The sequence below is a fragment of the Elgaria multicarinata genome, chromosome 6, assembly GCF_023053635.1.
Source record: "Elgaria multicarinata webbii isolate HBS135686 ecotype San Diego chromosome 6, rElgMul1.1.pri, whole genome shotgun sequence".
Classification (NCBI taxonomy): Eukaryota; Metazoa; Chordata; class Lepidosauria; order Squamata; family Anguidae; genus Elgaria; species Elgaria multicarinata.
The window spans coordinates 88,446,517-88,726,945 of NC_086176.1; the positions used below are offsets into that span (position 1 = coordinate 88,446,517).

The 280,429-nt window shown below is 41.0% G+C and overlaps 4 protein-coding genes across 6 annotated transcripts; 1 reads left to right on the forward strand and 3 right to left on the reverse strand.

The window, feature by feature from the left end:
- Nucleotides 1-23,606: 23,606 nt before the first annotated feature.
- On the reverse strand, nucleotides 23,607-143,180 carry CWC27 (CWC27 spliceosome associated cyclophilin). The gene is made up of 14 exons (XM_063128013.1): nucleotides 142,931-143,180; nucleotides 138,884-138,980; nucleotides 137,695-137,807; nucleotides 136,784-136,927; nucleotides 133,618-133,716; nucleotides 131,203-131,306; nucleotides 129,197-129,266; nucleotides 127,216-127,295; nucleotides 125,466-125,499; nucleotides 123,925-124,076; nucleotides 67,866-67,969; nucleotides 52,886-52,995; nucleotides 51,707-51,810; nucleotides 23,607-24,016 (listed from the first exon to the last, which is right to left on the reverse strand). Exons 1-14 carry the CDS (start codon nucleotides 142,970-142,972, stop codon nucleotides 23,854-23,856), a joined length of 1,416 nt encoding a protein of 471 aa, XP_062984083.1. The 5' UTR covers nucleotides 142,973-143,180; the 3' UTR covers nucleotides 23,607-23,853.
- Nucleotides 143,181-144,708: 1,528 nt separating this feature from the next.
- Nucleotides 144,709-162,378, forward strand: SREK1IP1 (SREK1 interacting protein 1). Its single transcript, XM_063128017.1, has 5 exons — nucleotides 144,709-144,990; nucleotides 153,530-153,577; nucleotides 159,738-159,878; nucleotides 160,085-160,163; nucleotides 162,039-162,378. Exons 1-5 carry the CDS (start codon nucleotides 144,978-144,980, stop codon nucleotides 162,229-162,231), a joined length of 474 nt encoding a protein of 157 aa, XP_062984087.1. The 5' UTR covers nucleotides 144,709-144,977; the 3' UTR covers nucleotides 162,232-162,378.
- A 9,275-nt stretch (nucleotides 162,379-171,653) lies between these two features.
- Nucleotides 171,654-177,870, reverse strand: SHISAL2B (shisa like 2B). The gene is made up of 2 exons (XM_063128655.1): nucleotides 177,674-177,870; nucleotides 171,654-171,863 (listed from the first exon to the last, which is right to left on the reverse strand). Exons 1-2 carry the CDS (start codon nucleotides 177,868-177,870, stop codon nucleotides 171,656-171,658), a joined length of 405 nt encoding a protein of 134 aa, XP_062984725.1. The 3' UTR covers nucleotides 171,654-171,655.
- Nucleotides 177,871-186,792: 8,922 nt separating this feature from the next.
- Nucleotides 186,793-249,405, reverse strand: RGS7BP (regulator of G protein signaling 7 binding protein). 3 transcript variants are annotated; one of them, XM_063128014.1, is made up of 6 exons: nucleotides 249,142-249,405; nucleotides 245,357-245,523; nucleotides 203,970-204,100; nucleotides 191,828-191,975; nucleotides 189,529-189,599; nucleotides 186,793-187,601 (listed from the first exon to the last, which is right to left on the reverse strand). In XM_063128014.1, exons 1-6 carry the CDS (start codon nucleotides 249,301-249,303, stop codon nucleotides 187,510-187,512), a joined length of 771 nt encoding a protein of 256 aa, XP_062984084.1. In that variant the 5' UTR covers nucleotides 249,304-249,405; the 3' UTR covers nucleotides 186,793-187,509. The 3 variants fall into 3 exon arrangements, with proteins under 3 accessions (XP_062984084.1, XP_062984086.1, XP_062984085.1); XM_063128016.1 differs by lacking the exon at nucleotides 249,142-249,405 and adding an exon at nucleotides 245,644-245,680; XM_063128015.1 differs by lacking the exon at nucleotides 245,357-245,523 and having other exon boundaries at nucleotides 249,142-249,400.
- Between the last annotated feature and the right edge of the window lie 31,024 nt (nucleotides 249,406-280,429).

A 280,429-nucleotide genomic window follows, 5' to 3' on the forward strand; every position in this document is an offset into this window, starting at 1 on the left:
CATGACAGAAATTCAGTGAGCCCTCTTGCCAAAGTAGGTTTTGTATTTATGTTTCAGAGTAGTTTAATAAAATCCGATATTACCCTCATGTAATGCCCTAATTGCTATTCAGGTGGGTTTTTGTTTTGTTTTGTTTTTTAAATTCAGTTTTCATACAGGCTAAAATTTCTATTGAGGCTAGAGGAAATACCTCAGATAGGAACCTAAGAAGTGTTGAGTACTCACAGTGCTACATCAAAGAAGAAGTTTATGACTGAAACTGAGAATGTGACATACTCGTCTGTGGTGTACCACGTAAGTTCTTATCACTGCCTTCTCCCCTGTCTAATTCAGTATGATAATTATGCTTTGCCAAGCAACATGTCTGGGTTTCTCTATGAAACACACTATATAAATTGACTTATCAAAACCAATGTTGCTTGAAGAGTTTAAAATAGTCCCAGGTGATTCCCCCCCCCCCCCCCCAGTGACAATTAAAACAAACCTTGAGTGGAAATGTTGGGGTTTTGGTTTTGGTTTTTAATTTTGGACTACAACCACAGCCAGCATAATTTAATAGGGTATGTCCATTATGGGTGATAGATATATTTTTGATTATTTTACTCTCTCTTTCTCTCTCTCTCTTTTTAAACTGTGCTTTAGATTCCTATTTTTAATTTATTCCAGAAACACTTAGATGAAAAAATACACAGGATCCTTTCATAATTAAATCTGTTCATTCTCTACCCCCACTCCCCAATAAACACTGTTTGAAAGGGGAATCTGTCTTTTTAATATTAATTTGATTGGCTACACATTGTTCATTGCATTATGTTTTTATTGGCTTGGCAAAAAGCTCTAAACTTATCACCAGACAACCAGACACTCATTTCTAAGGCTGTCTTAAGGGGCATAAGGGCATTTTAGGAAAGCTTCATTTCAGCTGATATGGACTTTCATTTTGTGAGGCCAGATGAATGTACATCCAGTTAAGTCATCTGAGCATCCCAACATGAGCCCAGATCTATGTAATTTATTTCATACTTATATTACATTTGAATCCTGCCTTTTCATGTTTACACAAATTCTCAAGACAGCTAATGACATAAAATGAGATACAAAATATACAAATAAATGAACTGAAAACATACCGGTACATCAAAATAGCAACAAGCTATTGAATTCCTGCCAGATTCATATCAGGTACAAAGTGTGCCAAGCCAAGAGCACATCGGAACAGCGTGTTAATCAGCTGTGTAAAAGCTGCCAGAGAAAAGAGTAGGGTGGAAATCTCTGGGGAGTGAGCTTCACAGGGAGTTACTCTAAAAGCTTCCAAAAGATCATTTGTAGTGAGTGACATGGTAAAATCAGGATCCTCAGTTCCTGGTTGATGATTGAATATGCACAGTCAGTCATTACAGAAGCACTTTCGAAACTTGAAAACTTAAAACTGAAGAGTACAAGTACCTGTTATTAGTTGGTTCAATGGTCGCCATGCTACCAATATCAATTCTCCTAGTCCTGGGGATCTCTAACATTGTACCTGAGGGCACCAATGTGCCTACAGACAACTCTCTTGGTGCCTTCCATTCTCCCTATTCTGTCCTGATTTTTATTTTATTTTTAAATTATAAACATGCAACCATACACCTTATACACACACCTTACAAAACACCACAAATTACAGATAAAACATATAGGCATAGATGCTCAAATTGTTCTGAACAATTAGCAACCATTAAGCATTCTAAATCTTCCTGATTTTCCAAACTTTAAATTCCTTAAACTTCAATAACAATTTCTTAAGATTTTATTTTTTTGACTAGGAGGCTGGCATGCTGCAAAGTGAAGTGCTGCCCCTCAAGTGTAATTTTTATTTGGATTCGAAAGCAGGGTTTTGTATTTGGAGCTCAGAGTCCACCTCTGCCTTGAAGTACTTTGGTTCTTGGACAAGTTACTTTTCTGTTTACTTCTGGGAAACGAGTGTTTTGTGACTGCCAGCTATTTTATGTTTGGGCTAGCCCCTGGCAGCCATTTTGGGAGAGCACACTTGACACTATCAAAATTTCAAACATGCTCACCCACCCTAAATTGTTGGGGACTTCTGCCTAGTCCATTTAGATTAACAGTGTTCAGCATGGGAATTGGCATCTTCCTTGTAGCTTGAGAGTGTGAGGTTGGGCTGATTTGAAATTCCCCTCCTCATCTTATTCGCAGGCTATAAACAAGCCAGTTGTTTTGTTTTAGAGGGGCTACAAATGTTTTGGAGGGGCTACAAATGTTTTAGAGGGGCTACAAACATTTTAGAGGGGCTACAAATGTTTTGGAGGGGCTACAAATGTTTTGGAGGGGCTACAAATGTTTTGGAGGGGCTACAAATGTTTTGGAGGGGCTACAAATGTGGTGAAGTGTTCATTCCATTTACTATACTGATGATCATGTTCCCTGCTGCTAATATTTTTCTTTCTTTTTTAAGCTACCAAAAGCCAGGGGAAGATAGGCAGCAGCATTGCCCTCTCTCTGATTCGGCTTCATTATGAGATCTGGCTATGTCATAACACTGAAAGAAGCCAAATCAGAATGAGGTCAATGTTTTTAAAAGATGATGACAAGCAGCAGCAGTGGGGAGTGCAATCACTGCTGTCGCCAGGAGCACAAACACGTGGTAGAAGGCAACAACGAAAGTGAGTGGCTATGGGGATGTTGTAAAATGTTGGCCTTCATAAAATCTCTTTTTTAGCTCAGCCCTAGTGATCAAGTGATTTAATGCATCCGCCACTCATAGTAACAATATATTTACTAGCAAATGTGCTCACAGGGAAGCACCCTTATTATTTTGGGTGATCAATTCCCAGAGGAGGACCAAGTCCATCTCTGCATCCCTTCCCAGCATCTATGATTAGACAGCACCCATTTAACGTTACCATATTAGGCAGCAAGGAAAGAGCTTTTCAGAAGCAAGATCTGTAAACTTTAACTAGTGGGCAGAGTAGGATTAAGCGTATTAAACTTTTTCAAATATGTAATGTTTCAGCTATTCAATTGATCTTGATTTCTATTTGAATAGTGGTTTTCCAAGAGCCTTTAAATAAAATAAATGAACACTACAACCAGTCAAATGCAAAATACCTTTGTCTAATACTTTAAAAAGCAACCTTATTTGGTGGTTTGTGAACATATCTTTGATGGCTGTGAACACATCAAGCTACTGATCTGGTACCATTTCAGTAATGTACGCACCCTTTCTTTCAACTAGGGAAAAGAGCACTGACCTCTTTTAGCGAGAGATTTATTTATACATACTTCATTTGTGTCATCTTGGACAGGGACTTAAAATAAAGAATGTGGATCTGTTTTCTGTACAGATCTCAAGAGTACAGATCTCTGGGGCACAGACTAGGGTCACAGTCCACTGAGACGTTTTCTGCATAAGCCCCATTGAAATTAATTCCTGTTTGATCCCAAGAAAATGTTGCAGAATGGAATGTTTCTGTTCAGGATTCCAGCCACTCCATTCCATTCCCTCCCTTCCGTTTTCAGTCCCCCACCTAAAAAGCCAGTCAGCATTCTGTGCCCGGTCCTCATTGGGCTGTTTGGGAGGGGGCGTTGCCCCCCTTTCCCCTGTAAGTATTTTTTACTTTATTTTTCTGCAAACCTCAGGGTTTCTACAAGTCTGCCTATACCTCTCTCTTGTGGATGGGTGGTGCCATTTTGGCTACATAAGCAATGGCACTCACAGCCTGAACACTGGGAACAGAGAGAATTAAGTCAAGTGGATCTTCAACAAAATGTTGCAGTGTGGAGTGTTCCTGTTCACGGTTCCAATCAGTAAGCCATGCTTTCCTCTAGTCCATTCCCTCTCTCACCCAACTTTCCCTCGATGGACAGGATTTTGTACCCACTGACCATACTCAACTCAACAATTCATTGGGGTTGTTTTCCCACCTTAGCTTCCTGTAAAGTATTTTTTGGTATTTCTACAAACCTTGGGGTACCCCCAAACCTGATGATACCGTCATCTTGTTACCTATTTGGGCTTTGTTGAGTGTTTGTAAACTGTAGTTTCAATATTTAGGAAGCCTTTGGCTACCAGTTAACTACTTATAGCTGAATAAGGGCACAATCCTATGCATGCTTTGACAGAAAAAAAACCTACAACTTCCAGCATTCCCCAGCTAAGCATTCTGGCTAGGGAATGCTGGGAGTTGTAGGACTTTTTTCCTGTCTAGACATGCATAGGATTGTGCCTTAGTACACTTTAAACAAAGCCTACATCATTTTTAAAATTATTTTTTTAAAGGTAGATTCAGTTTTGGTTTTGTACTATTAAGAATTAGGAAGGGATTTTTTTATCCATTTGTTTTATTTTATTAGAGATGTTCTTGCAAAATGACCTCAAAACTTGCATCAAATCAAATCAAAACATTTATTGTTGTTAAACAGAGCATTCCTAAAAATTATTAGATCTTAGTAGCTCAACAGGAAATAGAATTTTCTCAACATTTTTTGTTCTTAGTCTTTTAGGCCTCACAGCTTAAAAAGGAGAGGTCTCATTCTAAGTAGCAAGCTTCCCATTCAATTCTGAATAGGCTGTTTAGCTGACAGGTACACAGGCTTAGTGAGCTGCCCCGTTCCAAAAGCAGCAGATATTTATACCTTTTTGTACAGAAATTACCTCATAGCAAATATTATTTGGTGCCCTATAAATTGTGCCTCACGGTCTTAATTATCTCATTGTTACTAAGCATGCCTAAAAAATTAGAACATCCATACAGGCTTATACATAAATCTGTCAGGCTAGATAAAATCAATTCTATCTTTGAGAAGATAACTCTGTACTCAAAATTTGTTAATTAAACCAAAGCCTATAATTTTTAGACATTTGTATATCAAGCTTTTTCCATGTGCATACCTTACACAATATTTTTTGATAAGCAAAACTTTGCATACTCCTGACCTGGAGTAAGTCTTACACCTGTTCATTACTTAAATTACCCTGTAGCCCAATTGATAGGGGTTTAACCTAGCATTAGTCTAATGAAGCAAGGAAGTTGTCTATCAACTCAAAGGACAGTTTCCCCACAGTGCTCAACAGACTTTTACTGAATACCTCTCTTAAGGAGGGTCTTCAAGGTGAAGCCTCTGCTGAGAGGACAACCTTGCAGACCACTTCCCACCTCCTCTCAACTCTGCCTGCTGGGGTCTGTCAAGCTCTGATGTTCCCTCCTCCTCTGACAGAAACTGAGTTCCCGAGGGGGAGGGGGAGCTCTGAGCCTGGGCGTCCTGTCCAGTAAACTTCTCGGAAGATTCCTGAACTCCTGAAGAGTCTTGGAGGATTTCCTCCCCCACTTCCTGATGCACATCTGCTTCTGCTGCTTCTTCAGCTTCCGAATCTGACTGAGGCTGTCAGAAACCCAGTCCCTCACACTAGGGAGAATAGGCCTGATCCGGACACAGGAACAGTAATATGGCTCCATCTCTATACTGTGGAGCTGTTGGTAACATTCCAATGCATTCCTATGGACATTGGGAAGAACAGTTGATTCCTATGGAGAGGCCAGTGTTATGGAGGGGTGTGGTATTGAGACCCTTCAGGTAATTTTGGTGTACACTCATGAGCAATACCTGATGTTTCCTGTGGGGTTGCTTGTTCCACTCAAGCTGAATCCCGTGGCCATTCAGAAAGACATCTGAATATTATGGCCATTTGAAAGGAGAAAGCATTGGTATGGAGTAAGCATGGCATCAGAACTCTTGGGATGTTTGGGGGTACTTCCTCAGTGCATCTGTAAGCAGATCTAGGGCTTCTACTCTTCTCTGCAGGGTTGCCTGTATCAGTCCAATGCGTTCCTATAGTTGTTTGGAAGGATATCTGCATATTATGGCCATTTGGAAGGAGTTGCTATTGCTATTGGCACCGTGGCCCTTTGGGTTCTGTGCAGGTATTCCTTCAGTACATTCAAGAGGAATGCTGTTTCCTGTGGGGCTGCTGGTATCATTCCAATGTATTCCTATGACCATTCAGAAGGCCATGCCATTTGTAAGAGGAAGTTGCTGGCATGGAGGGCATCTGTAAGCATAGAAATAATCGTAGGGAATTTTGGTATTTCCCCACCCCTGTGTCCGGTCTGTTTGGAGATGGTGCCTATAGATCATTATGTAAGACTGCTCTCACCTTTTGTTTACTGCGTTCCAAAGGCTTTGCCTATTTGGAGATGGTCCCTGCTGTGTTGGGGGTGATAAGATTTATACCCTAAAATCATTCTACAAGGAAGTATTTGGATTTATTTCTTACAGGTATTTTGATTTAAATATGGTCCCTAAAATCTTCCAATGATTTCTTATGGCCATTCAGAATGAACCAATGCATTTCAGAGTCCATTCAGTGTCCTTTTCAGAATGTCCCCTGTCCCTTCAACTTATACATTCATATTGGATATTTTCTAAAGTTTATTCTTGGCCTTTATTGGGGCATGATGTATTCCAGCAGGATCTCTGGCAAACTAATTTTTATTTCCTATCCCAAGTCTGTCTACCTTAATTTTTTTTATTATGTCTTCCGGGTTTAAGAGGAATACTCCCAAATCATACATTTTATTACAATTTTCTGAAAACATGTTGCAGATTAGTCATACTAGGACTGCCTACTTGTGAAAGGACAGACTAGTAGGGTGTTTTTTTTGTTTTTTGTTTTTGTCATACTACTTCTGTCTAAACATGCTTAGGATTGTGCCCTAGTTTTACTAACTCTGGCCCTTAATTCTTCTCACTGTCCCTCTCCAGCCTAACTCCATTCATTCTCTGTCTCCACTTACATTCTAACTGTCTCTGTCCTCCTTCTGACTTCCTCCAACTGCCACTAACACACCCAAATGTTCAATTCTGGCTTCAGCTGTTAATAATACCTCCACTTACAATTCTTTTACAACACTGGCTTTAGAATTAGTTTGTATCCTTCTTCGGGAGTCTTTTGGCATCAAAATGCAGGGTATTAAATACAATCCCTCCCCCCTACATGTTGCAGTATGGTGTAGCAGTTAGAATGTTGGCCTAGGACTAAGGAGACCCAGGTTCAAATCCCTCCTCAGTCATGAAGCTCACTAGGTGGCCATGGACCAATCACACTCCCCCAGCCTAACCTATCTCACAGGATTGTTCTGAAGATAAACTGATGACGTTAGTGCTGGAAGAATGTTTACCACCTTGAGCTCTTTGGAAGAAAGGCAAGATAGAAATGTAAAAATAAATGAAAGAATGAATACATCTAGCATAATCATAATATCAACTTGCTCCAAAGGCCTTCTGTCAAGGTTCCTTCCATGTCCTGGACCCCTTGAGCAACTCTTTAAGGATCTCTTGCCTCCTTAAGAGTCCCACCTTCCTTCTTTTACCTTCCCCTTCCCAGTAACATGGGGTTTAGACTGTAGACGTGGGTTAGTGGCACACCAGACACTTGAGATTTAACACAACAGTTTACCAATATATTATAACAACCAAATTACATATAAAGGTATTTAGTCAATAGAGCTCATTGACACAAAGGCATTAAAAGAAAATAAAAGTTGCAAAGCCCAAGTTCCCCTACACTAGCTGCACTTAGGCTTTTCCAGCTGCTTCTTCCTCATGCTCCCCTCTTTTCCTGATCTCCCCCTAGCTGGCTTTCTCCTCTCTTTTTATACCCTCTTCCCTCAAAACATAAAGTACTGTTTCCACCTTGAAGAAATGAATCTTAAACAGGGAAATGAATCTTAACTGGAGAAATGAAACTAATCCTCTCAGGAATACCCCCTCACTACAGAAAAAACCAGGCCTCTAAGGCTTGACCTTTCTAGTTTTCCTCTGTAGGCCTCAAACCTTCACACCCTCAGAAACAGCTGTTTTCACTACTCACCAAAAGGAGGTGCATTCCAGAATTGTGGTGCCATGGCTCACATATCTTTTCCACCCCAACTCTGACTGTGTGAGAACGTGGAGTAGGGCCTGAGTGCATGGGAAGGTATGTATGGGGTGAGTCCTTCTCCAAGTCGCAGACTAAGGCTACAATCCTATATTCCAGTCTTCTCCAACCTGGTAACTTCCTGGCTGGGGAATGCTGGGAATTGGTTCAAACCTCTGGAGGGCTCCAGGTTGAGGAAAACTGCTTTATACACTTACCTGGGAGTAAATCCTATTGAACTCAGTGAGACTTACTTCTGAGAAGACCTGTTCAGGATAGCACTGTTAGTCAAATAATGTATCTTTTTCTGGAATTGTTAAATTTTACGTTCTCTTTAATATAGAGAATCTATATATTTAATAGGGTGAAGGAATGAAAAGTGGGGAGAGAGAAATCAAAGAGTTATAGTTATGCCCCAATATAGTGTGAATTCCATACTTCAAGGTACCTTATATTCATCTTGTTCTAGTGGTTAGAGTGGCAGGTATGGCTCTCCCTGCAAAATATTCCCATGTCAGGTCCTTTTTCAGAAAAGGGTTTAGTCAGTGGCACCTCATTTAAGATATACACATGCCAATTACATACACTGTGCCGTCAGTTCTGTCTTGTATATTTAAAATGAAGCATTCTGCAGATGTTCCTGGTTAGTTTAACTTTCTACGCAGTGATAAGAAAGTTAAAGAAACAGCGAAACCACAGAATCAAGTCATGGGAACATGCCCTATGGTTTGAATTGACTTTTTCTGTGCTATTGCTTTTTCACAGTAAGGCAGTTTAAAGGATAGGTATAAATGAACAGCCACTGGGTAGCCTGTTGATCATTTTCAGTCATGAAAAATAATCCCTTTTCAAGAGGAATAATGTGCATATTATGTATGTACATGAATATACATATTTCGGTATGGAGGAAATCACTAGAGGTTTCCATTCCTTTATGCTTTAAGGGGCATTTCTGTTTTAGAGTTAGCTTCAGCAGGGAGGATCTGAAGAGATGGAAGTGGATTCAGGATTTGTCTTCTGTAAGAGGAAGGCCGCACTTCTGGAAGTTCCCTCCTCACAATTTTTTGGGATCCCCCTGTCTTCCACACCACAGCTCACCCCATTCAGCAGGGTATCTTGACTCTCTGTGTAGCATTTTTAGGGGGCTGGAGGGGCAGGGAAGTCCATTTTTGTCAGTGCAGTTGTTCTAACTTAAATCTGGATCTAACCCATGATCTTTGCAACTAAGGGTCCACCCCTCTACAAATTTAGACTTTTTTTTGTCTAAACTTGCCTTAAGATGTAAGAACATAAGAAGCTCTCTGGTGGCTCACACCAATCAAAAAGGATCCACTGAATCCAGCCTCCTATATCCTGCGCTGTAAACCATCTAAGCTAGCGTCCATCACTACATCTTGTGGTAGTGCATTCAAAGGGGGAAAAACTCATTTTTTTAAAGGGATAAAAACAATTGGACTTTGGCATATTTGGAGCACCTGAAGGCTTCTAAACTAGCTCTTTAGTGATCCACACATTTCCTTCGTATCAGTTGCAGCCTGGTGCTAGGTAGGAAGTGGAAGGATGGACGTATAGCAAAGAACTATGGCACAGGCACACTCAGTTAGAACTCCCAGCACATTGTGTGTTGCGCTATAGCTCCCATTGCCCACAGCCAGCACGATTGTGGCTGGGGGTGATGGGTATTGTAGTCCAACACATCTAATAGGAACCAAGTTGGGGAAGACTGCATTAGCCTTTCCAGGGCTTCAGCTTTTCTAGCTTATAAGAAGTTGAGTGATGCCACGCCACGCGTCACTGTCATTAACTGGAACATAATCCCCACCCAGGCCTGTTGTAATTCCAACGGCATGTTCTTCAGCAATCCATGAGAGCAGGTTCCTGAAGCAGTTCTGTCTGTGCTAGCACAGCCATGGAGGAGGAACTAACGGTTAGAGCAGGTAGTCTGAGCAAAATGATGGAAGGGAGTCATGGGAATAGCGACTACTCCAGACAGAGTAGTTAGAATGAACAAACCAAGCAGGGAATAGGGACTGCATGTGCATTTCTGAATACATCTGTAAATCATTTGGAATATATGCCTAGATAGAAAATAATTCAAAGTCACAAGAGACTCCTACAGTATGACAGCAAGAGTAGCACTGCTGAGTGATTGCTAATATACTGAACTCCTAAGAAACTACTGTCTGGAAAGTTGAGGCTAGGTAGATAGCCATTCTGAATTTTATTTTATTTTTTAAATAATGGTTTGCTCTTCAAATTGCTTATCATGGAGGTCCCCCAGTAAAGCAAACCATGACTTTTACATTATTTTTTATTCATTTGGTGCCAAATTGTCTGGAGCTTATACTTTTTATTTCCTCCCCCCAAACCTGCAGTATATTAAGAGAATGAGCAAGGAGAACTTTTACTACAGGATTGTCAGACTAGTTTCAAAGGTCACAAATATTCTAACACACTGCCAAAGATTCAGGGCCACTGAACAAATAAGAAACAATAGGCAATGGTTTTTATCACCCTGTCTTTGGGCATGTAACTCTTCTGCCAGACTTTAACATATTTTCTCTGTTTCAGACAGTAGTAAGTAGCACCAATATACCTTATGAATGGTAAAAGGAACAATTTTAAGATCTGCTCTGCCTCCCTCCCATTCCATAGCAGCTATGAATTGCCAAGCTGTCTGGAAAAACATCTTTCTTTCTATAAGAGGACTGAGAATTTAGCCCACAAACTCTTCTATTTTATTTTTTCATCTCATACCCAACTATTCTGGCTATAATTATAAACCACATTTTAAGCTTCTGGTGTGATCCTAAAACTGATGTAGTAAATGTACATTGTACCCTTAGTCCCAATAAACAATATGTATTCGTCAAATGTAATAAAAGAATCTATTAAACTCTACTTCTGTTAGACTGATTTTTGGGACAAGCTCATTCCACACTTAGCAGGGAAGCAAGCATGTTGCCAAAACCTTGAACTGTTGGCGGTGAGTGCCGCCATTTTCAATTCTGCATGCTTATAGGATGGCCTCAACAAGATGAACTTCATAGGATGCAGTTTTCCAATGGATATAAGGAAACACTATACTCTTGTCAGTCCATAGAATATTCTACTACTGGCTTCCCCAACTTGGTGCCCTCGAGATGTGTTGGATTAAAACTGCCATTATTTCTGGAAAGTATGAGAGTTGTAGTCCAACACACTTGGAGGGCATCAGGATGGAGATGGCTGTTCTATATGTCAATCCTATGCTCTGTGATGGAGTCGTAGACTCTTTGTTTGGTCCAAGTAAAAAAGCATTGCATTTAGGCATTTGACTGGCAGTTGAGAGTAGAACAGTAGACTAGAAGGTCCTTGGCTTGAATCGGGAAGGCTCTTCTCTTTTTATAACATGGTATCTACCTGATCCTACAGATGACTCATCAAAATGTGGTAGTAAAAAATGTTAGGGGTCACCTTTCGTGAATATTTTCACATCTTATAAAAAGCAAGTTTGCTTCCTTTAATTGTGGGGGTGGGCAGCTGTAAACAGGTGCTTTCTTGTCTTGTCCCTGAATTGGCTTTGGGACATTATAGTCAACTCTGATTGGTTGCATAGAAACTTGTCATAATGTTTATATAATCTCTAATTGGCTGGGATTACTCAGGGTTCCAATTCACTACAAAGCAGCAGCAGAGAAGAAATACAATTGCTATGAATGAAATGTAAATGAAGGTTTTCCTCAGGAAATATTTGGGGCTTCTTTAAATGAGTGATTTATAGCATGCTCATGACTGGCCACTCAAGGAAGTTTGCGGGTCATTTTGATAACATCATGAGCCTCCTGCATGTCTCCTGCTCCTTCCTTCAGTTATTCTTGGATATCCTGATTCTTCTGAAATATCTTGCGATTTGCTACTGTGTGCAGCCAAAGTTGTGCTACAAAACAACTAGATGGAGCTGTCCCAATCAAGTATAAAAATAGGGAAGTTTTCAGTTACAGACCACACGATTGCCCCTCTCCTCCCATGTAATTCAGCTCATTAAAATTGCAGAAGAGAAGCAGGGAGCAAAGCGCCGGTAAGCAAATGCAATTTCCCTTTAATCTAAAGAAGTCCTTTGACCCCACACAAAAGCTCCCCCTTTCCCCTAAACATTTTCATGGGGGAATGTTCAGAACAGCCTTAAGAACTAGCCATGGTGAACTAGTATTTTCATCTTACCAAATTTGCTCCCGATTCAGGCTACTGCTCTTGAATATCCCATATTCATTTTCCCCACAGACATTGTTCTCCCTCTGTCATAATACTAGAACCTGGGGTCATCCCATGAAGTTTATTGATGGGAGATTCATGTCAGATAAAAGGAAGTACTTCTTCCAGGGTGCCTTGTCAAAGTATGGAATTCACTATGACAAGATACTGTGATGGCCACCAATTTGGATGGCTTTAAAAGGAAATTAGATAATGACTACTAGTCCTCATACCTCTATGCTACCTACAGAAGGAGAGGCAATAAACCTATGTACATCAGTTGTTGGGGAACATGGGTGGGAGATTGTAAGCCTATGCGGCAGGGTCTTGCTATTTACTGTGTAATCTGTACAGCACCATGTACATTGATGGTGCTATATAAATAAATAATAATAATAATAGAGGGTGCTTTGCAGTCATGTCCTGCTTGTGGGTCTCCCATTGACAGTTGGTTCGCCACTGTGTGAACAGAGTGCTGGACTAGAAGGACCCTCGGTCTGATCCAGCATGGCTTTTCTTATGTTCATATGCTGATGAGTTCAGTTGATCAAGTTAAGTGATAATGAATACCCATGATGTGCTTTGTTAACTCCCACCATTGCTGCCATAGTAGGGAACTGCTTCAGGTAGCATGTGAGAATGTAGATTGGAAAAGGGCAGAAAAGGGTGATGAAAACAATTAGGAGACTGAGCAACTCCCTATTTGTAGTGTAGAGAAAGTGGATATTGGAACCCAGCATCATCTAATGAAGCTGAATTGCAGGAGATTCAGGACAGACAAAAGGAAACACTTCTTCACACAGTGCATAGTTAAACTATGGAATTTGCTTCCCCTTGTTGTGATAATGGCCACCAACATAAACAGCTTTAAATGGAGATTAGACAAATTCATAGAGGATAAAGCTCTCAATAGCTACTAGGGTTTCTTTTTCTTATAGACAGTTTTATTCCCATCTATGACGGCAGACAATGACAAAAAACAGAACATGTTACATCTTCTTTAAAAATAACTTACGAAGTAGTAATCTACACAGCACAAAACAGTTCAGATGGGGAGAAGGAAGAGTTATTTTACTAGTTAAAATGTAAATGTGATTAAAGATGGGAGGGGAAGTCCCTATTTCTTATTTCTACTTAAGATGTTATGTGATAATATTTTACAACATCCTGCAGGTCTATATATGTAAGTGCTCCTATCTATGTCTCTGTAACATACATAATCTATCCCTATGTATACATACAAAGATAACTGTTTGCAGTTTCAGTCTTGGGAAACTCTAATACACCACATATTACTGTTGCGAAGTCAGTTCAGGACTGGTAGGCAAGTGTGATGCCGTCCCTTCTGGTCCTCCTTCCCTTTATTCTTCCCTATAAATAAAAGGATCCCAGCAATGGATCCTAGAGTGCCACTCACTGTCTCTGTGACTCAGCAGCCCAGCCCCCTATACTTGCACCTTCCCTTTCACTGCTACCATTGAATCCTGTACCCTACCTCAGGTACTTCACAAAACACTCCAGTGTGAAACGAAAAGAATGTTTATTAACAAGTAAGTTTATGCAGTTAAAAAGCGTAATGGTTTCATCAGGTTCAAGCTTACTTGTTTCTGTAGTTCCATGTACAACCCTGCCTATTCTACCCTTTAGACTACACTATCGATCCTCCCTTCACTCTGTTCCCCTAAATAATAAAACACATTGTTCCTACACTAAATCTAGACCGTCTCCCTGACAGACTCAAACCCTTCTCTCACTCTTCACACACTACTCACTAACTGCTTCTCTGTTAACTCCTCCTATTCCTTCCTAATCACCAATTCTAACCTTTGAGCCACCAGCCAATCAGCATTCACTCTCACATCCTGGTCACTCCCTCCCCCTCCCACTAGAATTAACTACTTAACAACCTTGTTCCAGCAGTACACACAGCAAATCTTTAAACTGCAAACATTATTAAAACAGTACAAATACTTACATTCAAAACACTCATTAAACATCACAGCAAGCAATTAAAGGAACACCTCCTCTGTGTAGTGTTGGTTTACAGCAGCCTTCTCTAACCTGGTGCCTTCCAGATGTGTTGGATAACAACTCCCAGCATGTCCTAGCCAGTCTACTGGGTAGAAACATGGATTCCAGGTTAGAGGGGATCTTCTAGGGCATCAATCTAACCCCTTGTTCAATGCAGGATGTTATTATAACATCCTTGACACTGCTTAAATACCTCTAGTGAAGGAGAGCCCACCATTTGTTTAGTTAAAATCTGCTTCCCTGTAATTTTCAGCCGTTGGTTCTAGGCCACTAGGCCAGCCCTCTGGAGCAACAGAGAAAAAATCTTCTCCATCTTCTGCGTGATGGCCCTTCATATATTTGAAGGCAGCCATCATGTCTCCCCTTAATCTTCTCTTTTCCAGGCTAAGTAAATATGCAAATATGTTCAACCTTTCCTCATAGCTGGTTTTCTGGTCGTCCTCTTTGGACATGCTCTATTTTGATTAGTCTTGTATGTGGTTTCTTTGATTCACAAATAGCAGTTTACCATTTTGAAAAATGTTATTGAGGAAATATGTAGCACTATGGGCAGTATCCGACAGGGCTGTTGCACTCCCATCGATTGTGTTGTGCCAGTGGGAGCGACCACTTGCACAGCGGGGATTTAGAGCTTCATAGAGCAAACTCTGAAATGAGTGGAAACACTCATTTCTGAATCGGGACAAGTCAACAGAGTTCTGTTCTGCATTTCCGTTTGCTTTGGCTTGTTTTATGAAGCACTAACTCCTTGTAGTGCAGGCGTTTATTCCTGCTGATGCATGGGGACAATAGGATACTGTCCTATAATTCTAACATGCACAAAGTCAACGATATTAAATGCAAGAGAATTTGGAAGCACTGCAGAAGCATATATTGCAACGTTCTTGAAATTAAAACTCGATTTGTTCCAATGTAATTACCCTATTTCTTTGATTCTAAGACACACTTTTCCCCCCATATAAACATCTCTAAAAATGGGGTGCGTCTTAGAATCGCGGGTTTGTCTTAGTTTTTTTTTTTTCTGTTGGTGGTACTGAAATTAGTGTGCATCTTACAATTGATGGCGTTTTACAATCGAAGAAATACGGTAGCTGCAAAGACCATGGCATACTTATTTAGTATAAAGGTGCAATTAACGTAATTACCTCCTTTATCTTTCCTTTTTCCCTTGCGGGAAATGGATTTAAGAGGAGAAAAGTCAAATTTAAGGGGATTAAGATATAATCCTAATTATATCAAAGACGTTTTTATTCAGGCAGGCCTTTGGCATTCAAGATGGTCTCTTGCTGAAAGCTTTAATTGATGGGTGCTGTTTATTTCTTTTATTGTTGCATTTTTAATTGTGTTTTAAAATTATTTGTATTTATGTTATGTTTTAATTACTACTTGTTTTTAGTCTGAATTTTCTTAGCTGCTTTGAGTGCCATTTTCTGGCAGAAAGGCAGGATATAAATTAATTAAATCAATAATCTGGACAAAAACACAATACACTCACTCACTTGTACTATAATAGAAATACAGAGCTTCAGTGCCAAAAAGGGACTGGTGCTGTGAGGGAAGGACTTTGGGGCAGAGCTCTAGGTAATCAAAATGAGCAGGAGAGCCCACAAATGTAGCAGGGCTGGCTTACCACATGTTGAAGTAAATGAAGAAATACACACTGGGCCTGTTCAGACAACGCGCTAAGCCATGGTTAGGCCACTAACCTTTTGCAGCAAATGGTTAGTGGGCATGTTTAAACTGTGGTTTTGTAGCCACTATTAGGAATGATTTGCAGGACATGGTTCACACAACACACTAAGCCATAAGGTTTAGCTCAAAATGCTTAATCACCATGGCTTAATGTGTCACCTGAACATGGTCATTGCCGTCTAACAAGAGGGAGCCCCATAACACCACTGAGTCCAAAGTCTAAAATGTATTTATTTAATTAATCAAAAGAATAAGTCTTCAGACCATTTCACACATGTGTTAAAAACAATAAATACATGAATCTTAAAACATTACTTGTAAAAAGTCTAAAATTGAGGTAATGAAATATTTAAAAAGATAAAAGTACATATAGCTTTTTATAAAATAAGTTTCTATGCTTGTGATGTCCTGCCCACCTGTGTTGTCTTGGCTTCACTTGAGATGCCCATAAACTACCTGACAGGACTATCCATGCCACTAGCACTCAGGACCACTCAGTCCCCCCTGTGCTGATGACATGTGTGAGGGTTTTGGCCTACTGCTGCTGCTCCTGTCTCACTTTTACTCTTTAGGCTCCACAGCCCAGCAACCTAGCCCTTGGTTTCCCATTCTGCTGCCACCATTAACTGCTTTCTCCTCAGTCACTCCTCCACAGGCCATACGAGTTGTTTTAAAGTAATTAGAATTTATTAACATATGTAAATACGTGTACATAAGCTTATTGGTTTCCTCAGTTGAAATGTGTATGGTTACAAGGTTCTAAGCGTATTGGTTTCTGTCAGTTCGTTCTTTTACAAGTTCCACTATAGAATACTACCATCTATTCTAAAGCACAATAACCCAGACCAAACCTTTCTATTCAGTATCTGCCTCTCACAGAATCATACACTTTAACTCTCTTATAATCAATCACTTTTACCCTTCACTTCACAGAATCATCACCCACACCCCTTAACTGTCTGTATATAAAGCTACATTTCTGCAGCTCCTCCCACTCTCACACAGCCAATCCAAGCACTCCCCCCCCACTATCAAATCAGCACTCAGGCATTCAACTCCCCCCCCTCTTCTACTTTCATGCGCAACCTGTGCATAGAAATTGTAAGTACATTGAGGCCTACTTACTTCCTGGAACTTTATACATAATATAAACCATTAACTTGCATATATTTACATTTAATACATAATAGGTAGCTGAACATCACAATGCTCCTATTGAGGACCCCCAAGATTTAAAAGCTGTTACATTGCTCATTTAATAGTACACATTTTTCCTTTTCCATTTTCGTTAAACTGGCCACCTTAACAGCAAAAAGGGCAACCCTCTGGGTCACAAATAGGTTAGATCCTCATAAGAGGAAATTCAGCTTGTCCTCAACCACCCAGTTTTTCATACACCCAAGAAATGGAGTTTTATTATTTTATTTATTTACAATATTTATATACCGCTCCCCATTCAAGAATTTCAGAACAGTGGACAAATTTAATAAAAGAATAAAACCAGAATAAAAACACAATTAAAAATTCATTTTTAAAAGAAACAAACGTATCATAAAACCACAGCTGGTCATTAAGGGAAGGCTTCCTGGAACAATGACGTTTTTAGGAGGTACAAGAAGGAATACAAGTTGGTGCCTGCCTGACATCCAGAGGCAGGGAACTTGATGGGATGGGAGCCACCACACTGAAGGCTCTTCACTTGGTGGACTCCAATCGGACCTAATGACCTAATTGGACAACTGCAAAAAGACGCTTAGTTATATACTATTTAGGCACTGGCATAGATTCATGTTCAGAATGAAAAGAAAAAGTCCATATTATGCCAAAGAAGGAGATTTACGAACTCTCTAGAAGTTATATTCCAATAAGTCTTTTGTATAATAATAGGGTTATTCTACAAGTTTTTAACTGCTATTCAGACAGCAATTAGTTCCATTCTGGGCTAGCTAAGTATGTCCTGCCTATGAAGTGCTTGGCTGTCATAAATGTGAAGCTAGCTAAAATTCTGTAAATGCCAGCAGGTTCCTGAAAGTTTTCCTTCAGTATATCCCTCAACGTGCATCACTTTTTTCTCAAGAGATCTGCCTGTGCAGGTTCTGTTCATGCGCCTGCCTCCGAAATGATAGAAAGTCAGAATTTCACTTCTGTTATTTGGAGAATGTGAACATGTAGAAACTGCAGTGCCTCAGTAGGAACCAATGCTGATATCAGAACTGACAAAGCATCTGATGAGATTTTTGGCTCAGCGGAGCCATATAAGCTGCCCCTGTTTTAGTTTTTTTTTGGGGGGGGGACATTTAGGAGTGGGGATGGGGTTTCCCTTGTAGTGAGCAGAATTGGACCGACCACCTGGGATAAAGAAGTCACAGTGGCACTACATCATTGTTATTAATTAGAAGACATTTCTTGCCATAGTCTGAAAGAATATTAATGGAATTTATCTCTAGGCAAATGTATTTAGGATTAGAGTCTTAGGAACATCCGGTTGTGCAGGTGTGGGGCAACATGTGGCCAGTGACAGTAGCAACAGCAGCAGCAAAAATAAATAAACAAATAAAATTCTTTTAAAAGTAGTAATTAAAACATAAGATAAAAAATATTTTAAAACAAGATGTGTTGGGTTTGTGTACCTTGTTGTGAAGTAGAACCACGTCCTCAAAAACTGCCCGAGATTATTTGATAATGTCTCTATAAAATAAAAATGTTCTATTTCTAATTATAAAGAAGAAAGTAAACTAACTGTGTGTTAATATGAGATTATGGGACGCTAATAGAGTGTGTTATAACCACAAACCAACAGCAAGTTAGACTTACAAGAAGTTTGCCTTCTTGTGAATGACAATTCAGGGCACACCTCCTGTTAACTCCTTTGTACCCTCACACATAAATTGGGGACAGTGACAACCTCTTACAAGGACTCTTGTCACACCTCCGCTTTTCTTTCTTGTTATCTTAGTGAGATTACATAGCACATTTAAACAATTTTCGGCACTAAACTAACCCACACCACTTGGACCGTATTAACATGATGAGACGGTTTTATGTACATCACACGTCAGACCCTATCAAGAAACTTAGTTATCATAGCTCGATAAGGATACTATACCTTATTGAACTCATTCTAAAAACAACATCAGCAAAGTTGCATTTCAGCTTATAAAAATGACCTTGGTTGATGCATCTTAATAAAGAAATCCACTTGGATTTATGCATGAGTAATTTATATTGGACATAATCCACTGGGAAGGTACTGCACAACCCCCCATTAAAATGAACAGGAACTGCAGAAGAGCTCCTCCAAGTTCTTGCACAAATCTCATTAATTTCATTGGGGGGCTTCTGATGGATCATGCCCATAATAGTAAAATTAGAATTATGCATTATTCACAAGGTTTATAGAGTTTTGTATCTTGCATGAATATCAACTATCACCTGAAAACTATCATTCAAGAATAAATGCAACCTTGTTGCATTTAGCAGATCTGAGGTGCTTAGTTGGAGATTGCCTAGGAATCTTACGAACATCACCTTGAGTTTCCAGAAGCAAGGAAGGGGTATAAAATGTAATGATGTAATAGTAGTAGTAGTAGTAGCAGCGTGATTGTAAGCATTTTTGTTTGTTTGGAAGAAAAGTTTATCTCCACTTATTAATTAAAGGGATATGCTGTTGGAATCCTTGAAGTCCTTTCAACGTGGTCCTTACTAACGTAATACTAAATTTAGTAAACCCAACTTTCAATAGGGAATTATTAGATTGTTAAACTCATAACAATTAATAAAGCCCTAACTTTTGAAGGACCACTTGGTTCCGACTATTCCCTCTTCTTCTGTCTTAATATCTATAGGTGATGCCTGGTAGAGGCACAGACGTTGGAAGTAAAATCTAGGGTCTCCTCTGTTGTGATGTCCTATCCTTTGGGCGGCTCATCCACTTGACTCTCTCACAACATTCACAAGTTTTGTGAAGATATTTAGGAGGCTTTCTTACTCTTTGGAGCTGATGTTAGTGTATTTCTTTATTTGCTTTTTAGTGATTTGTGTGATTGTTTTAATCCCAATTTCAAAATTGATTATATGTTATTCTTTTGTATCATTTGTTGTGGATTGTAAGCAGGTTTGAGAATCTGATAGAGCTGGTAAAATGGTATAGTTTTTTGTTTTTTTTAAAGAAATATATTTGGAAACCTCAGAATGGTGATTGACACTTTGTAATTAATTTCCACTCTAAGAAATTGCTTATTTTCCCTCCAAGAATGCCATTCTTAAATGTTCATTGAGTCCTGTAAAATATTATTTCTCATAATGCACTTCTAAATAGTTTGGCCCTTTATTTAAAATTTACCACACTCTCACATTTTGGTTGAGTTTTGATTGACTTTCAAGAGATTTTGTGCTAGATGTCTGAAACATTACAATTTTATCTTCTGGTGTTTAAAATACAGAGCTACTGAAAATGCCCATGAATCATAATAGTTTTCTCTGCCACTATAGATGTTATTTAACTCAGCATTGGAATATTGTGTTTTTACCTGAGCTTGTTTTGCATAAATTCAAGTTCTAATGGTATTGTCACTGTCTGTACTTTATGAATTTCATTTCCCTCTGACCTCACTGCTAACAGTACCCTCACCCAGCCATATACACACACAAACTTTCAAAGGAGGATAACGCTTCATGCATTGAATAAAGTGGAGTCCATGAAAACCTATGTCATAATAAATGTGTTAGTCTTTCTTTAAGGTGTCACAAGGCTCATTATGTTTTTAATGAATTACAGTGCTCAAATTTATGTGCTTAATAAAAATCAGTATTCAGCAAATAGTTTACAGATTTTCAAATTCAATTGAAGACCCATAATAAAGTCGTAGAGAAAAGAAATAACAGTGCCAGCTTTGGATTTAGGGAAGCAATACTTAAGAATTTCATTTGGCCTGCATTTTCAAGCAAATTGACTTGGTTTGCATTTCCCAGACAGGTCCCATGTCCCTGAATGTTGCAATACAGTTCTTGGCTCCAAAATATGTACCATTTATTTGTTTATTGCATTTTTAAACTGCCCAATAGCTGAAGCTTTCTGGGCGGTTTACAAAAATTAAAACACATAAAAATGCCATTTTAGGGTAAAATGCATTCAAAAATTTATGTTTTAGTGAAAAAATACATTAAAAACAATGTGACTATTAAAAATGTGCAAACTGATGTGAACAATGGACTGGACTGGACTTAGGAGTGAACACATATAAAACTGACATGGACCAGAAATAGACTGATCTGTCCGGAAATAGCTATGTGCTACCTCCAGTGTCAGAGGAAGTAATACACCAGTTGTTGGGGAATATGGGTGGGAGGGTGCTGTTGCACCATGTCACAGAATCATAGAATAGTAGAGTTGGCAGGGGCTTATGAAGCCATCAAGTCCAATCCTCTGCTCAAAGCAGGAATCCACATTAAAGCATACCTGACAGATGGCTGTCCAGCTGCATCTTGAATACCTCTAGTATAGGAGAGCTCCCTATGTAATTGGTTCCATTGTTGTACTATTCTAACAGTCTGAACATTCTTCCTGATGTTCAGCCGGAATCTGGCTTCCTGTAATTTGAGGCCATTGTTCCATGTCCTGCACTCTGGGATGATTGAGAAGAGATCCTGGCCTTCTCTGTGTGACCTTTCATGTCTCTCCCTCAGCCTTCTCTTCTCAAGGCTAAACATGCCCATTTCTTTCAGTCTTTCCTCATAGGGCTTTGTTTCCAGACCCCTGATCATCCTCATTGCCTTCTTCTGAACCCCCTCCAGGTTATCTGCATCTTTCTTGAAGTGTGATGCCCAAAACTGGACACAGTACTTGAGATGAGACCTGACCAATGCTGTATAGAGGGGAGCAGGTATTTCGTGTAATTTGGAAGCGATACTTCTATTAATGCATTCTAAAATAGCATTTGGGTTTTTTGCAGCCACATCACACTGTTGGCTCATATTCAGCTTGTGAACTACAACAATTCCAAGATCCTTCTCACTTGTATTGCTGAGCCAAGTATTCTCCTTCTTGTAATTCTGCATTTGGTTTCTTTTTCCTACGTATAGAACTTGGCATTTATCCCTATTAAATTTCATTCTGGTGTTTTCAGCCCAGCGCTCCTAACAAGGTCACTTTGAACTTTGCTTCTGTCTTCCAGGGTATTAGCTATACCACACAGTTTTGTGTCATCTGCAGATCTGATAAGCGTTCGCTGCACTTCCTCATACAAGTCATTAATTAAAACATCCTGCTTGTGAGTCCCTGGTTGACAGCTAGTTCGCCACTGTGTGAACAGAGTGCTGGACTAGATGGAGCCTTGGGCCATGTCTACACCAGCTGTTTATTCCAGGATAATATTGAAGTCGTCCCTACTGGGCCACATGATGCACGGCTGATCCCGTGGTGATCTCGGGTCCACCCCTCATTTATTCAAGAATATCACGGACTGCTTTCACATTTTTTTTTGGCTCTCTCGCTACAATGCTGAAGTCCACAGCTGGTGTGCCCCCATCCTTCGCGAAGCTGTTGCTGATCGGTGCAAGCTCCTGCCTCAGCAAATAGCCAACCCGTTTTGAGGAGCGTGTGCATGGGCATTGGTGTGTTTCATGAAAAACAAATATACGTCTGCGCAGCAGCACATTTTCGACACAGTACCTATCCCTCCTTATGTTGCTGTGTGTCTGTGCTAGTGCGCATCTCTCAGGAGTTATTAAAAAAAAATTCCTACCCCGTACCCATCTGCCTAGTTCCTCCCACTTCTGCTGATACACATTCAGAACTCCCACTTCTGCTGATACACATTCACGGGGCACACGTTCTCCTGCAATGGATCTCCTTTACTTGCGGGAAACTTCGGTGGCATGTGCCCCAAAAGCACTGATCGTGGAAGCTGGGAACCATTGCAATTATCCCTCCTCTGTTGTGAAATGGTTGTAGGTGTAGATTAGCCCTTGGTCTGATCCACCATGGCTCTTCTTGTCTTCTTGTGAAATAGACTGCTGTCTTCATTCTGCAACAGATTTATTGAGTAGCCATTGTCAAGTTATCATTTCACAGTCTCCGTTCCTTGCCTTCTGTGAATTGTAACAACACTTCAGTTAAACATACATGCTTGCAAGTGCGTCCTACAAAATGACAAATCAGCTGTTTTAGTATAGAAACTAAAAGTGTGAACTTAAGAGTTGGGAAATCCCGGTGTCAAAATTCAACTCAGCCATATGATGAGTTGGCCTTAGACTTGCTGCTATCACTCAAGCCACACACACCTTATTTACAAGATGAGGATAAAGCCATCCATGTCCTCATCCAGGATACTATAAGATGCAAGGTGTTCAGACCATTTCACTGCCTTCCATCTGATACTCAACATTCTGTGGCTACAGAGTATATTCAATCTTCACTGGGCTGGGGTGGTTTTTGCCCCATTAGGATTTGATTGTTTGTTGAAAGTTTGTGTGTGTGTGTTTCTGCAAACCTAGTTGTTTCTCTGGGCATTTTGATACCTCCTTCTCATTTCTCAGTGACCTCCTTTCCTTCTCCATTTTTATTGGCACTCGCCATCTGAGTTTGCTATTAGAGGGATAACAACATTATCACTTTCTAACCTTGGCAAACTCTTTTGCTCCTTATTCTGATTATATACTTTTTTAGTATTCTGAAAAAGACTGTAAATACTGCACTCTCTACTGTAAGAATGCAAACACATACACAAAAAGAAACTGTGAATGGGAAATGAAGTGTTTATTAATAATAACTGCTAAAAATGGTTTCAAAGGGCGCTGCTGGGAACGCATGCTTATTTTACATCAGTATTCACAAAACAAAGGAGATAGCACTGTTTCCAAATTAGACACCAGATTCCTTTTCACACCTTGTAAGTGATATATTTTGGGATGCCAGCTACTACAGAGCCAGAACATTTGTGCAGTCATTTTCCAAGCTGGCTCTGGCTAGCTTTACATTCATTTCATCTCCTTGCCTTTTTTTCTCTCAGAATCTTTTTGCTTTCCTCCCGTCGTCTCTTATTAACAGGGTTCCGAGGATCATAAATTTCAAAAGTGTCCTCATCTTGCACACTTGCATCTTTTACCTTTCTGGTTTTATCCTCAAAATGGAGCACATGTGACATCCTGTTAAGAAAAAGATAAGCAAACACATTGGTTGGCCAGGCTGATGATCTTAAGACACTTTCCCCCAGAGTAAGCCTAAGCAGGATTTGCTTTTTGGATGAATACTATAATAAACAGCGGTCAACAATTTTAACATCAATACAAATATAATGAAATTGTTAATTCCACACATTAAACAACATGACTCAGTACAAATAAGTGGGCTTGGAAAATAAAACATTGCTCTCCATGGAAAAGATTGGTGGCTAATGCCTGTAGGCATTAGGAGAGTTATTACCTCACTAGAAATACTCAATAGATTTGAATTCTTGTGCCCTCGAGGAAGGTTTCAACTTTCTACTAAAACATGTTGATCATGTTACCATTTTATTAAACGTCTTTACATATTTTTAGTCCCATTTTGATGTTTGCCTCTCTTTTTTCTCCACATACCTTTTCAGAATGAAACACATTTGTTATTGGCGTGTATGATCATACGAGAAGACAAAAGGCATCCACATTAAACTCAAGGTATAAATTGATAGCTCCCCGTTTCGTAAAACAATACATTATTTGGAATTGCTAAGGTAGGCTAACATATCAGTTGCTTGCCTCAGAATGCCTGTCATTTGCAATGGATTCTCGGACTTTCACCTTTGACTTGGCAGTGGATCATGCTTGTGACCCTGCTTGGGGTAAGACACCTGTGTTCCGATCCTTCCTGCACTTGAATTTGCCCATGGTCCATTCACAACATATGGCAGGCAGGTTGCTTCATTGTGCAGGAACAAGGCACAGACTACTGAAGTCTGCTTTGAACAGCTACAAGCATGGCTAGTCCCTGAATCACCTCTCACGCACCTCTCACTCCTTGAATTAAGACAAAGGAGCTCCTACTGTCTCAGGCCCAGGTTTGACAGTGCAAATAGTATGAGAAGGGAGCCATAACCAATTCTTTGCTTCTTTTGATCTGGCTTCCTTTGATACCTACCTTAGTATCCCTGGAGTCTTCACTAATTATGCTCCCAAGTTTTTAACTTTGAATGGTTCTTTCTGCATTAAATCTCCCTTATTGGAGAACTTTGAACAATTTCTGATGACTGGTTGCTTCACACGACATCTGATTTTGTAACAGATTAAAGAATGTCTTAATCAGGAAATAGCTTTCACTGACTAAAAGCTTGAGTGTTTGGAAGTCATGATTCAGCAAATACTGCCTCTGTGTCTGTATTTGCCTGGCTATGGAAAGGAAGAACTTTGCCTTTTAACTTGGACCCTTTATAATATATCATTATCCTAAGCTAAACCACTGAAGAACTGAGCTAAGTTAGTGTTTAATGATTCCTTGTTTGCCCTGGTTGTTCAGAAGCTCTTACCTAACCCTACAGAAAGATCCAGCTACCTGCAAAGATACTACTTTTAACATAATGTAGAGGAAAGAAAAGCAATGTAGTTGGCAAGCCACTGTAGTTCAGTAAGAAAGGTGAAATGCCAGACTGAATGCTAGATCCCCAGGAACACCTCTCTGCCTGGCTGTTACAAAACGTATTTGGCGGCGCATGATGGCAATTATTCAAATCTAGTCAACATCTGTGCATATTAAAAGCCAGCCCAAAGAGGCAGTGAGATTGACAAGGTCTCCCAGAGGAGTCTCAGAAATAGTGACATCCTTTCATAATTAGGCTTCTCAACTTTTTCTGTTAATCACATTCTGCTTTCCCAACAGTTATATATTTAGCCTGGATGGTGCAGTAGAACCTGGAAACACGTATTGTTGGCAGAAAGGATTAACTCTATAGGAGCAGAGCCTAATTTGAATGCTTAAGCCCAGTTTGTTCCAAAATGTCTTTCTCGCTCTCCTTTCCTTCACCTATCTCTACTTCAACTAATGTTTGTATTAACTTCAGTTAATCACGTACCCTATGATATGGAGACTTATCAACATGGGTAGGAATCTTAACTAACTTGTTTGGCTCTAAGTGGCAGGAAAGCCTGGAATGGATCAACATACCAACTCTGGCTTTATTAGCAGAAACTCTTGTATGTTCCACTCTTTGAAAAGGATACTCCTCTGCTTTGCCTTTCACGCTAATGGCAGGTTTAAGAATCGCAAACCAGGGCTTTCCCCCATTGAGAAATCCAATGCTTTCTCACACCACATGTTGAACCAAATGTACGATTAATACTTTTCACAGAAATTACAAAATTAAATGACAATCACCCCCGCCTATTAAGCACCTATTTCTGAATTGGTAAATATAAAACAATCTTATTTAGTGTTTTTGTTGTTTGCTATGTTTATTTGTTTTTAATGTAATTGGATTTTACTACATTTGTTTTAATATTGTAAGAAGTCAGCAGAAAGCTGGGGTGCAAATGTTTGACATAAATGCATAAAATATAATCCTGTATAAATACCTGGGCCTAACTCCACTATACTGCTGGCTCAATAAAGAATAAGAAGCTAATAGAAAGCAGGATGTGGGATAGTACCATTTTTTCCTTTATATCCCTAACCAACAAGAAAAATCTCAACTACAATAATCATTACATGAAATATTAAAATATACTGTCAAAATGGTTATTTTAATTTCCCCTCTCTGATTTCTGCTGTTTCATATTTTTGCAGCAATATTTTTATTATTGGGATTTACTGCTTGTTAATTACTGTTTTTATTATGTCTTTATTGTGCAGTTGTAAGTCACGCTGAACACGTTTTGTTAAGCAGAAAAGCAGCCTATAAGTTTCAATAAAGGTTTTAAAAAAATTAAGAGGGACAACTTCAGAGTTTTGCAGCCTGATCTTATTCATGATTAGTCAGAAGAAAGTGCCATTTTGAACAATGAAGGTTATTCTCAAGTAACTGCTCATTAATAAAATTAAGGGAATAGGGAATAACATGCAAAAGATAATGTAACAATGAATATATGAAGGCTCACATATATTTCTTGTTTAACTCAAAGCAAAAGGATAGTACAAAATTATTACATAATGGCTCATCTGTTTTCTTTCATCCTTTTTGAGCCACTTTTTCTGGGGCACAGGAAGGGACTGGAACAACAGACCTGTTGTGATTCCTAACATAATTCATTCCTGACCCATGTGCCTCCGTAAATCACTAATTGTAGTGAAATGAAAGCATGCCTAAACTTTGCAATATCCTATAAGAATACCCTTCCAGGCTTGTTATAGAGTTATTATCTAAAGCCCTGACAGTAACTCCAAAAATTATTTTGTCATTCACATCCAACATTCAGATTATGTGCTGCCTTGATGGCTTTTCATTGAATAAGGCAGTATATAAATGTAAATAATAAATAAATAATTCAGCAACAAAAATGTTTACTACTGTAATTTTTTTTGGTCTACTGTGACTATGGCACAACAAAAACTTACTGTGTGTCAGAGCTCTGGCAGGTATTGTTAAGCGGCACTTTTCGTAATGCTCAACATCATCTATTTTTCATGGGGCATTGGGGTGGTCTAAATCCTATTGAGGTGGTGTCTTCACCTCTACCAGTCCTCCTTGGAGTTCTCTCCTCTTGGGTGAGTTCCCTTAAGCCAGGGGTTGATAACTATCAGCCCACTTAGGTATTGTACTTTCTGTAGGCTCTTCTCCAGGACACTCCAGGGCTCCAGTAGAGGATTGGGCAAGCTGCCAGAGTATGGTAGGCAGCTTCAAGGTGCTCCCCAGCTCCAGGGTAGCTGTCCCAGTGTAGCCCCCTCTTCTTCTCATGGTGGCCAACACCAATCTGCGTCCCCCTCCCCAGACTGCCACCTTTCTTTCTTCACTTTCTTCCTGGCATCATAATTCTCTCCTTCCATCTTCACCTCCTTCCTTTCTGATTCTCTATTTCCATCTTCTGCTTATTCTTTGCCTCACCTTCCCTCCGGGTGCCTCCACTGCCCCCGTTGTAAGCTGTCACTGTCAGCAGTGTTCTTGTGGCTGACCCATCCATGCGTTGAGCCAGCTGCAGCTCACAGAACTCTCCAGCTCAGCAAGCAAAGTCATGGCATCCTGGGATACCATCATAGCCAGGAGTCGCTGCTTGCCTGTTCTGGATGGGTGGCTTCTTCCTCACATTGGGACCTTCCAGCCCTGGCATTACGTTACAACGTTCCCCAACCTGGTGCTCTGCAGATGTGCTAGGCTACACCTCCCACCATCCTGACTAGGGCGGCTGGGAACTATAGCCAAAAATCAGGTTGGGGAAGTCTGGTTTTAAACCAACAATGGTGGCCACCACTTGGATTGAGAGCAGACACAGACACGGGGGAGACACACACACACACACACACACACACACACACACACACACACACGAGCTTTGGGCTTATGTCTTCTGAATATGAGCTCTGCATGTTACATGGTAAGACATCTTCTGCAGCTGAAAAGAACTTCAAAAGCAGTTTGTGATATTGTATGTGGGTCTAACATTTAACAGAAAAGTACAAAATTCAACTGGGCATGCCTAGGGTAGCTTTTCGGATTGTACAGTAAATAGTCCAGCCAAACTGTTCATATTAAGCAAGTGCCTAGAAGTTTCAGTTCGACAAGCACGGACAATCTTTTTTCTTTTTAAATGTTCCCAGGTTTTATTTATTTATTTATTTAGTATATTTATATTCCACCTTTCTTCGATCATAGAAGTGTACATGGTGTTCACACACAGTCTCCCACCCAGACACTGATCAGACTCAGACCTGCTTAGCTTCAGCAAGGTGGCATTTTCAACAGAGCCTTTCACTGTCTATAAAATTTATCGGCTGTCAATGTGCTGACAGTTCCATATTTTCATCTTCTAAAGTTACAGAACTCTGAGAAGCCCTACTGTGCAGTTTGTGCTCATGTCCAAAAGTTGACTGTTCATGTTTCAATTTTACAACACACAAAACTCTGAACTATAAAGTATGTTAAGGCTTTTGTTTTGTTGGGGATTTGTTTTGTCTTGTACTTCAGGAAAGATGAGAGTGTGTTTCTCAATCAGACATTTTAGTAACTGATGAAACTGTTACCCACAATTGGTTCTTACGGATGCCTTGTCGGCGTTCCTTTAATTAAATATTTTCTATCCTGCTTTAAAAACGTTTCTCCAAACAGCTGATAAGTAAAAAACAACCACAGTTAGTATCACTCAAGTCTCACAAAAACACGTCAGGCTAAAAATCCAAGAAATCTAGCTAAAATACAGTTGAAACTAGCCATAAAACGTCTTCCTAAAAACCCCGTTTTCAACCAATCCATCTAAAAGTGGCCGACCGCTCTAGGAAGAGAATTCCAGAAGTGTGGTGCCACCACGGAAAAGGCCCAATCCCTGGTCCCTGCCAATTGGATTTTTGCTAATGACAGGCCCCAGAATGGGGCCTCTGGTAGTGATTTCAAGGCTTGAGTGGGTCTATATGAGTGTCTATGGTCTTACGCTAAAAATGGGTGGCCCTGGGGTAGATGGACTGAGAATTAAGCTTGAAATCTTTAAATGAATGAAAACTAAAGCAGATAGTTCAATTGACAAAAAGATCAAAAGGAAAAGAAAAGGAGCCCAGAGGTATACTGGGCATGGGAATAGCAGAGAGAGAGAGAGAGAATATAATAGGGAAGCAATCAGCAGAAGGCATTGGAATCCTGTGGCTGGAGTGGCTCCCAATTTTTCACCTTAACTATCACAGAAATTGAGAGCAGACAGGATGAGCTAATATCTCCCTTAGCCCATGAGTTCCATAGCTGATTCTGCCTTATGCTGCATACCAGGACAGAACGATTAAAAGACAGATACAGCATATTGCTTCCTTTATGATTTTAAACATACAGTACAGATGGGCTGCTTAAGGCTTCACTGGAATCAATGATGGATATAGCTGCTGGAGGCTTTAGGTCTGGGCACCCGCCGTATACTCCTGACCTCAGCTTGCACTCTCTCACTAATGCTCTTCTGGGTTCTGCCTGAACATTAAACATACATGGATGACAGAATGGAATCCAATCCAGTCTTGCATATCTGAGACCTTGCAGAAGACCTGCCCTTCTTAAAGGGAGTTAATTAGCTGCCTTCCATCACCCATTTTTGAGAGATTTCACAAAAGAAATCAACAAAGCCCTTCAATTTCAGAAGGACCCTGTTTCCTGCTCCTGAGACATGGCCAGTCTGAGCATCTGAGAACTCCCCACCTCCGCCTCTGGATGATATCATAACTGTACCGCCAGGAAGAGGAACAGCCTTAGCCCACGGACTGCTCTACTGCAACTACAAAGGGAGTCTACAACTAAGCAACAGACGTTTTGCCCCGTTCTATATGTTTTGTCTGCCCTAAAGTATATTAAAGCTGAAGGCACAACCGCGAGTGTTGCCTAAACAAACTGACGCATGCAGAAAACAAAAGCTGGTTAGAGAAATATGCCCCTTGTACAATGCCAGGATAAACATCACGGGGCAAACAGATAATGGAGAAAACCTACAAATCACTTCCATATTTAAAGTCAAATTAGTTCAGCATGATTAATCATATTGCAAAGTCCACCAAAGACCTGACTATTGTAAATAATCACCACTGTATTTTATATGGTATGTCGGGTTCACCCTGTCAGTATCGTTAAAAGAGGAAACAGCTGGTTTTTTAAACTTTCTGACAGCTGTTGCAGTTACTTTCAGAAATACATTAAAAGGATATCCAAGCTTTGACTTTCAAAGCTTTATTTGTTAGGTGGGGCCTAAGGATGTTGCAGAGACCTTTGTTTCTTTCGCTGCAAATGTCCCATATCTCTACGGTGTGGCCTGAAAGCAAGGCGTTATTTCCTAAACAAATTCTGAACGCTACTGCTGCCACCCCAATTCTTATACAGCTATTCTTAGGATTAAGTTTCTGGAATGTTTTAAATCACTTACTGTATTTTAAATGTTTGCAATGCTGCTAGGTTTTATAATGGCTTCCCCCCGTATTTTATAATGTAGCTTTAAACTTTTTTTAAAAAATTTTTTTTATTGTGTTGCGTTTTATAGTTTTAATTGTTATGAACCACCCAAGAGCTTTGGCTTTTGGGCAGTATAAAAATGTAATTAGTCCCACTGATTTTAGAAAAACCGATTTTTCAGTGAGCAAAGGAAGGTAATCGAAGTTCCTTGGAAAGGAACTTATTTCGAACTGTAAACAACATGTGCATGTTTTCCTATGGATCATCTATCTCCCATGAAAAAATTGGGATGAGTTTAAAACTGGTTCGATGACACATGCGTCTCTGGACTGCAACCAGTCAGATGCCATGGAGCTCAAACCAGGAGCTTTGTGGCTCTGACATTAATTTACTTCTCCTAGCCCTATTGGAGCTGCTAGTCAGATGAGGAGGGCATTTCCTCCTAGTTTATGCTGGTACATTAGATAGTACAGCTTATTGTTCCTGGGGAACAGATGATCCCACCAACTGCTTGCTGCCTCCCTTAATCCAACAAAATAGGCACTGAAGGAAGTCACAAGACAATTCCTCCAGACAGAATCATTGATCGACTGCCTGCCTTCTGCCTGCTCACTAGCTTTAGCCCCCCAACATGGTGCCAACCAGATATTTTGGACTACAACTCCCAGCATTACTAACTACTGTCCATGCTGGATGGGGCAGAAGAGAGTTGAAGTCCAAAACCTCCAGAGGGCATCTGTTTGGAAAGGCTGCTCTAGGTTCTTTATTGCCTGACACAGTCATTGTGTTTAGGATTGTAGCATTTATGAGTCCATAAAGGGAGCAACATATATGTGCTGTTTGCTTTATAATGCCCTCAATCTGATCTTTCAGAAGGGGCATAAAAGCTAAAAACTGTGCATTTTACATCTTAAAACACTCCAGCAAATACTGTGAATCACTGTATTTGAAAAGTTAGAACCGCAAACAACAGAGAAAATGTTGCAACACTTTCCTTCCATTTGCCCTAGAATTGTAGCACACAAAAGAAGGCAGGCAGACAAAACAGATGAGTGACTCCACAGATCAAAGCAAAGGAGGTCTCCTTCTCCAGGAAAAGAAATGTTAGCTGTTCTGGAAGAATGAACTCACTGGCACTCTTTTCATTTCCAGCAGAGTAGCGGATGGCACAGGAAGAGGAGAGTCAGATGGGAAGCAGAAGAGACAAAGAAGAAAAATAAATCAAGGAAGAAGTGTAAAGAATAGGGAAGGATAGAAGAAGCAAGGGAAAACAGAGAGAAATGGTAAATAAAATAGGAATAGAAAATAAAAAAGGAGAAGAGAATGTGAAAAGGAGAAGTGTGAAAACCAAAAATAAGTTCAGAAGTCAAACCAGGCCAACAAGAACTTGATCTTATGCAAAATTAGGCATGTCTAAAGCTCAGTGAAAATAATATGCTTAAGGTTGCTATCCGATGCACAGTTAGACAGAAAAAAAAGTCCTACAACTCCCAGCATTCCCCAGGCAGCATGGCTGACTGGGGAATGCTGGGAAATGTAGGACTTTTTTCTGTCTAAACATTCATAAGACTGTGCCCTAAATGTGCATAACTGCATAGGGTCAGGTTGTACATGGCATGAAAAAGTAAGAGTACGTACTGAAAAAGAAACACTAAGAATTGCTAATAAAAAGGGTTTCTTTTATAACACCCATTTACCCTACTGTGTTCACATTAGAAAACAACAACCGTGATTTCTTTGTGTTGAATGAATTAATAGGTTTGGGCTGATCTCCTGTAAAAGCTAAACGGAGAGAAATCACTATGACTTTGCCTGCATCTGAGTACAGCTGCTTCATATGACAGAAGAACCCAAGATGTTGGCACCTGTACTGGATGTTGTGACGGAGATCCTCATTCAGATCCTTGTTTGCCACTTACTTTGTGCAGCAACTCATAGGACTGGGTCTGGAAAGCATTAGGGTACAATGCAGGAGCATAGTAGTTTAGTATGCCTACTGCCACTGTCTCCTTTCCAAGGGGCAACTCCTGTAAAAGTCTCATTGAAATGAAGGAGGGCTTCGCAGCGACAGAGTTTGGTGGATTGTGTGTGTAAATCTCCAAGTGTGAGACCTGCAAATCTTGAAGTGTACTTTAAAAGTCTAGTGGGGGTATTTAATCAATCCCAATAGAGGCAGGCTTTGGAACAAAACTGAAATTGTATTTTTTTAAAAAAGGCTAATTAGTAGGAGCAATAGAAGAAAGATGGATGCACTGTCTCTAAACTCCAAACAATAAAGCCAATTAATGAAGAGAATTCGTAAACAAATCTCTCAGGGTCCAAATGAGGTTCCCGCAAAGGTAACAGATCTCCTAAACTCTAAAACAAAGAAAGCAGATAAATCAGTTCCTGATATACAAATGTATTACAAGTTTGCCTATGGGAAACACACATCATAACTTCTAGACAAGAAAAGCTTTTATCATCATCCGACACAGTGCCTCAAACGAGACTTAAGATTTCAAGCATGCCTTCACTGGTGGAAGGTAGGAAGGAAAGAAACGTGCTGTGGATTGGGGTATGTGTGTGATATTAGCTAGGCTCAGGAGCACCCATGTGTAATTAGCATGTAAAGTGAGTAGGGAAAGTTCAAGCTGGCTTGGAAGGTTTCGGATTCACTAGTGAAGCATCTGGCCCAAGCCAGCACCAGAAAGCGATGATTGCTAGCTGAGCCTGAAACAGGTGCACATCAGTGAATCACCTTGAAAGTGTTACTGCTGCAGGGAGGTTAGTCAATGATGATTGTCAACAGCACTAACTGACATCAGCTGGTTGTTTTAAATGACGCGCAGCACCAGCGGCCACATACTTTGCACCCTTAGCATGGCCCAATTGACTGATGACCTCTTGGTACTGTTTCCTTTTGAGCCAAAATTCCTTGGAATTTGCACAAACATATGCTCAAATCTTTGGAATATTTGGGCCAGAAGGATTGTTCAGTGGCCTGACTTCCCTCCCTTCTTCCTGTTTGGCTAGGTTTGCCAAATTTGAAAGCTCAATAGGACAGAAGCAAAGGTTTTACAGAAGAACTGTAACCCCCCACCAAAAAAAAGCAAAAAAAAAAAAAAAAAAAAAAAGGCACCATAACAAAAAAACCAATGAAAACAGAGAAACACAGAAAGGGAAAATACATGGGAAATCCAGGAATGAAGTACCAAAGAAATTACCCAAAAACATAAGGACTAGAAAGGACGATCAAAACAATATAATTTCTATTATCTACATAAGGACCATGATTTATGGGGTTGTGTATCACTCTGGCTCCCTTATGTCTAGGATAGGTAGGATTTGAATGACAGGCACAGCCAATTCTATTATGTCCATTAGGTCTTCTGGCCTGGGTACGGTATCGAAATTGCTTGGTTGCCCTGGTTGATGACCTCTGTTCAGGGAGGGATGAGGGGAATACAACCCTGTTGACCTTACAGCAGCTTTTAATACTGCTGTTCATGATATTCAGCTGGAGCAGCTCTATGGATTAGGAGTGGGGAGCACTGTATCACAGTGGTCCTTTTCCTACCTCCTGAGCTGTTTCCATAGGGTAACAATGGAAAGGGGCAGGTGAGGGGGGGGAGCTACTGCTCAGCACCATGGTAACTGGCATCCCACAGGGGTTAATCTTGGCCTCCACCCTATTTAACATCTGATAAAATAGTTAAGAGCAGAGACACCACACTGACAACAAAGGTCCGCATAGTTAAAGCAATGGTATTCCCTGTAGTAACCTATGGCTGCGAGAGCTGGACCATAAGGAAAGCTGAGCGAAGGAAGATAGATGCTTTTGAACTGTGGTGCTGGAGGAAAATTCTGAGAGTGCTTTGGACTGCAAGAAGATCAAACCAGTCCATACTCCAGGAAATAAAGCCAGACTGCTCACTTGAGGGAATGGTATTAAAGGCAAAACTGAAGTACTTTGGCCACATAATGAGAAGACAGGACACCCTGGAGAAGAGGCTGATGCTAGGGAAAGTGGAAGGCAAAAGGAAGAGGGGCCGACCAAGGGCAAGATGGATGGATGATATTCTGGAGGTGACAGACTTGACCTTGGGGGAGCTAGGGGTGGCAACGGCCGACAGAAAGCTCTGGCGTGGGCTGGTCCATGAGGTCACGAAGAGTCGGAAACGACTGAATGAATAAACAAAATAAAAAAAAAAAAAAATGAAACCACTAAGAGATGCCATTTGGAGTGCCATGAGTATGCTGATGACACCCAGCTCTATTTCTTCATTCCATCTGAATCAGCTATGGTGAGTCAGATGCTGGACAGCTGTCTGGAGGTGGTAATGGGCTGGATGTGGGCCAACACATTGAAGTCGAATCGAAATATGAGGGAGCTGTTGTGCGTTTTGAGCTCTAAAGTCCAGGAGGTGGTGAGATGTCCTGTTCTGGATAGGAATGTATTCCTCTGGAAGAAGCAGGTATGTAGCTTAGGATTCCTCCTTGATCCAGAATTGTCACTTAAGGCCCAGGAGGCCTCAGTGGTTAGAAGTGTCTATTTTCAGCTCTAGTTGGTTCACCAACTGCCACCCTTCTTGGTCAGAATTAGCATGGCCACAGTGAACCATGCTATGGTAACCTCCAGATTCGAGTATTGCAGTGAGCTCTACATAGGACTGCCCTCAATTATGGTTTGGCAGCTGCAACTGTGCAGAATGCAGCAGGCCCAGATACTAACTGGTAGCACTATATGACTCATATCATTCCAGTCTTAAAGGATCTGCACTGATTGCCAATTTGCTTCCAAGCCCAATTCAAGGTGATGATGTTAACATATAAAGCCCTAAACAACTTGGATCTGATATATTTGAAAGAGCCCTCCCTCCCTTATAGACCAGCCCAGGTGCTACGTCCAGCAGAGGAGGTCCTGTTATCAATACCACTCTACTCAGAGGTTTGTGAGACAGGGTTATGTGGCCCCGAGGTTGTGGAATTCCTTCCTCTCTGAAGTGCATCTGGCGTCTTCACTACACATATTCTGTCAGCAAGTTAAAAAGTACCTCTTTACCCAAGCCCTTGAAAATGGATGAAGGATGTGAGATTGTGTTGTTTCCCCTCGTAGTGAAACTGTTCTGAATTGGTATGAATGGATTTTTTATAGTGATTATGCATGAACCCCAATCCTGGGATCATAAGGTGAAGGATCATAAGCTAAATCCAATAAATAGATAGATAGATAGATAGATAGATATGCCACTGTCAAGCTTGTGGTTCTGATCCAAGTGGAGTAGCTACTTTCCCTCAGTCTTAAATTCAGTATTGGTCGTAATTGGGCATATGCATGCAGCAGGAAGGAACAAGATAAGCAAATCTTGAGCAGACCCATAGTATTAGTGCCATCAGCCTATCTATTGTTAAGGAATGTCAAGTTGGATCAGCAAATTTGAAAAGGCATTTGGCTGCATGCAGAATTATGGAGTACGAGTTACAAATTCAAAAAGTCACCAGACTGAGGTCCAGCAGTTTTTTCAGTCTGCATCGGGCAAGCCAAAAGCACCACAATACACATTTGTACAGTTTTAAGTGTCAACTGCCATCACTGGAAGAAGACAAAGCCCTAAATGTCAATTTTTTAAAAGAAAATAAAGGGGCAATGAAATACGTCTTCCCCTAACTCTGAACATTTCTCACTAATCCTGTAATTGTTTCCCCAGGTTGTTTGGGAACTCGAATCTGAATTTCCTAAATTCATGGAACTACTTTCATTAAGCAAAGAAATCCCGGAATGTTGAAAGCAGATGGGAAAACAGAAACACGTGTCTCTCCCAGCAAGGTGTGGCTGTCGGGATTCACAGATGGTTTCCTTAAGCTACCACTATGGAGGAACAGAACTACCAATTACATTGATCAAAGTCTTTCTTGACAGGAAGAACCATTCTGAGAGGTGTAGATCACGTCCTTTCCTATAAGGCTTTGAAGATTGAATTTCTAGAAGAGGAATGAGTTTAGATGCATTTGAGAGAGCAGGACTTGTAATTTGCACAATACAAGGACTCAGTTTGCAATTTAACAAACTAGTCTGGCCAGTTAGAAATAGAGGAATGTACAGTAAAGCTCCACAGCTATAGATATATGGCTACAAGCCATACGTTTGATACACCCACTAACTGTAGTTCTATCTTTGATCCTAGCAAAAGAAAGGGACACGCTGAAAGCAGAATACATGCTCTCCGCATAGCCCAGTGCTGCTTCCACTTTCTGAAAATCTGCGTATCTGCAGCAGCAGCAGAAATATGCTTGAAGACTCAGCAGCAGAGCAGAGCTTAGGAGTGAACTTCAGAATGGAGCGCAGCAATGCTAATTCAGTTTGTGCATGCTTCTTTGATGCCCTTCTCCAACCTGAAGCCCTCAAAATGTGTTAGACTACAGCTCCCATCATTCCCAGCCACCATGGCCAATGGCAATGGGAATTATGGGAGTTGCAGTCCAATGCATCTGGAGGGCCCCAGGTTGGGGAAGGGCTGATGTGCACACTTGCACAAGCACACATGGCTACACTGCAGCATCCAATGTGCTAAGGGCACAAGCAACTGAGCACCTCATTCACCCAGCCTCTACACGCAATCTTTCCATTTCTTTGCAGAAATCAGGTTGATGATAACATAAATTTTACTTCGTAAAGCAGCTTTCACAGATTTCTCTCTCCCCTCCTTTCTCTTTTAAGAGTCCCAGTGTGGTCATCTTGCCTCTTAAAACATTCTGAACAACCTGTCTAGTGGGATATTAATGTGTCTATGAAAAGCCAAGCCATCAGAACTCACAGCCCTGACACAGTGCTACTAAAAAAAAATATGCGACTGAGTTTTGCAATAGCATCAGAAACACAGACATATAAAACCATTATGATTTATGCTTCCAGTATTTCCACTGTGCAAAGCACAGACATGATGCCTTTGTTCTATCGTTTACAGGAATAGTTCACACATACACTATATTTAAAACATTTCCCAAAACTGCCACAGAAACATACTTCAAATGTTTTGATAAAAAAGATTAACCAAGTGCTTTTAGGAGAACATACCAGTAGTGCAAATGGACAGGAGATGTGATAATGTGAAGGCCAGATGTCATCCCAGACAGCACACTGATGTACACAAAGTTACAGTGTCTTATAAGATACAGAAACTTGCTTACTGGAGCAGGTCAATAATCAGTCTAATATCTGAGCTGTGGTTCACATCCTTTAAGGCATTCTGCAGACTTTAGAGCAAGCTCATAGTAGTTGAACACACTGAGGATCAGAGTACCGGGTAGTACCAGAAGTATTATAGAGTATTGCAAGCCGCTTCTCAAACAAACCCAGACAATTATGAAGAGGTGTTTCAATCAAAATCTTATCTAGTGTAGCCAGCTCTTGGCTTTTATGACAAGGCCAAGAAAAAATCCTAAATGTATGAGGACCTATGTGCCTAGATATGTAATGCTGAGGCATAAAATTTTAAAGTATTTCCTAGGCCTGTTTATAACTACCCCAAGGATTTCTTAAAGAACACCCAGAATACTCTGTATGGATCAAATCATGTTTCTTACAGAGGCCACAAAACTGATGTGGCACAAAGGTATGTCACACCTGACAAGAGCTTAACTACCTGAAGTGCAATTCCCTAAGCACTGCTTCTGTTCCAATCACATTTATTCCCATGGAATCTGCAAAGGAGAAACACATGGCTAATTTTCCTCAAAGGTCTATTGGGGTACTTCCAGATAGTTCAATGATGACTGGAAGCACTATTTCAATGGTTCAGCAAGTAAAAGTGCTTTGTGGGATAACATGAGCGACAGGAACTGATACAAATCTGGCATGGCCTGTGTAGTCCACACAGTTGACTTCTTCAGTTTGTAGGTCTGCATGGTCAAAAAAAAAAAGGTACCTGCCTGGCTCAGGCACATTTTCCATTCTCCTAATTTGAGCGTTCTTGCACACAACTAGAAAGTTGCCATCTGGACTTCCTTTCTTTTTTTCTTTCTTCAATTTATACCCTGCCTTTCCCACATGAAAATGGTATTAAAGGCAGCTAACAATCATAAAAACATTTTTAAGTAGTTAAAAACAATAATAAAACAAATACATTAAAAACACATATAAAAACACACCAAAAATTACCGAATAAAAGCAGAAGCCAATAGACCATTTAAAAAGCCGAAGGACTGTTTGAACATATTCTTTCATTCTTACCTCAGGAATACTTAAACATTTCATATGTCTACTTAGTATACAAATTGCTGCATATCTTTATGTCAGCTCTATGGAGTTTTATCTCTACATGTGCTAAGCAAAGAAGTAGCAGAATCCAAAAGGTCAGCTGCCTGGCTCAAACAAACACAGACAAAGAGGAACGTAAGAAAAACAGCACTTTTTCTGACACATGAAACTTCTGGATATGTTAACAATAAAAACACACACAACGCTGGCAGAAGAGCTATTTGACATTATGCAACATTCCATCTCCCTCTCTGGGAGAGCAATTAGCCAATCAAAGCTTTGATGAAGGCTTTGGTTAAGAAAGTTATTTATTGCATCCTTCTAATTAACTTTAGTGGCAATATAAAGACCAAAAACGAAAAGAAGGCGACAAAGATACTTCTCTGAAATGTTTTGATTTTTGGCGAAAGGTCTACAACAGGGATGGGGAATCTGTGGCACTCCAGATATTGTTGGACTACAATGCCCATCATCCCTTATCTGTAGCTGTGCTGGCTGTTGCTGATGTGAGTTGGAGTCCAGCATCATCTGGAGGGATTCAGATTCCCCAACCCTTGTCTACAACATATAGTCATATGTATGGATAGGAGTTTGGCAGTAGACAAGCCACCCCTGCTCCCCAAAACTCCAAAGCCCTGTAGGGAAAGCCATATAGAATTGGCAGGCTCCCTCCAATTCAGATTCTTAACTGTTGTGCAGTCAGAAGACAATAGATGTCAGGTTGAGAATGTGGAGGAATGTGATTCCATATGGCTCACTCTTCTTCAAGTGAGTCTGTATCTCGGTCATACAGGATGGGCCAAGTTTGCATGATCGAACAGCCCACTGTGGCTTGTTTACGCCACGATGAGCTGTGGTATGTGCCGGACGACTTTTTTCATATTCAATCCCTGTGCTGTGTGAACCTGGCCACCATGGGTTATGCGAAGATGGTTTAACTGGTGAGTCACAGGTCATAGAAAGTAGCAGGCAAAAGGCAAGGTGAGAAGCCAAGAAGAATAGAAATCAAATAAAGGTTTAAGAAATAAATTTAACAAGCTGATTTGAATCTAATGACAACTTGCTCTCCAAGACTGCCATGGGGGAGGAAAATGTAAAGGAATTGTAGCTGTAGGCTAATCTCTGCCTATTAGAAATTCTAATAATTTGTTTCAATACGAAGAAAAAATCTAAGCAAGGTTGTACAGTCCTTAATATGAGAGTGATAGAGAAAGGAAAGGTTGTAACAGCTATATAGAAATGTTATTTCAGTATGTAGTCATAGGGATTGGCAAATATCTTGGGTGGCTATATCTTGCGTTAATGAAGCCTCATTCCGGGCCACTGAAGAAATGCAGCTCCTAGTAAACATGGTATAAGGAGTGCACACTATTCTATGAGGACGCAGAGCCAAGGGCGAGGCCAAGAGAAAGGAAAAAACAACAACAGAAGAGGATCCAATGCATCAATAGAGAGTTAATTAGTAAGTAATTTCCACTACCAATGATTATCAGCCATTTACAATATCGAATAAATAGCAGGAAGTGGTGTGATGCACATAAATGATCTTCAAATCCAGTGTGGGGTCTTGGATAGGGCAATATGTGTGGATGTGAAGACCTGGGTTCACATCCAACTTCAGTTGTGAATGCATTAGGTGGATTGAGGAAATCATTATTTTTCAGCCTCAGTTTTCCGTATTGTTTCCACATCTGTAATTTATTTTTACTAACATTTTCTTAAGGTAGCTAGGGGAAAGAAACCACGTTGAAAAACCTCACGAAGGAGCACCTACTCCTATATCAAATGGCTGAGGGCCTCCTGTATGTACCTCTTCCATCACAGGTACGAGGATCATGTATAAGGGAGAGAGCTTTCTTGGCAGTAGCTCTCCAGTTGTGGAATGCACTTCCCAAAGAAGTTTGCCTGGTGTCAACACTGCTGTCATTTAGGCACCAGGCAGAATAATTTTTATTCACCCAGTCATTTTAATATATTTTATTGGTTAAATAGAGCAAGGTCTAAACTAAGGTTTATCTACTCTTTTCTTGTTTTAGTATTATTATTATTTTTGGTATTTGTTTTATGCTGAAATCTGATATGATGAAGAGTAGTGAAAAAATGTATTAAATAAATAAATGAAAATCTTGCCCATATAAGGCAACATAAAAAGCAACATGAAAAAGTAGTCAGTCTGTAATGATCTACACCCAGTTTTTGGGACTTGTGTCTTTAGAGAAAGACAAAATATAGAAATGTTCACAAAGCAACTATGGCGGTGATAGATTTTGAATGCCAGACGTATAAGGCAAGGGGAAGGAACTGGGTATGTTTAGTCTATGGGAAAGAAAGGGAAAAGGGAGAAAAAAGAATCCTAATTATAATAGTAAATAATGGTCAGATGTATACCCATGATGAAATTCAAGTAAAGTATATTAATCAGTTTAATCTGTTACTAATGTGGATAGATTAACTTTGTAGAAAAATTACTGGCAGAGTAGTTGAATTTATATCTAGCTTTGCCTCTTACTTTATACTCTCTAATAAACACCAGTAGGGGAAATTTGCTTTCAGAAATGGTTCAAAATACAGCCATCGTTGACAACTCATTCCTGCAGATCAGTGTGTTGCAAATGGTATTCTTATGGCAAAGTGCAGTTAAGCATTTGTCATGTTACAGGACAGGATGTGATTAAGAAGTACTCAGTATTTATGTACTCCTTTCAATTGTCCAAAGTACCACACACACACTGGCCCCATTCACACATCGTAAAAAAAGTGGGTTGAGAAAAGGAGCAGGAGTGAGCAAGGGTATGGTTTCCTATGTGCGCTCCGCCTACAGTAAACAAATCAGGGATGCAACAGAACTCTGGACTGTTGAAGGGATGAACAAGGCAGGCGGATTCAAACTGTGGGTTATTTGCCCTCCAATAACCCAGATTTCCAGGTTTAGAAGTACAGCACCATGTACATTGATGGTGCTATATAAATAAATAAATAAATAAATAATAATAATAATAATAATAATAATAATAACCCAGGGATCGAGTGTCTATGGGTTGCTTATCAGAGCAGGAGTGTGCATGCTTGTTCGGCTTCTCAACGACTCATGGTTTGTTAACCATGGTTTGTTATGACATAGGAACTGGGACATTTTCTCAGCAGTCCTTACTGCCACTCTGTAAAGGAGGTCAACATTATTATCTTCATACCTTGGTAACTGTAAGGCACACTGTTACAGCAAACTTCAGTTGCATTAAGTGCATTATTTTGTTGTAGCTGGATAGAAATTTAAGGCCCAGCTCCACCCTTCTGCCAGTCAGCATCATCCATGGACTACCTCAGCCAACCAGGCAAAGAAGGGCTAAGAGAAAGGTGATGGCACTGTTTGCATGTCACAACAATCCACTGTGGCTTAATTTACCTGCGAGGTTGTTGTGTTGTGCCGGGCACCCACTGGGACCATTTTTGCATGGCACCTGTGGATGTCCGGCTTGCTGTGTCATGGAAACCCAGGCAGCAGGGTTGTTTGAAAATTAGATAAACCTAAAATAAACCTACAATAAGGCATGGGTTATTTGAGAGTTGTCTAACCCTCAAACAACCCCTGCTGCCTGGGTTCACACAAGTCTGGCACCCATGGGCATCACATAAAATGGGGCCAACAGGCAGCCAGCACGAGATGACAGTCCCCACTCGTAAATTAAGCAACTGTGGGCAATCGTGTTGTGTGAACCAGGTCAGTGTGTGTCATACACTATGGCTAGTTGCAAGCATATAGAGAGCACAAGAAGCTGGTGTATGTGTCGCTTTTGATTTTTTCTTCAGGGAGAAAAGTATCTTGGCTTGAGGAATGCCACATCCTTTTGTAGTGCATTTTTAATTGCCACATGATTCACCTCTATATTAAGCACTGGTGCAGCAGCAACAATTGGTGCAATGTTTCTGAACATTTGTAGGGTCTTTTTTGTGTTACACTGTGTCACTCAGAGTAAAAATGTCTCCTCAATGGTGCCAAATTCTCATGGACTCAAATGCTTGTGACAAACTCCTCCACGGAGGATAAGGCTATCAACAGCTACTTGTCATGATGGTTACTTGTCATATATTAACTCTAGTATCAGAGGCAGCATACCTCCAAATATCAAATGCTGAGGAGCATGAACAGGATGTCCTGCTTTTAGGCTTTTCACTGGGGCATCTGATTGGCCACTGTGAGAAGAGAATGATGGACTAGTTGGGCCTTTGGTTGGATCCCGCAGGGAATTTTCTTATGTTTACATCCTACGACTCTTATTTATTTTTATGCTTTTATCTCACTCTCCCAAGTAAGTTAGATCAACATGAATGGGGTCTGTTTTATGAGCTGCTCATATAACAGAGCCATTAATTGTGTTTATGACTCATGTTTTGATAACTTGGTAAGAAATTAAGATATCTTAGCTTGTCACCCTATTTCCAAGAGCTGAAAATACATTCTCAATTTGATTTTTCATGCAAAGTTTATTATAACGTTTATGCACCTTAGAAAATTTTATTCTAGCCAAAAGCAAGGTCCTTAGCATGTGAATGCTTCAAAAATCAAGCACATCTCAGCTTGGAATGCAGACGTTTGAACAGCCTGATGGTACACACTAGGAGGACAGCCAGGGAATGCATTTAACTATCTTGCTTCATATATTAACTCAGGTTGTGCATGCTTTTGTAACTTCTAGTGTAATCGCTTCCAGAATGGAATATGTTTATATAACAGTTTCTCAAACCAACTTAATCCGGATCCAAACAGTAAAATTAAGCCCTCGTAATAAAAAATATTCAACCACTAAGCAGACACAAACTAAATCTATTGTGTTAAATTGCCAAATTGGGGCGAGACTGAACTGGATGAAAGCTGCCCTCTCTCCTCATCATGGAGAAAGAAGGGAAGCTGCTCTTTACCCATTATGTACACAGAATGCTTTTGCTACTTGTATATTTTTCCTTTGCAAAACTTCCCAGCCCTCCTATTTTGCTCACCCAAAATAGATTTTGGGTGAGCAGATCAGCGTAATTTGTTTTTAACTTCTATATCTGACTTTTATCTTCTATGTGTCATTTGTAGAACAGACTTTTCGCTCCATGTCTACACAACTCATTGTGCAGTTTTCTTCTCCAGTCTGGTGTTTGCTATGTCGGGACCTTTCTGTTCTAGGTGTCCTTATTTCTGGTCTCGTTATATTTCTGCATTTCTGCTAAACATAGCACAAAGCAGGATCAGGAATCTGAAGCCTGGTAGGCATTATTACTATTTTTGTACTGGAAGTTAGATTTTGAAGATGATGTGATCTCCACATTGACATACATATGCAACACTATTAGCCACTTGAGTCCAGTGGGAGGGCTTTTATTATAGGCAGCAGTGTGCTTTTGTGTGCAGAGAGCGCCTAACTACGGCAAGAATTTGGGCAAGGAGGGACACAATATGTCTTTGCATACAGACGTGCATTCCATCTTCCTCACAGGATCTCTGTTGATGGAGGCTGGTCCACCCGCTAGCAAGAATTATGGGCTGTAATACCGTCCCCATGTGAAGTGCTGTACTTTCCTCAATATGAGTAAATGGAAGCCAGGAATGTGCACTTGTGGGCACTATTGGGATGGAGGCTAAACCTGTACTCCTGCTCCTTGTGACCCCAGCATCTAGAATGATGTTATCCGGAGTCCTGGGTAGCAGCTTTATTCCACAAATTTAAATGGCATGCTTTGAACACAGCATGAGATTGTATCTGCATAAATTCAGCCATCTTGGTTTGGACAGTATCCAGGGAACTGGCCTACAGATATATTACATACGTCAAGGTGTCTATCTCCACTATCTAGGTCACATATGCAAGTTTGCAACGCTCCTCTTCACTGAACCTGACAAATCATGAGATGCGTTGCCCAGGAGCCATAGCCACGGAGCCTCACTGGTACCTTCATTGCAAGCATTTTTGGAAAACTCTTTGGGGAGTTACTTATCCCCTTTGAAGTGTCAAAAGAAGTGAAGTGGAGGGAGGAGATTGAAGTTACAAACATAAACTTTGAACCCCGAAATCCAAAGGTGTCAAAAGCGCCTTGTTAATAGTGGTCATGAAAATAGTTGCGGTTGAATTTATTTAGATGAACACCTCATCTTCAGTCACTGCCAAGAAGGGATGAGTAAATGAGGTAACTGCTGTTTCCGTGCCAAATCTAGGTTTGTCACATAGACGTGGGTTATGTAGGTTTGCGCAAGGCTCCATCAACAGCCCTGCAAGTGTCCTGTCAGCATTTATGACCTGCATTTTATATGCACTTTACATTCTAACGCTCTGTTTTGTGGCGGCAAGAAAATCCTTGGTGCAGAGAGAATGGTTGCTGAGTTTCAGACAACAGAGGTATGTCCCAAATAAGAGTTTCTAAACTTTAGAACGAAACTCTAGCCTATCATGCTTGTTTTAAATCTTTTAACAATGCTTCCTCAAATGCCTTGTAAAACAGTAAAGTCTGGTAGTAATTATCAAACACCATACACGCTGTTTACAGTAGAGTTGTAATTTTTAAAAAATGTTTTTGCACAGAGAAGTAAAATACGTCTGAAAAGTACCCAAATGTCTGCTCTGTTCCATGCCAACAGGGCAATTCAGCCAAAAATGCAGAGGGGAAAAAGATTGCCAAATAAAAGAAAATATAACAAATTGGTAATGGCTTCTATCTTGACAGAAAATGAAAATTATACCTCAATGTGTGGCCACTCATGTGGACACATAAGAATGTCTTACAGGCAATCATTTTACTTCAGATAACAGACCCTGACAGTAGTGCACGACATACTGGCTGGTTTTCACTTTCCATAAAAGCAGCAACCGTAACCTACAAAATGGTCTAGGAATCATATAATTTATGCATATCACACACGCACACACACACAACATTTACAATAAATCATCTCAAGCACATTGCTGTATTTTGAGGGGTGGGTTGGAAGTCAGCACTAAAAATTCCTTCGAAGTTGCCACAATTAGATCCAGCCACCCAATCTAGTTAAGGGGAAAAGGGAATTTGAATCCAGAAATATGTTTTATTCTCCAAACCAATCCCTCAACCATAAGATTCTTTGCACTTTTTAAAGTCTTTAGATTACTGCGATTTTGAATGACACAGTCCTGAAGCCACTTACTCCAGTGCAGAAACAATGAAGTTGAAATTTGGTTTCTCCTTTTATAGTTTATACATATGCTTGCTACAATTTATGTCAGGCCATGGGCTGGTTTAGACTAACCCCAAACATCAGTTTGGGATTACATGAATGAGCCTTTAGAAAGGATCTTCAGGCTTGCATGCTCCCTCCTCCCCATGACTGTGCACCACAATTCCCTCCCACCGTTCCTGGCTTTGGCCAACAATACTCTGCTCAAACGATGGCTTCTATATGCCCTTACAAACCAGGATTAGAAACCAGGACAAGCACAAGCCATAGTTTGTCAGTTTGGACAAAGGGGGTGGGAGGGAATTGTGGCAGGAGACTGAGTAGTAGTAGGGTGTCTATTAGGTTCCTTCAAAATATATGATCTATAGTATCTCTCTCATGGGAGAGGACAGTGATAACAAAGGGAACATGAGAGCCTTCCATGAGAGATGTTTTGGAGGCTGTAGGTTAAGTAAGAGATATCCACAGAAGCTATGGCAAAGCAAACCCATCAACTTCTTATCAGGAGTGGACAACTTGTGGACTTCCAAATGTTGTTGGACTCCAGCTCCTATCTGCCACAGCCAGCATGGCCAATGGTAAGGGGTGATTCCGTCTCTCTGTCCCATTCAATCACTCTCTCTGTATCCCCCAGGCGCGTTCCCTCTCTTTCTGCTCCAGTGCACATGTGCTCCCACACTCTGTTCATGCATCCTTGTCCCCCATGCACCCCTCTCCTGTGCACAGGTCCCCTCTCTCTGTCCCCCATGCATGCACCTCCTCTCTGTCCATGTGCTCTCACTCCACTGCCTTCATTCCTCCTCATTCCTGCCTCATTCATTCATTTTCTTTCTCTCTGTGCGTCCCATGTGCATACATCCACTCTATCTCTTACATACATTCTGTGTGTGTGTGTGTGTGTGTCCTGTGTACGTGCGTGCTCTCTCTGTGTGTACTATGAATGTGGGTGATCTCCCTATCTATGTCCCATGTTCATGTTTTCTGTATCCCTCCCATTTCTTTCTCTTTCCCCCTTCTCTCTCTCTCTCCTTCCCTTTTCAGTTACCTCTCCTCCTAATCACCCTAATGGCACCAAAGCCCCCAACACACACACACACACACACACACACACACACACACACACACACACACTTACTTACTTTGGGTGTGTATTGCAGGATGAAGAGAATTATCCCCTCGCTCCCCAGCTGCAACTTCTACCCCCAATCATTCTCCACATGGCAATTAGGCTCTTAAACCCCTCCAGTGTCCCCAAGGAGAGAGGAAGAAAGCCAGGCATTTTGGCATGGCCAACTCTCTGTAAAGCTACACCAGCTGCTTCCTCTGGGCGTGCAGCTCATAGGAGTAAAGGTAAACGGGAGGGATGACGTGGTAACGAGAAGGGGAAGGAGGTGGAGGGATGTGATGCGATGGCAGGAAGGGGAAGGGGCGCGTGACACAGCAGCAGGAAGGGAGTGGGGTGATGGGACGCGGGGTGTGTGGTCTCTTGCCTGAGCTGGCAGGAGAGCTTGTGCCTGGGCTGGCTGAAGGGGATGAATAAAAGTTCCATGGTTCAACTTTAGCATAGCTGGGTTCAAACATTATCTGTTCATATGATGATTCTTGAGGAATGGTTTACTAATTTTCTGCTCAATAGTACTTTGATTTTATTTTGCTCAACCATTTGACAAGACCATTTATTTGAAAAGGAGTGAAATAAAATCCTACTAAAAATTGGGTATCACTGCCGATTAAACTTAAATCCCATAATTCAACTATTTAAATTAATTCAGCAAAAAGGAACCACATGATTTCTCCTTCCTTTATCATTATCATAATCACATAGCAAATATAGAGCATGAGGTAAAACCTGCTATATAACTTAGGATCCTTAAGAGCAAAACATGGAAAACCCAGTGAAGATTTTCACAGTAGCTCCAAATAATTTATCCAATGGCCTTCCTTCCTTCCTTCCTTCCTTCCTTCCTTCCTTCCTTCCTTCCTGTTACCTCACAGCTGTGGTACAATTCAAGAATTCAACAAAAATAGATACCAATTGCATGGATCATTTCACTACATCCACATCTACATGCATTTTTCTCTTACTAACCAGTAACAAACGTAGGTACCCTTTGGCAAGCAAAGTCTTTAGGACAACACTAGGAAGACGCTTGTGTCCTTTACACATGAAGCGTACAAAGAAGCAAGAATTGTTATTCTTAACATGTCAGCTCAAGGCCTAATGTCTCCAGCATCACCTACGTGTTTTGTCTTCCAATAAATATTTAACGCTGCTTTCTTTTGATTTTTAAATAGTATTGGGGGAAAAAAATCTTGCTAGCACAAACTGTAGCCTATTAAACTACCAAACAGACATTTCAAATGTTACAGTACATTATGACATGAAACAAGTTATGAGTTATACATTTATCCCTATAAAAATAGCCTTTATGAAGCGAGGCGTTGCGATTTCCAACATAAGGAACAGGTCCCCTGCCATAACAGCTAAACCAGAAGGGCAAAAACCTGGGCCCAGAGGCCCAATCTAGGTTTTTTGGGGTCCTAATTTGACCCTTCAGGGCTCCCCAGAAAGCCATGCCTCCTTTTCCCCAACTACCACCATTCATTGGTTTCCTGGCATTTGTGTAGTTTTTGTTCCATTCTAAAAGGCTGAAGGTTATTTTCTGCCAGTAAGAGGCTTTAGGTAAAAGATGCTGGCATTTGGGCTCCACCCCCTTTATCTTTGTTCCACCCACCTCTGACAGCTTTTCTGAAATGGAATTCAGACCTGTGAAATAGGTTCTGCAATTCTAAGCTAAACCATGGTTTGATCCCCAGGGCTGTGATTCAGGGTTGTATTCCATTCTTTTGCCCTGTACACGCCTGTTCCCTCCCTCACCTCTTCTTTCAGGCTAGCCATAGCTTGCTATTTTATCCAAACTAGATAAAGTGAACTTCAAAACCCACTTCTAACAGTAGGGGGAGGGACCATAGCTCAGCAACAGAGCACATGCATTGCATGCAAAAGGTCGATTGAAAAGGGATCAGTTAGCAAGTGACCCAATCAGGACAAAATACAAACTAGGAAGAGAGGGAATCAGAGTGTGGGAAAAGGGCATGCACAATCCCCAGGCACGGCCTTGATGGTCAACCCACAATATGATTTGACCCAGTGTCAGAAAAGGATACTACAGTAAGAATGATGAATCATATTATGTAAACTAAGAGTATTTGAGATTGAGATGATCATGCTAAATACATAGGATTGGATCCAAGTTGCACTTAAATCCCACTGACATCATTAGGAACTAACAGCACAGCCCTAATCCACAGATCTACCAGTTGGAGGTTAGGATGGTACAAACAAGCTCCATGGGTATAGATCAGGGATGGGCAGCTTTGAGGGGTCCCAGGGTCACTTTTGTCCCCCGGGACTACCCATGGGCTACATTCCTGCCTGCAGCAAAACAAAACAAACAAACCTATTATGGTGAAAATCCACTATAATAGGCTAAACCAGCCCAATTTAGCTTGAAATATAGCCAAATTTGTCCACTTTAGCCTTCTGTAATGGTTTGCTGCCAAAAAAATCAGCAACAAAGTGATTCCGGCTGGACATCAGAGAAAACGTCCTGATCGTAAGAGCAGTACGACAATGGAACCAATTACCTAGAGAGGTTGTGGGCTCTCCACACTAGAGGCCTTCAAGAGGCAGCTGGACAGCCATCTGTCAGGTTTGCTATAAGGTGGATTCCTGCATTGAATAGGGGGTTGGACTCAATGGCCTTATAGACCTCTTCCAACTCAACTATTCTATGATTCTATGAATGCTTTTTTCTGCTGCAGGAAATCTCAGTGGCACTGCTCACACTGAATTGGGGGTGGGCAGCAGGGGCTGCATGAAGCCCGTGTGTTGCTCACCCATTGTGTTTCATTTCGCACTAGGGCCTCAGGCCCTAAAATGGGGCTTTGCATGGGCAGGATCCAAAGCCCATTCATTCACCCAAGAATGCAATGGGAATCTTCCCACATATGCCAGCCTGGAACTTTTCACATTGATTTCAATGGGACCTTAGTGCAGCTAACTTTATCTGGATTTAACTCATATACTTGGAAGTGAGATCTACTAATTTCACCAACCTCAATGACATTTACTTCCAAATTTAGGATCAGAGTTGTATTATCTCAATCTGAACCTATCAAAATGAAGTTAACCATGCTTAATAATGAGATTCAAATAGGGCCTAAGTAGGTTGGTTATGGCACCACAAACTCAAGTGTGTTTTAGCTATTTCCTACTATCAGTTCTTTCCACAGAATTCCCAAGCTGCTTCTTAAATTCCCACTTGGAGTTTTAACTGCGAAAGAACAGGGTGTGCAATAGCTACTGCACATGCATGCAGGTCATCTTGCTAGAATGTGACAAACCTGTGAAACAAAGTTTCCCAGAAACCAATTTATTTCCAGACTTATTTCTGATTCTTAGATTTTGGAGATGTGCTTTTAAAGCCAAGATTCATTTTTTTACTTTTATGCAAGGGAAGCCAGAGAGTCCTATGTTGCGCAATTTAAAGAAAAATCTCCAATATTCCTCCATCATTAGTTCCTCCGTCATTTAACTCCTCCAATAACCCAGCGAAGTCCCAAAGTTGTGTAAAATACATTATGTTAGTTTCATTTTAGAACAATTCAGTATATTCACATGTAACTGTAAATTCTTTATTTGTTTTAAGCTTGTGAAACTTTAATGGTGTTTTAGCACTTGAAGCCATTTAACTGAAAAGTCACCTACCAGTATGCAGTGGAGGTTCGTGGCTCCAATGTTAGTGGGGCAGAAAATCCACTCCGGGTTTCAAAACTCTAGAGAAGTTATCCAAGGTGGAGCTTTGCAAATGGGAAAAGAGCTGCGTGCGCTGGGGGGGGGGGGGGCGGCAGCTCTGTGCCCATGGGGTGGGCAGCAGTTTCGCCATCTCCAGAATGGCTGCTGGTGCTTTTTGGCGCTGAGTTTTGGGTGTTGTTGTTTTTTACTTCAATTTTGTGCAGGATTGTTCCTGCACAGTTGCGCAACCGGCTGCTGCGTTTAAAAAAACCACGCGCCTCCAGAGTGTCCCTCCTGACTTTTGAGACATCGCGCTAGCATGTGCATGCTGGGGGATGATCTCAGAAGCGGGAAAGCCTGGGATCCTCCCCCACCATGTCCCGGATTGCCGGTAGGTATAGACATGCCCCTGGAGCAGATTCACCACCCCACTGACACTGGAGCCACTAGCCTCCACTGCCAGTATGTCATATATATGGTTCTGGAGAGCGTCCACTCAAGTGTCCTGTTTTAGATGGATAACATCTTCAATCATATTTACCCTTGGCTAAAGTAGTTTCAAACAAAAGTTCCTTACCATCCTTCATCATCTTCCACTTCGGGTTCAGACACTTCATTTTCAGGTGTTTCTGCTATTGCCTGGTTTAGCTTTGATTTGAAACTGTCCAGTAATGCCAATGTCTGGAATTAAACAATGATTGCTGAAAACTTGCCCAGTTCACCATGTCTTTCATTCCCAATTACACAACAACTCTAGGGCCCAGTTTGAATGACATGTTGGGCTGACTGTGGGTTATTTAGCCCACGGTGAGCCAGGTACCCCAGATGGATATGTGGCATGTGGTCCAAACCTGGCCATCAGGTGCTGTGCAAGGGTTAAACATTGGTGTTTGCATATTCAAAATGGTGCCAGGCACACACCGTGGCTCATCATGGGTTAAATAGCCCATGATGAGCTCAGTGTGTCGTGTGAATTGGGTCTAGATTATTTAGCATGGAATGGATGAAATGACATGCATTCTGAAATAATGTGCTTAAAGACATTCGTGTTTCTTTAAAAAAAAGGTTTGCTTATTTATGATTGTATAGTAAAATATTAACCAGAGATATCCAGATTTGCAATTCCATGTGCCTCAGTTCACACAGCTCCAGGGAACTTTCCAGCTGTCCAGCACACACACAGATCTCCGTGCAAGCAGGACTGCCTTGTTAACTTACCAGCTGGGAAAAATGCGTCTCAATCATATTAAAAGGAATAGTGCAGCCCATGCTCTTCCAAAGGTGCGACCTGCCCCTTCCATCAGCTTGCACTTCTGGTCATTGGGGGCCTGTCCCTGGAAGTGCTAGGCGCTGTGTGTGTGCTGCTGCTGCCAGGGCTGGCCTCACGTGCACCAGGAACCTGTGGTACATGCCGCAGGTTGGATCCTACCCAGAGCTTATATTGTATAATATTGTATAATATTGTTTTTAGGTAGTTCTATGTAAAGTGCTCTGAAATCCTTTCTAGGATGACGGTGCAGTTTATTCCCCCCCCCCAAAAAAAATAAATACATGCATAAAGAAGAAGCATTCCCCCCCCCTCGAAACAGTTTGAAGGCCACTGATGGAAACACACCCTTCAAAACTAAGCTAAGCTTTTAGCTAGGCTTTCAGCATGCATAATTAAAACATTAACAAAACTAAAAGCTAAACTTTCTGGCCTACTGAATGATGGCTTTTAAAAAAAATGTTCTGGTTTTATGATATTCGACTGTACCTGTTCTTCACGAGAAGACCCTTTCTTTGGCTGTTGCTTCCTCAATTGTTCATATTTCTTTTTCTCTTCAAGATATTCTGCAACAATAGTGTTTGGGGCAGTTTCCTCCTCTGCATTTAGAAATGAAAATATGACTTCATAAATCACTTCTTTATCGATACTGGCAAATTAAGCATTCTACGCACGCACGCACTAGAAAATAGAGTTTGCCAAGGTAACTAACAGCGCAATTCTACACTGGTCCACTCAGAAGTAAGCCTCATTTAGTTCATATTCCCATGTAAACAAGTATATGATTGTACCTTAGTTTGACAAATTAAAATCCAATCTGAACGCTATGGATTAGGCATTTTTATAAATCCATTTTCAAATTTTAAAAAGTGCACCATTTTTCTTGCAGACAAACAATGGTCTGTCAACTAACTTTAGCCTAGTTCCTCAGTCCTTAAATGCTGAGTCTCACTTAGCTTTAATTTGGCCAACAAACTGAGGTCACCGCATTTCCTCTCTGCCCTCTCAAAAACTTAGCTTGGCCACCCAGCTGACTGGAGGGTGAGTCTCTGATTAGTTACTATGCCTGATATTGACACAACAAATTTTAAATCTGAATGATTTCTTTAATCCTTCGAAAGATCCAGGATTATAAAAAGTACATAAGGAACTTGCAAAGAACGCTGTTTGAGTGCCTTTGTGGACAATTATTCATTTTCATTTCATTTATTATATTTTTATACCGCCCCATAGCTTTCTGAATGTTTCACAAAAGTTAATTATAGCAAAATATTTGACGGAAGGAAGGAGCATAGGAAAGAACCCTTTATCAGAGTTCCTGATCACAGAACATAGGAAAGAATGCAAACATGATAAAGTAATACAATGCATTGACCAAAGGTGATAAGTAACTGAGAAGAATTAGGCTTAAAATCATATGGTTCAGTAAGGATCAAGAGATTATACAAAAACTACTGGTGAGAAGATAGGAGACAAACGTTTCCTTTATCTGCAAGACTGGATTCGGGTTTCCAGCTTTCAGCAATACTTAGTCTTAATCTATTTTACTCTTTTATTTAGCACCCAGGACTAGCCCTACAGGATGTTGAATGACGTTGCCTCCAGGCACAGCCTTTCCAGCTGTTATACCTGGCTGCCGCTCTACGTTTAATGGTAACTATTGACGGCTTTCTTGTTGTGTCCTGTCTTTTTGGCTGAGGAAACCACAAATCACTGCAACAAGGAAAAGCGCATTTCTAAAACTGTAAATAGATTTCATCTTGCTAATAAGTAGGGGAAAAAACAGAAGTAACAAAAGGGTTTACAGCGGGAAAACCAATACACCATATAAGCAACTGCTGCAGCAGTGAAGCAAGTATGGTGGAGTCATTCATTCACTCATTTATATTGTATGGAAATAAGAGGCCAAAGTTTTTAATCATTTAATATTGTTGTTACATTTTGGAGGTTGTTGGACTTGCAAATTTATTAAGGAATCTTTTGGTTGCAGCAAAAATAGTATGTGATTGGCCCTGGAAGCATATTTCTATTCCAACAAGTAGGAGATGGCTTTTTAAAAGTTTTAGAAACTGCTGAGATGGTGGAACTGATTGATAAAATGAATTGACAGAATGGAATACTTGTCTCAGAAAATTAAGGACATAAATGGGCACCTTTTATTTTGTATTGGAATTTCCAGCCCTGGTTTATGTGTAACAATCCTATATCCTAGTTTTTAGAGAGCAGTTTAAACCACACTTTCCCAATTCAGCTGTCATTGGGTCTGTGGTTTAAGAAACCAGGAACGTTTCAACAAAGCTGAATGCGTGAAATGAAGGAGTGGGGCAAGGTGTGGGTGTGATGGCACACATCTCTCTCCTAGGGGATCATCAGACCGGTGGGGAGGATCATGGTTCCCTACCGTCACTTCTCCCCGCCCACTTCTGTCGCACAATACTTCCTGTTTCTTACGGAGAAGAAAGAGGAAGTAAACAAAGACTTTGTGGCCCATTCAGTAGCCGCTTTTATCACACCGCTTTTCTTGCACCCAGCAGGAGATTGCGGCAACTTTCACTTCTAAAAATAAATCAGACTTACCGGTGTCTTATTTTGTGATGGAAAGAAGGCCAGAAGGAGTGGGAGACACATGCAAAATGGATGGCATCATAGAATCATAGAATCATAGAACAGCAGAGTTGGAAGGGGCCTACAAGGCCATCGAGTCCAACCCCCTGCTCAATGCAGGAATCCACCCTAAAGCATCCCTGACAGATGGTTGTCTAGCTGCCTCTTGAAGGCCTCTAGTGTGGGAGAGCCCACAACCTCCCTAGGTAGCTGATTCCACCGTCACACTGCTCTAACAGTCAGGAAATTTTTCCTGATGTCCAGCCGGAATCTGGCTTCCTTTAACTTGAGCCCGTTATTCCGTGTCCTGCACTCTGGGAGGATCGAGAAGAGATCCTGGCCCTCCTCTGTGTGACAACCTTTTAAGTATTTGAAGAGTGCTATCATGTCTCTCCTCAATCTTCTCTTCTCCAGGCTAAACATGCCCAGTTCTTTCAGTCTCTCTTCATAGGGCTTTGTTTCTAGACCTCTGATCATCCTGGTTGCCCTCTTCTGAACACGCTCCAGCTTGTCTGCGTCCTTCTTGAATCGTGGAGCCCAGAACTGGACGCAATACTCTAGATGAGGCCTAACGAGGGCCGAATAGAGAGGAACCAGTACCTCATGTGAATTGGAAGCTATACTTCTATTAATGCAGCCCAAAATAGCATTTGCCTTTCTTGCAGCCATATCGCACTGTTGGCTCATATTCAGCTTGTGATCTACAACAATTCCAAGATCTTTCTCGTTTGTAGTATTGCTGAGCCAAGTGTCCCCCATCTTGTAACTGTGCATTTGGTTTCTATTCCCTAAATGTAGAACTTGGCATTTATCCCTATTAAATTTCATTCTGTTGTTTTCAGCCCAGCACTCCAGCCTATCAAGATCACTTTGAAGTTTGTTTCTGTCTTCCAGGGTATTAGCTATCCCACCCAATTTTGTGTCATCTGCAAATTTGATCAGCGTTCCCTGCACCTCCTCGTCCAAATCATTAATAAAAATGTTGAAGAGCACTGGGCCCAGGACTGAGCCCCATCATCAAAAGGACCCACAAAAAACAAACAAACTGTGAGTGGGCAGTAACGAGTGTATAACAAAACACTTGTCTGATGATGCTCTAGTTTAATAAACTATGGTCCATTGGGCCAGTTTGAACAGCCTTTTTACAAGTATGTAACATTGGAAAGATGTTTGTTATTTATTTTTGTGATTTGTATCTTAGAAAAATTAGTATTTTAAAAAATATGTACAGAAAGCTCAAATTATTGCTCAGAGTGCTCTTATATTGAATAATAAATGCTTTCTTAATGTAATAATAAGTTTTCTTGATTTTATTGCCTTATTTGCCTTTTAACTAAAACTCTAATTATTCTGGGAAGGAAGACTTAACAGCATTTCAGTATCTTTAAATATTTACAAAATAGAGCAATATTCTTCCGGTATGGTTTTTATGCAGTTGTGGGATACAGAAGCCTCAATAAAATGACACTAACAGAAGGGGGAAGCAATGCACTAGGGTTTCAGTTTAGTAAATCCATACTGAACCCTGAAGTCAATTGTGAAAATGGAGAGCAGAAGACCTAAAGGAGAAAGCAGTTGACACCTAAGAGAAAAAGGTAGGACTGGACCCACTCATATACACAGTTCTATTTCATATTTACAAAGTCTCAACTGACAGGTACTATAATCTAGTAGACCGTGTCCCCTTGGGACATCAAAGATCTACAAAGCCCCCCAGGCTCGTCCTCAAAATTTATCTCTGATTTTGATTCGTGGCTGTCCTTTTTCCTCTCTGATAACTGTCCTACTCTTATTTTCGGTGATTTCAATATTCATGTGGATGACCCTCAAGACGCTGCAGCTCTACGATTTCACTCATTATCTTCCTCTTATGATCTTAAGCTTTGGTCTGATGCACCCACACATTCCCTTGGACACTGTCTGGATCTTGTTCTCACTCGGAATTGCTCTGTTTTGGACTTTTCTACTGCTCACTTTCCGTTGTCAAATCATCACCTAGTTTCTTTCAATATTACTCATAATCCTCCTCCTTCACGTCCCGCTTCTCGCTCTTGTCGTGACTTGCAATCTATCAATTATGAGGCTTTTTCTCAGTCTCTAGCCTCCTCTCTTCCTTCTGTCTTTTCGGCTGTCTCCTTGGACTCAGCTGTCTCCTTCTTTAATTCCTCCTTATCTTCAACTCTTGATAATCTTGCTCCATCTACAACTCGGATAGTTCGCCCTTCTCAACCCCAACCGTGGCTCACCTCTTTCCTCCGCTACCTTTGCTCTTGTTCCCGGGCAGCTGAACGCCTTTGGCGTAGGACCAGGGACTGGGCGGACTTTGTCCATTACAAATTTGTACTCTCCTCTTTCTCTTCTGCCATTTCATTGGCCAAACAGCAGTATTACTCAACGTTGATCCAGTCAAATGCTAGGCATCCTCAGCGGCTCTTTGAGTCCTTCAATTCTCTTCTGAAGCCTAATCCACCATCTCTCCCCGCCTCTCTGTCTGCTAATAACTTTGCCTCTTTTTTCAATGCTAAAATCCAAACTATTCGCTCTGATCTGGCCAGCTCTGCTCCTCTTCCAGTTCCTGTTCCTCATCTGTCAGTTCCTCCTGCAAATTTCTCTGCGTTTCCTTCGGTCTCAGCGGATGAACTGTCTACAATACTGCGCTCTTCGAAGCCTTCCACTTGTTCTCGTGATCTGATTCCTTCTCGCGTCTTTATTAATCTTATCCCTGCTATCCTCCCTTCCTTGCTTCATATTATTAATTCTTCTCTGTCCTCTGGTTCATTTCCTTCTGCTTTTAAACATGCTACAGTCTCTCCTATTCTCAAGAAACCTACTCTTGATAGGCTAGCTCTGTCTAACTACCGACCTGTCTCTTTGTTGCCGTTTGTTTCAAAGATCCTGGAGTGTGTGGTCTACTCTTGTTGTCTTGATTTTCTTTCTAGTAACTCTGCTCTGGATCCTTTTCAATCTGGATTCCGTCCTTTGCATTCCACTGAAACACCCCTTACTAAGATTACCAATGATCTTCTTAATGCCAAGTCTAAAGGCCATTATTCCGTTCTTATTCTCCTTGATCTAACTGCAGCCTTTGACACGGTTAATCATGATCTTCTTTTAGATTCCCTTCATGACCTTGGATTTTGTGGCTGTCTATAACTGGTTTGCCTCCTATCTAGCGGGTCGCTCTTTCAGCGTGTTGGCTAATGGCAGCTCGTCTTCTTCTTTTCCCCTTTCAGTAGGGGTTCCGCAAGGCTCGGTGCTTGGTCCGTTGTTGTTTTCTTTATACATGTTGCCCTTGGGTAATCTTATTCAATCTCATGGCCTCCAATATCATCTGTATGCCGATGATACACAATTATATCTTTCATCTCCGGATCTTTCTCCTGATGTTCACGATCGTATCTCGGCATGTCTTTCAGATATCTCAGCTTGGTTGCTTCATCGTCGTTTGAAACTTAATATGGCAAAGACTGAACTGCTTGTTTTTCCTCCTAAACCTTCTCCTCCTCTCTCATTCTCTCTTACTGTCAATGATGTTACACTTACTCCAGTCAAGGAAGCTCGTAGTCTTGGCTTTATATTTGATTCCTCGCTCTCCTTTATTCCTCATATTGAGGCAGTAGATAAATCCTGTCGTTTTTTTCCTGTATAATATTGCCAAGATTCGATCATTTTTGTCTGTCTCTTCTGCCAAGACTCTTGTTCATGCATTGGTTATTTCTCGGTTGGACTACTGCAACCTTATTCTCACTGGCCTTCCTTCTTCTCACATCAGTCCGTTGGTTTCTGTTCACCACTCTGCTGCTAAGATCAACTTCTTGGCTCGCCGCTCTGACCATGTAACTCCACTTCTGAAATCTCTTCATTGGCTTCCAATTCACTTCAGAATCCAATATAAACTTCTCCTGTTGACCTACAAAGCTTTTCACTGTCTAGCTCCTTCCTATCTCTCCTCTCTCATCTCACACTATTGCCCCGCTCGTACTCTTCGCTCCTCTGATGCCATGTTTCTCGCCTGCCCAAGGGTCTCTACTTCCCTTGCTCGGCTTCGTCCATTTTCTTCTGCTGCCCCTTATGCCTGGAACGCTCTTCCAGAACATTTGAGAACTACAAGTTCAACCGCAGCTTTTAAAGCTCAGCTAAAAACTTTTCTTTTTCTTAAAGCTTTTAAAACTTGATTTTGTTCTAACTTTATACTGTTAGTTTTACCCTACCCAGTGCCTGTTTACCTTACCCTGTGCCTGTTTGCATTCTCTTCCCCTCCTTATTGTTTTATTATGATTTTATTAGAATGTAAGCCTATGCGGCAGGGTCTTGCTATTTACTGTTTTACTCTGTACAGCACCATGTACATTGATGGTGCTATATAAATAAATAAATAAATAATAATAATAATAATAATAATAAGATTTACAAAGACAGCTGTAAAAATTAAGGCACAACATACCACACATTGAAAAAAAATGATAAAATGCCCCATATAATAAAACCTGACAGGTATTTCACACATAATATTAATAAATTAGTTTTTAGATCAAGGAGAAAAGCAATTTCTATTTTTACCTGGAGAAACGCCCCTCATTCCTTTTTAATTTGTTGTTGTTGTTGAAATTATAGCAGTTCTGATTCTTAGCTGGGTATGTCTCTAAAGCTATAGATTTCTAATCTTTTTTATAAAAAATCAGGTGCTATTCAGTTGGTACTGGTCCGAACAGTATCAAATATTAGGGCAACGCATACATAGACAGACATATATCTAAAACAATTTTAAACAGCCATTAACCACAGCAACAATGAAGAAAGGAAACAGAATTTATTGCCTAACTTCTATAAAACATTGCCACAACAAGTTTTAAGAATCCCTCTTCATTAGGGAGTCATCTAAAACAACTGCACCATAACGTAATGCCATTCAAGCAGGTGCCAGTGTTATTTAATGAACATTTCTCTGCATTTCTCTTCCTGCACAGTAGCCATGTATCCTACTTTACAGAGAACAGCCTTCTTTCGGAACAGCTGTCCGAGGACAGTCCTCTATTTGAAGTCATGCTCTCATTCATTCATTGCATTTGTATACCGCCCAATAGCCGAAGCTCTCTGTGTAGTGTACAAAGATTAAAAACCATTAAAAATACACTAGAAAACTGTTTACATGCAAATATATAAACAGAAAGCACACACAGAGACACACATATAACTAAAAGCCTGAGAGAAGATGGCCATAACCTGGCACCGAAAAGATAGCAGTGTTTGCTCCAGGAGAGCCTTTTGGGGAAGATCATTCCATAACTGGGGGGCCACCACTGAGAAGGCCCTCCCCCTTGCTGCCGCCTTCTGTGCCTCCCATGGAGGAGACACCTGGAGAAAGGACTTAGATGATGAACGTAGTGTACCGGTCAGTTCATGCTCTATCTGAAGGGCTGTCCAGTCCAAGTCCAGTTTAAAGATAAAGAACTATCAGAAGAAAGAGCAGCAGAAGCCTTGAAATTGCCCATTAAGTTAAGCACCTGGGCTGAATATCCACACAGCTCACCATCTTTCCCACTATGGTGTTTGTACTGTATTATGATCTAAATGAGTCATTATTTCTAAATATGCATCTATGCACAGAAATTAGCATATGCACATTTTATTCAAATCTGTATCCTTTTCTTGGGTGATGTATAAAGGGCCATCTTATCCCCCTGTGAATTAGTGCTGGATGGAGCATTTGTTGCTCCCATAATCTTATTCTTTTGATTCTTTCTGCAAATGGATTTAGGAATGGAAGGAACACTGAATCCTATGTCCTGCTTGCCTCCACAAATCATATTGCCATTTCTTAGCCTCTCTCTTGCATTTACTGACTGAAACAGCCAGTGATGTGGGGTAGAGAAATGTTCCACTTTTAGAAATGCATTGTTTCATCAAATTAATTAATTGGTAACATAATAAATGAACACAATACAAGTCAAATTGGGAAGCTGGAATGGATACATTTGTTAAAGTTATAATTAACATTTTTCAGGTGACTATTTCATCCTCCCCCCAACCCCTGAAAATCAAAATAACTTAAGGGAAGCATAAGCTATTGAGTTATCGTGTCTTAAAATATTTAAAAGTAACCCAATACATTTTCAATTTCAATTTTTTAATTGAAGTTTTTGAGCTAATTATGTTAACGGGCAACACGTTTCTCCACCACACCCTGCAATTGTCCAAACACCCTCACTGTATGACCACAGGCCAGTCACCAATCAGCCTTACCTACCTGACAAACTTGCCGGAAGGATAAAAGGGGAATGGGGCAAGAAGAACCATATATGCTACCTTGATACAATACTAAAAGCCCAACCAAATTAAAGCCCCTTTGAAGAGAGAGAGAGAGAGAGAAGTATAGCACAACAAATCAATAATTGAAGCAAAAACCAGGACAATTAACCAAAGGCTTGTCTAAACAGAATGGCCTTAACAGCCTAGAAGAAATGGTGAGTGAGCAAACCTAGTGGTTCTCCTTAGGCAAGGAGTTAGACAAGAAAGGTACCACCACTAAGGCAGCCCTGTTTCCTGGAGCTATATTCCTTAACTCAAAACATGTGGGCATTCTGAGGAAGGCCTCCTCAGATAACTTCAGAATTTGCTGAGATTCTAGAACAGGAAGACCAATATTTCTATACTGCCTCTTCCTATTCTTATGAACCAAAACAGGAACAGGTTTCTGTGCAACACACAATATTTGATAGGAAGACCATTGTTGCTGGGATTAAGGTGGGTCAAATATGACAACAAAATAGTGGCATGAACATGTATGTTGGCACGGAGTAGGGAACAATGATTCTGATCTGCCCCTGAGCACTTGGTTTCCTCATATATACATCCCGTTCTGATGTAGTAATCTGATGGGACAGCGTTGACACATTTTGAAACAATGCCAGCCCCTTTTTACAAGGAGAACGTGAAATTATTGCTGGCCCCGGGGTGTTTTCTTTCCTTAAAAAAGGGAAGAGTTTTAATGTGATATGCAAAATGGTTGCTGGAAAAACCACCACCTTAGGTGGTTTTAAAGTAAACATCAGAGGTTTTGATTTCAAGAGGCATAAAACTCAAAATAAATGGGCCAACCTACAGAAGGTGTGCAAGAATATACAGTTATAGTTATATAATATACAGGTTGGAAAGAACTGGCCCTCTCATTATATTAAAAAAAAAAAAGATAATCAAGTTGATCATGCAGTACAACAGAATCTTCAAATACCAGAGGAGCATATATAAACCAGACCACAGTAGACTGCCTCAACAGGAGACCATGAAAAAAGAAACTGTAGCACACCAAGGTCCCAGTAGATGAGACAGTAACAGAAGACTCAAACAAGTATGGGACTTACAAGTGGATCTGACTCCAGATGACTGTCTTTTAAGAAAGCGATCATTAGCTTCACTGGTGTTAGGAATCCACTCTAACTATGACCTGTTGACCTGATACATATCCCACAGTGAAATCTGCTCTTGCTACCTCTCCTTCTAGTTACATACAATCTTCATGTTCCCCCTTTTTTATTTATTACATTTTACTTATTATATTCTTCTTTTGAAGGAGTTCAGGGTAGCTACATGGTTCTCCCCTCTCATTCTCACAGCAACCTTGTGATGAAAGAAAGTGAAGTTGAGAGAAAGTGACTGACCTAAGGTCACCCAGTGAGTTTCAACCCAGGTCTCTCCAGTCCTAGTCTGATACTAACTACTACACCACACTAGGCTGGTTTGCACATCATGCTAAGCCATGGTGGGTTAAGTAAACACTGGGGCTTAATGGGGCATGCGTGCTGCCATATTGAAGTCATGACCGCGGTTTGTCGTGTCATGAATACATGGCGAGGGTGAGTTGTTGGTGTTGTTAATCATGCCAATAACCCACCCTCACTGATCATATGACATAATAAGCTGCAGTCGCAGATTGACTATGCAAAAGTTACCCATCATTGCTTAAATAAGCCATGGTGGGCTGCAGTGATCAGGCGAACTAGGTCTTTATTTGTCTTTATGTGCCTGTATTTGACAGGAGCTGGGACTGACACTCATAGAATCAATGATATGATTCTATGATTCTAGAATCATATTCTATGATTCTAGAATCATAGAATCTAAAATCATATCACTCTATGGATTGATGGATTTAGTGATCTCAACCTTCTAAACAAAATAATAGCTCAACATCTGAAATAGCGGCCAAGAGGGACATGGAATGTAGTTATTACTAAAATGAATGAAGCCACGTTCTTTTGCTCCAGCATATTCCTACCACCATATCCTAACAGTACTGGGGGCGTGTACTCCCCATAACAGGGTACATGTGCCAGGTAGATTTTCGAGCCTTAAAATTAACGTTTCATTTCCATTTTCTAAGAAAAACTCTCATTAAAAAGACCAACATGCTGCATTAGATACAAAAATACGAGCAAGCATCTCCGTCTCTGCTTACTACCATGGCATTGTTATTGATTTCATCCACTCTTAAGATGTCTCTTGAAAATTTCCAAATGATTGAATGTGACCTTCAAGATGCCTCAGGTCTATCTCAAATAACCAATGTTTTAATCCCCTCTTTATTTTCAAAGCTCAAATTGCTTTTTCTATTCTAAATTTTGCTAATTCACAACTGAGGCATTGTTTTGATAATGCACCAGAAAAGAACCGACACCTTATCTTTCTAAAAGCAGATTAGAACACTTGCCTAAACCTACATTTGTATGGAGTTTGGCTTTATTGGATGCCAATTTGAATCACACATCTAAATTCAAAGATACAAGAGAGGAATTTAGAAATAAAATTAGACAACAGGGTTTAAGGGGGAAAACCCCCAAAACAAACATTTCCAACACAGGACAAGCCAGGACAGCAGAAAGGCTCCAGTTCTTATGGTAAACCATTACAGGAGAGAGAGAAAAAGAATATGTCAGCACCACTGTTCTTTAAAGTAAAAAACAGCGAGTTGTTGACCATCAGACTGCATAATTTGAAACCTTCTTGGGATGCAATCCTATGCATGTTTAGACAGAAAGAAGTCCTATAATGCCCAGCATTCCACAGCCAATATGGCTGGCTGGGGAATGCTGGGAGTTATATGACTGTTTTCTGTCTAAACATGCATAGAATCGCACCCTTAATTGAGTTGTGTGCCCAAAGCTAGCTTTAATATTTGAGATTAAAAAATATCTAAGGTAGCGCCCTCCACAAATCCTGGCGTCATTAAATCTGGCAGCCCTTCCTTTAAAAAAAAAAAACTTTCCTGTCCTCATAGACATCTAGCACAAAGGAAAGAAATTCCAAGGAATAAAGAAGCTGCCATTAAAGTCCTACAACTTCTGTAGCACCCATATACTACATGAGAACTTTTGCTAAGGGGTTTCAGACACTGTGTTATGGGCATTGATCCTTTGATCTGATCTAAGTTTCATATTCTGGTGGGTAAGCCAAGACTAAACCAGTTTCCTGGTTTAGGTATAATGGGAAATTGTAGTTTAGGTGTAATGGGAAGATCTGGTTTAAACCAGGAGTGGACAGAAGAAAGATCTATTGGTAGATCTTGGGGTGGTCAGTAGTAGATCTGCAAGAACTTCTGACTTCTAATGGTTTAACAAGAAATAGATCCTTTTGTGGCCTTTTTTTTAGGTTGTAAGCCTGTGGGCAGGGACTGTCTTAAGAATTATTTTTGTAAGTCGCCTTGAGAGCCTTTTGTGGCTAAAGAGTGGATAGGCTTCTCCCCTTAAATCATTAAGAAAGCTTGGAGGGTGGGGGGAACCATGAGTCTATGTTTGAAAGGGCTGTGTGATCAATTCTGAACCTGTGTGATCAATTATTGGACTGAGCATATTATTGGGAATGAAAGCACCCTTAATTCCAAGTGTACAGAAGCCTCCCTATGCCACCATTTTGTATCTTGCTCTGGTTGGTGTGTCTCAAGGTCCTAGTAAAAATTCAACAAATCTTACATCTGCACTGCCTTGGTTTAAACTATCCAGGCTAAAAGCACCAATGCTAGCATGTAAGGACAAACTGTATGGTCCCAACCCAAGCTCTTGCCTTAATAAAACAACAGTTTTTTTAAGATGAGATTGTCATGTCTGAACCAGCCCTGTACAGAAGTGCCAAAGAAAATAATGCTGTTTAAAAGGAGGTCCTTACCAATTCTCAGCTACTGTTTCCTTGTTGCAATCTAATTTGAACAAGAAATGTTACCTAGGGCAAGAATATAAAATCTAGGTGATGCAACCAAGATATATGGCTAATATTCTATTGTGTCTATGTGCTTATAGGACCCAGTGCTTGTACAACGGGGCTTTGGCACTTCTAAAAAACAAGCTGAAACAAGCAGAATTGCTTGTTTCTATAATGGGGCGGGTGAGCCGAGCTTGCAGAAGGGTTCTCGGCTGATTTCTTCTGATCCGAAAATGAACATCTCCACACGTTTCCAGGTTATTTTTAGATGCACCAAAGCCCTGTTGTGCAAGTCATGGGACCCACGAGTGCAATGGAACCAGCAGAGGTGGAGCAGCCCCGTTGGATACTGCCCTAGGTCTTATTATTACATTGTATTATTACTTATTATTACTTTTTGATGATCTTCCTAGCACTTTTATTAAAAAGAATTGGGACAAAGTTCTGAAACATAACTTAACAAATAAAGAATGGACTTAGAACTTCACCAACACTCAAGCAAAGTTGACGTATTCTATTAAAATTATCTACCAAAATACCTCACTCCTCATAACTAAACTATTTTTAATCGTCACAACATTTGCTGGAGATAAGACATGTCACAGTGACAGCATGCATTTTGGGGGTGCTATGTCCAATTATCTAGAAATTCTGGAAAGAAATCTTGGGAAATATTTATTTATTTTATTTATTTATTTATTACATTTCTATACCGCCGAATAGCCGGAGCTCTCTCTCTCTCTCTAAATATGTACAAGATTATAGGGCACCACCATATTGATCCTGACCCTCAGAAAATATGACTAGTTTATATAAAGGATGATGCTGAAATAGTTGATCTAGACTTGATAATGAGCTTACTAAGAGCAGTTAGAATCTGTATAGCATCTTATTGGATAAAATCACAACTGCCACCAATCTTGAAAAGGCAAACAAAACAAAAAAAAGATCAGGACATTTCTTTAATAACCTAGCTGATTTAGAGAGAAAAAAAGAGTATGTGGACTGTCAATGGTCTCTGGACTCGGAGGCTGCCTAGCATCCAACGCAGGGTGGGATGAGAGTGGAGGCAATCTTTGTCTCCACACTGCAGCCACCCTGTTTTTCTGCTAGATGAGTGATTTCTAATGGCAGTGCCTTGGATGGGGAGGGAAGGAGGTTGGAATGACTATAGGATATGCTATATCACAACCGTCCTGGCCTCCTCCCCTCTGCACCCCTAGGAATGCTTCCTTTTCCTCATTTCTGCACTCGGCCATTTTCCGAGCATAGAGAGGTAGCCTGCGTGCTTCTCTCCACACCAGCTCCAAGGGGGAAGGGGTGGGGAGTTTGGTTTCCTGGTTCCAAGGTCAGAGTTCTGTCTCTGACCTTCAAGCCAGGAAATCAAACTATTGTATGCTCCCCCCCAGATGCAGATTGGGATGTGTGCATAGGATAGCTCCCTTATTTTGCAAATAGTTATTTTAAGAATCAAAACTGATAGAGTTTGTTGAAAGGTGGTCTTTATTTATTTTTGGTTTTGGAACAATATTTTAAAGAGAATTTACAAGTTTTGGTTGTATCTAAACCTGATCATCCACCAGTGGAACAGAAAGCCTCCCCCATGTGCACCCCCAATCTGCTCCAGAGGGTTGGGAGATCCTCCGGAACAGATTTTGAAGGTGTATGGATGAGGGCGGAGGAGAGCAAGGGGACATCTGCTCACACAACATTATGTCCTCCTCGTCCCCCCCCCCCAATATTATACTGAGCTTTTGCATTTTTATTTTGTGTTATAATAAGACATAATTTAAAAAAGGGGCAACCCAGGGCAGACCATGAAGAGGTGAAGCTATATAGATTGGTGTAGGCTTGATTCCCAATAGTTCCCATTAACTTCTATTTGACAAAGTAAATGGACTGCAAGCAACAAGACTTTGGGTGAGGGACAAACACTTAAGAAATGTTTCTGTGAGAAGTATTGTTAGGAGAGACACTGGCTGCGTTCAGACAACAGGATAGTCAACGGTGGGGTAATAATCAACTTGACAGTTGCTTATCTAGGGGGCACTCCTCACACAACATGATAATAACCTACTGTGGTGTGGATTAGAGTCAGTGTTGAGTTGACAATCAATCCATGCTGAGTTGACTCACTCATCCACCGCGCTCTTCTGTCCCGCTAGTATCAGCCATTGATGCTGAAAATCTATCCTGCCAGCTGGAGTAGAATGGCAGCTGCCTCTTTGACTGCTCTTGCCTTACGACTCTGTGGCTGATGAAATAACCAACGTTGGCTGATGAAATTACCAATGGTATCCTTCACACAATACGATAACCAATGGTGGTTGAAATAGCCAACTTTGCACAACGATGGTTATTTGCGCTGGTTATTTCGGTCAAATAACCAACTATTGGTTAAAAAACTCCCTCTACACAACATGTTAACCCATGGTGGGCTAAATAACCAACCATTGTCTATTTAAACCCCCATCGGTTATCGTGTTGTCTGAACCCAGTCACCATAAATATAATCAACCGGCTGGCTGGGAAAATCAGCATCTAAGTTCGCTTTTTTTTGAACAAAGTCTGGACAAGATATCTGAGGATATCTGGCACCTTGCTCACCTGAGAAAGTTATCCCATCACATTGGTATACCAACGCAAGCACATATTACCCTATTTCATCTCTTACCTTCAATTTTATTCTCCGTTGGTTTGGAGGCATTTTCTTCTTTCTTCTGTTTTGCTGCTAGTAGTTCACGTTTCAACTGACGCACTTCCTTTCGCAGCTCCTCACTGCAGAGAACAATTTTTAGATTAATTCAATTTCTTTCTTTCTTTCTTTCTTTCTTACATTTCTATACCGCCCAATAGCCAGAGCTCTCTGGGCGGTTCACAAAAATTAAAAACATTCAAAGTATAAAACAACAGTATAAAACCATAATATAAAATACAATATAAAAGCTCAACCAGATAAAAACAGCAGCAATGCAAAATTACAAATTTAAAACACCAAGTTAAAATTTATTTATAGACTGTTAAAATGCTGGGAGAATAAAAGCTTTAGAAAGTAAAGCTACTCAGCGGAAACAGAAAAAAAGTTAGGAGCCGGTAAACAATTCATTTGTGCCAGTTTGTGTATAGGGAACATTTTCTACTCATCTTGACATTTTATATCCTGCTTAATTAAAATAAAAATCTAGGCAGCTAACAAAATGCAAACTATAACACAACAGTAAAACAATAATTAAACATAATAACATACATATTAAAGCCAAGATCCTAATTGGTGCCCTCCAGAAGTTTTGGACTTCAGTTACCATCAGTCTCAGCCAGCATGGCCAATGGTCAGGAATACTGGAAGCTGGCATCCAAAACATCTAGAGCGCATCAGGTTGGGAAAGCTGATATACATGTTTGTGAACGTGTCTCTCACATGTATACTCTAAAGTTTCAGGAGTATGCTTGTTCCCTCTTTCCTGCTATAGCACAAAGTCCCACTTCATTCCCTTGTTAACTTCAACCATGGTTTAGCGTTACATCTGTACCAATGTTGAATATGATTAAGCTAACCATGTTCCTTCTTAACCTGTCATCTGTGGCAGGTTTGACTAGGTGAGTGGTGGCATCAGCCAGCCTAGAGCCTAACTTATTCAGTCTTTGTCTTATTAACTGAAGGCAACTCAAGACAATGAGAGCTTCACTGGTATCATGTCAACCTCCATGCCCGGAGTATCTGAAGTACCACATGTCTCCCTATGTCCTTGCCTGAGTGTTATGATCAGGGTCTACTAAAGATGTCACCGCATGCTGAGAAGAGGTGAGTGACTACCAGGTGAAGGGCTGATTCAGGGGTGGTACCCAGTTGTAGAATTCCCTCCCCAGAGTGTTTGACTGGCTGTGTCTTTACTTTCATTTCGATGCCAGGCAGTGTTTCTACTTTATGTTTGATTTTAATGTAGTTCTCATAAATTTGAATTGTATTTATGTATGTTTTACATAAATACACACTGATGAATTGAAGGAATGCTGGTGAATTGAATATCAAATATTAAAAAAATGATCATGTAAACAGCATTTCATCACAAAGAAACAACCTGATTGTCTCTGCAGAGCTATAGCTCAGTGTGATAGAGCACTTACTTTGCATGCAGAAGGTTCCAGGTTCGGTCCCCACCTTCTCCAGGTAGGGTGAGGAAAAGAATCCTGGAAAGCCGCTGCCAGTCAGTGTCAACAATACCAGGCTAGATGGGACCAAGGGTCTGACTCAGTATAAGGCAGCTCCCTATGTTCCTACTCTCTGGTAGGACAAACTAGGCTTCCTATTGAAGTGAAGAATTATATAGGAAAGGGGTAGGATTGCCCTCCAGAACGGAGTCCAAATTCCAGTCTGGTAAAAGACTTGGGGTAGCATTCCATCTGTAGGAGAGGGGGGCGGGTCACATGGGTAACCCCATATTTGGACCATGGGCCAGAGGTTCCCCATCCCAAAGATTCCTCATTATAGTAGGGAAGCTATCCTGTCAATCCCAAGGTACTCTGTTGGACAGTGTAGTGCAGTTTCAGTTTTACTGCCTACTCTGTACCTTTTTGTTATTATGGGTAAATGAATGGCTCCATGTTCCAGGATTATCAGTCTGGCACTTTCTATAAGTAACCGATTCACAGTTCATCACCACACAGTTAAAGTTCATCACTCAACAGCAAGCAGCCAAGTCTGGAATAATAGATGAATTAAAGGGCATTGTCAAGAGCTGTGGGATGAAACTTGCACAGCACATTCTTGGATTATGTCCGGCTGTAGCTATTTTCCCCAATCTTTCATGACAATAATTCAGCATCATGTAATAAAGGAGGACCAAGGTGACAAAATGAGACTTAAGCCAAAGATCCATATATATTCTTCCTATTGAAATGGAATTAATTCTTATTTCTTGTAGCAGGGCAACTGGCCTATGTTATCCTTATACAACATTTGTAGCATATTTTATTAATTTGTCAAGGAAACAAAGGAATAATTTGTTGGCATATAAAAATAAAGTCATTGAGATGTCTAGGGAAGAACTGTTGGATAGCAATCCAAGGGTGCAATCCTATGCACACTTATTTGGGAATAGCCTACAAGACTCAATGGGATTTAATTATAAGGATAGATGGACAATTGTCATGTACAAGACAGCACTGCATGTTTTGTTTTTGTGAATGTGAAAAAGCATTCAGGATCTATCTACACCGACTTTTAAACCAATCATTCCTTAACTGCAGGAAATCATGGAAATTGTATTTCTGTGAGGAAGTCTCACAGAGAATGTCAGCACTGTCAAAACTAAAAAGTCCCAATTTTTTCAGGGAAGCTATGACAGTTAATTAGTCATATAGATATGCCCTTAGTAAGTACTTTAGTCTAAAACATATTGAAAAGAGCATTGCTCCATTGAATTCAGGCTGGGCATGATTCAGCCAAAGTTAAGGACTTTAAAGTCCCATTGATACAAGAGAAAAATTAAGTATCTGCTTAAAACCATTCCACTGAAAAATCATCAGAAATGGAAAGTTTTCAACTTTGGCTGGACTGTGGCCGTTTTGGTCTTACCTTTTTAGAAGCTTCTCCAGTTTTATTTCAAGAAGCCTACCTTGACTGACTAGTCACGCTTCAATCAGAGTTCTGTTCCTTTAATTTTTTTTTAAAAAAATTGCATGGACTTTTATTCTTTTATCTTATCTTGTGTTTTTTTATTGTTCACCGCTCTGGAATCTGTCTAGATATGGGCTGATATAAATGTTGTAAATAAATAAATGTAAGATAACTCTATGCTACAAGTGCACATGAAGCTTTGGGAAAGGCTAAAAGCACATGAGCTGGACCAATCTGGTCTCAACATCAGAATTCCTCCCAACAGATCATAGAATTCAAATTTTCTGGCCACTTCCCTACTACCATTTTTGAAATGGCAGCATATAGTTCTGCTCTGCCTACGTCAACAGAGCATAAAGCACCCACTGTGTTTAAAATAAATTTGGCAGCAGGGCTATGCATGAGGCTGGCCCCAGCAAGCAGGGGCAGGAAACCTCTCCCTGACCCAATCCTCCCCACATTCATAGTTTCCGTCTATATCACCTCTACCAGCTGTACAGTGACAGAATGTCTTACTCAACAGGTCTCGTCTTCGACTAGTTTAGATTCATTTGGCAGACTAAGGAAGATGAGTTACTTACAACCTGGAACAAGGCCAAACCTTTGCTCTTTGTCAAGTACTTAATATTTATTTTGTGCTTTTCATCGTTAAGTGCTTTACAAATATTAACTAAGACTCTGAACAACTCTCAGAGGCGGGCATTCGTCCTACTGAAATTAGGAAATGGATGCATCAAAAAAGTTTATATTATTTTTGTAAACATTGTCTATGGCAATGAGACTGTAGTTTTAAAGGTGTTATCTGTTCCCTGAAATATTATGGATTTCTGCCACAATCATAAGTCCAATGAACAGCTGTTCTGAAAATGAATCTGTCCAGTTCATTGAACGGGAGCTTTTGACTCTGTATGTGGACTAACTTGGACGATTCTAATTGGCCGAAGGAAGGAGACATGCTTTTAGTGAATTATTTCTGCTTATATATAAAAGACAAAGCACTTAATACAAGAAATAAAATAGGATTAAAAAATCTGTGGGCTGATTGAGAAGAGTGTCATACTCCATTCAAGAGAAATGTATCTGAATTTTTTCAAACATCTCTTCCTTAAATGTCTTCTTCTCTCCATCTAGGGCTGAGTTGCCTTGGAAAGTGATTTCACCTTTTTGCAACTGAGCTTCCACATTTGTAAATAAAAAAGTTTGTCTTAGTTAACGTTACTGCTCTTAAGATGTAAAAACACTTTAGTATTAATGACATAGTGTGGATCAGCCATTAAACACTGTAGCTTACATGTTCTACTTTGCAGGCTGAAGTCACTTCCACTAAGGATAAAAACCTTCCTTGTTAGGATCTTGAGCTCACACAAACCTAATGATTCAAAAGGAGGTTTCATCAGCTTAGGAGGGTACATATTAATATCCCATGACATGCTGGATGTGCAGTTATGGGAGACTCAACCAGTTTTGTGAACACTAAGTTCTGGATTGAAGCTGGTGTAACCTTGCCTTAGAAACCCAGACAGCATGGCTGCTGAAAAGCATGGTTTTCAGCACTTATACAGAGTGGAAAGCAATGAAATGCCAAAGAAATTCACTGCCATTTTAATTTCACCTCTGTGTTGGAGATTAAATCCCATTATTATTTTTTCTGGAACATTTGAATGTCATACAAGGGCAATAGTAGTGGGTGGTTTTTTTTTACTATTGTAGCATCTGTAAAATAAAGAACTATGTGTTCAGAAAACATCTGACATTAATTTTTGTTGTTAAGTGTGTGCAAGTATCTTTTAATATCAAAGGTAAAGTGTGGTAAGTGTATTTATGTGGGCAGCAATGTCTCACCATCCAAATCTAGTCAATATACACCCTACCCAAATTAGGCTACAAATCTTAAAGAAAGCTGCCTTACTCTGTACTTCAGTGATTCTGTTCCTACCTGCGGAGTCAGTGTCAGACAGTGGTGTTGGGGGAGTGCACCTCAGCTCTCTGGCACATGTGCTTTGAGTGCCCCAGGACACTATTTTATCCCCAATGCTATTTAACATCTATATGAACCCACTGGGAGCAGTGATCCAGGGATTTGGATTGAGGTGTCATTAGTATGCAGATAACACACAGCTCTATTTTCCCATAGCATCTGAATCCAGTGTGGCTGCGCAGGTTCTGGACCAGTGTGGATGAGTGTGGTGAGCTGGATAACGGTCAATAAACTGAGCTTCAATCCTGGCAAGATGGAAACACCATGGGTGGGTCACAGGTCTGAGAAATATAGGGTTACACTCCCCCTGAACGACCAGTGCATAGTTTGGGGAGTACTCCCGGATTTGTCTTTGTCATTTGAGGCTCAGGTGGCTTCAGTGGCTAGGAGTAGCTTTTTCCAGCTTTGGCTGGTGTGCCAGTTATGGCCATTCCTGGAATGTGATAGCTTAGCCACAGTGGTAAAGGCATTTTTAAACTCAAGATAGGATTATTGTATACCTGCCATTTTTAAAGGCAGGTATAAGTAGGCAGAGAATACTGGATGCAAAGAAACACATAAAATATAATGCCTAGCCTACAACTTTATCTTAAAGCCAAATTATGGTTTTATGGGAATATATTTGGACTTGAGGGACACCTGTGTGCCAAGAACAACAGCGCTCTTGCTGCTAAATTGCCTCATAGACTCTCATTTTTACGTGAACATAGGAAGCTCCAGTATCAGAGGCAATAAGCCTATAAACACCAGATGCAAGGGAACATAGGTGGGAGGGTGATGTTGCACAGTGTCCTGGTGGTGGCCCCCTGGTTGACAGCTGGTTGGCCACTATGTGAACAAAGTGCTGGACTAGATGGACCCTTCATCTGATCCAGCATGGCTCTTATGTTCTTAAGCGGTCTTATACCAGGTCAGGCTATTTGGCCACCTGGCCCAGTATTGCCACCTCAGGAAACTGGCTCAATGTGAAAATGAGGTGGCTGTGTTAGTTCTATTTTTCCTACACTAAGATAATCTCTGTGTTGCAAAATATATAAACTATCACTTCAAAAATGCATCACATGGGTTTATTTTGCCATGCAGTACCATGGATTGGAAAGCCATTATATCTAAATACCCACACAGTACTTCTTGATCGACAGTGTGTAGGAGTTTGGTTACATGGAAATTATTGTGAAGCATAGTATCATGTGTGAAGAAACACTCAGTCAGGGACCAAACAGGAAACAAAAAGCTCCAGTTAGTCCCCCTCCATAGGTGAATAATTGATCCTTTCAGGTTAGCAGCTGGCTTGTTCCATTTTACAAGGAGTGCAATGACACATAGATGTGGGAAGAAGAGCAGGCTGGCAAAAATTTTGAAAAGGAAAATACAATCTAAGATAAATACAGGCAGAAATATTGGCTGCATTCGGACAACACGATAGTCAACAGTGGGGTAATAATCAACTCAAGAGTTGTTTATCTAGGGGGTACTCCCCACATGACATAATAATCAACCTTGGTGTGGTTTAGGATCAGTGTTGAGTTGACTATTAGCCCATGCCGAGTTAACTCACTCATCTGATGCCCTATCTCTCCCCCTCAGTCCTCCTGCTACTATCCCATCAGCCATTGCTGCCAAAAATCTATGCTGCTGGCTGGACTAGAGTGCTCTTTGACTGCTCTTGCCTTGTGACTCTGTGGCTGACAAAATAACCAAGGGTTGCCAAGAAAATAACCAATGGTGCTGATAACCACTGGTTATTTGCATTGTTTATTTCAGCCAAATAACCAACTATTTGTTAAAAAATTCCCACCACACAACACGATATCCCACGGTGGGTTAAAAAAACCAACCGTCAACTATTTAAACCACCATTGGTTATCCTATTGTCCAAATCCTGTCACTGCCTTCCCTCTTATTGCATCTAAATGAAGATGAAGCATGAGTGTGATGTTCCAATAATGTCTTTACTATCCAGATCTGCAAAAGTAATTCAAATTCCTGGGTGCCAGCATCACTGCTTTTTTAGGAAGTTAAGTGTCAAGGAATTTTTACAGCCATGATTATTACTTCCCATTCTGCTATTTACATCCTAATCAGTTGTCTTTCATATTTGCTGCTGCTGCTGCTGCTGCACAACAAACAGAGATCTTTCGCTGAGTTTATAATGATGCTCTTGAGTTGTCAGGGTGGAAATACTTTGTGTTTCAGAAACATGTCATGCTGTAAAACCTTGCAGAGGATGGAAGCAGTAGACAGGAAGGATACTCTTGTGGTTGTGAAGTCCGTTACCATCAGTCAAAAATCCTTGGTTTCCATTCATGCTTCCATTTATACTTCATTTACAAGACATTTATGAATAAGCCATTTATGCCCCTATTTTCAGAGATCCTATTTTCAGAATGTGGAGCCAGCCACCTCCTATGATCCAGTTGCTTAATAGCTAAGATTAGTATAGTAGTACTTTCCTATTTCATGAATCTAGTTTTAACATTGGCCAGTCTGAATACTTATCTACATGATCTCATTATTATTATTATTATTATTATTATTATTATTATTGCAATATGCTCATTTGCTTGCATGCTTATTTGTTTATATGAAATATTTATATTCCACCTTTCAGTAAAACAATTTCCAAGGCAGCTAACCACAGAAATGAAAATAAATTAAGACTGTAATCCTATGCACACTTCATAGGGAATAAGTCTCATTAAAATCATAAGATTGTATATAGTGCAATCAAACACAATCAGTTTCAAAACCTATACACTGTATAGTATGAAACAATGAAAATCAAGTGCAATAGCAGTAAATAAAACTGTCAACCAGTAGCAAAATCGGTAATAAAATAGAACGAGCAGCTTTTAGGAGTACTTGACTGAGATATACTAGTCCAGCCAAGAGCTTCGGATCCAGAAAGTCAATGAATTCTAATATATTTCTGACTGATTACCAAAATGTAGTTTATGCTCTGCTACGATGGGAAACCAAAGCACGGATGCTGTTAGCCCAAAAGAAGTACATATGATATGAAAGAAAAATGCAAGTGGGACTTGCAAGAGTTGTTTTCAGATGTTCAGAGGCTGGAAGATGTGTCACAAAGTGCATGTGAGGAATTTATGGTGCCCAGTTATGAGGCTCCTGAATAAGTAGATGTGGAAGCAAAAATGTAGCTGAAGTATGCAAACCTGTTGATCTCAGGAAATTGTTCTTAAAATAGGGATCAGCAACAGTTGGCCAAATCTCAATCCCTGAGGACTACCATCTGGCCCCACAGTTGTCAATGAAAGCAGATACATTCAAGAAATTGATTGACAAAATTATATTGGGTGCACAACAGAGTGACAGTCCAAATCACCAAATGTATGGTAAATAATTGTTCCGGTTGCCAAACGCGTTTCAAGCTTTCAGTCTTCTTCAGTGGCGCATGATAAAAATTGTAAATTAGCTGCTCCCGAATTTCACAAGGCAATTCAGGCTTGCAATGATCAAAAGTCATGTTCTTAATACAGAAATACATTGCATTTGAGTTATTCTAATGTGCTCTGATGCAGATTGCCCTAGCTCTTCTCAGGATGCATGCTCAGGGGAAACCGCTGCTGTAGCTTCATTCCAAATATGTTCATTTCTGAACAATTCATCCCCATCAATAAAACCCCCCACCTTACTTGTTTACACAAGACTGGTGGGCATGAAGGTTAGATGTTCCATACACTTTTGGTTACTGCAATGGAAAAGTAATTCTCATAACTAAGGTATTACTTGTTTTCCAGTTTTCTTTAGAATCCAGAAGCTACAATCAGCTTCTGCTGGATTCCTTTGTCTCCGTTTCTATCCGTCATGCCATTAATAGCCCTGATGGCTATGTGCTATCTCTATTACCCAAGTCAATAAGCCTATCTACACCAGTTGCTGGGGAACATGGGTGGGAAGGTGCTGCTGCATTGTGTACTGCTTTGTTGGTCCCTGGCCGACAGCTGGTTGGCCAGCGTGTGAACAGAGTGCTGGCCTAGATCGACCCTTGGTCTGATCCAGCATGGCAATTCTTATATTGTTATGTTTTTATCATCATACCTAAGTATTATACAGTATATTCTGAATGTTCGATTCATTTCACATACAGGCTCAGTTAAGATAAAATGACAAACCATCATTTCACACCATAGTGGCAAGGCTTGGGCTGATGAGTGCTCCTCCGGTTTTTGTCCACTGGGAAGAGACTGGAAACATTCACTTCTCATTTTAAACTAAAGCAGAGTTTCCTATGATGTTTAAACCTAGATCTGTTTAAACTCTGGGTTATTGAACAAGCCATGATGGTTCTCACTTACCATAATTTAAACAAAACACAGTCCTTATGTGCAAACATCAAGGAAGTGGACACTTTAAATCTCCTCCTCTGCTGCAAGACAGAGTGGGGGGGAGTAGTTGTTTAACCCATGACGTGTGGTGGTGTGTGCCAGGCTATATGTAAACCTTGATTGGGGTGACTGGGGAGGGCTTGCAATGTCGTGCAAACCCAGACATCGTTGGTTATTTAAGGGTTAAACAACCTTCATCAACCTACTACAAAATGAGGATTATGCAAGAGTTGTTTAACCCTTAAATAACGTATGGTGGGCAGGTTCACATTACACCACAACCTCCCAATTAGGGATTGCATATTCAAAATGTTGTCCGGCACACATCATGGTTCACTGTAGGTTAACCCCCGATGAGCCTAGCATATCATGCAAACAAGGCTATTATCTCAGCAATACTTTCAACAAGCCCCTAATACTGCAAACGTTGAGGAGAGAACATAAAGAGACCCATGCTGGATCAGACCAAAGGTTTTTCTAGTCCAGCATTCTGTTCCTGAATGGCTATGGCTGCCTTCCCAATTTGGTGTCCTTCAGGTGTTTTGGACTTCAATTCCAATCAGCCTCTGTCTGGATGGTCTATGGTTAAGAATTTTAGGAGATGTAATCCAAAACATCTGGAGGTACCAAGTTGGGGAAGGCTGACCATGGGAACCAAATGCCTATGGGAATCCCACAAGTGGGGAGGGAAAAGGCTAAGAGATAAGTGCAGGGGAGAGATTTCAATTGGGGAATGATTTCACAGCTCAGCCTCTCCTCCATTCCACTCCACCTCTGTAGATAAAGTAGCTGGTCTACCAGGAATTGGGACAAAATAATCTCATTTGAACATAACAATAAAGCATGGAAAGCTGTAGTAAGCTTCACACTCACATTCTCCCAACTACTTCTCTTCCAGCATAGTTGGAAGTAGGAATTTGAAAGCTTTTGCTTCCATTTTAGATTAACTGCAATTAAGTGTTATGTCTGAATCTGGGCAGACTGGTTGGTCTTAACTACTATAGTTTGAACCATAGTTGAGATTAACTCCAGTTTAGTGTTTTAATGCAATGCTAAACTGTGGCAATTGAAATTGGAAGCAAAAGCTCCTGATCTCTTTTCCACAACCTCAATGGAGAAGGAAGGGAAAGGAAAGGAACCTCTCGTGCAAAGCACTTGAGTCATTGCTGACTCCTAGAGGGACGCCTGCTTTCACTGACGTTTTCTTGGCAGGCCTTATAGCGGGGTGGTTTGCCATTGCCTTCCCCAGCCGTTATTACCTTTCCCCCAGCTAACTGGGTACTCATTTTACCAACCTCGGGAGGATGGAAGGCTGAGTCGACCCGAGCCGGCTGCCTGAAACTAGCTTTCAAAATCTCATCATAAGTTCAGGGTTCCATGGGGCATCTTGCTTCTAAAGCTTATCTTGAATGCTGGTTTACCTACAGTGTCTTTTTGGATGTTCCTATATAAAAAAAAAACGGATTAAGGATGCAATCCTATACACATTTAGACAGAAAAAGTCCTAAAATTCCCAGTACGCCACAGGCAACTATGCTGGCTGGGAGATGCTGGGAGTTGTAGGCCTTTTTTCTGTCTTAATGGATATTTAAGGTACAATCCTATGCACGTTTCACTGATCTTTGCAGAGATGTTCTTTACTGATGAGGTTTCCCCTATTTGCATAATTCTATTCCGACATAAAAATGCTTTAAAAGATTTTTTTAAAAAGAAGTGATATCTATTTCACTTCCATGTAAGACAGATATTCTCTGTGTATGTGTATATATAAAACAAAATACATTAAATTAATTAACAGCAGAGTATAAGCCTATATAATAAATGCTTCTCCTTGGAACATGGATGGAACACTTGCTATTAGCTTTTGCCTGCTGTTTCCCAACATCTGACAAGAATTTACAACAGATGGAAGTGATTCTGCACTGAATAGGACACCCTTCATGTTCTCTAGTCTGCTGAGTTAATCACAAACATACTGAATCTGCTGAAACAATAGCCTTGGGTAGATGGGTATAGACTCAGCCGTTTTGTGGCCCTGGAATAATGGAAAAGGCAGTAGATCTTCATTACCACCAAGACCATCTTGGTTTAATGTCAACCCACATAATAGGCTAGTTCCAGATATCCTGTGTTCTGAGGCACAAAAAGGGACATGACACCAGTGTTCCCAAGCTAAAGGTCTTGTTATGGGAGCTTCTTATATATAATAGACGTACTGGAGATTTTACCTCCCACCCCCACCCACCCCAAAATAGTGGTAAGACAAGCCTCTGACATATAAGTTAAAATAAAGTTCAAGTTAAATAAACACAATTAATGGAAAGCCCACACAGGAGTGCATTTTATACCAGACATGCATTCACCCATACCATATACACAAATTGTAATGGGATTGTAGTGTTTTCATACTGAAGTCAACAGAACCAGTGTGATAGTGAGGCAACAATGTTTGACCTGGTCATGCAAAAGCCAAGTTCCAAACCCAGCTCAGCTATGAAGTTCATACTCATGGACTAGTCACTATTTCTCAGCCCAACAGACTGCTGGGAGGATCAAATAAGATCACTCAAACTTTACCTGAAGTAAAGCAAGATAACATGTACTTTAAAAAAAAAGAATAAAGCCACAGACTTCAGATCTAAGATTTAAAATGTCATTTGTCTCAACATTTACACACTGAAACATGCAAACTATCCATCATTAAACTTCATGGAATAGATCATTGGAGCTATTCTGCATCTGTTGAGATTTGGTATTCACTCAAGTGCTCAGTGAACTTCTTGTACCCATTCTGCTTATTTTAGGATGGATCCAGATTTAAGGTGCTTGTGCCCCATCCTTCCCAGGGCAGCTCACCCAGCTCCCTGAAAATGATGCACAGAGTCAGGAGACCCTCCTGAATGAGGTGAGCTGTGGTGTGGCCGGAGGGAGGATTCTCAAAGATCGGGCAGAGGGACCTTCCATGAGAGGAGTCCATGAGCAGATCCTGCATCCAACCCCATGCTGCAGTAACTTAGTCTTTAAAATCCACAAGCATGTTTCTTTCAATTAAACAACATCAACATTTTTTTCTTAACATGGGTTAAGAAAGAAAATGAAGCATTAAAAAACTGAGGAAGATTTGCCATACATTTTCAAAGCTGCTGTTAGTTAGAGGGAGAGATGTTTTGGGTTTTTGTGCCTAAATATTATTTTTTATGAAGCTGCGTTACAAGACTGTTTTATTGCAATTTTTGGTTCTTGTTTTCTTTCGTCTGGGATACATAAATACCACCACTGGATTTTGTAACACTGATGGCTATTCAACAAAATAAACAAATAGATTGCATCATAGTTTTGTTTTTGTTTTACTGTGGAATATGTGAATAGGTCCTCTCCCTAATTAGAATGTTCCCTATAAGAATAACTACAACACTCCTGCCTTTATCTGTTGTAAATTTTGTTACTACCTGGAAAAAATAGTATAAAAAAGTACACCTTGTTTTTAACCATGCCATTCCAATACATCAAGTAAACACAGTTTAGTTGTAACATAGAAAATTATTATAACCCTCTCCCAAACTAAAAGCTAATAAATATATTTTATGCCATTAACTTCATTCCCAGTTGTAACCGCCTTCCACTAAGGCAGGTGAATCATATCCAAGCATGCTCCATAGGAAACACTACTGAGGAACTGCTGATTCAACTCTCACTTGCCTTTTCTTACTGACTATTAGAACTGTAGTGACAATGTGGGATGAGGAGGAGAAAGGTACGACTGTGGCAACGTGGCAAAAATGGCAAGGTGCCTGTGTGAGAGGAGAGACACGGAATATAGGTTCAAGCATGGAGGGATTTTTCTTCCTGACTTCGCATTGCATCTCTCAAACTCGATATGAAGACAATCCCCTGTATCCTTCCCTAGCTTGGAGCTGAGGAGAAGACAGGAGGGAGTGTTACTCCAAATGCTGTGCTTTTGAGCTACTTGGAGTGCCTCAGAAGCACAGTGTGATGATGAGAAGTTCTAACCAACACCTAGTCCTCCAACCTTGAGTGGAGAGCTGGGGCCGCTCCTCTCAAGGTTGGAGATTGAGTCGGGTTGAGATCATCCGGCAGTTTTGCGGCGTACTTCTGAGGCCCACTTTTTGAGGCCCACCAGATTATAGTGCAGTACAACTGTCCCCCTATTTAGCTCTGATGTCAAAAGGAAGGTTGGGCTTCATGATGAACATTACATGGCTAATGTGGTGGGCGGGATTGTGGATCCATGGACAAAATCTCTTTTATTTCTAAATAATCTAAGGCTATAATTGTAACTCTGCTTATAAGGAGGTAAGTCCCATCAAATTCAGGTAAATTTATTTTCTAGTAAAGACAATTGGGACAGAGTTGCAAGCTAAGTGGCTGAAGAGTTGAACTGATTACATTTTTTACACTCAGTATCACAAGAATATGCCAACAGGCAGGCAATTGGGAAGATGGACTTAAAGTTGTGTTTAACATTTATTGAAATATGCCAAAGAGCATTCTTGCAACTTTTAAAAAACTCTCAAACAACATCCGAATGCCGCCCCCCCCGCCAAATAATGTATATACCCACAATTCTGCTACCTCCCTCTATCAATGAACATAATAATGTGCAAAACATAATGGTGATTCACACACAAACATGGGTGGACCATTGAGGCATGGAATGCAGGGTGGTGTGCTAATTAGAATTGAATAAGGTTTTAAGCTGAAGACTTCTATTTTGACTTGCCATTATTTTCTGAGCTGAGTTCCACTTGTAATGTTCTGGCCACCAAAATGGCGTGTGTGTGTGTGTGTGTGTGACCTTTGACAACTACGCCCTCCATCTGCAGCTCAAGCATCACCTCCCTATTTTGTGGGGAGAGGTGTAACCAAAGACTGCCTCCTCCCCATTCCACCAGAGGAAATACTCTACTGGATCAGGAGCCCTTCCCCGTCTGCAGAAAGAAGACCCTGGACCCAACCAATATGCTTTCCTTAAAAGGATTCCGAGAAAATGTTTATTCAAACCCCTTCTTTGTTTTATGGTAAATCTTTATGAAGCTTTAGAACCTATAGACATTGGGGAGGGGGAGAAGCTGCGGAAAACCACAAAAAGTCTCCAAATATTTTTTGTATTATGAGACTATTATTCCTTATTCCAAGAACCTTGAGCCACATTATCTTAGAACATTTAATCAAAAAGTACAAGTCGCTTATCTTCAGCAAAAACTGTTCAGAATGCATGTGTGTGTGTGTGTGAAGTTACCTTATCTACTTTTGTTAATTTAATATAGCTTAATCACTGCTTCTCACTTGCTAAATATATTATTAAAATATTTTTATAGAGACTGACAAACCTATTTCCATTGTTTTCATTATTGCCTGATCATATACAGCACAGGTAAGTGGCCAAGTCTCGGCCACAAGCCCAGAACGTTTGAAGAATCTCACCACGGAACAATCCGGTCTTTATTAAATGCAGCAGCTTGCTAGCAGGATTCTTTAAAATGAAATCATTGTGTTGGTTTATTGAACTTGTTAGAATTGCACTGAATGTCTATGAAGTGAATTTCTTTTCAGGGCAGACTAAATAAGAGTTATGCAAAAGGGTTTCATTTCATATCATGACTGAGTTGTAGCATTTTGGTCAGCCACAGAAAGCCAGACAGGGAGCTGTGTATCCCCAGAGGTACCATAAATCACACAGCTAACCCATTTTTGTGGTTTTGTTTTCTTCTCTCAAATGTTGCTACACTGAACTCATCAGCACATCCCAACAGCGCAGACCAGATTTTAAAGTGCCTTTAAAAACATCAATGTCTCAAAGATGCTGCAGCTGGTGATATAAGCAAGTATCAAAGATCTTTGGCAGGTACAGCTGGTCTTGTAGCATCTTTATTTTTTATTTTAAAATATTTCTTACCCGCCTCTCCCCCTGTATTGAGGCGGGGAACAACATTGAATACAAACATATAAAATATATAAAACTGATTAAAAACATAAAACCAATACATTATTATAATCCTAGAATCTTTTAAGGCATTTTAAAATTCGACTGAGTAGGCCTGTTGGAAGAGATGCGTCTTTGCATCACTTCCTTTCATTTAAGCACACCCATTTTAGCATCACTAGATAGCATCCTATCTACAAGTGTGCAATACCATGACTGTGCCACATCCATGACTGTGCCATATCTATGGCTATGCCACTTTTTAAAAAAAGAAAGAAAAGAAACAGATATGAAGTAATACTATCTTTATAAAGAGAACTACATCCGCGTGTGTATAGAATGCCTTTCCCTCAACCATGAATAACTTCAGGCTATCCTTACGTGCTTCCTTCCAGGGTATATGGCTGAGCACCCATGAGCTCTCCTTTTGAAAATTAAACACTACCCATGCATCACAATAGCATTTGGAGGAGTGAGTTCATACATTTCTCCCACCTCTCAAACATGAGGGTGCTTCCACTCCAATGCTAAAGCTTAAGCTGGTATTCCTTCCCTGAGTGTACCAGCTCAATTCATCAGTTGTCCAAGCTAGTCACTGAAATCAGGCCAACAGTTCTGAATCATCTACTAGTAGCTACAATGATGAAGAGCTGTGCACTTTGAGATCAATGGGGAAAGGGGATTCATCCACTGGTTAGGCACTGCTATACCAAGTCTATCTTCACTTCAGATCTCCAGCCTCCAAGTTCTTAACAAACTTTCCATAGAAGGGAAGATTGTATTGTGGGCTAGGGATGGGTGAACTCCCCTAAGTCCTGTTCATGCTCTGCTCACCAGACTCCTGCTGGTTGTCTGACCTCTGGGTGCCAGGCGAGAGCTTGTGTCTTTTTTTTCATCCACAATTTGCAGAAATTGGCAGCTGGGAATTTTTATGGAAAGTGCGATTTCGACAAAATCATGGCCATAAATAGTGCGATTTGCATAAAAATGCAGAAGTCCATTTATGCCTACAATTTTGCACAAATTGCAATATTTACAGATGCGATTCAGCACAAATTGAGATTTCTATAAATGTTCCCAGCCGTGAATTTGTGCAAATCATGATTTGTGCAAATCATGATTTGCATACAAAAAAAGCAGGAAACTGCAAGCTTGCCCAACTCAGTGTACACTGAGTCAAGACACCCCTGGGGATGCAAGAGCTGGCATCTGGGGGCCAAGATGGCAAAAATCACCAAGCTCCATCCCCAAAACAGATTCCTAAGACATCCCTAATTGTGGCTCATTGTCCTGTGCAATGTGCTCAACCCTTGACAGAGCATGATCAGTTCTGTCCTTTTCTCTCTCTATTGACTGAGAGAGGATGACTAAAAACTCCAGAAAGAATGTTTTAGGAGGAGATGTTTCATTTCTTCTCCATTCTGTTGAGCTTGCCATTTATATATGGACAGAAGTGAGGAGGTGGGGCGGAGGGACGGAAAGAGCAGGCAGCTGAAAACACATGGGAAGACAATCATGCCAGTGCTGGATATGGAGTGGGGTGAAATGCACAAAACAATGACAGAAAACACAGATACAAAAGTTAAAAATATGGATTTAAAATAGTTAGAATCACTCTTAGGAAAATGTAAACTAATATTCAGCTAAAATTTAAGAGGGATTTAACAAATCAACAGGTACTCAACTACTAGCAAACCGTCTTCCCTGATATGCACAAAATCAACTCCCAAGATCTTCAGAGGTGGCTTTATTGGTCATCCCAAAACCAAGAGCATGTTGTCAAGTAATGACATGTAAATGGACCTCTCCCATGTGTGGTCCGATAGGTGGAAGCTATGGCGAACTTTAGATGCCTCTTGAAGACCCACCTGTTTACTCAGGCTTTCAATGCCATGTAATTGCACTGCTCTGTTTTATTGTTTCTACAATGTTTTAATGTATTTATTATTTTATATTGTTTTCTTAACCAGTGTGGACTAGTAAGTATCAGCATTCTATGATATTTCCTTGACATACTTCAGTGGCTATTTCTTATATACCCCTAAATACTGACACGGAGATACAACCCTATTAGCATTCACCTCCTATGATTGTCTTCTAGATTTTCCCATAAGACAGTGCATTTCAAGGAATAGGAAGCCACAGCAGAATGATGCTCTGGTGCCATTTCCCCATCCACACTGACAATATAATAACTTCCTTATTTATTCAGATACTAGCTGATGGCAACAACATACAAGAATGTTTACACTTCTTTCCAAAATTCATTTTTAAACTTCAGACATTTGGGCAGCATCCAGTACTGTTGCTGTGCTCCAACTAATTCTGTTGTGCTCGTGGGACCCACTGCTTGCGCAACTGGAATTAGTGCTTTTGACAGTAATCCCGAAAATGAGCAGCATTGGCCACTGCCCATAGGAAGCAAATTGAGTAGATCACTTAGTATGTCCTTCCCAAATTTAGAATGCATTTCTAATTGCTCATTTTGATTGTAAACACTTTAAAGAAGTTATTCCAAAGTGTTCCTAATGTACCAAAGAGGAAATTCTAGCATTTTCTTCCATATGTTTTGCAACATATGAATACAATTATAATTAAGGAGATTATGGTATCCAGCTTAGGTTTCCTACTTTCTTAATTTTGCTCTCTTATATGATATTTAATATGTTAAGTACCATAATACATTCCTTGTAAAGGTTTTAACAGTGAGAACTCTGTGGGTCTTAAAGGGTCATCAGCCAGGACCATTTAAGTATTACTCAGACACAATCTAAAGAGCCACAACCATTCACTTCCCCATCTCCCAAATATCAAGATGCTGTATGAGATACAAAATTAAGATGTAACTACAATCTGTCGTAAAGTACACTGAGCATACAATACATTAGAAGAATAAGTAGAGCCTAGGGTACTCTGGTTAAAAACTCCTGTGGACAGAGAACTTTTTTTGGTGTAGAATTTTGCCATGTGCACGAGTGTGTGTGTATAACACACACACACAAAGAGTAAAACTATCTATATTTTAAAAACTGCATGTATTATTATGCATAAATCATTTTCCTTCTGCTACTGGAAAGGCACAAGCAGCTCTGGAAGGCACAGTAACTTCACCCCAGTTACCTGAGAGCTTACCCAGTCCACTCATTCATTCCCCTTTCCCACTTGGCTTCCAAGATTTTAGTAGACATTGCTCATACTTTTTGAAGCCAATTTGTACAGCCGTATGGGAAAGAGCCTATGGAAACAAAAGCTGACCTTCTGAAGATGCTGAATTCTGCACCCAGTACTCAGTTTGTCAATTTGTGCACAATCACAGAATACACACAGCCCTGGGTATATAGAAATTAGGCTGTGGCATCCAAAACAAATAATGGTGTGGATCCAATGGATCCCTACCACAAGTGGAAGGTACTTCCACAGACACAGAAGTAGGGTTCTCAGATTTCTTCTGATTCCTCTCCCTGTTAGCTGCAGGTTTCTCGACTGCCCTCTGGAACGGGATGAGGAGGCTGCAGCAGGAAGGAGGTAGAAAAGCCCTGCTCTGCAAGTGAAGCCCTGATCTCGATCCTTAAAATCTAAGCCAATGGAATTAACTGAAGTTATGCATGACTCACCATTAACTTCAATGGGATTTATGCTTGCCTAATTTCCCCTTGGCTATACCAGCTGAGTGCAATATGGCACAGTTCAGCATGCTGAAGTCCTGCTGAAATACAAACTTAAGTAGGCACATGATCGTGCCTATTACATTTATTGACATCTAGAGAAAAGTGAAGATGGTTCACAGGACTCAGTTCTTCTTTGTCTCTTTGACATTTTCAAAGATGCTGTGCAAAAAAAGCAAAAAAAAAAAGCAAAAAAAAAAAAAAAAAGCAAAAGAGAAGCTAATCTCCTACATACGTGAACTGACCTGAAGCGGGAAGTATTGCAAATCACGTGGGAAGTGTTTCAGTCCAATTTCTAGACCGAAATGTTTTGGCTAGATCTTGAACTATCATTCAAAATTAAACGTGGGACCTTTGAAGTTAACGCAAAAGAAATCACCATGATGTTTTAAGAATATAAAAATAGAGCCGTCAGAACCTCACACTATATTTTGTTACTGGAAATTTTTGTATGCAAGTTGTTCGTTTTGTGGCAGGATAAAATTACCGACATCTTTATAATAAATAAATATAGTAGGAAAAGTTCATAAAGCCACTATAATGAAACAGCCGTAAATGCCTCAAGGATATATTTAACAGTTCCAAAAATTAGCAGTCCAAACATCAGGAATTCAGGAAACCAGGGATTCAGATTTAACCCCCTATGCACACTTGCCCGAGAGTAAGCCCCACTGCACACACCGAGACTTAACTCTGAGTAAACATTCATAGGATTCTGCTGTAAATGTTCACACTGATCAGATAAGAAAAATGGGACCAAGGCTTCAATCCTATGCAAACATTTTGGAGTCCCCTTGAACTGTATGTTATTATTTATTACTTCTCACATTTGTAGTCTACCTTTCCTCTAAGGAGCACAAAGTGCATACATGATTCTATCCCCCCCACACCTGCCTTTATCCTCATAGCAACTCTATGAAGTACGTTAGGCTGAGAGATATAACTCAGTGCTTTAGAGGCTCAGTCTACAGATCGGGCTGGAAAAAATCCTGCCTGAAACCCAGGAGAGCAATTGCTGCCAGCCAGTGTCAACAATGTTGGCTAGATGGTCTCAGTATTAAGGCAGCTTCCTATGTTCCTATGTTATCCAATGAACTTCATAGCTGAATGAGATCTAAACCTGGGTCTTCCCAGTCCTAGCCCAACACTCTTAACCACTACACCATTGCTTCTTTTTTTACAGCCCTGGAGTAATATGTTCAAAACAGCCAGTCTGAGCAAGAAGACTTGCTGCTCTATTCTGCATCTTCAGAGATAGCCCCATGTATGATGCACTGCAATAATTTAGGCAGGAAGTAACCTTACAATACACCAGGTGGAAGGTTATATGCTCTCTTGCTTCAGAATATAAGAAGTGCCTTGCTGGACCAGGCCAAGATTTCGCATGTGTCGGTGCTTGCCCCCGGAAGTGCGATATTGTGGCTGTGTGCGGACCGTGGCTCTGTGGGCTGGCCGTGTGTGCATGGCCCCTATTGGATACCACTCCTTAATTGTCGCTGTATTGTTCTTTAATGTTTTATATATCATAGAAAAATAAAATTGCACCCAATAAAGTGTAAAGGTACAGCATCCTGAATTCTAATCTTCCAAAATGAATAAAGAGACTTCTTGTCTTGTACAGTCCCTTTCCTATCATCGTATTTGTTTACTTAGTCATATAAATCAGGGATGGGCCCTCCAGATGTTGTTGGACTCCAACTCCCATTAGCCCTGACCAACATGGTCAATGGTCAAGAATTATGGGGGGTTGTAGTCCAACATCATTTGGAAAGTCGCAGGTTCTCCACCCCTGATATAAACAATATCTCTGTAATTCAGTTATCAGTTGAGGAAGAATTAATCCAGTTGAGGAAGAATTAAATAAAGTCATCTCCCTTCCATATTATAACAAATGGCTATCTTCAAGGCATTCATCCCCCTAAAATAAAAACCCAGTCACTTTTAAACTTGGGACATAACCAAAAAGTACAACATTAGCTCGAAAAGGTGGTTGACTTCCAAAAGTGGAGAAGCCTCACCTGAAAAATCATGAAAAACTTCACAGAAAACTGTAAGTTGTCTATAAAATTTGTTCTAGACAAGTCAATGGGATATTTCCATTAATTCATATGAGAAAATGGAATAGGCTGTCACCTGAAAATTTTTTTTGGGGTGGTGTGGGGGTCACCTGTCCCCTCCAGCTAGTGAGGAGAACAGTGCCTGCTGCAGGAAGAAGTATACTCTGCTCCATTCAAGGGTCTTCCAGTCAATGGAGAATGTGTTGCACAGATTTGTGCACACAAATAGGAGGCTATAGCAACTGCATCAGGGGCAGGGGGGAGTGGGGCAAATGTGCCCCATAAAAGTTTTCCAGATCGTTACCCTTACTGTCTAAGCCAGTTCCTAATACATTTCAACTCAGAATTTGAAAAACTGGAAAACTGAAAAAAGTATGACATTGTAGCTCAGAATTTGAATTGAGAAAAAACAGTTCCAGTTTCCCCAATGATGAAGCAGAAAGTAGATTTTTCTCAAGGTTTTTTTAGCACCACCATTTAGAGCAGAATACAAAGCCAGATTAGCTCTCAAAACAGAGAGAAATGTGAAAGGGTATAGAGAAACTTTATTTTCTAGAAGATTCCAGGGACAGTCCTATTGTTTTCTCCTGGAAAATAAAACCTAGGATCGGTAAGGAATGTAGACCCTGGACCAGGAAATGGATCAAGAATGTTTCAGACATGCAAATTGGATCAAAACCACATAATTTCCCCAAAAGTCTGTAGCAGTCTGGTCCCAGGTGGCCAGGACCACGAGGGTGAACTGCCCCTCTCGAGACAAGGTTCTGGCATCAAGTCACATCTTTAAGCTATGCATATGTAATTTCAGAATTCGTCAACAGTCCAGAGCCATAATAGAATTTGGTTTAAAATAAATACATCTGGAATAAAACACAGAAGAAAGGGAGTTATTATTGTTGGCATTTAATCTGGAGGGAAAATCCTGGTGCAGGGTAAATATTACCTGAAGAAATTCTATTTTAATTCACTGTTACAAATATTTCAGTATAGGTAATGAGTGACCACTGCAAATATTAAATACTGCCAAAGGCTACACCCTTGCAATTTAATAAAACACTTGAGAGTACTCACAGTAGGTCTGGTAGAGTTCTTATATTAAAATTAAAACACACAGAAAACAGGCAGTACAAACCACATTATTGCAGGTACAAGGCTTTGCAGAAGTAGTAATAACCAAATATCTGTTCTAAAACTCCAACTACCTTCCATAGAGTGGGATATTATTATCTATCACAGAATAATAATCAGCTTTTTATTTGAACAAGGCCATTTCTACACCTGCCATTTTTCTAGAGATCACCCCTGTGCATGAAAATGACACACAGGGGATCTCAAGAGCAAGCAGGGACGATCCCTCCATTTTCCTAGGATAATCCTTAGGTGTAGAAAGGGCCCAAGACTCTGTTTCTATAAACACACACCAGTGTGGTGTAGTGGGCTAAAGTGTTGGACTGGGAGTCGGGAGATCCGGGTTCTAGTCCCCACTTGGCCATGGAAACCCACTGGGTGACTTTGGGCCAGTCACAGCCTCTTAGCCCAACCTACCTCACAGGGTTGTTGTTGATAAAATGGAGAGGATTATGTACGCTGCCTTGGGTTCCTTGGAGGAAAAAAGGCGGGATATAAATGCAATAATAAAATAAATAAGCACATTATTAATAAGAAATGAGCTAACAAAAATAGAATTTTCTAAAGAAACTGATTTGCTAAAATATTTATACCTCGTACCGATGTAAATCAATCTTCTTCCATGCTTGGATTGTCTCCACACATCCTTAGTTTCTAGATTATGTGAAAGTCATTTTGTAGGCACTTCCTCCCCTGTATTAGTGATTATCAACTTAAATTCCATTGATTTCAGTAGGTCTACTGTAATTACATCTGGATCAAACCCAATGCCTCCTGCTCCTATGGGTAAAGTGGGTTATGACGTTCTCAATCCTAAATTTGCCCAGCTACATTTGGGACATCAGCTTCTAAATGCAACAACACCATGAGCACAATTTCCTTAGAGCTAGGTATCCCCATACAAGGGGAAAGGGGCATCCTGGAGGCAGCCGTCTCCCTCTTTTACCAGCCTTGAAGTTATTGTAGGCGCGTTAAACCTACCGTGTCAGTCAGACAGACATCTACATCGGAAGTGGTGCAAGCCAGACACAGGTTTACCACCTCATCTCCTGCGTGTGAAAAGGAGGCCTTTGTTCATGGGTATCGTTGGCTGTAAAACCTGACTTGCAATTGCACCAGACTCACAAGCATTTCTCTCCATCTACTACAGATAAAAGGCCGTCTAGTGTCCTACAGTAAAATGGAATGCTTTCTAGTAGCAAAAACCTATTATTATTATTATTATTATTATTATTATTATTATTATTATTATTATTATTATTATTATTCCCTGTGGGTAATGAGTTTGTTAGGCAAATGGTTTGAACAGCCACATTCAAGGAAAGAAGTACAAAAGGGAGTTTGAAATATAAGGCTGCGGGCTGCCATACAGGAAAACCTCTTATCCCTGTATTTTAGAGGAATGGCATAGCTAAAAGTCCTGTTATGACAAGCATTAAAAAAAATATGAAGAATTTCAGATCCCCCTCTGCCCAACAGCAGTTCAATGTATGCAGCAGGATAAAAAAAAACCCAGCAGAATTAGTCAGGAGCTCTGCTGAAATATAGTCACTGATCTCTCTGCCAGGCTTCACCACTACCCTTCCTTCTCTTGAAAACTAAGCAGACATTTCGTAAGTCTCTAGTGAAATAAAAGAATTTCTGTAATTGGGGGGTGGGGATGACGAGGAGCAGCAGTAACTTTTGTTTAGATTGTAAATGTAGCGATACCTTTTACAACAGGGAAACTGCAAATTAGGTAAGAGACCTGAATGTTTGGAGGTGGGGGTGAGGGAGAAAAATCTCAAAAGAATCCTCAACGAACAAAAGTTGTACAGCAATAGCAAAAGGACAAACGTTGGGGGTAGTACCCAAGATCAGTGCAACTTAAGCCCCATTCATTTCAGTAGGTCTACTCTAAGTATGCCTAACTTTAGATATAACCCTTGCACAGGGGTTTACTAGAGCAACAGCAAAAGAAAATAATTATTTTCCCCAGATGTGCAGATATGATGAAGAAGCATCCTGATCCAAACTCCCATGTGTACTTTGGTGCACACACCAGGGCTCCATTCACTTCAATGGGGCCCGGCAAGCCACACACACCAAACAATGGCATACATATAAGTTACCTTCTCTGAATGACTGGGAAAGCTAGTTTAGGTTGAGTAGCTGTAAGCATGCATCAGTTTTCCATGCACAGAATAAGCCACTGGTTCAAGATGCAGGTACTCAACCTTGCTGTCACGAGGGAAGGGGCACAGCTCAGAGGTAGAGTACATGCTTTGCATGCATGAAGTCTCAAGATCAATCCCCTGCATCTCCAGGTAGAGGTGGAAAAAGTCCTCCCTGGAATCCTGGATAGTCATTGCCAGTCAGTGTCAACAATATTGGGCTAGATGGACTAATGGTCTGACTCAATATAGGGCCGCTTCCTATGATGGACTGACAACCATCTATAAGTGTATGTGGCACCACTCCAATACTACTAATGGAGTTTACAAGGACCCCCAAAATCTTATAAAACAGACATTTACAGCTAACCCCATCTAGCAATTCTCAGAGTCCTTAGAACACATTTTACAAAAGACAAAAAAGAACCCCAATAACTACAGGGAGTCAAGAACCCTTATGAAAGGACCCTAGATTTAGGGATTGTTGAGCATAGGTGGAGGGGGATGTATGAGAAATCCGTTTCAGTTCATTTCTGATATGACCAATCAATGCGTACATTTGGAAAAATATGCATAAAAATACGCAGAGATGTTCTAACAAACAGCAAATCCCATTGCTCTACATCAAATGTCCAGAGAGAAGTAGACCCATAAAGGTGTTTTCCAGAGTTCAAAGCTAGCCCTCTGCCTTCTTCTCGGTCCCAGACCCATTTGAAAACTACTCTTTATTTCTATCACAGATACAGATCTTGTTTACATCATCCTTAGCTGAGGTGGTGAAGAGGGGGAGAAACAAATGCCCTTTGCCAAAATGGCTCTCACCTTCCAGTGGTGTCTCCAGCTATTTCCTATTCACTTTGGACCATTTACCTGTAATTATCTTAAAAAAGAAGATGTGTCTAGCATCTTTGCCACTGACTATTAAGAAAATTTAAAGCAGTCCTTCTGGCTCCATTAACATTCTCCTATCCAAAACCCCAATCTTACAACAATAATAAAAAAAAATGGAGTTTATTAAAGGAAACCAGAAATTATATGGCATTAAAAATAGAAAAAGGAAGACATGGTCAAACACATAAACAAAGAATACCTAATCTATATTGCTTCTCTGAGCCAGTTTCAGAGTTCTAAGTTTATTCTTAATGTAAGAACGTATGTTTTTTCTTTCTTTCTTTTTTTGGTAGAAAGCAGAGGCCACCAACTCACATTGGCACATGCACATGTAACTCCATTTTAGCTCTCTGGGCCAAGGGTATCGCTCTCTAAGATACCTGAATTCTCTGGGCTACTTTATTACAAAGGTAAAGATCACCTATTTCAAGCTTTCCATAGGATGGAAAACCCGCTTCTGACTGGGCAGAAAGGCTTCAACCAAGCAAGGTAATAATTGACAAAATAGTCCAAACCCCAATCGCAGAAGAGCTTGCAGGTATAGAAGTTACTGCCCTTTTTGCCAATACATGACATGTAACCCACACATAATTTTCTTGTGTGAGACGAGATTCCTCTATTAAAAAAATGAGCTTAGGAGCTGATAAGCAGCTAACAATGGCCAGGAGATGTAGGAGGTGTCTGCTCATTCACAATAAGAAGTATGCAAAGACATCGGGGCAACCAAGCTGTCTCCAAATGAGACTTTAAGGCTGCATATATGGAAGTAAACAAGTTGGTTGACCCAAACTTTAAAGAAGACAGCAACTATGGAGCCATTCTCCCTTGAAATCATACAAAGAGGCCATGGATGTTTCGAATCTTCTACTAGTAGGATCTTCTACTGTGAGAAGTACTTTACTTAGGTAGCAAAACTATTCATGCTGTCAAGCTCTTTTCTATTAAAAGAACCTTGAAATTTTGTTTAAGAAGTGGAGAATTAATACTTGCCTTTTTTTAAAAAAAAATACATTTTATACCAAGTCTAATCAAGACTGATCTATGCAGGTATTTGTTTTTATATCTAATGGCCCATATACATTCAGATTTATGTTTCAGCTGCTTCAAATGGACAGAAGTATTTAAACAAAATAATAATGTTAGTGCATTGTCATACGCAGCAGAACTAATTACATTGGCCTCACATCTATTTTGCATTAAAACGTTTCCTGAAATCGTTCAGGATAATGGACTTCCTATGAAAAGGAAAACTGATACATCTTTATACCATTTCTTTCAACTTCAGCTATCTACTAAAATTTGGTTCAAAATTAACACAGAACAAACAGGAAACAACCTTTAAAATCCAGGTAGACACACCTGTTACTATACATGCCACCACATGCTTTGACAGCATGATATCATTGCTTAATTTAATGTTCCTTTTCCAGAAACATACTAACTTCTCTTCATAAAAACACAGAATTTCTGCCTTCAGGGCAAGTAATACAATTCATTTGCTCAAAATACTTCAACGGCAGCATGTCAATTTCACATAAATCAAGTATGGTACATATTTAGTATATATCTGTTTGCCCAATAGATGATTTTAATCAGAAGGAAGTGATGCCTAATAAGCCTATGAAGCAAAACATTTGGTATTTTTTTTTTAATAATGTGACTGATTTCAGATAGAACTTTATATACAAAAGGTACTGTGCTCTGCAAAAGGTGCACCCGTACTGAAAGAAAGCAACTGGGGAAAGCATTTGTGGAATTCCATGGTCCTTCTACCCACCAAGCAACCCTCAGCATTTAGCCAAATTAGGAGGCAGTGAGCACATTTGGAATGTTGAGAGAGCACTGTGAATGCTCTCGCAAAATGGCTGCCATAGTGGTTCCCCCCCCCCCATTTATAAAACAGCTGCCATGGGGGAACAAGGCCAATCACAAAACACTGATTTTCCAGAAGGCCAATTGATGGGACAACAACAAGAAGAAACCTCTCCAAGAGCCTAAATACAAGACAGAGTATTGTATTGAATTCCCTGAATTCAAAGTTGCACGCTACTAACCACATTACCATTTAAGACCACAAATCCGGGGGCATCAGCCAACTCCCTTCTGTCTACAACCCCCTGCACTATATTTCACACTATTCCCTACAGTTTCCCCAACCTACAGATGTTCAGTATTTATACGTGGCTGCAGAGAGAAAGGGGAGGAAGGAAAGCCCCACTTGGGGAATATGAACTCTGTTCTATTCAGAGTAAGAAAGTTAAGATCCAAGCCAATGGCATAGAGAGGTATGTGCCATTCAAAGAATATCAGAAGCCCTACTTGGCATGTAGAATGTATAGGCTGCAGCTGAAGGGCCACTCTAAATTATGACCAAGGATTTCAAGAACCTTGCCCATAATATGCGGCAAGGACTGGAGGCACTTTGGAGTGCTGCATGGTTCCTTTCCTCCTCACTTACTGGCACACTCAGCAAAGTAAGCCCAACGTTAAATACAGGCACATGGATGGCACGAGGGGTTGGGAAACAGACCATTACCTACAAGCAATAGCTCATGGCCCCAACTACTTGAAGAAAAGGGTTTAAACTAAACAAATGGCCTTTAAATGCTTTCACTTTGCTTTTTATGTATATTGGGCGTGACTAGGTTTTGTCAGAGCAGGAAGACTGAAAACAGTTCAACTCTCTTTTAAGAGAGAGGCATCAAAAATCTAAGAATTCCTGAAAACTATAAAGTCAGGGAAGAACATACTGTATATAATTCCTGAAAACTATAAAGTCGGGAGAAACATACTGTATATGATGTTTATAATGGCTACAGGGAGCATACAACTCCTCTGTTAAAACAGCTTCACTAGCTTCTGGGCACAATTCAAAGTGCTGGTTATGACCTATAAAGCCCTATACGGCTCGGGTCCAGGTTATCTGAAAGACCGTATTCTCCCTTAGGAGCTTGCCCGTCCCCTGAGATCTTCAGGGGAGGCCCTTCTCTTGGTCCCAAAACGTGGAAGAGGGCCTTCTTGGTGGCTGCCCCAGGACTATGGAATTCCCTTCCCAGGGAAGCTAGACTTGCTCTCTCCTTGGTGTGCTTTCAGAGGCAGGCTAAAACTTTTATGTTCCAACCTTTGTTGATGTGTTGTTTATATACAGGATTTTAAAAATATGTATTTGTATTTTAAAGGTTTTTAATATTTTAATATTGTACCATGTTTAATTATATTTTTAATTTTTGTATATCTCTATCTGTTTCTAACTGTACATGTTTTAATTTGTAAAGCCACCTTGAGTACCAGTATTGGGGAAAAAGCGGGATATAATAACAATAACAATATATTTAAAACTAAGTTAATATAACCTGTTTTCCCCATTCTTATACATTAAGTATACTTATACATTCTATACACACACACAGACACTACAGATATATACACACACAAGTGAAGGTAGCACTCCAATATACATAAGATCTCAATGTCCAGACCTTTACTTCTCCCACAAGTTAGAAGTGAAGAGGATGGACTGGGGATATAAGAAGATCAGTTCAAAGTTGCCCATTCCCAATATCTCCTTAGGAAGAATGGGGTTTTTATCCTTTCAAAAATGGCCCAAAAGCATCTTTTTAATTAATCCTTTCCAACAAGATCAAATCATTGCTGTCTCTGCCATGGGTTTTTTTTGGAGCTGATGTAAGGACTGGTCCACACATGAATGCTCAGCACCTGCTGTCTGTAGCATCAAATGATAACCTGTGATGGTGCACTTAAATGCTCAAAACAAACACGGCAGACAATGCTTCCATTTTACCTGACCATCAGCTGACTTCTTTTAGCCTGGGGGCCAGATTTCTCCCTGCCCCCCGACCAATCTGGTGGGATGTATGACATCAAGGGGGCACCACCCCCACCCTTGAAGTCCCACCCTATCCCCTGACATCAGGGGACCCCAACCACCTATTTTCCCTTGTTCCGTGTCTCTCTCTGCATGGAGAAAGGGTCTTGGATGGGTTGGGGCAGCAAGCGGCATATGAAGGGAAGGGACTCAGCTGGCCGGGTTGGGCACCTCCTTTGCACCCTATCCACTATCCCCATTAAGGAAATGTGCAACATGTGATAGGAAGGGACTCCTCCAAGCATCCTGTGAGTCCCTTTCTCTGCACAAAAATGTAAAAGTGGGCAGGGAAGGGCTACAAGAGGGGCCTCTGCAGGCCTGATTGGGGACCTCTGCAGGCCAAAGGTTCCCCACCTCTGCTGTACTGATAGTTACCATGTTAAAATTTGTATTGTCTTTATTGTCCTAAGGAGCTATTAAGCTAAAATCTAAGACTCCTCCTCCTCCCTCTCTCTAGCTTACTCTCCCCCAGCCCCTGCCCAAATTGTAGTCCTTTGCCTTTTTCTTTAATACTTTGGAGACTTTTCCCGAGAAAACTAAAGCAAAATAATCCTGTCACTTAGCATAGCTGCGTTTACCAAATACGTTAATAAATTTAACTTATCTATGTTATAAAATAGCCCACTGCCAAAGAAACTCAAAACTCCTATTCAACCTTATAATTCTGTGTAGCACTTTGCCACACGTGAAAGATAAAAACTGCCATTAGGAGGTTCATAACTAATTCAGGTTAAAGAACAACTAGTGATCATTGTGATATGACGTTTCCTCCTTTACTCATCCAAGGGGCCAAAAAACCTTTAAGGACATTGAAGGTGGACTTTATACAAATAGAAGAGATAACAGTACCTCTTAGCTAGGTGTTAAGGTTGGAGCTCTTAAATTTGAGCACATCTCAACCTGAATAATTAATATCAAGCGCTACAATGCATGCACTGTTCTTGTAAAGTTATAAAGTATCAGAACCATGCATTTTGGAAGGTAATGTTGACAGTCTGTCTAGGGTCAACTGATCAACAGATGCCTGGATATATATTAAATATATATTAAGTAAAGACAGCTCCACCCTCCTCTCTTCCCCAGGCCTAAGAGGTTGCACCGACGCCTCTTTTTTACTGACTGGAAAAAAATGTTTTGCCCTGCAAACACCCCCCCCCCCAATAAAAATGTGTGTCGTCTCCCCCCCCCCCCCCCCCGGGCAGCTGGCAACAGAGATTAGAATCGGGAAACGCTCCAGCACAAGTGAGACGAGATTAAGACCAAACCGGCCATGCAAAATAAAAGCAGGCCAGATAACTGGCCTTGATGAACAGCCCTGATGAACAGGGCAGACTTGGCCTGTCCCCTAAACGGTGATCCTGCGGGAGGGCGGCAGGCAGATCTCCCTGAGGGAGGGATTCCAGTGTTTGGGGGCCACCACGGAGAAGGCCCTGTTTCCAAGAGATGTCCCCCTCTGGAGGAGATCCAGAAACGTGCCTGAGAAGTGGGGAATTGCCGTGGGCCTGGGCCGGACTTCCACAACCTGGTGCCTTTTTCAGGTCAGTAGGACTACAACTTATCTGGAGGGTGCCCAGTTGGGGAAGTCCGGCTTAGGTCTTCATAGCAGGGTTCCCCCACTCACCCCCATTTCCTCCAAGGTCCCTGGATTAACTGCGTCGGCAATGGGAGCCAAAGCCTTCGCCAGTTTGCCCACGCCTTGTTTTGAAGCTCAAAGTACAAAACAGCTGGTACAAAATAGGGCAGCCTGTTTACTAACAGGGACTGGCTGGAGAGATCACATCACGCCAGTCCTTTTCCAACTTCATTGGCTGCCAGTCCAGGTCCGGGCCCGATTCAAAGTGCTGGTATTGCCATTTAAAGCCCTAAACGGTTTGGGGCCAGGTTATTTGAAAGAACACCTCCTCCCATATGTACCTGCCCGGACCTTAAGATCATTCACAGGGGTCCTTCTCTGTGAGCCCCTGCCAAAGGAAGTGAGGCAGGTGGCTACTAGGAGGAGGGCTTTCTCCGCTGTGGCACCCCGGTTGTGGAACGAGCTCCCCAGAGAGGTCCGCCTGGCTCCTACACTGTACTCTTTTCGTCAATACCAGCTGAAGACCTTTTTATTCTCTCAGTATTTAAACACTTAATTTTAACTTAAATTTAAATTTTACTGTTCTAACTCTGTATTTTAACCTTATATCAATTTTGCTGCGTGGTTTTAGCCTGGTTGTGCTTTTGATACTGTATTTTGTATTTGTGTTTTTAACCTGTTGGTTGTTTTATTATGGTTTTAAATTTTGTGAACCGCCCAGAGAGCTTCGGCTATTGGGCGGTATAAAAATGTAATAAAATAATAAATAAATAATAAATAAATACAACATTCTACTGCAGCATCCCCCCAAATTGGTGTCCTACAGATGTTTCAGACTACAGCTCCCAGCATTCCTGGCCATTGGCTATTCTGGCTGTGGATGATAGAAGTTGAAGCCCAAAACATCTGGAGGACACCAGGTTGGGGAAGGCTGTTCTATAACGTATTATTTCAAGGAACTCATTATTGGGAGATAACAATCCCAAAGTTAAACTACCATATAGTGGGGATCTATAAATGCTTCTTTCGAATAAATAGCGAAGTGCAGAATGTCCTGAGTATTTCTTCCTTTGGGTAGGAAGTAAATGTACAATAGGAATTGACATCTGGTTACCTTGGAGCACGGATTGATATTATCACTTAGATGCTGACTCCGCCCCAAACAAATCCTGCCACATCCTTATATAGCTCTAGGCAGCTGGTCTGGTCTGCCAGGTCTCTTAATTTTAGTTCACGGTTGCTGTGTTATTGGCTGTGATTTTAATGCAATATTTATGTTGCTGTTTAGACATCTGGGAGGGAAGGACACGTTTATGATCAGATAAATTTTGTCTGCTATTTATATGGTTATTATTCCATTGTTGTTGCTTTTTGGTGTTTTTTTTTACACCAATTTGTGCACAGTTCTTTTATGGAAAACAGCTACATACGCTTTAAAAAAGGTAAACAAATAGTATCTAATATTTGTATTGCCAAATTTCTTTGAAAGCTTTAAATCTAGGCCAAAACATCTTATTACACCCCAAATGTAGCATTTGACTCTGTACTTTCATTACAAATAGAACAAATTTATACACATCTACTTGAATATTTATAGCTAAAACCAAGTGTAGAATGTAACTTACTTGGAATAAGTTTTTGGTTTTGTTGTTGTTTATAAGTCATAAGTTTGTATTAAAAATTCAGAAATTCTTGCTATCTTGAAAAACAGAGAGCCCACCAACCAAGTTTTATATGCCAAGAAAACTATTTATGTATTTAACATGAAAAATAAGGGAATGTATTTTGCTGATCGTAGACTGATTAGAATGAATTAGTTGCCATAAAGATATTCATGAACTACACACTCCATCTTTTAAATTTCAAAAGAAGGACAAACATTAATTATTCCCTAAAGAAATAAAAGTACTTAGTGAGATCAGAAAACCTGGTCCTGATTTGATTTTCATTTAGTGTATTTGCTGAACTCATGTAGTTTATGTCATGACAAATTGTTTCAATTGTTGGTATCATATCTACCATTTAAGGTACACTGAAATGCCACAATAATTTTCTGTTTGTTAAAGCAATTTTATTCCTTTGATAGTCAATGCATATGGATGAGTGAATGAATAAAAATGCTGCTGTAGGTGTGAATTATTAAATGTTAAGTGGTGAATTCAAGGATGTAACATTATCCTCTCATCCTATAAACTAAGGGAGTTTCATAAGTACTTTGTAATATGAGATATATATGTGTGCATATTTGTGTTTCCTATTAACAATTAAAAAAACCCAAAACTCGCAAGAAGTACACTCAAAACCTGCCTGTACTTGACTAACTTTCTGAATTGTGGTATAGTTAGATACTCTTGCCTTAGTCAATCTCTAATGGAACATCTGACACGTGGACAGTTCCATATGTGCGTACATCAGGAACACCATTATCACGGCCATCCAGAGAAGTAGCAAATATGCTGTTAACATGTTCGAAAGACCACACATTACGCAGATGGAGATTGATAGCAAAGGATCTTCAACTGGCCTGGAAAAAGTGATAGCACGTCATTTACAGCTACATATACAGGTACTATGTTGTGGCCACTAATATAAAGGAAAACAACTTGAATAATCAGTTCTAGCCAGACTTTGTAGCGAAGTCCACAAAACTTTAGTCTGCCCACTCAGACCTGTGCTGTATCATTTATGGCATACTGAAGGCATGTACAAGTGCCACTGAGAGCTTGGTTTATTTATGAAGCAAAGCAAAGTTCAGCGATTACAACCTTAAGTGAATCCTTGAACTGCTTCAGGTGAGGCTCCAACAGGGTGCAGACCACGTATGGTAGAAGAACAAGATTATGCCTGCCCATGCTGCCTTCTGAATGTGCTAGTCCTGTCTCTGGGCCCACTGGAGCAAAGTTTGCATAGGTCCTATGAATGTGGAGTCCAGTGTGCACACATGTGACCTGTGCAAAGGTTAACTCTTGAAAAAGATGTGGGGAACAATTGAGTGGATCAGGATTAGGCACAATAGGTTCCGAGCAAATGTTGCAACTGCTGCATGAATGTCCAACAGACCTAGAGGTGGGACAGGCATGCCTGCTGGATGGGTGCAATTTACACTCCATCTTGCATAGCTCTATGTAGCTGGAACCTTGCCTGTTCCTTGTAGCATAGGTAGGACTTCCCAAATATGAAGCAACTTGCATCATTATCATGACAGAGAGAACAAGCAGCAGCTAGGAGTGTGGTTCTGCTTTTAATTTGAATTCTCTTTGCAAAACTAGAAAAAATGTAGCAGGCTTGAATGGGAATTTCCCTCAAAAAAAGTTGTCTGGGGAAAAAAAATGAGAAGAGTGCTTTGTTTACGGTGGAAAGGCAAACAATCAAGCAGGATAGATCACTGTATTTGAACATATAGCCAAGACACACACTTCCAAAATTTTGGCCATCCCCACCATTCGCTGCATCTGTTATGTAGAGATGTGAATGCTATCCAACATATGAAAAAGAGAGATATGACCCCAAATGTCTTCACGCTATAGAATGGTTGGGAACTAGAAAGTGTCTGTGACTCATTCACTCACAAAAATAAAAAAATGTTCCAGAAAGCAAGGGGACTTGCACCTGCAAATCTGTATCAACTGGGTTTTTTAGATACCCTTTTCTCCTGCTATTGGATCTGACATCAATATCCCAAGGGCGGTTTATATTCCTTCTGTTTAGAGTAAAATACATTATCTTTATCTGATTAAAAAGATAGCAATCACACACACTAGATCCTTTAAAAATACACAAAGAGATAATTTAGAGCTCTATTTACAAAGTTACTTAAGTGAAGTTTTGGAAATATGGTTGATGTCAGAACTTAGATGCAGAACTTTTGCTTTTAAGTAAGTAACTCAAAAATATATAAGTTGTATTTTGCCCTTTCACAGGAGAGATTTCCTCTATCATACTTTTTTCTCCCCCATCATGCCACGTAAGATTTTTAGCTATGATGATCTGTGTTCATGGCTGCACCAGTTTCATGGCTGTGTTCATGGCTGAAGTTTTTAGACATGTGTTTCCCTTCTATATGGGGAGACACCCGGCATGCAAGCAGTAAGCTGTCTTTCCTGTAATGCAGGCGTGGGCTTACAACTCCCATCATTCCTCACCATTGGCTATGCTGGTTAAGACTTATGGAAATTGGAAGCCCAAACATCTGGTGGGCCACAAGCTGCTGATCCCAGCTGCAAAGTGTGAAGTGGTTCCTATCCACTGTGCTTCTCCCTGAGTCACTTTGAGGATACTCAAAGTTGTAAAAGAGTTCGCTTAAGCCTCATAGATGCCCTCTGGTTCAGCTCCTTCATTAACATAATTTACTGGTTCAAACAACAGTTTGTCTACAGTCACTTAAGTAAGAAATGCAATCTGCTCAACTTTATTAGGGCTTATTTCATGGTGCTTGGTTTTTTTTTAATCAGGGCTTTCTTAGCTTTAAAGAGGCTTCTAGAAATAGATTCTGGATTCTTTTATTTACTTACAGTGATTTTCAGGTCAGCAGCAGAATATCCTGGAAGAGTGAATTCTAGAAATTTGTTTCTTTTAGGTTAATGCAAAGTCTTTATTCTTTTGTTATACATGCTGCCCATGATATTTAACAAAGTCCAATGAAAACAATGTATATTTAGAATCTGTCATATTTCCTAGAAGCTCTTAGGTAGAATGAAACAATTTTAAGCCTTAAAATGAGGAATAATGGGTAATATTGTCTCCCCATGTCCCGTCCCCGTCCCCCCCAGCTTTTCTTACAGCTATAACTTAGCAGCTGGCTATTCCCATGATCAGGAGACAACATTGACACTTTGTCTTAGCAGGCATTCTTGCTGATTCTGTAGCTAGAGGGGTCCTGCACTGAAAGAACAATAGAGACCATTCAAAATTGTTATTTTCTGCTAACAGACAGGAACTATCATTTCAGCAATCGCTGAAGAAAAAACAATGCCGTGAGCTAAAGGGATTGGAACAGGGAATCTGTAAGTAAATACTCTGAATGAATACAGTGACATCGAGAAACAAATGTTTGCCAATATACTTATTAATTATAGTCACATCAAATCATCTACTTAAACTCACTGTCCAGGAAGAAACAGTAGTTACAAGTAAAGGGGGGGGGGAAAGCGCCCCTTAGGCCAATCCTGTCTGTCATAGGCTGAGTATTAGAGCCTTTTAAATTACTTTAAAGCTAAAGTTTCTCCATTTATTTAAAGCTCATACATCATTTTCCTTCCCTAAATAAATGAAATACAAAGTAAAATTCCTCAATAAGTGAAATACAAAATAAAACCAAAATTATTATATGTAATAAGAATAAAAATAAAAATCCACCATGAAAAAATGAAATAAAACCAGGAAGAATGCCTTGAGACTAGGGCTAGAATGTCAAGTTTTGTGCCTTGATTTTAAAATAAGGCTCCTGATTAAATCAGGAACTGCTCCAAACCCACCACTTGCTGTTTTGGAAGTTTTTGTTTGAGCCTAGAATATATTCATATTTATTAAAAAAAATCAATAGATTAAATGTACTAAAATTTAGCAATTGGTTAAAATGTATTTCATTGCACTGCAGCCTTGCTTGAGAAAGAAAAGTATCCCTACCTCTCTTAAACTAAGGGGCAATTAAGTCTGGTGGGCCTCCACAAGGAGAACATCCTGTAAGTGTGATGCTACCACTATGTCCTGCCCTGAATAGCTACCAACCTCCCTCCAACAGTGGAGCCATACTAGCTTTAATAAGCAGGTCCTGTTCATATAGGAGCAGGTACATGAGATATGAAACTTGCAGAATATCCTGAAGCTAGGCCAGGTCCAGATCAGTTCTAGCTTTAATTGTTACAACTATTATCGTGAACAATTACTAGAGCTTTAGCACCAACTCATCAGCACTAGGATACTCAACCCACTAGGGAAGAAGAATGTGGGTCTGTTGAATGTGGGTCTGTTGTATGGAACACTCTGCCCCTCAGCCTCATAAGCAAGCCAAGTAGGGGAGCAGTCAAATACTAAGACTGGGAAGCAGCAGGGATCAGCAAGCCAGTGCTGACACCATCGCGGGCAACTTAGCTTTATAAAAGGTCCTTAGCTCTACTTTCTGTGGTCTCACTGTGGGGACAGTAGACTAGGACGCAAGGCATGAGCAGCAGTCGTCCGAGGACCTACTTTCACTCACCCACAACTGGCTTCAACCACACCAGAGCCATCCTTGGATCACATAGGAGATCTAGGCTGTCATGAATTCATCAAAACTGTTTGGGGGAGCAGGCAGCCTGTTAACAAGACATATCTGGTGGTAGCCCAAGAAAAAAACTGGCATACCACTGGGATCAAGGCAACTGACTGTCCAAGAGGAAAACCAGGTACAGTAATGCCCCAAAGCTTCTGGGACCTGTCTAAAACACGCAGGTTTCTTTTCCCAAGGTGGCACAGACACTTTACCATTAATACCAAAATCTCTTCAGCCGCTATTTTCTTGATGTAGGACTTCACTGACCAATAGCAAGTTTAGACTACATGAAATACAGGTAATGAAATTTGACCAACCATAAGATTCTTTAGCCAGCTAGGTGACTGTGTGAATCAAAAATTCAACCAATAGAAAAGTGCATGCAGATACAGGTTTTTCTTCTTCTTTGAGTTAGACATGTTAGCATTTTTCAAGGTAACATTAGCATAGATCCCACTACAGCACCCAAAGCTAGACACAATATGTAATCAATGCAGCTCGCTGGTTGAATTGGAGGAATATGGAAGATGGTATTTTGACCAAGTCCAGTTCTTCTTCTTTATTTCCTACTTAGGCTTAACAAATAGGGCCAGGGATCACCCAATATGTTTTGCTGCCTGAGGCAAAAAACATGATTGCGCTCCCTCCAGTTTCATGTACAAATGCGAACTTTACTACCATTTCTTCGATTCTAAGACGCCATCGATCCTAAGGCGCACCCCGTTTTTAGAGATGTTAATTTGGGGAAAAAAGGGCATCTTAGAATCAAAGAAATACTCCCCTCACCGCCCAGCCAACCTCCTCCCCCCCCCGCACTTTCTTCTAATGGTTGTGTCCTTTTCTATTTTCCCTCTGTGAGAGAAGAAACTGCCATTTGCGTGGGAAGAAGGGGGGGGCGTTGAAACAAAGAGTAAACTTAACTCTCCAGTCCCGCTCTTTACTTGTCTCTGCACCAGGGGATGACGACACGCGAGTAAGTCCCATGGAAATCGATGGGACTTACGAATAAATTTGCCTAACAAAAAACCAGGCGTTTACCCAACCAGCTCCTCGCTCGCATGGCTCGAGGCTGCTGCAGGAGCTTCCTCTTTTCCTCTTACCGTATTGCTTCGATTCTAAGACGCCATCGATTCTGAGACGCAGTCCATTTTTAGAGCTGTTAATTTAGGGGGAAAAGTGCGTCTTAGAATCGAAGAAATACGGTAGCAGTTAAATCTTTCTTCGACACTAGCTATGAGACAGCTCCCTCCACTGCACCTGAAGGTGGCAGCCATCTTAGAGGGGACACAGCAGGCTGTGTAGCACCCAGTTCTCTCCTCCAACACCTTGCTGTCACCTCCCAGCGTTTGCCACCTGAGGTGACTGCCTCACTCTGCCTAATGTAATGGTAGGGCCAGTGCTGAGTAGGGCTGCAACTCAATGAACTTTTAAAAAAAATCCCATGATTTTTTGTAATTAATCAATTAAAATTTGCACATGGGTAAAATCCGTATTTCGGAAGCAAGAAGCATACTTTCTTTGTTTTTAGATCATACACAAATGTGTTGCAGCAGGTATCGTCTTAGAAGAGGCATTCCCTACTATGTGAGAGAAAGGGGGGATGCCTCTTTTAAGATGCAGTTTTTATAAGTATTTGTATTCAAAATTGTACCAAAAAAGAGTTATGATAATGTGAGAAGTTGCTTTGTATTAGGTCAGACTGTGACTGTGTTCACACATAACGACAATGAGAATGAGCTGTGTGTTGGTATTTGAAGCCCAACACTTCTCTCTTCCAGCAAGCAGGTAAACAAACCTGGAAGGGGAGAGCTTCATGCAATATCCGAACCTGGGATTATGGCTTAGCCGTTGACTGTAAACTGAGGGAAAATCAGGGGGTCATTTATAGCCAACAAAAGACTTCAACCTCCATTAATCCAGCTGATCAATTAAATATTCCAGACCTACAAAAAAGTGATGCATGACATCTAAGCTCATCAAGCAAATATCACATGCAGCACCTGGATGGTGGATCTTCCTTCCCCAAGAAGCATTGCTGATACAGCTGTCCTGTCTGCAGAACAGGTATTCCTCAAATCTGAGCTACTGAAAAGCTGCATAAAAGAAGATTACTTCTCACAGCAAACACATTCTTCAGCTTGAAACAAAGGAACAGCAGGACAATCATTAAGCATTCGCGCACGTTAGTAGCGAACAAAAGGAAATTCCAAATAAACCGATAACATGAGAACAGTGACTTTCTTTGTCCTAAGAATATCTAACAGGTGGAAATAAAAAGGTCACACTTTGCCATAAAAAGAGTTAGGATAAATAATGTAAGAAGTTGTCTTGTACTAGGTCAGATGCTGGCTGGGTTCACACATAACGACAACATGAACGAGTTGTTGTGTTGGTATATGAAGCCTGTTTGTTCCTCCCTTCTTGTGAGCAGGAAAACAAAACAGGAAGGGGAGAACTTCATGTGATATCCAAACCTGGGGTCATGGCTTCTGTTAACTGTAAACTGGGGGGAGGGAAACAATATTAACTGATTTAACCTTTATTATTTGCAATGCTTTTGCATGGGAACCCCACGTTATGATTTAAGAGTGACAATTTGAACCCCAGAAGCACAACAGGCTGCCAGCTAGAACATCTAATAATTTTCCCTGAGTAAACTGAGCTCTTTCCTGATCCTTCTGACCTTTCAACAAGTGGTTTAAAGACTATTGGATTATGGCAGTTAACAAATGACAGGTGCAGCCAATTAACCAAGCCATGACGTAACTGTGACTTCCAGTCTTTAACAAGCATTTTCTTCAGAAAATGATGCTTTTCCATCAATGAGCTCAGTATGGCTGCTTATCAGTCAATCCCAAGAAGAACTTCAAAAGCTCTGTACTGCTGATATACTTCTCATTAAAAAGTGATTTTGCTGTAAAATTATCCAACTGTGACCGTGGAATGCTTTGCTATTCTTTAACTTGGAAAGTTGTCAAAACAGTGTGATTTAACTCATTCAGTACTGGGACATCTGAATCAAAAGCAGCAAGGGGTGGTAAACTTGCTGAACAAAGCATTTCTGTGGCATACAATTGTGAAGCAGCCAGAGCAACCCTCAAAACACAGCACTCAGAATAGCAAGTTGTGAAAGAAAATTGCAGAAGTTCTCGAGAATTTGCTATTCTACTTGGAAGTTCTCTGTAGTCCCTAACAACTTGTCATGCTGATGTCCTGTGCAATATGGAACGGACTGGCATTTGAAGACTTTTAAGGACTAAGTTATCAGAAGAACCATTTCAGTGCATATGAAACTAGCATTAGAGGTCATTAATTAAGCAGATTGGTGGGTACCAGGGACAGGTCCTTCTCAGTGATGGTGCCATGATTGTGGAACTTTGATGGGTGAAATCTGCCAGGCCCTCCCTTTGAAGATGCTTTCATTCTGGCAGGCTTTTTATGACAGATTTAGAGTTTTAGCAATTGCTCGTTGCACTCTCTCTGCCTCCACCGCCCCGGCACAGGAGATTGGAGCAGGAAATCAGAAGCTTCTACTTCAATTTTAAATCACCCTCAGCTTGTTATGACAACCCAATCTTACAAACTGTTGTTAGTCTAAAATAGGTTTTGTTGAAACAAGCCTCCAATATGAGGCCCTTGTTTTTGTACGGCACGGCTGGCACGCTGGAAACATTTTATTCAAAAAGCAGGTGTAGGGATTGGGCCCAGCATCTCTGCAGAGACACCCCCAACAGACATGGGTGATTCAGAGTTGGAGGAGGTGGAGGTATTTCCTGAGGCGCCAGATTGCGGAAGACTGGCAGTCCCAGAGTGGAGGTTGTCCAGGTGCAAGCTAATCAGTTGGAAAGTAGGCAGCCAGGAGGAAGAGGAGTTAGAAATAAGAGATCCCAGGGTGAGATGTCAGCCTAGGCAAGAGGAGCAACATCAACTCGTAAGGCATTCCAAAAGGCTGGCCATACAGGGAAGGTCCATCTGGAAAGACTCGGTCTAAGGGAGGGGCTTAACCAGCCACTCAGGTTGTCGAAGTAGCACTTACTTCTGGGTGTACATGCATAGAATTGCAGTGTTAATCTTGTTTTGAGTTCCATTCACATTCCTCTTTGTAATGTTGTGAAAATGAATGCTAAATCATGGCAAATTACATGGGACCATACCTCAGTGGCAGAGCACACTCTCTGCATACAGAAGACCCGAAATCCAATCCTTGGTATATCATAGTCAAAGGAGGTGATGGAAAAGACCACTTCCAAAGGCTCTAGGGACCTGCTTCCAGTCAGAGTACACAACAGAGGGCTAGAAGGACAAATAAACTCACCAAACATATGAAACCTCTTCCTGTGCTACCCGTTTATGCCAGTTTTACCAAGCTTTTAGCTCTGTCACTTACCTGAAAGCTGGCTTAACCAAGTTGGTCTTTGTATAATGTTTGGCCACAGTAAATTTTCAAGTGCCAAGTGTAACTTGTGTTCTTTGGAGCTCTTGAACCTAATGGTTATTTTCTGTTCCCAAAATAATAACTGAAGTAAAGTTTCCCTCTTACACGGGTTTCCTTTGAGCTATTTGGCTGAGTAATATCCATTCAAAGCCATTTCAACCTGGCAGGAAAACAGGGAGCCAAGTCTGAGAGCAGCTAGAAATCCCAGGTACCCAGTCACTGTGCAAGAATGGCTTGGGAGAAGTATATAAAAATACTAGCCTACAAAAGAGAGGAAAAGACACGCACTTGCTCAGCTCCACTTGAAGATATTTATTTATTAATTAAAAGAGGACAGGTTCTTATACCGAGGGCTTACAGCCTATGATTTGAAACAAGGGAGAAAGAGATAGGGATAGACAAGAATTTCCTTTATCTTCGCAAATCATCCAGAAAGGTCATGTTCACAATCCAAAATGTGAGTGCAAGTTGTAGATTTTTTTCAGAGAAATATTTGAAAATTAACAAAAATTGTGATCACAGTAAAATAAAAAGTGCATTTTTAAAAAAATCACATTTTTATGCATTAGTCAAGGTGAGTACTTTTGAAAAATATGCACAGGATACACATTTTCCCCATATGAAATGTGCATGTTTCTCATCTGAATGGGCCAAAAAAAAAAGATCAAAAATGAAAACAGGAGTGAGGCGAAACGAGCTTGGAACTCCATTTCTGGGAATTGTTGTGAGATCAAAAATTGCTGGTTCTTCCGTCCCTAGAGAGAGGAAGTGAAATGGAAGCAGGGCAAAACTGGGAAAGAATAGACTTTCCTTTCAGTTACACTTCCATACGCTAAGTTACTGACGGGCCTGAAGACTAGGGAGCTCTGTCAAAAATATCATGAAAAATTGGGATTTGAAGAAAACAAGTGAGGTGGAGTTAGAGATGTTCCAATAAGTGACCCCCTCCCCCGCTTGGATACTAGGCAACCACAGCCCCTAGTTGCAGCCTGTTCTTCTGAAATATAGGGCAGAGCCTTTGATAGTACGCTGCAATAATTTTTTATGAGGGTTATCAGCTTGGTGACCGGCTCATCTCTGCCTTCTTTAAGCAGAGGATCCAATAAAAAATTCTCTTCCAGTTGAAATTCTCCAAATGGAAGAAGCAATGCGGCACAGCCACAATCCGCCCTTTCATTAAAAAATATCTGAGGTTACTGCTCCATTGATTTGTTGTACCAATGATCTCTAGCTATTGGCCCCTGCTTTGACCTGGAGCCTGGGCCCATGATAGTACTCCTGCAGTTCAATTAACCGATCTCCTAAATAATCACCTCTGCCTGCATACCACTTTGCTCATTATATTTTCAAAAGTAGGGCTGACTATGAATTCTGCTGAATCCTAAACTTCATCCCGCAAAGATATGCTGCTTGCCTAATACAGGATAGTTACCCCGCTTCCGGTCCTATCAATGACTGCGCTGATAACTGGAACAAAACTATATTAAGTTATTCTTCTATAGTCACATTAAAACTGCAGTGCGGGGGGGGGGAAAACTAAGGGATGAGACAATTCATTAAAACAGACATATGGTGCTGGTGATCAGGATAAAATACAATGCTTCGCATCTTGGCATTAATTACCAAGACTAAATCAAAAAGCACTGTCCATGTGAACAAAAACGATGCCCCTACTTAAAGCTACAGAAACCCAGACATGCATGATTCCTGCGTTATTCCACTGAAAGAAGAGAAAGAAAAAAGATAAACGTCTGGCAATTAAGAAGTGTATTGCAATACCGCTGGCTAAATCGTTCCAGCTATACTACAAAAACCAAATATACAGCTAAACAATCAAAAGCATTGTAGTGCTTTGAAATGATATCTTTCCCCTCCATATGGCGTTAACCATCTACTGTGTAATAAGGATTACACATTCTCACCTTCCACCACACTAACTGCATTTTCACGGGTCAGCTAAGTATCCTTTTTTCCAGGTGACTAGACAAGTGCACACACAAATTTCACTTAAAAGTACACTGGCTTTTGCCAAGTAGCAGCAGGATGAAATATACCACTGTAACAATCGAGCCTTTGTCTCAGACCAAGACTATACCTATTACCATGCTTTGAAGCTGAGCCAATAAAAATCTCAGTGCTGGGATATAGTTTTTGCGCCTAAACAATCTGTGCTTGTGTTTAATATACTATAGTCTATTTTCAAGCCCCTGCCAATCATGCACTCTGCATGAAGAGCTTGGCTGAGATTTCCACCCCACCCCCCAAACTATGATAGAAAAAGATATAGAAAATATGTAGTACAGTGAAAGAAGAAATCATGCAATTAAGTGCATATTCATATACAAAGTATATTTATAAAGTTTGGCTAGCGGCTAAACAGAAACAAACCTTTCTTTCAAACACATTGACAATATGTTTTTGAAAATGGGATTCCTGGAACAGTGTGATTATTTTAAAGGGATCTGACTCAGCAGCTAAAGAGGTATAGCATGTCTGAAGAGCAACTTTGACCATCAGAAGTCAATTCTTCCCCTTCCAGGAACAAAGGCCAGCCAAGTTAATGTGGAGCAGATCCTAAAGCCTTAAGAAGGAAAAGGGGATGAGCTCTGGCGAATAAAGCAGACATCACAACACTTTCACTTTCATAGTGAAGTATGCTTCACTACACAGTAAAACACAGGTGTTAAGAACATAAGGAGTGCCATGCTGGATCAGACCAAGGTTCCATCTAGTCCATAACACGATTCACACTGTGGCCAACCACTTCTGTACATGATAATCAAACCAAAACTACTCACAAAAATGTGCTCTTAATGGCAACATCACTGGACCTACTAGAAAGAAACCAGAGGAAATAAAGTAGAGGAAAATAAGTTTGTGGGAAAGCTTATTTGGATGCCTAAATATTTGTGATGCAGTACAGTTATTTCATTTATTAATTCCACTTGTACTCTGCTATTTTTCAAAGAGCTTAGAATAGCTTACATGTGGTTCCCAGGTTGCTTCCCATCCAGGAAATGCTCAGGGCCAGACCCACCCAACCTCAGTAGCCTTGTGTCTTTCAGACATCAGCGATGGAAACCCCTATGAAGCCTTCACCTGTTTCTGCTAATGAGACAAACACAGACGTTCTGAGCTACTTCCAGCTTTGCAGAATACTGATGTCAGTTTCTCCAGTGAACAGATAAAAATCTTTCCAACATTATGATCTAGAGAGTTCTGTGAGCTAACTAATCTAGCAGTCCTCATTGAATGTTTTTTTATTCCATTTTTCTCCCAACTATTCACAGGATTGAGGTGCCTGATATAATTAAAAACCATACCACTACCACTAATGTAAATTACATTGCATTGGTGTAAGTGACCTCTAGCGCAGCACTAATAGCATTTGTTGATGTGATAGATTTTCAGGGGAAACTCATCATGCCAGCAAATGCTACTGGTGTTGAGCTAGAGGCTGCTTAAACCAGTGCAACATAATTTAGGTTAGTAGTAGTGTTGAATTGGATACTGCCCATTGCCTAACGCCATAATATTCATCAATCAACAATAAACAGATTGCCAAGGAATCAGAACACTGAATAGAGCCATTAAAAAGAAACAAGCTGTATCACTTCTGCTAGCCCCAAAAGTTTTGCAGTACTTTTTTTAAAAGCCAGAAGGTCATTCCCAAGATAATAACCAAAAGGTTACTCACCATTGGTTCTATCCAAACATTGGATGATTCTTAAAGAACAAGCTTGGGCACATCTATGGGTTTAGGCATACCCAGTAGGGATTTATTTACTTTTTCTAAGGGATTATTAGGTAAGGGATTAAAAACAAAACTGACAGCATTGTAGTCCTTTTATACAAATCTTCGTTGCAACCCCATTTGGAATACCATGTACAGTTCTAGTCATCGCACCTCAACACAGCTGGAAAAGGTGCTGAATCGGGCAGCCAAAATTATACAATTTCATAGATGATCAATAGTTATTAGTCATAATGGCTAAATTTATTGGGCAGCAGTTGGGAAGAAGGGCTACTACCTTTAAACTCTGCTTGTGGACTTCCTGGAGGCATCTGCTTGGCTTTGGTAAGGAATAAGATGCCAGAGTGGATGGACCTTTGGTGTGATCCATCTGGGCTCATACTTAAGTTGTTTTCTTTGAACAGCACCACCCCTTGCTGAATCAACTTTTTTGGAGGAACTCCACCCAGTTTCACAAATGGCTTGCCATATCGGCACAGGGGACTGCTAACGAAGAACCACATGTCCCAACCTCCCTTGCGGACACAGAATTTGTTGTAAAGTCTGGATTACAGCTATAAATAATAAATGGTTAAGCCATGCCAAAAGGAGGATGGGGGCCAAAACAGACTTTTCGGTTGTGGCACCCCAGTTTTGGAATGCTCTCCCAATGCAGAATGTGGACGCTTTTGCGTACCACCTTTTATTTGCCAAGACCTTTCAGATGTTTAAATGCTGGCTTGTTGTCCTGGGTTGTTTAACCTGTTAGCATATTCTGGAAGATCCATCCTATTTTGTTGTTTTATTGTATTTTTAAGTCTATCATTAGCTGAGCTGAGACCCCTGGGCTGAACAGAGTGGTATATATTTCTCAAACCAATAGGAGAACTGAAACAGCAGAAATGAAATAAAAGGGTTAAAAAGAAAGGGAGGGGAGAGTGTCCATGAGGGAACCTGGAACTCAAATAACCCACCATCTCCTCTTTTTATTTACTCTAGTTGTATGTTAATCTTTTCCCCCTTCCCTTTTGTCCATCTTATTTGTTAGTGCTTCAGCCTGGGGATTATCCTTCTGTCCTGTATTTGTACAGTGGCTAGCAAAACAATGTGGCCTTCAGCCCCTTGGTGCCATCACAATACGATAATGAACACTGCATCTAATTGATTCTGGAGGACAACACAGGAAGCATGACCCAGAGTAAAGCCTGTTTCCGTACCCCCTTCCCCCCCCCACACACATAAACAAAGAAAAACAACCTTTCATTACAGAGTATCACATCCTCGATCTTCCCAAGCAACTCAAACCTAAATAATGCAAAGTTTAAAGATCAGTTAAAGTCACACCCTGAAGGCCAAATGAAGAGAGCTAGCCTGCAGGTCACCCTACAGTGTATGCTAACTAGAAAGAAAGCACTTTCGAATCAATAAAAGACATTAATCTAGAATAAACACAAGTGATCTGGAAACACTGCAGAGAAAATGTATTTTAGAGACCATTCTTCTAATATTCCTAGCAAACATTCCAAGAGAGTATTTTAAATATAGTATATACACAATAATGTCCTGTATGTAAAATAAGTCATATAACACTGAGAGATAAAATGCCAAAACATTATACAATTATTATTTTTGGCACTATAGTAGTATTTTTCTTTTTCTCATTCTTTTCCTCCTACTCCCATCTTAAACAGCCTTGAACTGTTGGTTTAAAAGCGATTTAATAGTGCCTGGCATCACTAAATAAGGACTGAATAGTAATAGCAGATGCAGTACCATTACACTACTGTTAAAAATACTACAGAGAGGTATGGACTTGGGAAGAGGTGAACATTCTAATTATTCAACTCACTTGGGCTCTTTCTAGTATAATGATACAATACTATTTTAACCTAACCAGCAATCCAGACACACAAGCGCTCAAGTTTTCCTAACATTGGATCTGGGAGGGCAAGCACTGCCTCAGAAAAGATAGCAAAAGAAGGACAATTGTGTGCACAGAGCAGAGCTGCTGGATTATAATCTCACATTTTATAGTATCTGATTAGATCTGATTAGAAACCGATTAATATCCAATTAGAATATATCCAAATTTAATCAATCAAACCTAAATGCCTTTTTTCCAGAGGGGCACATAAGTTTCAGAGAAAGTGTAATTGAAATGTAATGGGATTTCCATCCTCAGATACACTCATGTATGTGGGAGTAAGCTCCATTGATCACAGTGGGTCTTATTTCTGACTAAACATGCATAGGGTTGTTCTGCACACACCCTTCGCGATGTTCTGTTATTAGCAAGATTGTTGCTTTTCAAGTGGCTGATCACACACGCCGGTAACACAAGTCTAAAGTCATTTGACCAAGCTCTATGTGCCTGGGTCTTTGCGGAGAACACCTGACTGTCACAAGGTATTATTGGTGTGAGGCATAGGGTTCATAGAATCATAGAATAGTAGAGTTGGAAGGGGCCTATAAGGCTGTTGAGTCCAACCCCCTGCTCATTCTGCTTCTTCTCCACAAAAATTGAGCATAGGTCCCAGTGAGCATAAGAACCAAAACATCTTCATGCGAAAGTTGCCTAACTATTCAGAACCTATTATTATTATTATTATTATTAACTGATCAATGAGCCCACCAAGCCTCCACCAAGAAAAGGTTATGTGTGACAACAACAAAATACCACATACAGATGAAATAATGGCCACATGTTTCAAGTTTTGAAAGAAATTGAAATAATAAACATTTTGAAAACACAGCTAGTGACTTCATACAGCGTAAAATGGGAAAAACACTGTCATATTTTATAAATATAATCAGCCCACAAACATGAGTGAGGTAAAATACACTCAAGCCCAGTCCAAACAAATTGGGTTACGCAGGATAATCCTTACTAACAAGATTAAATATGCTTTTCCATTTATGTTCATGCTTTAGCAAACGTAAAAGGGAAAAACACATTAATTCTTTAATGACTACTGGAAATTAACAGCGAGCTTGAGCAATACAGAACTTTTTAAAAAGAACTCAAAAACTTCCTTACCACTGGTTGATTGACATAGCCCTTACTAAGAACTATTTGGGGCTGTTCAGACATTATCTTCCTTGCCCATCATGTCAAACACACACCTTTGCCTGTGGGGATATCAAAAATTGGTCTGCCATTATACTTCTTGCTCTCGCCCCATCACTGTGCATAGAAATGAATGCTCAAACCCAAAAGTCCTGTGGTTATTTGAACATGGGAGCTTTATACTTTCTGTCTGACAACCACTCTACTCTGCTGATCTGTTTGAATCCTTTTGGTTCAGTGAGCCAAAATACCACATACTTAATACCACAGCTCCTTGCAACAACAGCCTAAGGGTGCAATCCTAGTGTGGTGTAGTGGTTATTGTTGGACTGGGACTTGGGAGATCCAGGTTCTAGTCTTCACTAATCCATGAAGCTCATGGGGTGACTTTGGGCTAGTCACTAACTCTCAGCCTAACCCTCCTTTCAGGGTTGTTGTGAGAATAAAATGGAGAGGATGAGGACCACGTGAGCTGCCTTGGGTTCCTTACAAGAAGGGGAAATGGTGGGATATAAACGTAATAACAACAACAATAATTTTAAAAATCCCATGCAAGTTTAGACAGAAAAAAGCCTATAAATCACAGTATTCCCCAGCCAGCCATTTAGGACATTTCTATATCATCCATTAGCTGAAGCTCTCTGAACAAAACAAACTTAAAACCATAAAATACAAAAATATAGTAAGAATCATAAAATACAAAAATATAGTAAGAACCAAGATTGCAGCAATGCAAAGATCTAAAAACACTCTAGTATGGTTTCTAAAACTGAAGGGCCAAAAAGCCTGGGAAAATAAAAAGGTCTTCACCTGGCACAGAAAAGACCACAACATAGGCACCAGGCGAGCCTCTCTGGGGAGAGCATTCTACAACTGAGGTGCTACCACTGAAAAGCTCCTCTCCTTATTAGTCACTTCATTTGGTGAGGGCACCCAGAGAAGGGCCTCTGACAATGATCTTAGGGTTCCAGCAAGTACATTTAGGAGACGATCCTACAGGTAACCTGGCTCTAAGTCATTTAGGGCTTGTATGTTAACACCAGCACTTTGAATGTCTATTTATTTATTTAGTACATTTCCATACTGCCCCAAAGCTAAAGCTCTCTGGGCAGCTTACAACTTGAGCCTAGAAACAGATTGGCAGCCAGTACAGATCATAAAGCACTGCCATAATTCGATCGTATCGGCCAGTCCCAGTTAATACCTCACTGCCCTATTTTGGACCAGCTGAAGTTTCAGGACCCTTGTCAAAGGCAGCTCCTTTAAAAAAAATTTTTTTTGGCAGTTTTTAATAACTATGCCACTAACTTGCTTCCCAAATTTATTAAAGTCGCCGATTAAAACTTATCAAGATTGTTTACATGTTTAATAGGTCCCACCTATTAAATCAACTAAAGCTTTAGTTGATTAACCTACCAATTAATGGTTGCAGTCTTACTTTACAGAGCTCTAAAGAAATGTGAGGCATGCGTTCCTCTGCGGAGTGTTTATAGTCTTGCAAATATTATGCTAAGAAGTGCAAAGCCTCGAGTCCCTTTATTCTATCATCTGTTGTTAGCAATCAGCAGCTCCCTGCTCTTACGTACTTTAATTCAGATGTGAACTTTGAGACTGCCATATAAACAAACAGAATGGAGACTCAAGCCAGGGGCTGCCCATAAATGTATGGCATGTGAGCTCCACCTACAGGACAAAGACTGGAATTAAAGTTTTAAGGGAGCATCCCATTAAAAAGAACCCCAATTTTGAATTTATTTATTACTAACACTTATATGCCTCTTAATATAATAAATTCTCTAAGGAGTTCACATATAAACATTAAGAGACATATTTAAAACAATTTCAAGAGCAGTAACAATACAAATCACATTTAAAATGCACTATTAAAACCAGTTCCAAGTACAATAATACGAGGAGCAGTAAGATTAATTGCCATTAATTACAAACCAGGGAAAGCCTGGATAAACAAGTGCATTTTCCGGAGGCATTTGAAACATACATTTTCTGCCTCCTGAACTGCATGGGGGAGGGTTTTCCAGAGGGTGGGCACTGGCTCCGAGAAGGCACATCCATGCAATATTACGTGGCAACATTCTGTTGCTTGCAGAACAACCAGCAAGGCCTCCTCTGAAGACCTTAAAAGATCGGCCGGGGGAAGGTGGTCTGCTAGATATCCTGGTCCCAAGTTGTTTAGGGCTTTGTATGACGGTAACGGAACCTTGAACTCGGCTTGGCAGCTAATAGGCATCCGGTGTAGTTCTTTTAACATGAGCACCCAAGCTTCTGTATTAGCTGCAGTTTCTGAACCAAGCACAAGGGCAGCCCCACACAGAGTGCATTACAATAGTCTAATTGTGAGGTTACCAGTGCATGGATCACTGGGACTAGGCTGTCCCTATCCAGGAATGGCTGTAGTTGGCACACCCCAACCGAAGATGGTAAGGGGCACTCCAGGCCACTGAGGTCACCCGGGCCTCCAGTGACAAAGCTGGATCCAGGAGTACCCCCAAATCATGTATTTGCTCCTTCAGAGGGAGGGGAACCCCATCCAAAACAGGCAAACAGCCTAATTTCTGGACCTGGGAGTCTCTGTTTTATCAGGATTCAGCTAATCAGGATCCAAGCCATAACTGCATCCAGGCACCAGTGCAGAATGTGCACAGCCTCTCCTGATTCTTATGCCACAGAGAAATAGAGGTGGGTGTCACCTTATCCCAAACCTCCTAACAAGCGCCCCCAATGACTTCATATTGATATTAAATGACATTGGGGGCAAGATGGTGCATGTACCCCTCAGTTCAGGAACTGAGGTGCTGTCACCCAATGTTAATTCTCTAGAAACAACCTGAAACAAGAATCAAACCATTGTAGTATAGTGCCTCAAACTTCAGATTCATGGAGATGGTCCAGGAGATACCATGGTCAACAGCTACTGAGAGATCAAGAAGTAGTAACAGGGTCACAATCCCCATGTCCCTCTCCCAAGGAAGGTAATCCATTAGGGTGACCAAGGTCGATTATGTTCCAAAACTGAGCCTGAACCCAGACTGGAAGGGATCCTGATAATCTGTCCTTCGCAACTAAAACGGATTGCATCTACTTTGTAGAAATACAAAATGTAGTGTGAATTCACTCACAATTCTTAGCAATGTAGAAAGGCGTGTTTGAACAGTCATATCAAAACAAGGGATTTTTTTTTGTATCTGAAATTTACCGTTTAGACCAGTATAACATACTTGATGTAAATGTAAATATAAACTATTATTCCAAATGAAGTACTCTAACTTTCAACACTCTGCTTGCTGATCTAACTTTCACATGAAATGAAAACGTTGATAGTTATCAGATGTTTCACGAAACATTCCCAGAAACTCCCACTGAAGTCATGCACTAAGGATTTCATTCCATGACTGTTGACACCCCAGATCCATGAATCACTGCATGCTTTGATGAACACAAGCCTGAATCAGCATCCTCAAAACTCTCTCTGGAGAATATGCCATGTCACCAACATCCAGCACATCTGCGTAAAGCAAGAATCATCTTGAAGTAAGATGATATGTTCAAGTTCAATTCCCCTTTTCTACAATTACTAAATGAAGCCTGTAGTAAATTGTGTTAAGCATTTAAATTCAAAGTAAAACAGACCTTAAAAGCTTGCAAGAGTAATTGAATTGTTTACTTTGACATGTCTGAAACTAGCCCAGTATTTAATGAAATGCTAAATGCTGAAGACATCCGGGAAAGGAGAGGACATTAATTAGATACATACAAGAGAAATGTTTTAGAGGATGATTTGTAGTGCTGATTGAGACTTCTATGCAGCCATGAATGGATCCTTCAAACTTTCTTCACTTGAGTTGAAGAATGGACTACCAGGTTGGCAAAATAGGACCCAGCAGCTCCCAGGCAAATTTATAATTTCTTTAGGCCAAGTGATTGCACTTTATGTCCCTGAGGCTAAAACATTGCTAAAGCTAAGTAGGGATGAATTTGAACAGATTCTTGGATGGGATCCTACTGCAAATGCCATGTAAGAGGGTTGAGAAATATGACACATCTTTAATAGACTATGTGATCCTACAACAGATCCCTTAATTATGAAAGCCAAACTGGAAAATAAAACAAATTTAAATAGATTATATATTGTCAAGCAGAGCTAGCAAACCAGAATAGTAAAGAAATCATTTGGGGAGGAGGGAACACATAACATGCAAGCACGTATATCTTTACTTCTTTTTTCTGGAAACAAAAAATGCAGGCTTTTCCCCAGTTAAAAAACAGGGGCCCAGGCTGCTTTTCTCTTTGGGGAGTGAAAGATATAGGGCACATCTACACCTAGGGAGGGGGAGGAGTATCTTGTGTTATGTGATCGCGAGATCCTCCCCTGGATTCACATGTGGCACACAATTTCTGGGGAGGAAGCAGGATGTTGTGGCCACCATTTTTTTGTGGGGGAAGCAGCAAGGCCGGTCGCGCAAAAGCGAGTCCCCGCTCCAACGAAAAGTAAGGAAAAAAAACCTTCCCCCCCTTGAAATTGACCTCTAAACCCCCTTCCTGCCATCCCAGGGGTGGCAAAATTGCTGCCACCCCCTCCCCTGATGGGCACAGAGCCGCGCCACGTGGTTCCATGCCCATTTCTAGTGCTGTGCTTACTCATGAGTAAGCAGGCACTGGGCAGGATGGGCGCCCACACCTCCCGCAGTTTCGAGATGATCCCAGAACCATGGGGAAAATCAGGATAATTGGGAAACCAGTTATCCTGGGAAAATGGAGTGGTTGTCCTTGGTGGCTTCCAGGATCCCCTATAAGTCATGTGGATGCAGGGGACATGTTGTAAGTCATGTTGACCTAGGGACAACCCTGAGATAAAAGTCTTGCGTAGACATGCCCATAGTAGCCTGCATTTTCCCCCATCACTGGACGAGGGACATAGGAAGGAGCTTGGTATGTGTGAGATTTTGAGCAGAAAAAATAGCTAGTAAGGAAAAGATTTAAGAGTTCCATCTCCAACCTGCTGTTCTTCTACACTTGACAGTTGCCTCCAAGACTGCTTTTCATTTAAAAAAAGAAAACAAACAAAAAAAAGAGCGGAAGTCAGGAGGAAGTTACAGGCATGGGGTTGTAACTGCTAGCTTGGTCCTGGATTTCTATTTACAGTTACACTGGTGCTCAGAAAAAACAGGGTTGCAACCAGCAGAGAAAGAAAAACCTTGCTAAAGCAGTAGGAATGGAAAAAAACTCATCAGTGTGGTGTACTGGCTAAAGTGTTGGACTGGGAGTCGAGAGATCCGGGTTCTAGTTCCCACTTGGCCATGGAGACCCACTGGGTGACTTTGGGCCAGTCACAGACTCTCAGCCCAGCCTACCTCAAAGGGTTGTTGTTGTGAGGATAAAATGGAGAGGAGGAGGATTATGTATGCTACCTTATTTATTTATTTAAGCATTTTTATGCCGCCATTCAGCCAAAAATGGCTCTCACGGCGGCTCACAAAAGTATTTCTTGACAGTCCCTGCCCACAGGCTTACAATCTAATTTAAATTACCTTTATCTAAATTACCTTGGGTTCCTTGGAGGAAAAAAGGCAGGATATAAATGCAATAATAAATAAATAGTAAATCAATGAATGAAAAATCAATCTGAGTTTGTTAATGGCTCTGTACAGTAACCTTTATCAAGGCCTCCATCAGCAGTCTATCAGAATCAGGAAAAGGGTTTCTTTCCCCCAGTATCTGAGAAGAAACAACTTGCCTCCTTAAAAGTGAATAAATGTTCACAATCAGATGAGGCAATCAAATATGTGGCCTGGGAAAAATGTTAAAGTAAACTTAGGCACTGTAGGGGGACGTAGTTCTCATAGGATAATTTGTGCTTCCATGTCAGGGGACCACTACCAAATTTGAAGCAAAGGAAAGATTTCATATCTGGAGAGATCTCTTGTCAGTTTGGGGAGGGAACATCACTATCCTCTTATAGCACAGATAATATATTTAACTTACTACAAAAGCATCTGGAATTGGTTCACTCAACCTATATTCATGTACTACAGATAGTTCACGCATAGTTTCCATACCGGACCAGAAAGAAGAAATTAGCTAGTAATAGTAAGTCACCGCAATGGATGGTTGAGAAATCACAGGCATACTTATTATTTTTTACATAGATTTATATACTGCTTTCTAGTAAACATTCAAAGTGGTTGATAGGAATAATAAAACATAACATATAGCAATAAAATAATCACTGGCCAATTACAACCGTACTGGCTGGGTCTCGCTTGCAGAAAATCCACATGAAGAGCTATGGCTTGAGATGTCTAAAGATGAGCACCTGTCTAATGTCAATGGGCGGGCATTTCAGAAGTCAGGTGCTGCAAGACTGAATACTCTGTTATAGGTAATCCTGAGGCGAACCTCAGAAGAATGCAGCACCATCAGCAGAGCTCCTCCTAAGGATTGTAATGTCAGAAACATGCAATGGTAGAATAAAGACTATTGAACAGAACTTCACATTTCTGAGTATTAGTGTTAAATAGTATAACCTCTTCTAGGAAGCAGAAGTATATTTTAGACACTCTGCAATATGATGTATCAACTCAAAGTAACGAAGGAGCAGAGACGTTTACAATTTGCATTGCTTTGTGGATTATATTGTACATGTGATTACGGTGGAAGAAAATGTACGTTGGTACTTTTTTGTCTAGTTAACGGCCCACACTTGTGACCTAAGTTTGAAAACCAATCACCAGAAGAATATGAAACATCTTAGTGGAACTGGTACAAACAAAAGGACAACAGATTTCTAGGCTTTATCCAGTGTCTATTCTGTGAGCCAGACAGACACAAAATCAACTCATTAACCTTCTAAACATACAAAAAACCAAAAGTTGCGTGTTGCCACTCTTTTACAACATTTCACAAAGAGACGTCAATTCTAGGCCATGTTTTAAGCAAATAATATTTGACTGCTTGGTGACCAAAAGATACTGTGCCAAGAGCTGTGGCCATGCTAAGAAGGCCTTGCTTTATTTCACAGTATGTTGTACATTTCTATCAGAGCTATGTTCTAAGGCGATATGGCTGCCTCACCCAACCTGGTGCCCTCCAGATATTCTGGTCTACAACTCCCATTGGCAATGCCAGCTGAGACTGATGGGACTTGAAGTCCAAAACATCTAGAAGGCACATGGTTGGGGAAGACTGGATTACAGAGACTTTTCAACACATGCAGATATGTAGAGAGGCTTACGCAAATTGTACTGTGGCATTCAATACCAATTAGATAGAATAAACCCTTCCTACTGAGAACTGCCTAAGCACGGACCCTAATGCATTGGATTAGTAAGACCAAATACCAGACATAGAGTCTTGCACTAACAAAACTGAGTCCCAGGGGCTCCACTCTATCTCCACTGTGTCCAAAAGTATTATGATATTGTGTGTATGATGAAGGTGGCAGCTGTTAGTCATTAAATAGCACATTCCCATTCTGCTGCTCCAATAGGACATCCTGGAACATCTCACAACAGCACTGTGAATGGTATACTAAGCCACACCCTGAAAGATTTTCTGCTGAAGCAGTAATTCAGAGATCTGGTCCTGAAGTCTCATGACTTTTGTCAGCTAACAGCTTATAAATAAGAAAAACATCACCACAGGGGACGACATTATGACAGTGCTTTGTACAACACACAGGGTAAATGAGCATTTTGTCATCAAGGTCAGAGATGTTCAGATTTTTGCTAATTATTACATTATAAGAATGGTATAAAAATAAAAGTGTATATTTATATAAATATATTCAGTAGTTATCTAAAAAGATTTATAAGATGAGTAGGTAAAAGAATGAAAGTATGAAAAGAGGCTCCTCTAAATATCAAACAAAAAATATTCTGACGAGCAAACTTAAGGGCATGTCACTTAACATTTTATTAAAATAGTAAGAGTATGATATTTAAAAGGTTACTCTACTATAGTCCAATAAGTTCAAAATAATGTATTACTCACCTACGGCTACTTTTTGTCTCTGTTTCCACATCTTTAGCTGTTTTTTTTGCAGTTAAACTGGTATCTTTCTTTAACTTTTTCATAATGCGTTCTTTCATTTGATGTTTTTCATCACTATCATCATCTTCATCACAGGATCCATCCTCTTCCTCCTAAGCAATCAGGTTGTTAGAATATTCATTAACTTTTGTTCATACATATACACACACACACACACATATCTATATATATGCTTCAATTAGAAACATGAGATATTTATATGAAGAAAAGAAATAATTCTTTTTTTTATAAGCTCTCCTCAAGAAGGAGTCAAAACTCCTGTCTAGGAATTTTATGTTGTGACTAAATGCCGTTGCTTCTTCTCTCGAAATACTTTCTCCCAACGTTCAAATGCCTTTCAGCTTGAATTGGTTCAAGGCAATATTTGCACTGGATGTTTCTTATCACTATCACTTCCACCTTCTTAATCCTCAATCCAGTGCAGACATTCAAATTATATGGGAAATTGGGACTGTGCTGGAGATTTGAGTTTGGAAATAGTGAGGTGTACTTTATGCCTGTAGGCCCCTACACAAATATGGAGCCCAACAGCACAAGATCTACATCAGGGGCACTTTCCTTGCTGAAAACCAAGGTGCCGTAACTCTCCCGCTTTTAAAAGGATATTAAACACATTTTCTTATGGAAGCGGGAACTGTTGTGAAATCAGCTTCTGTTAGTGCTGAAAACTGTGGGTTCAAAGGAGTTGTTTTGTGTGCTGGGACTCAGGCCTCACCTCTTCCTTGTACTCAGCCTTTTGGGTAGGTTACTTATCTTATGCCATTATGTGGCGGCCATTTTGTAGTGGTGCCGGGACAGTCTTTCAAATTGCCAAATGTGTCCACGGGCCAAAAAAGCTTGTCTACGCCTGATCTAGATGTACAGATCATGCAAATGGGACCTACATATATAGAACCCACTATGCGCAGATCTTTATGCAAACATTGGGTGGAGAGAGGCAGGCAGTGCACGGGGATGGTGAAGGGGGTGGAACAGCGCAATCCCGATTCATCATGGCATGCAGGATTTGAGCATGTGCTCTCCTTTGTGAGCATTTTAAAATTAAACCATTTTTATTCCATGTATTTCACATGGGCTCAGAACAGCTAACTCTAGTCATGGTTCTGGTTTTGACCTTTAAAGTCTTAACCCAAGGTTTTTGGAAACAAGAATATCTTAAGAACCACTTCCAACCACTAGTCATAAACAAAGATAAAGAATAACAATCAGATGGGGCAAAATCCAACATTCTACATGGACTTCTGCTCTTGAGGGTCCTCCCAACCTTCTGAACCAGATTTTGTGGGCATGCAGGAGGTTTGAGGGGTGAATGGGAAACTGCCCACAACCTGTTCTGCTGACAGAGTGGTTAATTCGATGCCAACCATAGCTCAACAGCTGATACACCAAAAAAAGTCATACCTGTACACACATGACTTTCTTGCAAAGATTATAACTGCACAATAAAATGGGCTCCATATGGATGTAGAAATGCAACTCACCTCATCCGAGTTATCATTTTCATTTGTTTTTTCACTGAAAGGCAAGACAACTTATGTAAGTAGATTCTTCTCTATTAAATAACCTGAATAATATCAAAACTACATTCAAAAGAAGTCTACAAATACAAACTTACATAAAACATTTTCAATCAGGTCCCAGATATGTCTTGCTGTTGCTTGTTAGAACCTTTTCAGATATATGTTATTGGTGCGTATGCTGTCTGTTTATATGTTTGAATGTAATGGCTTTACACTTTCTGTAATGTATTTTAATGGCTTTTAAGAGCTTTGGCTATTGGGTGGTATAGATATATAAAAAATGAATGTATGAATCGGAGTTCTACACATCTACATATGTACCTTGCTCATCAGAAACACAGAGAGGAACAAGGATGCAAAAGATTTAGAGAATATTAGTACCCAGGACTGAGATAACCTTTCCTCCTTTAGTCCACCTACTTTAATCCACCTACTTACTAGCCCATATACCACTTTCATAGTGCAAGATGGAGATCCTCTTCCATCTCAGATCCTGTTCTTCCTTTAAAGATGAAATTGCCTTCCAAAATTTATCTCTGCCCTCTCTTCTTTCCTGGTCCTCCCAATGGTATCCCATCAGCCATTGCTGCAGAAAAACAATCATGGCGGCTCTCCTAGAGTGGCACTCACCACACAACATGCAACACAAAGGTTGTGCAGGAACTCTCCTCTGCATAGTGTGAATAGTCTGCATAGAGTGTTTTCCCAAAAAACCTCCATCGTTGCATGGAGTTTTCCCACCAGACAACACATTTCTCACCAGTAGTGTAAAAGCTCCACCATGGAGTTCTAAAACCACCATTGAAAAATGTGTTGTCTGAGACAGCCTTTCCCAACCTGGTGTACCCCATATGAGTTGGACAACAAACCCCCATCCTCCTCAGCCAACGTGACCATGTTGGGAAAGGCTTGCATATTTGCATCCTCTGCACTGAGTACACAGGCCCAAGGCAATCAGGGTACCATTTCTCATGTTTGGAGGCTCTTGTCTGTAATTCCTCACTCCATCTTAGCTTAAGAGCTGAAAGCAATAATACACGATCATCTCAAACCCAAAGAACAGAACTAGGCAAGTATATAGATAGTTATCTCTTTATGGTATAGTAGCAAATGGAGCAGGCACATACATGGGCAGTTCGCAAAACATGCTAGCACACACTCACTGGATGAGTTTGTGTTGTTTTGAACTGTGGATTGTTTGTTGAACCTTGAGTTATCATGTTGTCTGAATGCAGCCAAGGTGGCTTATTAACCATGCAGTGAGGCTTATTTTCTTGAACAAGCCAACTTGAGAACCCATGGTTTGTTGTTGGTTTGTTCAGGGTAGTTAACAAGCTCCTTTCAGACAACATGATAACCCACTTTGCGGAAAATGTGCTGTGTTCAGACAACACAATAACATATGGTTCAACAAAAAACCCACAGTTCAAAACAACCCATGCTTAACCACCGAGTGTGGGTTAGCATGTTTAGGATAGCCCCATAGAGACGACAATAGAGATCCCACATATCTAAGCTGACACAGGTGCTGATCAGCAAGTATTTATTGTTATTTTTTAATGTGATTTATATCCCACTCTTCCTCACAAAGAGCCCAGGGTGGCTAGCAACCAATATAAAAACCATATAAACAACATTAAAATCATGACTCTTAACTTCACAAATGTAATAAAATACTATAAAACCATCAACACAATCAATATATATTAACCTTTCAATGGCAGGAACTGAGCTCAGATGTGGATCATCTTTCAATAAGTCATGACTGCTTTTGCTTTTTCCTTTCATACTCTGAAATTAAAAGTTTAAAAACATAGAGAAAAACGTGTTAGAAGTAATGGGGTCTGGGGAGAAAATATCCTCATTTTTACAACTCATTTATTAGTGAAGAAACATAGCATCTTCCCCCTGTACAGAGAAATTGTATGCCTTACATTTGTTCTTATTTATTTACTCAGAACATTTCTAATCCTGCTTTTCAACCCTCATAAGTCCACAAAACCGCTTTAAAAAAATTAATGGAAAACCATATCATAAACCAAGAATAAAAAATAAACATAAAAACTGGACTTCAGCAGTTAAATAAATCATGAATGTTGAATAAATTGAAGAAATCATGAAGGTGCCAGTTATATGCTCCATGCAACTTTCTCCTATTAATAGCCTGATGGCAACATTGTGAACCAATGTAGTTTCTAAGCAATTTTCAATAGTAATCCCACAAAGAGCATGTTACAATAATCTAATCTGGAAGACACCATATTTCTTGACAGAAAGATCTTTCTTCTCCAAGAAGGTGGCAAATCACCTTTAGCTGATAAAAAAGCACTCTTTAGCAACAGTCACCACCTGGATTTCCAGAAGTAAAGACTGTGTCCAAGAAGATACCCAAGCTATGCAGAGTCTTCAATGGGAGCAAAAAAACCCCATCCAGCATGGGCTATACAATAATCCCTAGATCAGAATCTTCTAATTGAAAACATATGTTGTCAAACTTTCGGATAAATGTTTATTGACACCTGAAAATCAATTGTTCAAGCAAAACAACATTTCAAAAATTCTGCTAACAAATACAAATTCAGTTAGGAATTCACAGGGCAGAGAGAAAGAGCATGAAAATGTCTGTTGGTTGGACAAATGTCAAGAATTGATCAAGAAGGTCATATATTAAACTGGGGTTACCAAGAGCCAATAAAAAGCTGGGGATGAAGCCAGTAATACACCTAATGTCTTCAACAATCCGGGCCAGCTTTCCCTTCTAAATACTGCAGAGGCCAGAGAAGGTTTCCAGTTCAAGAGAGGCTACTCCTGACATGAAGACCTGATTCAGATGGAACACTCCACTATAGTGTAGTATTACATGAATGGCTCTTAGGCTTGGGTCCTTCCCTTTCCACCCACCCCACACTTCTTTCTCATCCTCTAGCACAGCAGTGAGGATCCTGGAAGCGCTTGCCTTCATTTTCATCTAACCACAGTTTATTGTTACATTTAAACTCTAAACTTTGGTTAATCTTAACTATGGTTAAGGAAACAAAACAATATTACAAAACATGGCTTAAAGTTGGTTTGTTTCAATAAACCACAATTACGATTTAGGTTTCAGATGTAATAATAAACTGTGGTTCGTTAAAAACAGAAGCGAAACTGCCCAATCTCCTGCTCAGAGCTGGGTGCACCTGAAGCTCAATCAAATAATGCTAAACCTGGGATGGGCAACTTGTGGCCCTTTAGATGTTTTGTCCTACAATTACCATCATCCCTTACCATTGGCTATGCTGGCTAGAGCTGTTGAAAGTAATAGGCCAAAACACCTAAGGGGTCACAGGTTGCCCACCCATGTACTAAACCATAGCCAATTACAAACAAGATGTCCAAACAAGGCCAATTATATGGTATCCGTCCCCAAAATATTACTGGCCTGAATTAAGAACGACTATTAAACCTTCAAGTCTAACTGTGTAAGAGATCAAACTTTAAAATACTGCAACATTTATCAGGTCAAAGTTACAATAGATCTCTGTATTCATGTTTTATCTGAACTCACTGTATCTTGTATTTAGCATCGTATGTTGGCTCACAAAACTCAATAAAATGAAGGTTTGGATAGGAAAGCTGAACAATACATTTATTCAGCTAAACAAATGAAAAAGTTTTACAAAAGTATACAGGCAATCAGCCTGGATATTTACCTGACTAACTTTATTGACTTCTACTTCTTCCTCTTCAGCTTCTTCACCAAATGAAAGCAGTTTAAAATTTCTTCAAATACAAAAAGGAAAAAAACAAATTTTACTGGAAACTTGAAAGTTCAGAATTATTTTGAACAATATAGCCAATGCAAAGGGCTACAATTAAAAAAAAACCCTATCCAAGTGTATTTATAGAGCATTATTACCCTAGCCTTATATTGTGCATTTAAGTAATTTCAGAGGGCTGTTATCATCCAGAGGTGATACATGAATGAGATCTTGTTCCTGTTCCTCATCTGTCGGTTCCTCCTGCAAATTTCTCCGCGTTTTTTCAATGCTAAAAGAGCGACCCGCTAGATAGGAGGCAAACCAGTTATAGACAGAGCCACAAAGTCCAAGGTCATGAAGGGAATCTAAGAGAAGATCATGATCAACCGTGTCAAAGGCTGCAGTTAGATCAAGAAGAATAAGAACGGAATAATGGCCTTTAGACTTGGCAGTAAGGAGATCATTGGTGATCTTAGTAAGGGCTGTTTCAGTGGAATGCAAAGGACGGAATCCAGATTGAAAAGGATCCAGAGCAGATTTACTAGAAAGAAAGTCAAGACAACGAGAGTAGACCACACGCTCCAGGATCTTTGAAACAAAAGGCAACAAAGAGACAGGTCGGTAGTTAGACAGAGATAGCCTATCAAGAGTAGGTTTCTTGAGAATGGGAGAGACTGTAGCATGTTTAAAAGCAGAAGGAAATGAACCAGCATGTTGGCTAATGGCAGCTCGTCTTCCTCCTTTCCCCTTTCAGTAGGGGTTCCGTAAGGCTCGGTGCTTGGTCCGTTACTGTTTTCTTTATACATGTTGCCCTTGGGTAAGCTTATTCAATCTCATGGCCTCCAATATCATCTGTATGCCGATGATACACAATTATATCTCTCATCTCCGGAACTTTCTCCTGATGTTCACGATCGTATCTCAGCATGTCTCCCAGATATCTCAGCTTGGTTGCTTCATCGTCGTTTGAAACTTAATATGGCAAAGACTGAACTGCTTGTTTTTCCTCCTAAACCTTCTCCTCATCTCTCATTCTCTCTTACTGTCAATGATGTTACGCTTACTCCGGTCAAGGAAGCTCGTAGTCTTGGCTTTATATTCGACTCCTCGCTCTCCTTTACTCCTCATATTGAGGCAGTAGCTAAATCCTGTCATTTTTTCCTGTATAATATTGCCAGGATTTGATCATTTTTGTCTGTCTTTTCTGCCAAAATGCTTGTTCATGCACTGGTTATTTCTCGGTTGGACTACTGCAACCTTCTTCTCTCTGGCCTTCCTTCTTCTCACATCAGTCCGTTGGTTTCTGTCCACCACTCTGCCGCTAATATCATCTTCTTGGCTCGCCGCTCTGACCATGTAACTCCACTTCTGAAATCTCTTCATTGGCTTCTAATTCACTTCAGAATCCAATATAAACTTCTCCTGTTGACCTTCAAAGCTTTTCACGGTCTAGCTCCTTCCTCTCTCTCCTCTCTCATCTCACACTATTGCCCTGCTCATGCTCTTCGCTCCTCTGATGCCATGCTTCTCGCCTGCCCAAGGGTCTCTACTTCCCTTGCTCGGCTTCGCCCATTTTCTTCTGCTGCCCCTTACGCCTGGAATGCTCTTCCAGAACATCTGAGATCCACAAGTTCAATCGCAGCTTTTAAAGCTCAGCTAAAAACTTTTCTTTTTCCTAAAGCTTTTACAACTTGATGCTGTTGGGACTTTATACTGTTATACTGTTAGTTTTACCCTACCCTGCGCCTGTTTACCCTACCCAGTGCCTGTTTGCATTCTCTTCCCCTCCTTATCGCTCTACTATGATTTTAATAGAATGTAAGCCTATGCGGCAGGGTCTTGCTATTTACTGTTTTACGCTGTACAGCACCATGTACATAGATGGTGCTATATAAATAAATAATAATAATAATAATCTTAACTGAGCTTGTAGAAAGGAAGTAACAGGTTGTAATTACTTGGTGCCCTTGGATTTCATTTTCTTTACTTCTTCCACTGGTTTCTCATTCTTCAACTTTTTACTGGTTCTTGGAATTATGTCATCAAATGGATTAAATAAAACCTGCAAGGAAAATATTTTACAGACTTTAAGACTTTCCACAGTGAAAAGTGATCATTTTCAAAGCCACCCCATTGGTGCAACAAAGTAGAGTCCATCACAATCACAACCAGGAGCTCTGAATATGTGAAACTGCCATACATGCTGATGCAACGCAGGTAGTATGGTCAACTAGGACTTCGCAGCTCTCCAACATGTCAGGCAGTGGCATTTCCCCCTTGAATCTGGGACCTGATGCAGGCAAAGCACATGCCCTACTAGTAAACTATGGCCAGAGCTTTCTACAGGAATGGAATTGTACTGAGGGAAGTTCTGCCCATAGTTTTCTGGTAGGTTTGAGGTATTGGTATGTCCTTCAATTTTTTTATGTAGGGGTGGCTTACATAATGCAGAAAAAAATGCAATAATAAAAATGTATAAACCAACAAAAAGCAGATAGAAAAACAGCATAAAAACAAATCACAGGGGATTAAAACCTAACGATTAAAATAAGGCCTTTGTCTGACACCAACATGACATCAAAGTGAGTGCCAGGCAAGCTTCCCTGAGGAGAGCATTCCCACAACTGGCACCACGAGTGAGAAGGCTCTTTTCTCAGAACACAGAATAAGGCTTCTGGTGGTAACTTCACTATACTGCCAGGCTCCTATGAAGATAGTCGACAGTGCTGTGCCAGCAAAAGCCAGATGTGGCATCACCACAAGCTGTTACATGGGGCAGAGTGATGCAGGGAGGAACCATGCCAGAAACATAACCGGCAGTGACTCACTGATTCTGCACAATGCTTTGCTTACAAAATTGCTTAGATCCAATACAAATTGATCAGCATGGTTAAAACAGTGTCTATGCCCAGTGTTGGAAGGAAACTCTTGTCAAAGTTGCTTGAACTAATTATTATGTTCTTCAAGAGTTTGGATAGAGTGCTTGGGGCTTTGAAGGAAACCACATGCACACTGGATCTGGGCCCATCAGGTCTGATTCAATGCAGCAGAAATGAGCCTTGCGGGCCTTTGGCAAGGATCATCAATGCTTAAAACTGATGGTAAAATGGCCTAGCCTAAAAACAAACTACTATTGTCTAAGGAGGGCCCAGCCTGTTATAGACCAATATCAAACACACCTCTTTTAAGGGAAGTTAATCACGTATGCAGTAGGAGAGGAATTCCAACAATTCCCAAATAAAACATCTCTACTTGAGCCTTTTCAGTCAGGGTTCTGGACTGGCTATGGGACTGAGACATGGTAGTAGCCCTGGCAGGTAATCTTTACCTGGAATTCAACAGGGGGAATTCAACCTCCTGTTGATTCCAATTGACCTTTCAGGTTTGGGCTGGCACTCAGTTTAAATCCTTTCTGTCAATGACAGTGTGGTCATCAGAGGGACCACTTCTCTCTACTAGACATGTGAAGGCCCAGGAAAAAAACCAGAAATATAAAATTTCTCAAAATAATGAAGCTCTGGGGGAAAATTGTTTTTAATCCTCTATGTAAGATTCCCAGAATAGTTATTTCTTCTATTCATTACAATCATTGATTTCTCTCCAGAAAAAAAAAAGTGTTTCTGTCCATGGCTTCAAAATTTCAGAAAATGTTACATCTCTAGTTTCTATACAACCTCCCCATGTTAACGATGGTATTCAAGCAGTGCTTGAAGAACATAAAAAGGGCTATGTTGGATCAGACCGAGGGTCCATCTAGTCCAGCAATCTGTTCACCCAGTAGCCAACCAGCTGTCAACCAGCAACCAACAAAGCAGGGCAAGGTGTAACAGCACCCTCCCACCAATGTTCCCCAGTAACTGGTGCACACAGGCTTACTGTCTGGGATACTGGACGTAGCACAGAACCATCAGGGCTAGTAGCCATCGATAGCCTGATGACATTCCTGAAGGGAATGCCTTTTTGGCATTTAAAACAAATAGCATAACCATGGAACATAGTCTTTATTAGTAGCCTTTGGACGTTCGTGGAATTATGTTGAAATTAAATTATTAATTGTATTTTATGTGTTAAGTATTATTTCATTTTTATGTAAACCATTTTGGCCTTACTTTATAAAAATGTCTTCAATAGATAAATATCTAAGAATGGTTGGCTACCGAGGGTGACACAGTGAATCCAAACACTGCAAATAGTACAGGAACTGACCGAACAGTGATACATATTTGCAGGTTTAGAATGTAAGAGTTTCTACATGACTCACTTAGAAAAACAAATCGCTAGAATAAATCAGCGTATGTCCCATTCAACAGATTTACAGTTTGAAGACAAGGAAATGCATATCTTAATCTATTTTTAGGTAACTTTATACGTACCTCTGTGCTTTTTATTTTATGTGGATTGGTTGGTCTTTCATTCATGTCCGTTTCAACCTCTGAAAGCCTTAACATGTTGTATATGGTATCTCCAGTAATCTGCCAAATTAGAAGGGCTTTTTAAATGCTACTGTAAAATCATAAATTATTTTCACTCTGCATTCTAAATAGTTTAAAGAAGGTGTTATGTTTATTTTGAAAAAAATAGGATTGGTTTGACAGCATGAAAAATAGGGTTAGACTTTCCATTGACAGTCTTTTTCCTCAGGCAAGAACTGTGATTTGGAAAGATACACAGCTACAGAAATACTTCCTATGCCAGACCTAACCAGTGTAGACTAGGGTTGAGCTAAAACAGAGCCATGTTGTTGGAGCCCCCTTCTGTTGATGCTTCAAAGGGCGGCTGTCCTCTGACATTCATCCATTGCATGGGCAAGGCCTATCTTACAGCAGAACATGATAAAATAGGGAGGAACCCTGTTGCCTAGGCAGATCTCCCTACCTTCAGACACTGTGCTGCATCTCAGCACTGGAAGAGATGACCAGTTATTGAAGCAATACCCCCTCTTCTGGGGCTGTGCTGCAGCTCAGTGCCTAATGAACAAAATGACACTGATCATCATGGCTGTGATGAAGAAAAAATTAAGGTTCATTTTGGGCAGAGGTTTGTTTGTTTATTTATTTATTTATTTATTTTATTACATTTATATACCGCCCCACAGCCGAAGCTCTCTGGGCGGTTTACAACAATTAAAAATAGTAAACATTAAAAGTATACAAAATTTAAAAAAACAAAAAACAGTATAAAAACAACAGTATCCATTTAAAAACAACAATTCTGGGGTCCATTAAAAACAAACTTAACATTGTTAAATGCTGTTAAAATGCCTGGGAGAAGAGAAAAGTCTTGACCTGGCGCCGAGAAGATAACAATGTTGGTGCCAGGCGAGCCTCATCGGGAAGATCATTCCACAGTCAGGGGGCAACCACTGAAAAGGCCCTCTCCCTTGTTGCCATCTTCCGAGCTTCCCTCGGAGTAGGCACTCGGAGGTTCAAAAATTACGGTTCATTATGCCTAAGAAGCCACTCAATTTGCTGCAAAATTTCTTAGGAGCTCAGCTGTTGATTCAGCTTGATTTAGTCATACTTGAAACATTATGGATTACTTTTCATTATCATGTAGTTTGTTTTATTTAGTTTATTGGTGATTTAGAAGTTGTCCATTTCCAACATAACAGAAGTATCAGCAATTTAAAGGTACAGTCCTATGGGGATGCAGAGACTTACAGCCATCCAATTCAGAGTAGGAGATGTGGCAGAGGCAAACTTCTCTGCATTTCAGCTGGATGAGCTTTGTTGCCCATCTAGCTGAGGTGACAGGGAGGGAAGGAGGCTGGAGGATTCATTGTAAGCTGGCTTCTCCAATCCCTTTCCATCCCCATTCATAGGCACACACCATTTCCCTTTCCTCTGAGGTCACTTTTGCAACCTCAAAAAGGCAGCTGACTGTCTTCTTTGCTAACTGATTGTAAACTGCTCCAAGAGCCTTTTTTGGCTGAGGAGCAGGGTATAAATAAGATAGATAGATAAATAAATAAATAAATAAATTGTCTCCACACTGGCTATGAGTGGGAAGAAGTCGGAAGCTGAAATTACTGGGCCCGAGGTCAAAGCACTGTTGCCAGCCTTGGATCCAGGAATCTGAACTATCCTAAGGGCTTGCCAGACAATGTCTCGGGTGGGCAACGGATTGCTCTCTATGACACTATAATAAAATACAATATTGGCAACAAACAAATATCATTTTAGAAAAAGTCAGGATTGCCCCACTAGATTATAGACCATTTTGAAGGAAATTTATCATAGAAATAAGATACTAGTTCTAAGTACGTAGTGTTTCTTTAAATATAAAGTATTCTTGTCTCAAATTACTGTGGGTTCAAGGCAGGAACTGGCAAATATCCGCAGAGAAAGATGGCAAAGTGGGAGCAAGTGGAAGCTTACTCATGATGCTTTTGGGGAACAACAAGGCTGACCTGAATTAGAAGAGCCATGTATCTCTAATATCCTACACACAGGATCTTTAAGATGCCAAGAGACTCTTTATTGATTTTGCTCCAAGACAGCTTCTTCTTTGGAAACATACTGCATCGGTGATCAAGCTCAGGAAAACAATTAACATGGAGGGGCCACTCAGTGGCTCAGTTCAGACAACACATTTCTCAACAATGATTTTAGAACTCCATGGTGGAGTTTTTATAGCACCGCTGGGAAATGTGTTGTCTGGAGGGAAAACTCCATGCAACGGTGGAGTTTTTTTGGAAAACACTCCACAAAGAATATCCACACTGTGCAGAGGAGAGTTCCTGCACCACCGTTGTGTTGAGTGTTGTGTGGCAGGCTCCATAGAGTTTTTTGTTACATTGAGTTAACTTTTCCCACTGGCTAGAGAGTTCCCTAGCAAGAGTGACGAAAGGAGCAATTGCTGCTCTGGGAGAGCTGCCAGGATTGTTGGTTTTTTTGCAGCAATGGCTGATGGGATACCATTGGGAGGACTGGGGGAAGAGATAGGTCAGAGGAACTGTCAATCAAATGTCATGATGGCTTTTACTCAACTCCACAGTAGAACACAGTCACACACAATGGTGGAGTTAGAACACGTTGTGTAGGGAGTACCCTTTAAAAATTCAACCACTGACTAACATGTTGTCTGAACTAAGCCAGTGTGTGGCTTGACCACTTGAGTCACTGCAGCCCACTGCAGTCCCTCTTCAAGCAACTTTTCTCTGCTTAAGGCATATTGTGTTTTGGCTTACAGAAGAATTTTCTAAAGGGCTGGTAGAATGGTAGTCCAGGTTTAAGAAGAAGGCTATACTAAATGGGTCCTTGTTTCTTCTTTCTTTCTTTCTTAAATGACCAAGTTGCCTGATCCTCCTTCTATTACTTTGCATGCTTTTGTTACCATTCATGCTAAATTAACCTATTACAATCTTGTTTCTTAGGCTGAGCCTCAAACACCTATCCCTCCTTTCGTCAGAGATTTCATCCAAAGGGACTGACAGCTCTTGCTGGAGTTTTATCAGAGGTTTTTGAGTAAATGCAACAACCACCCCAATTGGAATTCAGACAGACCAGTCATGGCATTTGGGACAGAAGCCTCACAAACCTTTCCAAAGATGGTGTGCTTGTTGTTAAGTTCATCCGCACGACCCAAAGTAAAGAAGAACTGGCTGCCATTATCATGAGGGCCGGCATTCGCCATGGCAACCAGTCCTCGGTGATTAAAGCGTAATCGTGAGTGGAATTCATCCTGTGAATTAAGAGGAAGAATTAGTACACGAGTTTAATTGGCTCTTGTTCATTCAACAGATTGCCCATTGATACCCACAGGCTGACCTCAAGAGCAGCACATTAAAAGCACTATTTACAGCCAATTCCTCAAGCAACAACTGCCTTAATTATAGCACTTGCTTGCTCTGTTTGTGTTATTATGAACAAGCTCAGATATCATCTTTGGAAAAACTAGATCGTGTCTTTTGATAGCCTGCAAATATAGAAGCTTTTCAGTTATATCAGAAGCAACAGGTTTAAGAGGTCCTTTACAATCGTAGTTAGTGAGCGCCTATCATAGGAGGAATTGTGAATTCCAAAGGCACATCATGGCAAGCTTCTTTTACAAAGGGAATTAATTATTTTAAATCCTTATCATGATCACTGGTACTTATACACAGGAAATCTTGGAATATCTAGGACAGCTGCTTGGCCATCATATCAATTCAGTCCAAATCTTAAGATTTCTTGCCCTACTACCTATTGATTGCCTACATTTTTATGACAAGAATTTAGCATGCAATTTTATATGTAGAGTTCTAAATATAAGCAACAGTGCAATCCTACACATGTCTACTCAGAAGTAAACCCCATTGAGTTCAATGGGGCTTACTCCTAGGAAAGTACATACAGGATTGCAGCTTAAGCTGATCATGTTTTTATTGAAGTTGGTTGAAGGCTTCCAAACCAAAATTACAAAGCAATAAAATAAATTGAAAATAAACTCAAGTAAAAACACAAGTTTACCTTGAAAGGGCCCCCATAGACTGACTCTCCTCCTGATCCAGTACCAGTTGGATCTCCTCCTTGAACTATAAAGTCAGGCACAACCCTGTGAAATATTGTATTGTCGTAATAATCTGAAAAGAAAATTGGCATTAGGGTAGTTTACACAGATTTCAAGATGTTAATTGATCACAGAATTCTGAATTTTAGCTGGGATATCATTATTACTTCAAAAATAACTCCCCAAAATTAGCAACAAATCCAAAAAGTTGAAGAACTTTTCTTACTTCCTAGGCTACCCAAACCCCATAATCTCTGTTACAAAATGTTAGGGATTTAAAAGAAAGATTCTGCCAATAATACTGCTGACTGGGTTTCAGAAATATTGACAGTTTACTAGACAACCTCTATTTGTTTCACCACAAACTGCCTGAACCTCACTGCTCAGTCCTCTAGCACAGCAGTTCTCAAATTTACTTTTTCACAGACCATTTGAAAATTGCTGGGTATCTTATTGGATTACTAAAACCTTTCCCCCCTATAAATCAAAGCACATACTTCATAACCATAGTCTTGCCTTTAACTGTTTGTATGTTTTTTTAGGAAATATTACTAGACTGCACCCAGCACCATGTTAAGAAAATCATGAGTGCTAGTCTTTCCTGCTATTTCTTCCCGTCTTCTTTTTCCCAAGCCCTCTGGTGATCTCAGTTGTATGAAAGTTTGGCTAAAAAACAAGATCCCCACCTCTCCTGCAAGTCTTCTGAGCTTATCAGAAAAGCAAGGTCTTCCGTCAATTGCATGGAATTTTGAAAACAGAAAGAAAACCAGGGGTTTCTCCTGCTGCTTCTTATCTTGTCCAAATCTCTTCTATATTTTCATAGAGTGCAGAGGGCTTGGAAGAAAGATGGAGCCCTCTCACTTGTGACGCAGTTTGGAGAAGTGAAGGAAACATCTGGAGAAACTCTTTCTCCAAATTATGCCAAAAGCTCCTATGAGTCCTCCTGATCAGAGGGCCGGGGGCACTTCCCTCTGGCAACAGGCACTGCAGATGCCGTTTGGGGTCTTAAAAATATTGTTTTCCTCTATATTTCTGTGTTTGGTTCCAGGCTTCGATGCACTAAGCAAATGTAATCTGCAATACACTCCTGAGAAAATTTGATCTATGACATCCAAAATATAATCAGGAACGATCCTTCTTAATCATTACCTTCCATACAAAGCTGAATAAAGTTCCGACATGCTTTGGGAGCTTCTTTTGACCATAGTTCAATATCAATATCTCCACCAGTTGTCTTCAGTAAAACCTATATAAGAGCATAGTTCATGTAACATAGTCTAGAAATTACAGTTTGCATTGTGTAGGGATTGCTACTTTCCTGGTCAGTGTATTACTTCAATGTGAGAACAAGGAACTCCCATGCATGACTAATATTTCCTATTTTTCATGACTAACATTGCAACTCCCCCCTTAAGCCCAATACTGCATCATGCCTGAACCCTGGTTTGCTCTGTGCTGGAGTAGACACTGGTGTTATAAAGCAGAATTCTTACCAAAAGAAAAGAAAAATCCATTCAATGGCACACTTTCCATGTAATCAATTTCCGCTTTCTGCCCATTGTAGAAGAACCCGAACAGTTTTGATACACATCACTGATATCTGTTGGGAGACAAATACTGCCAAAAGCAGCCCTTCCAAGAAATTCCTGACATGTGTGGGTGATAACTTTCTCCTACAGAAAGTGGAGGAAGGAACTAGAGGATCGCTAATCCTTGACTTGATATTGACCAATAGGGATGACTTAGTGGATAAAGTGGCAGTTACGGGAACTCTGGGGGAAAGTGACCACATCATACTTGAATTCTTGATTATAAAGGAGGCAAAAGCTGAGTGTAGCCATATACGTACTCTGGATTTTAGGAAAGCTAATTTTAAAGAACTCAGAAACATGATAAGTAAGGTCCATGGCAATTGAGCCTAATGAGAAAAGGAGTGCAAGATGGGTGGGAGTGATAAGTAAGGAAATTTTAAAGGCACAATTACAAACAATTCCAACAAGCAAAAAAGATAGAAGACAACAGAAGAAGCCAATGTGGCTCCACAAAAAGCTTAGAGATGACCTGAAAACAAAACAAAAAAGGATACATATAGGAAGTGGAAGGAAGGCCAAGCTACAAAAGAAGAGTACAGACAGGTGGCACAGAAGTGTCGAAATGGCACTGGGAAGGCTAAAACTGAGAATGAGCTGAGATTAGTGAGGGATAATAAAAGCAATAAAAAGGCTTTCTTCAGATACGTAAGTAGTAAAAGTCAGAGGAAAGAAATGGTGGTTCAACTGCTTAATGAGGATGGCAAATCGATAACAGATGACAAAGAAAAGGCTGAAGTGCTCAATTCCTACTTTGCCTCAGTCCTCTCCCAAAAGCGGGTCTATGACATCCCTGGAAGAAGTGAAGCACAAGTTGAGGGGGCAGAATTGCAGTCTGAGATTGATAAACAAATGGTCAAGGAACACCTAATTTCTTTGAATGAGTTCACATCTCCAGGGCCCGATGAACTGCATCCTAGAGTAATGAAGGAGCTAGCGGAAGAACTCTCAGAACCACTGTCTATTATCTTTGCAAAATCATGGAAGACAGGTGAGGTGCCGGACGACTGGAGGAGGGCTAACGCTGTCCCTGTCTTCAAAAAGGGCAAAAAGGAGGAACCTGGGAACTACAGACCAGTCATCCATCCCTGGGAAAATTCTGGAACAGATTATAAAGAAGTCAATCTGTAAGCACCTTGAAAACAATGCAGTGATTACTAGAAGCCAACATGGATTTGTCAGGAACAAATCCTGTCAGACTAATTTGATCTCATTTTTTGATCGGGTAACCTCCTTTGTGGACTGTGGGAATGCTGTGGACGTCATATATCTTGACTTCAGCAAAGCTTTCGACAAAGTGCCCCATGATATTCTGATTAACAAACTAGCTAAAAGTGGGCTAGATGGAACAACTATTAGGTGGATCCACAGTTGGCTACAGAATCGGACTCAAAGAGTGCTTATCAACGGAACCTTCTCAAACTTGGGGGAGGAAACCAGTGGGGTACCGCAGGGCTCAGTCTTGGGCCCAGTGGTCTTCAACATGTTTATTAAAGACTTGGATGAAGAAGTGCAGGGAACGCTGATCAAATTTGCAGATGACACAAAATTGGGTGGGATAGCTAATACCCTGGAAGACAGAAACAAATTTCAAAGTGATCTGGATAGGCTGGAGTGCTGGGCTGAAAACAACAGAATGAAATTTAATGGGGAAAATGCCAAGTTCTACATCTAGGAAATAGAAACCAAAGGCACAGTTACAACATGGGGGATACTTGGCTCGGCAATACTACAAACAAGAAGGATCTTGGAATTGTTGTAGATCACAAGCTGAATATGAGCCAACAGTGTGATATGGCTGCAAGAAAGGCAAATGCTATTTTGGGCTGCATTAATAGAAGTATAGTTTCCAAATAGCATGAGGTCCTGGTTCCTCTCTATTCGGCCCTGGTTAGGCCTCATCTAGAGTATTGTGTCCAGTTCTGGGCTCCACAATTCAAGAAGGATGCAGACGAGCTGGAGTGTGTTCAGAGGAGTGCAACCAGGATGATCAGGGGTCTGGAAACAAAGCCCTATGAAGAGAGACTGAAAGAACTGGGCATGTTTAGCCTGGAGAAGAGAAGATTCAGGGGAGACATGATAGCACTCTTCAAATACTTAAAAGGTTGTCACACAGAAGAGGGCCAGGATCTCTTCTCGATCATCCCAGAGTGCAGGACACGGAATAACGGGCTGAAGTTACAGGAAGCCAGATTCCGGCTGGACATCAAGAAAATCTTCCTGACTGTTAGAGCAGTACGACAATGGAATCAGTTACCTAGGGAGGTTGTGGGCTCTTCCACACTAAAGGCATTCTAGAGGCAGCAGGAGAACCATCTGTCAAGTATGCTTTAGGGTGGATTCCTTCATTGAGCAGGGGGCTGGACTCGATGGGCTTATAGGCCCCTTCCAACTCCACTATTCTATGATTCTATGAATAAATGTGCAATTCAAAGTGCTTTGCTCTTCATTACGTAGAGATCCTGCTGTTGGTTGACTTGTTTTAAATAAGTGACATGTTCCTTCCAAATAAGTTCTAGAGTGTAGCAGGGTTAGGGTACAATCCTATGCTGGCTGGAGAATGCTGGGAGTTGTGGGATATTTTTCTGCCTAAACATGCATACAGTTGTGCCCTTACACCCTTAATCTGTAGTGGAAAAATCAAAAAAAGCCTCGAACAAACTAATCCATTTATTTTGGCATAAGCTTTTGTGGATTTCTTATTTATTTGTTATAGCACTTTTATTCCGCTCTTTAGCCAAAAGGCTCACAAGGTGGCTTACATAGCTCACTTCACCAGATGCATGGAGTATTATAGAGAATTCCAGGTTTTTATACAAGACATGGGGGTGAGGAGGATTGTAAACGGTGAGGTCAGAAGAAAGTTAAGTGCAAGAAGTGATGATCACATTATTAACTGTGGTCATTCACAGTACAGTTGTTGCTGATAACATAAAACATCCCTAGGTAAGGCAATTAAAACATGTAGTGTGATAAAAAAAAAATCCTTTGTCCTGATTCAAGGCTCTGGTGATAGTTAAACCTGTTGTGCATTCTAACTCACATTCTAACCTAACTCTAAGTGTTCTCCCATTGGTTTTTGACTATGGCCATTTCTAATGTCAGAGTTGTGTCCATTTGTTCTTTTCCATAGAGACTGGCCAGTTTGACCTATGCAGAATGGCATTACAGGACCTAATAAATGTGCAATATCTAAGTTAGTATTAGCAGTTCATTGCTCATCTTCCAACATTCTACATGACTCAGTTGGCTTACCTATTGCTAGGATATTTGTGTTATCAGCAACTACTGCATTGTGAATGACAGCTATTAAAAATCTGATTGCCACTTCTCGCATTTTACTTCCTTCCTTCTGACCTCACTGTTTACAATCCTCCCCCCTCCCCCACTGCAATAAGCCTGAAACGCTCCACAATATTCTATGCATCTGATGAAGTGGGCTATAACCCACGCGAATTTGTGCAAAAATAAATCTGCTAGTCTCCCAAATAAGGTACATCAAAGCAATCTACACAACCTGCAGCAACCACAATACTAACTTAGATATTACGTTTTTCTTTTTTTTAACTCCGGGCATAAGGAAGCCTTCTCCAAGGTGGCTCCTTACCTTGCCGTTTGTCGGCGGTTCCTGGATGTAGATGTTGCTCATGGTGCCGGTTTGAACGCAGCCACTTTACTGGTCGGTTGTCCCGGGACTGACAAAAAGACGGAGAGATGAAAAGACAGTTCCTTAATACGTCTGTGGAAATTCAGGGCGAACCTCCCGCCATGTTGGGAACTGGAAGCCACCACTTCCAGCGCGGGGGGAGCCGCATTGAAAAAAGCTCAAGCCTCCAATCCCCATTCCTGAGAGCCATAAAGAACCCTCCCCAGTATCTTCAAAGATATTCTGAACCAAGACATCTGCTTAACTCGTCCGGATTGGGACGATATTACCAAGTCCCTTATCGACCTGCCGATGCCTCCCCCTCAACTCTCCATTATTGGTACGGCGCGCTGTGCAGGGCTCAAAGTCTTCCGACTGAGACGCATCACCTCAACTATTTTTATCCGCCCTAGAGCCTATCAGAGGCAGCCAGTGGACAGAGGTTATCCCGTAGAGCAGTTGTGATGGGAAACTGAAAGTGGGCGGGCGATACTAACAGCCTGGTTGTGTGTACGATTACTTGGAAGTAAGCCTTATTGTATTCAATGGGACTTAGAGTAAGGATGAATTATTTCATTTAGGGCATGTTTAGACAGAAAAAAGCCCCACAACTCCCAGCATCCATCAGCCAGCTATGCTGGGAGTTCCAGGACTTCTTTCTGTTTGAATATGTATAGGATTGCGCCCTTAAAACATAGATATCGAACTTTCCTCTATTAATATATTGGGTGTTTTGTTTTTGTTTTAATGTTGTGAGCCGTCTTGAAAACTTAAAAGAGGAAAGTTAGGATAAATTTTTTAAAGGGTGCAACCATTATGCATGTTTAGACAGAAAAAAGTCCTACAATTCAGGAGGCACACAAGCAGGGCATGACTACAAAAAAGATTGTTCATGTTTTGCCCTCACTTCATCTAAACATGGGGGTTTATTTAACTACTGGTTCCTCCAGATGTTTTGGACAGCGCTCCCAGCATTGTTGACCATTGGCCATTCTTGCTGGGGCTGATGGGAGTTGAAGTCCAACGTATCTGGAGGGCACCAGGCTGGAGAAGGTTGAAAGATAGATCTATCCTCCACAGAGCGGCAACGGTCTTTAAGCACATAAGAGGAGCCATGCTGGATCAGATCAAGGGTCCATCTAGGCCAGCGTAAGTGCAACAACACCTTCTTGCCCATGTTCCCCAGCAGTTGGGGCACATAGTCATACTGCCTCTGATACTGGAGGTATCATATAGCTATCAGGACTATTAGACATTGATAGCCTTATCCTTCCAGCCCAAAGCAAAGAAACTATCCTACGCATGTTGGCATTCTGCGCAGTCCTATGCATATTTCCTCGGAATTAAACCCACAGAGCTCAATGGGGTTTACTAGCCTTGTAAGGAGTAATTAAGGTGTTAATCCTATGCACACTTACATGGGGGTAAGTCCTACTGAACTCAGTGGGGCTTACTTCTGAGTAGACATGCATAGGCTCGCGCTGTCAGTTTCATTTAGCTTACTTTTGAGTTAACAAGACATTCACAAAATGTATAAACAGAAAGGATTTTGTATATACAAAAACATACACGAGAGACTACACTTTTTTTTTCATGAAACAAACTTTACTGCATTCCCATTCACCCGAGGCACTATCAATCAACTAGTAACCCGCCTCTTTTTACTAGGATTGGTTCATGGGAAGAGGACTATCTCATTGCAGGAGGGGTGGCATTTGTTAAGACATGCTGTGGGTTGAGAAACCTTCTCTCCGGAATCAGCGAACGGGCTCTAGATCAACCTACGACTACATGCTCGGCGAAGGAGGAATGAATTTGTCGCCTCCAACTCCTTCACTCGCCTCCCAATGAGTGTTTTCTATATCCTTCCCCCTCTTTCTAATGGTACAAACCTCCGCGGCCGGGTCAAAGTTTTCCGGCCGAGAAGCGTTGCTACCGTGAAGTCGTCCGTCGGACAGCTGGACCTCGTGGGGGATCACTCAGAGGCTGGCTGGGGTGCGGGGGCTGCATGGCGTTGCCAGGTGAGCTGCTGGAATGGGGAGGGAGACGGATTGGGCACGTGTAAGACGGTGGTCGTGTGAAAAGTAGGTGCTGGCCCCACGCCATTTGTCACTCAACCCGGGTGGGCAGAGATAGAAGGGAAAGTTGGAGACAGATGCAGTATCGAGCCGAACTCAGTGATAGGGCGAACGGTGCAATCCTGTGCATGCCTACTGGAAGTAAAATCCTGCTGAGTTCAGCCGGAGTTAGTCCCAGGCATGGGCTGCAGTCTTGTACCCGCTTACCTGGGCATAATCCCTATTGAATGTGATGGGACTTACTACTGTTCCCCTCCCCCCGTAATTTTATTGAATTTTACATTTATAGCAGAAGGCTGTAACATCCAATAACACGAGATTCATTGCATACACACAATCAACATCAATCTAGATTAATTAGGAGGGACAGTAGACTTACTGTAAGCTAGAAGAAAATACGTCAAAACATTTAATGGGACTTACTTCTGAGTAGACATTTATAGCAGGCGTTGGCAGATTTCAGGCTAGTAGGCTCTACTTTGTATTGTACTAGAACCCCAAGATACACCTACCAGAACCATGGGCAAAAGACATACATGTTGAATTACAGAATTCTGAGCCTAAGAATTGAGTTGTAGAGCTGAGCTGAGCTTGCAGCTTTTCTATGCAAAATTCCAATCCTAATCACCCATTCCTTCATATATTACATTTCTATATAACCCAATAACCAAAGCTTTCTGAGCAGTTCACAACAATTAAAACAACAAGATGCAATAGCAAAGTTTAAAAGCTTAAAACTACAATATAAAATATTTAAAATAAAGATTTAAAACAGCAGGAACTGAAAGTACCAAACCTATATATCTTCAAGCTTTGCTCTGTAAACTCTGTTGGAGGGATGGAGTTGTGTGCTTTGCAAATACAATGGTAGACCATATGCAGAATAATATGTATAGTGGTACATAATTTGTAATATAATATGTTACATATTATCCTGCTGAAATGAAGAAAGCTGTGGGTTTTTGTGTGGAAAGTTTTGAGCTCAGCTTCTTAATTCCTAGGCTCAGAATTCTGTTCATTCAAAGTATATGTCTTTTGCCCCTGGCTCTGGTTGATAGATCTTGGTGTTCGTGTAAAATACAAAGTAGATCCCACTAGCCTGAAGTCTACCTATCCCTGGCCTAAATTCCATTTGGAACTGCTGAATGACAGTTGCCTGCTGTGCATGGAGGTGCCCTCAGTTCCAAAGGCAAAAGCAGCATAACAGAAATGGTGTTTAGGCACTAGAAAACACTTGGTCCAGTTGTATCCCTACACCTCAAGTAGGCACCAAAGGAGAATTTCTTAATACAGAACATAAGAACAATGCTAGGGTCTATCTAGTCCAGCATTCTGTTAACAGAGTGGCCAACCAGCTGTTAACCAGGGACCCACAAGCAGGACACGGTGCAACAGCACCCTCCCACCCATGTTCCCCAAGCAACTGGTGTATATAGGCTTATTGCCTCTGATTCTGGAGATAGCATGTAGGCATTAGGACTGGTTGCCATTGATAGCCTTCTCCTCCAATTATATTATGTTATATTATATTAGAAGTTGTTTTGGCTGTGGGACCGGAATGCTCACGTTACTTCATTTCAGCGCCACAAGCCAAGGAATGCTCAGGGATTGGCCTGTTGGTTTCAGCACAGCATTACCTTGATTGAGGCTTAGGTCAGAACCTGAAGAACAATGCTACTGGCACTATTGAGATCCATAAAAATCGGTCAAAGATAAGAACATAAGCAGGGAAATGCTGGATCAGACCAAGGGTCTATTAAGTCCAGCATTCTGTTAACACAGTGGTCAACCAGCTGTGTGTGGGAAATCCACAAGCAGGACATGGGTGCAATAGAGCTCTCCTGCCCATGTTCACCAGCAACTGGTGTATATAAGCATATTGCCTCTGATATTGGACTAGTAGCCACTTATTTTCCATGAATTTGTCCAATCCCCTTTTAAAGCCATCCACATTGGTGGCCATCACTACATCTTGTGGAAGCAAATTCCATAATGCACTGTGTGAAGGCTTCCTTTTTTTTGGCTATCCTGAATCTCCTATCAATCAGCTTCATGGGATGAGCCCGGGTTCTACTATTATGAAAGAGGGAGAAAAATATTTCTCTATTTTCATTCTCCACACCACGCATAATTTTGTATACCTCTATCATGTCTTCCCTTCCTTGCCTCTTTTCTAAGCTAAACAATCCCAGATATGTTCATAGAGCAGTTACTCCAGTTGCTTGATCATTGTAGTTGCCCTTTTCTGCACTTTTTCCAAACCGACAATATCATTTTTAAGGTGTGGTGATCAGAACTGTATTCTAAGGCCCTTTCTACACCTAAGGATTATCCCAGGCAAATGGAGGTATTGACCCTGCCTGCTCCTGGGATCCCCTGTATGTCATTTGGACACACAGGGGTGACCCGGGGGAAAAAGGCAGATGTAGAAATGGCCTAAGTGTGGTAGCACCATAGATTTGTATAAGGGGAGTACGATCTTAGCAGTTTTATTTTCAATTCCTTTCCTAATTATGGCTAACATGGAATTTGCCTTTTTATAGCAGCTGCACACTGGGTCGACATTTTCATTGAGCTTCTCCACCATAGCCCCAAGATCTCTTTCTTTCTCAGTCACACATGGCTTCTCCATTTTGGCTTTATTTCTGTTAAATAAATCATGACACGGTGTAATATGTCATGTGTTGTTGTTCATCTGTGGTTGTATTTACCTAATTTTTAGACCTGCTAAGGAACAGATGATTGTTATTATGTCCTGATATGTAAAATCATAGAATTCCAAGAGGGTGTACTTTCTTTTTCACACGACTGTATATTGAACCACATTTGCCATTTTGATGCCCATTCTCCCATTTTGGAGAGATTCTTTTGCAGCTTTAAGCATGTTGAATAAAGCAAAGGCCCTATTCACTGTGGTTAAAGCTATGGTTTAAGATGTCTTCTGAATGCTTTCTGGCTTAACCACCATGGTTAAAGCCATGGTTTAAGGTGTCTTCTGAACAGGGCCAATATGAGAGCTGTTATTCTCCTACTCCTTTGGTCTCTCCCAGTCTTAGGACAGAGAGGGAGCAAAAGGTTTCACTGGGACCCTTGCAGCAAATTCCTAATACAATCTTTTCCTTTATTTGTTCTCTCCTAGAACCACACATGGTTCAGAAACCACAGTTTGGCTCTTCCCCCACCCTGACCTAGCAGTATTTGTTTTTTTCCTTCTGTGTTAGCTGCATGTATTCTACGTTGTCTTGGTATGGTTCTACGTACCAAAGAAAGAGAACAGAGAGGGGACATGATTGGGATCAGAGTTGTTGGAATGGCCTGAGAGCCCATCAGAACTTCAGTTCCAGCCCAGTAAGCTTTGTTCCTTTGCCAACATTGGCAAGAATGCACAGGAATTAAAGAAAGAGAAAAGTTATTTCAAAGATTTATATTTCACCTTTCGAACCAATGGTCCTGAAGGCAGCTTACAGCATCAGGTAATAATAGGACACCTGTACACGCACACGTTGCAGTTCTTATTCCCAGGGCAATTGGCATTTAGAGATGGGTGGCACAGGGAGCTGGGAAAGCAAAGGTCCCTGCATGTCTGATTTGCAGCCTTCTCCCACTTCTCCTCTTAAGACAAGGGCCAAATGCAGATTCCCTGGCTTGAACATGAGCCAGACTCAAAAGCTTGCACAGGGTTTTGTGCCTTTTGTGTTGGCCTAATAAAGGTATTTTGGCAATGTGGATTTTGGAAATTTTGCTTTCATGGATTTTCCCTTTGGCTAGCAGTTACCTTTGCTTTTAGTGTGACCTGGAAAATACTACATTTATTTGGATGGAGAAAGGTTTGGCATCACCAGTATGGGCCTTTTGCTTTAAGAATTGGGCTCTAGACGTGCTGGATATTTGAATGGGACAAGGGGTCTAGTGCTGTTGCATCTGCTAATAAGCCAGAGCCCCGTAGTAGACAGGATGTGTCCAGCCAGTTCTTGGGAGAGCTCTCAAAGGGAATTACTAATCATTGCATCTTTCTCCCCCCTGGTGGCACTGTGTACGCAAAAGTCACCCTAATAATGCAGTGTGATTTTGATAACAGCATATTATCAAACTATAATATAATTACAGTTTCTTCATATTATTAAGTGGGTGGAGTACATGAATAAACAGTAACATAATGGATTTTAGAATTAAAGAGGTCCTTAAAAACAGGGCTTCAACAATCCTCATTTCTTATAAACTTGAAGCTTTGATTCAGAAATGTACATAAAATCTATATAGAAGAAAACACATTTGATTGTAGAACTCCCTTTAGAAAAGGAAAGCACTTTCCCTTCCTCTCCTCCATATTAACTCAGGTTTCATTGTTAGGATATTCCTTGACGAAGGTGTTCCAAATTTTCTTGGCTATGCTGGCTAGGGCAGCAATCCAAAATCCATTTACCTGCAAGTAAATACCACTGAACTCAGTGGACATCTCTACTCAGAGGTAAGCCCCATTGAGTTCAGTGTTACTTACTCCCAGGTAAGTGTATAGCATTAGAGCCTTACTTGAGGGAGAAGGTGTTTTTAAACTTTTTATTAGTTTGCAAAAGTAGTTTAAAAATACAAACAATAAAACAGAGAAGTACAAGAAGTACAATTTTTTTTTTTTACAAAACCAAAATACCATTACAGAGCAATCCCTGGGAGAGCGTCCCAGGGACCATATGATATTTCAGATTCTACCTCCTCAGGCCATAGACCTAAGATCTCGGGAGAGGGAATCAGACTTTGGATCCCTCCCCCACCTCCTCATAGCTGCTGTGGAAAGAACTGTAGCAGATGCTTCCTAAGGTTAAAAGATCGATCTTGGATGACCTTATAGAAGTCCAAAAGGGAGTATTCTAGTAGATGAGAAGAGGAGAGGTTGGGATCCACAGAATTCTATAGTCTTTCCATCATTCATCCCACTCATGAGCCATAATTGAGGTACAGCTCGATATTTTTTGTTTTTTTAGGAGGAACAGGAGGCAAAAATCGCCTCTGTGTTGGCGGCAAGAACTCAGCAGGGCGTTAGGTTTTTCAGAAGCCAAGCTTAGAGGTTTCCATATAATGGGAAGCAATCCTGTAGGATTGTGACCTTACTGAGTTACAATACCATGTAAAGTGAACTGTTATGTCAAAATTATGTTGGTAATATAAGGTAGGGATGCAATTGAGTATCATCCATCTGCATGTTAGAAATGTATACCAAGTGGCAAAAAAATATATTCAGATTTAACTAAGTCCGTAGGAACTCTTATTTGGTATGTATATTTTAAACTTTGTAAGGCCGCCTTGAGGCCCAGCATTGGGCAAAAGGCGGGATACAAATAAATATAATAATAATAATAATAATAATAATAATAATGGTGGGATGGCCCCATATCTTCCTGTTTGAAGATTTAATAGTCAGTTTGGTTTGTTATTTCTAGGGTCTGGCTACTTCTGCCCTGGTAGCTTTCAAAGGTTGAGAAATAGGTCCTTGTGCAATACTTTTGCCTCTGGAGAAACACTCAAAAGTGTTATGCCAAAATGCACACAGATCAGTTGTCCTGCAATGGTATTAATATTATAAAATACTTCTCTTCCAGAATTCATGAATAACTGAACATGGCCTCCACCATATGTGGCTGAAGGTCCAAAATTTATCATACCCCCTCCAACATTTCTTATATCTCAGTTGTTTGGGAGGGGGGCATCTAAACGGGAGAAATGTGCGATCTGCTTAGCACTTTAAATGCCGGCTCTTGTGTTTTGTACTAACTGATTTCATAGTGCTTAAATAAAGCCATTTGTTCGATTGATGTTCTCCTATAACACAGCCAGTTTTTCCTACAGCATAAAGTGTGATGTTTGCTATTAGCAAAGTTTTTGACTGATGCCCCTTCTTACAACTCCAGCTTACTGTCATGCAATTTGGCCTTAAGTTGCTCTACAACCTCCCCCCCCCCCCCCCCGGAATATTATCTATATAAGACTGAAAAACGCTTTCTCCTTCCAAGAGAATCAAATCCTCTTTCTCTTCTCTCAAACTTAGGATGTTCTGCAAATTATACAAGTGGAAAAGTAGGGCACAACAGACATTTGACCTATTTCCCCTCCCCCCCCCCACTATATATTGGATATTATAAGGATGATTAATCTGGTACACATTTCTACTGACATTAGCAGAAATGGGATCATAATGGTTGGTATTCTTTTTAAAAAGGTAGATTTAAATTCTATGCAGTAAGAATTGGCAGCCTGAATAATATGGATAAGCCGGGGGAAGTTGCTGAAAACAAAGTTTGATATTCAAGGCTCCAAGGCAACCTCTTCTTATACTTTTCCTGTAGATTGTTTTATTACTGCAGTGAGTCTTTATATTACTACTGATGTAATTATTCAAAATATTCTGCCAATTTCCACTATGTTAATCAGATATAATCACAGGTTAGAGTTTTTGAAATAAGTAGTCCTTTAAGTGAAAGAGATTTGTGTATCTATCATCAACACATCTCTGCTCTTTTTATTCCGACCCCTTAGTTACTATGGAAATAAATTCATTCACTTGAACCTTTTAAAAACTATTTTTATGCAAACTAGGGGGTGTTTTGTTTGTATATTAATTATATTATCTTACATCAGTGAGCTAAGGTGAACCTCTACAATGTTACTAATTTTTCAAAGTAAAATGACAAGGAATCTAAAATCCTTATATATTCCAAACAGTAAAAAAGGTACTTCTGCATGTATGAGGAAATGTGTTGAATATCTGTTGTTACTTCCTTGTAATATTAGATGCTTCAGGCGATGATGGATGAGGTGTATTTTCTTGACATATGTTTGTTTACATGTTAACTTTCTCCGAATTTTCTGTACCTTGTCACTTGTGACAGTTCTTGCATTATATTAACCAGAACCTATTAGTTTCACTAGCCTCACTAGTTCTATTGCTGCCAATAGATCCCATCTATGACAAGAAATGCTAATAGGTTGGATCAGGATCTGACTTTCTTGAAAGGAAGGGATCTCTGCAGGAAGGAGTGTGCTTATGGAAGATCCCCCTGGATCTCCATTCATGCACATGCAGGCACCCACCTCAATTCACCCATTCAGTAGAAGTTTCCTGACTGTCTGTGCTGGTTTGCATGCTCAAACAGTCCACTTTGGCTCATTTAAGCCATGATTGGCTGCAGTACGGGCAGCCATTTTGAATTTTCAAGCCGTGACTGCAGCTTGTTGTGTCATCTGAACCTGGCGGGGGTAGGTTGTGTGAAGGTTAAACAACCCTCACATAACCCACAGGTTGTTTCAGGGTTATGTGAGGGTTGTTTAACCCTGTACAACTCATTCCTGCTGGACAAACCACAGTAGCATCTTTAATATTCAAAAGCTGCCTGGCATGCGCATACCCCACCATGGCCTATTTAAGCCGCAGAGATAATCTGAGCCAGGTCTCTGGCTGGGTTCACATGATTGGGTAAGGAAACTAAGGCATCAGTTTATTTTCCCACCCTGTGCATGCTGGTCACGTGACGCGTCATTACCATAATTCCCCTCTCTGGACATGTCATCTGAACCTGGCAAGGGTGCACCATGGGGGTGGATTACAAACAAGCCCACAACCCTAGAACAAGCCATGAGTTCTGCGGTAGTTTGTAAATCCACCTGCCATGCACTCTCACTGGGTTTGGATGGCATGACAAACTGCATCTGGCAAGGGTAATTATGAGAGCAACTGGCACATGTGAGGTGGTATAATAAGCTATGATGACTTATTTTCCTTGCCCGATCATGCGAACCTGGTCTCCGTGTAATATTTTCAGGGGGCTGGAGGAACCACCGTGGATTGGAGAAGGTGAGAAAATTCTCTTCCACCAGCAGAGTTGATCCAACTTACTGTATTTATTCGATTCTAAGACACACCTTTTTCCCCATATAAACATCTCTAAAAACGGGGTGCATCTTAGAATCGTGGGTGCGTTTAATATTTCTTAGAATCAAAGCTTTTTTTCTATTGGTGGTACTGAAATTAGTGTGCGTCTTACAATCGATGGCATCTTAGAATCGAAGAAATACGGTAAATATGGATCCTACCCAATAAATATTTAAACATGATTACATTCCGCCTGTAGAGGTAACACTTGTGAGCTAAAAGGAAAAATGGCAGCTTTATTCTGCCAAACAGTGAAACCTTGCAGAAGTGGCATGGCTGAACTTAATGCAAAGTGCATGTGGCTACTGCCAGCATGGTGTTAAATCATCACACTCAAGGAATGTATCTGGCTATGTATAAGCAGGAGGCAGTGTAAGAAATTTTGGCTGCAATATATACCATTTTGCGCTCTCTCTCTCTCTCTCTCGCTCTCTCTCTCTCTCTCTCTGCATGTAAAACTGACTATATTGCTACTGTGCCTGGCAGATCAATTGTTTCTCTGTATATTATGCATTTTCAGCATCTCCCAAAACTAATATGAAATGTACTTGGCTTTTTCAGGTGGAAATAAAGATAACATAAGGGCAGGGTGCAAGAAATGTGGCTATCGTAAGTATCTTCTAAGTATCAAAGATAAGCTTTTATGTGAAATATCACTAGCTTAATACGGCATTTTCTGGGCACAATAGTGTATGAATAGTCGAGATGGAACTGGAAAAATATATAATGGATAGCAACACATCAAGACTTGTATATAATAGAAGTGAATGAAAGGAAGTTCATGGAATAAAGGTTTTCTATCCTTTTCCCCCCTGCTGCAGTCAGTTGACATACATCCCATAGCCTTGGGGCGGGAAGCTGGAGATTCTTTCTTAGGGGGTGAAAGCAGCTGCAGTGAGAAGAAGGAATAGAGAAACTTTCCTTCCATGAGGTTCCTTCTGTCCACTTTAGGAACAAAACCTATCTTCAGAAATGCACAAGCCATGTTTATTACATTTGATGCAGAGTTAGTTCTCTATATCTCTCCCTGAATTTTCCATACAGTTACAGTTTGTGTGGTCGAGGCCAGTGTTTAAAGGGGATATAGGGTTAAAGATGCCAATGTCGATTCCGGGTTTCCCCATGCAAAGTGAATGTTTCATAAACTGGTGGAAGGAATATCAGGATAGTTAAAGGCAGGGGCTATTAAGATGTCTCAGATTTCTATCAGTGTTATTTCCTCACAGTTTTCCGTATGCTATCATGCTAAATCTATATGCCTTTTGGACACAAGATTGCAAAGTATTCTTCAGCCAGTATTACTCATCACTGGCCTGCTTGCCAGAAAAAACATCTTATGAAAAGAGCCATTTCATGAGAGAAATTACTTTTTTTCCTCAGAAGTGGGATGGCTTTTTACTAAGTATTGCAACCAATTGTCATAAATAATGACTGTTGTCTGGAGCCATTCTGCTGTCCCAGCTATCTGATAAAGACCAAGGTCATTATAACAAAGAGAAGCTGGTACAAGAATCTTCTAGAAACCTCAGACTTGCCAACAACTGAGATGAAGGGTCCTTCCTTCCAAATAAGATTGGTGAATTGCCACTACTGGGATGTGAATAGCTTACAGGGTTGGAAACCTTTCTTACTTGAATAACAGCTGCCAGTCCAGTGGAAATTATGAATTGCACCATTCATTGAAGCAGAGTTCCCCCTTTGCTTGGCCAGCAGAGATCTCTGGAAGATTCATTAGCTACCTTGATGGTTTATAAAACTACAGTTCACAAAAAATATAATCCTCTTAATACATTAGTTTCATTAGTCTACCACATGGGTACTGAACACCTTTCTTGGCACTCATCAAAATACTGTACCCCATTCTCCCCGACACGCATTTCCCCATACTCCCAGTAGCACATTTTTATGGCAGCTGGGATTGCTGTAAATTTGGTTTCTGATGGTGCTGAAAACCCTGGGTTCAAATGACTACTTTGATGTGTGGGCCTCAAACCCCACCTCTTCCTTACATGTGGGCACCTTACTTGTCCTTTGACATGCCTCCCATGGTGGCCATTTTGTGGTGGCACCCAGGACAGTTTCTCAAATTGCAAAATGTGCCCATGGCCTAAAGAATTTGCCAAGCCCTGGTCTAACAGTGTGTGACTGAGGTTTGTGGGGGTTAATTATTGCAGTACTTCAGTCCTCTTAGTGAGCACACTACTGGTGTTATGGTCACCACCAGCAACTGGTGGAGGAGCTCACCAGTGAAATAACTCATTCTCTAGAGTTGCTGTTACTTCAATGTATCGCCTGCCCAGCAGGGAATTGAAGCCGAACACTGTGTCGTAGGGCACATAAAGAAGCAAGAGAAAGTGAGAGAGTAGGTTTCATATGTATCAGATATCGGGTTCATTCAGGAGTTCAAGGATCTAGGGTAGCAGGGCGATTAGAGACCTCTGCCTGTAACCCCGGAGAACTACTGCCAGCAGCATTGGCCAAGCTGGTGCCCTCCAGATGTTTTAGATTACAACTCCCAACATTCCTGAAAGTGGCCTGATGGGAGCTGAAGTCCAAAATATCTGGAGGGTCCCAAGTTGTGTAAGGCTGTGCTGCTAGAGTAGATAATATTGGAATAAATGAGGCATTAGTCTTAGTTGTTATAAGGAAGTTTCCTGTGTTTCTGTGATACGCAAGACACTTGAAAGGAAAAAAGATCAATGCCCTGATTTATATAGGTTCTAACATTTGGATAAACACACACACACTGGGCCTGTTCAGATAACATGCTAAGCCATGGTTAGGCTGCTAACGCTTTTACAGCAAATGGTTAGTGAGCATGTTTAAACCATGGTTATATAGCCACCATGGTTTGGAATGGTTCACATGACATGCTAAGTCATGGTTCATACAAAATGCTAAGCCATATTGTTTAGCTCAAAATGCTTAACCACCGTGGCTTAGCGTATTGTCTGAACAGGATCCCTAATTGGGCAGTGCAAGTATATTTGAATTTATTTATTTATTCCAAGTATCTATAAGCTGCTTTTTAGGGCCTTGCAAAGAGAGGTACACAAAATGAATGAAACAACGGTACTTTTGGCAGATCATATAAATGTACTGTAGACCCAGCAAATAACTGCATGAAAGAAATGGTTTAAATTGCACATTTATCATCAGTTCCCCTAAAGAAATGCAGCAGCAAAAATATGCGTTTCGAAGATCCTCTTGAATGTCTGTATTGAAGGGGCCAAAGCAATTACTAATTGAAAGGGGGTTCCATAACTGGGGCTACCACCAGGAAGACTCTTACGTCCACCAACTTAACTGATTTTACTAGCAGTTACTTGGGCAAGACCTTTGACAAGGAGCTTAGAGTGCAGGCAGGATGATACTGGCCCTCCTTTTGCCCCAATTCTATTCTTCTGTTACTGGGGTTTAGCCTAAGTTTAATTTCACTGGGTGGTGCTAGCGTGGAGCTAACGTGTGACTGACGTTATGCAGTTTTAAAAACCTTTTGTTGGATATAAATTCTGTTGTAGTTGTAACAATGTATTTGAAAAGTTTATGTAAGTTATTAAACTGTTGGTGCCAAAAGCCCTTTTTGGGGTGGGTGGGGGGATGTGCAAGGGCTTGCTAACAGCGTCAGAGCTAGTTTGTGTATTACCAGTGTCTTGTACAGCTAATGGGAAGTGAATTGTTGAAATGTCCACTAATGAGGCTTCCCAAAATGAAATTGAAATGTGATTAGGTATATAAAGGTTAATTGTTAGTATTTATTTATTTATTAAATTTATATACCGCCCCATAGCCGAAGTTCTCTGGGCGGTTTACAAAAGTTAAAAACAGTGAACATTAAAAAGTATACAAAATTTAAAAACATCAAAAATATAAAAACAACAGTATAAAACAGTATCCATTTAAACAACAAAAGTTCTGGGGTCCATTAAAAACAAACTTAGCATAAGTTGTTAAACACTGTTAAATGCCTGGGAGAAGAGTAAAGTCTTGACCTGGCGCCGAAAAGATAACAATGTTGACGCCAGGTGAGCCTCATCGGGGAGATCATTCCATAATTGTGGGGCCACCACTGAAAAGGCCCTCTCCCTTGTTGCCATCCTCTGAGCTTCCCTCGGAGTAGGACCTTAGATGTTGAGCGCAGTGTACAGGTAGGTTCATGTTGGAAGAGGCGTTCTGTCAGGTATTGTGGTCCCAAGCCATGTAAGGCTTTATAGGTTAAAACCAGCACCTTGAATTGGGCTCAGAAATGTATAGGCAGCCAATGCAAGCAGGCCAAAATCGGTGTTATATGTTCGAACCTTCTGGTTCCAGTTATCAATCTGGCCGCTGCATTTTGCACAAGCTGCAGCTTCCAAAGGCTGCCCCATGTAGAGGGCATTGCAGTAATCTAATTTGGAGGTTACCAGAGCATGGACGACTGAAGCTAGGTTATCCCTGTCCAGATAGGGGCGTAGCTGGGCCACCAAACGGAGTTGGTAGACGGCACTCCGTGCCACCTGAGCCTCAAGTGAATGAGATGGTTCTAGGCGAACCCCCAAGCTACGAACCTGCTCCTTCAGGGGGAGTGCAACCCCATCCAGAACAGGTTGAACACCCACGATCAAGCCAGAAGAACCACCCACCAGCAGCATCTCAGCCTTGTCTGGATTGAGTTTCACTTTATTAGCCCTCATCCAGTCCATTGTTGCAGCTAGGCACCGGTTCAGCACATCCACAGCCTCACCTGATGAAGATGAAAAAGAGAAATAGAGCTGCGTGTCATCAGCATACTGATGACAACACACTCCAAAACTCTGGATGACCGCACCCAATGGTTTCATGTACATGTTAAACAGCATGGGGGACAAGACTGACCCCTGAGGAACCCCATACTGGAGAATCCACGGGGCTGAGCAATGTTCCCCAAGCACCACCTTCTGGAGCCGACCAGCCAAGTAGGAGTGGACCCACTGCAATGCATAGTATTCCTTACTGTTTGTATTTTTGTTGCTTTTATTTTAGGAAAACCTTTTAGCTATAAAAGATCTCTTAACTTGTGTGAAGGCTTCTGAAGCTGGTTGTATTTTTGTACTTAACAGCTACACGGTTGCTTGTCTGGGGCTCTTCTACTCTTTTCCTTCCCATTAGTATAATATCCATTAGAAGATTGTTCTGGCTTGTTGCTTAGATACAAATTTAAATTGGCCATATTCATAGGTAAAGGTTGTCCACAGATAAATTGTTTTCAAATTATCTAGGTTTTCTGAGAAGAGTCATTGTAACAAAATTTATCATTCTTGTTGCATTTTTACACTTAAAGAACAATCCTATGGCCCCAAGACAGAAAACTAGTTTGTAGGTAATGCTAAGCCAGTGTGAGTTAATTTCTCCATGGGGCTTAGTGAAGCACACCAGCCACCATTTTGACTATGCAAATGTTGGCATACTTGTAGCTTGCTGTGTTGTGCAAACCCAGTATCATGGATTGTTTGAGGCAGTAGACAACCCTCAAATAACCCATAGCTTGTTTTAGGGTTATTTGAGGATTGTCTACCCCCTCAAACAACTCACAATGCAGGGTTAGCAGCATGACATGACAGGGCTGTTGCATCTTGTAAACTGGGTCATTGTCTGATACTGAGGTTTTCTCCTCCAAGGCTATAGACCAAGCTGTAGAGGGGGAAATCTCTGCCTAGAAGAGGACAGGGAGTTCGGAAACGGGGCATACCTGTGGGAGGACATAGGAGAGGATTTGAATTCAAAAGCCTCTGAGTTCCTATCTCCACTCCCAGAATAGTGGACGAACTAGACAGGCTTAGAGGCAAAACAGAAGGCTAAAATGCCTCTGGCGTTCCTCTAACCTTGCTTGGTTCTTGCCAGCAAGGCTTAGGGATAGATGGAGGGCTCCAGTATTGGAGGCTTTGGTTTAGGAGATACCTGTCCTGTTGAATTGTGCCCTAAAATGTTTGTGATTTTACACTGTAGCCTGAAGAATATAATCCCGTAAAACCTCATTATCTGTCATGGCACAAATTAATCTTAGTGAAAACGCCAGCTCTGCTCCAGTCAAAAACTAAACTTTGTGATTTTTTAACAAAAATGAGGTACACATTCATCCTGGGTCACAGGATGACATATTAAATAGCTATCACTGCCCATTCCCATACAACTACTCTTGTACAGAATGAAAATGCTGTGGCGTGACTGGTGCTAGGAAGGGGAACATATACCAACATTGGCAGAAGAATTCTCACTGGTTCTTTATGGCAGACTTGGGTCCTTTAAGCTTGACCTAATGCGCTATTTCAGCCATTTACTTGGAAAAAATCGAACTGAAAATGATAGTGCTTATATGCCAATTCTGAACTAATGTTAAGTGGAAGAAAATATATGGTATAGGCCCTGTTCAGACAACATATTAAACCACGATGGTTAAGGATTTTGAGCTGAACATTATGGCTTAGCATGTCATGTGAACCATTCTTAACCATGGTGGCTACATGACCATGGTTTAAACACACTCACAAACCACTTGCTGCAAAAGGGTTAGTGGCCTAACCACGGCTTAACGTGTTGTCTGAACAGGCCCATAGTGGAAATCTTTGTCTAGCCTGCCACTATTTCTGAGAGTTTTCACTTAACTGTTCAAACAAATCATTGGTATAAATGAGAATTTCCTGTCCTCATTATTTGTCCACTAAAAGTTCTTTTCTCACCACTGAACATTGAATTTGATAGATTTGTTGTTGGCTTTGGCTAAACTATTTTTCCCTTGTGCAATTTTACTTAGCGGGCCATCTGACATTCGAATGCCGAAACTTTCTCCGTGTAGACCCCAAAAGAGACATAGTTTTAGATGTCAGCAGCACAAGCAGTGAAGACAGTGAAGAAGAGGAGCTTGGAAAGCTACAGGCCGTTCCAGAAAATAAGAGTAGGTTTGAGTATCTCCTGTCTTTTTCTTTCTTACCATAATCCCCTCACTCCTGAGTAACGGGGTCCTATTGTGTTAACAGGATAGCAGCCAAATCATAGAATGATCCTTTTTTTGGTCTTACGATCAGGTGTGCAGAATCAAAAAGTAATCTGATTCGAGGCATCACTAATGTTTTAATTTTTAAAAAAACACTTGATTCATAGGTAATGCGGAGGAAGAAGAAAAGAAAAAGGCCAAAAAGAAAAGCAAAGAAAAATCAAAATTGAAGAAAACTAGGAAAAGGTACTATTTCAAAGCTTTTGCCTCAGAATTTCTAAGTGCAACAGTGCTGGGTTGAGCTTGAAAAGTTGTGTTACTAGACGAGCTTCAAATCTTAATCTTTGTTCATGATGACATCATTTACAGAAGGGGTGGGGAACATGTAGCCCTCTGGGTGTTATTGGACTGCAATCCCCATCAGTCCCAGTCAGTGTAACCAGTGGTGAGGGATGATAGGAGTTGCAGTCCAACAAGTTGCCCATCCCTGATTTAAAGACTGGTGGAAAAATCACTTGGATTTTCTGTTTACCTGGAATACAGCTAAACATTTAAATTTATTTATTTATTTATTTATTTATTTATTTATTTATTACATTTTTATACCGCCCAATAGCCGAAGCTCTCTGGGCGGTCCACAAAAATTAAAACCACAATAAAACAACCAACAGGTTAAAAGCACAAATACAAAATACAGTATAAAAAGCACAATCAGGATAAAACCACGCAGCAAAATTGATATAAGATTAAAATACAGAGTTAAAACAGTAAAATTTAAATTTAAGTTAAAATTAAGTGTTAAAATACTGAGTGAATAGAAAGGTCTTCAGCTGGCGACGAAAGGAGTACAGTGTAGGGAATTACACTGTTTTAGTAAAATAGTAAAATTAGACTTTACTATTTAAAGTAAATAGAAATATAATTTGTTTTCATACATGAAATGCTATTGCTATTAAATCCTACACGAATTTCTGCAAGTTGTTGAGGGAGGTATTTCTTCGACTAAAGTAGTGATTCAAATACTCTTGTAATCATAAATGCTACCCAACCCAATACCTATTTAAAAGGCACACCAATTCCTTGGCATGTCTTTTAAACAGTTGGAGTCAGGCACTCCACAGTTGGAATCAGTATTCCTATCAATGCTGAACTCAGTCCCAGCTTGCTGACATTTCCGTAGCCAAAACAAGCCTTCTAAGTGCATGTTTCTTTCCCTTCTCCTCCTCCGTCCCTTTTCTTCCATGCAACTGCATGCATATGCAATCATTTTTTTTTTCTGTTTAGGGTCCCCCCCTCAAGGTTTTTATTTAAACTCTATTTTTTATCAACTTTAGGGTTCCCCCAAAGCTGCTGAACCCTTCCTTTTAGTATAGATGTTGCTGATTTGGTTGCATAAGGATTGGCACTTGGATAATAAGGTAGCTATTAGTATATAGGATGATAGAATGTAGGAGAAGACTCTTCAGTTTCTTTAGCAAGGCTAGTTCTTTTTAGCTAAAGATCTCCTAGGGCAGCCTTCCTCAACCTGGGGCGCTCCAGATGTGTTGGACTACAACTCCCAGAATGCCCCAGCCAGCGCTGGGGCATTCTGGGAGATGCAGTCCAACACATCTGGAGCGCCCCAGGTTGAGGAGGGCTGTCCTAGGGGCTGCTTTTGTGGCACCGAGTTAGTGCCACTCCTCCACCAAACCCCATGGTATTGCTGCTGCAGGGTGGCAACAAGCAATCTTGACGGAGGGGGGCAACGCAGGCTTTCTGGCAGCCATTAGGTGCACCAGGCCTGCCCCCTCACAAGGCTTCCAGGGGCCAATCCAAGGTTGCCTTCCGCCCGGGAATCCCCCCGCCCCTGCAGCACTGGAGCGAGGCCAGATGGCGGAAGAGCCGTGGTGACCTCACTCCCACAGGAAAAGTCTGGGTAAGTCCCCAACTTTTTTCCTGTGCATCTTCCTCTCCTTGCCCCGTGGTGGCTCTGAGTTGGCGTCTGCGACATATAACTGACACAGTACCGATTCAGAGCCACCGCAGGGCAAAGATGACATCTAGGCAGCCCCCTAATTTCCAACCATTCACTCTGTCAGTGCAATCGCTGTATCATTAGATCTATATTCCTTTGTTTTATAGATCTTATTCCTCAAGCGACACAGAAGAGGGTGAGCCTAAATCAAAAAAACAGAAATCCCATAAGAAGGAAAAGAAGAAGGAGAAAAAGAATAAATCCAAGAAAAGAAAACTTCACAAAAAGGGGAAGAAAAAGAGAAAAAAGGAGAAAGATTCTTCATCTTCTGATAGCTCAGACTCTTCTAGCAATGACTGAGAAGCACGGATAAGATGATGTAGATCCATCCTGATTTGGTTTATAATGATGCCCAGTTAAAATATATATATTTTTACTGAAAAAACAAACCAACCCTCTTCTTATTTATAAATGTCTCCTTCATGTATTAAACTATTTTTTAAAATTTCACAGAGATTTATTTTCCCTACACGTTATAACTTTTATATTAAAAGAACTGGTTTTGCTTCCTAAGGTTTTAATCTCTTGACAATCAATTGAAAAGCCTGGGTTATAACCATGGTAAGGCAGCAGTTCTTTGGGCTCTGGGAGGGGGTCCGTAGGGTTTTTTGGAGCTCCCTCTCCAACGGCAGTGAGAAAGGTCCACTTTTGGAGAGGGAGATTATAAGCCTCCTCTGCGAGGCTGTGTGCAAAGTCTGCTGCTGATGCTCTTCTGTTGGATGGGGCCAAAAGAAAGCATACTCATAGAGGGTTCTAGATCCACAAGATCCAAAGCCCTCTTGTTTCACGGGCATACAGCTTCTAATTACCTCCCATTAAAATCAGTGCAAGGAAAAGTTAGCAAGAGAAAATATTGCAGCCGTGGGGGGGGGGGGGGGGGGGCAGAAAGAAAAATGTAACCAGCTAAGGAAGACCAAATAGGAAGCTGTGTAATGTAGCTTCCGCTGTCTCCTCCCCTCCTCGCTATGAGGAGGAGGGGATGGAGAGAGCAGTTTCTGGTAACCGAGGTCCCCAGAAAACCTTTCTATGTTTTATCCCATAACATCTTTTTGAGCATTAAATGTTTTTCTAATGCCAAGAAAGAGGCTCTCTGAGCACCTGAACTAAGATAAAAGCTATCGTTATTTTGATGCTAATTTCCTATATCCGTGTTTCTACCATCACAGCTGATACTTGCTCAGATGAGAAAACAACATTTTGTTGGATCTAAGAAGTAAATTTGAAAAATGGTTCTAGAATTGATTATTTTGCTGTGACTGTGGTACTGATAAATAAGATTTTAAGGATCCAGGACTATCAACCCTACCTCTTCTGTAGCTGCAAATACTTTTTGCATTAGGGAATTGGAGCTGGGATAAGCAGGGATACTTTCTATTAAATAGTTACGATTTTTATTATTTAAAGTATGCATGTAGCATCTGTTATTGCAATGAATGTCAGAGTAACTTAAAACAGTATTAAAACTCAGCAATACAATGTTACATATCAAATCAACCAGCAGCTAACACATTAAAAGCATACTAATATGACCTCTGCAAAAAATATAAAACAAAATGCCTGGGCAGATAAATACACTTGCCTGGCATCTAGAATCTGTTGACATCAAGTGGGCCTCCTGTTGACACCTGAAAGAAGCTCACTCCCTTGTTGATATCTACCATGCCTTGGATCATGGGAGGCACTCACAGAAGTACTTTAGTGGATGTTCTCAGGGCTTCTTTGAGTTCAGAGACCTCTGACTACCCTGTGCCTGCCGGTTTCACCTCCATTCCTCTGAATAAAATAAAAATCAGCTAGAACCCTGTCTAGCTGACTTAACCTTTCGGAGCCCCTCTAGTTGACTTAACCTTTTGGTGAGTGTGGAGGAGACTGGAGAGGTCATAGCATTCTGGGGAACTTGGCCTATCCCCTTCCTGCCCACCAGCACACCCCCTTCTCTCCCTCTCTGACTTCTCTTACAAGATCACGATTGCAATCTCATAAGACAAGCTTTCTGCAGCAGCTGGAAGGAAAGAACTCCGTGCTCATAGCTTTTTCCACAGGTGTGGAGGAGATCCACAGCATCCTATAGCATCTGGACTACTCTCTTTCAGTGTTGCAGGTTGTCAGTCAATCTACCATGATTGTTCAAATATCAATTTTTTAAAAGCTGTATTCCAGATAAATATCACTAGAAACCAGAAGTTAAGCTACTAATCTGATTTTTCTAAATATATAGGTCCACCAGGAATGTTTCGTATCTAAGTTGAACTGATGTTGTTGAGTGGTGTTGGATAGGGATGGGCATCAAAGAGTTTTGGACTTCAGTTCCCAGAAGCCTCTGCCAGCATGGCCACTGGTCAGAAATGCTGGGGAGGTAAGAGTCCAAAACATCTAGAGATCTAATTTATGCCCGCTCATGTTTTAGTGCATTCTTGTGTAGCTCCAGAAGACATCAACAAATAAACTTGAAGACAAAAGAGAGTTGGTGGAGTTTGCCCAGTTCTACTTCTCTACTTGTGCATATTGAATTTTTTTTTATAAGACTCTTAATTCCTACACCCCTGAAAGCTGTAGCTTTCTCAAGTATAAGGTGCACAGCATGACTTTGCTTTATAATCCATCATATATACATTTATTTATTTATTTTATTTTATTACATTTATATACCGCCCCACAGCCAAAGCTCTCTGGGCAGTTTACAACAATTAAAAATAGTAAACATTAAAAGTATACAAAAATTTAAAAAACATAAAAACAACAGTATCCATTTAAAAACAATTCTGGGGTAATACATTGCAGGGTAATGAAGTTACATGTTTAACTTTTTAAATTATTTCATAATCCTAATAATAAAAAGGCAGCTAAGAAGCATTATTCACAGCTGCAAGATAATTGCGTTCCATTGTGTCTGCTGCTTTTAAAAAGATGGATTTTTTTAAAATTTAAACTAACAGATGGTCCACAGAGAATGATGGCAGTTGCAGCTCCACCGAATTGAAATGCTTTGTGCTGGGGTGCAGCCTAGAAGTCAATGAGGTTTTGATTAAGTGTCAGTGTTGAAAATTAGTTTCCTTAGCAACTTGAAAACTTTTTGAGAATGTTTGCCCTTTAAACTTTTTTTCAGGTTATATTATTCAGCAGCAATGAATTCTTGATGTTATTATATAAAAAAAAATCCCAAAGGCCATCCACTCTGCCGTTCAGAGACAAGATCATCCATTCAACAGCCCTGCCGCCTGCGTATGTATGCATATACATAGCGAGAGAGCTGCCTTTTTATTTCAGACCAAAATATACAAAAATCAGAGCAAGGATGCATTGCAAGAAATTACAGAGCAAATAGCTCAGCAAGATCTACCTAGACACACACTTAAACTATTATTTTTAAGAAATTAAATTTCAATACTGTGTATTTGTTTAAATTTAATGCACGCATTCTTTGACTTGATTGCTTCTAAAATTCTATAATATAATCTATTTTGTATTATAGATATTACCATGTGTATAACACATACTGTAGCAAGCATAAGATGGCTTCCTGCCCTTAGGACTGTTGAATATGCTTCTTCTCTTCTTGCATTAAGACTTACAAAATAAAATGATCAATAATTACTTATATGCCTTCCGGGCAAAACACAATGTCATACGGCTTTTTAAGGTCACAAAAGGAGCCTTCTCTCTATAATATTACAATACTTCACAAGTTCCACTAAGTCCAGTCTTCTGCCCCAGTCTAATTTCAAAGAGCTGGTTCTTATCTTTTTAAAGCCCTACCTATTTCTTTCTGTACCTCCCTGCTCACAGGACCCCCAAAAATAAATTTAAAAATGCTGTGAATGCTATTGCTTTCAGCAGCGGGACTATTTTCAAAAATTTATTCTGCATTCCCATTTATGGAATTTATCTGTCAGATGCAAGAGTTTGTCCTATTTAAATATGCTTGCAAGACTTTCATTTTTGAGCAGTGTTTAACTTCTAAGTGTGATGGAGCTTGGTAGGTTTTCTTTAGACTCGTGTGTGTGTGTATATATATATATAGAGAGAGAGAGAGAGAGAGAGACAGAGACAGAGACAGAGACGGAGAGAGAGAGAGAGAGAGAGAATTATAAATCCTCAAACAAATAGTATTTGGCGATCACCTTGGTTCCGTACTTGGTCAGCTGGTATAAAGCAACTCACCTCTTTTCACAGCCACAGGGCACATGACTTATTGGTGGGACTGTTCTGTGCTAGTGATTGGCAAGATTTGTTCAAGGAGGGTGGCGTAGATATGGCATGTAACACTCTTATGACATGGGCAGCTGTCTACTCTTAAATCAGACATGGCTTGGACCTAGCTTACCCACCTAAGAGGAAGGAGTTAAATATCCATTAGAAAAATAATACTGTGAAATAGCCCTCACCCAAGGAAAACAAAGGGCTCATCTACACCAAGCAGGATATTGCACTATGAAAGCGGTATATAAGAGGCAGGAGCCACACTACTGCTTTATAGTGGTATTGAAGTACACTGACAACTGTTGGGTCCCATTGACACATACCATATACCGCTTTCATAGTGTTGTATCCTGCCTGGTGTAGATGTGTCATGGGCCCCAACAGTTATCAGTGCACTTCAGTACCACTATAAAGCAGTAGTGTGGCTCCTGCATTTTACATATTGCTTTCATAGTGGAATATCCTGCTTGGTGTAGATGAGCCCAAAGAGAGGCAGGTCGTGACTGCATAAACTTAACTAAAGTATTTTGAAAACTGATTTACAAATGCCTCAAGGATACAAAAACTGTCATTTTGGTTCAGACAAATGATCGATCATCCCGGCACTGCTGGCAAGTTGCTTTTCTACTTCAAAGGCAACAGGCAATGTAAATTCACATTGCTCTCAGCAAGAAGGCTTTGCCAAAGTTCGGCACAACTCTCCCCTGTAATAAGTGCCTTGGTTCATTAGTGGCACATTCGTTAACCAGCAGGCAATCTCCGGAGAGGTTTAGCTAATGAGGGCAGCATCTCAAGTCAGGTCAGAAAAAAAGGGAGAAACAAGTTCTCAGGATGCAAGAGATGTTTTATTTCAAAACCTGAAGCGTTTTGGCCCGAATTTTTTCAAAGGCCTTCCACAATGGGCTGTAACATTTTTTTTTAAAAAAAATATTAAATTACATTTATGGGACAACACATAACTTTGAAATATGTTTACAATTAGGCAAATTACCACAAAGGCCTATACCCTTACATAAGTCTTAAAACTTTTAATATTACATAAAGGCACTAGGACCTGTGCACATGTATAGTGATAAAAGCATGTGCTTATACATTGTTTATCATTTGATTTCTGGTAAGGAAAAGGTCTTTTGGTAAGATCTTTGTTCAGGAATAGAGCTGAGCATTGCTACATGAGGTCCTACTTGTCATTAAAGGAAATATCGTCTGTGATGGCTGTAGTTATTTTTATTAATATAGCATTAAACATTAACAATACAGTAGAGCAAGCTAAAAGTATTCAATACAATGGCAAGAGTGAGCCAGGATCCATTAAATAAATTACAACCAAATTAAATGAGAGATGTTTCTCCTTTTCTGGTTGAACTCAAGCAAAAACAAAGGCTGGTGTGCACTTAAGAAAACTTAATGAAGAGGTAGCCTAATATAATGCTCAACAAATTGACACCTCTTACAAGGGTCCACAAATTCTAGCAGGCTTTGGAAGCTAACTATTTTTTAATATTCAATTATGAAGTCCGATCCCACCATAATACTGCAACAATATTATATGCATTTTTACAACCAATACCAAATTCAGCAGTCTGACATTAATATATAAATCGGAATTTATGTAGATTATTGAACATATCCTATTTTGGGGTTTTTACTTACTTTTAACCTGTGATTTGTTGCATGGCTTTTGGCCACTAATTCCTTTCTCATTTTTAAGGCTGATTTCCCCCTGCCCCAATATACTACTACTACTACTACTACTACTAAGTTCAAGTTCAATCGCAGCTTTTAAAGCTCAGCTAAAAACTTTTCTTTTTCCTAAAGCTTTTAAAACTTGATTTTGTTCTGACTTTTATACTGCCTGTTTGGTGCATTCTCTTCCCCTCCTTATTGCTTTATTATGATTTTATTAGAATGTAAGCCTATGTGGCAGGGTCTTGCTATTTATTGTTTTACTCTGTACAGCACCATGTACATTGATGGTGCTATATAAATAAATAATAATAATAATAATACAGAATGTGGGGAAATTATGGATTTTGCCAAATAATATGCCTATTTTAATTCCCTATCAAAGCAATTTTATTCACAAGGTGGCTTTTAAAGAACCATGTATATTGGGGCACTTTTACAGATTAACATTTTTTGGTGGCATTTGTTATAAAGACGGTCACAAATATTTATTTTATTTATTTATTTATTTATTTAAGGATTCTTATGCCGCCATTCAGCCAAAAAAGGCTCTCATGGCAGCTTACAAAAGTATTTCTTGACAGTCCCTGCCCACAGGCTTACAATCTAAAAGACATGACACAAAAGGAAAGGGGATTGGGAGGGAGGAGGAGGAGGAGGAGGGGGGAAAGGAAAGCAAGTTGGAAAGTAAGATAAAATACTGTAAGATCAATTAAGGGGTTTAGATATGTAACAATTTTAAATAAACCAACAGGAGTAAACCGATCTTACAAATATGTAGGACATGATCAAACCAAAGTTAAGCAAGGTTAGGCATCATTGATTTCAACAGGAGAGTTAAGAATGTGCGTAAATCTCTCCAGTTGGCATCTATGGGTCTTAAAAGTGCTTAATTTTGTCAGAATTGTGCTCATAAACGCAATTCAAACTAAGCATTTTAAATGTTTACCCAGTGAGCAGCATAAGAACAATTTGGTTGTCAAAATGTTGAAAGGGGGTTCTGGTGACAGCTCTTTAGCTTGATGTGTAGGTACAGATAGTAGACAGGTGCCAAATCATATTTCAGAATAGGTTTCCAGCAGAGTTCATTTTTACTGAGTGCAAATGTAAGCAACTTTTATGGGCTACTGAGCTGTTAACTCACTCTTTACAAAACCACTTTACCAGCATGATATTCCCTTGCATGTCACTCAAACAAAAGCGTGAAACTAAAGCTCTTAAGCAAGTTTGGAACAATGCCACAGCCAACGTAGAAAACCTCTATGGTTCTTTTGGAGAACACTGTTTCATAATTGTAGCCTATTTAGTCTCTCTGAACAATTTCTAGAACAGCCTCCTCCAACCTGGGCACCCTCCAGATGTGTTGGAGTGCAACTCCCATAATTCCTAGCCAGGCTTGGAATTATGGGAGTTGCACTCCAACACATCTGGAGGGTGCCATGTTGGGGGAGGCTGTTCTAGAGAATAAGTCAGATTGACCTTGATTTCTGACTAAATATGCTTAGAATTACACAGAATATGTCATTTTCCCTGTTAAAACTAAGGCTGTCCTTAAACAATTAAACTTAAATGTGTTTGCACGTTAAAACGTTCTCAAAGGTGTCTTTTTATGGATGTTGAAGGATATGGGAGGGTATACACAATTTACAGAACAAGCCTATAAACATTCTTAGAAGGTAGACCTTTTTGCATGATCATGGAGGGGGAAATAAGCCTTATTTCCTCCACTTTGTGCCGGGGAGCAGATGGGTTGTGCAATTATTCTTGCCGGTGTGGCCTGCCTTGTTATGCAAACCCAGCAAGGATGGCTTGCTGTTGTGGTTAACAAGCGACCCCAGAACCCTACAACAACCACAGTCAGTGTCTGAGGAGCCCTAGTATGGTGCAGCCTTAGATTCGCATATCCAACAGTTTAATTCCACAGACTGAAGAATTAAGATCTGAAGGATGGAGCACCAACTGTCCTGAAGGGCAGGTCAAATGGAATTTTCATCCTGTATATCTGAGATGAAATGCTTGAGAAGATTCCCTCCTTGTGATGTAGATCCCAGTTGCTGAATCAGAATGGAGGAGATGCAAGGTAGTCCTTATCTTCACCTAATTCAACAGCAGAGTTTAAAGTGCTACAAGACTCTTTGTTGCACTCATGTCCAACTTGTGGGTTTTCCAGAGAAAACTGATTGGCCATTGCGTGAACAGAATGCTGGATTAGAGGGATCCTTGGTCTCATCCAGCATGGCACTTCTAATGTTTGTTTTTCTTACAATGGACCAACATATCTAGCTATCTTAAAATAAATACCCTAATTTCTGTCGCTGTTCAAAATTATGCTCCATTTCAAAGTCATCAGCATGCTAGACATTAGCAATATCTGCTTGTTTGTTTCTCTGAAGCCGTTCTTGAATTAATTCTTCAGGATGGATATATTTTTGTTTGGCGGAATTCCAAGCTACATTCACATAGCTGACTTTGGGTTTTTTCACTGGACTTGCCTAAAGTGAGATAAAGATGAGAGGGGAAAGGGGGATGGGATTAGTCCATTACTGATAAATGAAACAAAATACTTTTAGAAACCAATAGAAGGAAGAGTATGGCTTCAAATTTGCAAAAGGAATTAAAGCTCTACATATTATATTGGCATTTGCTTTCCTTGTAGTGAATAGGCATGTTATATCTGGTGTCAATGAAAGAAGGTGTTGCTGTACTAAAAATATGACCGTTTGGGAAATTATATCAGGTCCAGTTTTGTCTTCCCCAATAAATTTGGTTCTCTCATGTTTAAAATGATTTCATTAGTCTAATCCTTTGTTCTCTTTTCTGATATGTACTGGCTCCCTAATGTGTGTCCTTCCTCTCTACTATGTCTGCCAAATCTATTTGATGCACCATTTTTATTGCCTTTGCATTTATTCAAGGAAGATTAATAGCTTGAGTCTAAAAAAAATAACACAAAGAGGCCATGAAAAAGAAATTGTTCCCTTACGGGCAGAATTCATTTTTATTTAATGTTTCAGGCTTTTAGTAGCTGTAGAGTAAGCTATGAACCAGGAAGTCCTTGTTCAAATTGAATGCAAACATGAGCAAACTAGGTGGCCTTAGCCAAGCTTCTATATAGCTCACCCTCAGCTTGTGATCTGTAAAATGGGTGCAGTAGATAATGGAACCCAGGTTTAAAACCCCAATCATATACACTCAGCCTAACCTACCCCACTGGGTTATTGTGAAGATAAAGGGGAAGGAATCATGAACTCATTGTAGAAAAGGATAAAGCTAGGCTTCGACCCAGAGATATCTTTGCACAAAAAGCAAGGCAGCTCCACAGAATTAATCTCATTTCCCCCTTCTTCTGTGCGTCTCCACCCATGTCTCATCCCACACTATTCCAGAGGGTCTGTCAACTCTCAGGAGCAACTTTGAGGAGGCGCTGGGGGGTGTAGTGTGTCAGAGGGTGGGGGGAAGATAAGAAAGTCCCATTATGTGAACAGAGATATGGATCCAACCCATTATAAATAATCCTGCTCTATGCTGCAGGATTGCTGTACGGATGACTAATAGAATATATGTAATAATGCTAACTAAAATGCTATATTCTACTATTACAATTTGGACATGTAAGCAAGGATATTTTTTTCATCTTCTTCAAATGCCTAGCACCAGAGTTTTCTGAGTTAAATATGGAAAACAGTATTTTGCATTTGGATCAGCTTATTTAAAGGTAAAATATCCAGTTTGTAAAGTTCTGCTTTTAAGTTAACTGTTCACATATATCTTTGCAAGATATAATTCATTGTCACTTCAACTAAATGTTAAAAGACAGGATTCAGTGTATCTTTTATAATTAAGGAGTCTTAGAAATAGTTTGAAATGCCGAGAGTATGCAGTGCCTACCTTCTTGAACAGAAGAGATCTCCAGATGTTGTAGTTTTAGGCCAGTATCTAATCTCTGTGGCTTTGTATAAAGAAACAAATAGCAAAGCACAAGAGCGCTAATGATGAAGGCAAGTAAAACCAGCGCAGCAATCCCCAGTCCAACCAATGCTCCTATACTAAAATACATGTAAATATAATTTATACTTAGGTTAAATGACAAACAGAAACCATGCTGGCAGTATAGTGACACTAAATGATGTACAATCAATATAATTCCCCCCATACCATTAGCTACCCTTGCACTCTAATAAAATTAGCTACCAGTATCCTGCTGTTTTATGACACATAAAAGAGTTATTACTCACTCAATATGCAGTTTATAGCTGTTCCCCAAAGTAACAATGTGATCCAAGGATATTATTATTCTTTGTTAGAAATATATTCCACTCTTCATCCAACAGCTTCTGGGTTCCAGGTGGTCTCCAACTAAGCAGTTTGCAAGTCTTGACATTAATAGCTTCTGCAATTGACTTGCCTATACCTCCAGATCATTCTCTAAGTGATGGCTTAAGATTGTGAGGTTTTGGCTTGAGTTTAATTGTGGTTGTCTCTTCTGTGGGGTCAATAGATAGTCCTGGGCAAATCATTTGCCTTTATCCATCTATATGTTTGACTTTGTAAGATGCTTTGAGAACATTGTTAAATGGTTGGCTATATTAATGAATGAATAAAACAAATATAGATATTTTCCAGGTGTGGGCGTTGATGAGTTGATGAAGCTCCCCTGCTTACATGAGGTTTCTCATTCATTCTAGTTATCGAAAGAGATTTGTACTTGCAAATATACCACAGGAATGCATTGGGCAGCCAGCACATACAAAAGAACTCTGTGCGAATCTCACTGCAGATGGATCAGAGCAACTATCATCTTTATTAGCCATAAGCTTTTATTCCCTTATTTATTATTTATTTATTTTATTACATTTATATACCGCCCCACAGCTGAAGCTCTCTGGGCGGTTCACAAAAGCTAAAAACAGTAATCATTAAAAGTATACACAACTTAAAAACCATCAGAGACATAAAAACAACAGTATAAAAACAGCAGCATCCATTTAAAACAACAATTCTGGGGTCCATTTGCATTGTGCAAGTAATAAATGATCTACCTCACAGGTATTATAAGAGTGAATATGCAAAAGGACCTCTACATCCAAATATGCAGTGGGAGATCATTACACTCCTGGATGGAAGAAAGAGGGCCCATGATTTGGCTATGGCATGGAGTCACACCTGCACTCTTGACTGCGCTTCCTGTAGAAGATGTACTCCACATACATCTATCACCGCCTCATATTCTGAAGGACTTTGCAGCTTGCTACTCAGCCAAGTGGTTCTACTGGAAGTTACAACTGCACCTGTTAACAAATTTCAATTCTGGGTTTGTCATTACTATTAATTCTCTTGTTTTAAATAGTAATGTTTTTAAAATTAGAATATCCTGAAAATACATATTTTGGCTATAGTTATTTTCACAATGTATATTTTTATGAGAAATGTTTTCATTAATTTATATTCAATACTTTGTTCAAAGTATTGAATATAAATTCAAAGTATTGAATATATATTCAAACCCTTATTGTTTTATTATGATTTTATCAGAATGTAAGCCTATGCGGCAGGGTCTTGCTATTTACTGTTTTACTCTGTACAGCACCATGTACATTGATGGTGCTATATAAATAAATAAATATATAAATAAATAAATAAATAATAAAGTATTCTTCTGTCTTCCTGCAAAAATCTCAAAATAGTAAAAAAAAACTTTCTAGACTCACTTTTTCTGTACTTTCTTTCTGCTTCTGGGTAACCCATTTCTTACTCCATTTTCATCGATCCTTTGTAAAATGTTGACTACTTATTTCAGACATTCACACAATTTCTTTGCACTTTCCAATGCATAGGAACATAGGAATCAGCCCTAGAACTGAGACCAATGGTCAGTCTAGTTCCGTATTGTCTCAGCAGCTCTCCACTGGTCTTTCCCAGCCCTATGTGAAGATCCCGGGTATTGAATTTAGGAACTTTTAAAACAAATTATGTGCTCTACCCCTGAGCCATGGCCCTTCCCAGAAACACTGCCTTGGTTTATGCAGAATGCAAGACATGCTTCTTGTTCATCCCAGGCCGATGGCTGGTTGGCCACTGTGTGAACAGAGTGCTGGACTAGATGGACCCTTGGTCTGATCCAGCAGGGCACTTCTTACGTTCTTATGCAGATAACCTTTATGCATGTATGTTTTGCACATACACCTGGGGAGGTTTAAATGTTCTTACCATGTGCCCATTTGAATGTAATGTCAGCACACCATCCCATGTTGGCTCCAGTTTTTGGGAGGCCTTTGAGCTCCCAATCCTTTGCCACTGTCTGTCCTGTGTTGGCTGCAGTAAATCATAGTACAATCCAAAAGGCAAGGCAACAAAGCAGGCAAAACAGTCATGCATGAACGTTCAAGTCAAGATCAGGCAAAGGAAGATGTGCTCCAGATACAAGCAAAGCGTAGGATGACCATATGAAAAGGAGGACAGGGGTCCTTTATCTTTAACAGCTGTATTGAAAAGTGAATTTCAGCAGGTGTCATTTGCATATATGAAGAACCTGGTGAAATTTCCTCTTCATCACAACAGTTAAAGGTGCAGGTGCCCTGCTCTCTTTTAAAATGGTCATTCTAGTATAGCTCCTGCAGCTTTAAGTGTTGTAATGAAGAGGGAATTTCACGAGGTTCTCTATATATACAAATGACACCTGCTGAAATTCCCTTTTCTATGCAACTATTAAAGATACAGGAGCCCTGTCCTCCTTTTCATATGGTCACCCTACTTTAACCCCAAAGCCTGCTGAGCCCCACCCAGAGCTTAGCTGCAGTAATCAGAGCTCCCTGTTCAGGGCCCTACTTTTGAGGAGTTGCTTTCTCTTGAGGAGTCTTTCCCTGCAAGCACTCCTTCTCACAGGGGCCTCACTTGAGGCGATGATGCTTCTGGGGGCAGGGGGTTGTTCAGCCTCTGCCACAGAGTCACAATGCCCTCCTCCTGGCAGGAATGGACCTACAACATCATCCCCAAGGGCCCAGGCCTTTGCTTGTCTGGTGGCAGGACTTGATTTGTGGTGCCCTGAGTCTCTGACAGCTCCTCCTCCAAAGACTTCTCCTATGGGGCCATGACGCTGTCACAACTGCCCATTCATATGCCCTCTTTCTCCGGCCTCAAAACACAACTCTGCCAAGAACAGAGAAGGCAAGAGGAGACTGCTGTTCCTTCTTGCTTTTGTCATGGCTTGCATACTTAGAGAGGGCACATGAGCAAACAGCGACAACAAAGAGGGGCAGAACTGTAGGATAGTAGCAGACCCCCTGCTTGCAGTTAGGGAAAATGAAAAGGTATGACCTTCCACCCACAGTCTGAAGTGGTACAATCCATCCTACCACCTGAGAAGTCTACAATGTGTGGACCAGGCCCAAATTACAGCACGATGCAGAACAGGTAATCTTTACACACTTTCTCCTCTCCCCATCCTTTTCTTCCCCGACATAGATGTTATTTCTGTGTGGAAAATTTCCCACACTCAAGCCATAAGAATGGAAGAGCTTTGACTGCAGTGCATGTTGCAGTTTGGACAACATTACACCCTCATTCTCTCCATCTCATATGTCAGATCGCATCACGGGATCACATTATTCCATGAAAGCACTTAGATTTCTGCAGCTGTATGCAGTGGGAGGGCTCTGCACCCCTCATGGGCCTGCCTCATTTGGTTGGGTCTACACATGCAGGGATGGTAGGATGGTTAACACCATGAAGTGGTAGAAAAGCCTGTACTACGCCAGACCTGTTTTTGCATGCTTTACCACATTAAAAAACAAAACAAAAACTCCTTGCATTCAGAAATTTAGCACATCAGGGAGAAAAATTCTACCCCACTCCTTTCTTAGCTGTGTTGGTTTTCTATATGTTTGCCACTGAAAGTTTGCTTATGTAAGAGTATTCACAAGTAGATGTTGCCAGCGGTGTAGCAGAGCCAAGGCTTGGAAGGATGCAGCACCAACACTTTTTATTAGCAGGGAATCCCCTTTTTCATCTTACCTTAGCTTCAAACCTCACAGTAGCTGGGGTGTGGGGTGGAGAATGAATTTTCCCAGTAACCTATATTTTCCCTGTTGCACAGCATTTTAGGGTGACTTGCTTTTGAAAGGGCAATTAAGAGAGCAATTCTGTGATCCTGGGAGAGTGTCCCAGGGGATGAAAAAGGTTCTTCAGAATTTCCCCCTGCTCCGAAGCCACAGACACTGCTACAACCTTGGAGGGGGAACTTTGCTATTCAATCCCTCCCTCACAGCTGTTGTGGAACGAATAGCACTGGGTGCTTTCTGAGGTCACAAATGTGGCCTCGAAGGACCTCAGAGAGGTCAAAAAGAGGGTGTTCGTAGAGGTGGGGAGGAATGGGGAAAGGAGAGACCAGATAACGATGAATCCTACAGCCCAGCCGTGCCTCCTTTAGATGGGCTCGGAGGCAGTCTAGAGGAAATAGTAAACAAAAGGACCATGGAGAGGTGAAAATTGCTTCCGGCAGCCTGGCAGGGCACTGGATTCATGGAAGCCTCCGAGTTTGAAGGACTCTGTCTCACAAGAGTGCAAGCCATAAGTTTGCGCCCTAAACTGTACAAAAAACATTTTAAATCTCATGGGGATAAAAACTGCTAGAAGTGGTTTGTTGATATGGATCAACAGATACCTGAACTGTTCAGACTCTCCTTAGGAGCATGGCTATGGGCACCTCTACTTCAAAATTTACACTACACTAGTGGCTGTACTAAAACTTCCCCATCATCTCTGACCATTGGCTATGTTGGCTGGGCTGATGGGAATCCATCAACATCTGGAGGGCCACAGGTGTCCCCCGCAACCTATTTATTTATTTAGTACATTTCTAATACACCCAGTAACTAATGTTCACTGTGCAGATTACAACCAGTTAAAAAAAACTAAAATTAAAAGTTAAAATATAAGCTACAATACAAATATTTAAAAGAATAAAATACAATGTGTTGCAAAACAATAATCAATACAGGTATCGATAAACAGCCATAATAACCCAGAACTAGGTCTCTAAAATGGTTGTTTAAAATTGCTTTTAGATATATGTTGTTTCTGTGTGTGCTATCAGTTTATATTTTTACGTAAATGGCTTTACACTTTGTATAATGTGTTTTTAGTCTTTGTAAACCACCCAGAGAATTTTGGGATGATGATGATGATGATGATAATAATAATATGCCTGGGAGAAAACAAAGGTTTTCTGGCACCAAAAAGTTAATACAGATGTCAGGCAAATTTCTTTGGGGAGTTTACATTTTTAGGCTGCTTTTAGGATGTTTTTTAAGGAAGTTTAACAATGTATACTATGTTTTTAATCAGTATTTTATGTATTTTATACTTACTGTTCCCTGCCTCGATCAAGATGGAGAGGCAGTTAAGAATTATTATTATTATTATTATTATTATTATTATTATTATTATTATTTCCACAGGTGCGGTGCCACCACTAAGAAGGACCTCTCTCTTGTAGCCACCTGCACAGCTTCCTTTGGTAAGGACACCCAGTGGAGAGCCTCCGAAGATGACCTAAGGATCCGAGCAGGTACTGTGTGAAGTGGTACCCAGCGCCCAAGTTTCTACCATCTCCGGCTGCTCCCTCTATAACAGACCTCTAACAGGGGGTAGGGGGGGGCATTTCCGCGTGATTGAGGGAGACCCGTGTCTAACTCTCCTTGCTGTCCCTAAGGGGTGGAGTACAGGTTTCCTCATCACCACCCCGCAGGTCGCGCTGCAACCCTTGGGAGAGGCTCATGGCCAAAGTTCCTGAGAGAGCAGCACGCTCGGCAGCCTCCGGCGCTTCTCCCAGCCACGGCAGCTGCTTCGGTAGCCTTACCTGAGGCTCCACATGTAACTGTGCTTGTACGGGAAGTAGCTGCCCGGCTCGCTGCAGCAATACTTCAGGTCGGAGAAGCCGCAACAGTAGAGCAGGTCGTCGCCGTCGCCCAGCCTGGGGCATTGGAAAGGGTCCACGTAGGAGCGGTTGAGGGCGAAGTAGCCCGCGCAGAGCTGCAGGTCGCCGCTCTTGCTCATGGCTGCGGCGACGCCAGGCAAGGAGAAGAAGGGAAGGGAGGCGAGGGTTTGTCACCGCCCCGAGGAGGAGGAGGAGGAGGGAAGGGACCCTGCTACTCCCCTTCCCGACTTCCTGAAGTTCGTCTCACTGCGTGTCCCTCATTCTTTCCCCAAGGAGGGCCCCTTCCTGAGAGAAGGCAGAAATGCAACAGGTGCAGCATTATTATTATTATTATTATTATTATTATTATTATTATTATTATTATTATTATTATTATTATTATTCTGTTTCTCTCCTCACAGCCTTTCCCCCTGTGGGGAAGAGCTGCACCAGTTGAATCTCGGACTGCAGGGGTTTTAAAAAGTACAAGCCTTCGTCAGTTTAAACCAACCAACCAGCTAACTAAAAGGTAGTAAGCCACCTCTCGCCTCAAATGAGTTTTATCCACTTGTAGGGTGCAATCTTATGGGTGTTTAGACAGAAAAATGTAGCTGGGTGGTGAATGCTGGGAATTGTATGTGTGCTCGTCATATGAATTACATATTAATAATTCCTGCAAAGAAATATATTCTGTGCAGGCACTTTGCAATATGTTTATTTTATTTGCTTAAAATTAATTTAGACTCTAAACATGCATAAGATTGCACCCTAAGTTATCATGCTTAGAGTAGTAGAGCCATTGAAGTCAGGACAAGTTAATCATGACTAACTTCATTGGTTTCTCTGGATCGACTTTAAGCATAGCTAAGTCTGGATCCGATCCAATGATTTTTTAGTGTGACAACATCTCAATAGTTTGCTTTAACAGTGGAAATCTACTTACCTTTATGTGTAGCTAAAATCAATACACATCTCCACCCCACTCCCTATTGAAAACAGCTCAGAAAAAAAGTAACTATTGGATAGAAGCATTAACCTTGGAGGAAAATGCCACTAGAGCTTCCCATTCACTTTCCTCAAGCCATTGCTTGAAGAAAGTGAGTGGGAAGGAAAAGTGGTATTTTCCTCAAAGCCCTGTCCTCCTTTTCATGTGGTCACCCTATTTATTTCTTAAATAAGAAATGGCTGAGTTCAAAGCCAGTCTCAACTGGGGTTGGACCCAGATTTAGGCATGTGGAAGTGGACATTGCCTCCTCCTCCCCATGATAGCCCCTGCAGCCTGAAATGGGGCTGAATGAGGTGAGCTATGGAGAAGGGGGAGAATCCCTGAAAATTGGGCAGAAGCACCTTTTGGGAACAGAGTCTTTCGATCAAGTGAGGGCAGATCCTGAATCCAACTCCTAGTTGGATAGAATTCTGAATTACACAGTGATTTACAAAAACCTGGAAGATAGGCAGGTCGGAGACTTTCATTTAAAAATTATCTCACAACCTCTGTATAGGTTACTCATGTGTGGCAATTGTACATTCTCTCTCTCTCTCTCTCTCTCTCTCTCTCTCTCTTTGGACATAGGCACATATATTTGAAACCTGTAGTTTCATGCCTTATGTATCTAGTACGTGCACATGAAGTAAAAAACAAAAACCTACAACAACTCATGTGTGCTCATCAGATGTGTTATACTGATTTTGTATGTCTTTTTATTCCCTTCCCCCTTACCCTATGTAAATAAACTTAACATCTACTTCCACTGTTGTGCGTGCTTCCTTTCCAGTAAGCCTTAGTACCTTCTGCTTGGTTACTTGCTACAGTTTAACATTTCGGGCTTGAGGCTTGTGAGTAGAGTGGGGTGAAGCTGAGCCCCTATGCCCTAAGTCTCAAGAGTGATCTGTAAGATCTGAAATTCTCCTGGCTTAGGCTGAGGTAGACTGAAGGAGATGGGTGGGTGGCAGTGTACTTTAATTGTTTGGTTCCTGCCTATCCTGCAGGGAGTTTGGGTAACCCCTTCCTCCCTTCACACTTATTATTTTGGATATTCTAACAGTAATCTAAAAATATCCCTTTCATTTCTTTATACACTATAAAAGAAGCTTGCAGAGACGTTTCCCAGCATATTTAAAGCATACAGATATTTTTCTCCTTGATGGTTCCTCCATGATGCACATTGAGGTAAGCATATTTCAGTAGTAAAAACAAAACATTGAAATGAGCTTTATTAATTCTACTGTGCTGCATAAAATCATCTCCTCTCACCTTCAAGATGTATTTAGTTCAGGACAAAGCTTCATCAACAATGTCATAGTCTAAATAAGGAATGCAGATTAGTGCCTGGATGGCTCTGTTGATGAACCTATCCTTGAATGTGCAACTGAGAAGCAAGCTTTAAGCTTCATTGCAAGTTTCTTTTAGGGCAGAAAAAAGTCCTACAACTCCCAGTGCACATGGCATGTTGGGAGTTTTAGAGACCAAATCTATGTTCCCTGCACAGCGTCTGGGGGACATTGGATTGTTCAGTTTCCTGGTTCTGAGGTCGGAAACAGGGCTCTGACCTCGGAGCAGGAAATCACACTCTCCTCCCCCTTGGAGCTGGTGTAGAGAGAACTGCATGGGCTACTTCTTTGTGCTCGGAAAATGGAGTAAGGAAAAGGGGGCATTCCTGGGGTTGAGGAGAGGAGGAGACCGGGCAGCAGCCATAAGACATAACCTATTGCTTCGCCATCCTCCTTCCCTCCACTTCCCTGAAGCTTCCGCTAGACACGCTGGATACTCATAAGCTTCCAAATTCGGAGGGTGGATCAGATACAATTGCACTCTTAGGCCTTTGTTCTGTCGAAAAATGCACAGGATTGCACACAGCACCTTTTTGGTTTAAAGAAACATGCATGGGATTCCACACTTTGGCACTACAGAGCACTTTTTCCCCCTGTCTCAGCATGCACAAGATTGTGCCCTTAACTATTAATTTCTTTCTACAGCTGGTGACCATTCCTTTGTTAGGCAGATTGCTGGTTAATGATCTAGAATACTCAATTGATATTTCATCAAGGCAAGTTAATTGTTGGGGGATGATTTCCTCATAGGTGGGAATATTTTCAGTAAGTTTGAATGAGATAGCCATCAGAGTGTGGGAAGTGGCAGTCCATCCAGCTATCATTGCATGTGCGGAAAACAGAGTATTTGAAAAGGCAGAAAGGGATGAGAGGTTCCTAACTGGAGTTAGCTAAAACTAGGGGCTATAGCCTTGGGGAGCTGCTCAAGTTGCTCTCTGTGGGATAGTCTGCCTTTTAAGGATGTCTTTGTGTCTACCAGCACTAGCAATAGGAACATCAGGGAGGCAGAGAAAGAGGATTATCTCTCCCAGCACTTCCCTTTTATTGCTGCCAGCCTCCTCTGGAGGAGAGCTGAGGGGGGCTGTTGTTAATGTCTAGCCTGGTGAGAAGACTCCATCTCTGATCCAATTTTAAGTTAGGCTGCTGTGGCAACCTTGGAGGGTGGCAAAATCAGCACAAGTAGTGTGGATTAGCTTTGTATTTGGTGTGTTAATGTTGATTTTGCTCTGTACTTTCATATTATGTTTAATTTATTTCATTGTAGTAATGAATTTATTCTATATTAATCAAATTCTGATTTTTGTCTTACTGTAATTTTTATTACAACTTCTGTTTTATAACAAATTGTCACCCACTAACTCCCCCCCCCCCAAGTTATGTATTCTGTTTATTGTGACCAGCTTTGGGTAAAAAATATAAATACATAAAATAAAAAACACTGCACAATAATCCACATTTTCCCCATAGGCTGAAGCATATAGATGTGCATTTGGGTGTGTGTGTTGCACATTGGGGGGAGATTTGTGCATTTTTTAAAATCTGGGAAATTGGAAAAAATCCAATTCTGCCAATGAACGGACAACAGAACGAAATGAAACATAGAATCTGCAAAATGGAACCAGATTCGGACGTCACTGCATACACAGTCCCTGATTGGGGGTTGTCATTTCATCAAACCCCAGCTATTAGGGGTTATACCCCGATAGCCAAGTTTGGATGACAAGGTAACCCCATAATTAGGGGTTGCATATTCAAAATTGTGGCTGGTATACACCACAGCTCCTCGAGGGTTAATTAACCACGATGGGCTGTCATGTTGTGCAAACTGGCCCAACTGGTCTGTAGTTTCTGTAATCCTCGTTCCCCTCTTTGAAGATCAGAGCAACATTTGCTCAGCTCTAGTCCTTTGGCACTTCACCAGTTCGCCAGGATTTTGAAAGATGATAAAGGTTCTGAGAGTACATTGGCAAGTTTTTTAGTACCCTGGGTGTAGTTTTATCTGGCCCTGAACACCTGAACATAAAAGGAGGCAGGTACTGTCTGACCACCAATTTATCAATCTTGAACCACAATCCTGACCCCTGAACAAGTCATGCTACCTAAGTGAAGCACCACACAGTAGACCTTTTGGGTGAAGGTTAGCACTCTGGTGTTTGTGCTTAGCCTAAGTAGTTACAATTGCTGCTTTTAGTAACTCTTGTTTGGCTTCTGATGTGATGCAATCTATCCATTACACTCAAATTAATGTTAATACATTGATGTTAATTAATATTAATGTTAATATTTTTTATACAAGATCCTCCCTTTCAACAAGATCAGAGTGCCCCTGCTCCTACTCTTTATCTTCACAACAAGCCTGTGAGGTAGGATAGCCAGATAGTGACTAATTCAAACTCATCCAGTAAGGGGAACATTGCTCGGCCCCATGGACTCTCAAGTATGGGGTCCCACAGGGATCGGTTTTGTCCCCCATGTTGTTTAACATTTACATGGAGCCACTGGGTGCGGTCATCCGGAGCTTTGGAGTGTGCTGTCATCAGTATGCTGACGACATGCAGCTCTATTTCTCCTTTTCATCTTCAGCAGGAGAGGCTGTGGATGTGTTGAACTGGTGCCTGACTGCGACAATGGACTGGATGAGGGCTAATAAACTGAAGCTCAATCCAGACAAGACTGAGATGCTGTTAGTAGGTGACTCCGCTGACAGGATGGGGAGTGTTCTACCGGTTCTGGATGGGATTGCACTCACCCTGACGGACCAGGTTCGTAGCTTGGGGGTTCTTTTAGATTCATCATTGTCACTTGAGGCTCAGGTGACCTCAGTGGCACGGAGTGCCTTCTACAAACTTCGGTTGGTGGCCGAGCTGCGCCCCTATCTAGACAGGGATAACCTGGCTTCAGTTGTCCATGCTCTGGTAACCTCCAAGTTAGATTACTGCAATGCACTCTACATAGGGCTGCCTTTGAAGATGGTTCGGAAGCTGCAGCTCGTGCAAAATGCAGCAGCCAGATTGATTTCGGGAACCAGAAGGTTCGACCATATAACACCTGCTCTGGTCCGCTTGCACTGGCTGTCTGTATGTTTCCGAGCCCAATTCAAGGTGCTGGTTTTGACCTATAAAGCCTTAAATGGCTTGGGACCACAATACCTGATGGAACGCCTCTCCTGACGTGAATATACCCGGTCACTACGTTCAACATCTAAGGTCCTCCTCTGGGTGCCTACTCCGAGAGAGGCTCGGAGTGTGGCAACGAGGGACAGGGCCTTTTCGGTGGTGGCCCCCAGACTATGGAATGATCTCCCTGATGAGGCTCACCTGGCACCAACGTTGCTATCTTTCCGGCGCCAGGTTAAGACTTTCCTCTTTGCCCAGGCATATGGTGGCACATCTTAATCACCCACGTTTAGTTTTTTTTAACGGTTTTTAATGCTTTGTGTGTGTATGTTCTGTGTTTTAGAGTTTTAAATTTTGTATACTCGTTTTTATCTTAATTTTAGAATTTCTGTAAACCGCCCAGAGAGCCCTGGCTATGGGAGCGGTATATAAGTGCAATAAATAAATAAATAAATAAATAAATAAATAAATATATAAAATTTTATGGCTGTGTAGAAATTTGAACCCAGGTCTCTCCAGGCCTAGTGTGACCTCTACTCAAACACTAGATAATCTAATAAAGCCAACATATAATTGACTAGGGTTTCTTGGATCATTCAAACTACATTATAATAAAATTGGAAGTGTTACCCATTTATTGCTTTTATTCTCCAAGTGGTTAGGGGACTAGGGCACCAAATCATAAACCATGTACAATCTACTATTCTATTTTTGTTCTGAAAACCACTATCTGATGAAGAACCCAAATGCAGTCAACAGCCTATAATAAATAGGAATGGTCCAATGTAATACTGGGTTTCTCTTGGGGCTAGTTGAAATTTTGTAGCTACGTTGCCTATGTCTATCATAGTGTCATTAGAGTTTTTCAGATGGAGAATACAGAAAATGACAAGTTTAAGTCTTTTGTTGCATAGATTTTTCTATTGTTAGTCTCTTAAGTGTGAATAGTTGTATAGAACAATTTTTACAGTTAGTTTAATTTTGCTATACATTCCAGTTTTGAATAGCTAGGATATTTGCAGGAGCTTTCTTTTCCTATCAGCCTTCTCAGTAATTTCCTCTCTTCAGAACTCTTATTGAAATCCATTCATTCAACAAAAAGAAGAATCAGGAAGATTTTCTTCTACTTCTGTAGTTTCGTTGTACGTCATTTCTACTTGCTCCCTGCATAAGAATAATATGCATTCAGTTCATTGATGAAACACATTTCCGTTCCTGCCTGAACTACAATTTTTGTAATACTTTTAAGCAAAAAGGCTGATATTAAAAGGATTGCCGTTTTATTAGATGGGCAAATTGTAGGCAGAAAGATGAACTATGAACCAAACTGCAGGTTATGTTAAACATGTAGTTCAGCATTGTGTGACTGGTTGTTTTTTTTTAAAAAATAACTTTTAAAATAGCATCTGCCCCACTGGGCAGGGGGTGATTAGGATCCAGACTGTGGCTTGTGCGGAGGGGGGGTGATTCCTCCTGACAAACATCTTTCCTCCCTGAAGTTATTATTTGGCCCAAAAGGGACGCTGCCCATGGCACCACCCCTTCCACTCTCTGGTTGCAGCCATCTGTGAAATTACTGTGTGGTGCAGACACTGAAGAAATGTGCAGGGTTCTTGCACCATGTCCTCTTTGTCTTGGGCTTCTGCATCAATGTGCGAACGCTATTTTGTAGCGCTGTAGCAAATACCCATAGAATTTGTAGGCTCCAATCCTAAACACACTTACTAGGGAGTAAGCTCCACTGAACACAGTGAGACTTATTTCTGAGCAAACCTGCATTAGATTGTGTTGTTAAATGATGAGCAGGGCAGGCCATCCTGCTGCTGGGAGGAAAAGCATAATCAAGTTATATTTATTAATTAAAATACAGTACACTGTCCCCAGGTCTGGCAAAAATGGCTCCCTTCCACTTGGCTAGTACACATTTGGGCATTCAAGCTTCATGCGTTCCGCATTGCATGGAGGTGAAAATTGGGAATGCACTTGCTAGCTCCATCCCATTGTTTCCAGTGACCCAGCACTGCTGTCCTCCATGTGTTGGGGATTAATTGGGGATTAATTCTGCAGCAAGAGCCTGCTGCAGAAGTTCAACCCCAATGCATGGAAGGAGGTGGGGCCAGAATGCAATAGAGGGTGTGTGGACAGCAGGTACACCCTTGCTCTCCGGTTTAATTTAATGGGGGAACATGTAAGAGTTAAGGAGTGCCATCAGACAGGAGGTGGGTGGTGGAGGATCACTGTTCCCTACCGCCACTATGGCCTCCTGCTGCTGTCCCACAATAGTGGCGATTTCTTTATATGGGGAAAGAAAGAAAAAGCAGCAACGAGCACACAGCCCATTCAGTGGGCGTTTCTATTGCACTGCTTTTCCTGCACACAGCAGAAAATGGCAGCAAGTTTCACTTTAAAAAACTAAGTCGGATTTACCAGGATCTATTTTGCCACGGAAAAAAGACCAGGAGGAGTGGGAGATGCGCCGTAGGTGGACAGCGTTGTCAAAAGGATGCGCTAAAAACTGAGTGGGCAGTAACAAGCATGCGATAGAACGCTCATCTGATGACGCCCAATATCTGAAAAGAGCTATTGTTGCACAGGCCACTGATGCACAGCCTGCTCTTTGCACTTCAGCAGATTAAGTATCGGACTGGGCTTCCCATTAGGAGGAAGCTTCTGTGTGTGTGTGTGTGTATAAGGCATGTCCCCACCGCAATACCTTAATCCTCCAAGAAGAACACAGACTTCCCTTGGCAGTGTACATTTACATTAAATAGTCTCCTGGGGCGCCATTGACTAAGACTTGGTCTGCTCTGAATGATCAAACTGGTGGATAAAAAAATCCAACAAATGGATAAAATACAATATGGCACGTACTCTCTGCCTCTCTTTCTCCAGCCTAAGTTTGATGTTCAGTAACAGACCCCGGTCTGGGAACTTGGATATCCAACTAACAGCTACAACGTCAAGTGGTGAGTGAGGACACAACTTGTAGTACAGTAGCAGGGAAGGGACCCTTGAATGCTGTTTTCCTCTGCAACTCCCTTGCTCAGCAAGATCAAGTCTCAGGTTTGCTACATTGCAAGTGTGTGTGTGTGTGTGTGTGTGTGTGTGTGTGGTGGGGCAGGGGTGGAGAAGAGTTACAGGAGGAAAGTGGCAAGTAGAACTATTTGAACATTAAGCATTAAGCACAACTCCGCTTTCTCTCTGCTGCAAATCATCCCCTCATCCTGCTGTTTTGTGTTGGTGGAGGGGAAGCAAGGAGGTAGACAAGTCCCTAGCCATTTAGAATTCTTCCAGTATAGTGCAGTCATACAAAAAGGGCTGGGAAGGGTGAGGGAAGTCAATATTTAGCTGTACAATTATTACCAAAAAGACATGTTTTAGTTTAACTAAAAAATATTTATTAACAATGTAAAATGTTTAATATTTTACAGTTAGAGCTACTTCTGGCATGCCCTATAAGCAGTAACACTTAGTTGATGTTCAGACACCATGCTTCAACCTTTAATGGAAACAAAATGGGATAATCTGCTTTACATCTGTGGATTTGACAGTTTCCTACACCATCTTTTAAACTTTTAGTCCTTTCTTCCCAAAGTTGAAATAGATACATGGGGGGGGGGGGGGAGAGGAGGGGGTTTAAAAAGTAAATTAGCTATTTTTATGCATTATACAATATGTAGATATAACTATCTCATTTTTACAGTAACGACATATCAGTGTTATCTTGCTTGTGTACTAGAAATTAAGATATTGTACTATGAAGATCTTGTATAAGTTGAGATATAGAGTGGAAGACTAAATATGAATGAGAGCACAAAAAGCAATAGGAGAGTTTGTGCATGTTCCCTTACAATATTGGCTCTGTTTATTTTAGCATTTTAGAACTTAAGTACAGTTTTGCTGTTCTAAATAGTTTTCTATGGATTAAGATTGCTTAATAGAATATGTTCAAATAGTTTAACATCATACTAGCAAGAGCTACAGTCATACTATTTTACTGTACACAATTGGTCGTGATTTGTACACTAAATTAAAAAAATCTCTGCATGTTTTATTTAATAATTATAATATTTGCATCTAATCACAGAATGGTTTAAAGTAGACATGCAGTATGCCATTAAAAAAAGTTTAAAAAGATTTTTAATAATGTTAAATTAGTTTCTGAATTTGGTTATCGTCAGCAACAATCTGTAAAACTCTTGAAAAGGAGGGAAGAAATATAATTAGGGCTGTGTAGAAAACACACACAATCACTTAGAGCATTTAGGTTTATCCCAATAAAGGTCAAATTGTATTGGCTGTGGTCATCTGTGCACTTCTGTCCTGGGTCATCTAGCTAGAGACAAGACAGCACAGTCCAAAGAATCTCCGCTTCCGTCTTCGAACTAGTGGATAAGGAGTCAAGTTTAGCAGGCTGCTATCATCTGTATTTAAAAACAACAACAAGAAGAAAGGGTTTGAATCAAGCATCCATTCTGAAGGACATCTTTTTTGTGAGGTGCTTTATAATGACACAAGGGGAGCTTCCTTTCACTTAATGGACCTTGATAGGAGATCCCAGTGAATTAGTGGGAAGTGGACGTACAGGATCCTTTTGGTCATGCGGACATACAGGATCTTTTCAGTCATGAAGAAGCATGATACAACCCTGTAACCAATCAAATTCTCCAGAAGTATTCCTACATTTATTTATTTATTTATTTATTTAAGGATTTTTTTATGCCGCCATTCAGCTAAAAAAGGCTCTCACGGCAGCTTACAAAAGTATTTCTTGACAATATTTATTCATGAAGGAAAATGCTTAATTTGAAACTGGTCTATGGAGAAATAATAATAAAAAATCAAACGATTTTATTATCGGAAAAGCCTTCACATTTCTTCCGAAATCACAGTGATTAAATTAATTTGGTTCCATGGGCCTAATCTATACCAAGCAGGATATTGCACTAGGAAAGCAGTATGAAAGCAGTATATAAAAGGCAGGAGCCACACTACGCAGGACATAGCAGTATAAAAGCAGTATATGATATGTGTCAGTGGACCCCAACAGTTGTCAGTGCACTTCAATACTGCTATAAAGCAGTAGTGTGGCTCCTGCCTTTTATATACCACTTTCATAGTGCAATATCCTGCTTGGTGTAGATTAGGCCATGGTGCGAAAGAAGTGCCCCAAAGAGTAGTAGATTAATATGTGCCATTCTAATCACAGTAGCAATAAGAGAAACACTCGTATAACCTTACACTCATACTAATCTGTCAGGGATGCTTTAGGGTGGATTCCTGCATTGAGCAGGGGGTTGGACTCGATGGCCTTGTAGGCCCCTTCCAACTCTGCTATTCTATGATTCTAAGATTCTAATTTTTAGTGGTTGATGACAAACTCCTTTTAAAAATTTGAACATCTTTTATGTCCTTTTTGTTATGTCTTTGAAAATTTCTCCAGTCACACAGCTGGTTAGGTGTTGTGCCCCCTCACAATTAAGCAACACTCAGCTTCCTTATTATTGTTGTTGTTGTTGTTCTATTACCCCACCCTACTTTTGTAGCCAGAACAGCTTACAAACACATAAAACAAACCCCAATGCAATCATCTTAAGAATAACTACCTAGCGATATAAAGCTTGTCATTACTATTATTTATGTAGTGCCATCAACCATGCAGAGTAACATGAGAATAAGTGACAGGTCTGAGAGGCATGCATTTTAAATTTTGACAGTGAGGAGACAATGGAGGGCAGGTACAGAAGCTGGAGTGTATGTATATGACCAGATGCAGTTTACAATTTTAGCCTTTATTTCAGCTGGGATAAGGGCTAAGAGTTTAAGCCAAAGATTTCTCAAAAAAATGGGGTTTTTGAAGATGGATCTGAAGAAAAAGAGAAAAGTAGCACGCAAATACAGTATTCTAAGAAGCAATTCAAGGAATAAGAGGTAGCAAGGGAGAGGAGGTGGGGTTATTTTACTGTCTAATAATTTCAGAGGAACGTCATATGACAGCCAGTGTGGTGTAGTGGCTAGAGTGTCAGACTGGGAGTTGGGAGATCTGGGTTCTAGTCCCCACTCGGCTATGGAAAAATACTGGGTGACTTTGGGCCAGTCACAGACTCTCAGCCCAACCTACCTCACAGGGTTGTTGTTGTGAGGAAAAAGTGGAGAGGAGGAGGAATATGTACGCCGCCTTGGGTTCCTTGCAGGAAAAAAGGCGGGATATAAATGCAATAATAAAATAAATATGCACCCCACTTTGTGTCATCAGATTTGATATACAAGGAATTAGTTTACCATTACTGAAAGAAACTGAGCCTGGCCACTAAAACATCCAATTATTACATGCAAAAAAGAAAAGCCTACCTTGATTTTTCAATGGCAAAGGCATTGACTCCCTGAGTTTGCTTAAAAGGTTTTTCATTTCTCTCATATCCCTGTGGAAATGAAGCACAGAACTGATCAAATAGAACAGACATTACTTAAGCTTAGATAAAAACTATTCTGCATTTTGGGCTTACAATAACAGTACTATGCAGGGACAAGGGGGATTTAAAAAACATCAGAAGATTGAATGGAAAGGTTTTGTAAACGTTTAATGGAGAAGTGATGTACTTCTAATGATTAATACTACCATAGAGGTCTCTTAATAAGAGCATTAGTAAAGGTTTGAGGAGGAGGAACTGGAGAAATTGCCAAAATTATTAACATCTATTCATGCATTCATATCCAACAGACCTTTTACAGCTGCTCACCATTCTTTTGGGTATTTCGTACAGTTTCTAACTGTCAAGTATATACTATACAGAGCAAGCAACAATTAATTGGAACCAGTATTCCCTAACAAACTCTTTTTTGCTCATTGAGTTTGAGGCCAGTAACTATCCCTTGTGCGTACCCAAGACAGGGCCTTTTCAGCTGTGGTACCCAAGATTTGGAACAGCTTCCAAATGAAGGTCTGCTCGGCCCCATTGCTGCTTGCTTTAAGACAAGCCGTAAAGATAGTTTTATTCTAGTAGGCTTTTGTGGAGTTCCATTCTTAATAAGTTTGGGGGCTGTTTTCAGATTGTTATGTAGATTTTAATGATTTTTATTTCAAATTATGATTATAAATTTGTATTAACATTTTATCGAACGTTGTGTATGTGTACATGCACGCATGTGTGTATTTATTTTACTGTAAGCCCCTTTCAACGTTTTGGCCCCAAGCTCTAAACGGTTTGGGGCCAGGTTATTTGAAGGAACGCCTCCTCCCATATGTACCTGCCCGGACCTTAAGATCATCTACAGGGGCCCTTCTCCGTGAGCCCCTGCCAAAGGAAGTGAGGCAGGTGGCTACTAGGAGGAGGGCTTTCTCCACTGTGGCACCCCGGCTGTGGAATGAGCTCCCCAGAGAGGTCCGCCTGGCACCTACACTGTACTCCTTTCGTCACCAGCTGAGACCTTTTTATTCTTTCAGTATTTTAACACTTAATTTTAACTTAAATTTAAATTTTACTGTTCTAACTTTGTATTTTAATCTTATATCAATTTTGCTGCGTGGTTTTATCCTGGTTGTGCTTTTTATACTGTAAATTTTTGTACTTGTGCTTTTAACCTGTTGGTTGTTTTATTATGGTTTTAATTTTTGTGAACCGCCCAGAGAGCTTCGGCTATTGGGTGGTATAAAAATGTAATAAATAAATAAACAAAATAAATTAGAGAAAGGCAGAATATAAATTGCAATAATAAATGAATGAATAAATAAAATAGTGTCTCTCGGACACTGTGAAGTAATATATTAAATAAAAAACAAGACCTTTTCATACAGTATGATTTTTAGATACCTAAATTTGTTTGTGTGTGTGTCTGCAGTGTGGATCGGTTTGGAAGCATTCACCACACCTGGGAATTACCAAGTACACGTCAGAGCCAGGTTTGGCTTCAGCTCCTTGTTGAGGTGTGCGCCTTAGGTTTGTTGCTGTATAATGGGTGAAAAGGCCTAAAGATTAAAGGGGTTGAAACTGGTACCTCAGTTAACATCTTCCACTCCTTAAATCTGCAATTCTTTGGAGGAAGACCTGGCACCTAGGTTGCAATACCATTTATGAATATATGGTCAGTTTGATAGGAATTGTAACATCACTGGCATTCCTACAGTATCCGGACAGCAGTGATTAACTTCTATTAAATCCAGGATTATGTTATCAATGGATGTGAAAACAGCTGTTGATTATGGATGCCCTGGTCCCGACTTTAAATCTAAGTACATCATTCGTGATCCTAATTGTACAACTTTTTAACGCATTAAATATTTGTTAAAATATTTGTTCAGTCTTAGTATATTATAATGCAGCAGTAATAACCACCCGTTTGGGACTGGGAGGTGGCAACTGAAGGGCTGAATTTACCACCACCCCCATTCCACCCTTCCCCTCAATAAGTGATTGGTACTAACACTGGCCATCTGGCAGGGTCTGCTTGTACACAGCCCCAGCTACCAACAACTAGATACCCAGTACCAATAGGTGTGCTGAGATATGTGTGTGTGTGTGCTGAGATGTGTGAACACATTGCATTCCTTATTGAACAAAGGATCCATAGAGAGGAGCTTACTTCTGCATATGCTTCATCCTTGCTAAATGTTTAAAGGGATAAAATCATGAATACTAAAAGAGGCACGTACCGTTCAGTGTTTTCAATATCCGTGGAAACCTGACATAAATGTTGTTGGATGTCTATTGGTGAAGAAGATGTGTCTTCTAAAATCGGAACTTCTGAACTCTCCTCTGTTTTACTGTCTATGAGCTTGGGTGCAGCAGAAGTCTCTGTCCCTTTGAAACATTCAAGAAGAAACAGAACAATGTCTAATCAGAAACAATTTATACCCTCCCCTCCTGCTCCGCATCAGCTGCCACTCTGCAAAATCCTTGCTTGACTTCAGTGTTGCATATACTCTGAGCTAAATAAATAAATAAATAAATAAAATAAATCAAAAGTCTGTTGTATGCAATCATGTAGCCTGTGTAAATGATGCAAATTTGAACAGGGTTGAATATGTGGTAGAGTTTGTTCTTTTTCTACTACAAAACGGGCAAGAGCTATGCAGGAGCCCTGCCCTCCATCCCCGATCACTGGGAAACTTATTATTCAGTTAACCCCTATGGCTCCAAAGGTTCCACCGCACAGTGTTACACACACATTTCCAAGTTTTATCTTTGCATCTGAATTCTATTTAACATAATTTACTATTTGTCAGCGATGGTTCTTATTCCCCCACACAATCCTGTTCTTGTCACACAACATTTTGGAATGAACTTATCAACTAGTTGTCTACCTGGTTCTAAGCGTCACAGCTGTATTGTACAATTTCTCAGTGGATATTCTGAGTCATTACTAATATTTCTGCTATTTGACCTTTCACTTCATTATTGTTTGCGGTGTGTGTAATGTTTTTTTTTTAAAAAAAATCTGAGTAACTGCTTTAAAAACACACACCAATACTGATGATCAAAATCATTAATTAACTTTTGTAAACCGCCCAGAGAGCTTCGTAATAATAAATCAATAAATCAATAAATACACAACCCAGTTGAATCAGAGAAAACAACAACACAGCAGCATAAGCCACACTCTTAAAACATCAAATCCTTATTTCTGTTCCCAATATCACATTTGCACTTGGAGAAATCCATGAAATATCTTTGTATTCACTAACAAAACAAAGACATGCTTCCTATCTTCTGCTCTGTCTCCAACTTGAGAGCTTTTAGATGTATGCCTTAGGCTGAAATCATATCATATGCAGTCTTAACTGGAAGTAAGTCTCATTAAACACAATGGAGTAAACATGTATATGGTAGTGCTATAAGACTGGTTGTTTTTTCTTTCCTAATGAGCTCCACCAGCAAAGCACTGCCAACACCCTCATCCCAAATAAACTTCACCTATCATTAACCAAGTGCCAATTCAGAGACATTTTCCACCTCGTGTTTCATATGATTAAGAATTTGATAGAAGTGCCCCCGTGTGATAATATTACAAGTAACCACACCCTTAAAATTGTGTTTTCTAATGATTATTTCAATGACTTGCAGTCTTATGACTTAAAAATATTACATTTCATCAAAATGTTATTTATAAACAAGAAAACACCAGATCCAAGCTTTCCTCGTTAGGAAGGTAATAGGCCAAGAGCAATTTCCCCCTTCCCAATACAATTTTAGTCTCATTAAAAGCCATCTTCAGGGGCCAAATTTTTCTCTATGAAAGCAGGTGGATACATTTAAACATCTCCTCCTCAACATTTCTTTAAGGTCTTCCCTCCGCCACAACACACTTAGGTTTTTTCCATATAGCACTTGCACATTTTGAAATATAGTGATGAAACCAGACAAATCCATTCCTTTTATAGTTACTTGGCTCTAATTTGAACAGGAAAACCAGTTTGTTTTTAACTGATTTCTCATTTATCTAAAATATAAAACAATTACAAACATTCATGTACTGTGCTAAGAAGATCTGCTGTTTATGCAGCACACAAAATCCCAAACAGAAAATATGCTCTTCCATTTGTGAGACCTGTGCACTGTGCCTGGCCCATACTCAGGTGCAATGCAGCGTTGGCTTTATTTTGGTGTGTCCTCGATGTACCGTATCTGGATCATTTTGAATTTCCATCAGAGAACCACTGTTGCAGAGTCTCTCAACGATGCACGCACACCATTTCTCCTGATGGGCACATTTCTTTCTTTTCTTATTTAAAGTACCTTCTTGATGATATTTTTTGAAGCATGTATTACATTGTTTTTTGCAGGCTTGCTTAAGCAAAATGCCGTGCTTTGGAAAGGATTCCTCTAACACGCAAGGCAACTCGTACACATATTCATATAAATGGCCTGAGTCAAAAAGGATAAAGTGGAAAGTGATATTTCCTCCAGCTTCAGAAAGGAAGGAAGAGAAAGAGAGAGAGAAAGAGAAGAAGAAATGAAGGAATTTACATGAGTAATTTAGAGGGGTCTCTGGTTCAGGACCCTTTCTAATTGAATTAATATTGCAAATTTGTTTAAAGATGAGACAGCTGAGCGCACAGTTGCAAAACAATGAATCCTTTCAGACAGCATCAGTGCCAGTTGCACACCCACAATGAGCACAAAGCAATAAATCTGGTGTTCAGCTGTCTGTGAGCAATTTCCACTTCAGAAGCACTTGATTGCCTCCAGGCGGTTGTTCCACATTTTCCAGTGCAGCAGCCCAACCCAAGACAAATAGTTATGAAGTGGCTCTGAAGTGGCACCTGTGTACAGAGAGCCAATGCCTCATGAATGCCATATATTCATCACAGGGCATGGCTAACAGCAAGCTATATAATGGGCGAATACCCAACGTATTCTGGGAGATTGGTTTACCTTTTGATCTTTAGGATCAATTGTCACATTATTTTTCCCCTCCGCTGGCTCTTTTTTTTAAAAAAAACAAACCCTTTTTTTTTTAAGGAAAAGAAAAGTGTCGTGGCTTTAGAATGTGGGGATAGTCAAAGATGTGTATCTGAATTGTTTGGCCAAATATCTTTTGCAAAGATTGCTGAACATGAGTTGAATCCAATGTTAGTGCCACTTAGAGTAGACCCACTGAAATGAGTGGGACTTAAGTTAGGCTAAAATTGGATACAGCCCCATATTCTAAGGGCTTACCCAGACAATCGAAAGGAAGTTTGACTCTAAGCATTTTAGGCTTGCACCATGGTTACTAGCCTTGTGTGAGTGTCCTGATTACAAGCCCTCCAGCTGAAATGTGAGATAATAAAGAGGTTTGCTGTACCATCCACAAAGCTTTATTCAGTAAATAGACATCTCTTCACACCTAAAGGGAGTGTGATGCTGGAGCTTAATTAGTTTAACAAATTAAGGGAGTTGCCTATCAACAAAAATGGACAGTTTTCCCATGGTGCTAACAGGCTTTTTTACTTCAGGGAGGGTCTTTGAGCTGAAGTCTCTGGAGAGTGGCTACCCTAATGGACAGCCTCCCAACTCCACCCACTTGATCTTGTGGTGGACTCTGTGATCTGTCAACTCTGATGTCCCCACCCCCTCTGAATGAGGCTGAGTTCCTAGGGGTGGGGGGAAATGGTCTCTGAGCCTTTGGTATCCTGTATGATAAACTCCTGGGAAGATTCATCCTTGTCACCTGAAGAGTCTTGGAGATCTCCTTCCCTGCTTCCTGTCTTAGCTGGTCCTTACTTCTGGTCCTTGTTCTCCTCCTCCTTCAGTTTACGAGTCTGATTCAGCCCCCAAAATCCAGTCCCCAGCACTAGGGAGCATGGGCCTGATCCTGACAGTGAGTGAGTTTGGGATAGCTTTGGTGCAGAACAATAGTCCTGCTAAAGGGAGATTACGTTTGTGGTTTAAAATGAAGTGCTACTGCTGAACTTAACCATTGTTTAACTCATCGTTCCTCAATTTTGGTAGGTATATTGTATTTTATGGCACAATTCTATGCATGTAGAAAAAGTTCTACAACTCCCAACATCCCAGCTGCCAGCAAGAACACTCAAGCCTGCCTGAAAGTGCTTGAAACAAAATGACAATGTCCTTGCCAAATATTTGTAACATTTTGTTTCAAGCAAGGAAATTGATCAGGCAAGATTCCACACACTGAACAGCCGTAGCAACAAAATTATTTTAAAAAATTATGACCCCATCTGTGCAATTTTGAGGCACCGAAAAAAAGGGGCGAAGGAGTGATTGTTCTTCCAAAGTTTCTGCATCTGTGGAAGGGCAGTCACTGGCGAGGGAGGCTGGAAGAGCGTCACAAGTTTTTTTGCCGCTCTTGTCAAGCGGTTCTTTAGCCAATCCCAGCAACCTGCAATAAAAATCACTCTTCATGAATAGCACCATATATAATATTTCCATATACCATGAATACCCAGCATATTCACGATCCAATGATGCCCAGGGGCGTGTGCATGGGCACTGTTGGATCCTTCCCATATTAATTACCAACAATAAAAATATGAGAACTAGTTGTAGTTATCTTGCTCATGGTCTATTTCCGATCTATTGCTCTCAATGCTGGACACATTTCCTATCTTTCTTCTAGAGAAATGCAAATGAACACCAGATAATTACACCTTCATGTTACATGTCATATTTTACACCTTCATGTCATATTTTTCCTTGAGCTGGTTTGATTTTTGATATGAAATCAGAACGCGTTCTAGTAGAATTGCTATTGTATATTAGAAACGAAAGACCGAAACATCCTGAAAATAGTTTTCTTGGTGCTTCTTAACAGGGAAGTGACAAGGAAAGAATAATTAGATGGTGGCAAAGCAGTGGAGTTTGAAATGAAGTGTTCTGGGAAGAGACCATGAGCCTTTCTACAAAAGGCTTTTATGTAGTGAGCGCTTGTATGTATGTAGTGAGCACTTGTGATTGCTCACTCCCAGTAGTTTGCAGGTCCTTTACATGATATTGTCATCCTCCGCGGCCTAGCCTGCTCTTTGCAAGTATTTCCCCAGCTTTTTTTTTTTTTAGATTGAGGGAAGTCTGGTATTATTTAGAAATGGCAGGATGAGAGTCTCATGTATTTGTGCAATTCTACTATACCATAGTGCCCTCTAGTGGTTGTGTAATTAAACATATGGAGTTGAACTTAATCCTGCAAAGACTCCAGAAGCAGAAACCTCAGTAAAGGTACAGGATAAAAGCCTCATGTAGAACAACCCCATACCTTGGTGGCAGAGCTCATGTTTTGTTTCCAGGAGGTCCCAGGTTCAATCCCTGGCATCTCCAGTTAAAAAGAACAAGTAGCAGTTGAAGCGAAAGAACTCTGCCTGAAATCCCAGACAACCGCTGCCAGTCAAGACAATATTGGGCTAGATGGACCCAACAGACTGACCTGGTATAAGACAGCTACTTTTGCCCCCTATGATTTGCATTTATACAATACTTTTCCAGAGTATTCAAAGCACTCTACATGTATCACCTCATTATTCCTGACGACACTCCCCTAAGCTAAGGTGTGTCAGTGACCCTTGCCATATTGCAGACCGTGAAGAACATAACAACTTGCCTAAGGTCACCAGCAAGTAAACCAGGGGTGGGGAATATCTTTCCACCCAAGGGCCAATTGCAATTCTGGACAAGCTCTTGGAATCCAAATTTCAGCCATGGGCAGGGCTAAAGGTAAAAAGGGCAGAGCTGAAACACAGTACTATTGCTGTGCCAAAATGTTTGGTCATTCCATTTTTGGCATTTCATGGGGGGTGGAGGAAAACAAAAACTCGCGCAAAAGAGGCTGGGAGAAGTGAGGATTTCAGAGAATTTCCACATATCTTTTTAAATGCAGCCAGCTCTTGAGGGGTCTTCTTCCTTTCTTTTTATTTGTTTTAAAACACCCCTGGCATTTTCAGGAGCCCTGGAGTTCTTCCTGAACTCTTATTCGAGAGGGCAAGGTCACATGGTCTCAAATAGGCATTCTTTAAGAACTGCTGGGCTCCTCCAAATGCTGAGGAGAAGGAGGGGGGTTTGAAAAACTAAAAAAATAGGAATAAGGCCCCTTAGTAATCAGCTACACTTAAAAAAAGGTATGTGGAAACCCTGTCCTACTCCCCAAGGAGAAAAATTCTTCGAATTCCGCCCCACCCACCCCGTCCTTGTGAAAGACAACGTAAAAATAATGCCTCTTTTGCAGGGAGAAAGTTCCTGAAAATAAGGGGTAGGATTTAAGCTTATTTTAACGTAAAAGTTCTTATTTCCAATAACTTAGCTTTAGGAGAGGTATTCCACCCTTTTAGAAAGAGACAAAAACTGACTAATAGTTGAGAAAGCACCAAAGAATTGGTGACCGGGTGAAAAGGATGTGCCCATGTGAGGAACCCTGTCAGGCACTTCAAATGAAGTAAACGTTTGAACGAGATGGGCCTTCTCAATTCACACTACTCTGAAGCAGAATTACAATACTATAGTATCTAAGGACAGCAAGCTACTGCTTAGAGAAGGGAGGGCTTGTTGCCGAGATTATAAAAAAACAAAAGCATTTTTTGTGCATCAAAAGTGCTCTACCCTGATATGAAAGTGCTTCATAAATAACAACCCCCCCAAATAGGTCCTTTTGATGAAAAATACATGACCACGTTTCCTAGTATTGCTTACCAGCATGAGTTAAAGGCGAACAGATGAATGGAGATGCCTTTCTTGTACGGCTGAGGAGTGCTTTCAAAAAGTGCCCCCCCACTACCAATGGACAAGGTACACAGACCGAGAGTCAAACTCCAAAGGTTCTGCTTCAGTTCAATTAGGATGTGGGAGGAAAGCTTCATGCTTGTAAGAGAAGGGCACATCTGGAGTAAAAACAGCTCAATGCCTTTCTGTGGTTGAGCTATTTTCGTTCCAAGATGTTTACATCCCCATACAAGAAGACGAGCTCTCCTCCTGTAGGTCAGCTCCCTGCTGAAGCAGTCTGAACTGGGATAGCGAACTGAACTTTACAAAAAGATATAAAAAGCACCAGAGAGACCTAGGCTTTGCTTCTGCTGGGTTGCTTTAGATACCCATGAGGCCGGTGAAGCCCGCAAAGCACTGAACTGCACAGTCTGCTTTTGCTAAACACCTGTATGCCTGCTTTCCCCCCCGGCACTGGCCTGACTATTCGCAGTGCAAACATTTGCTCAGTCCTTTCATGCTTTCAGGAACGCATCCATGAATGAGCAAGTGTGCACTGATGTGTAAGGGTAGCTCAGCAGATTTCTCCCTGGAAAACTGCAGAGGGCCAGTTCAGCTAGGTAGCCCGCATTCACAGCTCCACCAAAATCAGCACTAGCCACTGAAGATGCCATGCTTGTGAAATACAGTGATGAAAAGCAGCTTGCTGGGTGCCTGATACAACATAGAGTAGAATCATAGAATCATAGAATAGTAGAGTTGGAAGGGGCCTACAAGGCCATCGAGTCCAACCCCCTGCTCAATGCAGGAATCCACCCTAAAGCATCCCTGACAGATGCTTGTCCAGCTGCCTCTTGAAGGCCTCTAGTGTGGGAGCGCCCACAACCTCCCTAGGTAACTGATTCCACCGTTGCACTGCTCTAACAGTTAGGAAGTTTTTCCTGATGTCCAGCTGGAATCTGGCTTCCTTTAACTTGAGCCCGTTATTCCGTGTCCTGCACTCTGGGAGGATCGAGAAGAGATCCTGGCCCTCCTCTGTGTGACAACCTTTTAAGTATTTGAAGAGTGCTATCATGTCTCCCCTCAATCTTCTCTTCTCCAGGCTAAACATGCCCAGTTCTTTCAGTCTCTCTTCATAGGGCTTTGTTTCTAGACCTCTGATCATCCTGGTTGCCCTCTTCTGAACACGCTCCAGCTTGTCTGCGTCCTTCTTGAATTGTGGAGCCCAGAACTGGACACAATACTCTAGATGAGGCCTAACCAGGGCCGAATAGAGAGGAACCAGTACCTCACGTGATTTGAAAGCTATACTTCTATTAATGCAGCCCAAAATAGCATTTGCCTTTCTTGCAGCCATATCGCACTGTTGGCTCATATTCAGCTTGTGATCTACAACAATTCCAAGATCCTTCTCATTTGTAGTATTGCTGAGCCAAGTGTCCCCCATCTTGTAACTGTGCATTTGGTTTCTATTCCCTAAATGTAGAACTTGGCATTTATCCCTATTAAATTTCATTCTGTTGTTTTCAGCCCAGCATTCCAGCCTATCAAGATCACTTTGAAGTTTGTTTCTGTCTTCCAGGGTATTAGCTATCCCACCCAATTTTGTGTCATCTGCAAATTTGATCAGCGTTCCCTGCACCTCCTTGTCCAGTACTTTGCAAGCTCACTGCAAGGCCAACTGAGGGAGGATTGGGAAGAAAGGCCTCTTAAAAATAACTTATTGGGCTTCCAAGCTATAATAAGATACTCAGGGACTGACTGTTAGAGCTTTACTACACAAGGCATTTATTATGTGCTTGTGATTCCTTGCTCACAGTTGTTTACAGGTTCTTTAGATGATGTTGTGATCTTCCAGTATTTCTTCTGCTTTTTCAGAGCACTTTACTGTGTTTTTTTTCCAGAAGGGGGAAGCTGGGGTATTATTTCTGAATGTGCTGTTTCTAATTGTGTATTTACACTCTTCCGCTATAGCACAACTCCACCTAAGAGGTTATGTAGTGGAAAAGCAGGAAAAGCTCTTTGTGTAGAACTTGGACCTCAATTCTGCAATGAATCCAAAATTACAAACAGTGATTAATAGCCTCATACAGAAAAGCTGTTATTAGCACATGAGGGTAGCAGCACCTACTCTTATTGATTTATTTCACTTTGGTGGGCATGATCTAACAGACCATACAAGGCTGCTGTCTTCAGTCATGGAACTTCAGGCCTATCATAGGCAGCCTCCACTCTCTCTGGATCCTGTAGTTTGTTTATTAGATACTTTTTTATACCGGCAATAGCTGAAGATATCTGCGTAGTTAACAAAAATTAAATTTGTTGTAGCTCAGAATGTTTCTGTTTTATTTTCTGATTGCTATGATCATGGAAATCCCTGAAGGACTGTGACACATCCTGTTCCTTGTAGGAAGGGGACTTAACTGATACGTTCTACTCTCATTATGGAAACATGTAACAGCTGAACAGTCACCTTAAAATAATGCCTTTGATTTTTAAGGGATTACTTTCCCCATTGAAATAGCACCATATAGTGGAACATTCAGTCTGGCTAAAGGGACATTCTATCCTTTCTCAACCTGGTGCCCTCCAGTTATTTTGGACTACAGTTCCCAGCATTCCTTCCCGTTGGCTATGCTGGCTGGAGCTGATGCCACTTGAATTCCAAACCATGTGGAAGGCTTTGCTCCTCTGTACTGCAACACTTATGTGGCAGCAACTAAAGCCAGTTTTACAACCATTTGCACCTCTTGACAATCTTTTTAAAACTGTGCAAACATTCTGTGGCATTATTAAACAGCAGGCCTGGGAGTTTGTCCTACATGAGCATTGACTCTCTCCCCCAGCCCCCCGCCCCCTGAAGTGTCAGAGGCTGGCGGTGCCCCAGGTTGAAGAAGGAGGCCAATAAAAAACAAAACAGTCCCTGCCCTCAAGGTTATGATCTGATGCCAAAAACAAAGGGATAGGGAGGGAAAAGCAAAAAAGAGCGAACTAAAGCACCAGTTCTTGAAGTTACAGAGTTCTTGTAATGACCAGCTGGGCTATAAAGAGTTCAGGGAAAGGAAGAGCCAAAAGGAGCTGGACTCCTAGCAGAGTTGAAGGAGTGACCTTTCTTCCCGTCTCTTTCTCTGCTGCATATTGATGGAATAGCTGCTGACAGGTGACAGTTGAGGAAGAGCCAAAGGTAGCTAGTCTCTTGGCAGAGAGGATGGAATGGCCCTGCTTCCATCCTCTCCCTCTGCTGCAGCCTTCTGGAATGGCAGTTGAGAAAGGAGGGCCATAGCTCAGTGGTAGAGCACATCCTTGCATGCAAAGGTTAATAGGTTAAATGCCTGGCATCTCCACCTAAAGACACCAGGGGCTTTGCTAGACCTACCGGGTGTTCCGTCGTTGAGGAGTGGTGAAAGCGGATTTTCCCGTTCAGCCGTGACGCCTCATGATCCACACCTGTCTTCGATTTGTGGCGGAAGTTTGCGCCGGTTGTGCTGCTGCCGCCGCGAGCACGGTTGCGCAGCCACACCGGCCTGATTGCCGCGGCTTTTTTCCCCCGCTCGCTGCACGATTTGCGCAAGTCCGAAAGACCGCAAACTTGCGCAGCCGTCAGCGATGCCGCCGGTGGCCCCGGCGGCGGAGCCGGCGGCGGCAGTGCCAGCTGAAGTGCTGCTGGTGCTGTTGAGGGCATTGATGCGCTCACTTCCTGATGGGGGTCGTGGCGGGTGTAATATGACCCGAGGTCAATCGTCTGCATGGGCACTCTGTGCCTACATCTCCCATCATGCCTCTGAGGTGTCGGTGGCGATGACCGCCTCTGTGCCCTGTGCCCCATCCCAAGGAGCCAACCCACATCTGGCCGTAGCCATGGCAGCAGCCCACAAACAGCTCTGCCCTCTGCCAGCCTGGTACCCACACTAACAGGCAGCGTACAGCACCGCCATTATGCGGCCACGGTAGCTGCCCACCGCAAGGAGTCACCAGCCACTTTTCCGTTCCTCCGTTCCTGCGCAAACTGTCACTGGGGGAATAATAAAAAAAAGTTGCTCCGCCGCGCTGCCCCAGCAGACTGGGCGCAAATGGCGGAGGCGGCTTGACTGAAGCCGCTGACCACTCCCCCTTAGCACGCCTTTTCCTGCCCAGTGCGGACCGCAGTGACCTCACATCCTCCCACACGTACTCCGAATTACTGCGGGACGGCAGGAAAAGGCGCACTAGAACTCACTTTTTTAAAGTCGGGAGAAAGAGGCTTCACCGCAGGATAACGGCGGATCCTCGTGAACGTCATCTGGAAGCCTCGACGTGACTGCGGAAGGTAACGCGCGCTAGAGCCCCGTCTAGTAACGCCCCAGGTTGCTAATGATGTGAAGGCCCTCTGATTGAGAACCTGGAGTGCTGCCGCCCAGCAAATCAGAAAATACTGGGCTAGATAGTGTGACCTGGCCCTCATCTATGCCAAGCAAGATATAGCACTATGAAAGTGGTACATAAAAGGCAGGAGCCACACCAAGCAGGATATAGCATGTGGTATGAAAGCGGTATGTGTCAATGGGCTCCAACAGTTGTCAGTGCACTTCAATACCACTATAAAGCAGTAGTGTCGCTCCTGCCTTTTATATACCACTTTCATAGTGCAATATCCTGCTTGGTGTAGATTAGGCCTGAGGAGTGCCTGGTTTTGCATAACCAGTTATTAACACTAACATTGTAAGCACACCCATCGAAAAGCAAAGCCATAATCTTCCATGGCTCGAGCTGCTAGTTTCTGTTCTGTATCAAATGTTATTTTGATCTACAGGTTTCACCAGAGGCAGACTGAGATGGCGGAACTAAGGAGGAATAACACTTATAAAAGGAAGCTTCTGCATCTCTTTCTATTTTACTGATTATGGGCCATTGGACAGAGTTTGATTCTTGATGTGGAAATTTTAGTTCCAAATTCCTGCACAGCTGTGGATTTTAACTGTCCATATGAAGGAGATAAGGATAAAATTGTTGGGTGGATGTATGCTGCCATGAGCTTCTTAGAGGAAAGACAGGAGATAAATGAAATAAATAAAGGCAGACTGGTTTTATGGTAGTTCTCAAGGATTGTAGGTTGCTTATCTAATTTCTACCTTGTAATGACCTGTAGCTAAAATAATTACATTGGCCCCTTTCAGAATATGCCTTAAACCATGGCTTTAACCATGGTGGTTAGACAGAAAGCCTGGCTGTGTTCAGAAGACACCTTAAACCAGCTTTAACCATAGTGAATAAAGCAAAAAGCCTTATTCTCTGTGGTTAAAGCCATGGTTTAAGGTGTCTTCTGAACATGGCCTGGCTTTCTGGCTTAACCACCATGGTTAAAACCATGGTTTAAGGTGTCTTCTGAATGGGCCCATTGATTCTTTCTAATGTCAAGCTAAGCATCAGATCCAAATACACATTCCTTTCCATGTATGTATCCACCTGCTTCCAATGAAACCAACTATGCATATAAGAGCTCCCAGTGCACACTAGAGGGGGAAAGGTTCTGGATTGAGGCATAAGAATCCTATAAGCATCCTATTGAGATACTTGTTGGAGACTAATAGATGAAGGGTGCCTGGTGAAAGTTTTGTTTCACAGATAGCCAATGACAATTGAAGCTTATCAAACAAGATCAAGAGGATTTATGACATAGGTGAATACCTTTCCGATGAAGTTGAAGCGATCCTAGCAGGCACATAGATTTTAGCATCTCTGTTGTATACATTTCTAAGCAACACTGCAACTGGATATATAGTCTACAGATTTCAGGATGAATCTCACCATCTTCTGGGCTGCAACAATATAAAATAAAATGAAACAGAGAATGTTATAATTGCCAATAGTGATTCCATTTTCTTTCTCTGTAGCTTCGATGTCCTAGACCAGCCTTCCCCAAATTGGTGCCTGCCAGATGTTTTGGAAAACAGCTGTCATGATTCCTGGCCACTAGCCATGCTGGTAGATGGGAATAGCTGTTCAAAGCATCTGGAGGTCACCAAGTTAGGGAAGGCTATCCTAAACAGTTTCTTAACCCCTGTATTTTGGGTGGGAAACGTACAAAACCATTTAATTCTAGGAACATCTCTGAAGGTACGCAATTTCATAGTCAAAAGCCTGAATTCTTTTATTTTTCTCTTTCCCAGATATGTGATAAGGACTGGCAGCTTAATTGACAACACACTTTCCCCATGTAAATATGAAAATGGGCAGACCAAAAGGGACCACATAGACCGAATGAATACTTTAAAAGTCCCTGTGGGAGAATCAGAAACAAAAAGCCCATGTAAAGATGGTTTACGTCCATCCCAGGATGATGCTTCCTTCCCATCTCTTCTTCCTCAGATCTAGAAGAGGAAATAGTGTGCTAAACATCTGTAGCTCTGAAGGGGAATCTGTTTCATTAGTCGAGTTTCAGTCTCTGGAGTTTATACCTCTGGTCTCAACTATAGAAAAATAATGAAATGCTTAGATGCGTGATGTTTAGTCCAACATCGTATGAAAAGACTTCAGCTCACGCAACAGGCCTTCCTTTTGCTCTACTTCCCCCGCAGCCCCCATGAATACCCCAAAATTGTTCTGGAGGTAGAGCTGTGTCCCCTATATTAGCTGGCTATCCCTAGGTATGGTAGAGACACTGCCCCATTGCCAATGCTGAAGCAAGATTCAGTTGCTAATAGGGTGACCATATGAAAAGGAGGACAGGGCTCCTGTATCTTTAACCATTGTATTGAAAAGGGAATTTCAGCAGATGTCATTTGTATATGTGGAGAACCTGGGGGAATTTCCTCTTCATCACAACAGTTAAAGCTGCAGTGCCCTGCCCTCTTTTAAATCTGGTCACTCTAGTATAGCTCCTGTACCTTTAACTGTTGTGATGAAGAGGGAATTTCACCAGGTTCTCCATATATACAAACGACAGCTGCTGAAATTCCCTTTTCTATGCAACTGTTAAAGATACAGGAGCCCTGTCCTCCTTTTCATATGGTCACCCTAGTTGCTAATCTAGTTGGCTTCTTTATACGGAATGGACACCATCTTGTACTTCACCTCAGGCATGAAATCTTCTTGGGCCAGCTCTGATGAAACTGGATAGTATTAATCATGTGTGTATCAAGCAATATATCTAATAATATTTTGTCCATCTTGTTTAAAGGGCACTCTTGATTTCCTAAGGTTATCTGCCTGTGCTGAAGTGCAATTCAATGCCTAGCTACCTCCCTGGAACCAAAGCAACTTGATAAATGATTCACTGCACTTCCGTATCCCACTACTTATGTCATTCTATTTAAAAAAGCGGTTTGCTTTTAAATACCAATCAAGGTTGAAATCTTTTGAGGCCAACAGCAAATTATGTTAATTTAACCTATTTGAGGGTTTAGTCACACCAATCCTTGGCCAATTTTTAAATTGCTGGAAAGCACTTTTTACTGCGTGGAAAACAAGTTGTGTGCATTAATGTAACACAAACCCCACTGACCAACTCGCCCAAAGTAAGGAATGTGGATTTTGTTACATTACAGGGAAGCAGGAGCAGGGGGAACTCATAGACTGCACACCAATTATGCTACAAGGAGATGGGAGAAGGTGATTACTGAAATTTCTCAGAATGTTAGTAAAGCTGGAAAGTTAACTTCAATTTGAATGGGACCATGTTTGCTCTTCATTCCAGGGGAAATCTATTTGTACTTATGAGAAAACATTAACAGTTGATTTAAGCAATAAATAAAAAAATTCATCATGTAAAGACCTTTTATAAACCCATTTCTTTAGTGTTAGATTCTGAGACATTGGCCTGGTTCAGAAGACACTTTAAACCGCGGCTTTAACCATGGTTAAATCCATTTAACCATGGTTAAAGCCCTTTTAACCATGGTTAAATGGCTAATCGTGTTTAAAGCTGTGTTTAAAGTGTCTTCTGAACCAGGCCATAGGCTGAAATATAATTAAAGGAATGAAAATCTTTTTACCAAAGAGCAGCGCTGTTCACTTCTTGAAAGGACCAGTTCAGACATCACAGTAAGGTATGGTTGATTATGATGGGATTGAGCTGTGGTGCACTTTGGGCTTGTGCATGACCCCTTCCCTCTACTTCAGTGCAACCATATGGAGATTGGAAGCTTTTTACTTTTTCTATTTCTTTTTAAATTAGCCACAGTTTAACATTAACATTTATTAGAATGTAAGCCTATGCGGCAGGGTCTTGCTATTTATTGTTCTACTCTGTACAGCACCATGTACATTGATGGTGCTATATAAATAATAATAATAATAATAATAATGGATTGAAGTTGGCTTGTTTCAAACAAACCATAGTTTGTTAAATTGGTTGGATTTAAATAAAATCCAACTGTTATTTTTAAATGGATACTGTTGTTTTTATGTTTCTGATGGTTTTAAAATTTTGTATACTTTTTAATATTTACTGTTTTTAACTTCTGTAAACCGCCCGGAGAGCTTTGGCTATGGGGCGGTATATAAATTTAATAAATAAATAAATAAATAAATAAATAAATAAAATTACAAGCTACAGTTAATGAAAAATGGAAGCAAACACTTCTGTTCTTCTCACAGCCATGGAGAATGGGAAGTGGGGGAATCCCATAAGCCCAAGACTCACTGCGGCTGATTCCCATCACAATAAACCATGATTATGGAAGACATAATGGAAGACCATTATTAACAGTGGAAGATCCCATGTTCCAAATCATACCCATTTAAAGAGTTTGTGAAGAATCAACATTTTTTTAATCTATTGGCTGCCCTTCAAAAAGCTCAGTTGCCTGTATGGAGTACTGTTTTGTGTGCACAGGAATTTTGGTCGTGTGGGAAACACTCCATGTGAATGCTGGGAAATGAACCATGTATGCAAATAGGGCCCTGGACTGTGGCCATGTTTATTTATAACCAACATTTTAAGTAAACATTTTTTTCAGAGCAGTAGAACGTATGAGCATGATCCCCTTTCAAACCTATGGATGCAAATGGTAGAGAACAAGTTCACTCATTGAAATCAATGCTTACCTGTTCATTTTTTTTCAACTATAAAAGTGGCTGGATCAACTAAGAGCTGCCAGTTTAAAATTGTGTTGTCATTGTAATTCAGAACAGGATTTTTTTTAAAAAAGGTAAACGTATTACATCCGTCTTAAATCTCATGCTGAAATCCATGGCATTTAATGCTAAAGTCTGGCTGTATGTCTGTCCCATGATTTCAGCTGATAAAAAGCACACAAAAATAAACTCCTTCTATTCTGAACAATACCAATGCTTGAAAGAAACAGGGAAGCCACAGATGAGTATTGTGAATTAGATCACTTTTATGGCGGGTTCAGTAATTATATCAATTTTGCAAATACATCCACTAAATTAGAGTATTAGTTTATTACATTTATGTATTGCTTCACATAACAGAAAGGAATCCCGAAGCAATTTACAAAGAAATAATAACACAAAGCCCACCAAATACAATATACAGTAACATATTCATTAAAACCATAAAAGGTTGAAAAAATAGCCACCACCTAAGGGACAAAAATCACCACCTACCCCGTCCAGCACAAGAGTGAACAACAAAAATAGCCACTAAAGCCGGACCAATGAACTATCCAAATGCCCATGAAAAGAGAAATGTCTTCACCCAGTGCCATAAACATGACAAAGTTGGTTCCCCTGGGGGGAACATTCCATAATCAAGAGGCTACCACAGAAAAGACCCATTCTCTCATTGCAACTCTCCTAGCCTCTCTTAGAGGCGGAATAGAGAGAAAGGCCTCAGAGACCTAGCAGGTTTGTATGGGGGAAAGTGGTGATACTGACCCTGTACTGTGCAAGGCTTTATAGGTCAAAACCAGTACGTTGAATTGGACTCAGCAACAAATTGGCAGCTTGTAGACAACTGAAGCCAGATAGATAAAAGTTGAAGCTGGACCACTAACTGAAGCTGTTAAAAAGCACTCTGTACCATGGAGGCCACTTGTGCCTCCAATGACAGTAACTGTTCCAAGATTAGCCCCAAACTAAGTACCTGCTCATTAAATTGCAAGTGCAGGAGCTTAGCTTGGATGGATAAAGTGCAACCAACTAGAACTGGCTGCACATCCATCTGGATTGAGGAAGGTAGTTCAGTTAGTTTAATATCTGCTAACATTGTCTCTGTCTTATATGGATTGAGCTTCAGTTTGTTGGCTCTCATCTAGTCTGTTACTAAGGCCAGGCACCAACTCAGCATATCACACCTTGCAATAGAGCAGTACGACAATGGAATCAGTTGCCTGGTGAGGTTGTGGCCTCTCCCACACTAGAGGCCTTCAAGAGGCAGCTGGACAACCATCTGTCAGGGATGCTTTAGGATGGATTCCTGCATTGAGCAGGGGGTTGGACTCGATGGCCTTGTAGGCTCCTTCAAACTCTGCTATTCTATGATTCTATGTAAAGGAGAAATAGAACTACTTGTCATTAGAATACTGATGGTAGCACACTCCAAAAGTCCAGACAACCCCACTCGGTGATTTCATGTAGATGATAAAAAACACGGGGGACAAGACTGAACCCTACAAAACCCCACACTGGAGGCTCCATAGGGCCGATCAATACACCACTGAGCACCACCGTTTGGAGCTGACCCTTCCAATTATAGCCCACCGAGCCACATATATCTATGATTGTAACATGTGCTCTTCAAGAAAACTAAATAAGCAACTTTCATAAAGCTTCCCTTTCTGGTTGCCAGGAGGGAATTCTTAGTAACCACAAGCGATCAGGTGAGTGGCAATTTTAAAACCTGTACTATATTATTTGCATGATAACTGTAGTTATCATTAGATAACCTAATGTAAAAAAGTAGTACCGTATTTCTTCAATTCTAAGACGCACTTTCCCACCCATATTAACAACTTTAAAAATGGGGTGCGTCTTAGAATCGCGGGTGCGTTTATTATTTCTTAGAGTCAAAGCTTTTTTTCTGTTGGTGGTACTGAAATTAGTGTGCGTCTTACAATCGATGGCATCTTAGAATCGAAGAAATATGGTAGTAACCAGCTGATTAATAACCACAGAACACAGCCTTGGACCCTATGGAGAAGAACTTTCTGCTTTGCATGCAGAAAGTCCAAAGTTCCATCCTGACCTCCACAGTTTCACACACAAAAAAGGAGGGTATACATATTAAAATGAATAAATATATACCCAGCCTTAAGTATGTCAAGAAAAGAGCATGGTGCTAATTCTCTCAGAAAGAGGGAGAGCTTTACATGAGGTGAATTGGCCCACATCGGGCCCTGCAGAAGACATTTTGTCCCACAGTCTAAGAAGAAGAGTAATAGAATCATAGAATAGTAGAGTTGGAAGGGGCCTACAAGGCCATCAAGTCCAACCCCCAGCTCATTGCAGGAATCTACCTTAAAGCATACCTGACAGATGGCTGTCCAGCTGCCTCTTGAATGCTTCTAGTGTGGGAGAGGCCACGACCTCCCTAGGTAATTGGTTTCATTGTCGTACTGCTCTAACAGTCAGGAATTTTTTTCTGATGTCCAGCTGGAATCTGGCTTCCTGTAACTTGAGCCCATTATTTCGTGTCCTGCACTCTGGGAGGATTGAAAAGCGATCCTGGCCCTCATCTGTGTGACAACCTTTCAAGTATTTGAAGAGTGCTGTCATGTCTCCCCTCAATCTTCTCTTCTCCAGGCTAAACATGCCCAGTTCTTTCAGTCTCTCTTCATAGGGCTATGTTTCCAGACCCCTGATCATCCTCTGTTGCCCTCCTCTGAACACGCTCCAGCTTGTCTGCGTCCTTCTTGAATTGTGGAGCCCAGAACTGGACGCAATACTCTAGATGAGGCCTAACCAGGGCTGAATAGAGAGGAACCAGTACCTTGTGTGATTTGGAAGCTATACTTCTATTAATGCAGCCCAAAATAGCATTTGCTTTTTTTGCAGCCGCATCACACTGTTGGCTCATATTCAGCTTGTGATCTACAACAATTCCAAGATCCTTCTCGTTTGTAGTATTGCTGAGCCAAGTATCCCCCCATCCATTCCAGGAATATCAGTGGATGCTGAGGGACCTGGGAGAGAAATATGTGAGAAATGCCACTTTCCCCGGGTTTTCTTTAATCTGGTTAAATGTCTTTAAGAACCTCAAACTGTATGCAGTGCATAAAGAAAATAAACTGGACTAAAAAGAGGAACGATTCAAGTATTACAAGGTCAGATTCCTGTCCAAAGTAATTCCACCAAGGATCAAACTCTGCTTTTATAGCAGCAAATGCTACACAAACGCAGAGTAATTACTGACTTTAAAGATCACAATCTCGCCCTTGTTTCTACCACCTCACCCATTTGCTCCAGCCAACAACCCCTGGAGACATGATACGATGCTGATTTGCTGCTCCAGCACTGCAATATGCCCTGTTAACATGCTATTTTTGTAAGAGTTCGTCTCAGGTTATAGCTGACTTCCGTTCTCAAATGCATGGCGGTTATCTTCATTGATTTCTTTTGAAATCACACCCAGGAGAGCAAAATATCATGTTCAGAGCCTAACTTGTACTAAAATGTTCTTAAGTAGCCCTGGCGGTTATACCTTTAAGGTTTGCTCCTTATACTATGTTTTAGAACTGCCTTGAGTTCAGCTTGGCTTCTCTTGGCTGTGCTCTTATACCAAGTTTGCAGTTAGACCATGAGGTCAAGAAAAACACTAGGAATTGATGAGAAAGGTTGAAGAATTAGGGAATGAGGAAAGAAACCTATTCTACAAACTATTCTCTAGCCTGGTGTCTTCCTGATGTTTTGGACTTTAACTCCCAACAACCCTAGCCAACATGGCTAATGGGCAGGAATTCTGGGACTTGTAGTCCAAAACATCTGGAAGGCACCAGGTTGGGAAAGGCTGCCTTAGATACATGACCAATTTATTTTATAGTGTATTAATTTTTACTTATGCCTGGACTGTCTATGTGACCAAGCACCACAGTAGTTTTTAGTAGTAGTGACCACAGATGTTGTGATACGTGGTAGAGCATTTCAATGACCAAGTGTGCTTGGATATCATTCTGGTAGAGAGAGTGTGCTTATAGCCCATTACTCCCTCACATTGGTTTTCAGGACAACTTTTTGGCCTGAGGCTCTGCTGCACTGAATTTCAGACAGTGCTGTGCCAATGATAGCTATCTTTTTAATACCGGTAAAGTGGAGCCCTAATATTTCTGGTGTTACTCTCCTAGAAGAGGACACAAGAGTGATAAAGAAAAATGAAAAAAGATTAGTATGGGGCTATGAAGCTCTGATCAATAAACAATTCCATATATCCAAGTTCCAATTCCATATATCCAAGATTTCCAGCTAGAGCATGCAGTCTCTACCATATACACAACTAACAAATTATTATATATTGCCATCCCTAACCCCAAGCCTAGACCCTATAAGAGCCAAATGGAACACAGAACTAACAGTAAAATTAAAATGTCTCCATTGAAGAGCAGCCCTTCTTCCATCACTTAGGGCTGACCCCAGAGGACAGCTGTGGGCTGACCCTACACATGTTTTATAGACATTCCATATTTATTTATTATATTTTTAAAAGTTCTCTTTTAAAAGTATCCTCTTTCTGGACAGAACTAGAGTGGGATGGGCTCCCTATGGCTTAAGAACTTAGAAATATCATTTACATGTGTTGTTTCCAACCTAGGTTCCCTAATTAAGTTAAAAGAAGCCCAGATGCCAAGAGGTGGTGGTGAAACACCATGGTGTTCTTTCTAGCTTGGAGCTAGTCTGTTTGGATCTACTTTCATCACGTCCACCACCCTCAAATAGCCAGATCCTGAGTGCGCATCTGCACATAACGATATCCACAAAGGTCACCTACGCACACTGCAATAACATTTATTGCATGTTATTATATGAACAGCTTCTTTATTAGGCTAAATATTGCCCACCATTCTTAAACCACACATCTATAAAGATTCCTACTTAAATACATTACAAAATGCAAATGCAAAAATACCAAAATCATTTTCTTGCAACTAGTAGTATGGAAGGCAACATTTTCTGGACTCTAAAAATCAATGAACTCTTCCAAGTTAGTTCAAAAGCCAATTTTGGTTGCTACAAAGATAATCTATTCCTACCAATGTCATTAATTTTAAATTGTTAGCACTTGGAAAATCAATATAATTCTTTAGAGCTACAACCCTTTTAAGACATTCAGGATTAATGATATAGCTGAGCATAAACCAATTAGCAAAGTATTAATAAAATATCTAAAATACAACTACATTTACAGCTACATAGCTTCTAAGCCATTTAATTTAGTCCCCATAGAGGGAGCTCTAATACCAACCATTATCTTTTCAGCATTGTATGAATCTGGCCAATTGCTGCTCATATTATTCAGCTTAAGAGAATAAGAGAAAAGAATAGACAGGAACAGGACTCTGTCCCTGCAAATAAAATGTGTTGATGGGGCTATTACCAGCCTGTAAAAATATTCTTTCTAAAATGCAATATATTACATATTATTTTTTAGCAACCAATTTAACCTATTATTACTAGTGCAAATTTCATGATTGGATAAATGTTACATTTTTAAAATAAATGTACTGCAAATAAACCAGCGAAGATGAAAACAAAGAAAAGATATTCTTTTTAAAAAGACCGTTTACTATTGCTTGATGTTGGAGGTTGAAAATATGTGTTGTAAGATTTCTCTCTCTCTTCTCCCTCTGGTGTCCTTTATTACATTATATGCACAGTGTGAGACATATGTATTAACTTCCCATTTGCCTCATCACCTCTCCCTTCCCAAGCTGCCCAAGGCTCAAGCTTTGAATTTTTTTGACGTTTCAAAATTTACTGCATGTCTAACACTGCTCAAGCTTCAGTTGAAAACAAAATGAGCAAAATCGGTCTGGTAGATTTTGAGTAAAAAGCCTTGCGCTACTGTATTCTTCTATAAGATATTGTTTATGACAGACATGGTTAAAATTGGGAAACCAGTTTTTGTTTTTTTAATAGTTTCCTTTTCTATTAGGGCTGTTTCCTTAAAAGCTGACTGATGTGTTTTCATTGAAATAATTCCCCTTTATTTAAATCAGGAGAAGGCAAAGTGTGGCCCTCCAGATGGTTCCCACAATTCCTCACTATTGGCTATGCTGGCTAGGATTGATAGATGTAGACTAAAACATTTGGAGGGCCACTCACTACCACTCCTGATCTCAATGGTCCTCAGTAAAAGTCCACTGCCAGCAAAGAGGGACTTGCCTCCGTTATGGGCTGAGGAAGTTCCTGCTGCCTCAGAGGCCCTCATTGTGAACCTCTGCCTCAAGAGACAGGGTGGCCAACTTTGGGAGATCCAGGGGCCATTTTTGCCCCCCTGACTGCACATCCTTTTCTGTGACACTGGGGAAAAATGCCATCTGGGGTGGCTACAGAGCACAAGAAGGGTAAAAAGTAGCTTGCTTTCAAGCTAGTTTTGATCCTTTTGGTTCTTTGTAGTAGATATGGAGCTAAATGGGTCAAAAAGGGTCAAAATGGAGTCCAGATGCCATTTTATAAAAAATAATTTTGGGGGACAGTAGAAGTCAGTGGGGCTTGTGAGCTGCATATTGCCCGCCCAATAGCTTATGAGGAAGGATGACACCACGGTAAGTCCAAGGACAAAGGCAAAAGATGCTACCTGATTAATCTGGGTACCATATGGGCACTTAAAAGATGAAAAATCTCCAGAAATGTTGAAGCCGTGAGGAAAAAATCCTCTGCACATCCCAGGAAAAAAAATTGGAAATTTGGGAGGAAATTCAAATACATGTAACACACACTTTCTTATAAAACCTACATTTATTTTACTGTCTTAATTACATAACATGCATAATTTATAACCTGGTTAGCAAAAAATAAATAAATCTGCTATTTGGCACATTTATGACATTTACAGAGCAATGTTATTTATCTAAATATTATCATTTACAGTAAAACCCCTGTTAAAGTAGTTTATATAATCTTATGATCTGTTTATGTCCAAGCCTGTCGTACATATGCTCTTGGAGGCAGTGCCTTTTTGAAAGCTTGCGCTGACGAAGGATTTGATTCTACAGTTACACTTTGGAAGTTATGAGATAGAAAGGAACATTAAGCCCCCCGTTTTTTTCTGATGTATCCTCAAGCGGACAGACACAGATAAGATTCACAGGAGCCAACGCTTGGTCCAAATGGAATCACTGAGTTAATTAAAATCTTCGGTATTTGAGGCTAGAATGCTGTAAAATTTTTATCCCACTGATGAAGACCCTGTGAGTCGAAATGCGCTTGGGATAGCTGTATGTTTTATGTTTGCGGACTATTTAGTTTGTATTTCAGTTTTATGTATTTGTTAAAGCATTAAATAGTTATATTACCAAAGTGTTTCTTAATACTTTTTATGGATTAGCTATTTTATTTTAGTATGTATAGCTTCATTTGAGCTTTAAATATTGTATCATACCAACTTAACTTTTGTAAATTGCCCAGAGAGCTTCGGCTATGGGGTAATATATAAATTTAATAAATAAATACATTTTCTTAAACCCTTTTTGTTTTATAGAGAACTTTTCAGTGGTGGCTCCTCAATTATGGAATGATCTCCCCAACAAGGCTCGCCTGGAGCCATCATTGTTACCTTTTTGGCACCAGATCAAGACTTTTCTCCCAGGCATTTAACAGCATATGCTGAGTTTTTAACTGACCCCGGAATAGTTGTTTTAAACAGATAATGTCAGTTTTTGTTTGTATTTTATGCTTTTTATGGTTTTAAATTTTGTATATTTGTTTTTAATGTTCACTGTTTTTAACTTTTGTAAACCGCCCAGAGAGCTTTGGCTATGGGGTGGTATAGAAATAATAATAATAATGATGATGATGATGATGATGATGATGATGCCAACTCTGTTCACTGGTGCTTACTCCCAGGTAAGTACACACAGGATTGCAGCCTCAAAAGGATAAATGCCTTAATTTTGCACAAGTAAAATTGGAATATACTCAGTATATTCACTTGCACTCTGCAAACTGATGCACCATGTGCTACCTAAATACATGTATCTTAGTTATTATCAACTAAGAAGCAGGGGGAAAAAGTTGAAAATAAAACCACTATTTTTGAAGACAACAAAAGAAAGCGTTCTATTTCTTCAGAAACATTAATGCAGAATCAATGTTAAGGAGTAGAGGCATATCTAAACTATGTATACTATATTTTTAATCAGTATTTTATGTATTTTATACTTACTGTTCTTCCCCGCCTCGATCCAAGTGGAGAGGCGGCTAAGAATTTATTATTATTATTATTATTATTATTATTATTATTATTATTATATATCAAATTAAACTTTATAATGACACTGGGGATATTGAACTTTATAGTATAGACTGGCATTATCATTCTCTAATGGGATTTAACTTTCTTTTTAATAATAATAATAATAATAATAATAATAATTATTATTATTTATCGAGTAGGATTTGACAGCCCTGCTTGGAGCCCTTGATAACTGCAAGACAAAGAACAGACATAGTTACTTCCAACAGATATCAGACCACAAATAAAAGTGATAATTCAAAGGATTTGGGGTACAAGGCTAGAATACTTCCAAGTTAAATTTATTTTGAAGCTTCTGAATACGCAAGCAAAACCAAATAATCTCATCACTAATTCACAGAAAAGCTCTTCTATTTTCTTGGCATATGGAAGCATTTGTTATGAATATCAATCTTTAATATTAAAGATTGCTTCTCTCTATGTTAAACTCTAGACACCTAGAACAACACATTCCTCTTCTGATCATGAGAGTATAAATCTGCATTTGGAAGCCAATAGAATTGTAGGATTTGTACTGGGGTCAATCCAGTTGGTTCTTTCCAATGAAGTTTAATGCGATCACAGATGGCGACTGAATGTTGGGGAAAGGCCTTGGTGCAGTGGCAACACACACCCCTGCCAGAATCCCCATTCCTCAGAACCTTTAATGGAAACTGCCAACACTTGAATGTGAACAAAAACTGGGGACGTTTCTTCTTTATTACATTGGCCGCTGCATTATGTGTGATACAACAACCCCACCCCAATCTATTCAAAACTCTGGTTCCCAAGTTGCCTTTGCTGATGCATTTGAGAAGCAGCTGGGACCTTGATTTCTGAAATGATGTAGTTTCTCAGCTTGGCTGGTGCAGCTCCAGCTGAGGTTGCAGGCAACGGCTTTGTGGTGGTGTTTTTCCTAGCAGAAAGAGCAAAGCAGGTTGCCATTTTAGATGGAACTTCAGGTCTGTGGGTAGGATCCAACAGATCCCTTGTGCCGACAGCCCAGGATTATGAAAATGAATCGAGATTCCATTATTGCTTTATGAAGACTCCAACTTTCAGTACTTCTTTTCAAGAGGCAATTTCCAAGGTGTTACATTAAGGTTGTTTCCACATCTTCACCTGAAAGCAATAACCTCACCTTCACGTTGTTTACACTTGTAAAATATGTCTGGGTGTTTTAGCCTTATGCTGTCATTCACAACTCCACAGTGGTATATGCTTTCTTTGGGTTGTAAATTCTGCCAAACTCTACCTTATCTGGAGTGATTGCATTCCATGTAGGTGCTGAATGTCTGATAAGGAGGAAGATGCTGAACTTCAGAGAGAAGCCAAAATAGCAGTGTAGCACCAGCAAAGATGTTTAAAACAAAGGATTAATGTTTTGCATAGTCCAAATAATGATCCCGGGACGATCCCCAGGATAAACATTGGTCTAGACATGCCCAGAGAGCTTCGGCTACGGGCCGGTATATAAATGTAATAAATAATAATAATAATAATAATAATAATAATAATAATAATAAATAATGAAGGGAAATTCTTCTGGGCGGGTGTTCTGTGATGTGTGTGTAGTTTTGGGACGATTGCATAATAAAGGCAAACTGCTGGTCTATTGCGATACTGCAATTCCAGTATTATTTATTTTTAAAGGGGTGGGCACAGTTAAATATTTATTTATTTATTACATTTCTATACCGCCCAATAGCCGAAGCTCTATGGATGCATGCCCACTAAGGAATAAAGTGGGAGCAGGAAATTGCTTGGTATAGCAGATAAAGGGGGGAGCGTACTTACTGCTGAGTCCTGCCTTGCACTGGCCACATATGTGGACAGGAGATTGCAGGATATGGCACAATCCCAGTACCAAAAGCCCATGATGCTTTCTATGGTGTGGAGAGCCCACTGGGAAAAGGTTTTTTTTAAAAAAAAACAGAAGAAGGGAAAGCAGCACCAGTGGAAGCTGATGACTCTGAAGTCAGTTGGGTGATGAATGTACTCTGGGTTTCAGTCTTTAGAGTTCTGACTGTTTCTGACTGAAATGCAGAGTGGATTCACTATCTCATGGCATTAGAGCCACCAGCCTCCACCAGAGGAGCCCACTATATTTATGGATTTAACCCCCACCTGAAAACAATGGCCTTCTGTCTGGAAGCACCCTAAAATATGGGCTTGTACAGCCTGTGGGCTTGTACAATTGCAAAATACACTGCTGGGCAATTTAATTTTTTTCAAAATCACAAATGGCCAGGATCTAAAGAAGTGACATGCGTGCTAATGATAGAACTGTGCATGCAATTGAAGCATCATTTATAGTTTTCACCACAGCATTTCCAACATCCAGAGACAAGCTGCTGCTGAGTTTTAAAAGTGACTTGTCCCTCCCGTAGTGAGAACTGCTACAGCAAAACTCACACAACAACAACGCTCCAGCTGCCCACACAGTTCTTTCTTCACTTTTTTTGGAACGTGGCCTATAGCTATTAGCTGTCGTGAAAGTAAGCCTTCTGTAATATCATAGCTTACAAATGCCAAAGTCTCAAATAATGGCTATATTAGGTACTCTCTGTAGCAAGCATTTTGGAACTAGATGAAGCCATGAAACATATCCCTATATAAACATCAGCAGCACACAGCTTTACTGCCTAGGGACACGCCTGAAGGCAACATATTAGCTAGCTTTGAAAAGGATGCCTCTTAGTTTACTACTGCTAGAAAGAACTTACATAAATAAAGCTTTACCTTCCCTCTGTAAAGTCCACTTAAGAATGAGCTCTGCTTCAATGGTTTTCATTAATGCATAATAGGGGAAACATTTTTTTGTTATTCATATCCGATAAGGGGATAAATTCAACCCAATCTAGCAAGGGAGACCCATGCATGGCAGCAGGCTTCTGCATGTGAAACCAGTGCAAACGGAACTTAAGAACATAAAAAGTGCAATGCTGGATCAGACCAAGGGTCCATCTAGCCCAGCACTCTGCTCAAAGTGGCCAACCAGCTGTTGGCCAGGGACCAACAAGGCAGGACATGGTGCAATAGCACCCTCGTACCCATGTTCTCCAGCAACCGGTGCACACAGGCTTACTGCCTCGAATACTGGAGATAGCACACAACTATCAGTGCTAGTAGCCATTGATAGCCTTCGCCTCCAGGAATTCGTCCAACCCCCCTTTAAAGCCATCCAAATTGGTGGCCATCACTACATCTTGTGGTAGTGAGTTCCATAATTTAACTATGTGCTGTGTGAAGAAGTACTTCCTCTTATTTGTCCTGGATCTCCCACCAATCAGCTTCATGGGATGACCCCGGGTTCTAGTATTTTGAGAGAGGGAGAAAAGTGTCTCCCTACCAACATTCTCCACACCATGCATCATTTTGTACACCTCTATCTTGTCTCATAGAATCATAGAATAGTAGAGTTGGAAGGGGCCTATAAGGCCATCGAGTCCAACCCCCTTAGCCTCCTTTTTTCCAAGCTAAACAATCCCAGTTGATGTAACCTTAGGAGAGATGCTTCAGCCCCTTACAAGCATCCTCTCCACACATACAAGATGCCACCAACCAATATGGGCTGACTGCCCCCTTCCACAGAAGCTCTCAGTGCTCCATCCCATATTGTTTCAGTTGGGGGCCCAACTCTCCGGAGGGACTTTGTGGAGTGGCAGGAGGTGCATGGAATGGGAAAGTTCCCTTCCACAAGGCTCTTTCCGCTCACAGTTCTCAGGATCCAAGCCATAGGAAAAATTCACCAGCAGCCATTCAAGCCAGTTGTACAGGGCGGAATGAGAGGTGAAGAGGGACCATTCCACCAGCCTTGCCAAAAGATACTTAATTTCCCCCCTTCCCAAGGGTTTTTCCTTGTGTGTCGAGTCTTTTTAGATTGTCAGCCTGCAGGCAGGTACTGTTTTGTTTTACTGATTGCATGCAAGCTGCTCTGGAAGACTTTGGGTTGAGAAGTGGGATAAAAATACTTTAAACCAACCAACCCAGAGATTTTGTGTGAATCCGACCACAATTATAAACATTGTCGCCAAATAACATCTTTTAATTTCTTCACTGATCAACAAAGCCTACCAAAGAATGTACAGATTAAAAGCTTTCTTAGTTGATCCCCTTTGATCATAATGTCAAGGAAGCACCCTTTTATCAGTAGCACAACATCCAAGATTGCCACCGTTAGTGGACCTGTAGCAGGAAGCAGGCAAGCGGAAGCGCAGCTGGCAGTACCAACTTTTTTGTCGTCTACTGAAAAATCCAAACTCATTTTCTTCTGCTAACGTAAGATGCTGTCTTCAACAACCTTGAACACATCACTTAACACAAAATGACAAAGTATGAACTCTTACTCACCTATTTGCTTGCTGGAAAATATTGCTCAGCCAGAAAAGTTGTTCAAGATAAGAATAGCAGAAGGTGGGGGAGAAAAATGGTACAGGAGAGCAAGGAATTTAAGTGCAAACCTTGCAGTATGTCCATACTGCTAGTGGAGGAGTGGTCCGTCATGGACAAACTGCACCAGTCAGTCTCTGTAAAATGTTTTAAGGCCTCAAAAGGACAGAAGACAGGCCACACAGCCCTCTCTGCACTGGAGTGATTGTGAGGAAGAAGCAGCGGGCAATTGGACATGTCACTAGCAGACTCTTGACCTTATTCAAAACCCATTATTTCCAGCATGCTCAAGACAAGCCATTTTGAGAAGAAGAAGAAGAAGAAGAAGAAGAAGAAGAAGAAGAAGAAGAAACAACATGCATTCACCGATTCAGTTGGACAACTCTTCACAAACTGAAGTTAATAAAATGAACAGGCTGCTAAGGTCCCTGTACTTTTCCCTCCTCCTCTGTGCTCCCTGTGGAAATGGCTGATCCCTTTAATATGGTACAAAATAATTGCCTGTGCTCTTCCAGGAAGGCCAGAATTAAAAGCTTCTGCGGGCAGCTTCAATATGGAATATAAGAAGGAAAGCCTTCAGAAAGGTTCTCAAAACAGACAAACATGCCACATGCATCCTCCTCATACAACTTGCTCTCAGAGCATTGAACTTCTCTACATTGTAATAATAATAATAATCCTGCTGCCTTACTGGGGCTTTCTGCTTCCACTTTCTTTCTGGAATTATGATTGGCACCATTACATGGGTGGCAACCTGGTTTGAATTGAAAACTTCCTCTCTCTGCATGCTCAATTCATTTCAGTGAAACAATGCCATCTAGTGGCGGAATTATATCACAATGCCAATTTTACAGGGGCTGATTTTGCACATTTTTTAAAAAAGCTGGTTATCTCTGTGTGTTTTTAAAGTGGGATAAGGGAGGAAAGCATGGGGGACATCCTGGAGGTTGACGACATCATCTAAAGGACGCGAAAACCTCTGTGAATGGCCAGTCATGAGCTTATGTAGAAATGCTCATTGTGGCAATAAAATAACTCATTGGTTTGTAAGCAATGCTTTCTTCAATTATTTGGTGCAGGAATAAAAGGGCAGAAAGTTTAAAAGACAACACAATCATAGAAGGAAAATAAGTTACAGTGGCTTATGTTCCCTCCCTAAATATACCAGTTGCAAACTGCCTAATTAGCATAATTTGGTTGTCGTGATGCCCAAAGGTGGCTGGCTGGGGTGGTTTACAAAGCACTCCGAAACCCATGGTTTGTTCTATCCATCAAACATGCCTTTGACACTCCATTGCTTTCCAGGGAATGCGCACAGGAGAAACACTGGATAGATTGCTAACAAAGCCAATAATTGCCAGATTCTGTAGTCAAAGAGCAAGTCTTACATAGATGTGGTAATGGATGCAGTAAAAATCTCATAAACAAAGACAAATGCAATAGTGTGTGATCATACAGAACTCTCAATATAAATATTTATATAGGTTTTCTCATACTCGTAAAACCTTCACATTCCAAGAATGAACAGAATGGAATAGTGGGCATAAACAGGCATGCAGAATCCCTCATCCAGTCCTCTGAGCCTCACAGATGGCCCCACCCACTTTCCCAGCTTTTGTGCCGTTGCCCCCACCATTCTAAAAGGTTGACATTCCTCTCCTAAGACTTAGCATTAAACGACATGTTATGTTAATTGTATATTGTGCAGTTGAATCAGATCTTTTTCTCTATTTTAGAAGAAGTGCCCACAGTAATGGAGAGGGTTTTTTTCTTTTCCTTTTTTTTTAATCCCCCCAAAAAGAGTAGGGCAGAATTTTGAGAAGCAAACAGGTGAGGGGGTAAAAGGTGTAACTCACCACTCCTAGCAAATAACATAATGTGTAGTTTGATCCCTTGGCCTAATCTAGACCAAGCAGGATATTGCGCTATGAAAGCGGTATATACGTAAGAGGCAGGAGCCACACTATTGCTTTGTAGCGGTATTGAAGTGCACTCACAACTGTTGGGGCCACATTGACACATATATTGCTTTCATACCACTTTCATATTGCTATATCCTGCTTGGTGTGGCTCCTGCCTTTTATACACCGCTTTCATAGTGCAATATCCTGCTTGGTGTAGATTAGGCCTTAGTGACTGGCAGTAAAAACCTTAAGCTAAAATGTGATGGTACTTTTGGGTCTGCCCCTTTTACCCCACCCACCACTAGAATGCGGCCACCCAAGAGCTTCTCTAAAATGGAATTTGGCCCTTGAGCTAAAAGTGGTTTAACGCCCCTGGATGAAACATGATATCGAGGAACATTGTGCAGCAACCTTGCAGATGTTAAGTTGGTCTTAGCGCTTCTCTACACAAGCAATTTATTTCATGCTCATGAATGGTCACTCCTGGAAGTTTGCAGGTGCCTTTCATGTCATCATCAACCTCCAATGCCTCTCCTGCCGTTTTCAAGTGGGAATCCGCAATTTTATAAAACCACGAAAATGCTGTAATAAATTGAAATCACGCAAAAAAGCAACGCCATCTGCTGGCAGTATAGATGAAACATATGAAAAGGAACTGGCAAAAACAAGGGTGGAAGGAAGAACCTGTGTATTGTGCAAATCTTTAAATCTGCAAAGAATCCAAAAGACAAAGCCCCGGTAAGTCTGTGGGTGTTTTGCTAAATTTGGAGAAGCCCCATGTCTCCTACAGTGCCTGGATGGATGGGGGCACAGCTTGAAAACCTTTTGTATGCAGCTTAGAGTTTCATTGCTGTTCTCATTGCTATGATTATTCCTTTATTTCTGTTTTGTGTAACCCTTTCCCTCCTTCATATGTTTTAATGTGATTTTAGACTGTAAGCCTCTAGGTAGGTTATTGCTGTTTTATTTGTATATTCTGTACAGCACCAAGTACATTGTTGGTGCTAAATAAATAAATAATAATAATAATGGTAGAAGACGAGTTATGCATGAAATGAATGAATAAAAATAATGTGGAATTCACATAAGAAATGAGGATCTTAAGATATGTTGGGGTTGCTTATTTCAAGGTCCCATATCTGTAAAATGAATTATAATATTATACCTTACAGAGCTACATCTCAAACTTAAGGGATACAAAATTCTAAAAAATTACCATTGCTTACTGACTGAAGATGAAATATGGGATGTTACTGTAAAAGGAAACTGCTTTAAAATCTGGGCTATGCGCCAGAAAGTACTTATTCTGAAGCATTCCCATTAACTTCAATGGACCTACACTGGAATAAGTGGCCAGAATCCAATGCATTCAATTTGAACCCTTTTTAAAAAATCTTGTTGAGCTAGATTCATGAATGTGTCAATCTGGGAGCAGAAGCTGCAAAAAGAGAAGAGTGATATAATATTTCCATTGCCACGTGTCAGGCATGTACAGTTCCAAGCCAAATGCAGTCCATTAGTCTCAAGGGCTGGAGGACCCCCTAAATTCTTCTAGTCCTTGAAAACATGAAGGGCTTCTCTAAACAAGCAATTTACAGTATGCTTGTGACTGGCCTCTCACAGAAGTTTGCAGGTCGATTACATGATGTAGTCAATAGCCAGGACATCTCTGCTGTCAGAAGACATGAAGATAATCAGCTTTTTAAAAAACAAAAACAATTCTCAAAATCATCCCTGTGTAATGGCCGTGTTATACTGGAATTTCACCACTAGATGGCACTCTTTTAGTGAGTTGAATGGAGGATGCAGAGATAGGAAGTATTCAATCCAAACCACGTGGCCACTTGTAGCCGCTAGTGTAATTGAACCAACTGCAATTCCACAATGAAAACGGAAGCAGAAAGCCCTGGTCAATGCAATGAGGTTTTTTTTAAAAAAAAAAAAAATGTAGAGAAGCTCGAAGATTTATTGATCTTCCTCAAAAGTGCCATGCATGCATTGGCAGCTGGTGCCCACTAGAGTTAGTGGAGAAAACCACAGCTGGCAAGCTACTGGAAGAAAACTGGGGCACATGGACTTCCAGATCATTCCTGCAAAGTACAGGATATCATCATCATCTCGTGATTTACAGGCACGATATAGAAGTTCATGCCAGCAAGACATAAAAGGAAAACTGGGGCTCATGAACTTCTAGATCATACCTGCAAAGCAGAGAAACTACACACAGATGCACACACGTGCACACACACACACACAGAAGCAAGGGGGTTACCCAAAATCAGGACTGGCCCAAGCCAACCAAACACAGATTTTAAAAAGAAAAAGGGGAAGGGAAAATCCAAATGGGCCCCAAGCAACCACCAACTGCAAGCGTTTTTTAAAGGAAATTAACAACAACAATAATAACGTGCTGCCAGCCAGCAACAAACAGAAGTTTTAAAAAGTGCCAAAAAGAATCATTGCTAGGCAAAGCAGCCATAGCTTGTTTCAGGTAAAAACGAAGAGCCACTGCCATCCAAAGCAGAACAGATTTTTCAAAATGATAATAAAAAAGCAAGTTAAAGCAACGATTGGTGCAGCTTGGTCATTTTAGAACGTGGACTAAATCAGTGTATCCCCCCCCACTGTTAAATAGCCATGTGAAGCACACAACTAACATTTTTCTCCACCACCACCCAGCAACCACACCTGCTTCGACATTTCTAGTGCATTAGAACAATAACAACAAAACTGTTTGCCATATTTGATTAAAAATAATAATAATACTCTGAGCATGTGTAGTTTTGCATTTTAAACACACTTTAATCATAGCACCATCATGACAACAGGAATAAAACGGAGTCTTATTTCTGCTGCCCTCGTCACTTGCTGCTCCCTAGGTTGTCATTTGGAGCCCCCCCCCCTTCCCGGGTGCTGGGGCCCTGGACTTTGGTCCCAAAGTCCAGCCATAGCTGCACAGCTGAAAGTAACCACAAGCAGAACTTTTTAAAGGAAAAATAAAATATACAACAAGCAGATGTTTTAATATTAAAGAAGAAAAACCATTCCCAGCCGAAGAAAAACAAGCAGATTTTTAAAAAGGAAAAAGGAGGGGGAAAGATATTGCTAGCCAAAGCAACAACAAGCAGATTTTTAAAAAAGGAAAAATAAAGAAACCAAAACCAGATTTCTTAAAATGAAAAAAAGAAAAACTATTGCCAGCTAAAAAAAAAAACACAGACCAGAGTGGCCAACCGTGGTTTCCTACTCCATGAATGAGCCACGGGGTAGAGTTCTTAGTGGAATCGCAGCATTGGATCCAACCCAATAAAATCGAAAAAGAGGGAAAACGCAATATAATAAAGCAGGCAGATGCAGCAGATAAAACAGAGACATCGGATAATAAAACTTATCAATCCGATGAAACAAATACCTGGCCAAACAAGAATGTTTTTTGCCATAGGATGAAAGATGGTAAGAGAGGGTACCCACCAAGAGTCTCAGGGCAAAAAACCCCACAATTCAAGTGCAGCCACATAGACCAATTCTTTCATCCCATCATCCACACCTCTACCATAGTTGGGACATAGAGAGGGGCATATAAAGAGAACTCAAAGGTATCTAGACGAGCAAGAATCAGAATAAATGAATGGACAGAGGTCAAGCATGTTCCTACTAAAAGTAGCAAGGCACTTTTGAGCGCTTCAGAATACAAATCCTACTAATTTCATCGCTACTACATTTACAAATGGTCCCAAAGGTGGGAGTGAGAAGCATAAGAGCTTAAAGTTTCAGGAATATTATGGAGCTTCTATCCAGCGGATTACACTCAGCATGAAGCCCAGTGTTTGCTTAGTGAACACATATTATTCCTCTGTCTGAGCGCATTGTTGATTGCAATGTTCTGATAAGATCCAAGTTGATGCAAACTGAAGTTAGGGTCTATTAAAAACAACAACAACCCAAACTCATGATGAGTTAATGACTACTTTGGTAGGCTGACAAGCTTTCCAACCCACAGCTGTAAACAGAGCTGGCCTTTGAGAATTATATCTTCTTGTCCTTGCCTGAGGGTGGCACAAAATAGAAATGCCAAAAATGTACTGTGTCCTACGTTTACAGCAGATCAGTATTTTCTAAAATGCAGCCGCCCGCAGCCTCTCTGCCTCCTAGCTGGAAGAGAACCATTTGCAGAAAACACATTTCGTTTCAGTTCTCGTTCTCTGTTGGCAATGGGCCATTTCAAACGTGACCTTTTTTTCTATGTATATTCTTATTCTGCTATGCATGGAAGCGTGTGCAAGCCACATGAAGGTTGCCACAGGGAAAATCACACACACTCTATTTTGCTGCTGGGAAGCTGTGGTTGATCATAACCTGTGTACACATGCAGACATGCACACACACAAGAATTCACATGCAGTGTGTGCACTTATTTCCTACCCAGAAATATTATCCATGTAGGAACAATGCCACGTCTGAAGTAGCCCTGCAGGTGGAATTAGATATCGAAGCATGGAGCCTCTGCTACTCGATAGGTTTTTCCTTTCTCTTCCGTAGAATGTCAAGTCTAGCACACAATGCATGACATTGTTACATGATTGCTCTAACAATCACATAAAAGCCCTCTGGATCAAACCACAGGCCTGTCTAGTCTCTTCCCACAATGGCCAACCACCTTCCTATGTGATGCCTACAAGGAGGACATAAGTTCAATAACATCTTCCTGCTTGGATTCCTCAACAACTGGTACTGACTAAGAGACATATTGCCACTGATTTTAGAGTTAATATACAGCTATCATGTCTAGTATCCACTGATAGCCTTAGCCTCCATGAATTTGTCGAATTTCCCTTTGAAGCTGTCCAAGTTGGCAGCCATCACTACATCCTAAGAACATAAGAAGCGGCATGCTGGATCAGAGCAAGGGTCCATCTAGCCCAGCATTCTGTTCACACAGTGGCCAACCAGCCATCGGCCAGGGATGAACATGCAGGAGATGCTGCAACAGCACCCTCCCATAGTGCAACAGCCCCAGTTCCCCAGCAACCGGTGCACACAGGCGTACTGCCTCGAATACTGGAGATAGCACACAACCATCAGGGCTAGTAGCCATTGATAGCCTTCGCCTCCAGGAATTTATCCAACCCCCTTTTTAAAGTCATTCAAATTGGTGGCCATCACTACATCTTGTGGTAGTGAGTTCCATAATTTAACTATGCGCTGTGCGAAGAAGTACTTCCTTTTATTTGTCCTGGATCTTCCACCCTGCGATAGCAAATTCCACAATTTAACTGTGCTGTATGAAGAAGTATTTCACCCAGCCAAGAGCATGCATCACACTAGTCAAGTTGTCTTTACCAGAGGTTCACAATATAATGCCGGCTTATATAAGCATTTAAAAAATGTGCTCTAATTAATTTGAGATTACTTCTTCAGTTATTAATGGATGGATTGAATTGGTCTTGTTAATGCTTCAGTTCTAGAGCACTGATCACCACATCCTGCTCTAACATGCTTTAAGGCAATTCCTCATAGTGTTGCAAATCTTAATATGGTTGGAACATTCACAATATGCCAAATTCCCTAGAAAAGTCACATTTCATTAACTTCAGAACGTTAAAAAAAGGAGAATTGCACGAATTGTTTCATTGCTTTTACTTTTAGGATTCTAGTCTGTATTTTTGTCAGTCAACACTTCACGGCAGAACACTTCACATGGTCAATGCTACAATGAGAACTTTCTGTGAAAAAGTGAATACCTTTGAAGCTGGGGCTGTAGGTTTAAAGCTTATTCTTATACACCTACACCTAATTTAATAGAACGATAGTGGATTGATACATCCCACTTGCCTCTTCGGGGATAATATCATAAAAATTATAACTTGGCTTGTCCTATGAAGGAACAGTAATGATAATAAAAATGTACCACTTAGCAGTTAATTGTGTCTTTCCTCCACAGCTTGAAATGTGTTTTATAGTATTAAGTAATTCTCACAATACCTCTGGGTGGGATGTAATTATTATTACATTTTTAATAGACAATTACTTGCAGTAGACAGACAAAATCTGAGTGAGTGAGATATGTATTTTTCAATGTTTTCAAACCTTCAAGGTATTTAAGGTATTCAAAAAGCTGTAGTTTAAATAGTGGGATACCCATAGTTAAAACAATTGTTTTTTAAGTAGAATCTATGATCGAACACAAAAGTTCTAGATCTGACTGCCTGACATCAGCCTATTTCAAACATAATTGAGCATGGGAAACCATGGTTTCCTACTCCATGAATGAGCCACGGATAGAGTCAAGCTCTTGAATTCTCCCTCCTTTCTCCTCCTTTGCAACTCCAAGAAGGAGACCAAAAGCTTCTCCTTCCAATTTTACACACAGTTCCTTGTTACATTCCAACACTGGGAATTGTGGTTTATTTAAATTACAGTTTCAGAAAAAGCCAGAAACTGAAACCATGGTTTGATAGTTCCTTATTCTCACAAACCAAAGTTTAGAAGTAACGGGGAACTCTGGTTTGTTTAAATTAAGAAGCAGACGCTTCTGCTCTACTCCTCATGGTCACAAAGGGGAGGGGGGAATGTAAAAGTGTGGGGTTCATTGCAACTCATTCATGTGGTGGAAAGCCATGGTTTCCCATTACATATTAATTCGGCCAAGATTTTGCTATACTATTGTGCTAAGATAATAATACTCAACTATATTGTTATGCTTAGGGTGACCATATGGAAAGGAGGACAGAGCTCTTGTATCTTTAACAGTTGTATTGAAAAGGGAATTTCAGCTATACTAGAGTGATCAGATACAAAACAGGGCAGGGCTCCTGCAGCTTTAACTGTTGTGATGAAGAGGGAATTTCACCAGGTGCTGCATGCATACAAATCACACTTGCTGAGATGCCCTTTTCTATGTAACTGTTAAGATACTGGAGTGGAGCCCTGTCCTCCTTTCCATATGGTCACCCTAATCCTATGTCTCCCAGATGCTGTCTAGGGGACATAGGATTGCTCTCCCTGTGACTTGTACTTCAGTATATGTTGGGCTTCCCTGCAAGCATGCTGATACATCCTTCTTGTTTCTTAGTGGTCCCATTTTGGCTCCTATCTTGTTGATGCTCACCTCCTACGTTTACTAATTAGGACACTTTTTAGAACAGCTTAAGAAAATGCTGCTGCCTGGTTTAGCCTTAGGGACTGAGCAAGCAGTAAGTATAAACAGCTTAAAACACCAGTGGTCAACTTCTTCAGCCTGATGGGGCTAAGGCGGCTTGCCAGAACTGCTCTCTGCCACTGACGTTATCACAGTCCCTGAAAGGTCTGCTTCCTTCCTGCCCCCTGGGTGAAAGAACCTGCCAGGCTCCCTTCCCAGAAATTAAAGCAGGGGCTGAATTCAGCTCATGGGCCAGCAAATACCAGCCCATTTAGTATTATATTAGCTTTGCACAGCAAGCTGCTGCCAACTCAGTTCCAGAAAATAAAAACAACACTGGCTGGCAATCTGCTACTCACATGGACCAAGTAGCAATTTCCTGGACATGCAAACAAGTGGCAAAAGCTTCTGAGTACCTCTGCTACTTACTTGCTGTCACCACTGCAAGTCACCAGTAGCTGACATTGTTCTCCAACGTGATAGTGGAGCTGCTTATCAGTTTATTCTCTCTTTCAGGCTTCAGCAACACAGAGAGAGAGAGAGGTTTTATTTTGGATTTTATTTTATACTGGCCTGGTTCAGACAACACGCTACAATATGCTGCTTCACCACAAAATGGTTAATGGAATGCATTGACCTTAATGCATTCCATTAACCATTTTGTGGTTAAGCAGCATGGTTTAGCGTGTTGTCTGAACCAGGCCACTGTAGTTTTAAACATTTATATTGTATTCTTTTGTGTTATATGATTCGAGCTGGCCAGAATACAAGCAGCATAAAACAGGAAGCAAAGGGAAACCTGACCCTTGCAATTCAACCCCCCCTCCTCCTCCTCCTCCTCTTCCTCCTCCATCATCATCATCATCATCATCATCATCATCATCATCATCATCTATTACATTTATATACCGCCCCATAGCTGACGCTCTCTGGGAGGTTTACAAAGATTATAGACATTTTATTAGAAACAATATCATATTTCTTTCAAGTACAGTTGTGTCAATATAGCCAACTCCCTGAGGGCCAAAAGGCCATTAGGAAAAGCAAGTGTGATGTAGTTGTTAGAGTGTTGAACTGGGATTAAGAAGATCTGGGTTCTAGTTCCCACTCGGTCATGAATCTCACTGGGTGATTTGGGGCCAGTCACAGACTCTCAGCAGGGTTGTTACAAGGCTAAAATGGAGAGAAGGATCATGTATGCTGCCTTGGGTTCCTTGCAAGAGGGGGGGAAAGGACAGGATAGAAATATAATCATAAATAGAGTAAACCATAAGAATTTAAGAGCCATGCTGGATCAGACCATGGGTCTATCCAGTCCAGCGCTCTGTTCACATAGTGGACAACCAGCCGTCGACCAGGGACCCACAACCAGGACATGGTGCAACAACACCCTCCCACCCATGTTCCCCAGGAACTGGTGTATATAGGCTTACTGCCTCTGATACTGGCGGTAGCACATAGCCATCAGCACTAGTAGCCATTGATAGCCTTCTCCTCCAGGAATTTATCCAACCCCCTTTTAAAGCTATCCAAACTGGTGGCCATCGCCACATCTTGTGGCAGTGAATCCCATAATTTAACTATGTGCTGTGTGAAGAAGTACTTCCTTTTATTTGTCCTGAATCTGCCACCGATTCGCTTCAGTCCTGCCCCTCCTGTCTCACTCGCTTTTCTCCTACTTCAGAACTTTACATTCATTTGCTTTGCAGCATTTGGCAGAGTAAGGTTGACACAACTAATCCCTGCCCAGTCCTTTCATAGGAACATAGGAAGTGTCATGTCTAACCCTACTGCCCGTTTTGGGAGAAGGTGTTTCAGGTAATCAATCAGAATCAGATTCAGAAATAGAGGAGGCGGTGCCAGACACCAGCCAGCCTGTACCAGTGGGGGAGGAAGCTCTCACAGGCGATACCCCAGCTGGGAGTCAGCCCTCTCCAGAGCTTATCTCCTCAAGGCCAAATCCTACACACTCAGTGGGAAGTGAGAGTGTCCCGACAAGCTAGCTGATGCTAGGGAAGCTAAGACACACGGAGCGGAAGGAAGGCGTGAGAAAATCGGTCCGGAACCTGCCTCCGTACCAGGCTCTCTGAAGTTATGGGCGTTTGGGAAGAGCCTTCCTATTCTTCTTGAGCAGACAATTGTATTGCTTAGTTTGCATAGTTTTACCTAGGGGAAAGTTTCCAAGACATTAGACTCTCTATCAGGTAGAAAAGATGTTTGTTGCTTAATAAAAGCTTTGTGGATTACTTAGCAAGCCTCGTCATTTGCCTCCCATCGAATGCAGGAGTTTTCTGAGAAACACGACAGGAAAGTGCCATGTATGAGATCAGACTATTTATTCATCCAGCTCCGTATGATGCGGTTTTACTGGCATAGTGCTTCACAGGAACGGATCTGCCACATCACCTACTACCTGATCCTTTTTTAACTGGAGGTACCAAGGGTCAAACCTGAAGTCTTTCTCTGTATGCAGAACCTGTGCTCTATTGCAGAGCTGGAATCCCACTCCACAATTCTTAGGGGTTTAAAAAAATAATTGTAAAATATTAGTATGGTTATTTCAACGTAACAGAGCAAAGAAAACCAAAACACAAGGCAACAAAACAGTGAGGATACTGCAAACAGAATATGGGCTTCACACTATTTATTTTATTCAAGCCTTTATCTTTAAGCATATGTCAGCTGGTCTGTTGGGTTGGGTGCTCTATTAATTCCTTCACTGTTGTTTTTTAATTTTTTTTTAATTGTATTTATTTTATGATGGTTTTAACTAAGTTTTTATTTTTATTTTAAAGTTTGGTTATTATTGTTAGCCACCTTGAATACCATTTCCTTTGTGGAAAGGCGGGTTATAAATCAGATCAGATCAGATCGATCATTCAATCAAATGCTATTTGTTCTAGAAGCCAACAAATAAAGACATTTCTCCGAAAAGTGGTCTTGTCCGATATCATGTTCAACCTCCTGCATTTCCTTGCTAGCGGTAGACTGTGGCTTAAAGCTAATTACTGCATTTTCTCCTAGAGAGGGTTTGAGGAAATCCTTCATTCAAAAGATACAGGAGCTCTTGCCCATAGCTGGGTATGTGGGCCTTTGGCTTTGTTCAAAGGGGAATATTTTAATAATGCTGCATTCACTGAAGTCTAGTATTTATTTAGAAATAAACTAAACAAAGGATATATATGGCTTCCAATGAAAGCGTTTTCCAAGTACCTAAGGACTTTTCATAGAATCCGAAGCAAATGTTATCTTGTTTGGGTAAATCTTTGTGGGAAAGAGATTCAAGAAGATCAGTACACCTTTGTACCCACAGGTCTTCCTGGGGAGTGCTGGGATTTTTTGCCAGCTCTTACTGTAGCCAGCTGGTCAGTGAGGTCACTGAACATGCTGCCAAGATCATCCAGAAGGCCAACTGTGCTCTTGGATTCTGCTGCTTTTCCATCAGGGCGTGATCTACTACCACAGTCACCGCTGAGCAAGTTCAGCCTCTAACCCCTTATATCTTGTTCCTTCAGTGACAGTATCTGTTAAGGATAGTGTGTCTCCTCTGAATGAATGCTTGGAGGCGGTAATGGGCTGGATGAGGAAAAACAAACTGAAGCTGAATCCAGACAAAACAGAGGTGCTTGCTGTCAAGGGCTCTGACCTAGGTTTGGAGGTGTGTCAGCCAGTTCTGGATGGGGCTACACTTCCCCTGAAAGACTGTGTTCGCAGTTTGGGGGTGCTCCTGGATCCGTCGCTCCAAATGACAGCCCAGATAGATGCGACAGCCAGGAGTGCTTACTATCAGCTTCGGCTGTTGCGCCAGTTGCGACCTTTTCTAGAGTTGGAAGACCTAAAGACAGTATTATTATTATTATTATTATTATTATTATTATTATTATTATTATTATTTATATAGCACCATCAATGTACATGGTGCTGTACAGATTACACAGTAAATAGCAAGACCCTGCCGCATAGGCTTACAATCTAATAAAGTTGTAGTAAACAATAAGGAGGGAAAGAGAATGCAAACAGGCACAGGGAAGTGTAAACAGGCACCGGGTAGGGTGAAGCCGACAGTATAGGGTCAGAACAAACTTAATATTTAAAAGCTATAGGGAATAGAAAAGTTTTTAGCTGAGTTTTAAAAGCTGTGATTGAGTTGGTAGTTCTCAAGTGTTCTGGAAGAGCTTTCCAGGTGTAAGGGGCAGCAGAAGAAAAAGGACGAAGCCGAGTAAGGGAAGTAGAGGCCCTTGGGCAGGCGAGAAGCATGGCATCAGAGGAGCGGAGAGCACGAGCGGGGCAATAGCGTGAGATGAGAGAGGAGAGATAGGCAGGAGCTAGACCGTGAAAAGCTTTGAAGGTCAACAGGAGAAGTTTATATTGGATTCTGGAGTGAATTGGAAGCCAATGAAGAGATTTCAGAAGTGGAGTGACATGGTCCTCAAGGCTTGACTTCTGCAATGCGCTCTACATAGGGCTACCATTGTACCTAGTTCAGAAACTTCAACTAGTTCAAAATATGGCAGCCAGGTTGGTCACCAGTACATCTAGGGGTGAGCATATTATCCCAACATTAAAATCACTCCACTGGCTGCCAATCAGTTTCCGGGCAAAGTACAAAGTGTTGGTCATTACCTTTAAAGCCCTAAATGGTTTGGGTCCAGGTTACCTGCAGGATCGCCTTCTCCCATACAGTCCGTCCCGCACACTCAGGTCCTCTGGGGTGAACTTACTTCAGTCAGCTAAAACTAGGCTGACATCAGTTTCCCAGAGGACCTTTTCTTCTGTCGCCCCCAGATTGTGGAATGGCCTGCTGGAGGAGATTCATAAAATTAACTCTCTCTGTGATTTTAAGGCAGCTTTAAAGACTAGCCTTTTCCGGCAGGCCTATCCAAATTAAGGTAAAATCAAGAATTTGTAACATGTGTTGATGCCTCGATCCAAAGGGCAAGGCGGGTAAGAAATAATAATAATAATAATAATAATAATAATAATAATAATAATAATAATAATTCTCCTTGTTTTAACTGTGTAATGTGGAAGAGTGATCTGTCACACAGGGGGAAGAACCCTGGGTTGTCAAAAGCAGGGCTGGCAACAGACTTTAGGGAGCTCATAGCTGCTGATGGGCCCCAACCCAGAGCCAACAGGCTCATCTGGTGCTGCTGCCTTCACCACTATCCCAGTTCCATGCTGGACAGGTACCTGCTGCCATCACTTGCTTCATCCCCTCGTCCCACAGAAGTGTTCACTCAGCACTGGTGTGATGCTTATTTTGAAAGTCGTGATAGTATTCAGCTCTGTTCTATGCTCGAATCCTGTTAGATTCCCCCAAAATGCAATCGCTGACCATCACTGGGGAATCTAACATAGTGCTTGCCTGCAGAACATATCTGTGGAGTGACTGGAGGCTGTGACAGCCATGGTTCTGATGTTGGGCAGGGGAGAAGGCAGGGTCTCCCAGCACAGTGTGGTAGTGAGCTATATGGTAGTGAGCTTCTCAGCAAGTTCCTGGGCCCTCAGTAGGTGCCCAACCATGCCAATTCGTGACACCAGTCCTGATCGAAAGTATACAGTCAAACCTAAGTTTCCAAATTTAAAAAGTTTTATTGTAGTTAGGGATAGAAATATAAGTGATGAGGGTGAAAATGTATCAGTAACATAAAAAGAAATAAAATGGCTTATTCTAAGCTAGATAAACTTACAGAAAAGGTGGCTCCTCCAGTCAGGTACATCTGGCTATGTGTGCTTGTGCTCCAGGGGTAAAAGGTAAAATTGGGAGAGAGTTTCAAACTAATTCTGGTAAACCAAGGGTGGGGAACCCCAGGCCTGAGAGCCAAATCCAGCCCTTCTTAGGTCCCAATCCAGCCCTTGAGCATTCCCTAGATGGTTATGCCCCCTTTCCCTGATTCCACCCCCCTTTACCCCCAAGCTTCCCAGCTTTTGTGCAATTTCCCCCCACCCCATTCTAAAACGTTAAGATGCCTCTCCTAAGAGTGTTACTGGCAGTAAGAGCTTCAAGCTACAATATGCTGGTATATTTTTAAAAATATTTTGGGGGGGGGGGCTTTTGCCTTTGGGCCCACCCACCACTGCAATGTGCCTCCCCAATGTGCCTGAAATTGAACTCGGCCCTTAGGTTGAAAGAGGTCCCCCACGTCTGTGGTAGAGCCGTCAGGCATGAATTCCATCCTGTGCACACGGAGAATGAAATGTGACAGGTAGGCTGCTACGTAAGAGTGAAACGAGGCTATTGTGCCAAGTCCATGGGATTTTTAAAGAGTCAGGCAATTTATTCTCATGCCTTTCGCCAGTTTTGCCTCCTGGTTTCTGGCGCATGTTCTCACTGGAGATGGTCTCCCACTGCTCCCACTGAAGCAATGGAAAAGAGCATTCTGGCATGGCTTGAATGGCAGCCTAGCAGGCGACATGGACTTGGCAGGCCAGAGAAGTGAGTGACAGGATGCTCAGTTTGATGGTGTGGGCTAGCTGCTTGTTTTGTATTGGGGTAATCACAAAGAGCTGAAATCAGTCGTTTCTGCCCTACTCCTAGAGATGGTCTTCGGCGTTACTTTAATTCCGTTTTACAGGGGGTGGGGGTGGGGAATGGATAAGACTCATTCAGAAACCAAGTGAGCCAGAGTGCACCGACAGATGAATTCAAGATAATTAACGATTCTTTGGTTTTCCCAGCCTGTGATATAGCTCTTCCAACCACACTTATGGGAATCACATTTTCTGTACAGAAAACCCAAGAGCACAGGCTTTCAAGAAAAGTTGTCAAATTTTCTTAGCAGTGATCACAAGTAATCCCACTGACATAACCTACAGGGCATGCAAGCAATTTAAGTCGCAGAAGCATAGTTTCCCAGCGTATCCTGTTATTAAATGTATGTATTCAGTTTGTAACTCAAAGACTTGAATGATGTAAGAGCATCTTAAACATACAAAATCCATTAGTTAAAACAGATAGGTCAAACTTTTACAGCAGGGGTGGGCAAGTTTGGGTGGTCTGGGCATCAATCCCCCCACCTGAACTACTGTAGGGTGCATTCCCCCCACACACAAATGGCAAAAAAAAAAAAAAAAAAAAAAAAAAAAAAAAAAAATGGGGGGGGGGGAGGAAAAACAAGATAAATGCATCCATTTTAGCCCTCTATAGTGGTTTGATGCTGAATTTTGCCAGCAAACGGGGATCTTTTCTCCCCCCCATTTTTTTTTTATTTTTTAAAAAAGACAAAAACAGAGGCACATAGAAACATAGGAAGCTGCCTTATACTGAGTCAGACCATTGGTCCATCTAGCCCAGTACTGTCAACGCTGACTGGCAGCAGCTTCCTAGAGTTTCAGGCAGGAGTTTTTTCCGTCCTACCTTGAGATGCCAGAGATCAAACAAAACAAGTAAGTATATTTTACTTAGAGTTGCCTGCTGATCAGAAACAAGCAATAGCTTAGTCTGCACTTGTACCTTTGATGTGCAGAAATCATCAAGGGAAACTTTTCAGAGCATAAAGATAAACAGGAACACTTGTTTGTATCAAACTGTTGTGCTGCTGCGCCTAGCTAGAAGTTATTAATCCAACTGATAGACACTTCCATTCATTTTCATTATTAAAACTCATTCAGTTATTATTAATTTGTCAAAATCAAATCAGTTTCATTATTCTCATTCATTTCCCAGGGCGTTCAACTGGAGAAGTACCTGTTCTTCAGCTGCCTATTAACTTCCAGGTTTTCCATCCAATTGGCATTAATTTTTCAGTCACTTTACAGTCCTCCAGAGAACCAGACCTGCCAAATTTTAGGCCCATTTCACAGGCTTTCTTTCCTCAAAAGGAAAATTCTCATACCACAAACACACTTGAATGAATAAAAAATACACCAAGCACATAGACTCACTGAGATCTGACGGACTATTAATCAATATGTGTCTCTAAAATATAAACCACATAGTAGCTAAGCACAAGGGAATGGGCAAGGTATGGAAACCATGTGGAATGGATTAAAAATACTTAAAAGAAAATGCCTAAGAGACTGAATGAAAAGTGCTTCTGCACAAAAGACAACCCAACAAAGGAACCTGCAAATGCCTTGGTCTCCAAGGAGAAATAATTCACACAGGCAAAAAAGAAAAGTATTCACCTTCCTCTTTTATAGACTTCAATAAGTCCCTCTCCTTGCCACTTAGATTGGAGAGTTCTGCAGGGAAAGGAGATTTATTGGAATATTGGACACATTTGCTAAAATGTGGTTCAGCTGAAGCCTGGAGAGTTTACAACAGCCTTCCGCAACCTGACACTCTCCGGCTGTGTTGGACCACAACTGCCATGATCTCCAGACAGCATGATCAATGGCCCTGCTGATTGGGGATCACAGAATCATAGAATCGTAGAATTTGAAGGGGCCTATAAGGCCGTCGAGTTCAACCCTCCTGCTCAATGCAGGAATCCATCTAAAAGCATACCTGACAGATGGTTGTCCAGCTGCCTCTTGAATGCCTCTATCACATGACCTCCCTAGGTAATTGGTTCCATTGTCATACTGCTCTAACAGTCAGGAAGTTTTTCCTGATGTCCAGCTGGAATCTGGTTTCTTGTAACTTGAGCCCATTATTCTATGTCTTGCACTCTAATGATCGAGAAGAGATTCTGGCCCTCCTCTGTGTGACAACTTTTCAAGTCCTTAAGGAGCGCTATCATGTCTCCCCTCAATCTTCTCTTCTCCCAGCTAAACATGCCTAGTTCTTTCAGTCTCTCTTCATAGGGCTTTGTTTCCAGACCCCTGATCATCCTCATTGCCGTCCTCTGAACTCCCTACAGCTTATTTGTATCCTTCTTGAAGTGTGGTGCCCAGAATTGGATGCAGTACTGGACGCAGTGAGGCCTAACCAAATCTAGCCAAATAGATGGAAACCAATACCTTGTGTGATTTGGAAGCGATACTTCTATTAATGCAGCCCAAAATAGCATTTGCTTTTTTGGCAGCCACATCACACTGTTGCCTCATATTCAGCGTGTGATCTACAACAATTCCAAGATCCTTCTCGCAGTATTGCTGAGTCAAGTATCCCCGATCTTGTAATGGTGCATTTGGTTTCTTTTTCCTAGGAGTAGAAGTTAGCATTTATCCCTATTAAATTTCATTCTGTTGTTTTCAGCCCAGCGCTCCAGCCTATCAAGATCACTTTGAAGTTTGCTTCTGTCTTCCAGGGTAGTAGCTATTCCACCCAATTTGGTGTCGTCTGCAAATTATATAAGCATTCCCCGCATCTCCTTGTCCAAATCATGGACATTGTAGTCGCCCAACACAGTTAGAGGGCTCCAGGGTTGGGGAAGGCTGATTTACAATGTCAATCTCATTTTTCTGACCCCCTCTCCAAGTAATCTTGGTCTCCCCCCCCCCCCCTCTTCAAGGAATCTAGGTCTGACATATTCTATTTGCTAGGGGAAAATGAATAGCTCCAAATGAGGAGCAAATTAATATATAGCATTTGGAATTCATTCATAACACTGACTTTGTTTCTTTACTAGCGACAGATAAATGTTTCAATCTTTACAAAATGAATGCAACCCTCTCCCCCACAATATAGGAGGGGAAATGAATAATGATGACAACTGCCTCAAAATCCAATAAAGAAGAGCAAGAGTCCGATTTCTACATGTACATTTTGAAAACGTGGGATCCTCATGGAGTGATCGGGAAAGAAGCATGAACCTGTAGTTGACCCTTCTGCTACAACTTCAAAAAAAAAAAACTTTAATCGGCAGCAATGACAGATATTTGGGCAGTGGTGAGTGAGAGTGCTTTAGGAGAGCTGAAGAACATAAAGCAGAACATTTTGGAGTAATTCTTGAATTGAGTGGTTTCAAGAATTCTCTCAGGGATTCCTAAAATCAAGGGCCATGTTTATGTTCAGTAAAAAAGCATATGGTTTGCATGTAGATGGTCCCACCAAAACCCATTTTTTAAAACATAACTCTTGAGGTATTCCAAAGATGAAGCATATCATCTTGTCCCTCTGCAGCTGACCTGTTTTTACAAGACACTCCCTGAAAGTAAATGAGGAAGAGAAGTACAGCCACCAGCCAGGAAATCTAGAACCACTGGGAGGCTGTTTCCCTTGCCTTCAAGGAAGAACATCATGGAATGGGGGTTACCAGACTGAGCCCATCCATCGGCCAATGCTCAGAAAATTGTAGGCATTTTGCAAGTATTAAATCATTATTAAAAGCACTACCACCATCATAGGCATCCATATGGAACATGGAAAATAAGACTTGTTTCGTGAACAGCTCAGAGAGCTTTGTCTATTGGGAGGCATAGAAATGTAATAAATAAAATAAAAAGTAATAACCACCATTTGCCACTGACTACTATGCTATTTTATTTTATTAATGATTTTAAGAGACTATTATCAGCTATTTCCAAATGCAATTTTCTACTTAACCATCCCACTGGTTCGTTCTTCTCCTTTAGTTTCACAAATTAAGTGTTAAAACATCTTCTATTTTTCCCATACATACACACACTTGCACAGGCACAAGTACACAAACACATAATGACCCTGTTCAGATGACACGCCAAGCCACAGTGGTTAAGCCTTTTGAGCTAAACATTATGGCTTAGAGTGTTCCTAACCATGGTGACTACATAACCACGGTTTGTTTAAATGCGCTCACTAACCATTTGCTGCAAATGCGTTTGCAGCCTACTTAGCGTTGGGTCTCAATAGGCCCATACCTTTTTTTAAAAAAAATCACATATGTGTCCAGAAATAGGTATATATATATATATATATATATATATATATATATATATATATATATATTGCTTGCCTGGTTGCTTTAGGAAAGTGGAAATAATTACTTTTAAATGTTTTTACTGCCATGTGTAAAAGGCTCTTAGAAATTCCAATTGAAAGCACAGCTACAAGAGTTTGTGCTCAGCTTTCTGTCACAACAGTTGCAATTTAGTGGTGTCAGGCGAGGCATAAAGCAATCCTATAATGAGAATGATATAGGTACAGAAATTACCACTATACCATTAAATAATTAAAAAAGCAGTGGGGTAAACTACACATGAAGATTATTTACTTATTTCAATAATTATTGTGGGTGCATTTTTTAAAACGTGCAGCCGAAGTATTCCAGAAACAATCAGAGCTCTCGTTTAATATACAGTGGTAGCAGTCCAAAGGGTGGTATGCAAAATGCCGGACACGTACTGAGGCTTTTCCAACTCCTCTTTCTTCCTGAAAAGCCATCGTTGAAGACCGGAAGCAGGATTCCAGGTGGTACGCCAGACTGCATCAATCCCCACCCCGTATGCACACAGCAACACTTTCCTCTTCTGCACAGGGTAAGGTTTAGAACTTGACCAATGCGGCACACTTTAGAATTTATCCAAAAATTTAACAGGATACTCAAACATATTCAGTCAAGGATCTGAGCACAGAACCTGAATAACCATGCCGGTTTTTTTGTTTTTTACTATCTGACTATATGCTCAGAAAGTATTCTCCTGTCTACAGAAGCAAGTGACGGACATTAAACTTAAATTCAAGTGCAATTTCAACAGAGACATATTCAGTGACCACGGTCCGACAGTGTTACGCAAGTATAAGGCTGCAAGCTTAAATGCAATTACTAGAGAGTAAGTCTTACTGACCTCTTTACTTCTGAGTCTAATGAACATGCTTAGGATTGCACTGCAAAGTCATGTCAAACCCAAGGCAGCTGAACCACATATCTATGGGAAGGATCCAAGTTCAGTGGTAGAGTTCACACTTTGTATGCAGAAAATCCTAAATTCAGTTCCTTATATCTCCAGTTAGGAGATTTGGAAAAGACCTCTGCTTGAGATCTGGAAAACTGCTGCCAGTCAGGGCAGACTATACCAGCCAAGATGCACAAATAGTCTGAACTGGTAGAAGGCAGTTTCCTACGCTCCTATAATTAATTAACTGTACTGTGGTCGATAGTCAGTATTGACTCTCTCTCTCTCTCTCTTTCTCATACACACACACACACACACACACTTTGTGACTTTGCTTTCCATTTGTCACAAAATGCTTCCTCTCTTTTTTAATTCTAGTTTTGAAGGATCCTATTTATTTATTTTTCTATTTCTGCTTACTGAACTGATTGTAAATGCCTCCAGTGAGTGACCACGGAAGCAAATGGAATTGTTGCCAGTGTATGATGATAATACTGTTTGTTTGATGATAACAGTGTATGCTTCTGCCGCCTTAGTGCTAAAACTATGAAAACTTCATCCGTATAAGGCAACATTATAGCTCTGAAAGTGTGTGGCATGTCAGGGGTAATTCACATTGGCATGATGCATCTACATCACACAGTTTGGTTAAAGTTTGCTGGCAACAACAAGAGGACACCACGATTCCCTACATGGCATGTGTGGAGACTTATAATGCAATGTTGGCATGGTGGGTCTCCCCAAGGCTGATATGGCTATGCACCAGGGATATAATCCTAGACCTTTTAATAAGCAAACTCCAACTGTCTTTGCATAATCACATTACGTAGCATTGTAAGAACTACAACCACAGCAGCAATGATATGGGATCCAAGTTTTGGAGGCCCCTCGGGCAAGGCACCCTCAACAGATCCCCTCCCTTAGCGAGTCTACTTCCTCATTGTCATTGTCACCAGTGGCTACTGCTCCTCCTCCTCTTTCTCATCATTGCCACCACTTGCTGGCTTGACAGGCAAAGAGTCAGCGAACAAGGAGACAGCAGCACCGACTGCTCCTCCTTCTCACCACCACCACTGCCTGGGCCACAAGGAAGAGGCAGGTGAACAAGCAGGTTGCAATGATGAATAGAAGGAGTAAGTCCAGGAGGCTCTTGTCAGTGGGTCCCTGCTGGGGAATGGGCCCTCATCAGGAGCCCAGCTATGCCTACCCTTGACACCAGCCCTGGCTACAATGGTCTAAGCACTCTTCTCTCTCTCTCCTTCCCTTATCTCCATTTGTGGTAGTGCAAAAGCTAAGGAACAACAAGATGCTTTCTGGCTCAAATGTTAGAGGTCCATCTCTCTCTTTTCCTTCCTTCCCTCCATCTTTTTATGGTCACGTTTCCAAATTTATTCCTAACATTTGGCAGGCATCTCACTAGTACTGTGTAGTGCATTTTAATCTACTTTCAAAACAATCCTTAGGAACTCTAGCTGTCTATATAGGGTTATATACCAAGTTGCAGACATTCCTATAATTTAGGTGTACTTTAGAATGCCAACCAGCTTATTTCCCTTTAAGCATGAGGTAGACTTAACTTCTGTACTTTGTACAAGACCTGGACACACTGCCTGAGTAGGGCTTACCTTGTGGTAAGGCTAATCCAAACTTATCAGCTGCATTTGATTTGAATGTAGGCCTCAGGTCAGGTGAGGTAATAATGATAAATAGTACTTCTGAGTATATGCAGAGTTCCTGCTCCCAGATACCTGGGATTAAGGGGCAAAGCTTCTGGCACAGAGGGGGTCACTTCTAGACCTGACATTTCTCACATTACAAATCAATCCGAGCATTGGTTTCCAAAATCATGGGTACGGGAATGTTTGTTTTTTGAAGAACATATTCTGATATTTTATTCTTTATAGTGAAGAAAAACAGGAGAGATATGAAAAGATTTCAAGGACAAGAGAAATGTTGCAGTTAGTTTTCAGAAAGGCTAATAGATCTAGATCATAAGGACATCTTGAGGTACAGAGTTATTTCCTTATATGAGTTATTATATAAACCACTGAAACTACCTTATGACTAATTAGCTCCAGATTCTTCTGAAAGTCTAATTTGTAGTTCCCACAGTTATGTTAACCAGTGTAGCTTTAAATAGCATGTTCCTTCTTTTATTGAATGGTCCTTGAGAACTATAACAAGAAAAATACACCCCTTCTATCACTAATCCAAACACGGATTCATGCACAAGAGGAAAGAAATTTGTCCATGCTATCATTTGAGAAGGCATACGAGCTAAAATGAAATGAACAAAAAATTGTGCTGCTATGAATGTCTGTGGCAAATTTTTCACTCAGTTTCCAGTCATCTGCATTTCATTCAGTCTTTTCTCCAAGCCATAGTTCAGTCAAGGGTATACAACCTTTTGGGCCCCAGGGGCCACATCTGATGCTGCCTTGGGCTTTGGGGGGCACACCCACCCACCCACCAGCAGCGATCTGATATAGATTGTTCTTTCATCACTGCCAGCAGCGGCGGCAGGTAAGGAGCAATCTGTATGAGGATCTCTGGGGAAAAAATGAGTAGCAAGTACATTCAGTAGTGGTGGGAGGATCAGAACACCCTTGGGGGTGGGGTGTGTGTAGTAAAGGCCTTGGGGGGCTGCCATAGCTGATATTACAGAGTAGTTCACATGAAATATGGATAGCAACTACCATGTATTTCTTGTAACTTTTACCCTCCAAAATAAATGGTGATATACTGGGTATGCATGTATCTAATTTCTAACTACTTAGGCCTAATCTACACCAAGCAGGATATTTAACTATGAAAGTGGTATATAAAAGGCAGGAGCCACACGAAGCAGGATATAGCAGTATGAAAGCGGCATGAAAGCGGAATATGGTATGTGTCAATGGGCCCCAACAGTTGTCAGTGCACTTCAATACTGCTATAAAGTAGTAGTGTGGCTCCTGCCTTTTATATACCACTTTCATGGTGCAATATTGTGTTTCGTGTAGATTAGGCCCTGGTGGGCCTTTAGCTCTGCAAATAAGAGTGCTTGCACATTCACTCCACAATACATCCCAACAGATGCAGGCTATGTCTGCGCTCCTTCACACTAAGCTAAGATGTAAATGACATATGCCCATTTAGTTATTAGTACCTGTGGAATGAGGGACTGTATTTCAAAATGCTTGTCGGAAAGACAGTATTGAGCATTATGGATCTTGTATACAAATTGAGTATTCACTACTTACCTGGGATAAGCTTTCAAAAGGATAGATTTTTAGCCTCCTTTTTGCAGGTGCAATTAGTACCTGTATGTTTTGATACATAAAAACGAACAGCCAAAGTAAATTAAATGTGTCCCAATTCTGTCTGCACCTCAGATATAACTGGTAGGTATACAGATGCAGGTGAAGATTTTACAGATGCAAACTGTACCTGCAAGAGGGAAATTGTGTTTTCAAAAAGGTTTTGCTTATTGTATTTGTTTTGTATGATTTGCTGTCACCGCTTTAGTTGCTTTTTTAAGACATGCAAATGTACAGCTGGCTGGCAGCAAATTACATTACTTGGAATGCCACAGTCTAGTTAACTGGGTAGCAAAAGTCTGTAACAGACATGCATAGTTTGGTCTAATAATTTTGCAGTATGGCTTCATATTTAACTTAAAATTGGATTTCACCCTTTCTCTTTCCTCAGGTTATCTGTGAATTAGCAATTCCACTCATTAGCTATATTACAGCTATAAACTAGTTTATGTGGCATGACTTTCCTCCAAATAACCCTCAGAGTTGTAGCTTGGGGAGCTGCTCAGAATGATCTGTTAAGAGATCCCTAGCCTTTCCTCAAAGAAGTACAACGTCAAGGGTCACGGGTTAAAGCAGTTTAAGAGCATCATCAGACAAGCCTTTTAACACACACTTTTTACTGGCCACTCACGGGTCCTTTTGACAATGCTATCTGCCTCCCGCGCGTATCCTGCTCCTTCTGGTCTTTTTCCCGTCATAAAATAAGACAGAAAAAAATTCAATTTGGGGGGACTATAGAGAAACTTGCCGCTATTTCCTGCTCTGTGCAGGAGAAGCAGCATGATAAAAATGTCCACTGAATGGGCCACGTGGTTGTATCCTCTTTCTTCCCTTTGTGAAGAAAGAGGAAGCTGTTTGTCACTACTGTGGGATGCTCTAAGTCTCCAGTATGGCTACTGTCTTAGTGCTCTTTCATTCACAGCCATACTGGAAGAATGGGGAGGGAAGGCAACAAACCAACCAAGCATCAATCAAGTGGGACATAAAATATCCTTGAGATACATGAAGATCGGAGTGGCCCATCACAACTCAAGAACCCACACATTCATCTGAACCAAGATAGAAACTGAATGTCAAACAGGATTATTCTAAGACCTGAGCTTCAGGTGCATTTCCTTGTACCAAATGTGAGCACAGAGCAAGTGAAATAAGGAATTATACCGTAACAAATATATGTGTCAACTAAAAGTGCTAATACCATCCCTCCCTTGCACAGAACGCTTAACACTCCAGAAGCTTGTATATTACAGAGAGCAGAACTGGAAGAAATGGAAAGAATCCCCTACCCAGAGATTGCTGATAGCTTTTGGTGTGCCTGGTAGGCGATCTCACATCCTTTGGTTCGAGTTCTGTGCATTTCAGCACGCAAAGATGGACAACTGACTGAGACGTCCCCAATGGAAATGACCAATTCGCGGTACAGAGCCACCTGGGTGTTGAAGTCCTGGACAAGCTGAAAAATAAAAAATTTAAACGCCTATTTATCAATACAAGATACTTCATTGCATTGTAAGACAAGGAAGCATTTTTTTTTAAAAAAATAATGTTTCTCCAGCAAAGTTTGATCCTGTACCCTTGGTTTCTAAACAAGACCAAGGATCAGCCCCAATGATGGCATTAATGGTTCTGTGAGCTGCCCTTTGTGCACCCAGAGTATGCATTTTCAGTGGGAAAAATGTATTCCACAAGCTCTAAAGCTCTAGCTCTAAAGCTTTTGAAAGTGTTTTTAAGTGTTGAAGCAGGCATAAACAGCTTCCGTTCTTACTGAAGCAAGGGATTATTTTATCATGAAAGAAGATGATGTTTCCAGAAATAGTTCCTTGCTTTTTCCCCACTGATTTGCAATTTGCTGCCCATCTAGGGAGAGGAATGTGCCATTCATTTCTCTGCACTGGAGATTGCTAATTTATTTTGACATTATTTTTCTCCTGGCTCCAACACAATTTTCACTAGACTCAAGAATCTGGACTTACAGGCCCAATAAAATATATATTAGAAAGAGCCCTTTCCCACTTAGTATTCCTGCAAGCACTTCGGGCTGTGTAAAATAAAACAAACAGATAATGCACCCCCACCCCCCCGTCGATTGAAATACTTCAAGCCAGCTTCAAACTAGCAAACTTGTCTTTGCACTTCTGGAAAAATCATTATAAACCTTATCAAGCTTACTATTATTTTGTTCACCTCAGCTACTTGGGCTGAACCTTTTCCTTTTTAAATGTGGCAATAAAATAAATGTGTTCATGGTGCGGAACAAGGAAGAGCATGTACAGCCTATTCCAAAACGTCTCCTTGGGGAAGATGGAACAATATAGAAATGTTGCCCAACATTTAACCTTAATCTTCAAACTATCATAAAACAGAAACCAACTGCACTCCTTTCAAATGCACCATGGTCATTTGGATCCTAAATTCTTCAAAAAGTCTAGATCTCACAGCTGTACGTTGTCAAATGTTGGCCTGTAATCTCAAATTATATTATCATAACAGTTCTGCTCCTTTTGCACAAATCATTACTATCATTAACTAAAACATAACAGATTATCTCCTAGATCTAGTGGTACTTTTGGCTCTTTCACAAAACATTATAATGATTTACTACAAAGTGGGATTATCCACCCAATATGTTCAGGCCCTGAGAGATTATTATGTGGAAGTGTTGTGGAGTGAAAATTAATCTTCCATGTCTTTCCTTTCAGACTTAAAAATCCTTTGGCCTTAACAAAGAACATACACATTTGACAAATTGCCCAAGCCAGGGTTCAACAAAAACTATGTTCAAAAGCTCTTCTCTGAAGCTTGCAGGGCCTTAGAATGTGTGATCCCAGGATTCGTTTTTTTTAAAAGGTCAAGTTTCCATCCCTCATGGCTGCCGAAATAATTTTTAAAATGTTACTTATTTATCTATTTTATTTCTATACCACCCAATAACTGAAACTCTCTAGCTGTTTCACAACAACAAACAAAAATACAAGGGTTTATAAAATGCTAATACTGAAAAAAGGTGGCCAAGTTAACTGTTTTTCTGAGTTTGCAATTGCTAAATCCATACATATGAAGATCTTTCAACAACCAAGTCAGGTTCCTCCCACCTCACAACTGAGGGTAAGAATAAGGCTGCAATCCTGTGCTCACTTGGGAGTAAACTCACTGAACTCAATGGGAGTAAATATACATAAGATTGTGATAAGAATACTTCAGTTTAAAGTACAACAGTCCCCACCAAGTGTCACAGGGCATGATCATGGAAAGTGTGTGCAAATTGTATTAATTATGTGAATTAATTATGTGAATCTCAAATATGTAAATAAAAACCAGCTTCAATTAGGCCTCTAAGACCTTGCTGCTGACTAAAGGTGTCTACACTAGGCCTAGTGTTTCTGAACGGAACACCAAGAACAAAGGTATCACATTTTTCTTATTTCGGCACTGAGTACTCCAAACAGATTAGTATGCTGCCCACTGTGCTATCTGACATAACTGGTGACTGACACAACTCACAACTACACAAAAGAGGGCCTACAAGAGGGCGCCAGGCTATTTAGGCCATACATCAAGGTAAAATCAACCATTCCAAAATTTTGCTAGTTCATCTGTGAAGAAGCCAACGTTTGCAAACTAACTCCATTTCAACTTCAGTTACCTGTTACATGTTCAGGGTTTAGGCCATGAAAGCTGAATAAACAAACATAGTCTTGTGGCATCTTAAAAATGAGCAAATTTATTCTTTATGGTGATCCAAGACACTTTCTTGTTTTTGCTGCCATAGACTAGCACGACTATTCTGTGGAAATTAAAAGCTGAATGGAACAGTGCAATCCTAGGCATGTTCACTGAAAAGAAAGTCCCACAGAGTTCAATGGACCCAATAGAGCTTATGTACATGATCACAGCTGTTAATATTCTACCAAACGATTTACAAAGGGCCCCTTTGCTTCTTTGGGGATGCGTCTGTATTGTCCACAGCTATTGTCACCATAAATGGTCAAATAAGAGAAGAGGTCCCAAAGCAAGAGAGGGCAGCTACATAAACAGGCAAATTAAAATCCAAGGGGGGAAAAATCCCCATAAACTATATCTATTGCAGTACGTTTTTAGCTTATTTTCTTTTGTTTTGTTGGATAATGTGGAGTGCACAATACATGTTATTTTTCGCAGCTTTGCCTTAGCCCATTAAGAGGGCCAATTTTGGTGTGCTCAAATGCGAACAACACAAGTTTGCAGAAACATATGGGATAGTGGTAGTGGTGAACCCAACTGGTGGGTTCTCAAACCACGCAAGATCACTAGAATCTAGGTTTGGGAAGGACATATTTATGGCAAACTGACTTTTTATTTATCTCGGAGACTGAAATGAGGATAGGTTGTTTTTCAGGTTCGACAGGATTTAGCAAAATCAAACCAACAGATGCCAGGTTTTGTGTCAGATTAGTTAGCATTCCTGTGGTGGGATGAAAGAATGTTTCTCTCACCACACAGAGAACAAGAGTCTGTGTGCACATATATACACACTCATACACAGTTGTTTTCTATTTAGCCACTGGAGTTGCGTTTTTACCTCCACCCCAGTTACAGGTGCTTGATCTGGATTTCTGCAGCATGAGTCCGAGTGTGGAATATTTTCCCATATTATAGGAACCCGGTACGTCTCTCTACTTCGATCGAACTATTCAGCCACACAACCCTTGCTTCTAAATCCACTCCGGACCCCCTCTCCACATCTTTCTTCCCCCTTCCTCCTGACATCTTCATCAATGTTTTTAAATTTGGGCTATGGCTCAAAATGAGCACGATCCCAGCGCTTCCTCTTCGTCAGCCCCCCACGACAGCACGTCGCTTGTCTTTAAGCCGCTACCACTTGAGCGGGGGTGGGGGGGGGGTAGGGTGTCAACTCAAATGCGGACTGCAGTTTTAAAAATAGTGCAACTGCACGTGATCGGAATAGACAAGGCGACAGGGAGAGAGAGAGGAGTGGTCGCTACAGCGAACAACAAAAATGCGTTCAAAAAGCTATCGAGGACCGGGGGGGGGGGCGAGGGGGAGAGAGCAGCAGTTGCGTTTTTCTACCCACCATCTTGCAGTCATCCAGGGCCAGTCTCTGGGTCTTGGGGGCGCCTTCTGAAGTGCTGCCTCTGCGTTCACAGTCCCGGCTGTGCAGCGGCGTTTTGCTGATCTGGAAGATAGAGCCCGCCGACCTGGGGCGCTTTTTGCGCCCATTCGGTGCAGAACTCATTCATACGCATCCACCAAGCAAAAGCTGCTGCTGCGCGGATCCCAGCCGGGGCGGGCAACGGTTTCCCCCCCACGCCAGCCCCCCAAGTGGCAGCGCCGGCGGCGGCAGCAGCAGCGCGTCGACGAGTCCGGAAAGGGATCCAGAATCGCTTCTGGCGCTCCTTTGCCAGCTCCGCTTCGCCCTCACAAACGCAACGGCTGCTTTGGCTCGTGGGAGCCGTGGGCTGGCAGGGGAGCAGTCGAGGATGCGGGCGCCGTGCCTTGCAGCATCGCTCTTCTCCGGCTACAGCAGCGACGAGGTCGGGGCGAGCGATGCTGAGCAACTTCTTCCCTTCATCGGCGGCGGCATTTCAATCCCTGGCGCGATCGCTGCCGGCGCCTCTCCCCCGCGATGGCCAGGCAAGGTGAAAGGCGAGGCTTGCTTGCCAGGCGGCGCTTCTTCCATTCAGGAGGGCGGGAAAGGCAGCCCCCGTTCCCAGCCCTGCGCCACCGCCGCCGCCACTGGAGCCGCTTCTTTTGTGTCCTCGGCGCAGAGCCCCGGCTCCCGCCTTGCCCCCTCCCTCGCCCTCGCCCTCGCCGCAGAACAGAAAGGGAGCGGACGCATGTGCGCCTGGGTATATGAGCCGGAGTGGGACGCGCGCAAGCGCACGCCTCGATCGGGGGATGCGTTTCCCTGGGCTCTCATTGCTCGGCTCTAATCGTGAGCCTGGAGCCCGTCTCTGGAAGGCTCCCTTGGCTGAAGAGCCCCACGGGAAACCCCGCGGGCGGGTTGTAGTAGGAGAAGCCTGTTTTGGCAGCCACGCCAACAAGGCGCCGTGTGGCCTGAAATTGCGCCGTGGGAGCTGCTGCTCAGGCGCCAAGGAGAACGCAACACATAACGCACACCCAAAGAGTCCCAGAAAGGCTCGGAAATGTACCCTGGCATTTTTAGAGTCCGTTCAGACTGCGATTGGATTAAAGGCCTTCACAGGGCTTTGATCCATTATTTCACACTTTCCCCTCTTTTCTGCCTGCTGGCACAGAAAGCAGAGGCATAGAATGAGGTCAACTTGTTCCATTAGGGCCATGGGCAGGGGGCACAAGCAAAGACCAGGTGCTTTGTAGAAAGACACCTAGACAGCAGGGAGGTCAAGATTACTCATGCAAGGAAGGCAGCCCACTCACACCCTGCAGGCGATGCATGAGCCAGGCTCGCTTTCCCACAGACATACAAATCCCAAATCTGAAACCAGTTTGGGTAGTACTTTTTCCCTTCTAGGATTAGGAGCATCATCCCAGGTGAACAATTGAAATTATGCTATTCTTCCCTGTGTAGAATCTGCAGTAGCCCCTTGTAAATACTATGGGATAATATCAATACCGATAGAACAAAGATCTGGGTTGTGCCCCACTTATCCCCTAAAAAATATTGCCTTTGTAAAATCTTACACCCACCCACCCACACACACACACCCCACCTATGGTAAATTATGGTTAATGCTGTTGCCACATAATAGTTGAACACAGAGTCACCTAATGAAACTGGCTGGCTCCCATATTCAAATAGGTTTGGAACTGAAGAGGGGAAGCGCTTTTCCTGACAACACATAATTAACTTATTGAATTCACTATCACAAAATTTGGTTTTGACCACTATTCGTTTGTGTACTTATTTACTGATTTAATAGAATTAATACCCTGCCCTTTAAAATATCTACTCCCACAAGGCAGCTTAAAAGAACATGTACAGATTAAAACTCCAAAACAATCAAATATGTAGCCATATAAAACGTACAAGACTAGCAGAAAAAAAATAGTTAGAAAATTAACCCTAAAATCATGCAAAACCTGACTGGCTTTGCAAAGAAGTCTTTAAGTTTAATAACGGGGAAAGAGGAACATCTGTCTCTCTTTGAAGAGAGTTCCAAAGTGGGCCACCACAGGAAAGACACTGTCCATGGTACTCCCCAGCCTGATAGCCCTTGCTGAAGGACCAGAGAACCGGCTCAGAAGTAGGGATGGACAGATCTGTCAGTTTCCATTTCTCCTATATTCGCATTTTTAGACTTCAAGTTCTTTGAATGTGAATTTAATAAATTCTTATTAAAAAACAACCAAATGAAATTCTTACCCATTTGTACCAGCCACATTCAATAGGTACAGGTATTCCCAGTATGCAGAAGGCCCTGTTGTACCTGCCTGCCATGTAGCAATGAAAGATAAAGAGTGCCACAAAAAAAAGAAGGCAACCCTATTTCAGCACCACAAATGTGGTTGAATAGTTATGCCTAGACTTTTAAGCACTAAGCATTCCAAGCCTTCTGCCTGGATGGGCAAATCTGTCAGTTTCACTTTCACACTGATTTTTAAAAACATCTCGATTTCTTTCCATCCTATCTATGAAGAAGACTTTTGTGAACTTTGTTAAGTTCTTAACAAAATATGAATCAAATGAAATCCTCACTTATCCCTACTGAGAAGTTGAGGCTATTTTTAAGACTACTAGCTGTCCAACCTCTATGGTCACAGGTGAACAACAAAGGAAGACTATTTACCTTCATGCCCTTCTTGTAAGCACCCACAGGCATTTGGCCAGTCATTGCTAGAACTGGAATGGTGGACGGACCTTGGTTTGATCCAAGAAGGCAATTCCTCTATTTTAAGGGTATTATTCAATGTTAGTCCTACTTAGAGTAAACCCATTGAAATTAGTTAGATTTGTTAGACATGACTAACTTATGTTCCATTCATTTCAATGGGTCTACTCTAAGTAAGACTAACATTGGATAATATTCACTATTTCCACACAACATGGATCATGGCCATCATTTCCCTTCTTATACACTGATAAGGAAGCAGACTGTTCTTTGCTGTGGCAACTCTAAAAAGAACTCAGGACTGGCAACAGAACAGAGGTGCTCTCACTTGTAATGAAATTGTGAGTGTACCTTGTACCTGTAATGTGTGAAACTGTAACAGATATGAATTGCTTCCATATTCAGTTCTGTACTACAAGTCTCTGGATCCAATTCCAATTTTTGCAAGAGAATGATCCTCATGTAGGGCAATGATTAATTCGTATCTCCTTGCAGCTAGTTCATGGGGACAGCAGCAATGAATAATCCTGTGACAGAGGCCCTTTTTACACCTAAGGATTATCCCAGGAAAATGGAGGGATCATCCCTGCCTGCTCCCGGCATCCCCTGTGTGCCATTTCCATGCACAGGGATGATCCCTGGACGATCCCTGGAAAAAAGGCAGGTGTAGAAATGGCCTGGGAAATCTGTGTAATTCTGGTATGTTCCTATCAGATAGACAAGGCTCTGATCTACTCAGTAGTCTCTGTTGGCAGATCTCCTTCACCACTAATGTGATGGAGAACGGTGTTCCTATACGCTGGTCATAGTCCTTTCACCACAGTCCTTTCGCCCCCTTCCTCAGACAAGACCAGGCAATAAGACTGAATTGGCATGCTGTGCTATCCACAACGTAGTAACAGTCATTTCTGGGAAGGCAAGGAACTATGGCTAGTGCAGATGTGCATGCTGATTAATAACAAGAATTTAACTGCACTAGGATATAGCATGTATTTCATTGGGGGAAGTGCTGCAACTTAGTGGTGGGGCATATGCTTTGCATGCAAAAGGTCCCAGGTTCAATCCAGGTGTCTCTAGGTAGGGCTGTGAAAGACATCTGCTGCCAGTTAGTATAGAGTCAATACTATAGGCAATATTGAGTTAGATGGACCAATGGTGTGATTCAGTACAAGACAGCTTCCTTTATTCCTAGACTTCTACTTGTTGTCATGGGTAGTACTATGATTACAGCAATAACTGCAGTCGTGTTTACAGAAATAAATAACACTAATAGTGTTCAAGTATACTTGTGTTATGTAGTTACACAAAGGGAGAAAATATGATCCTTGGCCAGTTCACCGATGGAAGAGGCTAGGGCTTGCTTGGACCCACATTTTTAGAAAGCAATTTCCAGAATCAACTGCTGTGTACAGAGAACATTCTGGTAACAGCCCATGATGGGTGCAATTGTTTTTGTACTGCAGATGATCCTAAAAGATGTTGTAGGTAATCAAAATGCAAAACATGTAAAAGTATGGAAAACCAGGCTAACATTTTGAAACACCCAGAAATAGGGTTGCCAATTTCCCCCTGCCCTTATTTCTATGCCCTTAACAGCAGCGCAAGATGCATCAATTCAACAGTTAATCTTTTTCCAGGATGAATGAGATGGGAAAAACTTCATTTGTCTTTCTGTCTCATGTTAATGGCATGGGAGCCTTGTTCAAAAAGAAATCTGACAACAAAAGCAAATCTAGAACCAAATAGGAAATCAATGAGTGCAATGAAGTTATTAAGATATTAAGGAGTACTTAATGGCTGTGTCTACTATTTCATTCAATCTGTTTATGTCAGCAGTGACTTTCTAGTGGTGTCTAGTTGTAGTAAGTACTATACAGTCCATTACAAACTTCCAGAACACATTGACTTACAATGGTGAGGTTTTCTTTTCAAAACAAATCCTCTAAATGTCCACAGATGGAAAAAATGAAGCCATCTGGAATTTTAGAAATATTTCATAGAGCAGAAAGCACATTGGAATTGCAATTTTTTGTTTCATATTATGAGAAATAATAATAATAATAATAATAATAATAATAATAATAATAAATAGAAAAACAAATCCCCATCAAGGCAACAGTCTTGCAAACAGAAATTAATATCTACCTGTGCAGAAGCAGCCCATAATGTTCACTAGCAATTATTACAATCAATTCACACATAGCCATGTAATTTCTGTGGTAACTATATCTATTTTAGCACTAGAATCTTTAACTCATCGTGAGCTTTCCATATTATATGTATTTATTTATTTTTGGCTTAGAGACTACATTTTTGCTTAGAGACTACAGTACAATCATTGGTTTGTGAGCATCGCAAAGGTTCATTGGATTCTGCATAAGATTCTGCTGAATCGTTCTTTTGGAAACAACTGCTCATTTAATTTTCTTTTCTAATATATAATAATAATAATAATAATAATAATAATAACAACAACAACAACAACAACAATAATAATAAGGTAAGCCACCCTGAGCTTTTGGAATATAGGGTAAGCTAAAGCTAATTATAAAATAAAGAAATAATTAAATGTGAAGCCACTAAGTTTCAAGAATCTTCAGAGAATGGAAGGCACAAGCTTCCCACTAGGGCTGATTGCATCAGACTTTTGTTAATGAATGTGAGTAAAGTTCTACACCTGAGAAATTATCAAAACAAAAACATGACATGCAAATACTTTCTTTAGGGATATAAACGGTGTGTAGAACCTAGTCTTTAATTACTATCCATTAGAGATGCTGTCGTTACTTCCAAGCCAAGAGATCAGAGACACGTCTCGCCAGCTCTACATACCAATTTCTGAGCCTGAGAAGCAAAGTTGGTGCTCTTTGCCACCTGGATGGCCTAGGGAATTGGAGGACTGCAGTGTGGTCGTGGGGACTGAGCCTTGCTGAAAGTCACCTAATACGTCTTCTATTTTGAAGGTTCAAGTCCAGTATAAAGGTAAAGAACCATCAGAAGGAAGTGCTGGGATAGCAGATAGCATCTGATTGCAGTCTTCCACACAATGTAAGATACAACATATTTCTACTTTACTACTACTACTACTACTACTACTACTAATATTTTCTAAATTTGCATCTATGCATATAAATTGTCATATACAAATTTGATGGAAAACTATGTCCCTTTTTTGGTGATTCACAAATGACCACCCAAACCAGGTTTGCTAGGAAGACCCACAGCCTTACTATGAGTCATCACTTGGGGTGGGTGGGTGGTGGAATCGTGTTTCCTTACTGTTGCTTCTCTGTCCCTGCTTTTGTCCTTCATTACTTCCTCTTTCAAAAGAGGAAGTAAACAACATGCATGTGGCCCATTCAGTGGGCTGGTCTGATCTTGCTCCTCCTGCTGCACACAGCAGGAGACAGCTGCAAGTTCCATCTCAAAAATAATTTGGATTTATCTTTTTTCATCATGCGAAGAAGGCTAGAAGACGTGGGAGGCACGTGGGACACAGACGACATTGTGAATAGGACCTGCGAAAATCCGTGAGTGCCCAGTAACGAGGGTGCAATAAAACACTCGTCCGATGATGTCCTATATGTATGTTTAGAAGCAGTGCAGATTGTAAATAAAGCAAACAACAGCCCACAGGTCATAAGCCACAAGATATGATTGGGTGCCCAGGTGGAGTTGTCCATGTCATAAAAGATATTTAGAGGTACCCACAAGAGCGTGAACATGGCAAGAATGTTTTACTTCATACAGGCCTTTGGAATAAAACTGGTCTGTTACTGAAGGGATTTTTAATTGTCTGGGTACTGTTCATTTCTTTTATTGTGAGTTTTTAATTGTGCATTTAATTTTGTTTTATATTACATTTTAAATTATTTTTTTGTTTTAATTGTGTTTTTAATTGTGTTTTGTCGTAATTGTGTTTTTAACCTGTTGGGTGTTTTATTGTGGTTTTAATTTTTGTGAACCGCCCAGAGAGCTTCGGCTATTGGGCGGTATAAAAATGTAATAAATAAAATAAAATAATAAAATAAATATAATTTAATCTGTATTTTACTGTTAACAGCCTTGAGTGCCATTTTTGGGTGGGAAGGTGGGTTATCAATAAAATAAATAAATAAATAAATATTCAGGCAATGAAAAAGCTCCAGGAGAAGTTGCTGGCAGGGTTTCAAATGGCCTTTTGCCAAACTGAGCTGCCAGAAAGAATACAGTATTGGATATGACATTTTTACAGATATACTGAAAACTAACATGTTCAACAAAACATGGGCCTGCATTTTAAACTATTCATTATTTATAGACCACCATACTTACAGACAGGTCCCTGCCCCCAAGGTCCTTGCAATCTAAAATGGGCAATGGGAAAACAATAGAGAGAGAAGAGAGAGAAACATGGATAGGGAAGGACTAATGCGGGTAAAATTTATTTTAAAATATTATATACTGACCTTCATTAAAATAGTTCACAATAATAACAATCAATAGGAATAAATTAAGTAACAATTAATGCAGTTGCTTATACACAAGCATAAAGAGAGCCTGGCTGGATGACACCAAAGGTTCAACGTTCTGTTTCCCATAGTAGCTAAGCAGATTCTTCTGGGAAGCCCACAAGGCAAGCATTTTGCCACCCACCCAGTGGCTGGTATTCCATGCTGCTTAACCAGAGGGTGATGGATGCATATAAAGGTTGATATGCAGTTTCTGGACACCTCACTTTGCCTTTTTGAGATTAGACTGGATCCTCCTAGTCCAGGTTCATGTTACCAGTTCTGGAGCAGTGGTGGGATTGGCATACTTGGCAACATGTCCCTGTGAATAAGCAGTAGCCAGTGCACAAAAAAGCTTGTGCACAGCCTCTCCTATGGGGATAGGAAGGGGTGTGTGAGTATCAAGTTATTGCTCTCTGAGCTCTTTCCCCTTCTATGCTCTACCTTTTTGCACATTTGCTGCAGCAGAACTGCATACAGAAGCTGGTGCATACACAAGGACTGTATTCACTGGATAGAAAGGACTAGCTACGATGACTTTAGGCCATATGGGTATCAGCACTTTTGCACGTTTGCCCTGGGATCGCATAGCAGAAACCATATGGGATTGTTCACTGCTTCGCGTGGGCAACAAAGACATAGGCGGAGCAGGGAAAGCCCTGCAGCTGTTCCTTGCAAAGCGCCTTGTAATTATTAAGATTGCTCCGATATAACTTCTGAACTTGTATTCTTGTAAACTGTTTTCTGAGAAGAGGGTATAAATTATTCTCCCTATATATTTCCCTTTATTTTCTTCTGCACAATTAGCTTGTTAGGGGGTGTTTTTAAGTTGTGAAAAATATTTGTATGTTGTGTGTTTTTTTAACCTCTTGGAAGTTTTCTTTCATATTTTCCTCCCCAAAGGCTAAGCTAATTGCTGCAAGTATTTATGCGGAAAAAACAAATTACTTAGATGCAAACATGGGTAAAGTCCTTTACTAACTTGCATGTGATGAGAGCAGTTGAAGTTGTAATTCATATTTTATATAACAATGCAATCAATACATATCACTTAAGCTTATGTGCTTGCAATTGCATTGAGATTCTGATGCAACTGAGAACCATTAAAATCAATGGAAATGCTGAATGCACTGGGTTTTACAGTCTGATCTAGAAAGAGCTATAATATTGATTTGCCACTGGTGTTCACAGAGCAGTGCCACAATATCGCTGGTATCACTGTTGGTGTTAAATTCATACCTGCGCTGATCCTATGACCTCACACAAGCTGGTGTCTCCCCTCCTCCTTTATGCTAGTAAATGTATGTTTTCTCCTTTATGCCAGAAAAATGTAGCCATCTTTACTTCAATATTTGGTCTGAGTTTACAGACTCTTTTGTGGCAGCTGTTTGCACTTATATTTGAGTCAAAGTGGGATTGTTTTCACTACAAAATGATAAAATTATCCAATCCAATGAGTAATGAAGCCTATTTTCCTATTCTACCTTGAAAGGCAAGAGACCACCTTGCCAATTCTGATTTGACTGTGTCCCCCGACCCCACACTACCAGTTTATTTTCAGAATATTTTGATAATAGGCTACAGACAAATTTAAATTAGAATATATTTAAATGACTAAACATATGCAGTGCACAGTAGCAGCTGTGAAAGGTGCTTTTATGATTTAACTATGAAAATACTTCTTAAAAATTCATTGTTTTTAGGTTCAAAATGGGCAGCTAAAATTATGTCCTATTACAAACAGCAAACGTGTTACCTTTTTCGTTAGTAGTTGTCAACTGTAGTTGTAATAGGCACTGTGAGGAAAAACTGCTTTTTAAACTCATTTATTTGAACCCTTGGATCCGAAAACGTATTCAAAAGGACACCACCCTCCTGTCCTAGAGAGCAATTTCATGTTGTGGCATATAGTTGTGACTTGCTATTTCCTCGTGGTTGTTTGCAGCCATTATGAAGTTGTGAAGGACTGTGGTTCCTTGTTGCCATGGTTTCTGAATAATGTTGCCCGGAACTATTTTATTTAGGGCCCTGCGTGCAGCTTATCTTTGGGGAAATATCAAAAACATGGTTAAGGTCCTTTCCAGTAAGACTTTATTTATGAGGAATTTATCCGAGAGAAAAATGGATGTTGGGCCCTTAAATTGACAGACCATCACTGGGATTTAAGAGTTTATGCTATGTTAGGTACACATCTTGGGAATTTACCATCCCACCCACTCAAAAATCAAACGCTATGCTGTCCTTTCTGTTTTTCCCTTCTCAAGAACCATCAAATGTCCCCACAGACAATCTCTTCCGCCATCCCTCACACCTCAGATCACATGACATGGTTTGTGGAAAGGGCAGGCAAGAAATTTCTTTAAAGATGCTTGGCAAAACTCAGGGAGTGCAATATCCCTTCTCAACCCCCACCCCACCCCAGCTTCTGAGAAGGTATTGCTGCTTTTTGTGATACTTTTTGCAACATCTTCAGCATTTAGTAAACCTAACAGACATTTATCTGTTATTTATTACAGTATGTTTACCCTTCTTTTCAAATTAAGTTTTTTAAGTGGCTTACATTAAAAACAAAACAAAACAAAAATTGCAAGTAAAAACAAACAAACAAAAAACAATATAAAATCACACAACAAATTGAAAACATATAGCAGCATTGAAACCAGAAGCAAAACCCCATACACATAAAACACCTTCCAGAATAAAAACATCTTCAAATACTCTACAAACAGTGAGATGAGAGCATGTCAGAGTTCCCTTTAAATTACTTGACTAAACCCTCAACCAACTGACCATTGAAACATATACAACAGAGATTTGACTTTTGCAGGCCTTAATTTTTGAACCAGGGCTCAGTGCCACATTCTTTCAATGCTGCATGATAACAAATGAAGGAATAACAAACGAAAGTGTTTTGATCGTGAGCAAAATGTCTTTTGTTCACCACAATGTGATCACAACCAGTCCACAACATCTGGGATTTGGGGGGAGGAGGGTTAGGTATGAGGGTGAGGCTTAGAGACAGGCCTGAGCCCCAGCAGCTGTCAAAGGAACGACACTTCGGATACTTCTATTTGCTTGTCATATAGAGAGTCCTGTGCAAAATGTAGAATTGCCTCCATTCTAAGGCCATAGCTAGAAAGGGCTTTATCCTGGGGCTATCACCGGGATCGTCCCTGTGCGTTCAGATGATGCACAGGGAATCCCAGGATCAGGGAGGGATGATCCTTCCCTTGCCCCAGGATATGGCCTACACTTTAGGCCCGCTTTTTCTGTGGTCTTGGGCTGATCCCGAGACCGTGGAACATGTAGGCAGGCGTCACAGTTTGTCCCAGCTCTTTGTGGTTACTTGTGAGAAGCTGGGACCCACGAGGGTGGGGTGGGGGGAGCAGGATTTTTTTTAAAAAAAAACCACGTACTTTTTGCGCATGAGTGCTCGTACGCGCCTTCCTCTTTAAAACAAACACAAAATGGCGGGCGCATCGTCCTCTCACTCTGAGGTTGTTGCACGGTGCGTGTAAACAGAGGGGGAGATCTTGCAATAAAAATATCGCGAGATCTTCACCCCTCCGTCGCGCTAGACCAGTAGGTCTAGCTGAGGTCCCAGTCTCTTACTGTGAACTGCCTTTTTTTTGTCCTCGCTGCTGGGTTCTGGCAGGGAATGAGACAACATAAACTTTGATGGCAGCAAAAGTATGCTTGATTTGAGCTCTGCTCATGTTCTCAGACTATGCAGACAAAAAGAGAGAGTGATGGCACCCAAGAGCCCCACTTACCCTGTCTTCCAAAGAGCACTGAGCAGCTGTAATTCAAAGCACCAGTAGATGAGGACTAGGCAAACGTTATTTGGACTTCACTGTTCCATCCACAATTCCCCAGGTTTTTTGTTTTTAGACCTTTTTTGGTGCATGTTAATGTTAGACCCTTCTGTACTGCTATACTCTTTTAGGACACCATGTATTGTTCAAGTCAGCCATGATTTTAAAGAATAGAATGCCAGAAGTGATCATGAAATCCCTTCAATAGTCGGATGACAGCTGTTAGATAAAATAAAAAGCATGTGTATTAAGGCTGCTTTGAAAAGTTTTTCTTGTAGTATACTTTGGTGTGGTGGGATGATAACAAATAAACCTGCAGCAAGCATGTTCAAACACTAATGTTTGTGCTCTATTAGTAAATAAAACCACCACCATTTTTTAGGCTGGGAATAAAGCACACTTAATAAGGAGTGAGTCCCATTGATTGTGTTGAAAGGTGAATGTCTTGTGACTGAAGGTTCTTCCTTTCCATAAGAAATGAAAGAATACAATTTTAAATAAAAGGTATCTGAATATTTTGAATTATCTTATTTGATGCATTAATTTTTCCAGAAAAGGGAGCTCCCAGATACATTGCCAATACAATTCTCAATTTAAGCTGCAAAAGGATCCCGGGGTCAGCCCGGGCTAAACGCTCCCTTGACCCAAGATAACCGGATCCACTTGTGGCCCGGTTTTTCCGCAGCCCCGGGCTGAGCCTGGGGCTGCGGAAGGTCTAGCTGGTTCCGTGGCTTTTCCTGGCTATGTGGCTTACTCATGAGTAGCTGGGAAAAGCCACGCACTGGGCACAGCACTCCAAAGGACTGGACATCGGGCTGGGGTGTGTGTGTAAAATCATGGGAGGTGGGGAGATGTGGGCTGGGGCAGGGAAAGAGCAGACCCAGCGGGAGAGATGGGGGGAAGAGCGGAGCCAGGGTGGGGTGATCACGGATGGGGGGTGGGTGGAGGGGGCATCAGACATGGCGGATGGGGGGGAAAGAAGAACGGGGCTAGGGTAAGGAGATCGGGGATGGGGGGAAAAGAAGAATGGGGCCAGGTCAAGGAGATCGGGGATGGGGGAAGAAGAACGGGACTAGGGCAAGGAGATCGGGGATGGGGGGTAGGAGGGGCCATCGGACATGGCAAGCGGGGGACGGGCAGGCGATTGAGCGGGGGTGGATATGGCAAGTGGGGGGCGGGTGAGTGAGCAGGTGGCAGACGGGCGAGCGAGCGGGCGGGGGGGCATCAGACATTGTGTGTGGGGGGAAATCAGGGGCAGGGGGAGCTGGGAACCCTTTATTTTTTTAAAAAAAAGACTTACCTTTTCGTTGGTGTGCATGGCCCCTTTAAGATAAAAAAAATGGCCGAATGAGACGGGGCTTTTCCTTACCCCAATCATGTGTTATGTCTAGCTAGTGGCGACGGCCCGCGCTAGCTGCAGCACGGCCTCGCCCCTACTCCCCACCGGATTATCAGGTAGGTCTAGCAAGGCCCTAAGTTTCATTGAACTCAATGAACATGTGTGCAGAGTAAACATGCAGGGGGTTGCACTGTCAGTCACTCAGGGTTGCAGATACGAGCATAATCCTACTGCAGGGGTGGTGAGATGCAACGATGGCCATAGCTTCCTTTAAAGGAATTGGGACACAGCACTCCACCAAAGAAGCATTTACCACCTCAACCACCCAACTGGGTAGACTTTTATTAACCAGGATGGAGAAGAGTCCAACAAACAAGTGGTTGGCCTCTCTTCTCCAAGCAACTTGTCCACATCCCTAGGTTGAACATGATGAAACTCATTGATCAAAACTGGACAAGTGACTGCCTTGATCACTACTCTAGAGCCTGTTTTCAGCATGGACTCCAAGTCATCATGGATGTGAGTGATTTTCTCAACAAACTGTTTTGCTAATTCATCATAGCTGAAAACTCCTCCTCACTTGTAACAGCCCCAATTGTAACAGCCACTTTACAACTTGAAGCAACTCTACTGGATGACAGTGCTGACATAATGGTGGCATAAAAGAACATCTTCTTTGCTGACATCATTGCTACAAATAAGACTTAAAATGGGCTTTTGCCTGTATTTTGTTGGATTCATCCCAAGTTTTCCTCCACCAGTGATCTAACCATCCCCCTAAGAGTTTAATTGCCTTAGAGCATTTCTGCATTAAGGAGAAGCGCTCTGCACCCCACCCTGCACCTTTACCATTTTCTTCTTCTTCTGGGGTCTTTCCATATTGACTATGGTTCCTTTAGGAGGCAAACCACATGATTTGCAACTGAAAACTTTCCCTCTCCATAAAATTCAATGAAACATTGCCATCTAGTGGCTGTATTATATTCTGAAATAATTTAAAATAGTGCATTATCGCTGATCTTTTTTAAAAACGAGATTACAAGGAGACATCCTGGAGATTAACGATGTCAAATAAAGGTCCTGCAAACTCCCATGAGTGGCCAATCATAAGCGTGCAATCAATCACTCATGTAGAGAAGGTCTTCATCTTTTCAGAAAGTTCTGTGCAGTAGGAGAGGTTGCTTAGGAAGAATCATGTCAACTGTGCTACTAATTTCTCCATTCCGCAGGATGCTTTGACAGAATCACCATTTCTACTAGCGGGAAAATCCCCTAGTATAGTCAGGAATCCTCCTGGTCTCTGAGGACAGATCATTTTAATACCACCCCCACTGCAGAGGTTCAGAGTACCACCAAATCTAAACCCTATTAGGTAGTGATTTGTCCATGACAATGGAGTTCTTTCAAACTCTCCAACTCACGTATCATTTTCATCCTGTTCAGCAAAAAGAAGATCGAGAGGATGCTCTGCCACATATGTGGGGCCAGATCTTAACTGAGACAGATATTAATTGAGACAGGTTGCTATGGAAATCAAGAAATCCTGGGCTGCTCCCAATCTGCATATAGGTGCTCCCAATGTGCTTGTTTAGAATGACTAAACAAGCACATCAGAGGGTGCAATCCTACTCTACCTTCCAAGTATTGTCTGAATGTGTTCAGACAACAATAGCTGTTGTCTGAACAACAACCACTTTTTAGATTTTTTTAAAAAAATCTATTTGTTTATCATATCCTTTCTTCTAGTGAGCTTCGAGCAGTGTAAACCATACTATCTCCTTTTATTCTCTAAAAACTCTGCTGAGTGATCATGACTAGCCCATAGCAAACTAGTTTGCTTTGCGGCTGAGCAGGCTTCCTTAGTTCAACCTGAACTTTTTTATCCAATTATAGCAGGGGTGCAGAACATCTGCCCCTCCAGATGTTGGTGGAGTACAGTTCCCATTAGCCCTAGCCAATATAGCCAATTGTGTAGGTTTATGGGAGTTGCAGTCCAATATTTAGAGGGTTACAGATTCCCCAACCTGATGTTGTAGCATGCGTCATCAACCATCATACTTCCAACTCTTTTAACAACTATTTATATTTTTCAACGGTTATATTCCTTGTTTCATGACTTCATATATATACCTGGGAAGAAGTAACTGTGTCTTTTTAAAGCTCTATGGTATTTAAAGATTAATATTCAAAGTTCAAAAAGTATTGGAGATCTATCTTAGGAGAGAAGATAATTAAACCTGGGTTTAATTGTCCTGAATTCAGGTGTCTAATATTGACATAATCGCTGCAAAGTTCTGTGCATATAAGTCATATTGTTTTTAGGGGATAATGTGTACAACTGTGAGCTGGATTGCCACCAACAAATATGTATTAAAGTTATGAGGCTGGTGGACAGAATTAGAGTAAATTCTCTCCTCCTGGGATGAATAGATTACACAAGAATGTAGCAGCTTGCTAGTAAATATTATTGGAGTCAATTAAGTAATACACCAACTGTGTCTAAAGTACATCTCCATCTGTGTTGCCCAGTTATCACCCACATGAGTTGTGGGCTATAGACTCCAGTAGGCAAAGAAAATTGAGTATACAAAATCAGAAGGCTATTCATCCACGCTAGGTAGTTCACTTCATTTTCTAATTGAAAAGAAATATATTTATAATGTAGGAAAGTCCAGGTAAGAAGGACAAGTAATGGCTGTGGTCCAGAGCTCTGGCACCATGAAATGTGACAATAAGTAGCTCATGCAGTTCCAGTTTCAGTCACACTCCCATACAGAGTGCATTGCAGTAATCAACTCTTTGAGGTAACAGAATAAAATACGATAAGCTTTTCTCTCAGAAAAGGTCAAATTTGTTGATTCAGTTGTATTTGTAAAGGGAATCTTGCAGTCATGTGGGTATTCAATCAGGCTTCAGGCCTGGTTTTGGAGCAGAAACTGCTTTGGTCACCCTGTGGGATGACCTTTGCTGGAAGAGGGACGGGGGAGTGTGACCCTGTTGATTGTCTTGGACCTTTTAGCGGCTTTCGATACAATTGACCGTGGTATCCTTCTGGATAGGTTGTCTAGGCTGGGAGTTGGAGGCACTGCATTGCGGAGGTTCTACTCCTACTTGGATGGCCTATTCCAGAAGGAGGTGCTGGGGGATTATTGCTCTGTGCCATAGCATGTAGACCATGAGGTTTCACAGGGCTCTATTTTATCCCTTATGCTGTTCAACATCTATATGAAACAACGTCTTTGGAGAGGTTATCCAGAGATGTGGGCTGAGGTGTGCAGTAAGCAGATGACACCCAGTTCTGCTGCTCCTCATCAAACCCAGGTGAGGCAGTGGCTGTTCTGAATCAGTGCCTGGGCATGCTAATGGACTGGATGAGGGCCAACAAACCGAGGCTTAATCCAGACAAGATGGAGGTACTGTTAGCGGGTGGTTCATCTGTCCAGCTAGGTGATGTTCAACCTGTTCTGGAGGGAGTTGCACTTCCCCTAAAGGATCAGGTTTGTAGTTTTGCAGGATGTTTGGATCCAGAACTGTCTCTTGGACCTCGGCCGCCCCGCAGATCTTCTCGGCCGGGCTGGACATCACCGAGATGTGTGGCAAGAGCGACGAGCACTACGCCCAGTTCTGGAAGGCCGTGCAGGAGATGTGGCTGTGGCTGTACAGCTCCAGCCTGGTGACCATCACAGCGGTCAATGCAAGTCCTGATCCCCCAGCCCCAGCGCCTTTGCGTGTGCTCATCTGGCCATCCAAGCGGCGGCGGGCACATCCCCACACGGTTAAGGGTCTGACCCCAGGCGTGTTTAGGCAGGGGAAAGTCCTGCCGCTCCCAGCCAGTGCGTCGGTCGTTGCAGGATGCTGCAGGATTGAAATGGCCGGTGTGTGTGGATTATTTATGGATAAGTTGATTACCTTTCCACATCGCCCAATAGCCAAAGGTCTCTGGGCAGGTCACAAACTAAACCATAGTCAAAAAAGCAAAGTTAAAAACCAGCAGCAGTTCAAGGTCTAAAAAGTTACCTAGGGAGGTTGTAGGCTCTTCCACACTAGAGGCCTTCAAGAGGCAGCTGGGCAACCATCTGTCAGGGATGCTTTAGGGTGGATTCCTGCATTGAGCAGGGGGTTGGACTCAATGGTCTTGTAGGTCCCTTCCAACTCTGCTATTCTATGATTCTATGATTCAGAGGCAAGGAGCACCTTTTATCAGCTTAGGCTGATATACCAACTATGCCCTTATCTGGACAGAGATAGCCTGGCTACAGTTATCCATGCTCTCATAACCTCTCGTTTGGATTACTACAATGCGTTATATGTGAGGCTACCTTTCAAAATGGCCCGGAAACTTCAGATGGTACAAAACATCATGATTGTTACAGGGACTGGCCAACGAGAACACATAGGTTGTGTACCTTTCCAACTTCACTGGCTGCCAGTCCAGATCTGGGCTGGATTCAAAGTGCTAGTATTAATTTTCAAAGCCCAAAACAGCTTGGGGCCAGGTCATCATCCCATATGTACCTGCTCAAACCCTAAAATCATCTTCTGGGAGCCCCTGCCAAAGGAAGTGAGGCAGTTGGCTACCAGGAGGAGGGCCTTCTCTGCTGTGGCACCCTGGCTGTAGAATGAGCTCCATAGAGAGGTTCACTTGGCACCTACATTATACTCTTTTTGACGCTGGGTGAAGACCTTTTTATTTTCCCAGTATTTTAACATTTTACCACCTTAGTCTTTTAATTTTGCTGTTTTAAAAATGTATTTAAACTAGGGATGTGCTCCGCTTCCAATCGGACCGGCGAATTAGAAGAGAAGCGGGGTGCTTCACCTTAAGGCAGAGGCAAAGAGGATTGGGGGGCCGGCGGAGTGTGGCGAAGAGGATCGAGGTGAAGGCGGATCCTTCGCCTCGATCCGGAGCTCCGCAGGAAAGGTAAGTGGGGTTTACCGGGCCCTGCCGCTGCCACTGTCGCTGTCGCCCATGCGGCGACAGCAGCAGGGCCCGGTAAACCCCCCCTCCTCTCCTTTACCTGCCTCCGTCTGTGGTCCCTCAACTTCTTCAATTGAGCCTGCGGTTCAACCAGGAAGTCTAGGCCGCACTTGCGGCCCAGACTTCCTGGCTGAACCGCGGGCTCAATTGAAGAAGCCGACGGACGGCGGACGGAGGCAGGTAAGGCCCCCCTCCCCCTTGGTCCCTTACCGGGCTCTGTCGCCGTCACCGCACTCCTCTCCCGGCCTTACCTGACACCACTCCCCTCCACTGCAGAGCTCTGATTTGGAGCTGGAGCTCCATGGCGAAGAGGAGCAGAGTATGGGCGGCGTGGAGCGGAGTGGGCCGATCCGAAATTTTCGAATCGGCGCGCGGGGCGGAGCGGGGGGTCCGTGCACACCCCCAATTTAAACCTGTATTTTAAATCTCTGTATTGCTGCTCGGTTTTATTCTGGTTGTACTTTTATATTGTGCTTTTATACTGTGGTTTAAATTTTATACTTTAAATTGTGCTTGGTGGTTTTAATTTTTGTGAACTGCCCAGAGAGCTTTGGCTATTGGGCAATATAGAAATGCAATAAATAAATAAATAAATAAATAAATAAATATTCAGGATCAACTTGCATCTAAAACAATGACCAGCTATGCACCTACTTGACATAGGAAGGCACATACCATTAATCCCTTCCTCAAGAGTCCAGAGACTCCCAACTACCATTGAGTCTGAATTATCCTGATTAATCCAATTTAACTGAGAAATGGCTGCTCAAACACTACTTCAAAATTAAAATCATTATTTGTATGTGTGATGAAAAGAAAAAAGAAATAGGGTGGGTATCATGTCATCCACTCTAAAATGCCTTATCCCAAAGTTCTGGATGATCTTTCCCAGCGGCTTCATTTATATATGAAATATAAATGGACTTTATACAGTTCTGGGAATCAAGACCTGCTGATGAATTGAGATGGTTCTTTTCATAAATATTAGATTATGTTAGCATACTTAGGAGCAATTTATGATGACATTAGTTCTGTTTATGATCCCTGAACATATATTCACAGGAATACTATAAAATTGCTCTCATTATAGGATTTCTCAAGGAACAATACCTCCCTCACTATCCAGAAAAATAGTGAGGACTTTCAAACATGGGGGAAATTGTGTTTCCTTACCATCACTCTGCTTCCTGCTTCTCTTCTGCATTTAAAACGAGCTGAAGTACACAGGAAGAGAGCCACAACCACATGGCTTGTAATGTAAAACCTCCCAGCCCATACAGTTTAATGGGACAGCTTTAGTTTTTATACTGAAAAAATTGGGAAAGCAGGAGACATGTAGGAAGATCACGGCGTTGTCAAAATGACCTGTGAACATCCATAAGTGGCCAGTCATGAGTGTGCTATAGATCATTCATTTAAAGAAGCTCAGTGTTGTAACCAAAAATGGCCTGGGCTATTCACACAGATTTTTTTAAAAAAATCCTGTAACATAATATCCTCTGTATAGCATTGAAGTTGCTGAGAAATTCAAAGTAAGATCAAAAGGGTTGTATTTCTCCTGCCAACTTTCAGACAAAAGTTTTCCACAAGTGTTTGTAAAGCAGCCTTAATTCTATGGTCAGGTTGCAGGACAGACTGGGAAGCATCAGGAAAAAAATGTCACTCAGAAGTATTTGGCCATGCATGATGAAATCATTCATTCAAGCACCTTCCCCCAAAAGGCAAAGGAAGGAATGGGTTGTTAATTTAATTTTCCCCATACAAAGTTTTTGCTTCTATATTGTATTTTAAAGGTACCAGATGAAAAGCAAGATGAAGTTCACATTTTTGTCTTGTAAATTTGCTACAATGCTGAAAAAGTTATGTTTATTGAACCCACTTATAATCTTTAGTGGAGACATTTAAATTCCTGCTCAATAAAAAATAACTTACAGTTTCCTATAGGACAAATCTACACAGACACAGTATGACCAGTGTTAAAAGGTCTCTTAGATGCATGTATCTCTGAGCCTGCATCTAAGCGACCTTTTTCAGAGAATTATCCTAAAAAAACTCAGAAAAACTGAATGTATTCCAAGGTGACCTGCGGAGGAGCCTCCCATGGCTAGCTGGCTGTAGATGTCGTTCTCTTTGCCAAACTGGCATGCCACACGCTGGAGCACACAGTTCAAACTCAACATGCTTGGGAAATTCACGTAAGGAATGGAAGACAAGGGTGGGGGAACAGATACACCTTTCCTTGAACTGTGATTTATTAGCCTCTATTATATTTGGTTACGGCTTCATAAAACCAAAATGCCTTTTAACAAATAATGTAGAACAAGCCTGATTCAACATCTAGACGTATGCTTTTAATAATCTTATGTTTTCTTTGTAATTCTATAGTTATTTCATTGTATTTCATGTAATTGATTCATTGATTACATTTATATATCGCCCCATAGCTGAAGCTCTCTGGGCGGTTTACAAAAGTTAAAAATAGTGAACATTAAAAAGTTTACAAAATTTAAAATTGAATATTTATATACCACTCCATATCTAAAATAGATTCCGGAGGGGTGAACATAGGAATAAAACATAAAAAGATAGAAGATATAAGATTTTAATTATTAGTTTACCAAATTAACTTATTTACTTTTAGGAAACCATGAGTTTGATTTTGGCGTGGACACTTTGGAAGAGTAAGAAAGACAAATGCATTTTCATTGTTCCTCAGCAATGTACAGGATAAATTTACCTCTGGACCATTGAGACATGGATCTATAAAAGACATTGTTATATGGAACAGTATGAAAATCCGTTTTGTGGGATTAGTGGAGGAAGACTGGCTCAACACATTAGTTAACATCAACAAATCAAATTTGAACTATGTTGATTATGTTAAAATTCCAATCAGATATCTGTGGAGCCTAAAGTGGAGGGAGCAGATCTTATAATTGCTATGACACACATGAAATGGATTAATGATGTGAGACTTGCACAGAGTACTGAAGGAATATACCTAGTTCTAGCAGGACACAACCATGATTAGGGGATAAAAAGGTGAATGGAGTATGGATTGTCAAAAGTGGATCTGATCTTAGAAATTTCACAAAAATAAATATAGGAAAGGTTTGTGAAGAATTTCAGAACCCCTTTTTTATTATTTTACAAAAGACATTTTACAGCATTGGAGGAAGATTCCATTATACAATCATTAGTAAATGACTGTGCTCAAAACTTGCAGCTAAGTTTATTTATCACTTCATTATCTGTTTTTCCCTATTAGAAAAGAGAGACTAACAAAAATGAACTGTAACTGCTTACATTGCACCAGATGTTATACTCATAGCAGGTTGAGTCACAACAGAGGTTTTTATGGAGATCTGATGTGTCTTCAGCAGCCATTCAATTCTCTTACTCACATGTCACCCTGAGGAGGTTCCTCAATAATAGCTATGCTGTTTGGGGAAAAAACCAAGTGGAATACTAATCTTGGAAGTTCTGCTACACCACATTGTATCTGCTTTGCTAAATGCTGAACTGGGAACACAGGGAATCTTGCCTGTTGTGGTACCATATATCTTCATTTTCAGTAGATCAACTTCACATTTCATTGTTGCTCCTCACTTCTGTTTTTATGTAACAGTTGCTTGGTCAGATGTTTAAAGCTAAACATGTTTAGGATTGCACTATTAAGGTAAGGAAGAAAACTGCTTTATATTGATGAATAATAAGAGTCTCAGGATGAGATTGTTCCTTCCTTGAACATCGTATGCAGGGCGGGAATGGTGGAAGCTGTTCTCCAACACATCTGAGGGCACCGGGTTGTGGACAACTGAAACTGGCAACTCCTTTGTGTACAGCATAACAAGAAATGGTTGAATTACACTGCTTCTTGTCTAGTTAAAAGAAACAATGAATGAAGTTGTCTGAACGGACTCCTCCTCCTCCTCCTCCTCCTCCTCCCTTCTATGCTGCCCCATAGCCGAAGCTCTCTGGACAGTTTACAAAAGATTAAAACATTAAAAATGATATACAAAATTCAATACCATAAAAACAGGCACTATGCACAAAGACAACATACATCTCAAAACAACTTTGAACTGTCAGCCAAGCCTAAAATCAAATCTGTGATCAATTAGAACTCATCACATGTTGCTAAATGCTTGGGAAAAGAGAAAAGCCCTGACCTGGTGCTGAAAAGATAGCAATGTTGGTGTCAGGCAGGCCTCATCAGGGAAATAATACCATAATTTGGGGGGGGGGCACCACTGAAAAGGCCGTTTCTCTCTTTGCTGTCTTCTGAGCTTCCCGCAGAATAGGCACCTGGAGGAGGACCTTAGATGTTGAACATAGTGTACAGGTAGGTTCATGTCAGGAGATGTATTCCATCAGGTCTCTGATTTTGATTGTAGTGTCTGGGTAGATTCATGTTGGGAGACACTCCATCAGGTAATGTGGTCCCGAGCCATGTAAGGTTTTATAGGTTAGAACCAGCACCTTGAACTGGGCTCAGAAGCATAGAGGCAGCCAATGTAAGCACGCCAGAGTCATCATTATATGTTCAAACTCCTGGTCCCCATTATCAATCTGGCTGCTGCATTTTGTACAAGATGTAGCTTCTGAACCATCTTCAAAATCAGTCCCACATAGAGCGCATTGCAGTAATCCAACTTGGAGGTTACCAGAGCATAGACAACTGAAGTTTTTTGTGAACTGCCCAGAGAGCTCCGGCTATTGGGCGGTATAGAAATGTAAGAAATAAATAAATAAGTAAGTAAGTAAGTAAGTAAGTTAGGTTATCCCTGTCCAGATAGGGGGCGTAGAAGGCACTCTGTGCCATTGAGGCCACCTGAGCCTCAAGTGACAGAGATGGTTCTAGGAGAAGCCCAAGCTATGAACTTGCTCCTTCAGGGGGAGTGTAACCCCATCCAGAATAGGTTGAGCATCTCCCTCTGGACAGAAGAACTACCTACTAACAGCATCTCAGTCTTCTCTGGATTGGGTTTCAGTTTATTAGACCACATCCAGATCATTGTCACAGCACATCCACAGCCTCACATGATGAAGATGATGATGATGAGAGCTGTGTGTCATCAGCATATTGATAACAACACACTCCAAAACTCCAGATGACCTCACTCAGCAGTTTCATGAAGTTGAACAGCATGGAGGACAAAACTGAAACCCCATACTGGAGAATCCATGGGGCTGAGAAATGTTCCCCAAGCACCACTTTCTGGAGTTGACCTGCCAGATAGGAGCAGAACCACTGCAGTGTAGTACCTCCCACTCCCAACTCAGACAGTCACTCCAGAAGGATACCATAGTTGATGGTATCGAAAGCTACAGAGAGATCAACAGAGAATCAACAGAGTCACACTCGCCCTGTTTTTCTCCCGACATAGGTCATCAAACAGCGTGATCAAGGCTGTTTCCCTGGCCTGAAACCTGATTGAAATGGATCCAGATAATCAGTCTCATCCAAGGGTATCTGGAGCTGGTCCACTCAAGGACCTTGCCCAGGAATGGAACATTTTCCACTAGCTTATAGTTATTAAGATTTTCCTGGTCAAGGGAAGATTTCTTCTGGAGTGGTCTCACTATCATCTCTTTCAGGTGGCCTGGGACCACTCCCTCCTGTGAAGAAGCATTAATCAGTTCCCTGGCCCAGCTGGCTATTACCTCCCTGCTAGTTTTTATTAGCCAAGAGGGGCAAGGATCCAGAGGTGGTTTCATGAAGTTGTCCAAGCACCTTGTCAACATCCTCGAGCTGCACCAAATGAAACTCATCCAAGAAAATTGGACAAGACTGTTCTCAGGATATCTTGCCTGATTCAGCTGCTATAACACTGGAGTCGAAGTCTTGGTGGCTGCAAGAAATTTTATTCTAGAAGTGCCTAGCAAATATATTACAGTGGGCCTCAGATGGTTCTACAGTGTCCTTGGAGATGGCAAGTAATAGCCACTGGACAACTCTGAAAAGCTCCACTGGGCAGCAGGTAGATGATTCAATAGTGGCAGCAAGATATTGTTTTTTTTTTTGTGCTGCCCTCAACAGCTTTGATATTGAAGCCACTACCCCTGAATATACTTTACTGTAGGCACACAACAGCATTTGATTGCATCCACTAGGAGTTCTTCTCGGAACTCCTAGCTCGGAACCCAAGCTGTCTCTTATTTTTGTTTTGTCACTGTCAGTTCTGGGATATACCATGGAGCCATACGAGGTGTACTCAGGAGAGGATGCTCAGGAGCAACCATGTCAACTGCCTGGGTCATTTTTGCATTCCACAGATCAACTAGGGTTTCAAGAACCAGCCCTTTCAGCCGGAAATCTCCCCAGAGCCCTCTGGAAGCCATCCAGATCCATTAGTCTCCGGATGATACTGTTAAAGTTAAAGGTCTCATTTAAACATGACGATGGGTGCTTAAAAATGTACCTGTGCTGGACTCCATGTGCTCAGTGTCATGTATAAATTGGCATCTACACATACAACATTATCATGCCAGTGTCAAATACTCCTGGGCTATGGATCCCCGACATAGTAATGTTACATGTGCACACACTAGGGCTGCACTTGCCTGCATAGCTGTCCCATTTATATGTGGTAACTAGTACAAGGAGCTCCACACACATTGTATTTCAGTCAGGCCACAGTTTTCATATTTCAGGAAGATAAATTTTTCTTCCACATCTTGGACCACTCTCCTATGCATTCCTCAATCTAATATTACATGTTTTTTAAAAAGTATTTGCTGTGTGTAGACTTTGCTTCTAATAAGCTGTACTTCAAACCTTTTCTCCTTGTAGAACCTTTTAAAGGAAGTTCTCTGCCCAATAGATATTGATTTAGCTGGTTGTATTACAGCTGTAAGGAGAATATTCGGAGAGCAACTTGGGAAATCTGGTAGCCTATGCAGTGTTGGAAGCTACTTGTGCTGATGTAGCATTGCTCAGTTCAGCTGGCCCTTTTCATATTGGTACTACTATTCAACAAACTGTAGCCAGATTTGTTTCCATGCAGTGAATTAAGGGTTTACTAGGGATAGGGAGATCATAAGTCAATGGGAAACTACAACAACCTGATATAATATTTGACATAATTAAAGTTGTTTAATATTAATTTATATTGAATTAGATTTTAAGTGCCAACTGTTCACTTACATTCTAGGGTGACTGTTGACTAATTCTAATCAAAACAAGAGATTCTTTCTTTCCAGAATAACATTATATGAACAAACACGTTTGCACTTCACAGATATAAATTGTCAATCTCATTATTGGCACTATAATGTTTCCTCTAGCTATGGAATAGGTAACTGAGAGGCCTTTAAACACCTGGAAGAATAATGTAGAAATTTAAAGGTGCCATTCCAAATTCTTTCTCAAAAATATCAAAATCTACAGTTGGGTAATACCTTTATTGGGACCAACCAAAATGTCACAAAATAGTAAATTTTCAAGTTCTCAGATTTCTTCATCAATCTGGGAGGGTAAGCAAAAGAAAAGCAATAGGAAGGGGCGGTGTGTGTGTGTGTGTGTGTGTGTGTGTGTGTGTGTGTGTGTGTGAACAGCTTTGATATTGAAGCCACAAAGCCTGCATTTAATCTGAGTGTTAAGATAGAGTGTAGAAGCTGGCAAGCTTTTAGCGAAACGGAGTTGGAGTGCTGATGGAAAAAGAGCTGAAATCAAAAGAAACCATGAGCCAGGGCAGAGAGGACTGCAAAAGATCTAGACTCTAGGGACAAAAGAAACTGGGCTGAAAAAGCTAGAAGCTGAACTGCCAGTGGATTAGGATGAGTTAAAATTGTATTATTGCTAAGTAGTGGTTTACGTGAGGAAACAGTCTAGACCAAGTAAATGGATGTGTTTTTCTATGTTATTTTTCATATCCTTCCTTCCTTCCTTCCTTCCTTCCTTCCTTCCTTCCTTCCTTCCTTCCTGAATTTCTCTCTTTAGGAATATCTTCACAAAAGTTTACTAAATTCCTGCCTTTCAAAACTTTAGTAAAATCTACATTTATTTTTTTGTTTAACTTTGGTCCGGGTGCCCTGTTTTTCACTCACCTGCTTTGCAATGCTACCTAGTCTTTTCTGTCCAGAACCTCATTTCCTTGGGGATAATTTGTTTGGAACTGCCTGCAGGTGGTGGATGAGGCTGAAGCCAGTAGTGGGCTAGGGCCAGAACCAAAAGTGGTGGGGGCACCCATTCTCTCTCTCTCTTTCTGCCATATCTTCTGTTGTTCCCTCCTTCTCTTTCCCCCTTCCTCTCCACCTGGTGGAAAGCATGGTCAGTGGAAAGCATGGAGGCTGGTGTTAGATAGGCAGAATTTGGTGAAGCAAGAGATTTTGGACTTTTGGATGATCAGTCTAATTCTGGTTCATGTCAATTTTGCATGTGTTTCCTCAATGTGCATTTTTTTAAAAATCTATATGAAAAATCCACATATATTTATTTCAATACATATTTAGAATATATTTTCTCACAAAATATACATTTCTGAATGTGTTTTATTGTAAAATACGTATTTTAAATGCACTTTAGAACTTAGTTTCGAGCTGAGAACTGCACTGTGACATTTGGAGAAATGCGAAATCAGAAGGATAATTATGTTGGGAGGTATGGAGCAGGTCAGCTCACATCAGAACTTCACAAAGATTGAACTCCAGAAGCATCCCTACTTTGGACCCAGGGCATTTCTATCAACGTTTTCAAATCACTGAGAATTTTGATGAGTAGTACTCTGGTTTCCTAGCCTTCAGGAATATCAGCAGGCTTTCTACCATACGTCCTTGTAGTAGATTGTATACATTGCATGCAGAAGGTCCCAGACGGTCCCCAGAGAGCTACTGGACTAGATGGACAAATAGTGTGCAATCATGAGAAATAAATGTTGTGGGATGACAAATGCTTGCCTAAACTGAATGTTCTGCATCTGTACATAAGCAGTTGCCCTTTAAGGCAAAAAGGAGACTGAGATAAGGAAGGCTTCATTGTGTTTCCCAATTAGAAATTGCAACACAGCTCTGTGCCAAAGCTGTGTGAAGCTATTGCAGGTTTGGGCAGAAGATCAAAGTAGTGGTTTGTGCTGTAGTCCCATTAAGAAAGTGCATCTTATTGCCAGTTTTATCTGGCCAGGGCAAGTTTCTTGGATAGGGCAACAGCAGGGGTGGAATTGGAGGAGGTCTGGGAGAGAAGGTCGCTGCTCTGGTATTTTTTAAAAAATTATTATTATTTACATTTATATATCGCCCCATAACCGAAGCTCTTTGGGTGGTTTGCAAAGATTAAAACCCGGAACATTAAAAACAAATATACAAAATTTAAAAGCATAAAAAGCATAAAAACAGATTACATACAATATCTATCTATCCTGGGTCAGTTAAAAACTCAACATATGCTGTTAAATGCCTGGGAGAAGTGAAAAGTCTTGATCTGGTGCTAAAAAGATAACAATGTTGGCACCAGGCGAGCCTCGTCAGGGAGATTGTTCCACAATTGGGGGGCCACCACTAAAAAGGCCCTCTGCCTTGTTGCCATCTTCCAAGCTTCTCTTGGAGTAGGCACCCGGAGGAGGACCTTAGATGTTGAGTGTAGTGTATGGGTAGGATCATGTCAGGAGAGGCATTCTGTCAGGTATTGTAGAGCAGGGGCTGACTGACCACTTGAAATATTACTTACTTTACATTATTAATCAATGTGTGTTATACTTTAGGGAACAGAAGAACAGATTGTCTAGATTTTGAAAAGAAGTGGACTGTAAATAATATTCTTTGATGTGCTTTTTCATTATAATCAAAATATAAACTGTTCTAGTAACATTTAGGTCTCCTCAAGTAGCAGGAATACAATTTGGATATGATCCAAACACAGAACCAGGATGCTGAATTGTAAGAGACTTGGTAAAAATTCAAGGACAGTATTGAAAGAAAAACTACATCTTTTGGCTTGCTATTAAGGAATACTTAGCTAATGTAACAGTTATTTTCATATATTGTGTTGAATTGTAGTACTGCTTGTGAAAAGTATTCCTTTGATTCAATTATTTCTTATGACTATCTTATATTGGGGAAATAACAAATGGTGTATATTTAGAGGCAAAGGAATGCATTTGCTATGGAAATTATGAAATCATTGCTGAAACTTTTGAAGGTGACTGAATAATAATCTCTCATGTGTGGTCTAAGTATGGAGACTTGCTGATGCAAGTAGTTGGTCTGCATGATTCACGAGTCTTCTTCCAACATTATTATTCACTGTCAAGTTACACTGTTACCCTATGGGAAGGGTCACAGCTTTTCCCTTGTTCCAGTTATATTTTGTATCATATAGAGTGACCATATGGAAAGGAGGACAGCCCCACTGTATCTTTAATAGTTGTATAGAAAAGGGAATTTCAGGAGGTGTCATTATGCATGCAGCACCTGGTGAAATTCAAAGTCCGTCACAACAGTTAAAGCTGCAGGAGCCCTGCTGTCTTGACCAGATTAAAAAGAGGACAGGGCTCCTGCAGCTTTCACTGTTGTGATGAAGAGGGAATTTCAATAGGTGCTGCATGCATACAAATCACACCTGCTGAAATGCACTTTTCTATACAACTGTTAAAGATATTTATTTATTTATTACATTTTTATACTGCCCAATAGCTGAAGCTCTTGACCTGATTAAAAAGAGGACAGGGCTCCTGTATCTTTAACAGTTGTATTGAAAAGGGAATCCTTTGTATATATGGAGAACCTGGTGAAATTTCCTCTTAATCGGAGTAGAGTTTTTGTTGTTTCTTTTGCATTTTGAATAATGTCACACTTAGGAGTTTGGGGATGTTCCTGTGCTCTGCCTACTTGCAGTTAGAAATTATTTTTCATCAGTCCTATGCAAATAGGCTAGAAAATGCATGTCTCTCCTCAGCTATGATGGTTATTTCTTGGTGAACTGTCCAGATTAGATGACATTAGGCTGGGCAACTGGTCTTGGTAGCACTTATCCTTGGATGCTGTTACCTGGATTAACAGAATTGCCAGGACTAATGGCATATGAACTATTAATTGTTCTCTGGCACTGTGAATTATAAATACATATTGCAAACCTAGTCTTCTTGTTATTTGGCATCTCATCATCCTGCAGGCAGTAGCGATACATCTTGGGACTATTAGTGTGTTTCTCTCTCTTACATAGGCCTTAGCTAGACATACCTGTAAATCTGGGCTAGAGGAGGGGAGATCTTGTAATGCAACTATTGCGGGTTCTTGCCCTCATTCACAAGCGTGGTGGTGCCCATTATCCCGGGCAAGGGAGGGTTGATCCCGCCTGAGCCTGGGATCCCCTGTGTGTCATCTGGATGCACAGGGGCGATTCAGGGTATCAGCCCGGGATAACACCTCGTCTAGCTAAGGCCATAGTTATGTTTCAGTCTCTTTTAAAGAATAAACACATTCAAATCTTCCATAACTGAGTCAAACATATGGGATAGAACATCATTCACACAGCACATCATTAAACTATGGATTTAGTTAGTACAAGATGTAGTGACGGCCACCAACCTGGATGTCGTTAAAGGGGGATTGGACATTCATAGAGGAAAGACTATTAATGGCTATATGTCATGATGACTATATAGTACCTCCAGTATCAGGTTCCATGTGCCTCTGTACACCAGTTGCTGGGAACATGAGGAGGGTGCAATTGAACTCATGCCCTGCTTGTGGGCTTCCCATAGGCATCTGGTTGGCTTTGTGCATTGTGCTCTTATTCAGAAATCTTATCCCTCCAAAGAGATACTCTTAGTGTTTTGTGGGTAATACATCTTTCTGCCAATTTATCCAGGTTAAAAGCATTTTGGATTGTGAAGACAAACTGAATTTAAATTATTCAAAGTGAACAGAAGATTGTATAATTTTGTGATTTATAGCTTAAACATTTATTTAATATAATAAAAAGCTTCAGACTGTAGAATTGGCCAAAATATCCAGTTTGCAATGATGTCAGCCTAATTTACACCCCGCAACCCAGAAATTATCTGCAAATTGGAAAGGGGAGATAGTATCTTAAAAAAGAAAAAGGGAGCAGCTTAAAGGGCCAAGAACTAAATGTTTCATTAAAAGAAATCCCAGAAACCTTTACATTAGTACAACTAGAGCTAGTGTGGTGTCACAGCTAAAGCATTGGGCTGAGAGTCGGGAGATCTGGGTTCTAGTCCCCGCTCAACTTACTGGGTGACTTTGGGCCAGTCACAGACTCTCAGCCCAACCTACCTCACAGGGTTGTTGTGAGGATAAAATGGAGAGGAGGGTTATATATGCCACCTTGAGTTCCTTAAGGAGGAAAAAAGGCAGGATATAAATGCAAGAATAAATTAATAAATAAATAATTTCCTTCCCTGATTTAAAAGATATTTGTATAGATTTGCTGGACTTCTCCTAAACATAAAGGCCAACCATATATATGGTGTGGGAGTTGACTTACTATGACTTTTTCCCTTTGCTCTGAGGTCACCACGTTCTTTCCTCTGTCTGTCTGTGGTGTTCTTGCTTTGGATTGAGCCACGGGCATTCCTTGGGGTAGGTCCGGGTAACCATGGGAAGGCAGGGCAGGGGGTGGACTCGACAACCCAAATGGCCACCGGGACAGATGGCTAGCCCACTGTCCCTCCTGCTGTCGGAATTGATTATTCTCCTCCCGCAGCTGCGATGGGAACCAAGCAGCAAAGAGGTATTGTTAACACACACACACACACACCCCGCCAGTTTAGACAATTTGGCAAATTGTTATACACTTAATTTTTTAGGCTCAACTGGTTTGTAGCTCACAGCTGATGTAATCTTGAAGGTGTCTTTACAACAGGTGAAAGACTTGAGAGGATGAAGGTATAATAAAGGTTTTTATAAACTGTGTAAAAACAAATGGACAAATGAAATGTTCATTTAGGTTATTTTACATGTTAAATATTTTCAGTGCTTTGCACTAACATTTCATTACTTTGTTTCAAGCTTTAAAATGGAAGCAGATGAGAAAGAATTGATAATTGCAATTCCTGATATAGAAGAAAGGATCTGTCACATTTCACAGGACATGAAGGAACACCTGCGACAGCTCCGAACGGCAAAGAAAGAAGGTTTACACTCATTTCCTCCACTTCTTAGCAGTGCTTCAGAGAATTTTGATTCTGATTAACATTAGGAAAATCACCAACCCCCTAATCAGAATTTATTTATTGCATTTATATAGCGCCCCATAGCCAAAGCTCTCTGGGCGGTTTACAAAAGTTAAAAACAGTAAACATTAAAACAAATACACAAAGTTTAAAAACATAAAAAGCATAAAAACAACAGTTTCCTTATAAAACAGCTATTCTGGGGTCCGTTAAAAACAAACAAACGCAGCATATGTTGTTAAATGCTGTTAAATGCCTGGGAGAAGAGAAAGGTCTTAATCTGGCGCCGAAAAGATAACAATGTTGACGCCTGGTGAGCCTCGTCAGGGAGATCATTCCATAATTGGGGGGCAACTACTGAAAAGGCCCTCTCCATTTGCCATCCTCCGAGCTTATTATTATTATTATTATTATTATTTATTTATATAGCACCATCAATGTACATGGTGCTGTACAGAGTAAAACAGTAAAACAGAGTAAACAGTAAAACAGAGTAAAACAGCTTCCCTCGCATTAGGCACTCGGAGGAGGACCTGAGATGTAGAGCACAGTAGGTTCATGTCGGGAGAGGTGTTTCATCAGGTATTGTGATCCTAAGCCATGCAAGGCTTTATAGGTCAAAACCAGCACCTTGAATTGGGCTCGGAAATGTATAGGCAGCCAATGCAGGTGGGAAATTAAATAAATCTCCACAAGCAACAGAGGTTGATGTTTCTGCGATACAGGATCTGTGGTTGATTTTACAGCCACCTAGCAGGGCTCCCCCTCCCACAGTAGGGTCCCCAAATCAAAA

Excerpts from the sequence above, each read along its gene's own strand:
- CWC27 (XM_063128013.1), bottom strand. The coding sequence starts at position 142,972 with ATGAGCAACATCTACATCCAGGAACCGCCGACAAACGGCAAG. Across the intron at positions 138,981-142,930 it reads AACCGCCGACAAACGGCAAG|GTTTTACTGAAGACAACTGG; the intron begins GTAAGGAGCCAC and ends GCTCTTATATAG. Across the intron at positions 52,996-67,865 it reads AACGGAGAATAAAATTGAAG|AGGAGGAAACTGCCCCAAAC; the intron begins GTAAGAGATGAA and ends TTCTAAATGCAG.
- SREK1IP1 (XM_063128017.1), top strand. Across the intron at positions 153,578-159,737 it reads GTGCAAGAAATGTGGCTATC|CGGGCCATCTGACATTCGAA; the intron begins GTAAGTATCTTC and ends AATTTTACTTAG. Across the intron at positions 159,879-160,084 it reads GGCCGTTCCAGAAAATAAGA|GTAATGCGGAGGAAGAAGAA; the intron begins GTAGGTTTGAGT and ends CTTGATTCATAG.
- SHISAL2B (XM_063128655.1), bottom strand. The coding sequence starts at position 177,870 with ATGAGCAAGAGCGGCGACCTGCAGCTCTGCGCGGGCTACTTCGCCCTC. Across the intron at positions 171,864-177,673 it reads AGTTACATGTGGAGCCTCAG|TATAGGAGCATTGGTTGGAC; the intron begins GTAAGGCTACCG and ends CATGTATTTTAG.
- RGS7BP (XM_063128014.1), bottom strand. The coding sequence starts at position 249,303 with ATGAGTTCTGCACCGAATGGGCGCAAAAAGCGCCCCAGGTCGGCGGGC. Across the intron at positions 245,524-249,141 it reads CCCTGGATGACTGCAAGATG|CTTGTCCAGGACTTCAACAC; the intron begins GTGGGTAGAAAA and ends TTTATTTTTCAG. Across the intron at positions 204,101-245,356 it reads AAGCTATCAGCAATCTCTGG|CCCAGAAGATGGTGAGATTC; the intron begins GTAGGGGATTCT and ends ATATTGTTGCAG.